Consider the following 282,675-nt stretch of genomic DNA (forward strand, 5'->3'; position numbering starts at 1 on the left):
GCCCTGACTAAATACTGATAGAGTTTGTGGACTCAAAAGGCTTCCATAGCCTTGGCAGCTCATGAAGAGCCTTGGGTGATTACTGACATCATAAATAATAGTGTCAATTGTTAAATCAACAGCAGGAGTCACTGTGCACTTACTCCCCATGTAGTACCTCTGTCCTTAACGAGTTATACTATGAGATTTGATGATAAAAATCAGTCTTCAAACACTACTTTATATGTTGTGTGTCTGTGAGGGTGCAAACTGTTGAAATCTTTACTTAGTATAGAGTTGATTTCTGTATATAAAGATAATTAAAAATGAATCTTAATGAAGAATGGGATGGAAGAGGGAGTAGGAGGTGGGATGTGAGTATAGGGGAGGGTGGGTATGGGGGGAAGAGCCACTATAATCCAAAAGCTGTACCTATGAAATTTATATTTATTAAATACAAGCTTCAAAAAAAAAAAAAAAAGATGGCCCAAGTCCTTGGACCCCTGTACCTGTGTGGGAGACCCGGAAGAAGCTCCAGGCTCCTGGCTTCAGATGTGGCCAAATGGGGAGTGAACCAGCAGATGGAAGACCTCTCTCTCTCTCTCTCTCTCTCTTTCTCTCTCAATCTCTCTGTGTGTGTGTGTAACTCTGACTTTCAAATAAATAAATAAGTCCTAAAAAAAAAAAAAAAAAAAAAACTCGAGCAGTAAACCCCTCAGGATGTGCCTGGCATAATCTGAGCATTTAGTACATGTTGGCTACAGTTATTATTTTTTATTTTTTAAAAAGATTTTATTTGGCCGGCGCCGCGGCTCACTAGGCTAATCCTCCGCCTTGCGGCGCCGGCACACCGGGTTCTAGTCCCGGTCAGGGCACCAGATTCTGTCCCGGTTGCTCCTCTTCCAGGCCAGCTCTCTGCTGTGGCCAGGGAGTGCAGGGGAGGATGGCCCAGGTGCTTGGGCCCTGCACCCCATGGGAGACCAGGATAAGTACCTGGCTCCTGCCATCGGATCAGCGTGGTGCGCCAGCCGCAGCGCGCCTACCGCGGCGGCCATTGGAGGGTGAACCAACGGCAAAAGGAAGACCTTTCTCTCTGTCTCTCTCTCTCTCACTGTCCACTCTGCCTGTCAAAAAAAAAAAAAAGATTTTATTTATCTATTTGAAAGAAATACAGAGAGAGAGAAGGAGAAAGAGAGAGAGAGATGTCTTTCATCCACTCCTTCACTCCCCAAATGGCTGCAATGACCAGGGCTCGCTTATCCAGCTCTCCCATGTGGGTGCAGGAGCCCAAGCACTTGAGCCATCTTCCACTGCTTTCCCAGGTGCATTAGCAGGGAGCTGGATTGGAAGTGGAGCAGCCAGGACTTGAACTGGCATCCATATGGTATTCTGGCATTGTGGGCAGAGGCTTAACCTTCTACACCACAGAGCTGGCCCTAGTTATTTTTTTTTTTTTGACAGGCAGAGTGGACAGTGAGAGAGAAAGAGAGAGCGACAGAGAGAAAGGTCTTCCTTTTCTGTTAGTTCACTCCCCAATGGTCACTGCGGCCGGCGCACTGTGGCCGGCACACCACGCTGATCCGAAGCCAGGAGCCAGGTGCTTCTCCTGGTCTCCCATGTGGGTGCAGGGCCCAAGGACTTGGGCCATCCTCCACTGCCCTCCTGGGCCACAGCAGAGAGCTGGCCTGGAAGAGGTGCAACTGGGACAGAATCCGGCGCCCCGACCGGGACTAGAACCTGGGGTGCTGGCGCCGCGGCTCACTAGGCTAATTCTCTGCCTGCGGCGCCGGCATCTAGTTAATATTTTTATAGGCGATCATGTAGTCACTAAGTGGTGTACACTGAAGAATGTCGGGGCCCTACACCTCACATACACATGGTTCCCTATAGTAAGTGGTGATTCCATCACTGATGCCAAACATTATCCTGAGAAAGCAAATTCTTGGGAGAGCAACTCAACACTTCCCTAACCCTCTAGTCAACATGAGGTTTGGATGCTGATGTTGAATTTATTGAGCATTTGTTTACTGCTTTCTCTTTGCCTGGCACTGTTGAAACTGCTCTGGCCGTATTGACTCATGGGAAGCCGGTAACCCCAGGAGGCAGGTACAGTGATGTTCAGTGTGATGAGTGAGCAAACCAGGACAGACCATTTAAGTCACTGATCCAAGGTCACACAGCTGTCTGCCCCCAAAGTGTGTATATCGTGTCACCACTGGGAAGTCGGAGGAAGAAGGAGGAACTGCTATGGGCTGACCCATGGCCCCTCCCCAAATTCATATGTTGAAGTCCTAACCCCTCCCCCAGTACTTTAAAATGCAACCGTATTTGAAGACAGGGTCTTTAAAAGATTTATTTATTTCACAGGTAGACTGACAGAGTGGGAGAAAGCGATCCTTCATCCATTAGTTCATGCCCCAGATGACTGCAACAGCCAGGGCTGGTGGGCCAGACCAAAGCCAGGAGCCAGAAACCCCATCTGGGTCTCCCACATGGGCGGCAGGGGTCCAGGCACTCAGGCTGTCTTCTCTGCCTTCCCAGGTCCGTTAGCAGAGTTGGATCAGGAGTGGAGCAGCTGGGGCTCAACTGGTGCTCCAGCATGGGGTACCGGTATTGCACGTGGTGGCTTACCCTGCTGCATCAGTAGAGACAAGGTTTTTAAAGAGGCAATTAGGCCAGCACTGCAGCTCAATAGGCTAATCCTCTGCCTGTGGCGCTGGCACACTGGGTTCTAGTCCCGGTCGGGGCGGCAGATTCTGTCCCAGTTGCACCTCTTCCAGTCCAGCTCTCTGCTGTGGCACGGGAAGGCAGTGGAGGATGGCCCAGGTCCTTGGGCCCTGCACCCCATGGGAGACCTGGAGAAGCACCTGGCTCCTGGCTTCAGATCAGCACAGCACACGCTAGCCGTAGCGGCCATTTGGGGGGTGAACCAATGGAAGGAAGACCTTTCTCTCTTTCTCTCTCTCTCACTGTCTACACTATCTAACTCTGCCTGTCAATAAATAAATAAAAAATAAAGAGGCAATTAAATGGGGCTGTGGCATAGTGGGTGAGGCCGCCGCCTGCAGTGCTGGCATCCCATATAGGTGCCGGTTCGAGTCCTGGTTGCTCCACTTCCCATCTAGCTCTCTGGTATGGCCTGGGAAAGCAGTGGGACATGGCCCAAGTCTTGGGCCCTGCACCTGTGTGGCAGACCCCGAGGAAGCTCCTGGCTTTGGATAGGCGCAGCTCTTGCCGCTGTGGCCATCCAGGGAGTGAACCAGCAGATGGAAGACTTCTCTCTCTCTGCCTCTCTGTAGTTCTGCCTTTCAAATAAATAAGTATTTTAAAAAGAGTTAATTAAGTTAAAATGGTCATCAAGGTGGACCCTAATCCAATAAGAGTGATGCCCTTCTAAGAGGAGATGATCACATGGACACAGAAAGCGGCATCCACAAGCTAAGGAGAGATGCCTTCGAAGGAACGGCGCCCGCGGACATGCCGGTCCCGCACTTCCAGACTCCGTAACTGTGCAAAAGCCAATGCCTGGTGTTCGAGCCACCAGACCGTGGTGTCTGGCCATGCCACGGTGGTGCTACAGACGCTTGCAGGGAGCACCGATGTCCCGGGTGGAAGCTAGACGCATGCGTTTCCCCAGGCAGCGGCTGCTTGGACATTCTTCGGCTTGTGGCCAGGGGGTGAGCTCCTGGGCTGTTTGCCTCCTGCCTGTCGACGTTTCCCGGAGACCATCGAGCCAGGCAGGGTTTAGATCACTGTGGAAAGCAGCTCGTGGAAACCCAGTTGTTCACACGAGTGAGCTTTTCCCAGATGGCTGCAAGGAAGTGGCGACTCTGTCCCACGCAGGTCAGGAAAGGAGACAGATTTTCGGGTCTCTGAAGGTTTTTCTGTGGAATCCCAGTGCCCAAAACTCTGCAAGGCCAGGGGGCCTGGGGTCCAAACCCTAGGTCTGTCTGGCGCAGAGTGTCAGACCAGTGCAACCCTGACTTGGTTCACCTAGCAACGACTCATTTGCTGAATGAATGAATGAATGGGTGAAAGTTAAGCATCCCGATTCAGCTTGCTGTCAAACATACAACGCTGGCTGCCTGGGACTGGTATAATCACTAATATACAGCACATTTTTCTTGCCCTGGTTCATTCCCTTGCCCCCTATAGAAATACACTCTTATGTTTGAGCAGGCAGAGGTTGGGGTATGTGTCTGTTCTTTAATTAACACAAGGACGACCCATCCTGGTGTTGGAGACCCAACGAGCCTTACCTTACAGTGTTTTAACTCCTGTGGCTTGGTGGGGTGGTAAATGAGCGAACAGCTGTTACGTCCTCCACACAGCTGTGTTTCCTGAAGCCATGTGTGCGTGCCAGGGCCAGATCTGATGCCAAAAGGCTGCTTGGAGAACAACAGAGTTCCTGAATCAAAGGCAGAGCCGGAGTGGGTTTGAGGCTCTGCACCAGAGAGACCTGGGTTTGGACAGCAGCTTGGTTCCTCTTTGTAGAACCTCTCTGAGCCTCCACTTTCCCATCTGTACAATGGAAACAGTGATCCTAGTGCGAAGCTCACTGGGTTGCTGGGAGGATTAAAAGAGAGAATGGATGCCGAGCGTTTAGCAAAGTGCTTGGCACTCAATAAATATTAAGTTATGGTCTTTGTTGGTTTCTGGGGATTATTAAGTATCCACTTAAGACACAGAACAGGGACGCTGACCCAAACCTACTGGGGATACAAAGGGATTCAGATTTCAGTGAGTCTGAGATTCAATTACATCACAGTTATTCCCAGGAAAGTCCCCTCCCACCAGCAGACCTGGGGCCGGGCAGCTTGCTTGCGTCTCTCCCATTTATGACTTCGCTGCCGCATACCTGCACAGAGGGCGGAAGACCTTCTCCAGGGGCTTCCTGAGGGCTCACTGGCTTCCTCTCCCTGGAGGGTCTTGCTGCTGGGAGTCAGGAGGGAAAGGCAGAGGAATGCGCATGGCCAGGGGGCACAGAGGACCCGGCCCCTCATTGATACTTGCAGAGTGCCAGCTGTGAAAACGCACAGGTGTCGTCCTCTGCTGTGATGGCACCTGAGCTTATTTAAACAAGCCGTCACTAGACTTGACTGTCTACCGCTGGTGTCGATGAGGGTGGTCAGCACTGTGGCACAGCAAGTTAAAGCCCTGGCCTGAAGCGCCGGTATCCCATATGGGCGCCAGTTCTGGTCCCGGCTGCTCCTTTCCGGGTCGGCTCTCTGCTGTGGCCCAGCAAGGCAGTGGAGGATGGCCCAAGTGCTTGGGCCCTGCACCCCCAGGAGAAGCACCTGGCTCCTGCCTTCGGATCAGCGTGGTGCGCCAGCCGCGGCGGCCATTGGAGGGTGAACCAACGGCAAAGGAAGACCTTTCTCTCTGTCTCTCTCTCTCACTGTCCACTCTGCCTGTCAAAAAATAAAAATAAAGAAAGAAAGAAATAGGGCTTTTGCCGATGTAATCAAGCTGAGTCGTGCTGGGCAGCCTAATCTGCTGTTAGCCACACAGGAAAGGGGTTCTCCGAGGGACAGAGACCATGGAAGGGTGGAGGCGGAGCCTGGAGCTAGGCTGCGAGTAGCTGAGCGACAGCGTGCATTGAGAAGAGGCAAAGGAGGGCTCTCCCGGAACCCTGGGGAGGAACCTGGCCCTGTGCACACCGTGGGGTAGACTTCTAGACCCCTCCAGAGCTGTGAGAGGATAAGCTTCCATTGTTTGGAGCCACCCAGTCTGTGGATGAAAGATCTCTTTCTCTCTCTCTCTCTGCCTTTCAAAAAAAGCAAACAAAAAGACTGCAAATAACCAAACCATCCCAAATCACAGTGGCTTAAACAAGATAGAAATTCCACTCCCTTTCACACAGAAGAAGCCTGAGGAAGTGGTGCAGGCCTGGGTTGGAGCTGCACAGGTGTCAGGGTCGCAGGCTCCTTCAGGTTTGCTCTCCCACCTGTCTTCCATGCTGTCTCGTGATCCAAAAGGGCTGCTGGAATTCCCATCACACTTTTACAATCCCAGAATGACTGTTTAACATGTTCTCTCATCTCATTGGTTAGAACTTACCCATGTGGCCATACCCAACTACATGGAATTCTGGGTAATGTAGTCTTTTAGCTTAACATCAGTGATACATCTGGGAGTTCTGTTCCTGGAAGGGAAGGGAGCAATTGTCAGCAGGTAATAGGAGGTCTCTGCCTGCTTTGCCATGATTGCTTTAGCCCAGAGCCTGGCATAAGCTACAGCCTGCAAGCCAATGTTACCCTTCATCTGTGTGGCTTTGTGTTAGATGGAATTTTTGTTGAGGTAATTGTAAAATTTCATGCAAGTTTAGAAATAGTATAAAAAATCTCCTACTATGTTTTACCAAATGTCTCCCAAAGACAACATTTTGCCAAACTATAGTATTTCATCGTAACCAGAATTTTGACTTAAAACGGCTCACTGATATTATTCAGATTTCCCCAGTTTCAGTTATACTCATTGTGAGTGTGTGTGTGTGTGTGTGTGTGTGTGTGTGAGTATGAGTTTTTTCACCTATGCGTGATCAAATACCCCCTGCCATGGGGAAGGGGCGGATTCCAGGAGGTGGAGGCAGCACCGTTGAACTATTCACTCTCAAGAGTATCCACTTTAGTTTTTTACTACAGGAAACAAAACTGCTGTGAATACTTCTATTTGGGCCTTTGTGTGAACATAAGTTTTCATTTTCTGGGAGAAACGCCCGTTCTTGGGTCATACGGTAGTGGCATGTTTTATTGTCTAAGAAACTACTAAATTCTCTACTCAAGTGGCTGCACCATTTTACACTCCCACCAATACAAATGATCCAGTTTCTCCACCTCAGCTCCAGCATTGGGTGTTACCACTTTTTAAAGAATTATTTTAGGGGCTGGTATTATGGGATAGAGGGTTAAACCACTGCCTGTGATGCTGACATCCCATATGGATGCCAGTTCAAGTCCCAGATGCTCTACTTCCAATCCAGCTCCCTGCTAATGTGCCTGGAATAGCAGTGGAAGATGGCCCAAATACTTTGGGCTTCTTCCAATAACATAGGGGACCCAGAGGAAGCTCCTGGCTCCTGGCTTCCGTCTGGCCCAGCCCTGGCCATTGTGGCCATCTGGGAAGTGAACCAGCAGATGGAAGATTTGTCCTTCCCTTTTCTCTCTGTAACTCTGCCTTTCGAACAAATAAATAAATCTTTAAAAAATTTTGTTTTAGTGGGAGAATGGTAATGGTAAGGAAGAAGAAGAAGAAGAGGAGGAGGAGGAGGAAGGAAGGAGGAGGAGGAGGAGAGAGGGAGAGGAAGGAGGAGGAAAAGAAGAAAGAGAGAGAGAGACAGAGAGAATGCTCTTCCATTTCCATCTATTGGTTCACTCCCCAAATGCTTGCAGAGTCCTGAGCCAAAGCTGGGAGCTGAGTCTCCCGTATGAATGACAAGAAACCCAGTTACTTGAGTCATCCTCTCCTGCGTCCCTGGAAGCTGGAGTCAGGAACAAGAGCCAGGAATCAAACTCAGGCACTCAAGTTTGCTACTCAATAAACTTAACCTTAATCTCCAACCCCCTACTCTGTGTTGGCACCTTTTCTTATTCAGTTGTTCTCACAGGCACGGAGTAGCACCTCCATGTGGTTTAATATACTCCTGCTGAAAAATGGCTGATGACATTGACCATCTTTTCAAGTGCATCTTTACTACTGTATATCGTCTTTGATGGATCCATCTATTTTTGTAAATAAAGTTGAGTGAAACTCGCATCGTGTGTGGATATATCATCTGTCTGCTTTTGTAACACAATACCAGAGGCTGTGTGACCTGCAAGGCAAAAATATTTACTGTCTTGCTGTTTGCAGAAAAGTTTCACCTGCTACCACGTTAGTCAAATCATGATTTATTCTTCGAGGCTGAGCACAAAGCTGTCCAGGTGAAGACAGGGTTTCACCAGCAAGGAATAACACAGGAAAATGATGGCATATTCTACACTAGAAAACTCTTCCAGTGCTGCCAAAGACGTTCCTTGCAGCATCAATTCAAATCACTACAATTTGGAAGCAACAAAACAGTCGTCAGGAGGAGAGTGGATAAAGCAAACGTGGTCTATCATACAACAGACCACTAGAAGAAATGACCAGGAATGAACTAGACTTACAGATAGATGGCCTTCAAAAACATTTTGTTGAGTCAAGTAAAGCATTTGTAAAATGAGGCAATTATGTGTGTGGTTTAACATTGCCTAGTTGGATTTGAAATACAATGGAATAATGCTGTAAATTACTCATGGGCACATACACATATTCCTTTAAAATAGCCTGGGAGGATTCCCGTGAAGTTCACAGTGGAGGTTTTGCCTTTGCCCCCAGGAGTTGGAGGGTACAAGCCACACTGGAGTAGTAACAAAGGGGAATAGAAAGGTAGAAATGCACGTATTAGGAGTCTAGGTGCATTTTCCACACATGTCAGTTCCAGCAGTGTGATGACAAGGTTTGTACAAGTGAAGATCCGCTGCGTCTGTATGTGTCATCCTTGCATTTTCCCTTGGTACTTTGAGGGAAAGATACAAAGAAGGAGATCCCAGAACTCCCTGCGGGAGTCACAGACACACAGCATGTATGTCTTGTCAGGATTCACCCCCACCTCTGGGGAACTGCTCCTCTGCTCACTCCTATGATTTTGATGGATGCCATGGCCTTAGGAGCCTCTGTCCTGCCTTGGCCACTGAGGCATGAGCTCTCTGGCCTTAGTGGGGAAAGAGAGGGAGACGGAGAGAGACAGAGAGGGAGGGAGAGGGAGAGAGAGAGTGTCCAGGACTTCCCAGAGCAAAAATAAGTTGGGGCTGGTGTTGTGGTGAAGCAGGTAAAGCCACTGCCTGCAACACCAGCATCCAATGTGGATGCCAGTTCAAGTCCCAGGTGTTCCACTTCTGATCTAGCGCCCTGCCAATGGCCTGGGAAAAGCAATGGAAGATACCCAAATACTTGGTTCCCTGATACCATTTGGAAGACCCCAATGAAGCTCCTGGCTTCAGCCTGGTTCAGCCCTGGCCATTGTAGCCATTTGGAGAGTGAACCAGTGGATAGAAGATCTTGCTCTCTCTCTGTCTTTCCTTCTCCCTCTCTGTAGTTCTTTCAAACACATAAATATACTTTCAAAAATTGTTTCTTTGTAAGACAGACACAGAAAGAAGCAAAGAGAGCTTCATTCAGTGGTTCACTCTCCAAATATCCACAACAGCCAGGGCAGGGTCAGGCCAAAGCAGGGAGCCTGGAACTCAATCTAGGTCTCCCACATCAAGGTAGGGGCCCAGCTCCTTGAGTCATTATTTTCTGCTTCCTTGGGTGCACATTAGCAGGAAGCTGGAATTGAGAGCAGAGCCAGAATTCAAAACCAGGCACCCTAATATGGGATATGGGTATCTCATGTGGCAACTTATCTGCTATACCAAAAGCCTGCCCTAAACACACTTTCTCTCTCCAATCTATCTCTCTCTCTCCCTCCTCTCTCTTTAATGTTTTTTTCTTTGACAGAGTTAGACACAGAGAGAGAGAGAGAGAGACAGAAAGGTCTTCCCTCCGTTGGTTCACCCCACAGTGGCCACCACAGCCGGCACTACGCTAATCTGAAGCCAGGAGCCAGGTGCCTCTTCCTGGTCTCCCATGAGGGTACAGGGCCCAAGCACTTGGGCCATCCTCCACTGCCCTCCTGGGCCACAGCAGAGAGCTGGACTGGAAGAGGAGCAACTGGGACTAGAACCTGGTGCCCATATGGGATGCCGGCGCTGCAGGCAGAGGATTAACCAAGTGAGCCATGGTGCCGCCCCCCCCTTTAATTTTAAAGGTTTATTTGAGGTGCCGGCACTGTGGCTCAGTGGGTTAATCCTTCACCTGCAGTACAAGCATCCCACGTGGTCGCTGGTTCTAGTCCCAGCTCTTCCTCTTTCAATCCAGCTCTGCTGTGGCCTGGGGAAGCAGTAGAAGATGGCCCAAGTCCTTGGGCCCCTGCACCCACATGGGAGACCCAGATGGAGTTCCAGCCTCCTGGCTTCTGCCTGGACCATGCCCAGCTATCGCAGGCATTTGGGGAACAGATCACCAGGTGGAAGATCGATTGACCTCCCCTCTCTCTCTTTCACCTTAAAATAAATAATAAATAAATCTTTTTTTTTTTTTAAGTTTGAGAGCGAGTGAACTCCTACCCACTGGATAACTCTCCAGATGCCTGCGAATGTCAAGGCAGGGCCAGGACAAAGCCCAGAGCCAGGAACTCATGCTGGGTCTCCCACGTGGGAGGCAGGGACCCAAGTACTTGAGCTGTCAGTGTTGCCTTTCAGAGTCTGCATTAGCAGGAAGCAAGAGTCAGGAGCCAGAGTTGGGAATCAAACCCAGATGCCCTGAAATGGGAGGCAGATGTCTCAACCTGCTAGACTAAATGTCTGTCCCTAAATTCTCGTTTTAGCCAAAGTCATCTTCAGTTGGGTTTCTGTTTCTTCTGACCTAAGACTATGAAGTAACACAGGCTCTAACCCAGTGTGGAGAAGGAGGAAGGCTTCTTGGAGGAGATGACCTCTAAGATAGACACTGGTTGGGCAGGTGCAGGAGAGACCAAGTATGGGGTCCACGCAAGACGGAGCATGACTGAGTGGAGTCGGAAGAGGTGACTATGACTGACCAGAGGTGGCAGACTAAGGAGGGAAAGTGTTCAGAAACTAGGCTACAGAGCTTGGTTACAGCCAGACCTCACACGGTTTTTTGTTTGCTCTCTTTTTTTCAATTTATTCTTTTTCATTTCAATTGAAGGACAAAGAGGGACAGAGACAGAGACACAGAAAGATCTTCCATCCACTGGTTCACTCCCCAAATGCCTGCAACAAACAGGGGCAGAGCCAGGCAGAAGCAAGAACCCAGAACTCAGCCTGTGTCTCCCATGCAGGCGGCAAGGACCCGAGGACTTGAGCCAACACCTGCTGCCTCCCAGGATGCGCAACAGCAAGGAGCTGGTGCCGGAAACAGAGGCGCAGAGACCTGAACCAGGCCCTCTGATGTGGGATGCCGGCATCCCAAGCTGCATCTTAACCCCCGCACCACACTCCCGCCCCTCTCCGAAGGTTGTGTGTAGCCTCCACCTTGGAGAAATTGTGTGCAAATTAGTTAATCAGTTAAATCCTAGACATTAAGATTCGCAGAGCTGACACACATTTAAAGAATGCAGGTGCCTGATGGATGCTCCTGACTTCATCCTCACGATGGCCCCACGATGTCCTGCAAAGTGCTTTGAGCATATTCCGAGTGGCTCAAGGTACTTTGCGGCTATTAAGTGCCGGTATAAATCCCAACGTATTGGCTCAAACGTTTGATTTCCTATTTTTCTTCCCATTCGTGTGTCACCCGTAATTAGAACTCCAAAGTGCTCTGTGCACCAAAGTGCTCACTGCGATTTTTCTATTGGAACAGAGAGGACGGGAGACTCATTTCTTCAGCAGATTACAAAGTAGAGTTGGCCAAGCAACTCCGGCTCCTGCGTGAGCACGGGGGCAAGATTCATGAGGCTTGCAATGACAGCCCTTGCTTCTTTCTTAAAGTAGTGAATTCGTCTTTTTCTCTTTTACCCACTCTGTGTGTGTGTGTGTGTGTGTGTAATTGTGCAGAACTGTATTATTGACAGCCTCATTGGCAACACAAACACTTACCAGAAATACCTGCTCTCCCTGGGCCCCATCATTCATTCACTCGTTGATTCATCATCCATCCAACAGAGATTTGTAGCTCCTGTCCGTGTTAACCAGCTTCTCATCCCTGTAACAAACACCAGAGAGGAGATACCTAGGAAGAAAGAAGGCTTGTTGTGGCTCACAGATTTGGGGATTCACCGTCCAAGTTTGGTTGGCCCATTGGCCTGGTGTCTGATGAGGGTGGTGGATGGGGAAAGCACACAGAGGAAGGACCATATGGCAGCCAGGAGTCAGAGAGAGGTTTATAGAACCAGCCCTTAGGGCCAGAGCTGTGGTATAGCAGGTGAAGCCACCGCCTGCAGTGCTGGCATCTCATATGGGCGCCGGTTCTAGTCCTGGCTGCTCCACTTCTAATCCAGCTCTCTTCTGTGGCCTGGAAAACAGTAGAAGATGGTCCAAGTCCCTGGGCCCCAGCACCCACATGGGAGACCTGGAAGAACCTCTGGCTCCTGGCTTCGGATCAGCGCAGGTTGGGCCATTGTGGTCAGTTGGGAGTGAACCAGCGGATGGAAGACCTCTCTCTCTCTCTCTCTCTCTCTCTCTCTCTGCCTCTCCTTCTCTCTGTGTAACTCTAACTTTCAAATAAATGAATAAAATCTTAAAACAAAACAAAACAAAACAAAAAACTAGCCCTTTCCTGAGAATTGCCTTCCAAGGGCACACCCCTAGGGCCCAAGGAACTCCCACTAGTCCCGCCTCCTGAACGCCATAGTTAATGTCAAGCCCCCACCCTCTTTGGCATCACTAACAAGACTTTGGAGGTAAAATATCAGCATGACTTGGGGATGCAAATCCTGTTCAAACTACAACAGCATCCTAGGAACCAGGCTGTGCAAGGAGAGGAGAATACGAGAAGGAACAAGAGAGACACGGTAGCCACCACCTGTCGCTCCCCCTCTTCGTGGAGGAACGACACCAAACCCTGCCTAGGCTTCATATCCGAGTCACGGCACCATTATGTCGCTCCCCGTCTTCGTGGAGGAACGACACAGGACCCTGCGCTGTTCTTCTGTCTGCTCGGCCCTCCCCGGGTTTGCTGCTGGTCCTTCCGGGTTGGCTGCTGGTCCTTCCACCTCCGTGGAAGGGCGGTTCCCCTTGCCACATTCCCCACTTCCGCGGGGGAGCGGCACACCGCCGGCCGGCTCTCTCGGGGGCTGCACAGGTGTTCCCCTTAGATGTTCCTGGTGCATGCCGTCTCTCTCCTCCTTTATAGTCCTCTTCCACCAATCCCAACTCTGCTACCCACACGCCGAGTACGCTGCTCTCCTCCAATCAGGAGCAGGTCCCACAGTTTATTGGTTGAACTGGAGGCAGCTGTGTAGAAGCTGTTTCCCTTCTCAGCGCCATATTGTGGGAAAGCCGATGCATAGAATAAGTCTTAATTCCAGTAACTTAGTCTAGTCCGAGTTGCTCCCAGTTGCTCCCCACAACCACCAACCACGGAGCCCATGTTCCGGTGGAGGAGACACACAACTATCCGTAAATAATCAGTAAAACCACTTACCCACTGTGGAGAGGGTGAGCTTCACTGAGAGTGAGCACTGTGTGTAATGCATCACTCCGGGGTGGCAGGGATGGTCTGTCCTGGGGTCACAGCTGAACCCAGAGCCTCCCTGGAGAGTGATGAAGAAAGAGGGCAGTGCGTGTGAAGGCCATCAAGTGGAAAAGGGCTTAGCTTCTCTAGGCCACAGAAGGTTTTTTTTTTTTTTAAGATTTATTTATTAATTTGAGAGGCAGAGGCAGAGAGACAGAGGGAGGGAGAGGTCTTTTATCCACTGGTTCATTCCCCAGTTGGATGCAATGGCTGAGGCTGTGCCAATCTGAAACCAGGAGCCAGGAGCTTCTTCCAGGTCTCCCACGTGGGTGCAGGGGCCCAAGCACTTGGGCCATCTTCTACTGTTTTCCCAGGCCATAGCAGGGAGCTGGAGCAGAAGTCGAGCAGCCAGGACTCAAACTGGTGCCCCTATGGGATGCCAGTGCTGCAAGTGGTGGCTTTACCCACTGCACCACAGCGCCAGCCCCTAGAAGGTTTTGAGAGGGAAGATGTTACCCTCATCCACATCTAGTGGATGTAGCCATTTGAAGACAATGTGATTGTTCTTTGAGTAAGTAAGTGATTAAACGTTATCTAACCCAGCAATTCTACTTGTAAGTATACAGAAAAGAAATGAAAACAGAGGGTACACAAAAAACTACATGAATGTTTATAGAAACAATGTTCTTTTTAAAAACATTTTATTTATTTGAGGGAGGGAGGGAGGCAGGGAGAGAGAGAGAGAGCGAGAGAGAGAAAGAGAGAGAGCTCCCTGTTGCTGGTTAACTCCCCAAATGGCCAGGCCTGGATTCTGGCTGAAGCTGGGGGCTGGACCACAATCCAGGACCACATCTCCTGAGCCATCACCTGCCTCCCAAGCCTGCACAGACAGGAATCCGGAGTCAGGAGCCAGAGCTGGGTTTGTACTCAGGCACTCTGCTGTGGGATGTGTGCATCTTAGCTGCTAGGCTAAACACCTGCTCTCAGAAGCAGTACTTAAAAAAAAAAAATTTATTTTATTTATTTGAAAGACAGAGAGACAGAGAGGTCTCCCAGCCGCTAAATGGTTCACTCCTTAAATGGCTGCAAGGAGCAGGGCTGGGCCAGGCCAAAACCAGGTGCTGGAACCCCATCTGGTTCACTCCTTAAATGGCTGCAAGGAGCAGGGCTGGGCCAGGCCAAAACCAGGTGCTGGAACTCCATCTTTGAAAGGCCACCACCAAACACACCAAACTCTGGAGTGAGGGAAAAGGTTAATGTTGGGGGCAGCGGATGGGGTGGATAATGAAGAGAGAGAGAGAGAGAGGGAGGTGTGGGAAAGCAGGTCTTGTTACAGCCTTGCAGGGGTAGGGACGTAGGAGCAGCAAATGCCGTTAGGGTGGGGGTGGAGTTGATGTTTGTGGTCCGGCCATTTGGTCATCTGACTCCTAGTAAGCCAGGCTGGGTTCTGGAGAGGCCGAAGTTACTGTACAAGATGGTGATGGGACCAGAGCTAGGTAAGACGGCACCACTTCACTAACCATCTTCTGCTTTCCCAGGTGCGTCAGCAGGGAGCTGGATCAGAAGTGGAGCAGCTGGGGCTCCAGCAGCACTGCACCTGGTGCTTTACTTCTTAGACAGAACAGGTGAGGACATCGGCTCCTGCAGTCCCAGAGTACACGCTGGGGGGTGAGTATGCACGATGAAGGCCAAAGCCATTGCCTCTCCGTTCTGTGCCACAGGGGCCTGAACAAAGAGTGCCTGGGGAGCGCCAGGCTGGAGCTGAATTCTCGAGAGAAATAACAGGCAATCCAAGGACAGACCGTGCTCCTTGTCTGCGGGGAGGGTGACACCTTCAGGGAGAGGGGATTCGGAGCCAGGTTGGGGAGATTAAAAGGGAGGGGGCTTCCATCAGAGCAGGAGGGGGCTGAGGAGGGAGAGAGGGGTGAGGAGCGGGGTCCATATGGAACCACCTCCTTGTGAATGACTAAGTCTCTAAGTGGCAGCTGACACAAAATCCCGTCTGTGTAGCATTTTTAAAAAACAGAATTATTGATGGGAGAGTTCTCAAGAACAAGCAAATTGTTTCTAGCTACAGATAGTTTTTTCATTTTTCAAATCAGGCCCAAAGTTGCTTTTTTTTTTTCATAGAAATTTTGTATATTGTTCACAAGAAGACATGCAAAGCAACACAGCAAAAATGCCTACAGCCACAGATGTACCAGTGTTGTGTTGATCTTCCAAATGGTCACTTGTATCAGTCTCCTGTTTCTGTTCATGTTTCTAAACAGTGTACTTTGAAAGCATCACCACTTCTTGTATCGTTTGCATATTAATCTCCTGGTGTTCTTCGCACATTACCAATTCCAAATGAGGTGTGATTCTCCTGTCTCGGCTCCCGGGAGCCAAGGAGGCATTCATGTCAGGGGAAAGGAGTTTGTCTGAAGTTATGGATTGTTCAAGCATGAACTCCCAGGAGCACACACTTTAAGAAGCTGCAGGGGGCTGGCTCAATAGGCTAATCCTCCACCTGCGGCACCAGCACACCAGGTTCTAGTCCCGGTCGGGGCGCCTGATTCTGTCCCGGTTGCCCCTCTTCCAGGCCAGCTCTCTGCTGTGGCCAGGGAGTGCAGTGGAGGATGGCCCAAGTGCTTGGGCCCTGCACCCCATGGGAGACCAGGAGGAAGCACCTGGCTCCTGGCTTCGGATCAGTGCAGTGCGCCGGCCTCAGTGGCCATTGGAGGGTGAACCAACGGCAAAGGAAGTCCTTTCTCTCTGTCTCTCTCTTTCTCACTGTCCACTCTGCCTGTCAAAAAAAAAAAAAAAAAAAAAAAAAAAAAGCTGCAGGGATGGCTCAAGTAATTGGGTTCCTGCCTCTCGAGTGGGAGACCTGGATTGCGTTCTGGGCTCTTGGCTCTGACCCTTTTCCAGCCCTGGCTGTGGTGGGTATTTGAGCAGTGAACCAGCAATGGGAACTAGCTCTTGCTTTGCATCAGAAAAAAAGAAAAAAATAAAGAACCAATGTGGGGTTTCAAGGCTACTGATGGCAATTTACGCTTTCTAATAAAAATCTTTATTCTTGGCTGGTGCCGCGGCTCACTAGGCTAATCCTCCGCCTTGCGGCGCCAGCACACCGGGTTCTAGTCCCGGTCGGGGTGCCGGATTCTGTCCCGGTTGCCCCTCTTCCAGGCCAGCTCTCTGCTGTGGCCAGGCAGTGCAGTGGAGGATGGCCCAAGTGCTTGGGCCCTGCACCCCATGGGAGACCAGGATAAGTACCTGTCTCCTGCCATCGGATCAGCACGGTACGCCGGCCGCAGCGTGCTGGCTGCGGCGGCCATTGGAGGGTGAACCAACGGCAAAAAGGAAGAACTTTCTCTCTGTTTCTCTCTCTCACTGTCCACCCTGCCTGTCAAAAAATTTTTTAAAAAATCTTTATTCTTTAAAATATGGTTTTTGTTGGTCATAACTCAAGAGAGAGAGATTGATTTTTGGGAGATGTGGGCTAGGATCCAACAGTTGGGTGGAGCAGAGTACATGTTAAGCATCTCTTATCTCGGGCCAGTGCTGCAGCTCACTAGGCTAATCCTCCACCTGCGTTGCCGGCACTCTGGGTTCTAGTCCTGGTTGGGGCACTGGTTCTGTCCCGGTTGCTCCTCCTCAACTGCTGTGGCCCGGGAAGGCGGTGGAGGATGGCCCAAGTGCTTGGGCCCTGCACCCGCATGGGAGACCAGGAGGAAGCACCTGGCTCCTGGCTTTGGATCAGCGCAACGCGTTGGCCGTAGCGGCCATTTGGGGAGTGAACTAATGGTGTCTCTCTCTCTCACTAACTCTGCCTGTAAAAAAATTAAAAATTAAAAAAATTAAAATAAAATTTAAAAAAGCATCTCTTATCTAAAATGCTTGGAGCTGGACATGTTTGAGATTTTGGGCATTTACAGGAGATGATGAGATGGCTTGGGGAGGAGACCGAAGTCTAAACACAAAATTCATTTATGTTTCCTATTTGCCTAATACCTATAGCCTGATGGTCATTTTATTTTTATTTTTTTAAAGATTTATTTTTGGGGCTGGCGCAGAGAAAGCTGCCACCTGCAGTGTCAGCATCCCATATGAGTGCTGGCTCAAGACCCAGCTGTTCCACTTCTGATTCAGCTCCCTGCTAATACACCTGGGAAAACAGCAGAGGAAGGCCCAAGTGCTTGGGCCCCTGCACTCACGTGAGACATCAAGAAGCGGCTCCTGGCTCCTGGCTTCCGTCTGGCCCAGTTCCAGCTGTTGCTCCCATTTGGGGAGTGAACCAGCTGATGGAAGATCTGTATCTCTCCAACTCTGCCTTTCAAGTTATCTTTTATTCATACTTGAAAGGCAGAGTTGGGGGGGGGGAGAAAATATCTTCCATCCTCTAGCTCACTTCCCAAATGACCGCAACAGCCAAGTCTGGGCCAGGCTAGAAATCGGAACCAGGAACTCCATCTGGGTCTTCTATGTGGGCGGCAGGGATTCAAGTACTTGAGCCATCACTCACTGCCTTCCAAGCACATTAGCAGAAAGCTGGATCAGAAGTAGAACAGGGACTCAAAACGGGCAATTGTATGAATGCTAGGCTTGGCTTTTGGCTCAAGTTGATAAAGCAAGCTTGACCAATCCTTGGAATTCCATAGGGAAGATATCCAGGATAAGGTGAGATGTTTGCTGAAGGTTTTTGGGGAAATAGGTTATTATTTTAATTATCATTATGAAAATACATATTTCTTTGGCAGCAGACACTGAAGACCAGTGGCCAAAGGTCTGTGTTAGGCTATGTCCGTGGGACTCCACGAAGGGCACAAAGTGACCACGAACTTGAGCAAGCTGAGGTACAGCCTCACCAGGACATGGTCCCAGAAGTGTGTGGCTTTGTACCTTATTGGAGGTACACCTTGGAGGTCTCCAAGGTCAACAGGGCTATCAGGTGCATCAAGAAAAAGGGGAAGACACATGTGTACCAACAGGAAACTGAGGAGCTGAACCCCAAGGAGGAAAGTAGCTGTCGAAAAGGACTGAACACCCCCCCATACACACTCTGCGCACAATGAATACCTTCAGAGAAAAAAATGTACTTGTATTGGACACTTATGCCCCATCTTACATCCTCCCTTTTTTTTTTAAACCACATCTGCTGGTTCGCCCCCTAAATGGCTGAACCGGCCAGGGTTGGGCTAGGCGAGAGCCAGGCATCAGGAGCCCCATCCAGGTCTCCCCCGTGGGCGGTAGGGACCCAAGTCCCGGAGCCATGGTGGCTGCCTCCCAGGATGCGCTCCCCTGTGGGATGCGGGCCAAACGCCAGCCCAGGCCCCATGCTTTGGCTGCTCTCTCCCCAGCCAGCTCTCCAGTTCCGACGACGCCTCCTCACTCCTCTCAACCCCTCATGGCCGCCCCTGATTCCTCCATGACCCCCTCCCGGGCTCCCCGCCCTCCTGAATGTCAACTCCAAGAGGTTTTGTTTCGCTTTTACAGCCTTATATGCAAGTTTGCTCAATTATGGAACATCGGCTGGGCACAAAGTCCTCGCTCGGCAAAACACCGGCGCGCCCCTCGAGCCGGCGCGCGCACCTGAGGAGCCGCAAGCCGAGCAGCCACGTGCGCGCCTGCGCAGCATGAAGGGGCGTGGCGCGGCGAGGGGGCGTGGCCACCCATCCGGAACTCAAAAGCGACGCCCCGGCGGTTTCCGACTGTGGCGGACACTTCCAGCCGAGGGACTGTCCCGTGGCAGCTGGGGGCGGCGGCGGGGGACGCGGAGGCTCCGGAGCTGCGACGATGGATGACCGCAGCCTGGAGGAGTTCCGACGGCGCTGGCAGGAGGAGCTGGCGCAGGCTCAGGCGCTGAGGAAGCGGCGGCGGCCCGAGGCCGCGGAGCGGCGGCCCCGGCGGCCCGAGGTGAACCCCGGGCGCGGCGAGCAGGCCTCGGGATACCTGGCGCTGGCCCAGGGCCTCCTGGAGGGCGCGGGGAGGCCCCCCGGGGCGCGGGCGACGCGGGCTGAGAGGTCGGACGCAGCGAGCCGTTCCCGCTCCCCTCCGTCCCGCGAGGGCGCTGGGGGCGGCGAGGCACTGGTGGAGCAGCTCATCCGCGACCTGGTGAGTGGCGTCGCCAGCTGCCCAGGCCCGGCGCGGGCCCGCCCCCCGACCCGCCCCCGCCCCCGCCACGAGTGGCGGAAGAACTCGGCGTGCTCCCGGTCGTGGGGGAAACATCGAGTAGCAGCGCGTGGAAAGTGCCTCGGGATCCGGCTTCCCCCCCCCCCCCCCGTTTCGGCGGTGCCTGGCGTTCTGGGGTGGTCAGCCGGGGACTGTGTGCGTGTGTGTGTGTGTGTGTGTGCGCGCGCGCGCGACTGTCTCGCAGTGCTCAGGACGGCTGCCCCAACGCACACCGGCCCCAAACATCAACAAGTGTGCGGTTGAGAAATCCTGAACTTTGAGCAAGAGGACGCGAGAAATGGACAAGCAGGAGTTTTAACTTCTTTGGTGTACTGTTGACTACATAATTTTCCTGTGTCACTTAAAAGGAGGGGAAAAAAGGAAGAGGAGTCTTAGCGGTGCCGCTGGCTGCTGTAAGAATGAAGAGTCTTAATATTTTTTTTTTTAAATTTTTTGGGGGGGGGGGCGGAGATCGCTTGGAGAAGCAGGAGGGAGTTTGGGAGTCTTGGTTAAAAAAGCCTCCTTCTCCAAGCTGGCAGAATCAGGATCACCTGAGACGCATCCACAGCTCCCTCCCACGTTCAGAGTTAAGACAGTTTGGTTTGCTATAACCAGGCTCAAAGGAAATCACTTTTTTTTTTTTTAAGATTCATTTTATTTATTTGAAAGGCAGAGATACAGTGAGAGGGAGAAACAGAGAGAGAGGTCGGTGGGTCCTCCATCTGCTGGTTCATTCCCCAGATGGCTGGGCCGGGCCAAAGCTGGGAGCCTCATCTGATTCTCCCACGTGAGCGCAGGAACCCAAGGACCTGGGCGGGCCGTCTCCCACTGCCTTTTCAGGTGCATCAACAGGAAGCTGGATCCTAAGTGGAGCAACCGGGACTCGAACAGGTGCCCATATGGGATGCTGGTGCCGCAAACGGTGGCTTAACCACAGTGCCAGCCCCTACAGGTGTTTTTTTGTAAAGACTGAATTCTTTGAAAGGTAGAGTTACAGAGAGAAGGGGTTGGGGGTGGGGGGGGCCCAGATCTTCCACCTGCTGGTTCACTCCCCAAGAGCCCTACGGGGAGCGAGCTGAAGCCTGGAGCTTGGAACTCCCTCTGAGTCTCAAACGTGAGTGCAGGAGCCAGGTACTGGGGCCGCCTTCCGCTGTTTCCCCAGGTGCATTGGCAGGGAGCTGCATCAGAAGTGGAGCAGCTGGCGCTTGTATGAGATGCCAGCATTGCAGGCAGCGACTTAACCCACTGTACCACGACGCTGGCCCTGATCCTTACAGTTTTCCAATTGGCAGTGATTCTGTAACTGAAAGTTGTTTCAAAAAGTAATGACATTTTATGTAGCATGTAGTTTTTTACTCAAGTAACATTAATAGCCACTTTTTGAATTTTACCAAGTGTCTGGTCCTGTGCCCCGCTTCTAATTCTGTGAGCTAGCTGTTAACTCGCCTTTCACAAATGAAGAAAAACGAGTTTCTTATCATTTTTCTGGGGTTACTCAGTGGATAAACTTGGGGGGGTTGGATTCGAATCCAAGTCTTTTGGACTTCCACTCTCCCCAGGCGTGTGAATCACCTGAGACCTTGCTAAGTGCAGGTTTGGGCCTTGGCCAGACTGCTCAGTCAGTGTGCAGAGGGAGGGCTCAGACGGTGGGGCCTGCAGTGGGGCAAGTGTGAGATTTGGTCAGAGGACCATGTTCGCAAGGCCTTTCAGCCATGACACTTCTGAGGGATAGGCAGTAGACAAAAAATAATGGAGAAGCAAATCGAATATTCTGAAAACAAAAGGTCCCTCTCCAGGGAGCCCATCAGAATCGAGTGCCCTGGGTCGCATGCAGAAGCCTGCAGCACATGCCTGTGGGTGCTCTGCCCCCTCTGAAGCATCACGTCAGGTGCCACTGGGTGCTGCAGCCAGTCTTGGCACCCGTGATGTTTGAGAATACCTTGCAGGGTGGATGTTGTCACGCAGTGGGTTCTGCCACCACCTGCCGTGCTCATATTGTAGTATGCCGTAGCACACTGCCGGTTGCAGTCCCCGCCACTCCATTTCTGATCCAGCTTCCAGCTAGTGCATCCTGGGAGGCAGTGGATGGTGGCTCAAGTGTGTGAGCCCCTCCCACCCATGTGGGAGACCCAGATTTCTGGACTCCTGGCTTCAGCCTGGCCCAGCCCTGGCTGTTGGGGGTGTTTGAGGAATGAACCAGTGATCGCTTTGTCTCCACCAACCTTTCAAATAGATGAAAATAAACGTAAAAAAATAAAAAAGGAGTGTCTCATACAGCAAGTTTCCTTTAAGCACAAACACGCACTACCTTACAACCTTGAGTAACACTACTGTCAATAAAGTGATAATTCATTGTGTGATTACTTACCATCTCTTGGGTGCTGTTCCAGGGATTCAGAGACATATTCTGCAGCATTCCCAATGGGCCTCTGCAGTGGCTGTTTTCAACCCCAAGGTTGATGAACATTAGGAAAGTAACTGATTTTTAAGGGACAGGAAACCCACCCAGTAGGGTCACTGTGAGAAATAACATTTGTAGCGAAGAGCTAGATTCCTGTGTCAGTGCTGATAAGCCCCACTGCCCATGGGGCTGAGACTGCAGTGTAAACAATGAAGCAGGCACGGTGCTGTGCACTTGGTTTTCTCCCGGCTCCACAGGTGCTTGGTTCTGCATCTTTTCCAGGCCCAGTCACAGCTCTGTAATGCTGTGTTTCATAGGGGCAATCGTTTTTTTCTGTCACATTAATATTAAGCACGTTGGGTAGTGTAGGAATTGTCTTCTGGGAATATGGCCATCTTGTTCTTGTTTTTCCACTTAAAGTGTTTTTTTTTTTTTTTTTTTTGGACAGGTAAAGTCATACATAATGAGAGAGAGAGACAGAGAGAAAAGGTCTTCCTTCTGTTGGTTCACTCCCCAAAGGGCTGCTATGGCTGGTGCTGCACCGATCCAAAGCCAGGAGCCAGGTGCTTCTCCTGGTCTCCCATGGGGTGCCGGACCCAAGCACTTGGGCCATCCTCCACTGCCTTCCTGGGCCACAGCAGAGCGCTGGACTGGAAGAGGAGCAGCTGGGACTAGAACCCGGCCCCATATGGGATGCCAGAGCCACAAGGCGGAGGATTAGCCAAGTGAGCCACGGCACCGACCCCCAAGTTTTTTTTAAATCAAACTTTGAACTGAAGTGTACAGATCATAAATGTACTACTCAACAAGTTTTCAGGCGTGTGTACATCCATGTAAGCATACCCAGATCCCAGAACAGCACCGCCCTTCACCTCCACATGTTCTCTTCCACCTCAGGGTAACCTCCAGCCTGCTTTCTAGCACAGTTCGTCTGTTTTGAACTGTGTAAATGGGATCATGTCCTAAACTCCTGTGTCTGGGTTCTTGTGCAAAGCCTTGTGTGTGAGATTGAATTCTCTAATGATACCACATTTTGTTTAGTCATCAGTAGTTGTGTGGTGGACATTATAGATAACTAGTTAATGACCAGTTTGGGGCTATCAGGAATAGGGCCCCTGTGAGCATTGTGTTCATCTTTTGGAACAAGTGTGCACATTTTTCTTAGGTATTAACTTAGAGTTGCTGGATTGCAGCATGTATCTCCCTTGGTAGATATTGGCAAACAATTTTCCAAATGGGTTGTATTGGTTTTCTCAGGTAGTAAATTGAGTTGGTGGAACATGGTATTTTACTTTACCATAAGTAACAGCCAACTGAGATGACATATGGCAGCTGAACTTGATCCTCTCATGGGTGTGGTGGTAGAGTGACAAACAGAAACATGCTTGCCATGTAGGAATGTGGTCCCAGTGTTGTGAGCTCTGTGTGTGTGTGTGTGTGTGTGTGTATGTGTATGTATATGTATTTAAGATTTATTTATTTGAAAGGATTACAGAGAGGCAGAGGAAGAGGCAGAGAGAGAAAGGTCTTCCATCTGTTGGTTCACTCCCCAATGGCTACAACAGCCAGAACTGAGCCAATCTGAAGCCAGGAGTTTCTTCTGGGTCTCCCACATGAATACAGGGGCCTAAGGACCTGGGCCATCTTCTGCTGCTCTCCCAGTTCATAGCAGAGAGCCGGATCAAAAGTGGAGCAGCCGGGACTCGAACCGGCACCCATATGGGATGCCAGCACTGCAGGCAGCAGCTTTACCCACTACACCACAGCGCTGGCCCCCTAGATATGTTTTTTAAATATTTATTTTCATCTACTCAAAGGTGGAGCAAATGCAAGAGAGAGAGCTTTCATCTGCTGTTGTATTCTCCACCCCCCACCCCCCCACCCCCCCACCCCCCCGCCCCCCCGCCTAGGGTAGCTAGGGCAGGACCATGATGAAACCAGGAGCCCAAATCCACCTAGTCTCCTGTGTAGGGGTAGGGACACAAGTACTTGGACATTCACCTACTGCCTCCCAGAATACAGTAGCAGAAAGCTGGATTGGATACACAGCAGCCTAAACTAGAGCTGGCACTCAGGTATGGGATGTGATGATCACAAGTGGCTGCTTAACCGGCTGTACCACAATGCCCATTCCTAGATTTTAAAAAGAACATCAGGAGTGTGTATTTGTATCTGTCAGTTTGTACTGGATAGTACAACTGTGGCTGAAAACAGCCATCATGCATTCAACTCACCGTTTTGCAGTGTGGCTGCACTTGGGTGTGCTCGCACATGTGCCTGAAATTAACTGCTGGGCTCCTTTTAGCTCTACTGCCTGGGGTTGGTAGTTGGCTGTGTGTGGGTGAGTGTGTCTGGTTATGAGTATCTCATTGTCCAACAACTTGGCCCAAGTGGGCCTTCTAAGAGTTACGAGAGTAGCAGGAGGGCAGGTCCCAGTGTGCAAGTGCTTTCGAAGTCTCCCTGGGCCATATTTGCTACTGTCATGTTGGCCAAAGCGTCGTATGGCCAGGCTCAGTCAGTGAGGACTTAGCCAAGTGCCTGGATATAGAGAGGCATGAACAAATTAGGGGCTGCTGCCACAGTAGTCTACCCCCAGACTCTTCCCTTTGAAGTAGTTGGTAAGTAAGAACACTGCAGGTCGAATAAAGACCTTTCTTGCAGCTCTGTCTGCCTTGGCTCACCAGTCTGTGTTCCTTGCCCTGCACCTTCCCCAGAATCTGCTTGATCTGTGGCGTGACAACTTGTGAAAAGAAAGATTTAGTTCCATTTGGGACTCCCCGGAAACTCTAGCAGAGGCTGAGCTACTTGACATGAAAGTGGGGGAAAAAAAATCCTGGTGCCTCCTACTCATACCCCTCTGCTGTTTTTCTCTGACTCTCGGCACACTGATTGCTGTCAGTGCGTTCTACGCATTTTTGGTGCCGTCTCCGCAAGCAGAGTCTCACTGGAGTGAGGACAGCTAATGAGTTAGCAATCGAGAATCGCCTTTTGAAGGGTAGGTGGGCAGCATTGCTTTTGACAGTCTGAGGCTTGGGTAGAGGCCAGAAGCTTTGATGGACAGGCACAGTTGAAATGAAACTTAGAAGTCACTCTGAATACCTGAATTGACACTTGATAGTCTTCCCAGCGTGTGGTTGAAGTAAGGAAAGAAATGACACGCTGTAGTGAGAGTGCCAAAGGCCGTAGGCTTGCTCACCCTCCCCTGCCTTCATTCCTCTTGCTTCATAATCTCGGGCTTCTTGGAGATACTGGAACCCCCGAGTAGGACTGCAGTTGTATTTCTGGCCTTAGCATGATGGTATTATCTGGTTATGTGGTCTCATTTTTTATTTTTTATTTTTTTTAAAGATTTATTTTATTTATTTGAAAGAGTTACAGGGAGAGGTCTTCCATCCGCTGGTCACTCCCCAGATGGCTGCAACTGCAAGAGCTGTGCTGATCCGAAGCCAGGAGCTTTTTCTGGGTCTCCCACGTGGGTGCAGGGGCCTAACGACTAGGGCCCTCTTCAACTGCTTTCCCAGGCCATAGCAGAGAGCTGGATCGGAAGAGGAGCAGACAGAACTAGAGCCGGTGTCCATATGGGATACTGGCACTTCAGGCCAGGGTGTTAACCCGCTGTGCCACAGCACTGGCCCCTGTGGTCTCATTTTTATTGAGGTGGTATCTTAGGGTTCTAAACAACACGTAAAAGACCCTAACTTGCATCTTGATTCATGTAACTGAAAATTGCAGGTGGTAGTGTTTGTTCTCTGTGCTTACATAGAGTAACTAGAAATCTCTCCTCCTCTTAATCCTGTTTCCCTTTTTGTTGGCTTTGTTCACAGGCAGACTGTCCCCTTTTGGAATCAAAGACTACTAGCAACTAAGTTTTATATTCTGTCTGCTTAGCAATTCAGGGGAATGAGAGCGTATATTTTCTGTTGTGTGCAGCACAAACCATGTTCCTAAATACTTGTTTGTCAGCACTGGGTCATGTTTTTATCTTTGAGGCAATCATCAGTTGAAATTGGCCAGACTTGTATTCAGTGCCCCCTCCTGAAGATAAGAGTCAGTCCCATCCAGATCACATTGGGTGGGAAGAAGGGGGTTTCCAAAAAGAAAAGAGAGGGGGTGGGCTTTGGCATATCCCCTGTTGGAGTGCCTGTTTTGAGTTCTGGCTCTGCTTCTGACCCAGCTTCCTGCTAATGTGCACCCTGGGAGGCAGCAGGTGATGGCTCAAGTATTTGGGTCCCTGCCCTTCATGTGGGAGACCTCGGGTTGAGTTCCAGGCTCCTTACTTTGGCCTGGCTGATGCAGGCATTTTGGGAGTGAACCAGTGAGTGGAAGACGTTTCTCTTGTCTCTCTGCCTTTCAGATAAAGTGAAAATAAGTAAGTTAAAAAAAAAAAAAAAAAGGGAGAGGGGCCGGCGCCGTGGCTCACTTGGTTAATCCTCTGCCTGTGGCGCCGGCATCCCATATGGGCTCTGGATTCTAGTCCTGGCTGCTCTTCTTCCAGTCCAGCTCTCTGCTGTGGCCCAGGAAGGCAGTGGAGGATGGCCCAAGTGCTGGGGCCCTGCACCCACGTGGGAGACCAGGAGGAAGCACCTGGCTCCTGGCTTCAGATTGGTGCAGCGCGCTGGCCGTAGCGGCCATTTGGGGGGTGAACAAATGGAAGGAAGACCTTTCTGTCTGTCAAAATAAAAAAGGGAGAACAGATGTTGAACAGAAGCAACAGCAACACAGGTCCACTTCAGTAGGGTGAAGCAGTGCTGTGGGAATGCACGTGTTCTATTGACCATGCAGATATGCATCACGTAACGGGCATGTTCTGAGAAATGTGTTAGTGGGTGTCACTGTGCAAATGTCATAGCGTGCACTCGCCCAAACTTAGATGGTATCACTGTCAGTCACTTGGCGAGGCTCTTGATTCAGTCCAGAGACACAGATGTATGAGGCTGCTGTCCACATAACACCGTACACTATTTACAGTCATTAGGTTTTTTTTAATAATTATTTTTTTGAAAGAGTTTCAGAGAGATCTAGAAAGAATCTTCTACCACTGGTTAATTCCCCAGATGCCTGCAAAGCGATGGCTGGGCCGAAGCCAGGAGTCAGGAATTCATCTGTGGGCCATCTTCTGCTGCTTTTCCCAGGCTGTTAGCAGGGCTCTGGATTGGAAGTGGAGCAGCTGGAATGGCTTAACCTGCTATGCCACAACACTGCCCCAGTCTTTGTTTTGTTTTGTTTAATAACTGGGAGTGTACTCTTAAAATCATGATAAATAATGCATAAAAACATAATCCAGTAACGCAGTTGTTGATTTTCATTATCAAATGTTATGTCTGTACTTAGGCGGCCTGCAGTGTGGCGGGTTTATTTACACCGTGTCACACACGGCAACATTGTGGTAGGAAGTTTTCAGCTTACATGGTCTGTGCTTGCAGTTTGTCTGTCAAGGTATCTCACTTCCTCTTTGCTGAAACTTACCATGACAAGCCCCCAGCCTCCCTCCCCCATGGGTTGGGAATTCCTGGAGGAAAGAGTCTGCTGTCTTATTCTCTCCCTTCCCCCCTCAGTGCAGGAGGGCCCCAGCTAAGGTCATTGAGTTGAAACAGGGCAGAATTGCTGCCTTGTAATAGCAACTTTATGAAGAGGATCTGGAGTTGTTAGGACCCTTGTGAGCATTCAGAACCTTCAGCTTTAAGATGGGAGTTTTCACATGTGCCACAAGTTTTAATACTGCAGGCCAATATGTGTCACTCCCTATCAACTTTTTTTTTTTTTTTTCCATATGGAATGCTGGCACTGGAGGTGGTGGCTTTACCTGCTATGCTAACACTGGCCCCATTAGCATTTATTTTTTAATTAATCAATTTACTTGAAAGAGTTACAGAGAGGCAGAGGCAGAGAAAGTCTTCCACCAGTTGGTTCACTCCCCAAATGGCCACAACATCTAGAGTTGGGCCAATCTGAAGCCTGGAGCTTCTTCCGGGTCTCCCACACAGGTGCAGGGGCTCAAGCACTTGGGCCATCCTCTACTGCTTTCCCAGGTCATAGCAGAGAGCTGGATTGGAAGTAGAGCAGCCAAGACTCGAACTGGCTCTCATATGGAATGCTGGCACTAGCAGCCGGTGGCTTTACCCACTACGGCACAGCACCGGCCCCGACTATCAACGTTTAACTTGTCAGAGCCTTTATCTGTGCTGCCAGCAAGATCAATTCCGTGCTTAACTGTCTTCGGCTTTTAAGTTAGGAGCAAATAAGGAAGTTCTTCCTGTGAACAGTCCTGGTCCTGCTCATACAACACACAACAGCAAACCGAGTCACATGTGGACTTGTTCCGTGATCTCCTGGAATAGCTCTTCTTCTCTGCTGTTCGTTGGCTTCCTTTTAAGGCTCGGCTTGAATTCCCTCCCCTATGTTCTCTTCCCTGATCCCTGCAGATTTCTGCCTTTCCTCCAACTAAAAAGTCCTGGTTGTCAGTGCCCGCACATTATTCATGAATTCGGTCTCTCTTTGGAGTCATTTTGAAATGGGCTCTGTATACCAGAACAACTTGTAACTTAGATCATTCCTTCATTGGAAGATTGTGCTGTTGAAGCAGCTTGGGGCTTCTCGCCTGCCATCTACAGATGCTCAGTCGGGGGCCTCGCAGTACCAGACACTGTTCTCAGCGCTGAGCTCCCAGCAGTGAACGGGACGGAACACAGCCTGTGCCCTCCTGTGTCTCACATTCTGGGAACTAGGAAGCTGGGCAGTGGCTGAATAATTGCCAGACATTAGATGCTCTGGGGAAAAATAAGGCAGGTCAGAGGGACAGGATGTGCCTGTGCTGTGAGAGGTGCTGTAATTTTAAATGGTGCCATGGCAGAAAGCCCTTCTGGGAAGATTGTATTTCACGGGAGACCAAAAGGAGGTGTGAGGGAGCAGGTTCCAGGGTGCCCTGGTGGGCACGCCCCCTGTGGCTGCACGCCCATGCTCAGAGGGCCCTGCGCTGGGTAAGTGCTCTGTTGTCTTGGTACTCTTTGTCTTTTTAAATTTATTTTTATTCTTATTTTATTCGAAAGACAAGGAGACCTTTCATCCATTGGTCACTCCACAAATGTTGGGGAGGAGTGATGGAGGGGATTGGGAGAGCTCTTGATAGATTTTTTTTTTTTTTTTTGACAGAGTGGACAGTAAGAGAGACAGAGAGAAAGGTCTTCCTTTGCCGTTGGTTCACCCTCCAATGGCCGCCACAGCTGGCGTGCTGTGACCAGCGCACTGCGCTGATCCGATGGCAGGAGCCAGGTGCTTCTCCTGGTCTCCCATGGGGTGCAGGGCCCAAGCACTTGGGCCATCCTCCACTGCACTCCCTGGCCACAGCAGAGAGCTGGCCTGGAAGAGGGGCAACCGGGACAGAATCCGGCACCCCAACCGGGACTAGAACCCGGTGTGCTGGCGCCGCTAGGCGGAGGATTAGCCTATTGAGCCACGGTGCCGGCCTTGATTGATTTTTTAAAAGACTGATTTATTTACTTGAAAGAATTACACAGAGAAGGAGAGGCAGAGAGGGAGGGAGGGAGGGAGGGAGGGAGGGGTCTTCCATCCGCTGGTTCACTCCCCAGTTGGCTGCACGGCTGGAGCTCCTCCTCCCTTGTCTTTCCTCTTTGCTGTGTCTCACAAGTTCTGATCCCCATTTAGACTAAAAGGGACTTTGAAAGCAGAGGTCCAGTCTCTTTGCTTCACAGAAACTTCTTCACTGCACACCCAACCCCCTGGGATTCCCCCGCACTCTTGCCCTAATTCTTTAGATTTGCCTGTCTTACCCCACTCCCCTTTTCTTTTTAAGATTTATTTATTTGAAAGGCAGAAGAGACAAAGAGATACTCCATTTTTCTGGTTCACTCTCCAAATGGTCTCAATGGCCACTATTTGTCTAGGTTACGGCCAGGATCCCGGAACGTGATCCGGATCTCCCACGTGGGTACGGTGGCCCAAGTACTTGGGCCATCTTCCATAGCTTTCCCAGACACATTAGCAGGGAGCTGGATCGGAAGTGGAGCAGCCAAGACTCACACCAGCACTCTGATACGTGATGCGGGTGTTGTAGGTGGTGGCTTAACCCACTGCGCCATGCCAGCCCCCGCCGACCTCCCCTGCCAGGGTCCCCAGGACAGTCGTGCAGAAGGTGGTGAAGGAGAATGTATCTGAGTTGGAAAACCTATTCTTGTTTTTTAAAAAAGTGAAGAAAATACATCAAATCTTATAGATGTTTATTGCACATCTGTGTGCAAGGCGCTGGGCTGGTTAGATTCTACAGTTCAGTTCCAGGGTCTGCTTGTGCAGTCAACAAATATTTAGTGAATACCTTTGGCTCTTTGTCATAGCCAGCGCAGGCAGTAGGTTAAATGTTAAGAGATTTGTGGACTGCTTGGGAATTTAACCACTCTTTGTAGCATTGTTTCTTTGGAGAAATTGTTTCCAAGTTCTCAATAGCTGGTATACTAATGAACTTGGGAATACCTTAGGGGGCTGCACTGCCGTTTGCAGTCTCCTGTATTCCATTTCACGTGACAGTGACTCATGTCGATAAGGTTTCAGTGCTCTGAGTGTGGATGCCGTGTCTGACATATTTACTAACAGCACCTATCACACCCCAGCACTGGCATGGCTCTCAATTCACATAGTGTTTTGGACATCAGTTACCTTATTTTAAAATGTGTTGCTTTTCTTGGTAAAAATATCTTGTGCTCAGTGTAGAAATACTTGGGAAATTCAAAGAGAATAAGAAGAAAATGGTATGAGGAGCCAGTGATGTGACATTGGGGGTAAAGCCTCCACCTGCAGTACCAGCATCCCATATGGGCACCGGTTCAAGTCCCAGCTGCTCCACTTTCCATCCAGCTCTCTGCTATGTCCTGAGAAAGAAGTAGAAGATGGCCCAAATCCTTGGGCCCCTGCACCCACATGGGAGACCTGGAAGAAGCTCTTGGCTTCGGATTGACCCAGCTCTGGCCATTGCAGCCATCTGGGCAATGAATCAGCGGACAGAAGACCTTTCTTTCTCTCTCTACCTCTACTTCTACCTCTACCTCTCAAATAAGTAAATAAAATCTCTAAAGAAAGAAAAAAAGGAAATTATATGAGTAGTATAGAAAGAAGGAAACAATCGCTTAGAGGCGATTCAGATGTTCTTTTTTCTTTATACATTTTTTGATTCAGATGTTCTTATTTTCTCTGATATAAAGAATGTTTTGAGGGTGGGTGTTTGCATCCTGTGTTGGAGTCTGAGTCTTGAGTTCAAGTCCCAGTTCCACTTCCGATCCAGCCTCTCACTAATCCGCATCCCGGGAGGCAGCAGGTGATTGCACAGTAACTGGGTCTCTGACAGCCATATGAGAGACCCAGGTGGAGTTCCTGCCTTCTGCCTGGCCCGTCACTGCCTGCTGTGGGCATCTGGGGAGTGAACCAGCAGGTGGATGATCTCACTCGGGCTCTGCCTTTAAAATAAATAAAAATAAATTTAATTTTTTTTGAGGAATACAAAATTTGATACAAATTGAAGATTGTAACTGGATGTCTAGTTGGATAGTGTTTGGGCCTTTTCACAGTCAGTTTTTTCGTCTCACAGAAGACACAGTGAAACTGGAACTCATTCCTTCTGAGTGAGATTGTGCCGGCCCCTCTTCTCAGTTTTGCACTATCTTTAAGAGTTTATCTTTGCACTTCGAGATAAACTCCTTAGAGCAGTCTCCTACTAGTCAGATTGAGGAGAAATGTTATTCTGAATCTCTTATTTGAGCCCAGGGTGTTTTTCTCAGTTCTTAAAACACCATCTAGAGAGCTCTTTCCTAGAGTTTGCCCTGGAGATGTCCACGGAGAACAAAACCCCAAGTCAAGTTTCTTCAGTTTTTACTGATTGGGCTCTCAGTAATTATCTTTTCTTCTGTTAAACAAGAGAAGACAGATTAAATTTCCAACGGGAAGGCACAAAACCAGTCCATTTACAGAATTAGTCTTACATTAGCACACAGGAGTACCAGTCTGCTCCCGTGGGAGGGATCTGTTTGCCATTTCTCTCAGCATTTTTGGAGTAGGTCCAGTAGACTTTGGGAAAATCTGCTGTTCACTGACTTTAAATCAGCAAGTAACATGACCCCTTTGTGTTTTTCCCCCTTGACTGGGCAGGAGGGGATGGGTTGGGTTTTGTGTGTGCCTGTGAGTTAGGGTTGTGCTTCTCACCTCGTGGTGTGCAGAAGCATCCCCTGAGAAGGAGATGCTTTCTTGAGCCCCCGCCCAGGGGGTGAGGGGCAGTAGGTCTGGGGGAGACCCTGGGCAGTTTTGTTTTTTTAAACTCAAAAGTGGTGTTGATGTGTTAATGGGGGACAAGAATCACCAGCAGTGGTAGAGAGCCAGTGTTGAAGAAGTAAAAGCCAGATGTGGGTTACTAAAAAGAGCCTTTTCCTTACATTTAAAGGAATGTCGCTGCTTTGAATTTATGGCTCTTCTTCTTCTTCTTTTTTTTTTTTTTTTTTTTTTTTTTTTTTTTTTTTTTTTGACAGGCAGAGTGAACAGTGAGAGAGAGAGACAGAGAGAGGTCTTCCTTTGCCGTTGGTTCACCCTCCAATGGCCGCCGCGGCCGGCGCACTGTGGCTGGCGCACCGCGCTGATCCGAAGCCAGGAGCCAGGTACTTCTCCTGGTCTCCCATGCGGGTGCAGGGCCCAAGTACTCAGGCCATCCTCCACTGCACTCCCTGGCCACAGCAGAGGGCTGGCCTGGAAGAGGGGCAACCGGGACAGAATCCGGCGCCCCGCCCGGGACTAGAACCCGGTGTGCCGGCGCCGCTAGGCGGAGGATTAGCCTAGTGAGCCACGGTGCCGGCCGAATTTATGGCTCTTCTGTCGCCTAAATTTGGCCAGTCTCACAACACAGGATCTGTTGGATTCACGCCAAATTAGTCTCTCAACATTTGTAGTCAAATTGATATTTTTATAGTGTGGCCAAGATTTCCTAAATTAATATTTCTACTGTCTGTCTTTCCTTATTTCCTGGAGTATCTTTGTTTCCAAAATGCTAAGTTGTCCACTTTGATGTTTTTAGGTAAATATAGAAGTTGAGTTAAAGCAACCCAGGGCGTTTTGCACATCTGTGTGCTTCCCATTAGTGGGGAATTCTGATAGCATCTCCTGGGTGACAGGGTGTTCTCTGCATGCATTGGCAAGTAGAATTCTTTGCTGTAGAAGAGCAGTTCAGGGCTGAAGATACTCTGCTGCTGCCAGTAGGATTCTGGTCGTTACTGGGCTGCGGCTTCGGTCTATGATGTGGCTTCACATTCTTCTTAAATCAAGCAGACCTATAAAAACTGGTGTGATCAGCCACGGGGTCAACATACTCACAGCTCTTACTCTTTTGTTGTGTTACTGATAGCAAATTCACAAGTTTGTTGGCGGGTTGGTATAATGATATCAGTCTCACCTGCATTCCAGTGTGCCTCCCTTAGGGACAAGGAGAGGGAAGTAGGCTACCTAGACTGATGTCTTTAGAGCTGTGCACAGAATCCTCTGGAATGTGTCCATAACGTGACTGATGGGTCGAGTCTGCTGCTCTGGGGAAAAGCATACTCTCGACTCGCAGATTTGCATGTGGGTGGTGGTTCAGTGGGTTGGTTTCAGAGAGGTTCTGAGTTGAGGCAAGAGTGCAGACATTGTGCCCAGGCAGTGACTACCCAGGGGCGGCAGACTGCCCTCTGAGATACAACTTGGCCAGACAGCTTGCTTGGCAAGGGCAGTGCCCAGGAAGAGAGTTAACTGTGAGCTGATGGCAGGCAGCTTTCTCATCTGGGGAGAGGGTCTCTGACCTGAAGGGGGCACCCAAGTGACACATCTGCCCCCCTCCCCAAGTATTTATTGTGTCTATTAGAAGAGCCATTGAGGCACAGTCTTTTTTTTTTTTTTTTTTAAGATTTATTTTATTTATTTGAAAGAGCTACAGAGAGAGTAGAGACAGAGTTGTCTTCCATCCGCTGGTTCACCCCCGAGATGGCCGCAACAGCTAGAGTTGCGCTGATCCGAAGCCAGGAGCCAGGAGATTCCTCTGGGTCTCCCATATGGGTGCAGGGGCCCAAGGACTTGGGGCATCTTCCATTGCTTTCCCAGGCCATAGCAGAGAGCTGGATCGGAAGAGGAGCAGTCGGGACTAGAACTGGCGCCCATATGGGATGGGAGCACTTTAGTCCAGGGTTTAACCCTCTGCGCCACTGCACCGGCCCCAACGTGCTGTTTTATCTATGGTGTGATCTACACCCTGACAGCATCCTAGGCTCTAGCCCCAGCTGCCATTGCTGGAAGCCAGGTGGCCACATGGCCCAACCATCGGTGTCAAATCCACTCCCATCCTAATGGGATTTGCTGCTCCTACTTCCCTGCCCGCCCCCTCCCCCAACAAAGTTTTAAAAGGACCTGCTCCTGAACACCCTCCCCCCTTCTCTCTCTCTTCCTTTCTCTCCGTCTCTCTCTTCCTTTCTCTCCGTCTCCTGATCTCTCACTGTCTCTCTTACACTTTCCTTCTCCCTCTCTTCCTCTGTCGAGTTTCCCTAATAAACTCTTTCCCTTAAAAAAAAAAAAAAAAAAGGCCATTGATACAATGTCTTGCCAAAATTATTCCAGGCACAGCATGAAACCTTAACATTGATCTCTTGACCTTTTAGGTCTGCAAATCAAATTTCTTTTCTTTCTTTCTTTCTTTTTTTTTTTTTTTTTTTTTTTTTTTGACAGGCAGAGTGGACAGTGAGAGAGAGAGAAAGAGAGAAAGGTCTTCCTTTTTTGCCGTTGGTTCACCCTCCAATGGCCGCCGCGGCTGGCGCGTTGTGGCCGGCGCACCGCGCTGATCCGATGGCAGGAGCCAAGTACTTCTCCTGGTCTCCCATGGGGTGCAGGGCCCAAGCACTTGGGCCATCCTCCACTGCACTCCCTGGCCACAGCAGAGAGCTGGCCTGGAAGAGGGGCAACCGGGACAGGATCCGGCGCCCCGACCGGGACTAGAACCCGGTGTGCTGGCGCCGCTAGGCGGAGGATTAGCCTAGTGAGCCGCGGTGCCGGCCTACAAATTTCTTAAGCTGGGTATCTTTTTTTTTTTTTCTTACTATGTTGCTGTTTATTCTCCTGCCATTAACCAACCAGTGATAACAGCAGGACATGTCATTTACATACAAGAAAGATGGGTGTTTAATCTGTTTTGGAGTTGTAATTTTTAAAAAGACTTTATGTGTAAGACAGTGACAGGGGGAGATTCCATCTGCTTGCTTGCTCCCCAAATGGCTGTAACGGCTGGGTCTGGGTCAGGCTGAAGTCAGGAGCCTGGAACTCTGGGTCTCTCACATGGATGGCGTCTTCAGCTGCCATCCCATGTGCATTAGCATGGAGTTGGATTGGAAGTGGAGCAGCCAGGACTTGAACCTGTGTTGCAGGTGGCAGGTTAACCTGCTGTGCCACATTGTCAGCTATTGAGTTGTAATTCTAAGTGTACAGTGACTTAAAAATTTTTTTTGACCCTTTAATGTTGGTGTTTACGAAATCACAGTTCAGTGCTTTGGAACAGTGGTCACCCTTCAGAACTTACAAATGTTCCACCATCGCCATGTGTGCCTTCCCATGAGCCCAGCACAGGGTCTCTGGTGTGTTGGTGTGGTGGCTGTAATACACCACGGACTTGTTTGCAGCCTTTCATCGCCTGTGCACCAGAGCAGAGGCTTCTTGAGTTACTACACAGGTCTAGCCTTTTAAAGATGATTATTTTTAAATTTTATTTTATAAGAGACAGAGCTGTCACCTGTTGGTTCATTCCCATTGTGCCTGCAGTAGCTGTGGCTGAGCCAGGCCAAAGCAGGGAACCAGGAACTTGATACAGCTCTTCCAGATCAGTGCGGGAACCCAGCTACTTGAGCCATCATCTGCTGCCTCCCAGGATCCGCACTGGCAGGAAGCTGGAGGCGGGAGTAAACCCAGGCACTCTGGATTAAGTGGATTTTAACCACTACACTAAATACTTGCCCCGATGATGATTTTTTAAAAACTCCTGTTACATGGATACTTCTAGTGTTCACACTCCTGAGTACAGTCTGCTTCACTATCTTCTCACTGCTCCTGTTACTAGCTATCACATACTTACAATATGGCAGGGCTGGGGAGATGACGTCCCTGTGTGAGCAGGCTGGTACTGTGGGGTATGGACAGGCATGCGGCAGACACACTACCACCAGAAGTGTCACACACACTACCAGAAGTGTGCCTTTTCTGTATTAGACTACTTGGAAACAATGCAGATGATGTCAGGAGTGACAAGTGCAGAAGCTGGTCCATAGTGAGTCCTGAATAGGACCCACTGAAGAAAGCAAGGCCTGGCGTGTCTCGACAGTGAAAAGCTAAACGAGACTTCAGTCTGCACTAGTGCAGGCTTTTGTCTGCCTTTGTTCTGGTCCCATGAGGTTAGGGGACATTCTTCTCTGGTGTCTTTACCAAATAGGCCTCCCCACTTAGTGTAGATGGGGGTCGTCCAGGGTGACAAGTGATGATCTGCCTTGTGTACAGCCCTCTGTGGCCGCAGGGGCTCCCTTGCACATTGTGGTGAGGAGTCTCAAGTTGTGTGAGACTCTGAGCGAGAGTTGTGCCTCTTTGTTGATGCGGGAAGCCAATTAGTTGTGGGAGGCGAACTAGCCTGACATTAGACCAATAACTTTCCATTATTTTTTTAGGCAAGAACCCCTGTGTCTTCCAATTACACTTGCAGATTTTTTCCTGTTTTTTTTAGTATGGCCGATGTTTCTCCCTTGATTTCACATTCTGTTCCTTCTTTGCCCAAGAGGCTTGTCAGTTCTTACTCTTTTTTTTTATGTGTGTGTATCCTCTAGAGATCCTTTTTGGCCCTCATACTTAGCCTTGCTCTGTTTTTGCAGTTGAATATCACATTCTCTTCATATGTTCTGGATTATCTTTTAGCCCTGAGTCTCCTAGATGAACAGAAATATGATTCCAGAAAAATCTTTACACTGAATCTTAGTAATGTCCAAATCAGTGTTCACAGTCCCTTAAACATGCTGAGACTGTTTTCTGTTTTGAGGCTGTAGCCTTGCAATACGTAAGACTGTTGTGTTTGCATGGTGAATTAACAATTCAGCAACCAGTCACTGATGTCAGCCAAAGCTTATTAAAAATGAATTTTATTAAGTGAGTTCTGTTGGGACAAAGAGCACAGCTTTCTCTTGCTTTGCAGAAGCAAGTACCAGAGTGCGCGTTGGCAGGTGGATTTGGGAGCAGGCAGAGGGGTGCATATGCACGTTTGGCTTTTTCTGTTTCACACTCATGTTTCTTTGTGCTACCAAGATCGTCATGACAGCCTTATCTCTCAGCTGAAGTCTGTTACCTCATCTCTAATTGCCCATCCAAAGGCAGGCAAGCTCTAATTTCCCTACATTAATAAATGACACCGAAGAAGAACTTCTTTGTTTGCACTGGCTGCCTCAGGTTAACCCACATTAAGCCCCCAAGAGGGTTGGGAAACCTGTCCTGCTCCAGCGGCCAAGGACGGTGTGGTGTCCCCTCACAAGCAGCGTCTGTTTGTTTACTTTTCACTCGTGTTCACAGCCCTGTTTTTTTCTGATGAAAACATTCAGTGCCCTAGGTCCGCCTTTCCCCAGCTGTGGTACTCAGTGCCCACCGAGCTGGGGGCGATGGCAGTTGTCCTGGGCGCTGGGTGGCTTCCTGGATTTCAGGGCTCCCTTTCTTGGCTGCCTGCTGCCCACCTTGCCTTACAAGCCAGGGGGGCTGCCACACATCTCTGTACAGCTTCCCGTGGTGTACCCCAGTGTGTACAATGGTGCCCTTGCCTCTCCTTCTTGAAGCCTTGTGGCAAAGGGTTCTGTGGCTTTCCTAAGTGAATGTGGGGCGGGGGGGCGGTTGTGGGGGTCGGAGCTGGGTGTGGCTGGCAAGTCCTGCAGCGGTTCTGTAGCTGCTCTGTGAGGCAGTGAGAAGGCCTGCTCCTGGGACACAGCCTTGTCTCTCAGCGCCGCCTGAGGACAGTCATTCAGAGGGCCTGCAGCCATGAGTTATTTTCATATCTCAGAATTGTAAGCTTTGTTCTTTTTTCCCCTCAGAACGAAATGGATGATGTGCCCTTCTTCGATGTCCAGCTGCCTTATGAATTGGCCATCAACATATTTCAGTATCTGGGCAGGAAAGAACTAGGACGGTGTGCGCAGGTAAGCTATGGTTAACGGGTTCGAGAGCTTTCCAGATGGTGGGTAATATACAGGAAGATCCTGGGTAAGAAACTTTACTTATAAAGTTACATACTTCACAGAATCAGCTAACTGGATAGCAGCTCTCCTTAAAGGAAGGCACCCTTGAACTTACAGGATTGTGTTCCACGACACTACTTCTGGGGCCGTTTGCTTCAGAGCACTGTCATCCCTGCATTCAAGTTATGGCTGACCTGTGGCAGTGAGCGCCAGGCTGCAGCTGGCTTGTGCTGTTGATATACTCACCATTTTTTATTATTACTATTTATTTTTTATTTATTTTTATTTATTTTTTTGACAGGCAGAGTTAGACAGTGAGAGAGAGAGAGACAGAGAGAAAGGTCTTCCTTTGCCGTTGGTTCATCCCCCAAATGGCCGCTATGGCCGGCACTGCGCCGATCCAAAGTCAGGAGCCAGGTGCTTCCTCCTGGTCTCCCATGCGGGTGCAGGGCCCAAGCACTTGGGCCATCCTCCACTGCACTCCTGGCCACAGCAGAGAGCTGGCCTGGAAGAGGGGCAACCGGAACAGAATCCAGTGCCCCAACCGGGACTAGAACCCCGGGGTGCTGGCACCACAGGAGGAAGATTAGCCAAGTGAGCGCCGGCCACTACTTATTTTTTTAAAAAAATTATTTATTTGAAAGGCGGAATTGCAGAGAGAAAGAGAGACAGAGAGAGATCTTCTGTTTTCTGGTTCACTCCCCAAATAGCCATACCAGTCAGAATTGGACCTATTCAGAGCCAAGAGATTCCTCCGGATCTCCCACCTGGGTGCAGGGGCCCAAGCATTTGGGCCATCTTCCACTGCCTTCCCTGGCACATTAGTAGGGAGCTGGATTGGAATTGAAGCAGCCAGGACTCAAACTGGCGACCATATGGGATGCTGGCACTGTGTGTGGTGGCTTTACCTTATGCCACAGCATGGGTCCCATACTCACCATTTATAGTGCAAAGATGTGAGCCCTTGGTTACATCAAGCCCGTTGTTACCTTGGTAGCTGTGCGTCAGCTGGGGATTGAAGAGTTAAGTTGGGTTTTAGGTATATAGTGCACATTGCCCTTGGATCTCGCTTGGTGTGAGTCCCGTGAGAATAGAGACCCAGTGAGGGGACTGCAGATCAGTGCCACCTGCTTTGGGTTCACTCTGGGGTAGATGCCAGTGGAGTGGAGTGGCTGGGACGATCACCTAGACCAAACTTCATTTTGGATGTGAATCTGGGGGGACTCTTGATAAAAATGCAAATTCGGAGTTAGAAGGTCTAGGTTGGGGCTTGATGGTCTACATTTCTTTTTTGTTTTTTTAAGACTTACTTATTATTTTTTAAAGATTTGTTTTATTTGAGAGTCAGAGTTACAGAGAGGGAGAGACCAGTCTTCATCCACTGATTCACTCCCCAAATGGCTGCGGTGGCCAGAGCTAGGCCAGTCTGAAGCCTGGAGCCAGGAATTTCTTCGGGGTCTCCCATGCGGGTGCAGGGGTCTGAGCACCTTGGGCCATCTTCCACTGCTTTCCCATAAGCAGAGAACTAGATCGTAAGAGGAGCTGCTGGGACCTGAACTGGCACCTGTATAGGATGTGGGCGCCGCAAGCAGAGGCTTAACCTAGTACTCCACAGCGCCAGCCTCAAGACTGATTGATTTTCATTTGAAAGGGAGAGTTAGAGAAAGGAAGAGACAGAGATCTTCCATGTGCTGGTCCGCTCCCCAAATGGCTGCAGCAGCCAGAACTGGGCCAGACTAAAACCAGGAGCCAGGAGCTTCTTCCTATCTCCCAAGGGTTCAGGGGCCCAAGCACTTGAGCCATTCTCTGCTGCTTTCCCAGGCTCATTAGCAGGAAGCTGAATCAGAAGTGGAGCAGCCAGAATCGAACGGGCGGCCATATGGGATGCCAGTGCTGTAGGCTGTGGCTTAACTCACTAAAGCCATAGTGCCAGCCCTGATGGTCTTTGTTTCTAACCAGGTGACACAAGTGTGGCTTTGACCATACTTTGAGAGGCAAAGGTTTATGCCAAGAGCATATAATTGAGTTTTCTTTTATTAGAATTTATTACTTGTAATTGATAAATAAAAGTTGTATTTATTGTGCAGTATAATGTTCTGAATATGTATGCTTTGTAGGATGGCTCTGCTAAGCAAATAACATACATTACCTCACATGCTTATTTTTTGTGGTGAGAACGCTTAAAATGTACTTTTTAAAATTTAATTTTTAAGATTGATTGATTTATTTGAAAGGCAGAGTTGCAATGAGAGAGGTCAGTCTTCTCTCCACTGGTTCACTCCCCAGATGGCCAGAGCTGAGCTGAGCTGAGCTGATCCGAAGCCAGGAGCCATGAGCTTCTTCTGGGTCTCCCACACAAGTGCAGGGGCCCATAGATTTCGGCCATCTTCTACTGCGTTCACAGGCCATAGCAGAGAGCTGGATCAGTAATGGAGCAGCCAAGACTCAAACCGGCACCCATATGGGATGCTAGCGCTGCAGGCAGTGGCTTCACGTGCTGCGCCACAGCACCAGCCACAAAATGTACTGTCTTAATAATTTTCAAGTATATAATATATTGTTATGGACTGTAATCACCGTGCCATACAAAGGACCTCTTGACCTGATTTCTCTGTCCAACTGAAATTTTCTATCCTTGGACCATTGTCTCCCCCAGTCCTCTCCTCAACCCCCAGCCTGGGTAACCGCCATTTTGTTCTCTACTTTGATGAATTAAACTTTTTTTAGATTTTATATATAAGTGAAATTAGGTGGTATGTGTCTTTCTGTGCCTGGCTTATTGCATTTAATCTAATATCTTCTAGATTCATCCATGTTATTGCCAATGATAGAATTTCTTTCTTCTTAAAGGCTGGATAATATTCCACTGTTTATCTGTAACACATATCTGTTACCTGTTTGTCCATTGAGTTCCTGTCTTGGTTGTGAACACAGAAGTGCACATACCTCTTCAGCATAATTTCTTTCCTTTGGGGTGGCTGGGTCAGATGGTAGTTGTATTTAGTTGTTTGAGAATCTTCATTCAGTTTTCCTTAATGGCTGTACTAATTACATTCCCACCAGCAGCGTACAAGGGTTCTGTTTTCTTCACAGCCTCACATTACTTGTCATCTTTCATCTTTTAGATAGTAGCTGCTCTGATGGGTATGTGGTGATAGCTCATTGTGGGTTTAATTTCCAGTTTTTTGGCAATTAGTGATATTGAACATTTTTCACATTCTTGTTAGTCATTTGCATATCTTTTGATAAGTGTTTATTTGGCTCCATTGGCTCAGTTTTTTTAAATAATGTACACTTTTCATTAACTTTTTGAATACCTTTTTAAGAATATTTTAATTTTTTTGATCTACTTAATACTATTGGTTGAACTCTTTAACACACAATTATTCTTAGTTGTTTAAATTCAGCTGAAAAGTGATCCCTGTTAAATATAAGAGTGGGAATAAGAGAGGGAAGAGATGTGCAATTTGGGACATGCTCAATCTGATTTGCCCCAAATGGTAGAGTTAGAAACGTGCCAGGGGATTCCAATTCAATCCCATCAAGGTGGCATGTATCAATGCCATCTCACTAGTCAAAGTGATCAGTTTCAGTTCACAATTGATCATAATGATAGGACTAAGAGTCAAAGGGATTACATAAATAAAACTAGCGTCTGCTAATATAACTGACAGAATTAAAAAGGAGAGAACAATCCAACATGGGAAGCTGGATACACAGCAGACTCATAGAATGGCAGATGTCCTAAATGGCACTCTGGCCTCAGAATCAGCCTTTAAGGCATTCGGGTCTGGCTAAAAAGCCCATGAGAGTATTTCAGGCATGGAAAGACAAGACACTCTGGCTAGGAAAAAAAAAAAAAAGACCTAAATGAAAGATCTCTGTGAGTGAGATCCCAGTGGAAAGAACGGGCCATCAAAGAAGGAGGTACCTTTCTCTGAAGGGAGGAGAGAACTTCCACTTTGACTTCCTTGTCTAAATAAGATCGGAGTTGACGAACTCAAGGCTTCCATAGCCTTGGCAACTCATGACAAGAGCCTAGGGTGATTGCTGACGCCATAAACAAGAGTGTCAATTTGTTAAGTCAACAACAGGAGTCACTGTGCACTTACTCCCCATGTAGGATCTCTGTCCTTAATGTGTGTTCAATGTGAATTAATACTGTAACTAGTACTGAAACAGTATTTTACACTTTATGTTCTGTGTGGGTGCAAACTAATGAAATCTTTACTTAATATATACTTAATTGATCTTCTGTATATAAAGATAATTGAAAATGAATCTTGATGTGAATGGAATGGGAGAGGGAGCAGGAGATGGGAGGGTTGCGGGTGGGAGGGAAGTTATGGGGGTGAAAAAGCCACTGTAATCTAAAAGCTGTACTTTAGAAATTTATATTTCTTAAATAAAAATTAAAAAAATTAAAAAATACTTTTATTTGTTATAAAAAATTTTTGGCCGGCGCCGCGGCTCACTAGGCTAATCCTCCGCCTAACAGCGCTGGCACACCGGGTTCTAGTCCCGGTCAGGGCACTGGATTCTGTCCCGGTTGCCCCTCTTCCAGGCCAGCTCTCTGCTGTGGCCAGGGAGTGCAGTGGAGGATGGCCAAGTGCTTGGGCCCTGCACCCCATGGGAGACCAGGAAAAGCACCTGGCTCCTGGCTCCTGCCATCGGATCGGCACGGTGCGCCGGCCGCAGCGCGCCGACCGCGGCGGCCACTGGAGGGTGAACCAACGGCAAAGGAAGACCTTTCTCTCTGTCTCTCTCTCTCACTGTCCACTCTGCCTGTCAAAAAAAAATTTTTTTTTTAAATATTATTTTATTTGAAAGGCAGAGTTGTCTGTGTGGTATCCTGGAGCCCCTGTGTTTTCTTCTAGTAGTATTATAGTTTCAGATTTTATGTTTAATGATTTAGTCCATTTTTAGTTGTTTTTTTGTTTGTGGTATGAGATGAGGGTCTAATTTCATTCTTCTGGTTGTGGCTGTCCAGGTTTTCCCAACATCATCATTTATTGAAGAAACTGTCTTTTTGTCTATTGTGTGTCCTTGGTACCTTTGTCAGAAACTAAATGCCTGAGACTCTCCATTCTGTTCCATTGGTCAGTGTGTTTTTATCCAGTGCCGTGCTGATTGGATCACTGTAGCTTTGTAGTAGATTCTGAAGTCATGTAGTATGATGCCCCGGCACTGTTCTTCTGTTCAAGATGGCTTTGGCAGCCTGGGGTCTTTGATGCTTCCACAGGAATTTTTATAATTGTTTTTCTATTTATATGAAAAAATGCCTTTGGAATTTTCATATGGGTTACATTGAATCTTTAAATCACTTGGGGTAATATGGATATTTGCACAATATTAATCTTCTAATGTACTGATGTGGACCATCTTTGTATTTATTTCTGTTTTCATTTTCATTGTTCTGGTCATTCACCTCCTTGAGTTTATTCCTTACTATTTTATCTTTGTGTCTGTTGTGATGAGATTGTTTCTTTTTTTTTTTTAATTTTAATTTTTTTATTTTTATTTTTTGACAGGCAGAGTGGACAGTGAGAGAGAGAGACAGAGAGAAAGGTCTTCCTTTGCCGTTGGTTCACCCTCCAATGGCCGCCGCGGCCGGCGCGCTGCGGCCGGTGCACCGCGCTGATCCGATGGCAGGAGCCAGGAGCCAGGTGCTTCTCCTGGTCTCCCATGGGGTGCAGGGCCCAAGCACTTGGGCCATCCTCCACTGCTGTCCCGGGCCACAGCAGAGAGCTGGCTTGGAAGAGGGGCAACCGGGACAGAATCCGGCGCCCCGACTGGGACTAGAACCCGGTGTGCCGGCGCCGCAAGGCGGAGGATTAGCCTAGTGAGCCGCGACGCCGGCCCGAGATTGTTTTTTAGTTCATTGTTAGAATATACAACTGCTCCGCCGGCGCCGCGGCTCACTAGGCTAATCCTCCACCTAGCGGCGCCGGCACACCGGGTTCTAGTCCCGGTTGGGGCGCCGGATTCTGTCCCGGTTGCCCCTCTTCCAGGCCAGCTCTCTGCTGTGGCCCGGGAGTGCAGTGGAGGATGGCCCAGGTGCTTGGGCCCTGCACCCCATGGGAGACCAGGAAAAGCACCTGGCTCCTGGCTCCTGCCATCGGATCAGCGCGGTGCGCCGGCCGCAGCGCGCCGGCCACGGTGGCCCATTGGAGGGTGAACCAACGGCAAAGGAAGACCTTTCTCTCTGTCTCTCTCTCTCACTGTCCACTCTGCCTGTCAAAAAAAAAAAAAAAAAAAAAAAAAAAAAAGAATATACAACTGCTACTAATTTTTGTAGGCTGATATTCTGTCCTGCAGTTTTACTGAATTTATTCTAAGAGTGTTTTGGTGGTGTCTGTAGGGTTTTTTACATGTAAGATCATGTCCTCTGCAGGCAGGAACCATTTAACTCCTCCTTTCTGATTTGAGTGTCTTATGTTTCTTTCTCTTGCCCATCACCAGGCTTGGACTTACGATTCTGTGCTGAAAGGAAGTGGCAAGAATGAGCATCCTTGTCTTACTTCTGAACTTAGAGGAGAAGCGTTCGGTTCTTCTTTGTTCAGTGTGATGTTAGCTGTGGGTTTGTCACACATGGCCTTTACTGTGTTGAGATACATTCCTTCTGTATCTAATTTGTTATGAGTTTTTAATAAGAGAAGAAGGTTTAGTTTTGTCAAATGCTTTCTCTGCGTTTATTAACATGATCATATGGTTTTTGTCCTTCATTCTGTTAATCGAGTGAGTTGCATTCAAGTTTTTGTAAGTCAGATGTGTGATCACTGACATTTGGTTTTTGATGGAGGACACCGGAGTAGCCATTCTCCATAATTGCCAAAAAATTTGTTTACAGTGACCGTTGACATCCCTGGATTCTGTCATGCGTTTTAGAAGGGTGTGTGTACCTTAAAGAAATAGTTTAGTAAGTCGACTGGTAGAAGGACTATGACATCCAGAGTACCGGCAACAACGTAAAGTCCAAAATACGAAAGCAGTTTGAGTGGAGCAGCTGCAGCCACTTCCCAGACTGTAGCGCTTTCTACCTCACCGTGCAGTTCAGCAAAAGCACATGGTATAGGCCAGTTTGCAGAGTTTGTCTGGCGTTAAAATTATTTCTTTATATGAGGCATTTTGCTTATTTTCTTAATTAAATGTGAACTTGAAAAGATTTTCAGTACTCCTGATTGCCATAGTATTACTTAAGTGAAGGTGTTGCAGATATTATTAATGCAGAGTGTGTCCCTAGAAAACGATGGAAATTAAAGGCTAAAATTCACCATAAAAACAAAAACAGAAACCATGTACAAGAGTGTCAGCTGTGCTCAGAGCCTGTCATTTGTATTAAGAGTACCTATATTGTCTCCTTTCCCCCTTGGAAATTGGATTTGTTATATTCTAACTTTACACATTGGCCTTGTTCCCAAAAGCTAAAAACAAGAGTGTAGCTAAATGAGTCCAACTCCTGGATTTCAGCCTGATGCTGTTAGCTGAAGTCTTCGAACAGAGTCTAATAGCGTTACACAAAGTCAGCATTCGATGATAAAATCTTTATTCTTGATAGTGAGCTGCTGTGGAAGGAATTATTTCTTTTAACATTGCTTTTCGCTCTCCTGCTTTGTAGAGAGCCATGTGGCTTTCACATCTGCTGCTGGTTTTCTCGTCCAAAGAGTTTATCAGTGAAAGATAGGATCTGGTGGAAGAAGAGACCCCCTTTTGGTACAAAGGGGCTGCATTTCAGGGGAGATTGGTTATGCTGGTGAGATTATTCTGCAGGTGTGAGCAGTTTAATTTGCAGCACAGTGGTCCAATTGTGCACCAGAACTCATCCCTTTTGGGCCAATTGGATTTGGTGGTGGTTGTTAACTTAGTTTTTAGAGCACATGTGTAAGAATAGAAAATATTCTTAAACAGAGCCTTTTAACGTACAGGACTTTGTTGGCTGTGATGTACAAAGCCAGGACTTTTATGGAGCTTGTACCCGAGGATGACAACGGATGGCCAGTAGTTTGTGGAATTGGCTTTGTGACTCCAAATTGTTAAAATAAACCCTGAAGTAGTAAATATGAGTAGCAGTTTCATTTGTTTCTTGTGGTGCTTTTATTTTTGAAACAGGGGAAAGTCCTTCTGTTGGATGGTGTGCCCTGCTGCTTTATGGTTTTATTTGAGAGGGGCTTGCTCTTCCTGCCTCTTTTAATCTAGGCGCCTTGGGACTTGAGTGAAATGGGGCCAGTTATGTGGAGTTGGCACTGTGACCTGTGTGTGTGCCCTTGGAGAAAACCTGTTTGCTTAGATCTTTATGCCAAATTGGTAAGCACCTCACAGCGAGGAAGCCTGAGTGGGGAGGCCTTCTGAGATTTAATTATGCTACAGACTCTACCGGAGAGCTGGTTTCCAGAGACTTTGCCTCCTCCTCACATCTCCTCCCTCTCTGCGTTTTGAGGGCTTATGTGGCAGGACTGAAATTGGGAAAACGTAAGTTTGTGATCACTGTGTGCTGTTGATGCTGGTCTCCCTTGCCCTTTGCACATCAGTAGTTATCCCCCTGCGAACTCAGTATCTCATGGCGTGTTCCAAGCAGAAACGTCTGAACACAGTGTGACTTTTAGTAAGTAATTGACTTGTTGGATAACACTGATCAGCTCCATTATTTTGCCGTAAATAATTTTGTGTTCTTTTTTTGGTGTGTGTGTACAGAATTTTTGGCACTTTTTTAGGGATAATATTTTTAAATGGGTAACCATGATAAAATTTCCAAGTTACAAGCTTACTGCATTTCTTTGCCATGATATTACACGAATGAGGGGCCAGCATTGGGCATAGTGGGTAAAGCTACTGCCTGCAGTGCCGGCATCCCATATGGTTCACGGGTTCGAGTCCCTGCTGCTCCACTTCCGATCCAGCTCTCTGCTGTGGCCTGGGAAAGCAGTAGAAGATGGCACAAGTCTTTGGGCCCCTGCACCCATGTGGGAAACCTGGAAGAAGCTCCTGGCTTCAGATCAGCACAGCTCCAACCATTGCGGCCAATTGGAAAGTGAACCAGCGGATAGAAGACCTCTCTCTCTCTCTTTTTCTCTGTGTGTAATTCTGTCTTTCAAGTAAATAAATAAATCTTAAAATGAATGATTCTGAGGAGTGATGATTTTTTAGGTATTTACCAACAGTCATTTTTAAAGACTTTTAAAATAATGATAAATTACTAGGAAATTGCAAAACTTAGTACAGAGAGAGGTTCTATGTAGCCTTCCTTGGTCTCCTCCATTGGTAACATCTCATCTAAGTGCAGAATGGTGTCATAACCAGGAAATTGACCTTGGCACAACCCACAAAGCTCATTCCAGTCTCACCAGTTTGGCATGTACTTGCTGGTGAATTGGGTTCCATGCTGCTTTTTCCCAGGTGTGATTTGTGTGGTAACCTCCTCAGCCAGCACAAGAACATGTGTCATGGGGATTTCTTAGGCTCCCCTTTCATAGCTTTTTTTTTTTTTTTTAAGATTCTTATTTATTTGAAAGAGTTACAGAGAGAGAGAGAGAGAGAGAGAGAGAGAAAGAGAGAAAGTAAGTCTTCCATCTGCTGGTTCACTCCCCAAATGGTTGCAATGGCTGGAGCTGAGCCAGTCCAAAGCCAGGAACCAGGAGCTTATTTTAGGTCTCCCATGTGGGTGCTGGGCCCAAGGACTTGGGCCATCTTCTACTGCTTTCCCAGGCCATAGCAGAGAGCTGGATCAGAGGTGGAGCAACTGGGACTTGGAACCGGTGCCCATATGGGATGCCAGCACTGCAGGTGGTGGCTTTACCCACTATACCACAGTGCTGGCCCCTTTCATAGCTTTTTAAGGCCGCATTGACCTCAGACCCTGCCCCACCACCTCTGTTTCTAATCCCAGGCAGCCACTGATCTCCTCTATGATATTGTGTTTTTGTGTTTTCGGTTTTTTGTAACCTGGAGTTTGGTTATGTGTATTCTTGTGTAGTTTTATAAATTTAGTTGCATGGGCAACAGTGGTGTGTTTTTCAAGGAAAAAGCAGAAAAATGCTCATAAAGGATGCAATAAAGAAAAAGAGAAGATGTAGAGGTTAAAAACCTAAGATTTACAATAAAATTGGTGGGCAAGTGGGTGATTACCACCATAAAAAGTAATGCTGGAACTAAAGTCCAGTCCATTTGATTATGGTGTGTTAAGTTTTGAGGGAAGTGTGATCTCATGATCCTGCCAGATGTCCTTGTAGGAGAAGCAAAAGTCCAGGGTTTGTAACTGAAAGTCTGGGATCTGCGTGAAGTCTCTGCAGGTGAAGGTTCACAGCCGAGTGGGGCGGACGCGTCTTCATAGCAGAAACAGTCTGCTCTGAAGGCCACCTCTGCCACCAGACTGCGCTCTTAAGGAGCTGTTGGAAGGTTCCTGGTGTGCCTAAGTGCAGCACCCTCAGTTGCTTTCAGTCCGCCTGGTTGCAGTCTCTGCCTCCTTAAAGCAGGTTAGGAAGAAGCAAGAAACTCTGGCAAGTAGATTGAGAGCCAGATGAAGCAAGAGTGGCCAGCACTGAGCATCCCTGTCCTGAGTTGGGGATACGTAGGAGGTGCTGCACTGTTCATGTGACTTTCGTGTGTTTGAGATTTTCCATGATCAAAGAGTTTAAAAGAAACAAAAACAGAAAAGTGAGAGAATGCATTTGAGTGAGGAAGCCAGAGCTGAGCTGCTTATGTGACCTTTGAAAATAAAAGCAATCCAGCTTTTCTAAAAGTTGAGTTTTTGAAAAGTTGGATTTCTAGGGCCGGTGCTGTGGCATAGCGAGTAAAGTCAGCCACCTGCAGTGCCAGCATCCCATATGGGCACTGGTTTGAGTCCTGGCTGCTCTGCTTCCAATCTTGCTCTCTGCTATGGCTTGGGAAGATGACCCAAGTCCTTGAGCCCATGCACCTGTGTGGGAAACCTGGAAGAAGCTCTAGGCTCCTGGCTTCTGATCAGCCCTGCTCCGGCCGTTGCAACCATATGGGGAGTGAACCAGCAGATAGAAGACTCTGTCTCTGCCTCTATAACTCTACCTTCCAAATAAATAAATAAATAAATAAATAAATAAATCTTAAAAAAAAAAAAAGTTGGATTTCTTCTTACATCTCATTCAGTTATTTACAGAGGGCTTATGCTGTACCAGGCACCATTCTAGACAGTGAGGGTAACAGTGAACAATACAGATTCAAAACTTGGCCTTATTAGAGCTTACATTACATACAGTAAAGACATCATTCAGTAGGCAGTCAGGTGGCCATCGGTGTTGTGGGGAAAAAAATGACAGCACAAGTGATGTTGGCCTTGTGCTCTCAAGTGGCCATGGAAGACTTCACAAAGAAGGTGATCTGTGAGCAAAGACCCGAGGAGAGATGGCAGAGGGATGGATGGTGTGTAGTGGCCTTGAGGCAGGTGTGGCTGAGGCTCACCTGGGGCAGAGTGCACACCTGTTGTTTGAGGAACAGCCGCCAGGAAGTCAAAGGGGATGTCCTGATGCCTGGGTCCCTGTGAAAGGGTTAGTGTTCATAGTAAAGGGCATTTGCTGGTGGGATTAAGTTACAGATCTTGGATGGAGTGATCTTGGATTGTTCAGCTAGTCTCAGTGTAACTACAGGGCTCCTTAGAGAGATGGGAGCGCACAGAGGAGAGAAGATGCCACTGGCTTTGAAGATGGAGGAAGGGACCACAAGCCAAAGAATGTAGGTGTCTAATGGAAGCAGGAAAAGGAAAGGAGATTTCTCTCTGTATCATCCTGAAGGAGTGCAGTGTTGCCCAGACCTTAATTGTAGGCCTTTGGCCGGCAGAGCTGTAGGAGAATAAATCTGTTATTTTAAGCCACTAAGTTTGTAGAAAGTAGAGCATGAGTAGGGAGCTAATGCAGGGATATGGTGAAGAAGGGAGTGAGGAGAGATGGCAGAATTTGAAAGGCATTCTGTCCACTAAGAACTTGAGGTTTTACTCTGAATGAGATGGGAAGCCTTTAGAGTGAGCAGAGGACTGGTGAGGTTGGACTCAGATTTTAAAAGGACTCCTATTGGCTGCTCCGTGGCAACTAGGCTGTAGGGGCACAGCAGGAACCAGATGGAAGGCTGCTGAAATAATCTGAAGGGGCGGGAACCTGGTGGCTTAGACCAGGGCTGCAGCCGAGGAAGTGGACAGAGTCAGGATGAGTACGGAGACACAGAACCGGCAAGGACTCCAGGGTCCTGAGCTAGGGAGGGGCGAGGTGGCCCTCTTCTGACCGGGAGGTCAGTGAGGACGTGAGGCTGAAGGTGAGTTCTGGGCTGAGTCCAGGACATCGATGGTGTGGAAAGCCAGGAAACCCAATGGGAACATTTAAGAAGTAAAAGTAGATAGAGGACCAGATTCAGGGATTGACCCTGGCAGCCAGAGGGGCCAGCCAGGAAATGGGGAAGGAGTTATGCGAGGATTAGCAAGAAAACCAGACTACAGGGTTCCCTGGAGCTGAGAAGGGGGAGAAAGTGATCAAAAGTGTTAAGTGCTGCTCTTTGTCAAATGAGAGGACTGAGAAGTGACTACTGGGTTTGGCAGCCTGGAGGTCACTGAGGACCTTGGTGAGGTGAAAGCTAAGGGGCTCCAGGGCAGGTGGGATCATGGATGTAAAGAGCCGTGGCACGTGGCCTGGCCTCCCTGCGCAGACGTGCTGTGCATACGTGCAGCTGGAATGGTGACACTGTCCCCTGCCTGAGCCTCACTGGGAGCCCTAGTCCAGGCAGAGTCATGAAGCTAATGTTTGAGCCAAGAGCTTTTTTTTTTTTTTTTTTTTTTTTTAATGCGGCAATTCACAGTGGTGCTATAAAGAAAATGCTGGAGACACTTTTATTAGCAAATCTTTGCAGCTGAGGCTCACTCAGTGGGGCTTTTACTGCGCAGGGCTGTTCTAGTTCTGATGGATTAAAGGAAAGACCATTAGATCTTTGGAAATTCAGGCTTGTAAACTGGGGAGACTCAATATAATTTAAAGAATTAAAACAACTAGGAATTTTTTTTCTTTTGGTGGTGTCCTTTAAAATTTGCTTGTGAAAGTTTAAGTAGGTCCTTTCTTTATTTTTTTTCTTCAGAATTTAAGGAAATTCTTAAAAGCTATCATTTTCATTCTTTAAAAGAAGGAAACAAGCAGCTTCCCTTTATAGTTTGCATAAGAAATTGTTGGCACATTTCTGTTATTACCTTATTGTAGGTACAATCTGTTCCCTTTGTGGAAGTAACTCTCACCTCAGTCTCTTAAAAATCACTTGAAGAGGTTTTTGTGTTTGTTGTCCAGGACTTAATTTTATCCTGAATATTATTTTCTGTGGAGTTAGTGATATGGGTAATGCATCAAAACATCAACTCTGTATTCTCAGTTGTTTTTTTTTTTTTTTTTTAAGATTTGTTTTATTTATTTGAAAGGCAGAGCTACAGAGAGGGGTAGAGACAGAGAGATCTTCCATCTGCTGGTTCACTACCCAAATGTCTCCAACAACCAGGACTGGGCCAGGCCAAAGCCAGGAGTTTCATCTGGGTCTCCCATGCAGGTGCAGGAGCCCAAGCACCTGGGCCATGCTCTGCTACCTTCCCAGGTGCATCAGCAGGGAGCTGGATGGCCGTGGAGCAGCTAGGACTCAAACTGGTGTCCATGTGAACGCTGGCACTGCCGGCCAGGGCTTTAACCCGCTGTGCTGGCCCGTTTTCTCCATTTTTGATCTCCTCACCCTATGGTACAGACAGATTTTAGGTTGTGTTATTTAAAACTTGGCATTTTCCTGGGAGCGGACATAAAAATCTGTCAACTTCCAAAGATTTTAAAAACTTGTATATTTGAGACTTCTTAAAAGCCCTCCTGAACGGTTTGTCCAGTTTTCAAGTGGCTGAGTTTGTGAGGCTTAGTCAGGATCTTCTAGTTTGTAGTCACTGAGCTCTGGATTTGGATTCTCCTGCAATGCAGATGAGTCAGAGCTCCATCTAACAAGCTTTGGGACCACAGAGTTGAACAGGATTGCCCTCCCTGTTTGGGGCCAGTCTTGGGATCCAGCCTGACTCTAAGAGCAGGAACCCAGGTGGCTCTATGGCTTCCCCAGTCTGGGCACATCTGTGGGTTGGCTCTTGCATGCCAAAGGTATGGATCAGTTTGGTGGTTACAGGGGAGGAGAGTGGATGCACATTGTATACAGTTAGTGTCTGATCAACCGGGAACCCATATCTGCTTTCTTTACAGTGACTTCTGCACAGTGTTGGGCTTTGGAAATCAGGAAACAAGGCTGGGCAGTGCGGCTTTCTGTGTCCTCTTCTGAGATGGGCGACACATACCAGTCTCTTTTTTTTATTTTATTTTTTATTTTTTGACAGGCAGAGTGGACAGAGAGAGAGACAGAGAAAGGTCTTCCTTTTGCTGTTGGTTCACCCTCCAATGGCTGGCGCACCATGCTGATCTGAAGCCAGGAGCCAGGTGCTTCTCCTGGTCTCCCATGCGGGTGCAGAGCCCAAGGACCTGGGCCATCCTCCACTGCACTCCCGGGCCACAGCAGAGAGCTGGCCTGGAAGAGGGGCAACCAGGACTAGAACCCGGGGTGCCGGCGCCACAGGCAGAGGATTAGCCTATTGAGCCGCGGCGCCGGCCAACACATACCAGTCTCTTAAATTCTGTGAGAAGTCCTTGACATGTAATCCTGCTTAGCTTTGTGTAAACCAGTGGTCCCTAAATTCGTTTGACCAGGGAATACCTTTTTTAAAAATATGTATTATTTGAAAGAGTTATAGAGAGGCAGAGGCAGAGAAGTCTTCCATCCATGCGTCCACTCCCCAAATGGCTGCAATGGCTAGGGCTGGGCTGATCCGAAGCCAGGAGCTTTTTATGGTCTCCCACATGGGTGCAGTGTCCCAACAACTTGGGCCATCTTCCACTGCTTTCCCAGGCACATTAGCAGGGAGCTGGATTGGAAGTGGAGCAGCTGGGATTGAACCAGTGCCCATATGGTAATGCTGGCACTGTGGGCAACCGCTTTACCTGCTATGCCACAGCGCCACCCCCACCATGGAATACTTAGCAGCATTCCGAGAAACTGTTGTTCTGTGCATGCTGTGGCAGTTGCTGGTCTGTGTAGTGAGATGTGTTCAATGACAATGTTTGTATGATCTCAGCTGCTCTGAGTCTTCTCAGTAGTTGCATTTCATGAGTTTTACAAAATTTTATATTTCATAATTTTTAGAACAAAGACTCCTGGATCTGAAGGATCAGGAAAATTGCCCTGTGTTAGCATTTTCTGCCTTGAGAACCGTGGAGGGTCCCTTGGTGTTACTTTTATCTTATACCTCATTTGATCCTGAATTCCAGGGGTCTGATAGAGGACACACTCTACTCTAGACCGACTTGTCTTGTGGCCTGGCTCCATCACAGCTGATGTCGGTCCATCCCTATCTGTTTTTCATGACTGCCTAGTGCTCACACTCAACTCTGGCATAGACAGATGGACAGATACTACCCGGGTGGCATGGGCAGGCTCAGCTGTGAATTAGACTTGCCAAAAATAAAACCATGGTGTTCTTTCTAGTCAAAATTGTGGCTGCATTGTTATTGAGTCATTATCCATTCTTTATTGCCTGACCACTTGTGATCAGATGAGTTTGCCTCACTGAGCCCTTATGGCAAAGATGGAGAAGTGTGGGATGATAGTGTGGTTAAGTGGATTTGTGACTGATGCTGTGGCCATGCCCAGGGTGGGCTGCTTAATAGATCCATGGCAGCCTAGGGTTAGGCTCTAGCGGTTTGCCACAGGGCCCTATTCTCAGCCCCATCCTAGTTAACTTTTTTTTTTTTTTAATAATTAAGACACAAAGGCCACAGACTGTATATTTTGCAGATGACTTATGGTTGGGAGAAGTAGCTAATGTAATGGATGACAGAATTGGGATTCAAGAATGATCTGGAGAAAAAAAATGATCTGAGAAGACTGAAGTGGAGGATGGGGTTTTAAATGGAGAGAAAGTGAAGAATATAGGTTTAAAAAGTAGCACTGTGGCGGTGGGAGTTGGAACTTTTTAAGTAAATTGTGGTTGTGTTTAAAAAGCTCCTGAAGAGTGATAAGCATGAAATTGAGGTCACAGTTAAGGGGGAGAGTGTGAAGAGTGAGAGATGGGAACGTACTTCAGGAAGTTCATGGACAATGGAGCTAAAAAGTGTTTATTTTGGTGCAAAAAATATTTTTTTAAGATCCATGTGTACAAGGGGCAAATGTATGTTCTGAAAACAAATGGCTTTCAGAATTTGGGGGTGCCAGAATAAACTTGTGTTTTGATTTCCCCTCGAACTTTTGAAGTACCCTTATACGCAGGAGTTTAAAGCTTATGAGTGATATCTTGTTTCTTGAGCAGGGTGCTGCGTCTGTGCGTGTGAAATATTCTTTATACCTTTTTGTCTGGCTAAAATATTTAATAACGAATCAGACTACAGAAGCTGGGAATCTGCAGTGACATACCCACAAGCACGGCGCCGAGCCGATGCCTGGGCAGACCTTCCTGTTCTTGGCACTCGACAGCCCAGAGCTGAGGTGGTGTTCAATCCCAAGCAGCACATTTGAAGAGAGATGCTGTAAATGCACAGCCATTAGGGTACATTCGAGGGGGATGGAGATGGCAGCGAGTCACATGACCAGTAGTTGAATAGAATGGCTAATATTTACAGCAATGAAGAAATAACTAAAGGGATATATGGTGCCATCTTTGGCTATTTGAGGGACTGCCCGGTGGAAGAAGGAATAGATGGTTTCTTCAAAAGGGCAGAATCAGGGCGTTTTCTACACAGTGGAAGAAAGCTCGTTCTAGTAGTCAGATGGCCTTGTGCTAGAGCAGACCAGTTTGGGAGGCTGTGCATTGGAAGCATGTTGGGATTGCATGGACCTCAGCTGGCAGAGGGTGCTGTGAAGAACCTTCCCGCAATGAGGAGATGAACGTAGCTGATCTCCAAGCCCCTCTGAATTCTTCAGTTTGAAACTGAAGACTTGAGCCGTTGTCACCGCCAGCATTACGGTGTGAAGCCTTTGGTTCAGAAAAATGACAGCCTTGTTGCTTATGCCTACTCGCCTTAACTTCTGCTGTTGTGGCTTCTGTACAAAGTGTCTGTGCCTGCAGAGAAAGTGACTTAGGATGTGGCTGTCATACACGTGCGTGTGCACCTGTACAGCAGAAGTTTAATACAGGAAGCCAGAACCTTCGTACGCCAGCAGAGTATTACGTTGGTCAGTGTTGCTTTTTGTACTACTCATGCTTTTGGTTGAATAGACTTTTCTAAAAAATAAATAAATATTTATTTATTTGAAAGCAAGAGAGGAAGAGACAGAGATCTTGTATCTACTGGTTCACTCCTCAGATGGCCTCCAGGCCAAAGCCAGGAGACTGGAGTTTCTTCTGGGTCTTCCTTGTGAGTGCAGGGGCCCAAGCACTTGGGCCATCTTTTGCTGCTTTTCCCAGGTCATCAGCAGAGAGCTGGTCGGAAGTGGAGCAGCTGGGACATGCACCAACATCCTTATGGGGTGTGGGTGTCAGAGGTGGTGGCTTTACCCATTTTGCCACAATGCTGGCCCATCCTGTATTCCTTTAGACATGTTTTCTGTTAGTGTTTAGAGCATGTTAATAATAGTGATTTTAAGTTTGTTTCTGTTGACTGCTCTTTTCCTTTGTTTGGATCCTACTTCTTGTTTCATTGCAGGTCTTCTAATTTGTCGTTAAAAACTGGGACATTCTTGACAATATGTGACCATTCTGGCAATCATTCTCATTCTGCAGAGTTTGTTCCTGTTGCTTGTTGTTTTTGGTGTTGGTGCTGTTTATTTACTTTCCTGGCCTGACTCTTTAGTCTATATTCTTTGTCCTGCAGGGCCACAGAAGTCCCAGTTTGATTAGCTCAGTGGTCTGCCGTTGATGGGCAGATTTCCTTACAGGCAGCCTTTGCTAAAGTGCTCTGTGTGTTGGGCACTGTTTCCCCATTCCAGCAGCTCATCACTCTGCCTTAGCCTTCTCTTACTGCTGGTGAAAGACCTAGGGGTCAGGGCCTTCTCAGAATTTTCCTGGGCAAGTGCACTTGGCATTCTAGACTCCCAGGAATACGTTGGAGTCTTTCAAGGCTCTGTGGAATCCCATTCCCAGCTTTTCCTTTTACAGCTTGTTGGTCAGCATCTTGTTAGCCCTGACCAGTTAGTGCCACCTCAGGCAGCTGTAGTGTTAAACAGTTGTCTCTTACTGTTTGGACAAATGCCCTGGAGTTAGAGAGTGCTCATTCAGTTCAGATAAAGACAAGCCCAGGAATAGTCCTCTCCAGTAGCTTCCAGACAGGTCAAATGGTGACATTCTCTGAGGAGCCCCAAACGCGTCTGTCCCCCAGTGACTTCTAGGCTGCTGGGTTTTCCAGCTTCCATAGTTGCAAGGCTGTTGGAGCTGGAGGAGGGGAGGGGATAGCTCAAGTTAAATGACACGGAGATCACTGTTTTGATATTTGGCATTTTTCTTGAGTAAATGTTCCTAAGAATGTTGCAGGCCTTTCATTAATTTCTGGGGCTCTGAAAAAGTTGGTTGTGACAGTTTTTTGTCACTGTGTGGAGATTTTTGGAGGTCTTTGTTCTGCCTTCCTAAGGTGTCTTTGCATTGTGAGCATCTGCTGCCCTTCTGTTGTGTGCTTGCTTGCTCTCACTTTGGCTCGTGTTTCTTCCTCTCACCTCTGTCTCTGATGCTTGAAGTGGCCCTGTGGAGTAAAAACACAGGAAGCAGAGGCCACTGGTCACCACTCTCAGCTGATGAGAAATGGATTTCGACCTTAGAAGAGGCAGCAGGCGGTTTCAGCACGCACTGAAGACTGCACTGTGTTCGCCTGCTGGATCCATCTTTTCTAGTCTGGCCAGCTTTGTACATTGTCCTGTGATGAACTAAATCCATTGTTGCCCATATTGGGGTTAGGGAGTAAAACACTAATAACAGAAGTGGCCATTTCGTCTGGACACTGCTAGGACTCAACATTCAGACAGACAGGATGCTGGCTTCTCTCTGCCAGATCTTACAGTTCTGGAGTTTTCTGTTGAATGTGTTTTTTAAAATCTTAAGTTCCCACATGTAATGTAAATTTGAATTTCTTCTGTGACCGTAAATTTGTGCTATTGGTATTTATTGTACTGCAGCCTCTTATTTCACAGGCCACCAGGTCCAAATCCAGAAGATAGAAATGAAGCTGCTGTGGGTAGAAGGTCGCGATTCTGTCCTGGACAGTCGTGTGTGATCATGTGGCTAATTACCATGGGAAGTTTGTCTGTCTTGCCTTTTATGTATTTGTATACCTTTTTTCTCTTGTTAGATCATGATTTAATCAAGCAGTCAAAAAGATGAGATTACACGGTGATAAAACAGTCTTGAAAGATAAAACTGGAAACATTTGCTTGTATTTTCTTCCACCTCCGAGTGTTTGTTAATGAGACATTTTATACTGCTGCAAACCCAGGGCAGTGATAAAGGCGTTGATTGGTTTTTGGATAGCAAGGGGCTCCTCTAATTGCAGAATTTGACATTTGTGTCCCTTCTGTTGTTCTAGGTGAGCAAGACGTGGAAGGTGATTGCAGAAGACGAGGTGCTGTGGTACAGGCTGTGCCAGCAGGAAGGACACCTTCTGGAGAGCAGCATCTCGGATTATTCTTGCTGGAAGCTCGTCTTCCAGGAGTGCCGAGCCAGGGAGCACATGCTAAGGACCAACTGGAAGGTAGGCAGTGGCCAGTATCGTGACCTGTAGAGAACAGTGTACAAGGACAAGGAATCCCTGCCTTCAGTTACAGTCTGCAGTTGATTGTCAAACACAAAGTGAGGGCCGTGTGCCGAACAGCCCCATCAGCCATTGCCGACTTGTCCAGTTTGCCGCTGTCTGCCCCGTTTTCCACCACAAGATTGGGAAGCATCCCCCTTGCTCTCCAGGAGAGGAACGGTGTAGTGGGTTGCCAGGCACTGCCCCTCTGCTGGCTGGGCTTGTTGAAGTCGTGCCCGGTACAGCTCCTTCTCACGTTCTCACATTCTCGCCTCTGGAAAAACGAAGGAAGCAAAAGCACCGTCCTTATGAAAAAGGAGCCGACAGCATCCCTGCCAGTGAATGCAGGGGGAGATGGTTAAATGTCTCTAAGCACCGGCTTCTCTTCCCTCACGTAACCTCCTGGCTTGCTTCCCTAACATTTGTCACTTCAGAGTCTCTACAGAAATATTAGATCACAGCTAGGAATTCGTACCATGGAGGCTGTAGGAGAGAACTGTCAAGGAGCAGTTACATAAAGCTGTTGGAGGCGCGACAGGGCTGCATTGTGGCTGCTCCTGGGAAGTGGGTATTCACTGGGAGAGAAGGGATGGGCCTGTACCCTTTCCTCTCCTGTAAGGGTCAGTCCTAATAGACTTTGAGATGCATGAGCTTTTGCTTGTTACTGATGGTGACATATTGCCAGTGTGTAGGTTTGTCCCTAGTTACCGTGTAACCTGATTAGTGACCGATACGCTTGACCTGAGCCACCTGACACAGTGGCTGGCTGGGTGAGCGCGAGTGGCACTGTGCTCTAAACCCCAGCACTCCGGCACTGGGGGCCAGATGATTGTTTTCTAGGCGGTGTTCCTGTGTGCACTGCAGGGTGTTGAGTAGGATTCCTGGCCTACCTACCAGATGCTGGTAGCATGGCCTCCTCCCTCCAGTCTGGACAACCCAAAGTGTCTCCAGACGGTGCCACATGTCCCCCGGGAGGGAGGAGATAAAATCGCCAGTGTTCTAAGAAGTGTTAAGTTGTTAAGACACCATCTCTGAGTAAGGTCACGTTGGCCCCGGGATGTGTGTGTGCATCCACGCAAGGGAATCAGCTGGCACGCCCGGTTAGGGCCATGTGGTGGACCACAGGTGAGAGGAGAGTGGGCAGGTTTGACAAAGAAAGGTGCTCAGACAGCCGGAGGGCTAGAAAGTGAAGGGTTCAGCCCTGGCTTCAGGGAGGTGCTTCCGTTTAGGAAAGCTTGAGATGGGAGCTGGAGACAGTTGGTGTCCCATGGCTTGCAGTAGGAGATGTCAGGCCCTGCGAGACAAAGCAGTGGCTTAGTGCTTTGCTTCCTCTTTGGTGTAGAGCAAGAGGGGGAGCGAGGCAGTCAGGCACCTCCTCATTTGGCTGGAGATAGCGAAAGTGATGGTGTCTAAAAGATCACCTCATTATTAAGTGCACTTAGCACTTAATAGTCACTCACAAGTTACATGCAAAACATTTAACTGAATGTCCTTTTTTTCTTAACAAGTACAAAGCCACGTGTTTGGGAATTGCTCAGTAAAAGGTTGGTGATGGAGAAAGCTGCGGGCAGGATGTGAGGAAGGCTCCTGTTTGGAGTGTCTGGGCCCATTTCCTGACGCTGTTAGTGAGGAGGGCTGCATCAGTCTAATTTTAGGTGATGACTTATCAGCAAGTGTAATGATGGGGTTCTTACTATAATTCTAGGATGAAAGGAAGCCTTAGCAAAAGGAAAGGCAATGTTAGGGAAAATTCCTTTACCTTGGCCTGCCTTGTTTTCTCTAGAGTGGGGCTGAAAGTGGCATCGCTGCCAGCCCTGTTTGCAGGAAGGCTGCAAGGATACATCTACCACGGCTCACGCTTGCCTGCACAAGCCTGAGGCCTTTCCCTACAGACAGAGATTCGGAGCTGGTGATGGTCGACTTCAGGATGAGAGGGCAGGCCGTTTGGTGAGGCTCCTCCTAGGTCAGTGTCTGGGGAAACCAAGAGAGGACCCAGAATTTTCAGATTTCTCCATGTAAGGACTGACCTGGACTTGAAGTTCTCAGCAAGCGTGGAAACTGCTTGACAAACTGGTTGTGCGGGCCATGGCGTTCCTTTTCTAGGTTTGCATAGGCTGCTTTTTCACCCTGGCGTTCCAGGATCTCTTGGAATACCACTGGGGGTTGGAGCCCAGGAGGGGAGGGAAGCCATCAGCAGCAGTCTGTAAGCTGGCCGCTCTCAGGTTCTCCTGGCAGGCCCTTTCCTCTCCTTTCCAACACCTGCTCCCTCACAAGAGCTGCTTTTCTGTTCTTGTAGCTTTAACCTTGGCCTCCACACTCCAGATCCTTCCCTTCCCTCCCCATATCTCTACGAGGAGGGTGGTGCCACGTGGATGTGTCCAGTCTAGTTCCTTGGCCTTGGAGAAAACTGCTTACTTTTATTAAATCGATTGTGTTCATTTTAATGAAACAGGTACCATCTTTTTCCAATAATAGCTACCACTTATTAAACACTTGCTGTATTGTTTTTCTTTTTTTTTTTTAAGATTTATTTTATTTATTTTAAAGACAGAGTTACAGAGAGAGAGGTCTTCCATCCGCTGGTTTACTCCCCAGATGGCCGCAATGGCTGGAGCTGTGCCATTCCGAAAGCCTGGAGCCTGGAGCCAGGAGCTTCTTCCAGGTCTCCCACGCAGGTGCAGGAGCCCGAGGACTTGGGCCATCTTCTCTTGCTATCCCAGGCCGTAGCAGAGAGCTGGATCAGAAGAGCAGCCAGGACTAGAACCAGCGCCCATATGGGATGCCGGCACTTCAGGCCAGGGCGTTAACCTGCTGTGCCACAGCGCTGGCCCCCTTGCTGTATTCTAAGAACGGGCATTCTTTATAACCATTTTTAGTCTTTCTGCCAGATGGGGCAAAGTTGAAATTAGGAATTATGTGGTATATTTTTTTTTTCTCCAAAGGTTTATTTATTTGAAAGACAGAGTGACAGAGAGGGAGAGAGAGGGAGAGATTAAAACAGTAATCTTCCATCTGCTGGTTTATTCCCCAAACTGCCAGGGCTGGGCCAGGCTGAAGCCAGAAACCAAGAACTCCATCTGGATCTCCCATGTGGATGGCAGGAACCCAAGTATTTGGGCCATCATCTGCTGCCTCCCAGGCACATTAGCAGGAAGCTGGATCAGAAGTGGCGTAGTGGGTAAACCAATGCCTGCAGTGCCGGCATCCCACATGGGCGCTGGTTTGAGTCCCTGCTGCTCCACTTCCGATCCAGCTCTCTGCTATGGCCTGGGAAAGCAGTAGAAGATGGCCCAGGTCCTTGGGCCCCTGCACCCATGTGGGAGACCTGAAAGAGGCTCCTGGCTCCTGGTTCTGGATTGGTGCAGTTATGGCCGTTGCCTTCAGTTGGGGAGTGGAAGACTCTCTCTCTCTCTCTCTCTCTCTGTCTCTCTCTGCCTCTCTGTGTAACTCTGCCTTTCAAATAAATAGATAAATCTTAAAAAAAAAAAAAAAAAAACAAACGGAATATGGAATGCAGATGCCCCAAGTGGTGACTTAACCCACTCTATCACAATTCCCACCCCTGTCTTTAAAAAGTGTTTATTTTCGGGGCCGGCGCTGCAGCTCACTAGGCTAATCCTCCGCCTAGCGGCGCCGGCACACCAGGTTCTAGTCCCGGTTGGGGTGCCGGATTCTGTCCTGGTTGCCCCTCTTCCAGGCCAGCTCTCTGCTGTGGCCAGGGAGTGCAGTGGAGGATGGCCCAAGTGCTTGGGCCCTGCACCCCATGGGAGACCAGGAAAAGCACCTGGCTCCTGGCTCCTGCCATCGGATCAGCGCGGTGCGCCGGCCGCAGCGCGCCGGCCGCGGCGGCCATTGGAGGGTGAACCAACAGCAAAGGAAGACCTTTCTCTCTGTCTCTCTCTCTCACTGTCCACTCTGCCTGTCAAAAAAAAAAAAAAGAAAGTGTTTATTTTCATCTACTTGGGATATAGAACAAAAGAGAGAGACAGCGACTATAGAAATATAGAGACAAGGATCTTCCACATTGCTGGCTCAGTCCACAAATGCCCACTATAGCATGGGCTAGGCCAGACCAAAGTCAGGATCCTGGAACTCCATCTGGGTCTGCCACATGGGTGGGAGGGGCCCAAGGACTTGAGCCATCATTCTCTGCCTCCCAGGATGTAGTCATAGGAAGCTAGATAGAAAGTGGAGGAGCCACGACTTGAACCAGCACACCTACTATGCCATGATGCCCATTATGGTTTACTTGGTATTCTTGAAAACTTTATTCCCACTTTTTGTTTTTAAAGATTTATTTATTTATTTGAAAGGCAGAAATAAAGAAAAGGAGAAGAGAACGAGAGAGAGGTCTTCCATCGCTGGTTCACTCCACAAATGGCCGCAAGAGCTGGGACTGAGCCAGGCCGAAGCCAGGAGCCAAGAGCTTCATCCGGGTCTCCCACATGGGTGCAGAGGTCCAAACAGTTGGGCCATCTTCTACTGCTTTCCCAGGCACATTAGCAGGGGACTGGATAGGAAGTGGAGCAGCCAGGACTGGAATTGGCACCCATATGGGATGCGGGATGCTGGCACTGCACGCGGAGGCTGAACCTGCCATGCCACAGCACTGGCCCCACACTTGCTTTTAGCTTTCATGATTTTATTCTTCATAAATATTTAGATCCCTTCAGAGTTCCTTTGTTTTATAGCTTTTAAAAAATACTTATTTTAGTATTTTTTTCCAAATAAATGATCATGGTAACGTAGTTCAGAAGTCATGAAAGGACATGCAGTGTGAACGCCGGTCTCCCTCCGCTCTCCCCAGTGCCAGCTGGAAGCAGGGAAATGTGTGTTTAGGTTTGAGAGCTTCCCTTGACACTGTTACCGTGAAAGCCCTGAGCTGGCGGTCAGAAACCGAGTCACCTCTTCTTTCTGCCATCCTGAGCTTTTGTCTTCCTATCTGATTTTCCATTTTATTTTGAGAGTTCTTGTGCGAGTTGTCAGTGGACACGAAATATTTTCCACTGAGCTGAGGAGCTCAGCTCATCTCTTCAGACAAATGCCACTACCAGCAGCCATTTGCCAGCCTGCTGTGGACTGTGGTTCTTTGTGCACCTGGATTTTCTTTATACTCGGGAGTTTCACTCATCCCAAGCCCCCCTAGCTCAGTGCCTTAATGTACATGGTACCTTGTATGTGCTTAGTGTCTTGACTTGTTTGGTTGGTATCTCTGATGTAGCACTGTGAGATGTAGATGAACGTGACATGCTTTGCCTTCCAGCTCTCCCAAGAACTGTATAAACCGCATCCCCCTTTTCCTCACGCAGAATCGAAAGGGGGCCGTGAGCGAGCTGGAGCCTGTTCCCGACGCAGTGTTGTGTGATGTGCACTCTCACGACGGCGTTGTCGTTGCTGGGTAAGCAAGGCCGCTCTCCATCTGACAGTCCTTCCCGTGTCCTGGGCGCCCTCTGAGTACAGGGGCCTTGTCTTTCCTTGGGAATATGTTCACTCTGTGCGGCGAGTGGTGAGGAGCAAACGGCGCTGAGCAGACCTGTGGTCCATTTGCCTCAGTGTGTCTGTCCCAGCTTTTACATCACGCTTGTGGCATGTTACGTAGGATTTTCACGAAGGCACGCAGTTTGTATTTTATGAAGACATAAAGAAGTCAAGCAAGAATAGTAACAGGACCTGTTGTGCTCTCTTGCACTGAAGCTGGTGCTGTGGCCACTCATGACCTCCCTTCCCCACAGCTCAGTGCGTGCTTGCCGCTCAAGCTGTCCTGCCCAGGGCTTTTTGTCTCCCTGGCCAAGAAATAGAATGTTGGCTTTTGTAAATTCCTTTGGTATCAGTTCCCTAAACCACTTTCAGGAGTTCTTCATCATTTGCCATGGAGGTGCATTGATGTATTTTTTTAATGTACATTAGGGGAGCCTGCACTGTGACATAGAAGGTTAAGCCTCCACCTGTAGCACTAGCATCCCATATAGGCGCTGCCGTGTGTCCCAGCTGCTCTTGTTCTGACCCAGCTCCCTGCTAATGGCCTGGGAAAGCACTGGGAGATGGCCCAAGTGCTTGGGCCCCTGCACCTGTGTGGGAGACCAGGAAGAAGCTCCTGACTGCTTCTGATCAGCCCACCTCTGGCTGTTGTGGCCGTTTGGGGAGTGAACCATCATGTGGAGGACCTCTCTCTCTCTGTAACTCTGCCTCTCAAATAAGTAAATAAATCTTTTAAAAAATAATGTACATTAAGAAAATCAGCTCTTTTTTTTGGATTCAACTATAGTCTCAAATTGTATACTTAAATTAAAAAGTTTTTTTTTTTTTTTTTAATTTGAGAGATCTTTCATCCATTGATTTGGCCTCCAAATGACCGTAAGCTCTAGAATTGGAACAGGTTGAAGCCAGGAGCCTGGAATTCCCAGCAAAGACCCAAGCACTTGAGCCATAATCTGCTGCCTTCCCAGGAATGTTAGCCGGGAGCTGGATCAGAAGCAGAGTAACTGAGACTCAAGTCAGGACTCTAATATGGTATGCAGGCATGACTGGTAGTCACTTAAACTGCTTTACCAAGCACCTGCCCCTCAAACTGTGTAATTGAAATTGTATGCCTTCTTAGTCTTAAATCATGCTGTAAAATAGAGACCAAAACACTTAGATTTCTGAGTCTTGATGGACTCTGAAGTGAGCCAAATAAGGTGTCTGCTAGTAGGAAAACAAAACCAGGCACAGCAAGCTAAGCTGCTGCCTTCAATGCTGACATCACATATTGGAGTGCGAGTTTTGAAAGAAAGAGTGATCAGGGGTGGTGGGGTGGGGAGGGAGGGAGAGAGAGAGATCTTCCATCCACTGGTTCATTCCCCAGGTGGCCACAACAGCTAAAGCCAAGAGCCTAGACCTCTGAGTCTCCCGTGTGAGTGACGGGCCCAGCTATTTGGGCTGTCTTTCACTGCTTCCCCAAGTGCATCAGCCTGGGAGCTTAACTGGAAGCAGAACAGCCTGAGCTGCAATGTGCCACGCGTGCCTCGAATTCGGCAGCTTAACCCACTGCACCGCGACGCTGACTCCTAGCTTATCTTGAAAGATCTAGATTGAGTTCTGGGCTCCTGTCTTGGGCATGATCCAGCCCTGACTATTGGGGGCTTTTGGGTAGTGAATCAGTAGATGGAAGATCTCTATTTCTCTGCCTTTCAAGTACTTAAAAAAAAAAAAAAAAACAAAAAAACTTCTTGATAGTACTGTGAGAGTACTGTAGAACTGTTTTTTTTAGGAAGGCTAATGGACGAGAACTCTGGCTCCACAACCCATTGCTAGGAGCCCCTGACAGGCAAGGTCCTTTCTGCTCACTAATGCCAGCAACCAGTGGTGACTTCAGAAGGCACTGACACCATTCGGGCTTATAAAGGAGTCTGCCTCGTGTGTCAGAAGACACAGTGCCAGGGCTGGAAATTGTCTTTAAAGAAATTAAAGTAGCAGAGAGACTTCAATCTCCAAAGCCAGTTGGGAATGTTCTCTCTGGATGTGGTGCTCCCGCAGGCCAGGCCGACTCGGAGTCCTGATGCCAGAGCTGCTCTCCCGCCTCCCTGTTCCCTGGAGGTCTGTTCGCATTACAGATTCTGCCAGCACAGAGCCAGGCAGTGGCAGAGTTGTGCGGATCGATGAGATGAAACCTGATCTGTGGGCCAGAGAGGCTCCCTTTTCACAGAGAACCTTGGTGGATGGCTTCGCATGAGGTACTTCAGTCTTGCTTGTATGAGAGCATCTTGTGTTTATCATTAAAATTTCATCTGGTGGTTACGATGCTTGTTTTCTGGGTCAGATCTTGAATCCCTTTTCATTTGAGACAGTGGTGTTTGTGGTTACCTCATTCCCAATCAATGTTGTATTCACCAAGCTTTTCACCGTGATGCATCTCCAAGGAGCTTCTTAAAGAGACAATGGCCATTGCTTTCTCTTGTACAGCCTATCTGCGCTTCTCTTACTTTTCTTCTTTCCTTCCCATTTCTCTCTTTTACACAAGTGGAATCTCTTTTTTTTTTTATTTTTTTTTTATTTTTCTGACAGGCAGAGTGGACAGTGAGAGAGAGAGACAGAGAGAGAAAGGTCTTCCTTTGCCGTTGGTTCACCCTCCAATGGCCGCCGCTGCAGCCGGCGCACCGCACTGATCTGATGGCAGGAGCCAGGATCCAGGTGCTTTTCCTGGTCTCCCATGGGGTGCAGGGCCCAAGCACCTGGGCCATCCTCCACTGCACTCCCTGGCCATAGCAGAGAGCTGGCCTGGAAGAGGGGCAACCAGGACAGAATCCGGCGCCCTGACCGGGACTAGAACCCGGTGTGCCGGCGCCGCTAGGCGGAGGATTAGCCTATTGAGCCACGGCGCCGGCCCCAAGTGGAATCTCTTTAGAAGCTTGGTTTTATGTATCCAGGGTTAGCAAAACAATAAAACATCTTTGCATTGAAGCTTCTTAAATGTGTTTTATAGAATTATGGGAGGGCCAAGATGGTTGGGAAATTGCATCTTCTACATTCGCAGCTCCTGGTTGAGGTCAGGTTGCAAAGACCTTGACTGATTTGTGTTGCATTGGCCTCCAGGTTGATCTGGATTTGTGCTTCCTTACTTTTCTTTGCACACAAAGGCAAAGTTACCTAAAACAGTCATTCACTCATACCTTACCTGACAGATGCCCGAGTGAGTACCTGTCGTGTGGGCAGCACTGGCCCCTGCTCGCCTTAGACCTGTTTGTCTAGCAGAGAAACAGACGTGATTCTCAATGATTTTGTTTTTCACTTTTGTCCATGAGTCTTTGCTTCCTGTGCCATCCTAGGAATAGTTTCCACTTACCTTTTCCTGACATTCAGAGTTCTTTGGAATTTGTTTCCTACCTACCTATTGCTCTTCTTGAGTGAACCTTTGTGGGTTTTTCACTGTTCCATTTAGTCACCACTAACCATATATTGTTTAAAAATTGTGATAGAAATCACATACCATGACGTTCACTCTTTTAAAGTGTACAGCTCATGATTTTTATGAAAATTCACAGGGTGACATTATCATCTAATTCCAGAATATTTTCGTCACTCCCAGAGGAAACCTGGCTGGCGTTCTTTTAGGCCTGCCCCAACCCTGTCTCCCTCCAGAGACTTCTGGGACGCCCTGGCCTGACACCCTGCCTATGCCCCAGGTCTGCTCTGCTCTCACTCTCGGAGAAGGGATTCTCTGTAGCTCATCATGTGGCCTCATGGCTCCACTTAGATGTTTGTTGTATTACTAACTTCTAACTTTGCAGCCGTGTGTTTTCTTTCCAGTAATGTGTAAGTATCTCGTGAGGCTCAGTTGGTATGCCTGTGTACCGTTCTGTGTGCACTGGGCATTGCAAGTTAGTGCTCAGTCTCCTTTGCTCCCACCCTGCACTTACCTGTCATGTGGGACCCTGGCGATCAGAGCCTGCTGTCTCTTGCTTGTTCTCAAATTTTTTAGTTTTTTTTTTTTTCCCCCAATCTAGAGTCCTACTACGTTAAACCTGGAAGGGACTTCAGACATGTTTGTTCGGCCCACTGTTGTGTGAGGGACGGAGGCTGCATGGAGATAGGCTTGCCCGGCACTGTCCGCTCGGCTTTGACAAAGTCTCCATGCAGGGCTGAGCAGCAGAGCTGTCGGTCCTGGGCCCCGATTTCCTGCTCTGAAGCCTTATCTGCTGCCTTGTCACTCTGGCTTCTCTTCTTTGCCACGTGGCGGTTCTCTTTAACACGAAGGCACAGTGGTTAGGGTACTGCGTGGAACGTCCGCATGCCATGGTGGGGTTATTGGATATGAACCCCAGATATGCTTCTAATTTCAGCTTCCTTTTAACACACATTCTGGGAGGCAGCAGGTAATGGTTCATGTAGTTGGGTCCCTGCTCCCATAAAGGAGACCTGGATTGAGTTGTGGCCTCCTGGTTTCGCCTTGGCCCACCCCAACTGATCTCTCTGCTTGCAAAGAAAAAAAAATTAATTGATAAGTTAAAGTGATTGTAAAATCAGATGTGTTTTGCAATCATGTCATAAAGTAGAGAAGAGAAACTGACCTAAACCACCCTGTAACACAGCCCATTATCACAGTCTGTTTCATTGGATTTCAGTGTCTTTTTTCCTGCATATTTTTACCTAATGTAATCATAGCCTGCATTACTTTTTTTTTTTTTTTAAACGAATATATTTGTTTGAGAGGTAGAGCTACACAGAGAGAGGGAAAGAATGGTCTTCCATCTACGGGTTCACTCCACAAATGGCTGCAGTGGCCGGAGCTGGGCTGATCCAAAGCCAGGAGCTAACTCCAGGTCTCCCATGTGGGTGCAGGGGCCCAAGCACTTGGGTCATCTTCTGCTTTCCCAGGCTGTAGCAGAGAGCTGAATCAGAAGTAGAGCAGCTGGGACTTGAACCAGCACCCATGTGAGATGCCGACGCTGCAGGTGGAGGCTTAGCCCACTGTGCCATAGTGCTGGCTCCAGCGTACATTACTTTTCTTTGCCTTTTTCTCCTCACTACAGAGCTTTTTTTTTTTTTTTTTTTTTTTTTTTTTTTTGACAGGCAGAGTGGATAGTGAGAGAGAGAGAGGCGGAGAGAAAGGTCTTCCTTTGCTGTTGGTTCACCCTCCAGTGGCCGCCGCGGCCAGTGCACTGTGGCTGGCGCATTGCGCTGATCCGAAGCCAGGATCCAGGTGCTTCTCCTGGTCTCCCATGTGGTTGCAGGGCCCAAGTACTTGGGCCGTCCTCCACTGCACTCCCGGGCCACAGCAGAGAGCTGGCCTGGAAGAGGGGCAACCAGGACAGAATCCGGCGCCCCAACCGGGACTAGAACCCGGTGTACCGGCGCCACAAGGCAGAGGATTAGCCTGTTGAGCCACGGCGCCGGCTACTACAGAGGTTTTTAATGTTATTACACATTTTTCACTACTACTTTGATCTGTTGCAAAAATTCCTTAAATAATTATATCCTTATTTTCTTTTCCATTCTCCTAGGAGTGACATTAGAGCACTTCTTCTGTTTTATTATATAACATGATGAGTAGGCCGGCGCTGCGGCTCACTAGGCTAATCCTCCGCCTGTGGCACCGGCACCCCGGGTTCTAGTCCCGGTTGGGGCACCGGATTCTGTCCTGGTTGATCTTCTTCCAGTCCAGCTCTCTGCTGTGGCCCGGGAGTGCAGTGGAGGATGGCCCAAGTGCTTGGGCCCTGCACCCACATGGGAGACCAGGAGAAGTACCTGGCTCCTGGCTTCGGATCAGCACAGCGCGCTGGCCGTAGCAGCCATTTGGGGGGTGAACCAACAGAAATGAAGACCTTTCTCTCTGTCTCTTTCTCACTGTCTAAATTCTGCCTGTCCGGAAAAAAAAGAGTAGAGGTTTGCATATTTATCTCCTTTTCATTACTATGAAACTTCCTTATTTAAAAACTATAAAACACATGCTGTGGTAGAGATTTAATTTCCACGTGAGTGTGTGGAATAGAGTTGGTTATTTTCCTGGGCTGCAGTTCTATAGGTGGAATTAGTGGATCTGGGGGAATGCTTTTTTATGATTTTTAAGATTAAGAAATTATTTAAAAATGCTTCCATAACCTTCACCTTTTTTCTGATTTGATAAGTCTCCAAACCATCTCTCAGGCCTGGTCCTCCTAATGTGTGCTGCTTCCTAAAGCAATGCTACACTCTCAGAGTGTCACTTTGGGGCCTGAGAGCCAATGGCCTTTTCTTGATCCTCCTCTAAGGCTGTTGGCAGCATTTGACACTGCTCACTGGACCTCTCTTGAGATGGGGTAGCACATCAGAAATACCTTTCTTTTTTTAAATATTTTTTAAAGATTTATTTATTTATTTGAAAGTCAGAGAGAAGGGAGAGGCAGAGAGAGAGAAAGAGAGAGGTCTTCCATCCACTGGTTCACTCCCCAGATGGCCGCAACAGCCAGAGCTGTGCCGATCCGAAGCCAGAAGCTTCTTCTGGGTCTCTCATGTGAGAAGAGGGGCCCAAGGACTTGGGCCATCTAAAGCTTTCCCAGACCATAGCAGAGAGCAGGTTAGGAAGTGGAGCGGCTGGGACTTGAATGGGTGCCCATATGGGATGCTGCCACTTCAGACAGCAGCTTTACCTGCTACGCCACAGTGCTGGCCCTGGAAATATCTCTGTACCCTCAGAGCCTAATGCCAGTCCCAGCACCCAGGAAATTCTGAGGACTGTGTGTCTGCCTGTCAGTTCCCTGCTTTATCTGCAAACCTGCATTCCCCAGGCCTCCTCCAACCCACCTGAGCTCCTTTCCTGGACCTTCTGTGGTCTTGTGTGGCCAGAGAGCAGTGGTACTGTTGCATTCCAGGAAATGCCTGAACCATTAGTTAAGTAGCAGTTTTTTCTCTTGTGACTTAGCAATTCAGACACACACCTACTTTCTACTTTGATTTTTCAGCTAAAATTTCCCATTGCTTTAACTTAAGACACATTTGTGTTCAGAAGTCACCTCTCTGCAGAATAAGCCACATTATTTTCTCTGAGAGGGTGGCGTCTGCCTGCGTTTCCTCTGACCTGGTGGCCGTCCTGAAATGGTAGGGAGGACGAATGTGTATCTTTCTTGCCTTTTAGAAGAAGTATCATCTAGAAGGTATGTTGATAATAAGTGACCAGGAAAGGTTTCTTTTGTTTGTTTCTTTATTTAGGTTTTTAGTGGTGACAGCTCTTAGACTTTTAGAAAGGTTTAGCAATTTTTTTGTTTATCATTTAGAAGAAAGGAGGCTGTGAAAACATCCCTATTCTGTTTTGTGATGCTTGGACTGTTCTCCGTCTCTCCAGTTGCACTCTGGAAGTGAAGAGTGTTGCAAACAGATGACGTCATGGGTTCACAACGGTGGCAGAATGCAAGCTGAGGCTGAGGGTGCGGTAGAAGCTGCCTTGCAGAAGAAGTAGAGGAGATGGCCTAGTGAGGGAGCGCCTGCTGGGTCCCTGGAGACGAGGCCTGCGTCCCTGGCCTCGGGATGGGGCCAGCTCTGCTGAGCCTCGTGCTGCTGCTTCACCAGGGGCTTTTGTCAGATGCCCGGGATGGGGGGTTTGCCGTCAGCCCCGTCCTCATTTATGATCCCTGAAGCATTTCCATTCGCAGGGGGCAGCACAGTTTTCTATTCACATTGGAGGACCTTTTTCTCCCCTCCCATCTGGTTTTAAAAATATTAAGCACCCTCTTTTGTGGGTGATTTTTTGAAACTCCTGAATGTTTTTCTCCTTTTTTCCGCTGGTGTGGCCTGCCTTCCTGCTTACTGGAAGGAGCAGCCGCTCTGCATGCAGGGTTCTCGGCTCCGCCACATGCGGCTGGAGAGAAAGCCGGTATCACTTAATGTTGCAGGTTAGGAGCTGCCTTCCTTTTCCGAGCATGCTCAGTTCCATTTTGCCTCAGGCCTTTGTGGCAGTGCGCCTTCGCCTTCGTAGGTTCATACCAGCGTGGCAAACACCGCTCTCCCAGCCGGCACCAGGTGTGATCTTACGCAGATTTGTTTTATCTTTATTAGCTCTGTCTCTCCAACCAAACTGGGCATCAGAGTCAAGGGTTTCCAGTCTTCTGTAAATAGAAAACAAATTTGAGCTTCAAGTTTATATAAAAGTTGGTATTGAATATCTTGTCATTTACTTTGCCTATTGGTATTTCAGTGAAATTTTATCATTGTTTTATAATTATGAACTGTTAGGCAATATCAGTTTAAACATAATCACCTAAAGTAGCCTGAAATACTTTGTCCTCTTTATTTTTTTTTTAAAGATTTATTTCATTTATTTGAAAGAGCTACACAGAGAGAGGGAGAGGGAGAGGTCTTCCATTGCTGGTGAACTCCCCAGGTGGCTGCAACGTCTAGAGCTGTGCCAATCTGAAGCAGGAGCTTCCTCTAGGTCCTTGCAAGGGCCCAAGGACTTGGGCCATCTGCTGCTGCTTTCCCAGGCCATAGCAGAGAGCTGGATCAGATGTGGAGCAGCTGGGACTTGAACCGGCACCCGTGTGGGATGCCGGCACTGCAGGCAGCAGCTTTACCCACTATGCCATGGCACTGGCCCTATGTACTCCTTATAAATGATTTTTTCTCTACTTTTCCCATTAGTTAAAAATGTACCTTTAAATTAGCCATGTACCATGCCAAAATTTTAATAGTGTGGCTTTGATCTGAAAAATATATATATTTTCTCTGAATTTTAAGATATTTTCTATTCGGAAATGGATGTTCTCAGGGCTGCTGTTTCTGACACTTTGCAGGTTTCTTAGGAGTATCTAAAAAATAGATGATACCTATGGATTACTTTAAGGTTCTTGGGGATAAGAAATGTGTTATAAATATGGATTGGTGGTAGGGTTGTGTCAGATCCGTGTCAGCCATGTTTCTGCTTACTCAGGACATGCTTCTTGGAGAACTTCTGACAGTTTTCCTTTCAGCCTTGTTTGATATGGATTTTGTGCTGCTGCCTATTATGACATTGGACTGTTTCCCATAAGGAGTCCAGTCATTACCCGTTAGGGACCTCTTTTTAAAAATACTTCTAAGCTTACTTATTTTCTGCTGTGAGGTGCACGTGCTCTTCTAGTAAGTAAGTCTGAGGTCAGATATTGATAAGCGACCAGAGGAGAGCATTACGTGTATCATGTCTTTAATGAAGGGGCTCCAGAATACCTTTAATAAATACTGGTGAACTCATGGCTGCATTCATCCATCTCTGGTTCTCCAAGGAATAATGGGAAGGGCCACAGCTACACTAACTCTGCATAATCATCATTGACTCTGACGCTATTGATTGTGATTAACCAAGATGTATGGAAAACAGTTGTCAGTGTGTAGTGCATGTATCTCGTAAGGTCCATTAAGATGTTCATTATTTTTCAATTGATGCGCCTGAAGTCCCACTTGATGTTTGGCAGTAGTGCATTTCCATGGAACGACTGCACTGTGGGACTGAGTTCATTTTGTTAATTGCATAATATAACACAGTCATGTTTCATAGAAAATAGTAAATACTCTTGCTGTTATTGATTTGTAATCTTCGCTATCGCTGCAGAAAGCACAGAGAAAGTGAGTAGTTCTTAAAACCTCTACGTGTTAAGGGCGCAGATGATTCTTGGAATGTGGGTGCTGCACTTTTGGGGGCCTCTGCCTGATTGTGCGGTAGGCTTTAACTGCTTTAACGCTTCTGTGTTGTAGGTTGACGCCAGCGGCTCCTTTCCTATAACGAGCACTCACTGAGAGTGGATGAGTACTGTCCACGCATCCCTTGCTCACTGGGAGTTTATAGGCCAATGAGGGGTACAACTGCTGGGGGTTACAGAACACACCGGGGATGTTAGGGCAGGGAAGAGGCTCTGGGCCAGCTTCCTCCTGGAAAGGGACTGTTGGGCAGGGTCTGCAGTGATAAGGGTCTGGCCAGTTCGAGTGTTGGGTGGGGCCGGGATGCTGCCACTTCTCATCCCCAGAGCCGTGGTGGTCATTAATAATCCATTACAGCATTAATTTTTCTGCTGAGCTCAGTAGGATAGTTTCAGCATCTTTCTCAACACAGGACTATAGGCAGCCGCTACTGATTTGTTGATTTGACACACAGATGAGACTATTTGCTGTTCCTGGCCTGAGGCTTCTTTGCAAGGCTTCTCCAGGCTACCGTGGGTACCTGATCAGAATAGAACTGGGACTTCGGGAGGCAGCTGCGGGAGTATGAGCCTGCTGATGGTAAAGTTTTACTAACCATCTCTCTGTCGTCCCACATCACCTGTTAACAGTGTGGGCGGCACAGCATGCACCTGCCAGCCCCGTGCTCCTGCAGCCAGCATCTGGAGATTTGAGGTTGGCGTCTTCCTTGCAGTTGAGAGTGGTCACACTGATGGCTTAGGGGCAGGCCTGAGTCACAGCATTAAAAATGATAAATTCCTCATGTTGTACTTCAGTGGGATGGCTCTTCAAAGCAGTGTTTGTGTAAAGACCCTGTTGTGTATGGAGAAAAAGGGGCCTGCTGGCTAAGCAGCAGATTGAGAAAACCCTGGGTGCCCTTTGGTCCTGGCTGTGCCACTGATGTTTGGCCTCTAATTGTGGCTTCAGGTGAATCACTAACCTTACTTCTGAGCACGTGTAAGTGAAAATACACCTCCCCCACCTCGTTTGTTATGATGTCTTGGGAAAATTTGTTTTTAGCAAAAAGTGCTGGCAGCCTGGAAGCAAATTGGAACCTCCGCCAGATATTTATACAAAAAACGAGAGGTTAAAGGTGGTTTTTAGCTGTACAGTGTTTCTTTCAGTCTCTTAGTCCAAATAAGTAGTCTCCTTGTTGGGAACTTACCAGTTAATGAGAGCGCTTCGTGGTAAATGATTTTAAATTGGCAGCTGCTCTCGTGTGCCGAGCTTGGAGAGGTTCTGTTCCCATTCTTTGAACAAAAATCAGCTGTGGTCTCTGACCTATTTTTGTAAGGTAAACTCAACCTTGCCGAGCGTGAAACAGCTTGGGAAAGCAATACCCTTTCCCTGGCCCTGGGCGTGGCGGGGGCACATCCTCCCTCGCTTGGAAAAGGCTTCTTCCCCCAGTTCTTCTGGAGTGTTCTCACATCAGCTAACATATTAGTTGCAGTTGTACTTTGCACAGACACTAATTAGAGAGCCATCAACATTGGGGTCCAAAGGCTTTCTGACAATGCAGCGGTCATAGTTGTGTCTTAACTGGTTGAGTGTAATTGTCATTAGGCAGCAAGAAAGACGTCTGGAGCTCCAGAGAAATCTCAGCCTGTTTCCACCTCCATCCAGTGTCTTGTCTCGCTGCTGCTGGCCACTGTTGTTAAGTGCTTGTGGATCACATTCAGGGTTTGGTGCAGGTCCCTCTGCTTCAACCGATGTTGCATCCTCATGCAAACGTCTGTTTCTTAGCTAAGTCCATGAGCTCTGAGTCTGACTCCCGTTGCGGTAGTGCTTTCACCTGGGGTGGATTTCAGAGTCTGCTGCTAAGGCACTGAGCACCTGCTGAAATGCTGAAATTGGGTGTGTTTCTCTGTCCTCACCAATAAAGGAGACGTGGAGTCTCCTATTTTTCCTCTTCAGTCATTTTGCAGCACAACGTTTCTGTGATTATCATGCTCTTAGATCATGACGAACAGAGTAAGTTTCCATAGGTATCTATGGAAAATTAATTGTGCTCATCTTGTGTTTTCAGAGTTTTAAAATTATTTGAGAGTCAAAGATAGAGAGGGTGATCCATCTCATCTGCCAGTTCACACCCCACATGTCCACAATGCAAGGGATGGTCCTGGACTAAAGCAAGGTCTGGGCCAAAGCCAGTTCTCTGTCAGGAACTTAACCCAGGTCTCCCGGGTGAGTGGGAAGAACGCGGTCACTGAGCTGTCACTACTGCTTTCCAGAGTCTGCACTAGAAGGGAGCTGGAGTCAGGAGCTGGAGATGCGGGTCTTGAAGCAGGCACGCTGGACGTGGAGCATAGGCATCTTCACTGTCAGGCTAAACGCATACCTCTCAACCCATGTTCTGTGCAAGAAATTCATCTATATGGGTCTTCATGTGGGTGGTAGGAACCCAAGCACTCTGGCCATTTGCTGCTGCCTTCCAGGTGTATCAGCAGGAAGCTGGATCAATGTGGAGAAGCTGGGACTCAAACCAGGCACTCCAGTATGGAATGTGGGCATCCCAAGTAGCGGCTTAACCTGCTGTGCCACAGCGCCCCTCCCTGGAGCTGTATTTCAGTCCTTTTGGAAATACGTGCTAGAAGTCCACTGTCTGTGTTCTGGGTGTTTGGCTCAGCATTGGCACTGGAAGTTGGGTAGTAGAGATCAAAAGGGAAGCTGTTCCTACCCACCAGGGTGTTACTGGTGGACACCCCATTTCAGTCACCAGTTACTGATTTGGTTTTAGCTACACGTAACATGTTTTGACAGGGTCTTCTTGAAGACCTCACAGTTGAGTTGAGCTAGGAGGTACACGTAAGGAATGTAACAGTGAGTATTCTTCCTTAACATGAAGGGCATGTAGTTGAGGCAGAGGAGGCTTTGTGGAGGAGAGGAGACCTGGGCTAGACATAGGTGCTTGGTGGGACTGGGTGGGAACTGGTTCTCAGTTTTGGAGGCAAATGGGAAACACTGAATCCTACCTCCATCTCCAGCTAGTCAGGAGTTGCATTCTGAGAGAAACAGCTTAAAAGGCTCATGGGGGGCCGGCACTGTGGCATAGCAAGTAAAGCCACCATCTGCAGTGTTGGCACCCCATATGGGCGCCAGTTCGAGTCCCAGCTGCTCCACTTCTGATCCAGCTCTGCTATGGCCTGGGAAGGCAGTAGAAGATGGCCCAAGTTCTTGGGCTCCTGCACCTGTGTCGAGGACCCGGAAGAGGCTCCTGGCTCCTGGCTTTGGATCAGCACACCTCCAGCCATTACAACCAATTGGGGAGTAAGCCAGCAGATGGAAGACATCTCTCTCTCTCTCTCTCTCTCTCCTTCTTTCCAATAAATAAGGCTCATCAGGAACCTTTTAAATATTAATAGAGCATGATTCTCCTTGAGATCCCTGCATGCTGCTATACTTTTTCTTTAACTTTTCCCTCCGGGTTTCTCTACGACATTGTCATCCTTCTCGTCTTTCTTTCCTGAATTGGCTGGTTCCTTCGTGCAGAGCTTCATAGTCCAATGACAGACATTCTAGAAATTCAAGGGACTCTGTAGCTGAGCACGTGGCCTTCCTGCAGAGAGCGGCCCGGCGGTGTTGGACTACGCTCCTGAGCAGGGTGCCTCATTCAGCAGGACGGTCGGATTGCTGCCTAGGAGCCGGTGGCTGTGCTTTGGCCAGGGCCATGTCAGTACCTGCCTCATCCCTGGCCGGGGCCATGTCAGTACCTGCCTTGTCGCCTGGCCTCAGGGCCCTCCTGCTGTGACTTTTTGTCTGCAGAGGAGCAGCGGTCACCCAGCCGCAGCATCTAGTTCTAGAAAGCACGTGTCCTGTGTGGCTCTGTATGCCACATGCATGTTCTCCGGGTGCCGTCCTGCAGGTACAGAGCCGGTTTCTCCAACCTGGGGAATTGCTGTGACCACAGAGTGACCTGTGGGTTACTGAAAACTCGTGTGTTCAGTATGCATTAATACCTTGGGGAAAATGCAGTTACCTTTAGTAAATGCAGCACTTCTGAATGTGTCTTCCTGATTTCTTCACTAGGAAATCTCACCTGAGGTTCGGCGTCTGTAGGAGCTTCATCAGTGTGTCGTGTCCTAGATGAACTAGGTCTCAGGGTGTGTTTGACTCTGCAGAGAACCCTGGAGGAGTAGTGGTTGGAGCTGCAGGAAGACTGTGTCTGCCTCCGCGTTCCTGAGGCTCTCAGGACTAGGTGCTTTACAAGTGAAGTCCAGGCCTCTGCTGTGGCCTCGGGCACTTGTACACCTCCGTGGTGGGCAGCGTCCCAGCTTGTCATCTGGTCCTGTCTCACCCACGGGGCCTGGGTCTGAGCCGTCTGACCCTGCCTGGGCTTCAGGGGCATCATTTATTGGAGTGACTGCGTGACAGCAGAGGGAGTGCTGCTGTTTCTGCCTGGGCAGAGCTGGGAGGGTCCTGCATTCAGTAAGAGCTTTTCATGAGAAGGCAGCGCTGTCTGACTGCTAAAGGCAAAACCTAATTGTTTCAGCACGTCAAGTAGTCCTTAGGGACTTTCATCAGTCAAATCTGATTCATGGATGAGGTATGAGAAAGCTTGCGCCTCTAGCACACTCACTTCTTAGTGTGTGCAGCGTCTCTCCCTCAGTCCCTCCTCTGTGTAAATCCTGTGGCTCATACAGATTTCTGCTGGTGAGTCCTGTGGTAGGAGAACTTAAGGCAGCAGATTGGTTATGAAAGTGTGAAAGGAACAACAAGGAAATCTCGATACTGGATTTCTTATTCTAGTTTCTCACTTGACACAGGCACCATTGTGCTGTGAGAACGGGAAGCATGTTCGCAGCCTTCTGTCATTGCGTTGACGTTTCTTCCAGCCGGAGCTACTGTCCACCCAGAGCCGCAGGCGCGCTCCCAGGCCCACCAAATCTTGTTCCCCTGTTGTGTTTTATGCCTCTTTCTGTTTTCCTTTCAATCCCTTTTTGGAACGGAGTGTGTCCTTCTCTTCCAGATACACATCAGGGGATGTGAGGGTGTGGGACACCCGCACCTGGGACTATGTCGCCCCCTTCCTGGAGTCGGAGTTTGAGGAGGACGAGCCTGGAATGCAGCCATATGTCTCCTTTGTGAGGATAAACAGCTCGCTGGCGGTAGCAGCTTATGAGGATGGTGAGTAACTGCAACCTCCTCCCTATTAAGGGAAGAAAGCTTTACAGAAATGAAGCAGCTGTGGCCAGCTCCCCCTGTAATCCCTCCTCTCACCCATGTGGGCACACACATGCTCACACATGTGTGCACACACATGCTCTCTTGCCTTTATGTGTAGAAGTTGGTCAGTCACCTTCAGTGCATTAGTAGGCACAGGAACACAGCACCTATTAAAACTGGGATTTAATTCCTGCTGGAACTGTCAGTCTGGGTGTTAGTGCCAGACAGGAGGCTAGCCAAGCCATCTTAAGCAAATAACTTGTTTGGTGTAAAATATTACATATACTTGGCCTGCTTTTCCTTGAGTCTCTTCTCAGTCCAGAGAGAATGGTGGAAAGGGGAGAGACACAGATAATCTATGGAAAATTGACATAGAAACATAAAGTCAGTGCCTACCTTCTCCTGGCACCAGCATTCCACTGGGAGCGTTGATGGTAGTGTGTTATCTCTCTGGTCCCCATAAAATTCTTTGTGCGGGAACAGCTGTGGACTTAGAGCAGAACAGTCTCAAATCGGCTTGACCTAAGTAATGACACACTTGGTAGATTATAGCTAACAGGAGTAATGACGGCTGTGGCCATCCAGCCCATGCACCTGCCTCTTGTGCTCCCAGCCTCCTTTAGGGTGTCAAGTTTGAGTCTCCACTCACCTGAAAGTTGGGGTGCTGCATTTCAGAAGGTTCACATTCATGCCGTGGCCCCTTTGCAAATCTTTATTCAGTGGAACATTATCACTTGGCTCAGGGGGACAAAACTACAGTGAAGTAGCCACTGGGGAATTTGTGCCTATATTCCATTTAAAAATTAGAGCTGAATCTTGAAAACATCTTTATTAGATTGACAATGTGAATGGTTTGATTGCCAGTAGATTCCATTGATGGCTTATTTTCTTTTAAGCCTATAGAAATTTGGTTGGGCTGTTTTCTGTGGTATAATTATTATTTATTTTTTCTTTTTTAAAATTTTTTTTTTGACAGGCAGAGTGGACAGTGAGAGAGAGAGACAGAGAGAAAGGTCTTCCTTTGCCGTTCGTTCACCCTCCAATGGCCGCCACGGCCGGCGCGCTGCGGCCGGTGCACTGCGGCCGGTGCACTGCGCTGATCCGATGGCAGGAGCCAGGTACTTATCCTGGTCTCCCATGGGGTGCAGGGCCCAAGCACTTGGGCCATCCTCCACTGCACTCCCTGGCCACAGCAGAGAGCTGGCCTGGAAGAGGGACAACCGGGACAGAATCCGGTGCCCCGACCGGGACTAGAACCCGGTGTGCCGGCGCCGCTTGGCGGAGGATTAGCCTAGTGAGCCATGGTGCTGGCCAGTATAATTATTATTAATATTTCATTTGTGTTTGTGGAGATTCTAGATAGATTTTTTTTTTCCAAAATGCAAAGGTAGCAGTACTTTTAAGTCAGCATCATATAATTTTAGAATCATCTAATGGCCTCCCCTGCTATATACACACATGAATGTACACACACATATTCTACCAGTGGGAAAACAGGTCCTAGAAAGCCAACCAAGTACTCTGCTTTAGGTCGAAGTCCGTGGTGAGCCAGTATGATCGTGTGTCCTGGGCCATGCTGTTTGTGTAGTTCTCAGCACAAGAAATGTGAGCCCAGGGGCCAGCATTGTAGTGTAGCAGGTAAAGCTGCTGCCTGGGGTAGTCAGCATCCCATATGGGCACCAGTTTGTGTCCTGCCTGCTCTACTTCTGATCTAGCTCCCTGCTAATGGCCTAGGAAAAACAGCAGAAAATGGCCCAAGTGTTTTGACCCCTCCTACCCACATTGGAGACCTAGATGAAGCTCCTGGCTATGGTTTGGACCAGCCCTGGCCATTGCAGCCATCTGGGGAGCAAACCAGTAGATGGAAGATCTCTGTGTCCCTCTCTTTCTCTAACTCTTCGAAGAGAATAAATAAATCTTTCTTAAAAAAAAAAAAAAAAAAAGCGAGCTTGATTTATTTGCGCACCATGTCTCATATCCCGTGAGCTTAAAGATTCAGCCTGAAGGAGATTTCTTCGCTGTTGTTGCACAGAAACGTTGGGAGCCGTGTAGACATGAAGAGTCTCTTTTCACTGGAAAATACTTGGAAATGGTTGCCAAAATATATTTTAAATACTTGAGTTCAAAAATTACATTTAAAATTCAAACAGAGCAAAACCATATGTAAAGCACAAACGAAAACATATTGGAAGCCAGTGTTGTGGTTCAACATTAAGTCTCCACTTGGGTTTCCTGCATCCCATATCAGAGTGTTGGCTTGAATGTTCTGGTTCCAGTTGAGCTCCCTGCTGATGTGCCCAGGAGGCAGCAGATGATGTCTCAAGTACTTGAGTTCCTGCCACCCACGTGGGAGAACTCGATGGAGTTCCTGGCTCCTGGTGTTAGCTGGACCTAGCCCTGTGAGAAGTGAATCAGCAGATGGAAGATCTCTTCCTCTGTCTGTTCCATCTCTCTGTCATTCTGCCTTTAAAATGAATCAACAACAACAAGTGTCAGAGTTGCATGGCTGTTTCTTATATATTTTTTTAAAAGATTCATTTATTTGAAAGTCAGTGTTCTACAGAGAGAGAAGGAGAAACGGGGGTGGGGGTGTCTTCCATCCACTGGTTTACTCCCTAATTGGCGGAAATGCCCAGAGCTGTGCCGATCTGAGGCCAGGAGCCAGGGGCCTCTTCCAGGTCTCCCACGCGGGTGCAGGGGCCTAAGGACATACACCATCTTCTACTGCTTTCCCAGGCGATAGCAGAGAGCTGGATGGGAAGTGGAGCAGCCGGGACTCAAGCAGGCGCCCATATGGGATGCCGGCACTACAGGCAGTGGCTTTACCCACTACACCACAGTGCCAGCCCGTGCGTGGCTGTTTCTGTGCTTCTATTTCCTCTGATTCTGCATGAAGGCCCTGTGCTATGTGAATTTGTTTCCATTGTGTTTTCAGTTGTCTTTTTTTTTTTCCCCTCTGCAAATTGCTTGTCCCTGTCTGTCCTCATTTTTCTTTTGCTTGTTATTGTTTCCAGTTGAAAAGGGCTCAGGAAATAACCTTTGTCATATGTGTTTCATATAGCTTACACTTTGTCATTCTTCAGTGAACCGTGAGTGTTCCCGGATGTAAGGGATATGTGTATGCAAGGGAGATTTTAATTTTTTTTAAATTTATTTTATTTGAAAGACAGAGTTACAGAGAGAGGTAGAAACAGAGAGAGAGGTCTTCCATCTGCTGGTTTACTCCCCAGATGGCCGCAACAGCTGGAGTTGTGCTGATCTGAAGCCTGGAGCCAGGAGCTTCTTCCAGGTCTCTCACGTGGGTGCAGGGGCCCAAGGACTTGGGCCATTTTCTTTTGCTTTCCCAGGCCATAGCAAAGAGTTGGATCAGAAGAGGGGCAGCCAGGACTAGAACCGGTGCCCATATGGGATGCCGGCGCTTCAGGCCAGGGCTTTTAGCCCACTGCGCCACAGTGCCGGCCCCAGGAGATTTTAATTTTTCAATCCACAAGTGAGTGGGTTTTATTTTGTAATTTAATATTTTTGACTAAGTAATGCGTTTTTAGAGTTCAGATATTAAAATTGTATTAACAGTTCTACCTTGATAAGTTTTACTTCCACTCACTTTTGTTTATCCTGTTTAAAGATTTATTTATTTGAAAGTCATAGAGAAGTAGGGACAGATCTTCGAATTGCCAGTTCACTCCCCAAGTGGCTATAACAGCCGGGCTGAGCCAGGCCAAACCAGGAGCGTCATCTGGGTCTCCCACATGGCTGGCAGGAGCCCAGGCACTTGAGCCATACTCTGCTGCTTTCCCAGGCTATTAGCAGGGAGCTGGATCAGAAATGGAGCAGCTGGGACATGAACTGGCGCTTGTATAGGGCGCCGGTGTTGCGGACAGTGGCTTTACCTGCTACGCCGTGATGCCAGCCCTTCTCTACCCTGTTCTAGAGTAACTGGATGTTTACTTTGTTTTATAACTTTCCAATATTTGATATTAGCAATCCAAGCAACTAGGCTTATCAGTTCTTATTCTTCTCCCTTTTTACATGAAAGGCTGCAAACAACATTATGTAACGTTCTGTGTCTTGGCCCTTGTCACTTAGTGACACATCTTGAAAGAAGTGTTGCTGTGTAGAGAGCAGGCCCTCCCTTTGCACACCTGCGCAGTGTTCCCTCGCGTGCAAGCTCCGTGGCCTGGTGAAGAGCAGCTGCATGGTATCTGGTCTTAGCTGTGACAGATAGTGTTGGAACACACATGTTTCGTGAGTGCAGGGGAAGGATTTCCAGGTCAGAGGGTATATGCAAATGGGCGTGTATACTGTTTGGCAGTCTTACCCACAAGGTATCAGGATATGTCCATTTCCTCACAGTTTAACCAGCACAAAGTATGTTTTGAACTTTTGAGTGTTTTCAGTTTAATAGATAGGAAATATCTGAGTGTAGGTTTTTTGTTTTTTTTGTTTTTTTTTTTTTTTTTTTTTTTTTGGGACAGGTAGAGTTATAGACAGAGATAGAAAGAAAGGTCTTCCTTTCGTTGATTAACTCCCCAAATGGCCACTACGGCCGGCACATTGTGCCGATTCAAAGCCAGGAGCCAGGTGCTTCTTCCTGGTTTCCCATGTGGGTGCAGGGCCCAAGCACTTGGGCCATCCTCCACTGCACTCCCGGGCCACAGCAGAGAGCTGGCCTAGAAGAGGAGCAACCGGGACTAGAACCTGGCGCCCATATGGGATGCCGGCTCCACAGGCGGAGGATTAACCAAGTGAGCCACGGTGCTGGCCCCTGAGTGTAGTTTTAATATGTATTTCTGTTAGTGTGAAAGTGGTTGATTTTTTTTCCATATGCATGCTTGCCTGTAGATCTTTCTTTTTCTGTTACTGTCCTGGCTTATTTCTTTATATTTAAGTCTTGGTCAGGATAGAGTTGATCCTTAGTATGAGTTTTGAATCCCACTATATCTTTTTTTCCAATGTCTCTTACCAGAAAGTCTGTCTGTGCTTAACTGGAGTGTAGTGCTGTCTTCATAAGCTTTTAGATAGGGAATTCCTTTTGTGTTTGGGTCTGTTGCTGCATTTCATGTTCTGTTCCAGTAGGTCCATCCAGCAGTTACTTTACACCATCAGGCTGCCAGCGCCATCCTTCTGGGTTTCCCACCATGCGTGGGAAGGGGATACTCTGAGATTAGGTCGGGCTATAGGATCTCAGGGCTGCAGTCTTGGTAGCTTTCATTTGTCACAAGTTCTTTTTGGTATTCAGGGTTATTTCTTTTCTACGAACTTCTGTGTGTGCTTGGTCCTCTTCCAGCTGAGCTTGACTGACCAGCCTGATGTGGGTGCTCCTTCCCTGGACCTCAGGCAGCATTGTCTTTGGTCTCACTTCAGCTGAACACAGTCACCACAACATTTATATCACCGTATTTGTGACTGCTTACTTCTGGGCAGAGATGAACTCAAATAACTAAACGCTCATTTTTGTATTGCTCCTCCCCAGGAGCAGCTAACTGGCACTTCTTAGGCCAAAATAAGGCAAAAGGGAAATTTACCTCATGGGGCTGCTGTATGAAATTTGTGACTGTGCCCCATAGAAAAGAAGAAAAAGATAATAAATAAAATGAGTTAATGAACTTCAACTCTCGTGGTTGTGCCAGCAAGAAGCTCTGTAGCCACTGAGCCCCCTGGGTGGTCCCTGGCATCTTCTCCGGGGAAGGATCCTATGGGGGCAGACAAAGACTGCTTTGGGTCGTCCCCACATCCTGTGTCGCCTCCATGCCCTGTAGGGGCACTGAACACGCACCTGGGGCGGTAGGATTTGGCAAGGTGAGCCACAGTTGTGATTTTTTGAATTCCAACCCACTGGCCTCATATTTCTTCTGCCTTGTTTCCGATTGTCAGCACTGGCCGTCCTCCAGTTTGATTTTACCACTAATTGTGTTGCACGTTACCGTACCGAAATGAATCAAATCAAAATGCTTTTCCTGGAGCATTAGATAAAGCAGGCGAAGGTTCTGAGTAATGAGCAGATGCTGCTAATGCAGGGACAGCAGAGACCTTGCCAGGACTCCATCTGCTCCATGCTTGCCTGCCTTTGGCCTTGAGCCACAGCATTAGGGAATGGCAGTGTGCTCTGAACCAGCTCCCTGCTCACAGGGTGGGTCTTGAAAGCCCACTCTTCGGTGAGAAATGAGACGACATACTTCCTAGGAGCAGAGAAGTTGTCGTTTGTCCTGCTAAGTGGGGACAGTGCACATCAGCATGTGGCCGCCGAGATGGGGCAGCCAACAGCCGTTCTGTGGTGCCATCAAGCAAGGCAGAGTGGCTTATCCACTCCCGCAGCTCTCGCAATGTGATTGTCTGAGCACACATGTGCTCCATTGTCCAGGACCGCGCCTGCCCGAGGCCAGGGCGCGCTGATTCCTCATTTACTGAGTCTTAGCAATAGTTGGGGGGATCTCTCCAGGCTTATTAGTGATCATCAGTAGGATCCTGCTTTAGTTGGAAAGGTGGGGAGACTAGGCAATCCTAAAGTTTTATTTATGACGTTAAGTGTAATAAATCAGTTCTTCTATAGTTGTGCTTATGCCTCTTGTTGATCTGTTGATGAGGACACTGGGATAAAATGGCATGACCCCTGAATGGAGTACAGGATTTCCTCCCGTCTCCTTTCTGTCAGTAGTGAGCTTTGAGAGGTGGAGTATCACTGTGTTGACATATTGCTAGGGAGATGGCTTGGACAAGGGATGGGGGATGGTGGAGGTTTATGGTACCTTTCAAGGCCTTTCTTTTCAGGTCACTTTTCTCTTAGAATCTTGGAAAATTAGTTCTTACCTGATAGCTTTGCCTACGCTATAGGTCTAGGAGGCTGCTTCTTCAGACACTCCGCAAACAAAACAAAGTGAAGCGTTCTGGCAAACCAGCCCCAGACAAGCAGATTCAGTCCTTTTAAAAGATAAGGTTCATCTGTACATTTAAACAGTTAGCCTAACAGTGGGAATGCGCATATTTTAAATATATTCAGAAGAGAACTAAAATCTGCAAGTGCAGAGCGCTGGGGCATCGGCCTTACCAGCTGGTCCCCACCCCGCGCGTTCCAGGACGTACACCTTGTGTCAGAGCTGAGCCCCAGAGCCTGCATTCTCTGCTGCAGGCAATGGCTGAGTGCAGCTGCTCGTCTAAAAGTCGCCCATCCTGCGGAGAGAAGAGCTGGAAGTGGCACTCGCCCGAGCCTGGGACTGCATGTGATCGCAGCGGAACGAAGGGCCAGGCGCCTCAGGCCGGAACGCACGGAAACCACGATCATCTCCGGTGCAGTGGGGAGACCTCTGGGAAGGTTTTCAAAATCAATTTCAAAAGAAATTCTAGGTCTTTGGACTTTAAAACGGAACTGTGCTGTGGGGTCTCAGTGTCTGAATTTGCGTTTTGTGTTTTACTAAGTGATAACCCACGTGTCTGTGTTTACCTTGTAATGTATTCTTTGTCTTGCCAAGAGATCCACAGATGAATTCTTAGGGATTTGGAAGCTTCCAAATTTAAGAAACACTCTGTACGAGGCATAAACTAACATGATCAATATCTAGGATAAATATGAATTTCTGAATTACTGAGAAAAATAATTTTTCTCATGCAGAATAAAGTGGCACATTGAATTTCTGATGCAAGATTTAGTGCTAATCCTTTGGTTTACTGGGGATAATTTTACTGAAAAATAGGTTTTGAATAATACACAGTGTGATACTTAAATTGCAAGTTGCTGCCTATCTTATTACAATTGAGGTTAAAAACCAAAAGGAGCAATAAATCACGCAAGGTGGCTTTGGAGAGACGGTTTAAATTAGAGAAATAAATTGCCCGAGTTCTTGAATGTACCTAATGATAACCTAATTGAGCATGAATTTGCTTTTTTCAAGGCAGATAAATTGAATTTTAAGTGAGAGAATTTAATTTCCCTTTCAGTACTTACAATTTTAGTTGTAGCATTTATTCCGATCTAAACCCTAGGGTTTTTATCAAAGCAGAAATAAGTGTGGGAATGAATGTATTTTTGTTTTCAAAGTAAAATGTGTCTGCTTGCCTTCCTTCTTAGTCAGAAGCCATTAGGCGGGCCTGAGCGGAGTCAAAAGGAAGCCCAGTGGGCCTGGGACAGTGGGAGGAGGGGGCCTGAGGGGAGCAGCGGCCTGGAGGGTCTGGGAGGTCGGCCATGGCCACATGGGTATGTGGGAGCTTGAGCCGGTTTCCTCTCTGTTGGAGAAGGAAGGTACAAATAAGGAAGGGGGGTGGGGGTGGACTGGGTGGATCCTGTGGGGCTGGATTGCAATAGGAGATGTTGAGGTGGAGTTTATGGTGTTGCAGATAGAGAAGTGAACAGGGGTGTGGTGTGTGTGTGTTCCTTGTCCTGGCTCTGGTGAGAAGGGGTTAAAGCAGTAGCAGCACCACAGCAGTGAGCACAGCCCACTCTTGAAAGGATCACTGTCCACGAGGGAACCATAGCTGGCCCAGAGCTAGGGTGGGCAAAGAACAGAAAGCCCGGCCATCTGATGGTCATGAAGTAAGGAAGCTTGAAGAATGATGGTTGCCATATTCAAAGAACAGAAGCTACCGTGAAGTGGCCCCGCTGGCCAGAACTGGGACAGTGTAAGTGTCAGCAACAGATACAGCCCCTTGAATGTTGCAGGTATCCACAGGTACACACTGAGGAAACAGATAGGTGAATGTTAAGGAAGAAAAGAAAAATTCTCTTACAGTCACATGTCAACTAGTAGTGTAGAAAGAATGGTGGGATTAGAACGTCACGAATTGGCAGCCATCATGGTGGTAATTGATTTGGGTAAAAAGAATCCATGATAAAGCTAGTAGTAAGAGTGAGATAAGGCATGGGATTTTACATCATGTCAAAGAACATACTAACTGCTAATTAAGAGAGAGAAGAATGTACCTTTGCAGTTGAGAAACCTGACAGATGCCACTTTAATAACCTGGTCAGATTTCACATTGTTTAATCGTGGTGCAAACTGTTGTCCTGTACCCTGTGATAAGGTGCAGTAAGGAAAAAAAAAATGCACAGCCTGGTCTAATCGAGCAAAAATATCAGCCAGACCCAGATGAGGGACATTTTACAAAGTGATTGGCCTGTCCCCCTCAAAATTGTCAAGGTCCTAAAGGGAAAGATAACCTAAGGAATATTCCAGGTTGAAGGAGGTGAGGGAGATGTGACCACTGAACACAAAGTGCCCTCTTGGGTTGGATCCTTTTTCTATAAAGGACGTTGCTTAAGTAATTGGTAGTGGGATCTGAACTGCAGGTATATGAGAGTTTTTGCAACTTTTGTATAATTTGAAATTGTATCAAAGTAATAAGTTTGGAAAACACTAATTTTTGATCAAGGTAAAGTAACAAAAACTGAATTTATCCCTTTACCCTAAATAACTGTAAAACTGGGAAAAATACTTTAAACCATGATTCTCAGACATTGGAAAAGTAGCCTCCCAGGACCGTGGTCCCTTAGAGCAGAAGAAACAGGGCAGGGCCTGCTGTTACACCAGCTGCCCCCTGCCCAACTCAAGGCAGGAGGGGCACTGGGACAGGGTCTGGCCACCTCCCTGAGCTGAGGAGTGCCCAGTAGGAGCCAGAGAAAGAACTTTAGACATCTGCTGAGGGGTCGCAGGCTGAGTACGCTCTGCAGGTGCGTGAGGGATTACCTGAGACCAGGAAAAGAACTACCTGAAAGGAGAAGGCACAGCAGTTCCTGGAACTCAGGCAGTGTAATGTTTGCATTTCCATCAGCCAGAGCAGACAGACCTGGGGATACCTAAGTTGTTGGACAGAAGCCTTAAAGAGGGGCACCTTTCAGTAGTGGGGCTAAATTAGCCCTCAACTAAAAGCTGCCATGATTCACTGTTAAAGTTGAAAAGCAAATCTCAAAAGGATCTAAGTGATTTGAAGTATTTTAATCTTTGATTAAAATCAAAATAAAATTCAGCACTATTTAATAGATAAAACCCAGCAGCCAGCAATCTAAAATTCACAAGGTTTACTGTCCAATAAAAAATGAAGGCTGGCAGAGAAGCAGGAAAATGGAAACCCATAATGAGAAAAATCAGTCAATAGAGAGACCCAGAAATGGTAGAGAAAACTAACAGACGAGATAACTCAGGTGGCCATCACAAGCATGACGTGTGAGTGCAGAAAAGTGGGAGAACAGGCCAGCGCCGTGGCTCACTTGGCTAACCCTCCACCTGCAGCACTGGCACCCCAGGTTCTAGTCCCAGTTAGGGCGCTGGATTCTGTCCTGGTTGCTCCTCTTCCAGTCCAGCTCTCTGCTGTAGCCCAGGAAGGCAGTGGAGGATGGCCCAAGTGCTTGGGCCCTGTACCCGCATGGGAGACCAGGAGGAAGCTACTGGCTCCTGGTTTTGGATCGGCGCAGTGCACCGACTGTAGCGGCCATTTTGGGGGTGAACCAACGGAAGGAAAACCTTTGTCTCTCTCTCTCTCTCTCTCTCACTGTCTTAACTCTGCCTATCAAAAAAAAAAAAAGTGTGGGGGAACAGAAGCATCATCAGGGAAGAGTCGAGAAGGAAGGTACTTGGAGAGAGGAAAATGGACCCCTTGTATGTGCCTCCCTACACCTAAAATGACCCTTCAATTTTATTTCAGGCCATATGCCAGTGAATTTAACATAGATTGTAGACCTAAGAGTAAAACTTATCTAAAAGGAAGCAGAAAATCTTTTGCCCTTGAGTTGGGCAGAGATTTCTTTTTATTCTCATTTTAATTTGAAAGTTAGATGCACACAGAGCTACAGGTAACAGAGATTTTCCATCTGCTGGTTCAATCCCCCAAATGCTCAGAACAGCTAGAGTTGGACCAGGATGAGGCCAGGAGCCAGGAACTCAGTCTGATCTCCTGTAGGAGTGGCAGGGATGCAACTACTTGAGCCGCCACCTGCCGCCTCTCAGAGTGCTCATTTGCAGGAAGCTGGAATCAGAAGTGGAACCAAGATTCAGAACTGAGCAGTCCGATATGGGAATGGTTGTCTTCACCGTGTTAAGTGCCTACCCCAGAGATTTCTTAGGACACAAAACGCAAATTATAAGAAAATAATTATTAGACTTCATCAGAATTACAGACCTTTCCCATTAAAGATATTAAGAAAATGTGGCCGGTGCCGCGGCTCACTAGGCTAATCCTCTGCCTGCGGCGCCGGCACACCAGGTTCTAGTCCCGGTCAGGGCACCAGATTCTGTCCCGGTTGCCCCTCTTCCAGGCCAAGCTCTCTGCTGTGGCCCGGGAAGGCAGTGGAGGATGGCCCAAGTGCTTGGGCCCTGCACCCACATGGGAGACCAGGATAAGTACCTGGCTCCTGGCTTCGGATCAGCGCGGTGCACCGGCCGCAGCTGCCATTGGAGGGTGAACCAACGGCAAAGGAAGACCTTTCTCTCTGTCTCTCTCACTGTCCACTCTGCCTGTGGGGGGGAAAAAAAAGAAAAGTCATGAGATGGTAGAAATATTTGCAAAACACAGGAAGGGTCTACAAAATGTTCATGAAGGCACAGGCATTTGGCGTAGCAGTTAAGGCACTGGAATGCCTGTATCCCATTTTGGAGTTCTTGGGTTCAAGTGCTGCCTCCAGCTTCCAACTCTAGCTTCCTGCTAATGCATACCCTGGGAAGTACAGGTGATGGCCTCAAGTAGTTAAATCCTGGGCACCCACATAGGAGACCTGGATTGAATTCCTGGCTTTGGCCTGGCCCATCTCAGGCTGTTATAGGCATTTGAGGAGTAAACCAGCAAATGGAAGATCTTTACCTGTCCTTGTGTCTCTTCCTTTCAGATAAAAACAAAACAGTTTATGGAAAATGCATATTTTAAAAAAACTATGTATAGATTTCGCTCAATAGGCTAATCCTCCGCCTAGCAGCGCCGGCGCACCGGGTTCTAGTCCCGGTCGAGGCGCTGGATTCTGTCCCAGTTGCTCCTCTTCCAGGCCAGCTCTCTGCTGTGGCCAGGGAGTGCAGTGGAGGATGGCCCAAGTGCTTGGGCCCTGCACCCCAAGGGAGACCAGGAGAAGCACCTGGCCTCTGCCTTCGGATCAGCACGGTGAGCCGGCCGCAGCGGCCATTGGAGGGTGAACCAACGGCAAAGGAAGACCTTTCTCTCTGTCTCTCTCTTTCACTGTCCACTCTTCCTGTCAAAAACAAACAAACAAAAAACTATAGATTTCAAGTTTTTGCACCAAAATTTCATTTCCATTTCCATGACCTTTTTGAAATACCTTCATATCTGATATATAACTTGCATCCAGAATACATAAATAACTTTTACAACTCAGGTATAAGCAAGCAATAAAAAATGGCAGATTTGTATAGGCACTTCACCAAAGAAAATATATAAATGACCAGTCAGTACTTGAAAATAAACTCAACATTGTTAGTCAATAGGGAAATGCAAATTAAAAGTATTGTGAGACAACATTATGTATCTGCTGCAATGATTTAAATTCAGAAGACTGTTATTATCAAGTGTTGGTGAGACTGGAGCACCTGGCAGTCAGGGGCAGCTGCAGCCACTTTGGATGACAGCTTGACTGTTACTTACGAAATTAAACATAAAGTTGCCAAGTACCCCAGCAGTCCTAAGCTTAATATATTTATCTAAGAGGATGAAAACATATGTTCACACAAAAAGTTACGCTTGAATGTTTATAGCATTTTAATTCATGATAGCTCCAAACTGGAAACAACCCATATCATCTGATGAAAGGATAAATTCATAAAAATATATATGCACATATTTATATCATCTGATACATATTTATATTTTCTATGTCACCCAATAATATATTTATGTACTATATATAGATGTTACATAAATACATATCATTTGATATATCATCTGATGAAAGGATTAGTACTTTATAAATATATTCACACAACTGACTACCAATTCATGGTCCAACACAGGTGAGACTTAGTAGCGTTATGCTAAGACACAGAAGCTAACTACAAAAGAGTACATACTCTGTAAAATGTCATTTACGTGAAATCCTGGGAGAAACAAAACCATAACTGGCAGATAGCAGGTAAGTGGTGACTAGGGGCTGGGATGAGGAGAAGGGACTGATCACACAGGGGTGTAAGGGAGCTTTTTGGGTGATGGGAATATTCAGTTGGTGATCATGGTGGTTACAGGGCTGTGTGCATTTGTCCATTCTCACCTAGTTGCTCACTTCAAGTCCTTCCTCCACCTTTGGAGCACATAGATTATACCTCAGTAAAACTGCCTTTTCAAAAAGGAAATGTGCCATTTAAATACTTTCTGCAGTGTAATTGATACTCCTGCAAAGTTAGAGTTGTTTGCTTAGCAACTGTCTGTGAGATAGATAGACTAGAAGGTGAGAATGTATCCCTGCTCAGCCCTGTCTTTGTGCGGACAGTTGGGAGTGGAGATTTCTTCTGGTGGCTCCATGGCCACCAAAATACATTTAGTGAGTAGATTTTACTTCTGAGTTTTTACTGCTGTAATAACTCTTCCGTAAGTACTTCAGCTCTCTCGCCAAAGGGCTGTGAAGAAGTAGTATTGTGTGTGTGAGATCATGGTGGCAGCAGCCTTGGCCAGAAATCGTGACCAGATTGTGCTCTGAGTTGTTTCTCTTTGCTTTGACTCCCCTTACACAGGACTTGAAAGCCAGACTGTACGGTGTAACCGAAAGGAGTTCTGGAATAAGCAGCTCTCTGGCCTTCTGTCCCAAGGCCGTGGAAGGCTTTCCTGCATATTCCTAAGGGTCCTAAGAATCTACTGTGGTACCCTAGTAGCATTAAGCATAACTGGCGCCCAGATTTTGGTTTCTAAATGTTAATTCTTAAAGCAAAACAGGATTAGGACAGGTAAATAGAAATTGAGTCTGGAACATCTTATGGGACCAGAAACTAAGGATGTTTAAAAAAAATGATGGAGACAGGACAATAAAATTTAATTGGAGCTCCCAATGGCTAAAGCAGGGACAATTTGAGCAACAAAATATGGTGATAATGGATAACTCAAGAGCCCTGTGCTAAATGTCCCCGAGCCTTGCAAGAAAACCACGTACTTGCTGGGGAAATTTGCATTTGAATATGAATGCCCAAGTGAGATGTTAGATGTCTGTGGTTTCGATTTTCTCATTCTCATTTGGTGTTAGGTAACTCAAAACAGACTGTAGTTCTGCCATAATGTAAGTCTTTTTTTTTTTTTTTTTGTCGTTTTTCCCCCTGCCTTTTGTTTGAGTCTTTTATTACTTTTATTTAAAGAAATTAATTGGTAGTATGATTTCAAGATCTTTTGAGGCTTTGGAATGCAGTTTCTTAATGTCATTACGGGAATTTTTACTGTAAATAGGAAGACACTTGGTTGGCAGTGTGGCTGTTGAAATAGTAGTAAAACCCAAGCTCACTTTTTAAAAAATTTTTTTATTTATTTGGAAGGCAGAGTTGGAGAGGGAAAAGGTCTTCCATCTACTGGTTCATTCCCCAAATGGCCACAACAATCGGAGCTGGGCTAATCCAAAACCAGGTACCTGGAGCTTCTTCCAGGTCTCCCACATGGGTGCAGAGGCCCAAGGACTTGGGCCATCTTCTGCTTTCCTAGGCCATAGCAGAGAACTGGATGGGAAGTGGAGCAGCCAGGACTAGAACCGGCGCCAATATGAGATGCTAGCACTGCAGACGGCGGCTTTACCCAGTATGCCACAGTGCCAGCCCCACGGTCATGTATTTTTACTCTTGTTAATGATAGCCTTTTTTTTGTTTGTTTTTAAGATTTTATTTATTTGAGAGGTAGAGTTACAGACGGAGAGAGGGAGAGACAAGAGAAAGGTCTGCCATCCACTGGTTCATTCCCCAAATGGCCACAACAATCAGAGCTGGGCCAATCCAAAGCCAGGAGCCAGGTGCTTCTTCTAGGTCTACCACGGGGGTGCAGGGGCCCAAGGACCCAGGACATCTTCCACTGCTTTCCCAGGCCACAGCAGAGAGCTAGATTGGAAGAGGAGCAGCTGGGACTAGAACTGGTGCCCATATGGGATGCCGGCACTGTAGGCGGAGGATCAACCTGTGCCATGGTGCCGGCCTCAATGATAACTTTTCAAATTGTTATTTCAAAAACATCCTTTTATGAAAAATTCAGAACACACAAAACTGGAGTGAACAATATGATCAACTGCTACTCCACTTTAATGGTTACCAGCATTGTTTTAAAATTATGACACTCAACTAGGTGTGGAGATCTTTCGATGATTCACATATTTTTCCTTCTAGCAATTGTATAGCATTTTTTAAAAGAGAAGAAAAAACACAGAGGCTAAGACTGATGCCTGGAGGCCTAGGCCTGGCCCAGCCAGGCCCTTATGGCGAGGCTGTCATGTACCCAGTTGATCGAGGAGAGATAGTGGTGATATTGTGGACTCCTTTGGTTTATTTACCTTAATCCTTTGGTGAATCAGAGGTAGAATTTGACTTTTTAATTTAGTTTTGTATATCAGAATTAAATATTGAGTATAAAATACAGATTATGAGTGAAATAATCAGATTATTATTTGATATGCCAAGATTATAATTTTCATTTAGTATTACATGTGAAAAAATTCAAATAATACCAAAGAGTATGTAACAAAAAGTAAGTTCTCTTGTTAAACCTACCACCGCTCGTCCTCGTCCCTTGGCCCCCACAGTCTCCTCTCCTGCTCAGAGGCATCTATGAGTACGCATGGACTTCAAAGTTTCTTTTTGAAAAATCTTCAGAGTTTTTGCACTGATTCTACTTTACACAAACTTTTTGATGTACCCTAACACTATTATTGGTGTCAGATATATTCTTCCAAATACAGTCTATTCTGTTGATATTTCATAATTGTATTGCAGCAAAGAACTGGCTGTTGTCAGGGCTGTGTGCACAGTGGGGTCTCACGCCGTCTGCCTTCCTAGTGCTTTCTCCTGCAGAAAAGCTGGTCTCAGTTCTTTGACTTCTCCATCAACCCGTTTTCCCTTTGACTTTGTTAGCTGTAAATTCTTCTATTTCATCACATTGCTGTAGCCTCACAGTATATGAATTGCCTGCTTTACAAGTCACTGTCTCTTCAGGTTTGATTCTTCTTTTTCAAATGTTCTTTGTTTCCTTCTTTGAGCTTGAAAGCATCTAAGCGTATTCAACCTGTCTTCTTTGTCTCTTGACTCAATATTTGCTTTGGTAAGCTCATATCCGGGTGCTTGTTTGCTTGGGCCCTCAGCTGTCATTTGACTGGTCCACAAGCCCTTTGAGATTTTTATGCTTGTGTGTTTTCAAAAGCGGCTTCTAGTACGTTTCCTGCTCTCTGTTTTTCTGCCATAGGCAGTAGAGCTCATCTTTAGAGCTGTGGTCAGCAGGAATGTTGGAGATGATGTGCCCTGTCCAGGTGATGGGTACACTGCATGCAGCTGTTTTCCAGACTTTGCATACTTCAGCCCTTCCTGATGACCTCTCCCACATGCTCCTCTTCCATGGGAGCCAGACTTCTGTTGCTCTTTCTCTTTCTTTGTTCTCTTCTTTCTAGATTTATTTATTTGAAAGGCAGAGTTACAGAGAGGCAGAGAGAGAGGAGTCTCTCTCCAGCTGTAATGGCTGGGGCTGGGCCTGTCCAAAGCCTGGAGATTCTTCTGGGTCTCCCACGTGGGTGCAGGAAGTGGCTTCTTCTGGGCCATCTTCTACTGTTTTCCCAGGCCATGGCAGACAGCTGGATCAAAAGTGGGGCAGCCAGGACTAGAACCTGCAGCCGTATGGAATGCTGGCACTGCAGGCGGGGGCTTTATCTGCTAAGCCACAGCACGGGCCCCTCTCTTGTGCTTTCAGGCCTCCTGCTCCCTCTGTGTCTCTGGCCTGCGGTTCAGCGTGATGTTGTGTGGACTTAGGAGGTGCAGATTCCGTGTGTGCGGTGGTTGTATTTTCAGTTTTTGCTAAAATATCTCTTCCCTGTTGCAGAATTTCTTTTAACTCCTGCCTCATTTCTGATAGGCAAGTGTGTGTTTGCATGGTGGAAATGGAGATTGCCAGCTGTCTTTATAAATAGTGAGCTTCATTCAGTGTCTGCGAACTTGGTTAATTGATCCTGTCTATTTAACTGTTACCGAGCTGAGATCAAGCTTCAGGTGTTCACTGTACAAACTCAAGAGGATTAAGATGCGTGACTGAAATAAGTCCTAACCAAAAAAGCATGAAAGACCCTAGGACACACTCGCAGCTCACAGAGTGACCAGCTTGTGACTTACTAAACTGTTATTAACCTGTTTTAAATTTTATGATGCATGGAAAAGATCAGAGGAGGGGCTACTGGTTTTTTTCCAAAACCAGTTCAGCAGTTATTTACCTTTCAAGCAATTAACATAATTACCATTATGCTAAAAAGTAATTTTGGAAAGTTCTGCCCTGAGCTCTTATGACTCCACCGGGACAGTTTTAGTTGGGACTTATCTTTTTGATGGAAGCCTAATTGCAATTTTGGCTTTGTGCACACAAACAGAAGCAGCTAATTGTTTAGGCAAATAGCAGATTAATTTAAATATGCATCCCTAATAAAACAAAAATGGTATCCATTATGGTCCTTGTTCCCATGACGAGGAATATAAATATTCTGTGCAAGTACCATTAGGCGGAGGTCTCAAGGATTGTCAACATTATTTCACAGTGGTAGCACTTTCCAGATATCGAGTAATCTTTACAAAAGCTAACATAAATCAGTTTAAACTCATTTAGATCCCATTTCCACTATGTGCAGTTTCATTACCACACTCTGGCTGCCTCCTGTGGGAAGTGGGAGGGGCATGCCACAGACTGGCATGGGTGCCCATCCACAGCTGCTGAGCAGGCTTTATGTCTCCTCAGAAGACTGGCCCTCGTCACTCATGTCATCCGTAATGATTGCTCCTAGTCTAGGGTGAATGCGGCCTTTTTCACCCAGCTGCTGCTTGTCAAGGTGGAGGGCTGGAGCCCAGGGAGCGGTGTGGCTGCGGCCCTGCCTCTCTACCTGATTGGACCAGTGACCTCTGTTCATGTGTTCTTCCAGATTTTCCAGGAGATTCAATTTCTTCTTTCATCTGCACCCTTTTCATGTTTCTTAAGAGTGAAACAATGTCGTGATCCCAGCACTACCTCAGAATTAAACATCTTTTATCTAGCTATTGGGATTTTGTCAGAAATAGAGACACCTGCTGTACTGTCTCTCTTCCTGGTGTGGGGCAACATGGAGCCCCAAACCTGGCTTTTAAGGATTGTGTGGAGTGCAGGGAACAGTGACAGAGACCTCCTGATGTCACTGCTAAGACACCCTGAGGAACTTCCCTTTGTGTTTGCTGAGCTCTGTTTGACCTAGAAGGCAGGATAAATACAGTAGACACATTTTGGGGTGGCCTCTTGGTATAAGATCCATCCCCGGTGCCTCTAGAGCTGAACATGTGGATAGGGTTTAAGTTAGTCTTTTGGCCTCAGATGATTGGACAAGGATGTGGGCATCCTGGGGGAAGCTGATTCGTGGACTCGGATTTCTCTTTGTGCCTAGTTTAGAAGACCTCGTTGCTTGGGGACAGATGCAGTCCATGGGACAAGAGCAAGCTGATTGTGGAGAGAAGCAGGTAGAAGATGTGTGTGGTGCATGGAAGAAGCAAGCACAGCCTTGGTTTCCAAGGTCTTCCTCACTTTTGGTCCTGATCCCTTACAGTGTCCTGCTGTGCTGCTTGCCCTGGGGCTCTGTCAAACAGTCCTGTCCTTCCTATCTCGTTTCCGGTCTGTCTTAGCCAGTTTCAGTGCGTCTGTCCCCTTGCCAAACCATGACACTTCATTGACCTTCACCCTAGTTCAGTCTTTGAATTCACTACAGTAGGGAATGCAGCAGGAATGGGACACGATCCTGCCCCCTTCAGAAGCCCACACTGTGCCAGGAGCCAAATGTGTTTTATTGCCATGTGATAAAGTTGGCCTTTCCAAATACATTCACATCAGACTTTAAAAAAAATTACACCCATGTGAGAAATGACTTTTCTTTGGCTGCAGTGGTCATTGAGTACTTCTCCCGTAATAATCACGCAGAGTGTATGGGCCTAGAAATGTCTGGGAAAGTTAGCTGCTCTGGCACTTCTGGAGATTTTACAGAGAGAGATGAAGAGACACAGAGAAAGATCTTCTATCCCTTGGTTCACTTCCCAGAGGGCCACAACAGCCAGGGACTTTTTGGGTCTCCCACATGGGTGGCAGGGGCCCATGCTCTTGGGCTGTTCTCCACTGCTTTGCCATACGTATCAGTAGGGAGCCGGATCTGAAGTGGAGCAGCTGGGACACAAACGCGCCCACATGGGATGCTGTTGTCACAGGCGGTGGTTTTAGCTGTGATGCCGCAACGCTGGCCCCTTTTGAGGCTCCTAATCATGTGACAACATGGCAGTAAGTTAAGCGTGGCCATTGTGGCATTCTGTGTATACTTCTCTGTTATGTAATTTATTTGTATTATAGCTATTGATATGTTTCTTTTTCTCTCTGGTGTTTGCTTTGTGAAAGTGGGGATCATGTCCTTTCAATCCAGGTGGCCCCCAGTTGTGCGATGGTTGCCTCCAGAATGGCAGCTCTGTGAGTCAGGGACCTTTTTGTGTTGCTTTGCCTCATTCATTGCAGTGTCCCCAGTGCCTGTAACAGTGCCATGGCACAAGGCAGAGGCTGGAGAAATAATTATTGAATGAAATGCTGCATTGATTCCTTTTTAGCTAAGCCTCGCTTTTCATGGATGATAATCAGCTACAATTACATAACTTTTTTTTAGTATTCCATTTTATTGATTATCATTTATCCATTGCTGTATTGATGGGATTGGATAGTTTTCAGTTTTTTATTTTTACCAAGTTGCAGTGGACACCTTTTATCTGAATGTTTGTCTTTACTACCCATTTATACTGGTATTCCTATGGAATAGATTTCTAGACAAGGAATTGTTAGAGATCATGAGTTTTACAAGTTTACCTAAGTACTGACAGATTCAGCAAAGTTCTCCCCCTAAAAAAGTGATATTAATTTAATTATTGCCTATAGTGATCAAGTAGACAGTCTCTATTTATTAACACTGTATGTTAGGAACCCTTGATTTTCCCTTCTCTGAAAGGAAAGGCTGGGGGCTGTGGAGTGTGGCACCAGTAAATCACACAGTGTGCGTCCTGTGGAGCCCATTTGTACGATTTTAGTACACAAGATCACTTTGAAAGCCTCTAAATCTTCTCCACGCCTTTGGACGGGAGACCAGCTGCTGAGTGTGCCCCCATGGTTAGATCTTAGCACTTCCTCCAGCCACAGAAAACTTGTACCGGGGGCGAGGTTGTGTTCCTCATCAGGCCTCAGCAGGGAAGCAGGGAAGCAGGGAAGCAGGGCTGGCTGACTGCATTAGGCCAGCACTCCCCAGAGGGCTTGCGATAGACCCCTCTGGCCTTGTTCCTCAGTGTGCCATCCGGGAAGCTGGCATGTAAAACTCCACCCTAGGCTGGTTGGTGTACACTTTTAGTACCTGCCCACCTCCGTAAGGATGCACCCTTGCACACAAATGTTTTTCTTTAGATCCCTTCAGACAAGTGATAGTCAAAGCCATCGATGGGGACTGCTACAGGTGTTTTCCAAGCTCTACTGGCTTTCTCAGTTGGAATGTAGTTTCTGGCACTGGAGCAACTTCTCCTGTAGCAATAAAGGTTTCACTCACTGGCAAACAAGCATCAGTTTCTGTGGTAACTTCATGGTCCTATATATTGGGGGAACCCTGCCCTGACAAGCTGATAGAAGAATGGTTGGTGGGACTGACCAATGTGGTTGGACTGGCCTGTGCTCTGTAGTTGACCACGAGTTCCCTGCCACCCGAGGTGTATGCCATGCAAAATTTTTAACTCTGTGGTGTAGCCTTCCTCAGCATCTGCACCGACACTAGAGAACCGGACACCATTTGGCAGTATCTGAGGTATCTGGAGAACCTAATCAAACCCTTGGAGTCCTCCATCCAGACATCCAAACCCACGGGCCGTTGCTGATGGCCAGATGATATTGCATCCCATCTAACATGAATGTTCTTTGTTAATTTGGTTGGCCACCCTCCCACCACTGCGCCAAAGCAGAACTGCTTTTGGAGGTACCCTTCCAACTTGAAAAGCCAAGCACCACGTCTGAGGTGTTCCCCTGCCTGTCTGACCTCCAGAGCCATGATGGTGCAGCCCCATGAGATGATATCCACCCTCAGCAGGTCTGACTGCAGCTGGAGCTTCTCCAGTGTCCCTGTGCCAGAGGGCAGCTTCCCAGACTCAGCCCTGGTCGCTGAACACATTGGGAAAGTTCAGGTGTGCACCTCGCTACCCCCTGCTCTTGGCATCTGCAGCATAGAGCTTTTTTCCCTAAGATTTTATTTATTTATTTATTTATTTATTTATTTATTTATTTAAGAGGTAGAGTTACAGACAATGAGAGGGAGAGACAGAGAGGTAGGTCTTCCATCCACTGGTTCACTCCCCAAATGGCCACAACAGCTGGAACTGGGTCAATCGGAAGCCAGGAGCTTCTTCCAGGTCTCCCAAGCGGATGCCCAAGGACTTGGACCATCTTCCACTACTTTCCTAGGCCATAGCAGAGAGCTGGATTGGAAGAGGAGCAGCTGGGACTGGAACCATCACCCATATGGGATGCCAGTGCTGCAGGCAGAGGATTAACCTGTACCACAGAGCCAGCCCCTAGAGCCTTTTTAAAATATGTGTTTTCACTGCTCAGGTCGCTGCAGCTTTGAGATTGTGGAAGTAGCCATGATAGAACTCTGTTAACTTACATTTAGCATTTATACAACCGTCTCTGAAACACTCCTGCTTGCCAGCAGCCATGTCTCTGCCTGCCCCTGAGCTTTGGGGGTCACATATCCCACAGACAGCTTGAGGTGAAATCCCAGACTTCGCAGAAGCCACTAGATGTCCTGATGTTGGAAGTGACACAGAAGAATGCTGGAAGTAGGGATTACATGTGTAAACAGAAATGGTTTTTTTTCTTACTTAAATTTCTCCAAAAGATAATTGCATCCTTATGTAAAAATAACAGCATCCATTAGGTTTATAACATATATGGAAATAAGAAGTAGGGCAATAATAGCTCAAACGCTGTGAGTAAAGAAATGGAAGAATGCCCTTGTGAAGTTGTTTTGCACTGAGCTGGTTTAATATCAGTAGAAGATAGACTGGTAAGATGAGAGATGTACGTTAGAATCCTAATGTCTGGCTGATTAATCACCAATGGAATGAAAATGGAATAAACACATATTCAACCCAAATACTTCATTCACAAAAAAGTGGGGAAAAGAGGGAAAATGAGCAAAGAACAGATGGAACAATTAGAAAACAGAAAAATGATGGATTAAATCCACCCTTAACACTAAATATCAGTAGTCGGAACACCCATATTGAAAGCCAGACCAACTCTATGTTGTCTACAAGAAATCTACTTTAAATATGAGGGGGCTGCAAAGTGTTTATGGAAATACACATTATGAAAAACTATGCCTAGATTCCATTTTTTGCCTCAAAATGAACTTGTCTTTTAATTCCAATGTTTCTTCATGAACTAAGACACAAGGCACAATAAAAGGATAGAAAAAGATCCAAATGCTAATGACAGCTGGAGTGACTGTCAGTATCAGATCAAGTGGATTTCAGACTTATCCCCAGGACTAAAGGGTCCATTCTTCAAGAGGACATGACAGTCCTAAATGTGCACTGGAAGTAAAGTTGAAGGGTCTATGGCCATATCACCCGACCTTGCCTGATCCTGTCTCATCTCGGATGCTAAGCATGGTCGGGTTTCGTTAGTACCCGAAGGAAGAAGTGAAGTTGACGGACCATGCAGATGAAACCAGCACTACTGACAGGTGAGGCCTGGCCTGGTCGCCCACTTCGCTGTCGGTACAGAGGACACTGGGAAGGATGAGGACATGGCCGCCGTTCCGGAGAGAGGCATTTGCCATGAAACCTAGAGAGTCCTAGATTTTTTTTCCACCAAGACCTTTCTCAGGAGAGCTCTGTGAAACTCCACTTTGTGGTAAAGGGTATTTTATTGCATGCAGTTCTGTTCGAAAATGATGCCAACACAACCAATCCTTGATTAATAATGAACAATGTGTTTGTAGATAAACTCCATGTGTGCTAGAGTGAGCTGTGGTTAAATAGCTTGCACGCTTGGCAGACGCAGGGCAAGTTGGATGGCACGCGACAGTTACTTGCTAGTGCAGTTACTTCATGCACTTGCGGATGCAGCTCCCCAGCCTGCCCTCCTCTATCCAGATCGCAGCTCAGCCTCGTCACATCCCAAGAGGCTCCGGGTCAGTTGCTTCACCACTCCAGGCTTGTGTTTCTTCTCGGCAAGAGGAGTACGATGCTGCCCCTCTGAGCTGGCAGGGAGCACTCCATGGCTCTGTTTGCTGTGATGTCTCAAACAAATGCAGGTCCGTGAAACGTGGAGTCTTTGGGAGGTGCTGTGTCCTGTTCAGTGTGGAGCGCCCTCGGCATCTTCCGCAGCCCATCTTTTCCCTCTGACTCAGAGTGGAAAGAATTCTCCGAGCTCTGCCAGGGGAACGTGTCGTGGAGCCTCTCTGAGGGGACGGCCCTGCTCTGCAGTGAAGCGGCGTTCCACACGTGGCAAACTGCTTAGCCTGCGGTCACCTGCTGAGTCCCCGACACTTTGAAAGTCTAGCACAAAATGTATTCTAACTTTCCAAGTTTATTCAGTGTTGAATGATGCCTTACTGTAAGATCCTAAGTTTAAAGACAAAATACAAGAAAAAAAGACAAGAATATGGATTACAAAGAGAGGAAAAAAGAAAAGCTTTATCTGTTTCAGGAAATAAACTAGGATTGAATTTATAGATGAACAACGAGGAAACTATATTAATAGATTAAATATGATGTATGACACAGCATGCACTAAAGAGTATGTAAAACTAAAAGGGAAGAGGGGCCGGTGCTGTGGTGTAGTGCTGCATCCCATATGGCCACTGCTTCAAATTCCGGCTTTCCACTTCTGATCTGGCTCTTTGCTGTGGCCTGGGAAGGCAGTGGAAGATGGCCTGGGTCCTTGGGCCCCTGTACCTGTGTGGGAGACCTGGAAGAAGCTTCAGGCTCCTGGCTTCGGATCAGCACAGCTCTGGCTGTTGCAGCCATTTGTGGAAGTGAACCAATGGTTGGAGGACCTCTCTCTCTCCGCCTCTGCCTCTCTGTGACTCTGCCTTTCAAATCAATGGATAAATCTTTAAAAGAAAATAAATAAAGAAGGAAGGGCCGATCTTTAGCATTTTATGTGGTTGTCTCCGTTCACCCACCCAGCATTTTGTGCGGTAGGTAAAGTTGGCTTAAGTTTACAGAAGAGGAAACAGGCTCATAGCTGTTAAGTTCTTCCCCAAGTCCTTTGGCGAACAAGTGGTGGAGCTGGATTTGAACTTTAACAAATCACAGACTGTATCATCTCTGAATAATTATTTACCAATGAGTTTTGAAAAATAAAACCAACTGTAATCGAAACAGTGTGCTATTCGGTGAAAAAGAAACAATCATTGGCATTGCAAATACAGGCAAGCTTGAACTTCTGAGAGAAGAGTGCATTTCTGTAGTCCACTGATTCTCAGGCTTGGGCAAACATCCCCAAAGCTTCTGGTGCTGAGAACTTGGATTTCTAAGAAGTCCTGCTACTGGTCCTGGAAGGCCACTGCTGTGGTGAAATGGCCAGTATGTGTATGAGGACTAAGCAGCCCTTCAGGGTGCTGGAGAGAAGGATGTGTAGTAAAATCAGCATTTAGAGAACTTTATTTATGTATTCATTTATTTGAAAGGGAGAGACAGATCGATCTTGCACCTGCTGGTTCACTCCCCAAATGGCCACAACAGTAGATCTGGACCCAAGCCAGGAACCAGGAACTTCCTCTGGTTCTCCACGTAGGTAGCAGGAACACAGGTATTTGGGCCATCTGCTGCTGCCTCCCGAGGAGCATGTGTAACAGGAAGCTGGATCCAAAGCAGAGCCGCTGGGACTTGAACAAGACTGATGTGCAGTGACAGCAACACAAGTGGCACCTTACCCACTGTGCCGCAGTGCCTGTTCCCAAATCAGCATTTTCAACAAGCGTGAGATAGTCAAGTTCATGTTTTAGAGCTGTGTAAAATAGAGCTCTGGCAGCCAGAGGAGGGTGGTAGTGAGGAAGGGTGTAAAATACTTTTAAGAGCCCTGAGTGTGTAGAATGATGGCCATTTTCAAGTGGTGGCTAGTGTCTGGAACATGTGTGGCATATAATAAGTATTCAGTCATCATTTGCTGCATGAATGAATGTATAAATGGAAGAGTGAATGAAGAACTATGTTGAAATCATTTGGCAGTTACTGTGTATACTCCAATTCTTTTTAAATTCCATACAATTTTTAAAATTTATGATAATCTTTGGAAAACATTTCAAAGTATACCAGGAGATGTACAGCCAATTTGCCTACTACTCTTGTCCCTTTCCCTTTCTTTGCTTAGAGCTAATCATTATCACTGGTTTGTGTATCCTCCTAGGATATATCGCTGTGTATGTGCTTACATGCACTTGTTTGTGTGTCTGAATTGGGGTTGGCATTGTGATATATCAGGTTAAGCTGCCACCTGTAACACCAGCATCCCATAGTGGGGCACCAGGCTGCTCCCAGATGAGGCTCCTAGCTTAGGCTGGTCCAGCCCTGACTGTTGGAGCCACTTGCGGAGTGAACCAGAGGATAGAAGGTTTATGTCTGTCTGTCTTTCCTTCTCTATCTGTAACTCTGCCTTTCAAATAAGTAAATATTTAAAAAGCAAACAAAAAAAGACATGCTATTTCAAACTATTCCTCTGTTCTATAGGTTACATGTAAGGCTGGCTGCCTCTTTGTAAAGGGCTCATTTATTCCAAATTCCAGACTGTGGAGGGGTTGCTGTCTACACAGTTGTCTGTTGTAGACATTTTGGTAGCTTGCAGACTTTCGTCATGAAAAATACAACATGACTCCTTATCCATGCTTCTTTGTGTTCATGTATAAACGTGGTTGAGTTGCAGAGTGTATGCATTTGTAATTCGGCAGATGTGGTCAGATTGCCTCAGAGTGAGTGAATTACTTTATGTGCCTCCTGCAATTTCAGAGGAAGCCTGTTCTTCGTAGCCTCAGCAGCAGAATGTTTTGTGATACTTTTCATGTTTGTCAATTGGACTGATGTAAATAATATCATCATGCAGGTGACATTTGTGTTTTTCTAATCGAGGGTGGGTCTTTACGTTTCTCCTTATGTTTAAATGTCTGTTTTTCTTTTTTTGTGAACAGCATTCTCATGTTTTTTGCTCACTTCTTGATTTTTTCATTGCATCTTTTTTAAATTTTTATTTTTTAAAGGATTTATTTATTTATTTATTTATTTATTGGAGAGGCAGAGTTACAGAGAGGAGAGACAGATCTTTCATCTGCTGGTTTACTCCCCAAATGGCCACAGGGGCTGGAACTTCCTCTGGGTCTCCCTTGTGGGTGCAGGGGCCCAGGGACTTGGGCCATCCTCCACTGCTTTCCCAGGCCCATTAGCAGGGAGCTGGATTGGAAGTGGAACAGCGGAGACTTGAAACGACACCCATATGGGATACCAGTGTTGCAGACCATGGCTTTAATCTCCTAAGCTCAGTGCTGGCCTCTCTTACTGCATCTTAGAGCCCTTTATGTGTTAAGGAAATACACCCTCTGTAATATGTGATGCAAATTTTTTTGCCAGTTTATTGTTTTTACATTTTCTTATATTACATGATTGTTACTAATAACATGTGTTAAGCTCATTTAACATTGTTACCCACATTGCTTTTCTTTACATAGGGTTTCTTAATATTTGGGATCTAAGGACTGGAAGGTATCCTATCCACCGTTTCGAGCACGATGCAAGAATCCAAGCATTAGCCCTCAGCCGAAAAGGTGCCACTGTCGCCACAGCCTCTGCATTTGGTGTTATAATGCTGTACCCCAACGAGGAGGGCTACTGGCAGATGGCTACAGAGTTTGAAGTTCAGAAATTGGTGAGTTTTCAGTCTGGCCATTTTATCTTCCATTCTTAGAGTCTCTGGGTCTAAAATAAACAGCAGTGATGTTGCCAGCTCCCATTCACTTGGGCTTTGTGTGGGCCTTGCCTCCACAAATCCCACAACTGTGTTAAGCAGGTAGTGGTGTTTCCCTCATTCACCATGAAGCCAGCAGAGGCTACGAGCGGTGAGCTGACGTGCCCCAGGTCTCAGAATGAGAAAGCTGTGAGTCAGACCTCAGAACTAACCCCCAGGCCACGGTTTCTCACCATGGTGGTGCTTGGACCCACTCAGACCAGCATGGTGGACTGGCGCCCTTGGAGATCTGAGACTGGTTCCTGGCCCAATACAGAAGTTTAAAAGGGGTCAGTGGTGTCATCACAGTCCTTGTGGGAGGAAGGGCTCCCATCCTGCTTTCTTCATCCCAAGCACGTCTCACCGGAATTAAGAGTAGTGACTCTCGAGTGAGCATTGTTCGTTGAGTAGCTGTGTTCCAGAACAGCACGTGTGAAGATAACCCAGTCTTAGCAATTTCTTTTGTGGAGATTATTTGGAGTGAGGTTCTCCATGAACTTCAGTCTTTGAAAGATGGGAGAGGATTTGGTGGTGAGGAGGAAGTGCTCAACTCCGTCTTTGCTGAATTTGGATTTAATTTAAACAGACTTAATTTTGGCACTTGTTGGAGAATGAACAGAGACACCAACTTTGAATAATGAACTGATGACCTGACCTGGAACTGATCCTTACTCCTCTCCCATGCTCTCTGGTGGAAGTCACGTTAGACTCGGATAACTTTGTAGAAAGCCACAGTGCTGCCCACCTCTGGGAGCTCCTCCCTGTGAGGAGCTGGTCTCGCAGTGTACCTGTACTGTCCCCAGACTGCCTGAGGCTGCCCTCTGAGAGTTTTATTAGAAAACGTGAGCGTAGGGGCCAGCGCCGTGGCTCACTTGGTTAATCCTCCACCTGTGGTGCTGGCATCCCATATGGGCGCTGGCTTCTAGTCCCAGCTACTCCTCTTCCAGTCCAGCTCTCTGCTGTGGCCCGGGAGGGCAGAGGAGGATGGCCCAGGTGCTTGGGCCCTGCACTCGCATGGGAGACCAGGAAAAGCACCTGGCTCCTGGATTTGGATCGGCGCAGTGCCGGCCGTAGTACCCATTTGAGGGGTGAAAGGAAGACCTTTCTCTCTGTCTCTCTCTCACTGTCTATAACTCTACCTGTCAAATAAAAAAAAAAAAGTGAGCATAGACTATTTTCCTTTGTTCATGAAACTACCATGATGCTTGTTTTTGGTCTCTGACTAAAGATCACTGTAGAGCAACAGTAATTATGTGGACTCAGTTACTTAAAATGCAAGTCCCTCTGTCACAGTGTCAGTCCAGCCTTGGCAGTAGGGGACATCCTGGCACACACCAGAAGCTGTTGGAAGTCATTTACAGCTCCCAGCAAAGCACAGCCACTCTCAACCTGAGCCTCTTGGTCTGTCAAAAATCCAGTACTAAGACGAAGTCAAATGGCTCAACTGAAGATGTGTGTTTAGGAAAATAAGGAGTGGTTCTAGGAACAAGTGGCCAATGCTGGAGGCATGTTTCCTAGCACTTTCTGTGTGTTATTTCTCACCCTGGCTGAGGGCTTGTCCCAGAGTGTGCCCAGTATCCCTGGAAAAGGCACCCCCTGGCCCGCACAGTCATTTTTGTCTTCCCCAGATACAGTCCCTGAACAGCAGTGGCAGTGTTCCCGGGGCTGTGGTGTTAGCCGGGCATGCCCGTCCTTTGTGATGGACCCATGGTTGGCGACGTTGGGCTGCCACTGGCACTGTTGGGCCCCAGGATTAGTAGAGTCACCCGGATGTTTACTCTCTCTCAAGCTCCCCTGGACAGTCTTCAGGAGTTGAACTTGTTTGGCATGCTGTCTGGGAAGTGCCATGCTTTTTCACTGCAGATTTTCATAATCACACAGTGTGGGTCACCTTCGGCATTCATACTCATCATTTACTCAAGGAGGTGAAAACCTGCTACAAACTGCGCTGGGGAGAAATATGCCGCTTGAGGATAGAGAAAAGCAAATTATTTTTGGACAGGTGCTCCTCATAGCCGTGCACATTGGAGAAAGAGCTAGCGATCGTGAGTCAGGAGAACCACAGAGGTATAGAATGCTGGCGTGCACTGACCCTCCTGCCCTCGACTGGCCAGAGGACCCTCTGTGGAATCACTGCATGACCTGAAACCAGGAGCGAGCAGAGAACTCAGATAGTTCTAACCTTTGGACCGCACATTTTTGGTGTCTGCACATATGTTAATCAAATAGGGTTTTTGCTAATGTGAAACAATTTTTATTTTGTTTCCATTTAAAAACATTTTTATTTTGTGAATAAAAAAATAACCACTCCCATGGTTCAGAACTTTAAAGACATGGTGAGGCTGACAGTGAGAAAGCTTCATCCACCCATCATAAAACCCATTTCCCTCCTTGAAGGCAGGCTGATGCCTGTACAGTCCAGTGCGTTTTACACCTGCCTCCTCTGCCCCCCGCTTTCCTGTGTGTTAGTGCTCCAGCCGCCAGGTACCCACCTTGCTCCTTTCAGCCCGCTCCTCCCAGCTTACCTTAGACGCTGTAAAGGGCACTATGTTTCTTCTATGCCTGCCTGGTTTTCCAGCGTGAAGATATTCTGTAATCTATTGAATTAGTCCCTTAATTATGCATGTCTGGGTTTTCCCAGTTTTTAGATGTGACAAAATAGTACTTAAGCAAAAAATTTCATCACAGTCATTTTGCATATGTGTGAGTTTATTTCTAAGTAAATTCCTGGAAGTGGACTTGCTGGGACAGGATGTATGTACATTTGAGGCTTTGATTTATGTTGCTAGATTTTTTTTTGGTAGGGGATGGATTGGATATAGTCCCACCAACAGTAGGTGGTTCCCAGGAATGTGACTGTCCCCCCGTCACTTCCAGTCCAGTGCATTATCAGACTTTTTGGTCTTTGCCTGTATCTCAGTCAGTTTCACTCTGTGTTTCTCATTTTAGGAGCACACTGTGTTTCTCTGATGGTGAGCACCTTCTCAGAACTAAGAGGTGCTGGTGTTGCTTTTCCTATGAACAGTCCTCCTGTGCTTCTTTGTTGGTTTGCTGGTCGTCTTGTTGAGGGGAGGAGGAATTGTGTACTTTTGACCAAGTTGGGGTGAGTTTGTAGGACTGAACAGCTTTTATGCTCTAATAGGTTGACTACCTGGAAATAGTTCCAGATACTGGAAGGTTCCCTGTGGCAATAGCTGCTGCTGGAGATCTGGTGTACCTGCTGAAAGCGGAAGACTCCGCCAGAACCCTCCACTACGTCTACGGCCAGCCCGTCACCTGTCTGGATGTCTCTGCCAACCAGGTTGCCTTTGGCGTGAAGAGCCTAGGATGGGTGTACGAAGGAAACAAGGTAACAGCAAGATGTCAGATTAATAAAAAAAGAACGTAGATTTTATGTTCTGGAAGGCATTTGGAGAAGCAAAACCCTGTTTTCTCTCTGCTGTGTTGTGGTAGTGTATGAGCATGGTAAAAAGTTCAAGCCCTTCAAAAGGATATAAAAAGAAAAGTGACCATTTCCTCAGCTCTGCTGGACACGCTATGAGTGGTTTCTTGATATCCACGTAGAACAGTGTGATGCACATGCAGGTACTTTTGTAAGGAACACGTGTCACTAGCATGGGGTCGCCGTGTGCGTGCTGCTCTGTGCCCAGTGTGTTACGCAGCAGTGTGCCTTGGAGGGTGCTCCATGTCAGCATGTCAGCATGAGCCAAGCTTCCGCCCCTGCCATCCCAGCCTGTGCTCACAGCCCGTAGGCTGTTTGTCTCCTCAGGGGTGGGCACTTGGCCCGCTCTCACTGTTTCAGCTTTGCAGGCAGTGCCACACGGAGACTGTGACTCGCGAAGGTCCTGGAATGTTTCATCTCTGTGACGTGCACTTGAGATGCTGGCAGACATGGCCAAATTGCACTTTGAAAAGATTGCATCAAAATTTACATCCGTGGTTGGGCACTGTGGCACAGCAGGTTAAACTGTGGCTTGGGACCCTGACAGTGTCCCAGTGTGAGTACTGGCTACTACAGTTCCCATCCAGCTTGCTAGTGCATCTGGGGGGCAGCATATAGTGGCTCAAGTACTTGAGTTCCTGTCACCCACACGGGAGATCCCATCTGTTGTGGGTATTTGGAAAGTGAACCAGTGGATGGATTATTTCCTGCTCTCTGTGTCACTCTGCCTTTCAAATAGGTGAAAATAATATATGAATACTTTTTAGACAAAAATGTACATTCCCACCAACAGTGTGTAAAATGCCTTCCGATGCTCTTTGGGCCAGAAGCAGGAAGACGAGTTTTTAATTGAAATTCTTTGAATGATGACACAATCTTATCGCTCCCTAGCCTTTTGCTGTCCTGAGTGTAGTCCAAGTACGTAGTCCTGCAGCTGATCGATAGAGCTCTCTGTGCCTTCCCGTCTGGTTTTGCTCCTTCCACTTTCACTTGCAGTGGACTCTGCCGGCAGCTGGTAGGATTCTGGGAAGGGAAGCCTCGGGGCCATGGGCTCCTCCAACAGCGTCCTCCTGAGGAAGGAGGCCCCTTCTCTGCAGGGACAGAGTGTGGACTGAACAAGATCCAGGCTCTGGTGGCACACAGCCGGTGTTCGAGTCCGAGCCCCACCAGCAACCTCTACCTTTTGTGACTTTAAGCAGATTGCCTGATCCTCTGTGCCTCACTTTCATCTGTACAACTGGGTTCATAACAGTACCTACTTGATAGGGTTGTAGGCTGAAGTGGAAAGATGTGTGTAAGGCTTTAAGCGTAGTGGCTGGCCCCTGAGAGCTAACTGTCACTGTATGCTTCCTGCTCTTCATAGATAGATCCTGGCCTCTGGTAGTGATTGTTACATCTTAGCTCCCAGATGTGTTTGTCCTGTAAAGTCGCGTCTGGTTTCTGTAAGTGTCATTGGTTTTGCAACCAAGTGAGTGCTCAGAAACTTCCTGGCTTGGCACACGGAGGCCAGCGAGGTATTCTTTATCCTGGGCGACAGCGGGGCATAGGAAGCGTGTGTGGCGTATCGGATCCTCCATGCAAGAAGGGCTTCCTTTGTGCTCGAGTCGGCTGTTGTGGGGGGCACATCCGGTGACCTCAGCCGGAAGATCTGTGCCCACGGAACTCCTGAGTTGGCCCAGAAAGCAGGGGGTGAGCTCATGTGTTGAGAGAGGAAAGACTATTTGTTTTCTTATTTTTAACTGATGCTTTCATGCTTTTGTTGTCTCATTTCTTTTTAGAGTTCTAAGTGTAGGGTTTTTTTTAATACTAATCTGGTTTAAATTTTTCATATTTTTTTAAAAAAATATTTTATTTGTATATATTTGGCCGGCGCCGCGGCTCACTAGGCTAATCCTCCACCTTGCGGCGCCGGCACACTGGGTTCTAGTCCCGGTCGGGGCGCCGGATTCTGTCCCGGTTGCCCCTCTTCCAGGCCAGCTCTCTGCTGTGGCCAGGGAGTGCAGTGGAGGATGGCCCAAGTGCTTGGGCCCTGCACCCCGTGGGAGACCAGGAGAAGCACCTGGCTCCTGCCGTCGGATCAGCGCGGTGCGCCGGCCTCAGCGCGCTGGCCGCGGCGGCCATTGGAGGGTGAACAAACAGCAAAGGAAGACCTTTCTTTCTCTCTGTCTCTCTCTCTCTCTCACTGTCCACTCTGCCTGTCAAAAAAATAAAATAAAATTTTATTTATTTGAGAGGTAGAGTTACAGACAGTGAGAGGGAGAGACAGAGGGAAAGGTCTTCCTTCCGCTGGTTCACTCCCTAAATGGCGTCAGTGGCCGGAGCTGCTCCAATCCAGCGCCGGCCCCGAAATTTTTCATATTCTTAATAAATTTTTCATCTGGCAGGTTCAGTTTTTCTTTGACTTATATGAAAGGATTTATTCCTTTAGTAGATACATTTTAGAAATGTGTTAAAGGAATAGTTCAGCACAAAACTAGACTAGGAGGGTCCTTTAGTAGTAGGTGTTTTTTTATGCCTCTTAGAGTTTCCAACCCAGTAATTATAAGAATTGGCTGATTAATACATTAATTTTATGAAAATTTGTGTGTAAAGCCATGTAGTCCCTCAAATAACTTATGACCTAAGATTTTTCACAGGTGTCTTAAAATTAGGAATGGGGGTAAGGGATGTTTTCTTTGAAAGCTGACAGTAGCATTTTGTCACACAGCTATTTTGTGAACACACAGCAGACCTGCACACACTCACGTGGGCGAAAAGCTGGTTGTTAGCAGTGCTGGTGAGAACTTCCATTGAGATATTCCCCCAGCACAAATGCCACCCACTCCCTAGTGAGATGAGCACCAGGCTGCTGCTGTGTAACTTCCCTTGCTTTTGCCAAGGCAAGACCTTTCACTTGGTCGTGCCTACTGCATTTTCTGCTTCCTCTGAAAACCTTACATTTTATTTTTTTTTATTTTTATTTTTTTTGACAGAGTAGACAGTGAGAGAGAGAGAGACAGAGAAAGGTCTTCCTTTGCCGTTGGTTCACCCTCCAATGGCTGCCGCAGCCGGCGCGCTGCCGGCACACCGCGCTGATCTGAAGGCAGGAGCCAGGTGCTTCTCCTGGTCTCCCATGGGGTGCAGGGCCCAAGCACCTGGGCCATCCTCCACTGCACTCCCTGGCCACAGCAGAGAGCTGGCCTGGAAGAGGGGCAACCGGGACAGAATCCGGCACCCCGACCGGGACTAGAACCCGGTGTGCCGGCGCTGCTAGGCGGAGGATTAGCCTATTGAGCTGCGGTGCCGGCCCCCATTATGTCTTGGTTAGTCTGTGGGACCCAAGTCTACAGATATGGACTTCAGAAGTCACAATGAGGGGCTACATGTGGGTCTGCCAACATTTTCTTTGGTCAAGACAAGTCATGGAATATTGATTATTATCTTTATTTTATAGGATTAGATTTTTAAACGTATAGGAGAAGAAAGTATCTTTTGACCGGGTATTGTTTTTCCCTGGTTCAGATATCAAAGATAGGAAGGAGGGTATACAGTGAGACTTCCCTCTCCTCTCAACCTGCCACCCCGTTTCTCCTGGAGCCCAGTGGGTGCTGCCAGGGACAGTTCGTGGACTTATCAGCAAACTACCATAGGCACCTAACCCCCTCTTAAAAACATTACAATGCTGGCCGGCGCCGCAGCTCACTAGGCTAATCCTCTGCCTTGCGGCGCCGGCACACCGGGTTCTAGTCCCGGTCGGGGCGCCGGATTCTGTCCCGGTTGCCCCTCTTCCAGGCCAGCTCTCTGCTGTGGCAGAGGGTGAACCAACGGAAAAGGAAGACCTTTCTCTCTGTCTCTCTCTCTCACTGTCCACTCTGCCTGTCAAAAAAAGAAAAAAAAAAAGAAAAAAACATTACAATGCTGTGTACCTTTTTCTTGCAACAGAATTCCTTGGAAATTGTGACAGGATGAAGAATTTACTGGTTCTTTTATAACTCTGAACTATGTTATCCTATATGCCTTAATTGAGCCAACACCCTATTGATGGCTGTTGGATTGCTGACCATCCTCTGCCATTGCAGAGAGCACACAACCACGTGAATGTGTCTGCAGGATCAGCTCCTCACGGTGGGCCTGTTGTTTTGATAGCCCTCCCCAGGAATTGTACCTGAGGCAATGGTGGGCAGCAGTCCACCCCCGGGGCTCCTTCACAGCTCTTCTTCTGGAGGCTTTACAGAAAGATCACAAAAAGTGAGGCCAGGAGAGAAATGCTAAAATCTGACTGTTCCTGCCGTCATTAAAAAAATAGTTTTATTTATTCATTTATGTATTTGAAATGCAGAGCAAGTGAGAGAGGGAGAGACAGGGAGCTCTTCCATTTGCTGGTTTATTCTCCAAATGGTCACAACAGCTGGTGCTGGGCCTGGCTGAACCCAGGAATCAGGAACTCCATCCAGGTCTTCCATACGGGTGGGTGGCATGGACCCAAGCACTTAGGCCATCTTCTACTGCTTTCCCAGGTGCATTAGTGGGAAGCTGGATTGGAAGTAGAGCAGCTGGGACTTGAACCAGCACTCCAATATGGGATGCCAGTCAAAAGTGGTTTAATTCACTGTGCCGCAACACTGGCTCCCTGCCCTTCATTTGATGGTTTTGCAGCTCCCTGCTTTGAGGATGAAGGACTAGACCGCCTAGTTTTCCTATCTGACCGTGCTAGGGTGGAGGGAGCTGCAGTATACATTGATAGGTGCCCATGCTCAGCTGCTTTTTTTTTTCTCCAAAGATTGATTGATTGATTGATTTGAAAAGCAGAGAGAGAGAAAGGAGTCTTCTATCCGCTGGTTCACTCTCCATATGGCTCCAATTCTGGAGCGCAGCCAATCCAAAGCCAGCTTTTTCCTGCTCTCCCACGTGGTTGCAGGGGCCCAAGGATTTGGGCTACCCTCTACTGCTTTCCCACGCCATAGCAGAGAGCTGGATTGGAAGTGGGATGCTGGCACTGTAGGTGGCAGCTTTACCTGCCATGCCACAGCACCGGCCCCACTCAGCTTTTTTTTTTCTTTTAATTAATTTATTTTGAAAATCAGCGGGAGAAAGAAATATTCTACCCGCTGGTTCATTCCCCAGATGGCTACCATGACCAGCACTGAGCCAAGCTGAAGTCAGGAGCTTCATCCAGGTCTCTCACGTGGGTGGTACCAGCCTAGACACTTGGGCCGTCTTCTGCTGCTTTTCCCAGGCTATTAGCAGGGAGCTGGATTGGAAGTGGAGCAGCTGGGATACAAACCGGCACCCACATGAGATGCTGGTGTCGCAGGCAGCGGCTTTACCTGCCATGCCGTAGTGCTCAGCATATCGGTGCCCATCTGAGTGAGAGACAGCGACTCTGCCTCTTTTCTCTGCTGTGAAATGAGGAGAGCCGGACACGTGACCTTTGTGCTGCTGACCAGCACCGATGTTCCAGGAGTCTTGGATCAGTTGTTTCTGGTACCTGTGGAGCTGTGTTGAGCTGATCTGACACTGGGGATCCTGAGGAACTGAGGGCTTCTGATGGATCGAGGAATCTGTTGCTGCAACGTTTGCTCTCTAACGAGATTCTTCTAAATCCGTGCTTAGTGCCGGAAGAGGTGACCGGGCGGGAAACTGTTGCTTTTCTTCGCGTCCTGCTGGGTGCATGATATGTGGTGGCAAAGGCTGCGGGAAGGTCTTTTACTTTGAGATGGAAACAGATTCTTCAGTTCTGATGCTGCGTTCTTGGGTTCTTAGACTGGAGTGGCGTAAATGACCTGAAGGGTAGCCACTGCGTGGACTGTAAGAGGAATTGCTCTGTCCTCATCTCCTCATCCGGCTGTAGTGCAGAAATCGGTGTCGGCTCTGTTAACATAGCCCTTTGTGTCCAAACATCCCTTTAAAATTTGTTTTGATGTCTCATAGCTCTTGAATCTGTCAGAAATAGTCACTTATGAAAACGTTTTTATGATACATTATCATCTTGTTAATTCTTTTGCGGCCTGATACAATCTTGCTCTCAGAGGTGAGGGTTAGAGGATACAGTTGCCTCATTTGGGAGCGTTATGTTGGCGAGGTGTCTCATGCCCATAAAGGAGAGAGATCCACTTAGGGCTCTTAGCGTCATTCCGTGTACTTGGACATATTTCCTCATGGAGGTCTGGAGCACTTGGCGCTTGGTGGCAGATTGTATTAAGCCCCACGCGGCGTGCATGCTAATCAGGGAGGTGGGAGTGAAGTCATCCGGAGGGCTGGTCTGTGCTTGACAAGGACGCTTGCCTGGCGCTGCTGCCTCAGCGTACATCACGCTGGAAGATGAGAGCCAGCGTCTCCTGTGAGCATCATTCCCGCGGAGTGCATGTGAGGAGACTGGGGTTGGCTGCCTGTGATTGTCACCAGTTGAGTTACCTGTCTGGGAGACCCCTTGGAGTCAGGATTCAGTGCTGAGAGATTGTGGCCGCGTTGTCCCGCACCTGCTCTGGGACAGGAAGTCCGTCTGTTCCTTTGTGCCAGGTTCCATTCCAGAGAAGAAAAACTTGGTATTTCATTAGCACAATGGGTACAGAAGTGAAGATTCACAAAGTAAATGTTTAATTTTGTAAACCTTTCAGTTTTTTTTATATTTTCTTTTTGGGGAAGTTTAGAATAAAAAGCTTTTAGAGGCTGGCGCCGCGGCTCACTAGTCTAATCCTCTGCCTGCGGCACCGGCACACCGGGTTCTAGTCCCGGTCGGGGCGCCGGATTCTGTCCTGGTTGCCCCTCTTCTAGACCAGCTCTCTGCTGTGGCCTGGGAGTGCAGTGGAGGATGGCCCAAGTGCTTGGGCCCTGCACCCTCATGGGGGACCAGGAGGAAGCATCTGGCTCCTGGCTTCGGATCAGCGCGGTGCGCCGGCTGCAGCGCGCCGGCCGCAGCGGCCATTGGAGGGTGAACCAATGGCAAAGGAAGACCTTTCTTTCTCTCTGTCTCTCTCTCTCTCACTATCCACTCTGCCTGTCAACCAAAAAAAAAAATTTTTTTTAGAGACCAGTGTTCTCAGTTATGATCATTATTTCTGCTAAGGTTGGTGTCGTTTTTTTCTTTTAAAGATTTATTTTTTAATCTATTTGAAAAGCAGAGTTAGAGAGGAAGAAGGCGGGGGGCTGGGGTGGAGCTTCCATCCGCTGGTTCACTCTCCAAATGGCCACAACAGCCAGGCCAAAACTAGCTGCCCAGAGCTTCTTTGTGGTGTCCCACATGGGACATCGACCACTGCTTTCCCAGGCACATTAGCAGGGAACTGGACCAGAAGTTAGCAGCTGCATCTCAAACCGACACCCAACTAGGCATCGCAGGCAGAGGCTTAGCCTGCTGTGTCATAATGCCGGCCCCTGCGGTCATTGTTCGTGAGCACTTTCTTGAAAGCGTGCTCTATGCCAGATATGTGAGTGGCACTGGAAATAGATGGATCAGAGATGAAATCTGCCTGGTGGTCCTTCCCAGTGACTTAGCAACGTGAAGGTGGTTCTCTCCATGCTGAGGTGCACATGAGGTCGTAAGAAGATCTATGCTATGAACTTGGTGAATTCCAGAGTAATGGACATCTGTATGAATAAGTAGATGAGGATTGAACAACAAATGCATTTCGTGCATGTTATAGTCATGAAATGGTATCAAACTTCAAATCCACTGGGACATTGTACTCCCTTGTGGAAACCTTGAAGCGCCTCCACAGAGCCATAGGGTTGCTCATGATAGAAGAAACCTCTGCCGTCTTTGGTGTCGTGTTGGGCTGTGATGGGTTCTTCTGTGGCAAGTGTTGTTGGAGTCTTGCTATCTCTGATGAAGCTCAGTCTAACTTGAGCTCTCAGACGGTCCTGGCAGGTCAATGAAAACAGGATGAAGTTACTTAGGGCTCAGTCGAGGGGGACCAGGCGGAGGTCTCTGGAGTCAGATAAGCCTGAAGCAGGTTCCTTTCCTTGGCCTTCCCATTCGGAAGCTGGGATGATGCTGAGAAGGGAGTAATGTGCTTTTGTGGGTGGCTGACACAGCAGTGGGTGGGCTGTGTGTCACCTCCCTGTCAGGCTGGAGTGAGGAAGGTGGCTCCTGGGTAAGAGCAGCAGCCTATGGAAGGGACAGGTGTGGGAGCCATGTTCAGGCTGCGCCTGGCAATGGTACAGCCCTGCTTCTCCACAAAATTCACTTTCCTGAGAAAGCTTTTGAAAGGGTGCATTTAGAGTAGAAAGGGATTGGTCGGTTTAGCTTCCGCGCAGAACTAACACAGTCAGGTAATGTGTGAGAGTCTCACCGCTGGTGAGGGCTGGCATGGTGTCTTACTTGTCTTGTCTTCACTTACACTTGGCGAGTTTGTACATGGAAGTGTCATGAGTACTGTTCTCCAGTTTTTAAAGAAATAAATCAGTGTTCTTGAGGCTCTGAGCAGTTTCACCGAGTCATCACGTTGAAGCATGTGGCGGTTAGTGCCTTTCTGCTCTTCCGGCTGTGAATTCAGCTCGGACTTTCATCCCTGATTATTTATGTGGAATTTCCATCCTGGTTCGTCTTCCCACATCCATAAGAGAGTATGAATTTGGTCTCAAATTCTTCTCCTGTGTTCACTGTAGGTTTTAAAATGAACATTGAAATGACATGGAAATAATACCCCTTTGAGTTGCATCCCCTCCCCAGGCCCTTCCCTCACCTCACCCTGCCCTTTTCCCACCTTTGCACTCTTGTGGCACCTGTCCTGATCCATTTCACGTTGTGTCAGGGTGATGGCCAGGTGCTGAGGACTGTGGGTAAGATCCTGGTGCTTGCCTTCGGCCTGGTCTGAAGACTCTGGGGAGTTGGGCCCCACCCTCCCAGCTTTACAGTCCCAGGCCTCCAGCCAGGCCAACCCAGCCCTGGGTTTGCTGCCTCATTTTCTGACAGGGGGTTTCCTCTTCCCCTCCTGTCTCCAGATCCATCCAGAGTCCATTACTAGAAGAAGCCTTCCCACTGTCCAGGCTGTATGTGACGGTCCTGCTCCGCCGAGCTCTTGCAGTACACGAGGTCTGTGTCTCACACGTGGCACGGTGACTGCCAGCATTGTTGCTTTACCTGCGTGGCAGCAGTTGGGAGGCAGGAAGTGAGTCTTTTTTTTTTTTTTTTTTTTTGACAGGCAGAGAGTGGACAGTGAGAGACAGAGAGAGAGACATAGAGAAAGGTCTTCCTTTGCCGTTGGTTCACCCCCTCAATGGCCACTGCGACCGGCACGCTGCAGCCCACACACCGCGCTGATCCGAAGCCAGGAGCCAGGTACTTATCCTGGTCTCCCATGGGGTGCAGGGCCCAAGCACTTGGGCCATCCTCCACTGCACTCCCTGGCCACAGAAGAGAGCTGGCCTGGAAGAGGGGCAACTGGGACAGAATCCGGCACCCCAGCCAGGACTAGAACCCAGTGTGCCGGTGCCGCAGGCAGAGGATTAGCCTAGTGAGCCGCGGCGCCGGCCATGAAGTGAGTCTTTATAGTTGAGTAGCACTTCTTTAACTGTGGAGGCTCTTTTCTGACTTGAAGCTAATGGAGGCGTAGTGCTGGGATTGTCGCAAGCCAGGGGACACGAGAGTCTGGAGCCCAGGAGTCCGGGTGGCGCTGAGAATTCACGTATCTCACAGGCCCAGTGCTGCTGATGCTGCTGGCTCTGAGTCCACACTTTGAGCACCCTTGGGCGGAGGTTTAAAGGACTCTCAGCTTCATTGCTGACCAGGAGGTTTGACTTCTCGGGGACTCTGTCTCCTCACAGTACATTGAGAAACCTTGTAGTGTCCACCTGATGGAGTGGCAGTGTTGCCTGTGAGAGAACGCTGTAGGTAGCAGCTGTCACCCTGTCTTTGCCTGTCTAGCAGCCAGCTGACGTGGATGGGAACAGCTGTGCTGCACCTAGTGCTGCCTCGGCTACTTTTGTTACCTGTGGACTCGGGCGTGTTGACTTGTGTCAGCCCCAGTTTCTTGATGCATGCGTGCAGTGTAGACGGGATTGTCCATCTGTCCCCCTCTTGGTGGCTGTGAGACTCAAATGGAACCTTGCATATCAGGAGCAGCCGGTCTGTGTAATGGCCACACACTGCTAAGCTTGTGTCTCTGAGACCACTGTGTACCCTGTGGCGTGATCCAAGGGTTACACCTCAGAGGAGAGGGGAGCCCGTGGATGAGCTGTGTGCCCTGCGCCAAAGGCCCCGCTGCTTCCCTCAGCTTGCTCCTGAGCTGTCCCTTGCATGAGCAGTCTGTGCCTGTCTTTCCTCTTGGAGGGCGGCCTTTGTCCTGTTGAACTTGGGGCCAAACTAGAAGTTGCCAGGCTAGTCAAAAGCAAGCTGAGGGGCCAGCGCTGTGGCGTAGTAGGCTAAGCCTCCACCTGCGGTGCTGGCATCCCATATGGGCGCCAGTTCTAGTCCTCGGCTGCTCCTCTTCCAATCCAGCTCTCTGCTATGGCCTGGGAAAGCAGTGGAGTATGGCCTGAGTGCTTGGGCCCCTGCACCCACATGGGAGACCTGGAAGAAGCTCCCGGGTCCTGGCTTCCAATCAGCCCAGCTCTAGCCGGTGCGGCTATTTGGGGAGTGAACCAGTGGATGGAAGACCTTTTTCTCTGTTTCTTGCTCTGTCTCTAACTCTGCTTCTCAATAAAAAATAAAATGAAAATAAAAAGTAAGTTGATAAGCAAGCTAGTGTAATATCCTGAGTTTCACGTACAATGTTAAGTCTGCAGGTTTACAGATAACTTACATTATAAGCATTTCAGTGGTAGTCTTTTTTTTTTTTAAGATTTATTTACTTGAAAGAGTGAAAGAGAGATCATCCATCCACTGGTTTAGTTCTCAAATTCCTGTAACAGCCAGGGCTAGCCTGGAATGCCATCCCACTTTCCCAAGTGGTTGGCAGGGACCCAACTACTAGGGCTAATACCGCGCCTCGCAGGATTATTAGCAGGAAGCTCAACTGGAAGCATGGAGTAGCTGGGACTCAACCAGGAACTCCTGTGTGGGGTGCAGGTTTCCCAAGCAGCGGCTTAACCCACTGCACCACAATGTCTGCCCCTCACTTATCTTTCCACATAAAAAGAAACACCTTTGTTGCCCTTCATTTTAAAGAATTCATGCCACAGATTGCAGCCCCAGTTTCCTCACTCTAAAATAGATGTAGTAAAGCTTCTCCTTCTTGTGGGGCATGGTCACGGACACGTGATCAGCATCTGTGAAGAGTCTAGAAGCCGCCCACGCTGCTTGTTCTGACGTAGAACAAAGAGGAGGATGTTCTGCTTCGCTCGCGTATTTGCATAGTGATTGTGATCTCTTCGTTGGCCTGGCTGTCCTGACAGTGGACATTTCCTGTCCATTTTACTTAACTGTTAGCCAGTTCTTTGTGGTCACTGGGACAAAGATTATCTGCGGACCCCTGAAGCAAAGCAGAGAGCTGCTTTCCGCTCCCGCCGCAAAGTGGCAGTGGGCTTCCTTTTTCATCCCAGCGCCTCTGCGTGTGTTGTCGAGATAGTCAGTGTTTTGGATGATTTTTGCCTGGATTTTTACCCAAGTGTCCTCCTGCTCCCTAGTTCCATTCAGGCTTAGGTCACAATAGGTGTTGGTTTGGCCTCGCTCTCGTCTTTTGTAGACATCTGCCCACATCACAAAGCCCCCATGTTTGGCACAGCCTGTGGTGATTGGCACTGCCTCCCCGGGAAGAGTCCAGTCCTGGAACAGTGGGGGTTGCAGGTGCATTGGCACGTGGTGTGGTGTGTGCAGGCCTGGCCTACCCAGTGCCTGGCGACGCGCAGCAACACCGTCCCGTCCCTGGAATATCTCGGCCTCCTGGGCTTGTCACTCCAATTAAAACTTAAACATGAAAGCAGCTCAGGCTGCTCTCCCTTTGTGCTGGATTTGCGCGTGGACTGTGCCAGAAGCATGTCATGGAAACTGGGGGGGGGGGGGGGGGCGCCTTTCAGGGAGCCGTGCTCATGTCAGGGATCCATTTCTTCAAGCTTTGCATTTTACTGGTTGCTGCTGCTAAGTGCACCTGAGAGGCAGGTCTCTGTTTGCCAACAGAAAGTCACCTTTGGGATGGTGGGGAAAGTCATTTTCCACATGTTCACAGATACGGCCCTGTTACCAAGCCTCACGCTATGACTTATCTCTGGCAAGGACTTACAAAATAGTCTCTCTGGCTGATTGTCAAAAATTACATCATATCGGAGTAAACTGCTTTTAAATCAGACATCCATTATTCATGTATATTAACTGCTTTTTTATTTTTTTATTGGCTGTTTTGTGTATGATTTACTCTTTTCTCACTAGCTCCCCCTCCCTCCCCAATTGTCTATCTCTCATCTCTCTCTCTCTCTTTTTTAAACGTTAGCTCATCTGTGAATTTACAGAGGCCGTTCTCTTAGCTTTGTGTGTGACCATCCATGTGCAGCCCCAGCAGTGTTTGGTAGTGAAATTTCACAGTTTGGTGGGTCATAGTTACGTAGGTCAAAATAGCAACGTGGTTACTAAAGCAAGTAAATTCTACCCCTAAAGATTTATAGGTCTTTTTTTCTTGCATCTTTTATTTTTGTTATTAAAAAAAATACAGCACGACTAATGTACTTCAAGACCTGTACTAAAAGAAGTGGTGCCTGGCGCGCAGGCACTAGCTGGTAGGCTGCTGTTGGTGGGCAGCAGACTGTGTGTTTCCGTGTGGCTGAGGCCTGTCCTTACTGTGTGTCCAGAGTAGCATCCGCCCTCAGTGGACGGGAGGCATCCCTTGGCACTCGTCTGATGTGCATACACTGTGCAGGTATCCCAGAAGCAGCCCTCCACTCTGAGCTGTCACCTGGGCAGGTCCTGTGCGTCTGGCAGCCTTGCTGCCATGGCACACTGTCGTCGGAACAGTAAGGACTCGATACGGTTCGTTCTGCTCTGTAACCCTCCAGTCAGCCTCGCAGTTGTATGCAGTCAGTGTGTGCATGTGTGATTCCCTTGTCTTCACTCTGCCAGTGTCTTGGGTCTTCCTTCAGGAATGACTTCTGTCTCCCGAAAGTAGCTTCTTTAGGCGTCCTATAGGGAAGCTCTTTATTGCTCTCCAAGAACCGCTTCCCTTCACCCTCATTCCTGAAAGGAGGTTTTGCTGGCCTTTTGTAGTTCGAGGTCCATAGGTCTTTCTCTCAGCCCTTGAAGCCGTGGTGGGTTTTGGTGTCCGGGGATGCTAATGAGAAGCAGGCTGTCAGTCTAACTATTGTTCTCTTTCAGGATTTTTTCTCTTCTTGTCTACTTTTAAGATCATCTCCTAGCCTTTAGTTGTCTGTGCCATTACTCCAGTGTCTCTATGTGTGGATTCATTTTTATTTATCATATTGGGGTTTCTTTTGCTTGCTTGCTTTCAGTTGTAGACAATTCTTAGTCATTTTCTAATTGAAAATCTGTCGGGGCCGGGGCTGTGGCCACAATGGGTTAATGCCCGGCATCCCATATAGGCACGGGTTCTAGTCCTGGCTGCTTCTCTTCCAATCCAGCTTTCTGCCATGGCCTGGGTAAGCAGTAGAAGATAACCCAAGTGCTTGGGCCCCTGCACCCATGTGAGAGCCCCAGAAGAAGCTCCTGGCTCCTGGCTTTGGATCGGCTCAGCTCCAGCCATTGTGGCCAACTGGGGAGTGAACCAGCGAATGGAAGACCTCTCTCTCTCTCTGTCTCTACCTCTCTCTCTGTAACTCTGTCTTTCTTTTTTCTTTCTTTCCTTTTTTTTTTCTTTCTTTCTTTCTTTTTTTTTTTTTTTTTTTTTTTTGACAGGCAGAGAGTGGACAGTGAGAGAGAGAGAGAGACAGAGAGAAAGGTCTTCCTTTGCCATTGGTTCACCCTCCAGTGGCCGCCGCGGCCGGCACACCGCGCTGATCCGATGGCAGGAGCCAGATGCTTCTCCTGGTCTCCCATGCGGGTGCAGGGCCCAAGTACTTGGGCCATCCTCCACTGCACTCCCTGGCCACAGCAGAGAGCTGGCCTGGAAGAGGGGCAACCGGGACAGAATCCGGCGCCCCGACCGGGACTAGAACCCGGTGTGCCAGCGCTGCAAGGCGGAGGATTAGCCTAATGAGCCGCGGCGCCGGCCTGTAACTCTGTCTTTCAAATAAATAAAATAAATCTTAAAAAAGGAAAGAAAGAAAATGTGTCTTTGCTCCGTCTGGAACTCAAGCTAGGTATGTGTTAGACCCCGTGACTCTCCCTTCTGTGCCGCTCACCCCATGTCCTATTTTCCTTCTCCTCCGCTGTGCTCTGAGTGACTCCTCAGATCAGCCTTCCAGTTCACAAGGTCTCTCTGGAGCTCTTCTGATTTCTCATTTACATGTCTGTTGACTTTTGAATGGTTAGAAATTTTTGTTTTCAAATTTGCTTGATGAATTTTAGTACTTCTCAGTGTCTCCTCCTTTACTCTGTAGACATTTTCAGCATGCAGCTTCTACATTATTTATCTGGTAGATTTCCAGGCATATCAGATATTTAATTCAGCTTGTTTTTCTGTCTCTTGCTTATGATAAATTTCTTTTATTGTGAGTGAATATTTTGCTGATTTTTTTTTTTAAGATTTATTGATTTGAAAGGCAGAGCTACAGAGAGAGAAGGAGAGGAAGAGACAGATCTTCCATCCACTCGTTCACTCCCCATACGGCTACATTGGCTGGAGCTGGCCCAATCTGAAGCCAGGAGCCTGGAGCTTCCTCTGGGTCTTCCACGTGGGTGCAGGGGTCCAAGCACTTGGGCCATCCTCCTGCTTTCCCAGGTGCATCAGCAGGGAGCTGGAATGGAAGTGGAATAGCAGGGACTTGAACCAGTGCCCAAATGGGATGCTTTACATGCTATACCACGACGCTGGCCCCTGGTCTTGGTTTTCATAAGTCCCATCAGGGGCCTGGGTGGAACTGTCTGCCTCCTAAGATGATCCTGCCAGGTACGGATATGTGCTACCAACGGGAAGCTCGGTGGGCTCTTGTGGCCCTGTAGGTGGTGTAAATCCAATCCTGAAGTTGTCTGCGGGCAGGTTTGGGATCATAGCTGCTGTTCCCCACCCTGAATTGGCCCAGGCAGGCAAGTTTCCCAGGGTAGCCCTGGTGAGGGGGTGCGGGGTGGGGGGACACATTGTTTGCCCTAACTTAGTTTCCACAGAGGGTTTATAGCTCCACCTGGGCCCAACTTTATGCAGATGTCTTAATTTTGTGTTCTACTTGGAGCCACTGTCCTGTCTCCCCAGTTGTCTTGGCTCCTAACATTGGCAGGTGTCCCCAGACATCCCTGGCTTGAACACTCTCTTCCCTTTAAGGTCTCCTAATTCATGGTCCTGTGAATTTCCCTGGTTTCGTGGCAGTTGAGCAGAATGTGTGCAGGACTGTTTGATCGTAGACTGAATTTTATGCAGCATTTTCAGTGTTCATAAGTAGAAGGGTTTTGCAGATATTTAGTTCACCGTGGTGTCAGTGATGGGACCATACGACAAGAAGCAGTTTGGTTGTTCTGAAATCTCAGTATTACGAAGAGACATTGTGTCTTGAATAGAATGAAGCAGTTCCTTTGGACAAGCCGGCGGCACAATCCAAACCTAGGAGTGGAGAATACGTGAAGCAGTAAAATGTGTATTTGAGTATTTGCTGGGCCCTAGGCTAGGCTAAGCTCTGGGTTTGCATGGTATCATGTACCAGTCAGTCAGTCAGAGGACAGCACGGCTGGGCCTTGACTCAATGCTGTGCAGTGAGTGCTGGGATTTCGGCCCCAGGGAACTTAGAGCCCAAGTCTCAGGGCATGTTTTACGTGCAGTGCAGTACCTGGCAATGGTGCTCCCCAGAGCCTCACCCCGCCTGCTGGGTCAGTTTCCTCACCACCCTCCTGCTCCCCAGTGTCCAGGAACCACAGGTCTGGGCAAGAGCAGGAGGAAGACAGTGCATGGTTCACAGTGTCCCTGTGCACAACAAAGTGCGTAGACGGTGAATCCCTTCACTGACATAAAGGAATGGGCTCTGCAGTGGGGAAGGAGACACACAATATGCTCGAGTGACTGGAAGAGAAGAGAGCACAGGCCAGGCGGCTTTCACCTCTCAAAATCAGCTTCCGGGGCCAGCACTGAAGCATAGTGGGTAGAGCCGCCGCCTGCAGCACCGGCATCCCATATGGGTGCCAGTTCGAGTCCCAACTGCTCCACTTCCAATTCAGCTCTCTGCTATGGCCTGGGAAAGCAGTGGAGAATGGCCCAAGTCCTTGGGCCCCTGCACCCACGTGGGAGACATGGAGGAAAATCCGGGCTCCCGGCTTCAGATGGGCAAGCTCCGGATGTTTGCAGTCATCTGGGGAGTGAACCAGAGATGGAAGACCTTTCTCTATCTCTCTCTCTGTCTCTCTCTCTCTACCTCTGCCTCTGTCTCTCTGTAATTCTGCCTTCCAGATAAATAAATAAATAAATAAATAAGTTTTTTTATTTTAAAAAAGACTCTTACAAATAAAAAAAAATTCAGCTTCTCCTCATTTGTACCTCCAGGTGACACGTTCAGGCACACCTGTGCTTTGATAGAAATTGGGAACATATATGTGGTGTCTTCAAGAAATTCATGGGAAGTTCACAGTATGAGAAAACTTTAGATTTCAAAAAATTTCTGTACCAAGATAAACTGATCTTTCGTGTTTGTTCATTTTATGAGACAGAGAAACAGAGATAGAGCTCATCCAATGGCTCACTCCCCTAATGCCCACAACGGCCAGGGCTGGGCTGTCAAAGCGTGGAGCCTGGAATGCAATTCAGCTCTCCTTTGAGCCGGCACCTGTTGCCTCCCAGGGTGCACATCTTCAGGAAGCTGGAGTCAGGAGGTGGATCTGGGAATCCACCCGAGGTCCTCCCGTGTCGGTGTGAGCATCTTGAGCACTAGGCCAGACACCTGCCTCGAAGCCTGTCTTTTAATTCAGTTTTCTCATGAACTCTCTGAAGTTCCTTCATCTGCGGTAGTGAGGAAGGTGCATTCCTGAATGTGGGAGGAGCAAGCAGGTCGTCTTTGTCTAAGAATTTCAGTGCAGGCTCACTTCCGCCACTGGGATCTGTTACTCAGCTCCAGTCCTGGACAGCAGCTCCTAACCTTATCCTCCCTTTGTCACTTCACTTTTCAAAATGTGGGCAGACAGATATTCTTTAATTCACAGAGCTTTTCAAATGCTAGCATCTCATAAGGGAGACCGATGAGCATTCCTGACAACTGGGAAAGGCAGAGCTGGGCTTCTGAGGAGGTGCACCAGGAACTCGGGTGGTGGCAGCTGTTGGCTTACTGCTTGGACAGACACTTTAGTAGGAAGAAGACTTACTGTTTTGGTAACTTAAAGCAAACACATAATGGAGTTCCTTCCTGCTTCATCAGTAATGACCAAGAGTTAGAGCCGCAAAGCGCTGTCAGTGTCTTCGTAGTGAGTTCTGTGAGGAAGTGGTTCCAGTTCACTCATGAGGGTTCTGTCAGTCCTGGAGTTAGGAGGGGTTTGCACTGCTGAACCCCCTTCTTCATGGTGAAGGAGAGTGGCTCGCCCCGCGCCCACCCTGCCGTAGGACAATGGGCCTCTGCCTGCTCTTGCCAGCGGTTTTCTGGAAAGCCAGGCGCACACGTCTTAATGGTCCAGGTCACACCTGCCCTGGGGCAGTTGCTGATGCTTCCCAGATGTTGGGCTGTGGCCACTGCCTCCCTCCTGACTCTTTGCTGCTGCCCCTGCTGCTTAAGACACCAGCTGCTGGGACATGGCCTGAGATGGGTTGGTGGGTCTCCTCAGAGAGGCAGGACAGCTGGCGGCCAGGCACCAGCTGGAAGGGAGGCGGACTCTGGGCTGGCAGCAGGCTGTGGCTTTGGTGTCATTCCGCAGTCCCCGTTCATTCCAGCGCCTGGTGCGGGGAAGGTGATGAATACGTATTTGTTGACTGGCTGCTGAATGAGTTACAGCATTATTTATTCCTTCTAAAACATGAGAAAGAACCCAAATATCTGTCAATATGGAGTGATGTATCCAGAGAAATCCCAGGCAGCCCTTACAAAGAGCAAGGTGTGTGTTGGTACTGACAAATGGGAAAAACAGGTTATAAAACAATCTCGTTCATCAAAAAATAAATAAAAGTATACACGCACAGAGGACAGACATGCCCTCCCAGGTATTCGGCACACATACCCACCTGTCAGAATTAGTTGTGAGAGAGGGATGGATGTAACAGAGGACCACCACTTTCCATGTTGTATAATTCTGTGATGTTAGAATTTTTCACAAACTACATTATATTTGAAACAAACAAAACGAAAGATTCTTAAGAAACAGATTTCAAAGAAATCAGAATGTTGACAAAATTGAAAGTTTAGATTCTAAGACTAGCCTCTATGGGTCATTGTAAGAACTCTAAGGAAAAGGGAGAACTTTGTGCTTTTGTATGTTCTTCCACCTGGTACCTTCTAGGTCTCCTGGCAGCCAAAAAGAAAGGGAGAGGGTTGGTGACAGCAACCACACACCACACTTCTTCCGTCCCCCTTTCCACAACACAGATCTGCTGCACATGGTCTAGCTGTTTTGGAAAATTCTTCAAGAAACATCTAATGCCTGTGAAAATGTGCTTTGTAATCAGTGATAAGCTTTTTCTTAATACACACCTGGCTTCTAAGAAAAGAAGTCCCTAACCAGAGGCACCGATGCCGTTGGTGGGCAGCGTCCTGCAGGCCGTCCTCTCAGGTGCTGGCTCTGGGCACCTCTTTCCTTCCTTGCAGCATCCCAGTTCACTCTGAGAGTGAGTCAAGTAGCTGTAGGCTGAGACTCGCCCAACCAGGGCAATAAAGAGAAAAATTAGTCTAATGCATGGTCTTAACAAGAGGGAGAGTGTGAGCATGAATAATTAATCTCGCTAGTCTGTGGCAATCAGATAAAATGAAGTCCCATTTGCTCAACCTTATTAAAAGAGAGAGAGAGCGCAGGCGGGCGGGAGGAGCAGTAAAGGTCGTTAAGGGACTTGAACCATGGAAAGAGCCGCCTTGGAGATGGGAATGTGTTTTCTAGTCTCTGTGGTCTTTAACTAAACCGAATGCTAGAGGTGATTTTCAGATGGCTCCGGCTTGGTGAATTATTAACCATTTCAGAAGACTCAACTCAGGACAACGAACTTAAAAGTCTTTCTGATGAGTCTGCAGAAAGTCTTGTCAGCAAGGGATTCCATCTCCTAAGTCCCTCAGAAGGGACGCAGACGTGTGCACTGACTCAGGGTCAGGTGCAGTGTTCATGTTCACCGTGGGCGAGCTACTGCTGTGAGGCCTCTCCTGAAAACAAAACGCTCAGCACTGTGTGATGATGAGCGGGTGCAGAATATGACTGGTACAGTAGATCAGGAGGCTGCTGTTAATTTTTTCTACTTCCAGGACCCAATTTTATGTAATTTTTATGTTGCACGCTCAAAATAGATTTCATTATTTCTAAATTATACTTGGAATAATTTATTCTTTGATATTTTAGAATTGTTGAAGTTTTCTGAGTTAGAATCTCATATTTTCAGCTACATCTGTTCTTATCTTTCTGGCTTAAGAAGACATTTTAAATTTTGAAATTGCTCTTTCGGATGCTATCAGCAATAGTTAATAGTCTGGTATGTTTTTGCTATTACTTGTTTGAAATATGTGTTAACAGTGAGGTTGGTAGCTTTCAAGGCAGACACTGCTGAATTTATTACTAACTTTCATTACCAAAATAAAAATCCACGTGCTGCTAAGTGGTAACTCCGCGTGCTAAGGAGAGAGAAAGCCGATCACCTCCATGTGTGTTGAAGGGGATTTCTCCAACACAGGCACATTCACACCTCTGAGCGCAGTGATTAAGATGAGCCCTAACCACATGGTCAACAGGGTAGACTGTGTGTGTGTGTGTGTGTGTGTGTATGTGGGCCCTAACCACATGGTCAACAGGGTAGACTGTGTGTGTGTGTGTGTGTGTGTGTATGTGGGCCCTAACCACATGGTCAACAGGGTAGACTGTGTGTGTGTGTGTGTGTGTGTGTATGTATGTGGACCCTAACCACATGGTCAACAGGGTAGACTGTGTGTGTGTGTGTGTGTGTGTGTATGTATGTGGACCCTAACCACATGGTCAACAGGGTAGACTGTGTGTGTGTGTGTGTGTGTGTGTGTGTGTATGTGGGCCCTAACCACATGGTCAACAGGGTAGACTGTGTGTGTGTGTGTGTGTGTGTGTATGTATGTGGACCCTAACCACATGGTCAACAGGGTAGACTGTGTGTGTGTGTGTGTGTGTATGTATGTGGACCCTAACCACATGGTCAACAGGGTAGACTCTGTGTGTGTGTGTGTGTGTGTGTGTGTGTATGTGGGCCCTAACCACATGGTCAACAGGGTAGACTCTGTGTGTGTGTGGGTGGGTGTGTGTGGGTGTGTGTGGGCCTTAACCACATGATCAACAGGGTAGACTGTGGGTGTGGGTGTGGGTGTGGGTGTGAACAAGGAGGCTTAGGCAGTGTGAATTCAAGGACAAGGACTGTATCCTGGGTACCTACAACAGTGATCCACAGCAGGCAGTTAATGCTAATTGGATTAAATGGAAGTGAATGAGATTTTTTATTTTAGTTAAGACCTAAGGAGTCTTTCTGAAGATCATCATAATCATCCTTGTATTCGCTCCTTTTGCTGGAGAAAAGGAATGGGAGTGTTCTCTAGAGCTCAAGGGTTCCTTCGTGTTGCCTTGTACACCGTGTGGAGCAGAGCAAGTGGAGAGGGACTGAAGGGAGAAGTGTTTGGGAAGAAGGACTCCTCCGAGGGTTAACTCTACAAGCTCCATCTTCCTGGATCCTCGTACCTTCTGTGGTCTAAGTACAGGAAGACAGCTCATGGCACGTGGCCTGCAAACCGCCCGATTCCTTGTTAGCTCTTCCATCAAGTCCAGATTGGAAGCAGGCCGTGACCTGTAGTTTCCATTAAGATTCCCAAGTTCCCCATCCAGCGTGTTCCTTCAGATCCTGTGAGTTTCTTTGCACCTTGGCCTGAGGAACTCTGAATTTTCTCTGCTTTTTTCTCCATTTCCTTTTGTCATTCTGGTTGTCATGCACCTATGCCATCAAGAACTAGCTGCATGCAGGATGTTCGTTTGATGGGGTCCGGCCCCAGGGCGGTGGTGAGAAGAGAGTGTGTGGAATTGTGCACCCACGTGTTTCTCTCCCGCTGCTAGATCCTGGTGTACAGCCTGGAAGCAGAACGCTGCCTCTCGAAGCTGGGAAATGCCCTCGGCGACTTCACGTGCGTCAACCTCAGGGACAGCCCTCCCAGCCTCATGGTCAGCGGCAACATGGACAGGAGGTAGGTCTGAGTTGAAGACAATGCTTGTTAATTGTCCACTGCTCATGTTCCTGGTTCTCGCTGTCCAGCTCTGCCTCCCTGAGGTCAGCCCTGACCCCATCGACACTCTGGACTTGGAGAAGAGTGTCTCACATTAGGAATCGTTGGATGTGGCGTGTCCCTGCTTCATTTGCGAAGCACCCCAGGAAGGGCTTCGTGGGAGCCAGTTGGTGGTCACAGTTGGTGGAAGGCCCAGGGAGGCCACTTGGAATATCTCTGTCCCCCTGCTGCAAAATCTGCTTGGCGTTTAAAAGCTCACTTTCTAATATTAAAAACAATAACCTAAGGGATGAATCATGTTCCGCAAAATAGGCCTGCCTGCCAAATGATGTCAGGAGTGTGTTTCAGAACACCATGGCGTCCCTCTGGAGTGGGGGAAGAGCGGCTCCGTACGAGCAGATTCCAGTTTCTATTTAGCTGATTAGCAGGCTTCTCTTGAACGCCCTGGCGCAGGGAGTTGGATTTTCCCTGTGCAGAATCTGGTGCCAGCCACGGACGCTCCAGGAACCATCAGCACGAAAGGATTAAAGTGTTTGAAAAGACCCGCAGTTTCCAAATTTTAGGTTTCTCCTCCTCACCGCCCCCGCTCCGCCTTGCCTTTTCCTTTTCTTTCGGCTTTTTTTTTTCTTTTTCCTGGCAGTTATCTGCTGTGTCTGATCCAGTGCCCTGAAGAGAGGTAGCGTGGCTGGAGGCCAGGGTCTGCCGGCGCCCGCTCCCCTGGGCCCGGCCCCGGGCTGCAGGTGGTGGCTGCTCGGTGGTGGGTATCACATCATGAGGCGGGAACTCCTCTGTGCCAAATCCCAGAGCGTGGTCCCGCCAGTGCAGCAGCTTGCAAAAACAATTATTTTATCAAATAATATTTTCAACTCCTGACCTTTACCCCTCTATCTACCCACCCCCCACTTAGCATGGCAAGATAATAAGAGTGCGCTTTAGTGGGGGGAAAGAAAGCCCTAGGATGACTGAGCCGCTGCTGCCTGCAGACTGTGTGTGTGTCCAGGCAGTTTTTCTCTTAAGATAGTGACGCCTGATCCATGCCCCCCTCCACGTGTCTCAGCAGGGGGCTCAGTGTGTGGGTTTCAGCTTGCAGACGGCCCACTGCCCACTGCCCAGGCTGCGGGCTCATCTGACAGGATCTCTAGGTTCGGAGTTCACTTGCGGAGTGCCTTGTTTTCCTGGAGAGCGAATGCAGAGGCCTCTCTGGGGACAGCCAGATGGAAAAGTTGGGGATTGCAGGTTGTGCCTCAGGGCTTGTTTGCAGTCAGCACTTAGGTGTTCAACCACAGGTGGGCGGGCTCATGGCAACCAGAGCTGTGTTCTAGAGAAGACACACACATACACCCGGCCTCTGCGTACACACACACACACACACACACCCGGCCTCTGCGTATACACACACACACACCCGACCTCTGCGTATACACACACACACACACACACACACACACACACCCGGCCTCTACGTGCTGCATCACACAGCCCTGTCAGCTCCAGACACAGAAGCACCAATGTCACGGCCACTGTCGGCTCCTGGCCATGCTGTCTGGAGAGCTGTATACAGGATCTTCAAAAAGGCCATAGACTGCAATTAAAAGATGTTTACTGTAGTGCAAAATATTCCTGAAATCCATGTATACAAGGAGTCTTCAACAGGTCATGGGAAATACATTTTATGAAAAAAGATGGATTTCAAAAAAACAGCGCCAAAATAAACTTATTTTTAATAACTCCATTTTCTGTGACCTTTTTGATATACACTTGTGCCCTCAGGAAAGCTGACTTTTCCCTCTGGAGCAAGGCTACCTAATTATGCAGCCATTGCCAGAGGAGCCGAAGGCCCTGTGTACAAGGCCTCTGCGGGACGTGTGTAATCCCCATGTGACCGTAGCAGCCCATGTGGCCAGGAAGCCAGCCATGCAGTTCATGTAAACCCTCTGTCTCCAGATGAGAAGGAGACCAGTCCAGTGTTGGGGGTGGCGTTTACTCGAGCTCGTCCTGGCACCACACATCAGCTCCGTGACCACCGCAGGCTGGGACGTGACGGCCAGCCCGGGAGTGTAGGAACATGCCGGGAGTCAGGATATGTTTGAGAAGCAGGGGTTAAAGATCTGTTGTTGGTTTTTTTTTTTTAATAATCAAAATTACACATCTGGAAAAAGGAAGGAGTGAAGAATCTAGACTTCTAAATGTGGAGAAGTCTTGTCTTTTTTCCCCCAAAGGCTTAATAGCTGTGAGTGCAGTCTCCTTAGAGATGCACACCAGGCTTGCACAGCTCAGATTTTATTTCATGAGTGGGAGTGAGGGGTCAAGTCCTGTGAGGAGAACTGTGTCCTTGGCTGTCACTTAGTGACTGATGCAATTTTTAAAAACCCTGGAACCTCCCTAGTTTATTTAAAAACTTAATTTCCACTGCATTCTCTTGGTACTTTATAAATAACTTGAGAATGAAATGGACTCTGAAGATACATAAAACTATCCAGGCTAAGATAGAAATAAAGTAACTTTTCATGAAGGTAGGGAAATCAGTGTGAGTAGTTTGTAGACATGGGTGGAATTTTGTGAGGAGTTTTATTGGGAGCGGGTGGACAGGCTTAAATTAAAAATGAAAAAATACCTAGCCTGCTACCCTTTCCAGAAAAAAGGCAGAGTAAAAGTGATGAAGAGCCGGCGCCGCGGCTCACTAGGCTAATCCTCTGCCTGCGGCACCGGCACACCGGGTTCTAGTCCCGGTCGGGGCGCCGGATTCTGTCCCGGTTGCCCCTCTTCCAGGCCAGCTCTCTGCTGTGGCCAGGGAGTGCAGTGGAGGATGGCCCAAGTACTTGGGCCCTGAACCCCATGGGAGACCAGGATTAAGTACCTGGCTCCTGCCATCGGATCAGCGCGGTGTGCCGGCCGCAGTGCGCCGGCCGCGGTGGCCATTGGAGGGTGAACCAACGGCAAAAGGAAGACCTTTCTCTCTGTCTCTCTCTCTCACTGTCCACTCTGCCTGTCAAAAAAAAAAAAAAAAAGTGATGAAGAAAGAGGGGATGATTGGGACAGAAACAGCGTTGTTCAGCTGTGCCTCTCCCTGCTGGGACGGAGGCTCTCAAGGGAGGAGAGCCGGGCAGTTTGTCCGTGTGGCTCCCTGGGGCTCTGTCCTTTATTGCCACGTCTTTTGAGTGCTGTCAGAGGAGAGGGCTGCACAGCAGGTGTCAGGGCTGGGTGGAGGCTCTGCTCTGTCCAGGGCTGTGTTCGTGCCGATGAAGACACGGTTGTTTAGTGAACGTTGTCACGTCTTTGAAATCAGGACATGCCTGTTAGGAAGCCGTCTTAAAATTGCCAGCATTTTAAATGATACATAAAATGCTGGTCCTGCTTATAATCAATGGTGTTTTCAATTAAACAAACGTATATGTTTGTTCACTGAAGTCAAACATGAGTTAGTAACTTAGGAATTAAGATGTTTGTAAGGAACTTGAACGAGTTACCAAGAAAAAGTCTGCAGGAAAATCACTCTTTTTGTTTTGTTAAAACTTTGGAATTCATTGAATTTAGAACCTGCAAATTCACACCTTCCACCACACTGGGACCTTTTGGCCATTTCTCCTTGCTGTGCATTCGCTGCGCACTCTGGTCTCCTGGGCCTGCCTTCTTGGCAGCGTCAGGCCTTTTGATAGTAGCCATGAGGTCACTGTGTCGTGACCATTCTTCCTGTTCTTCAGAACACACGCTTCCTGCTGATCACACTTCAGCCTCACAGCTGTCCCCGACTGTCCCCGCCGCCGTCTCCACGCTGGCCACTGAACCCGTCCAGTGAGGTTTTTCTTTCAGGTTTTATATTTTGGGGTTCAGCATTTCCATTCAGTTGTTCTGTTTTGTTGTTTGTAGCTTTGGCTTCTCTGCTGAGGAGGTCACTCTTCCTGCTCATTTTATCTTTGCCTTGTGGAATGTAGTTACAGTAGATACTTTAAAGCCCTTGGCGAGTCCCAAAATCTGGGCTACTTTAGGGTTGGATCACATTTCCTGTTTTGTTTTTGGTTGTCAAGTAATGTTCTGTCGTGTCCTGGACACTGAGATGTGACGATGTGTATACTTCAGACCCTGTTTTCATGGTCATCCAAAGTTTGAAAGTTGATTTTTTTTTTTTTTTTAATTCTTACGCAGATGTCACCCTGGTTAGGTTCAGGTGTCAAATTCTGCCTTTCCTTGGGTGATGACTCCCGTAGCAGTTCACTTTAACAGCCTTTCTGTGCTGTTTTCTTCTGTGTGCATACGCCGCACGGGGTAGGAGGGGACTGGGCACTGGTCAACTCCGCGTGCTCACGGCCTCTGCTGGGCCTCTTTGGGTGCATCCTGCACAGCCCAGGGAGGAGCCTGGGGTTCCTGCCCAGTGTTAGGGGATCTCGTCCTTCACGTTTTTCCTTTCTTTCTCAATCCCTGTGCTTTCCAGCCTTCAGGAAGGGGATCTTCTCCCTGGCCCTTTGGTCAGGAAGATGGGGTTCCAGTTGTGACTTCCTGCACCACCGCATGGTTCTGCTCTTGAAGCTCTTAATCGGGGCCAAGCTGCAGGAGGGAAAGGGGGAATGAGCAACCCCTCCCCTGTGCAGTACTGCCGTGGTTTGAGCCTCCTTCTAATCCAGCAGCTTGGGCTCGTCAGGTATGTGGTTTTGTCTCTTGTCCACAGGTTTTGGTGGTAGTCAGAAGGAAGAGGCAGTAGTGGGCTTACTCTGTCCAGGCCAGGGTCAGTCAGAACTAACTACCTTCCTTCCTTTCCTTTCCTTTTCCTCTCTTCCTTCCCTTTTTTTTTTTTTTTTTTTTTTTAAGATTTATTCATCTATTTGAAAGCGTTACAGAGAGGCAGAGAGAGAGAGAGAGAGGTCTTCATCTGCCAGTCTACTCCCCAGATGGCCGCAGCAGGTGGAGCCAGGAGCTTTCTGCAGGTCTCCATGCAGGTGGGGCCCAAGCACCTGGCCCGTCCTCTGCTGCTTTCCCAGGCCCTGACAGAGCAGGGTCGGAAAGGAGCGGCTGGGGCTCAAACTGGGATGCCACACCTGCTATGCCACAGCACCGGGCCCTCTTACTGTCTTTTAAATGATCGGAATGAAAGCCAGTCAGCAGTTCAGGGCTCTGGTAAATGAAGTCCCTTCCTGTTCTGTGGTTCTGTCTTCTCATCTGTGACCTGCGTGCTGTCAGCAATGAAATGGGGCTCGAGACTGGAGAAGCCCAGCAACATTGTGGTAGGAGCTGGTGCTGCAGGCAGATGCCGTCTGTTCCTGGGGTGCTCACAAATCCCATAGCTTCCCAGCTGCCCTCCTGCCCCCATATGCTAACTTGTATTTGTAATGGCCTTATTGAGACAGAATTCACCTACTATATAGTCCATCCATTTAAGCCGAACAATTTAGTGTTCCAAGTTTACACAGTTGTGCAGCCATCACCAGTCAATTCTAGAACATTTTCATCAGTGCAGAGAGAAAACCCACACCCGTGAGCAGTCACTCGCCGTTGCTGCCAACCCCTCTGACACTAAGCAGCCACTAACCTACTTCCTCTGTGCACTTGCCTGTCCTGAACAATCCATATAAACAAAGCGACAGATGACTTTAAACAGTTTCAGGTGGGGCTGACACTGTGGCGTAGCGGGTAAAGCCACCACCTGCATGCCAACATCCCATATGGATGCTGGTTCGAGTCCCAGCTGCTCCACTTGGGATCCAGCTCTCTGCTATGGCCTGGGAAAGCAGAAGATGGCCCAAGTCTTTGGGAGACCCAGAGGAAGCTCCTGGCTCCTGGCTTCAGATCGGCACAGCTCCAGCCAATGCAGCCAATTGGAGGGTGAACCTCAGATGGAAGACCTTTCTCTTTCACTTTTTCTTTCTCTCTCTTTCTCTCTCTCTCTGCCTCTCCTCTCTCTGTGTAACTCTGACTTTCAAGTAAATAAATAAATCTTTAAAAAAAACAAGTTTCAGGGTAATCCTGTGTCATAGCATATGCCAGTACTTCATTCCTTTTGATGACTAAGTAATACTCCATCGCATGGTAAAGACCACTGGTGAGTTATCCAGTCACTGGTTAATGGACATTTGAGTGGTTTCTACCTTTTGGCTATCATGAATAAGTTGTTACTGTTTATTCGTGCATGTTTGGTAGATGTTATGTTTTAATTCTCTTGGGTATATATACTTGAGAGTAGAATTGCTGGCTTATGTGGTAAGTTTTTGTTAGGAATTACCAGTCTTCCAAAGTGGCTGCAGTTTTTCAGTCCTCCCAGCATAATGTATGTGTGAGTATTTCAGTTTCTGCACGTCCTCACCACCACTTACTGTAGTCCCTGAGTGTGCTCATCCTAATGTGAAGTGGTATCTCATCGAGATTTTGCTTTGCATTTCTCCGATAGCTAATGGTGTTTAGCATCTTCTCCAGAGTCTGTTGCCCAGCTGTTCATCTTCTTTGGAAGATGTCCAAATCCTCAGCTCATTTTCAATTGGGGTGTCTTCACTGTTGAGTTGTTAGTTTATATTTATATATTAGTTTATTTATTTTCCAGCTACAAGTCTCTTTATCAGATAAGATTTGCAAATATTTTCTCCCATTCTGTGGGTTCCTTTCCACTTTTTTTTAAAGGATTTATTTATTTATTTTAAAGAGTTACAGAAAGAGAAGGGGAGAGACAGCAAAGAAGAGATGGAGAGAGAGAGAGATCTTCCATCCGCTGATTCACCCCTTCCTCCCCCCAGATGGCCACATTGGCCAGAGCTAGTCCAGGCTGAAGCCAAGAGCTGCTTCTGGGTCTCCCATGTGAGTGGTAGGGGCCCAGGCATTTGGGCCATCCTCTGCTGCTTTTCCCAGGTCATTACCAGGGAGCCAGCTCAGAAGTGAAGCAGCTAGGACTTGAACTGGCACCATATGGGATGCTGGATCGCAGGCAGCAGCTTAACCCACTGTGCCTCAGGCCAGCCCCTCCACTTTTTTTTCTCTTTTTTTATTTGAAAGGCAGAATTTATAAAGAGAGAGAAAAGGAGAGACAGATCTTCTGTCTGCTGATTCACTCCCCAAAATGGCCACAACAGCCAGAGTTGGGCTGTTCCAAAGCCAGTAGCTTCTCCCAGGTCTCCCATGTGTATGGTAGGAGCCCAAGGATTTGGGCCATCTTCCACTGCTTTCCCAGGCATATTATGAGGGATCTGGATTGGAAGTGGAGCAGCTGAGACTCAAACCGGTGTCTATGTGAGATACCAACGTCACAGGCGGCAGCTTCACCTGCTTCACCATAGTACCACTGCCGCCACAACCCTCCTTCCCCCACAACTTTCTTAATGTTCTTTGAAGTACAAAAATTTTAAATTTTGATGAAAGTTCAACTCACCTACTATGTTATTAGTATCATACCTAAGATGCCATTTTTAAAGATTGATTTGAGAGGCTGGTGCTTTGGCATAGCATAGCAGGTAAAGCCTCCACCTGCAGTGTCAGCATCCCATATGGACACTGGTTCGAGTCCCGGCTGCTCCACTTCGGATCCAGCTCTCTGCTATGGCCTGGGAAAGCAGTAGAAGATGGCCCAAGTCCTTGGGGCCCTGTACCTGTGTGGGAGACCCAGAAGAAGCTCCTGGCTTCTGGCTTCGGATCAGTGCAGCTCCAGCTGACGGCCAACTGAGGAGTGAACCAGCGGATGGAAGACCTCTCTCTCTCTCTGCCTCTCCTTCTCTTCCTGTGTAACTCTTTCAAATGAATAAATAAATCTTTAAACCTGAAAAAAAAAAATGACTAATTTGAGAGGCAGAGTTATTTAAAAAAAAAATTTTTTTTTTTGACAGGCAGAGTTAGAGACAGAGAAAAAGGTCTTCTTTTTTCCGTTGGTTCACCCCCCAAGTGGCCGCTATGGCCAGCGCGCTGCACCAATATGAAGCCAGGAGCCAGGCGCTTCCTCCTGGTCTCCCATGGGGTGCAGGGCCCAAGCACTTGGGCCATCCTCCACTGCACTCCCGGGCCACAGCAGAGAGCTGGCCTGGAAGAGGAGCAACTGGGACAGAATCCGGCTCCCCAACCAGGACTAGAACCCGGTGTGCCGGCGCCACAGGTGGAGGATTAGCCTATTGAGCTGCGGCACTGGCCCAGAATTCTTTATTTGAGAGGCGGAATTAGAGACCAAAAGAGGGGTCTTTCATCTGCTGGTTCACTTCCCAAATGCCTGCAATGACCAGAGCTGGGACAATCTGAAGCCAGGAGCCAGAAGCATCTTCCAGTCTCCCATGCAGGGACCCAAGCTCTTGCGCCATCTTCTATTGCTCTCCCAAGCCATTAGCAGGGAGTTGGATTGGAAGTGGAGCAGCTGGTCTTAAACTTGTTCTCATATGGGATGCCAGTGCTGCAGACAGAGGCTTAACCTACTGCACCACAACTGGCCCTAAGAAGCCATTTTCTTTTCTTTTTAATATTTATTTATTTGAAAGTCAGAGTTACACACAGAAGGAGAGGCAGAGAAAGGGAAGTCTTCCATCTGCTGGTTCACTCCCCATTGGCTGCAATGGCAGGAGCTGCGCCAATCCAAAGCTAGGAACCAGGAGCTGCTTCTGGGTCTCCCATGCCGGTGCAGGAGCCCACGGACTTGGGCCATCCTCCCCTGCTTTCCCAGGCCATAGCAGAGAGCTGGATCGGAGGTGGAGCAGCCCATATGCGATGCTGGCACTGCAGGCAGCAGCAGCACGTGACCCCAAGAAGCCATTTTCTAACCCAGGACCACAGTGAGTTGTATAATTTGGGCTTCTACACTGAAGTCTGTGATGCATTAGGAGTTTGTTTTCATATGTCACATCGGTAGGGGTCCACCTTTATTTTTTTGCACATGGATGTCCATTGTCCCAGCACCATCTGTTGGAAAGACCTTTTCCCATTGAGTTGTCTTGACACCATAGTTGAAAGTCACGTGACCATAAGTCTGAGGACTTGTTCTCTCAGTTCTAGTCCATCAATCTGTATATCTAAGTTTTGCCAGTACCATGTTGTCTTCAGTACTTACAGCTTTTTGATTAAGATTTCTCACCCCTTTTACTCAGTAACATACAGTAAGCTTCAAACATCAGGCAAGTTGAACTGTATCATTGTACATGAAAGTAAAAACATTGCTTTGTGTAGTATGATTATATGAAATATTTGAATGGTTTAAATGTCAAGAGTGCCAGTATTTCCAGCTTGGGGTCATGTGAGTTATTTGTTGGCATTACGTACGTGATCGTCATTGTCCCCAGTTAGTACCATGGGCTGGCTAGCACAGATCACAGAATTGTGGGTTTTGCAGAGCTCTGCAGGATCAAGTAGTGCTGGCCCAGCTAAGGAGACTGAAGGCCGGAAGGTCTAGGGGACTGGCCCCATTGATTCTGTGCTCTGTACAGAAAGGATGCTACACTGTAGGCATGTGGTGTTTCAAATGCAGAGTGCTAAACTTGCTGAGCTGGATTAAACTGGGCGATTCTACCTGAAAACACATTTTTCTAGTCGTTTTCTTTAAAGGTTCATTCGAAAGGAGGAGAAAGAGATTGAGATTGATTGATCTTCTTTCCACTGGTTCACGCCCCAAATGCCTGCAACAGCCAGGAGCCAGGAACTCCATCCAGGTCTCCCACATGGGTGCAGGGGCCCAAAGACTTGGGCCATCTTCCGCTGCTTTCCCAGACACATTAGTAGGGAGCTGGATTGTAAGTGGAGCAGCTGGGACTCGACCCAGCACTTGTACGGAATGCTGGAATCGCAGGAGGCAGGCAGCTAACCCACTGTGCCACACCACCAGCCTGTAGTCACTGCTGACAACATTCATCAGTGCATGTAGATAAAGCTATTGATTTGGGTATATAAAGTTACATTTAAAATTCCTTTTAACGGTTGCCCCTCTTCCAGGCCAGCTCTCTGCTATGGCCAGGGAGTGCAGTGGAGGATGGCCCAGGTGCTTGGGCCCTGCACCCCATGGGAGACCAGGAAAAGCACCTGGCTCCTGGCTCCTGCCAGGATCAGCGCGGTGCGCCGGCTGCAGCGGCGGCCATTGGAGGGTGAACCAGCGGCAAAAGGAAGACCTTTCTCTCTCTGTCTCTCTCTCACTGTCCACTCTGCCTGTCAAAAAAAAAAAAAAAAAAAAAAAAAAATTCCTTTTAATACCCCAGGTTCACTGAAACCCAGTATAATCAGGCATTGATATTTTTTAAATGCTAGTTTTCTTGATTAGTTTGGTCAATATTTTAATGCCTGATTGCTTGTTCCCTTTCTTTTCTGGGTGGGCACACGAGGTCAGGTCCTTCTTAAGCTGCGAGGCCAGTGTCTGAACAGGCTTCAGCTTCGCTTTCAGATCCAGTTTGCCTTATCATCCTGTGGGGCACTCTCATCCAAACCAATGGGAAGTAGCCGAGTTGTGAATCCCAATTAGAGAGTCTCCGGGCCTACTTCTAGCCCTGACAAATAGGAAGTTGCCGTGTGCCTGTGGATCGCTGCCTGCTGTTAGAGCGAGTGGGGCGCGAGTGCCGCCTTTGCTCCATCTGCAAGTGTTGTAATCAGTCATTTAGAGCGCTTAGCACCGGACCAACCAGAGCGTGCCTCCCTCTCGGCTCCAGCACGTTTTCCTGCCCATCAGATGGATGCCCCTCTGCTGGAGTCTTTGGAAGGTTCTGGTGTCTTTTGTTTTAATTGGCGGGCTACAGCCGACTCCTATGGTGTGATTTTCATTAGAGAGGGGCTGGAGAGAGGGAGTGTTGGAACCGTTCTCCAAGCCCAACCATGAATATTAAACATAATACAATTACAGCTTTCGGACCAATTATTTTTCTATTCAGCGGGCAAAGTTGATGGAATACTCGCTAGTGAGAGAGGCACAGTATCCACCATTGGCGGTTTTTTTATCCCTGGAATCAGTGTCTTGGCATACTTTTGTGCCCATTTGCCGTGCTACCTGTTTCCCAGTGCCGAGTGTGTGATTTGAATGCTGTGGGGGCAGGGTTTGCCAAGGTGCACTGCCTCAAGTTGGTGCGTAATGCTGTCAGTACCTGCATGGCACGTGTGGACTTAGCGCCCTGTGCTGGGGGATGCCTGTCAGGAGATGCTAGGGAAATGCTCTTCGTTTTTCCTTGGGGGAAGCAGCTCAAGTCTGTTTGGGCCCATTTCTGTTCGCCATAGAACGTACACTGGTGCTGTATTTTTGGTGTATTTGTTTATTTTGTTTGGAGCCATCCATGCTGGTATCTAAATACAATAGGAAAACAGATGGCAAACTTTGAACTTCTGGACCAAATTTGTGTTTTCCTTTGTCTCCTTGACAGCCAAACTGTAAATTGTGGAGTATAAATATTCAACAGAGGAGTGCTTTATGGAAATCACCATGGCAGAGTAGACCCTTATTAACCAAATATGCACTGAGAAGGGCTTGGGCTCAAATGGTTCCCGCCACAGCCTCGAGGCTGAGCTCCTTCTGCAGCCTGCATGCCTCTCGTGCAGGGTCCTGTAGTGCCAGCAGGGAGAGCTTTGTTCTCCCCGGCTGCTGCACGCTGCTGTCTGGGCCCTTCCAGCCCCAGCCCCTCCCCGGAGAGGATCGATGCACCCAGAGCACTGAGGCGTTGCCGCGGCCCAGCCAGGACTTAGTGCAGAGGCCAGCTCCGTTTCCGTGTTGTTTTAGTAAACTCAGAAACCGATGATCCTGAGTTTGTGAAGTAAAGCATACCTTTGAGGTGCCTGGACAACCTCGGACAGCACAGAGCACCCCACCCCTCCACGCACCAGGTGAGTCCTGGATGGGAAGTAGAAGCCTCCTTTGCTGCCCTCCTCCTTCCAGGGTGACCGCTCTTAACGTCTGGACTTAGTCCTCAAATTTCTTCTGCAGCAGTTTGGATGTTAAGCAGGTAGCGCGCAACTCAGAAGCACACAGTGGCGGGGCAGGGCGGGGTGGGGGTGCATCCTCCGCGCTCCTCTCTTCCTGAGCTGCCACCTCAGTTGTGACCATGGTGTCCGTCAGCGGGTGGTGCGCCCCGTGGGACAGCACTGTTCACAGGCACCCTGTTCTACATGGATGTCCCATAATTCCCTGGTGCTCAGTCGGTGACCTAGATAACTGTCCCATCGTTCCAGGTCACGACAGTGTAAATGTTGATCTCTGTCTAATGCTAGTGTCCTTCACAGGTGCTCTCTTTCCCCTCAAGCTGCTCTTAAGTCCCCTTGGTAGTTTCTCGTTTTCATCCTTCCATTGGGTGAGTATTTTTGATTGAGCCTGCGTGTGCAACAAGTTGTAGCTCCTTGGATACGGCTTCATTGCTGCACACTCGGCTTCTAGAAGGTCGTGTGGAACTGCCTGAGCCGCTTCCTTTACATGTGAAAAATGTGAGGCGGTAACTCCGTCCTGAGTTCCATTTCAGGGAAATGAAGCTTCACTTGGCAGTTTTTTCGATACCTCCTCCCCCATCAGCTGGGCCCCCGTCTGAGAGACCGTCCTTGCATCCTGTTTAGACCTGAACCCCAGTCGTCCTCATCCCAGCTCCTGACACCACCACCCCCCCAGGCGCTGAGGATGCAGCCTGAGCTGTCCGCAATGCATGTAAAGGGTGCCGGTGTCTGTCATTGCAGTGTTTAAGGGATTCGCAGTGAAGGTCGACCATGGTCTGAATCAGAAGCCCCCTCTTCTGTAGCTCCCGGCCTCAGGGCTATCTCTGCACGTCGTTCTCAGTTTATTGTTTGACTTGTGCTTGTTCCCCCCATGGAAAAAGTATCTTCATATACAGTTAGGAATTATTTCCGTGTAAGATGTGGTAGGTTGAGAAAATTATATTTTGCCTTTAATTGCTATTGTAGGTGGGATTTTTTTCATTTTTTAAAGTAGTGGTTGCATGTACATGAGACAGCTATTTTGGTGTATAAATTTATAGTTGATTCTGACTTACTGGATTCTTGTGGAGTAGCAATTGATGATAAATCAGCCCACAGTGCAATATCTGGATCTTGAGTCTAATTTTAAAACAGTGTACAGTCGTACAGTAACCATGCATCAGTACTTTGTGTAACAGAACTGTCATTAGGAATGGTTTTCTGTGTCATCAGGTTTCTTTCCAGTGTCTCGGCTTCTGCTTGCCAGCAGCATGGCTGCAGGTTCACTTAGCTGATGTTTGATTCGCATCTGTGTTTGCTTTTATGCCGCCTGCACTGTCAGGTGTTGGGGCCTAGGATGCCTGCTTCATCGAAAGAGTCTGGGAGCGGTCCTTCTTTCCCAGGCTGGGGAGCAGTTCTGGGGCTCCGGAGTAGCCACTCCCTGTGGGTTTCATCACTTTTTGCACCTGTATAGATGAAGAGCAAACTGGGAAAGCAATTTGGATTTTTTCTCCCAGGGATTAACTTTGGTAAAAGTTTCCAGATTTGAAGCTTTAAAAAATTAATTCAGAAAACCTAACTAGATTATAATCACCAAAGAAACAAACACGTAAGTCACAAGAAAGTAGGTTTCCTAGTTTCACAAAGTCAGCATCAAGGCCTCTACCCCCTTCTAAAGGGACCTGCACTGAGCAGATGCAGGCAGGCAGCAGGGCCCCAATGTCCCCAAGCTGTGTGTAAGTGATGGAGTGCTGGGATAGCTCACCGAGTAGCAGATGCCTCCAGAAGTGTGCACACAGCAACTAGCACGCACAGGAGTTTGGGAGCGCAGCCTTTAACTTCGGTCCTGTTGTTGTTCTGTGGCCTTCCAGGGTGAGGATCCATGACCTCCGCACTGATAAAATTGCGCTGTCGCTCTCCGCCCACCAGCTTGGGGTCTCTGCAGTGCAGATGGATGACTGGAAGATTGTCAGCGGCGGCGAGGAAGGCCTGGTCTCTGTGTGGGATTACCGCATGAACCAGAAGCTCTGGGAGGTGCATTCTAGGTAAGGTAGTTCCTCTGTGGCTGTAGGAGGGGCACTGGTCAGCCCGGGCCGGACACTGTGCTGAGTGCCCCGTGCCCCAACTCCACTCCGCACTGAAACGGCCTGGTCCATGCCCAGCCAGAGGGCTGTCTCGAGAAGAGTAACACAAGCGCAGGAAGCTGAGACTGTGCGCCCAGGCCCACACCGCCCCCTGGTGAGCAGGGCCTCACTGCAGGAGGACTTGTCCTCTCAGCCTTTGATGCCAGTGTCTGTGGGACAGGTCTTGTCCCCAGCAGCACCTCCAAGGTAGTCTTGGTGGTGCCAGGGGCCGTGAGTGTCGTCCTGAAGGAGAGGATCAGCAAGGCCAGCGAGGGCTCCGCCTGGGAGCCTCAGCAGCTTTGCCCTGCTCCAAGCCCTGCGTGGCATCCACCCCACCCAGCTCCACCTTACTCTGCAAACGGCTTCCTAGGCCCTTTTTCTGATTTCCTTAATGATGCACTGAGTTGCCACCAGGTGGTGCCAAAGGCAAGTAAACCCCCACACTAATTCCAGCCTCATCTGCACCCTCGTAAGTCCCCGTCAGAGCTCAGTTGGACCATCCAGGTGAAGCCCCAGGCTGCGGGGCCCTCCCCAGGGGGATGGTCTTGCGCCTTCACTGCCAGTAGCTTGTCCCTAGCCGTGCACAGGGCCCATCCGGAGTTGGAGCCGGAGGCTGCCCCCACGCCTACAGTGCTCCGGGGACCCTTCAGTGGCTGTGCTGCCTTGTCCTCCCAGGGCTGCGCCCCCTCAGCAGTGGGGCACCCCTGACCTTCTGGAACAGTCAGGAAGGGCGCTGAGGGCAGGCGTGCCCCTGCGTGTGGCACGGTGTCTGCTCAAGTTTTCAGGAGGAACAGAGTCCTCCAAGCAGGACGGAAGACGATTCTTTCCCAGGCTTTCTAGTTGTGCTGCTGTGGCCCCCTGCGCAGGTGCCAATTTAGATCTGAAACACTAGGTTGTGAGGGGGATGCACGCCCAGAATGTGGCCTTGCTCAGGGGGGCAGGGCCCTGTGTCCCCCCTCAGCTGTGATGTCTCCCCATGCAGGCACCCTGTGCGGCACATCTCCTTTAATAGCCACAGCCTCATCACAGCCAACGTGCCCTGCGAGCGGGTGGTGCGCAACGCTGACCTGGACAACTCCGCCACGCACAGGAGGTGAGCTGGGCTGGGCCGGGCCCCGCCTGTACACGGTCAGGAACACTGTACAGCTGCGTCTTCGGCAGGGTCGTTCTTTCCATAGAAATGAAGCAGGGAGTCTTCAAAATGTGTATTACCAAAAAAATGCATTAATTTCAACAATTTGGCACCAAGCTTTAATTCCACTTTCCCATGAGCTGAAAAAGTCCCCCTGTATAGAGACAGTGGCGTGACTGTACCCAGTAGAGGGGGCTCTTTATTACTTGACACCCCTTCCTGTGGCTGTCTCCAAGGCTGACCCTCTGTGCGTGCGGTGTCTGGCCCTGGTGACTCCTGCACAGACAAGCCACGAGGGTGAGGGGAGGGGGGAGTGTGGCCCTGACCTGTTGTCGTCTTGTGCTCTCTCCAGACACCGGGGGCTGATCCACGCCTACGCATTTGCGGTGGACCAACTGGCGTTTCAGAGTACTCTCCCCATCTGCCGCCTGGCCTGTGGTGCCATGAGCAGTCACAACTACAACCTCGCACTGGCCTTCTCGGACAGCACTGCCTAGGGCAGGCCCAGAGCGCCCTGCTCCAGGTGGGACCGTCCCGTTGATGGTTTGGGGGAGGGCTCGGGCCCCTGCGCCACCCAGGCAGCACTGGGCCTGCCCAGGCTCGTTTGTCTTCTTGTTCCTCTGATTTGCACCCCAGCCTGGCTCAGGAGTGCCACCCCCTAGCTCATTTTCCTTCTCGGCTGGGAGGCACCAGCAGCCACCTCCCCTGTTCCCTCTGCGCAGTTCTGCGATTTACCTGTACATTTGTGGAGAGCAGGTGGCACAGGGGCTAAGGAGCCCTCCCTCTCCCACCCTAACAGAGCAGGACAGTGTCAGTCCTGCAGGCTTGCCGACAGAGGGAGATTGGGCTGCTGCATGTGCATCAGTTGTTGCACACACCAGCACCGGCCGCAGCTAGTGCAGAGCGTGACCCCGCCCAGGCCCCATTCACCGCCCCCCCCCATGCTATATTAGACATCCACAGATTGCAAAACAACACACGCACCTGGACTGAAAGCGGAGCGGCAAGCCTGGAGGACAGGAATTCCTAGCCCCGGGGGGCAGTGAGCGCACGGTGGCTGAGCTTGGCTTTGAAAATAAGTTAGATGGGGCCCCGTTAGCCAAGAACCCTTAGAAAGCTCCAGAGAGGGAGGAGGGGTCTTCAGTCCCTCAACTCCAGCTTTGCAGGCACACGGGGTCAGGGAGTGGATGCGTGCGTGCCTCTCCTGCTCAGTCTGGGTACGGCAGGACCTCTGGGACCTTGTGCCTCCTACAGGGCTGCCTTCCCTGACACGGTGACCCTAGAGTTTGACCACCATCCTGAGCCGGCTCCTCCCTCTGCCACACAGGCCTCCTTCCAGGGTGCCGGTGCCAGGTGGATTTCATCGAATGCCTTCCGGCTCTCCCAGAACCACCTCCCCTCCGGGCTGACTCGTCACGCCCCTCTGGTGTCTTCTCCACGTTCGTTCTGAAATTAAACTTGTGGGATTTCCTGACGCCTCGCACTGTTTGCACCCTGGCTGTCCCAGCCTTGGGAGGGAAACTGGGCAGAAGGGTGGTTATCCCCCTGAGTCTGGAGAGCGCCCCACCTGGAGTCTCATCTCTGCCACTACACTGGTTTTCAGGGCAAGTCAGGTGCCTCTGTCGCCCCGGCACTAACTCACAGGTCAGAGACGCCAGGGGTGGCATCACCTTCCCCACCAAGGAGCAGTCTCAGCTTTGCTGACTGCCCAGATGACAGCTAATCGAAGGCCAACCTGAATCTCTGCTCAAGTGGAGTTCTGGTCCTTTCTACAGGGCAAGCCGACAACCCCCTCGGGGGAGCTCTTCACCCCATTCCACCCGAAAACCCGGAACCCCGGTTTAGGGGGCCAGTGCTCCTCACTCTGCTAATGAGAGGCCGGAGCTGTGGAGAAGCAGCACTCGAGACAGCCGCACAGTGGCTGCTGTTGAAGCAGGGCCGCTCACCCAGGCTGTCGTCTCCTGCACGGGGCCTTCGCTTTGAGCAGCAGCTGTGGCGGCAGCGAGCTGATGGTGCTGGCCTGCGGCGCCATGAGCCACACGGCCCTGCCCGCAGCACTGCACAGCCAGGCCAGATGGTTACCTGGCTACGGCTGCAAGCCTGCGGCGACTTGGAGCGGGCCTGCCTCTAATACATGGTGGCAGGTTCCCGCGTGCTGGGCTCTGGCAGCGGCCATGTGTGCTCTGGCCTCGGATGTTGAACGTGGGCTTCCAGAAGCAGCCGTTGGACGTTCCGCACTGGGGACCTTGTCCTGGCCCAGGACAGGAGGGAGCGCCCGTGCTGGCAGCTGCAGGCTGCCCTTGGGGGTACGGACACTGCAGACCGGAGCCTTACCTCTCGCCCGCTCGGGCAACAGATGAGAGGGCCGAGCGGCCACTGCGTCCTCACCAGGGGCTGGGCTCACCTGCCACCTGCGGGCACTGGCTCTGCCCACTCCGCTCTCCTTGCCTTTCCCAAGGTCACTGCTGTGTGGGAGGACAGCTTCAAGGCAGGTGCTTGCGAAACCCTCGCCGAGGCAACTTGTATTTTTAACTCTTCCCTCAGCCTGTGTAGCCACGGCGCCATCGCCAGCACAGCCGGGGGCAGTTTCTGCCTCGTTAGCTGCAGGCTCCATGACGAGGGTCAGGGTCACAGCTGACCTGCCCCCTTCAGCACGGCCTGAGACTGCCCAGTCCTGGGGCCAGCAAGGAAAAGGGGACTGTCCAAGCCTGGCAGCCTGCGCTCCTGAAGCTGCCACGCCTTCCCTGCACGGCCTCATCCATGATGCACGCTCAGTGTGGCTGCAGGAGGGTCCCCAAGCTGCGCGGGTCGGGTTGGTTCCACTACTCGGCCCTTTTGTCAACTCCCAGACCAAATTGCCCACTCCTAACAAAAGCCAGCACCCCCATGCCCTCCCCCCGTCCCAGCAGACGGCTACAGAATTCGGAATGACAGGGAAGGGGCCTCCCTGGCCGGCTCTGCCTACTTACTTGTGGTCCCGGGCGCAATTTCCAGCAGGAGGACGGAGCGGGCTTGTTTGACTCATCACGTGCCTACTTGAGAGTGGACGTCAGGACGCACCCTCAGCCTGTTCCAGGTGAGGTGTCCCCATCATCCGGGCTACGTTACCAACCTGCCCAGAGACCCAGGCCCAGGGCTGCAACCCTCAGCTCTTGCTGATCCAAGGCCAGTGGCCCCAGGAGGCGCCGGGGAGTTAGCGTGGCGCTTCTGGGAGCCCACCCCCATCGGACACCAGCCATGCGGACTCCTACCCCGCACCAGCAGAGCGGAGCGTGCACCCTGCCGGGGAGAGCACACCGAGTGGTCACAGGCAAACGCGCTTGCTTCCCAGCAGTGTGGACCGCACCACGGCCAGTCTCACTGTAGTAAGACACGCACACGAGCCTCGGCCCACGGCTGCAGACTGGAGCCACCTCTCCCCAGCAACAACCCAGGCCTCTGGGCTAGCAGGAGGGGACTCATTACATTAAAAAAAAAAAAAAAAAGGGATGTTAATGAACTGCCTTTGGTGAAAAGAACAAATTGCAAGTACGTTAGCAGAGTCCCAGAAAAGCCAGGCCTGCGGAGGCCCTGCCAGCACCCCCTGCTGCTCGGCACTGCTGCAGCCTCCCTCAGGCCCCTTGGAGGGGGAGGCGCAGGAGCTAAGTGACAACACGGAGCCCCACCCAGTGACTCCCAGAGCTGACAACCAGGAAGCCAAGAGGGCCCTGGGCAGCCAGGGTGGGCAGGGGCGCCAGGGGAGCCCACCCTCCAGAAGTGGCCAGGGTGCAAGTGACAACCAGCAGGCATTTGTCTGCCACCAAACTGCCTGGGTCCCAGCCTTGGGAGTGCATGGAGTGGCCAGGCTGCTGCCAGTGGGTCGTCCACAAGACACCCTGAATCCCAGCTCCAGCCTGCTCGGGGGCTGTGCGTGAAAAAAAGCAGGGGTTGGGCAACTCCCCACTTTTCCCTCTACCCGAGCTGGCCAATCCAAAGCCAGGACCTTCTTTCAGGTGTCCCATGCAGGTGCAGGGGCCCAAGGATGGGGCCAGTCTTCTGCTTTTCCTGGACATAGCAGAGATCTGGATCAGAAGTGGAATAACAGACACTTGAACCAGTGCCCTTATGGGATTCCAGCACTGCAGGTGGCACTGCTAATCCAGCTCTACTGTGGCCTGGGAAAGCATTCGAAGACAGCCCAAGTGATTGGACCCCTGCACCCGCATGGGACACTTGGAAGAAGCTCCTGGCTCCAGACTGGCCCTGCACCAGCTGTTGGGGCCATGTGGGGAGTGAACCAGCAGATGGAAGACACCTCTCTAACTCTGCCTTCCAAATAAATACATCTTCAATAATAAAAAAAAAAAAAAAGGCAGGCCACAGGGTGCTCAGCCCCACCCTCCAGCGCCCTGTCCAGAGGGAGCCCTGGGCCCCGGTGTCCTTCCCAAGGAGCCACGTGGATCTGACGGCGGTCGTTTCTCAGGACCCCTCTGCTTTGCATTCATAGGAACCGCTGAGGCCTGAACATCTGCTTTGTGAAGCTGCAGGAGGTGGGTGACAGTGAAGCTGGGGACACCTGGTTTTCTGTCCCCTGCTCCGTGTGACTGTCCCGTGTGGAGCTGGGCTGGGCCTTGGGGACACCCTCTGTCGCAGGCACCCTGAGGTGCTCCAGAGTGACTTGTGCTCAGAGCAGAGCTCTGCTTGCACAGACCCCAGGGTCGCTGGGACACAGAATCCGTACCCTGGCCTGGTCTCAGTAGGGACCCCGGCAGGGGCAGTGGTGGCCCATGGGCTCTTCCATGGTTCCCTCATGCCAGGGCCCTCCAGCGAGGGGCCGAGGTGACGGCGGGGGCGGTACCTGACGGTGCGTTCCTGTGCTCGGCAGCATATCCGTGAGTGCAGTGGTTGGCGCTGAGGCTCAGGTGACGAGCTGACGTTCAAGTTTAAGGAACAGAGCAGGGACACAGGAGGGGACCTAGAAAGTTCTTTTAAGTGGACCGAAAAGATGCTTACTTTGGTGCCAAAAGAAAAAAGCTGAAATTATGTACACACGAGGCCTTTGGAACATTCAGAGAAAATGCATATTGTAAGAGTGCTATGGGGCCAGCACTATGGTGTAGCGAGTAAAGCTGCTGGTTTGGGTCCCAGTCGCTCCACTTCTGACCCAGCTCTCTGCTGTGGCCTGGGAAAGCAGTAAAGGATGGCCCAAGTCCTTGGGTCCCTGCACCCGCACAGGAGACCCGAAAGAAGCTCCTGGCGCCTGGCTTCAGATCGGTGCAGCTCCCCATTACGGCCAGTTGGGGAGGGAACAAGCAGATGGAAGACCTCTCTCTGTGCCTCTCCTTCTCTGTAACTGACTTTCAAATAAAAATTCTTTCTTTAAAAAAAAAAAAATGGAGCCGCTGGGACTCTAACTGGCGCCCATACAGGATGCTGGCACGGCACGAGGCAGCTGACCTGCTACACACGCCGCCCGCCTTGCCTTTCTGAACCTTTCCCATTGTGACCTCCCAAGGTGAGGGTCTGGGTCAGGCAGATAAAGCACTAATACCGAAACAAGAAGTGACAGACCCCATCGTGCAAACCCCACTGGGCCTTGCTGGTTACTGAGAACTTTCTTGGAAGCGTAGAGTGGCCCGCAGGGTCCATGGACAGAGCCAGGGGCTGGGCCTCGAGTCCCAGGACCCGGGCTCCGTGCCTCTTCTACGTCTGTCCTCATGCTGATCACCACACCGAGGGTGCCTCGCTCTGGTCCTGGCCCTCAGAAAGCCCCAGGGGGGAGTCGGGGGCTGCTCTTCTTCACCCTGCTGCCCCCCATACACAGGCGGGAAACGGCAAAACTGCCCCCAAAACACCCACAGCAGACGGGGCGCCTCTCCTCCTGACCAGCCTCTTAGAACCACTCAGCCACGGCCGGCTTGCCACAAGCGGCTGTAGCTTCTACAGCTTCACAAGAAATGAGATGAAAAGTTCACTTGGGTGCACGAAGCTGCAAAATCCATGCGAAGAGGGGTCTTCGAGAAATTCGTGGAAAACGTATATTAGGGAAAAAAAACTGCAGAGATTTCATTTTTGCACCAAAAGCCATTTTTCCACCACCTTCTCGAAGTCCCCTTGCATTCAGTCCTGTGCCCCCAAGTGCCCAGGGCACCCTGAGGATGGGAGGAACTGACCAGCTGCCTTCATTAACAAATCTTTTATTATTATGAGGAGAGATAAAAACAGCAAAGCGCAGTTTACAGGAGCTGCAGCCAGGGGGTGCCCCAGGCCACGTGGGGGCTGCCCAGCTCCAAGGCCCAGCTCCCCGGGGTGGGGGCGAGCGCGTCAGTGACAGAGGGCGATGGTCTCCATGTTGAGGAAGCGGACGTGCATTTTGGTCTCAATGTCGATGCCCTGCCAGATCTGCAACAGATAGGCCAGGGTCAGGCCCCCTCCCCGCCAGCAGGTGAAACCCAGAGGCTCTGAGCTAAGTGAGGAGCAAAGCTGCCCCATCTGTCTGGGGACGTGGCTCTGGCTCTGGCATCGGCATCCTGAGGTCACCACAGCGAGCTGTGCTCCCAGCGCCCGTCACCTGAATCTTCTCCCATCACCACGGGCTCTGTGGGTTTTGTGCAAATTACAGAACCCCAGCCCTGTGCCCCTGGGCACGCCAGGGCCACCCCACCTGCACTGCCCACTCCCCAGAACACCGCATGGGGAGGGGCTCAGACAGAACCATGCTCCTGGCAGAAGCACCTGTGAACTGTCAGGGACTGTTGAGCCACGGAAGAGCCCTATGGTCCTGCGTTCTAGACAGGCCCACTCGAACCAGCGGTCGTGGCCCCGGCTCCAGCCCCGGCGCTGGTGCTGCTGTGAAGTCCACCACAGCCTGGTGCACCTCCAGGCGCAGAGCCCGTCATTCCCACGACTGCAAACTCACCAGCTCCCTGGCACGCCGGAGCCTGGCACAGATGGGGAGGGGAGAGGGAGGGCGCAGGAACTCGGGTAGGCGGGCGGTGCCTCACTGTCCCTGCTTATGTAAGGACTCGCAGTTCTCAAGCTGTCACTCGGCACCTCCAGGGACACCCACGGGGCTGCCCGGGGGCTTTTCTTGCACCCGTTGCACTGCCCACGGTCCCCAGGCGCCGCCCAGCCTCCGTTCTGGGCACTGTGAGGGATGCGGAGGGAAGGGCAGCAGGCTCCCGTGGAGCTGTGGGTGGGACAGGCCCAGGGGAAGACGCCCCTACGCCAGGGCGGTGACTGCTCCATGCCAAGGGGTGACGTAGGGCCTTGGCCAGAGGCCGGCTTCAGAGGCTTACCCAGGACCACCTGCCACACCCCAGCCTCCTCTCCCAGCTGCTCAGCCCACGGTCTTCTCCGTGCCAGGAGCAGGCACAAGCCGGGGAGACCCTGCAGCACAGGCCCTGCCATCCTTATGTGTGCTGCCTGCTGGGGGTGGGGGCACCCGCCCTTTCTGAGCTGCCAGGACACAGGGGGCTTCTGCTGCTGGTCAGAGGTCAGTCCCAGGGGATGCAGGAGCAGGGCAGCTCCTGGCCTGGGACCCCCTCCTGCCCCTGTCCTCTGTCCTGGCTCCCAAGACATGGTCATGCCCCAAGCCAGAGCCCTTCCTGCAGAGACGCTGGGCACTGGGAACGTCGTCCCTCACCCCGTGGGTGGAAGGCCCCATCTCCCTGACCCCCAGGCCCCCCAGGCCTCCCAGACACCCACCTTCAGGAAGTCCTCGAAGGTGATCCCCTCGTACACTTGATCGGGCTCCTGGAGACAGAACACATGCCGGAGTGAGCTCCCAGGCCTCGCCCAGCTCCTGCCAGGAGATGCCCCTGCGCCCCCCCCCACCCCACCCACTGCCACTGTCGGGGCAGGGAGGTTCACCAGGACCCCCACAGGTCACACGGGGCAGTTCCCCCTGCCCCCTCCCCATGTCACCGCCAGCCCCCCAGGGGGTTATAGCAACTCTGCTAGGCGAATCCAATCGAAGCTTGCACGCCCCCAGGAAAGAATGAGGAAGAACGGGTGGCCTGCAGGGCCCACCTCATCTCTGTGAGTCTCTGGGGAGGCAGGGCTGAGCCCCGGGGCCTCTTGCAGCAGTGTTGGCCGTGCCAGGCTCCCCCTGCATCCTTCCTGCTCTGGGGATGTTACCTGGGGCCCCGCCCACTTCCTGTCCCACTCTGGGACCCAGCAGGAGCCCGGGCCGGCAGCACGCTGTGGCAGTGGCTGTCACTAAGAGGCCAGCCACACAGATTTGGGAGGCCCTGGTGCTGGTTACCACGCAGCCATGAACACTGCACACCCGTGCCGCCACGGACGAGCCTGGAGACCCGCACGTCCACGGAGGCAGAGACACCTGCTGCCAGGTGGCCCCCACGTGTGCACGGTGCCAGCGCACACCTGCTGCCAGCAGCCCCCGCGCGTGCACGGCGCCAGCTCAAGGCCGAGTGCACAGAAACACAGGCCCGGATGGGGTCTCCAGACAAGTTTCTGGAGAATGCAACTGAAAAAGATAATTTCGGTGTGACAGTGTTTGCGAATCCAGCAGCTTTTCCACCACACACATCTTCGTGAACTTTAGGGATATCTGTGGTATGTGTGGCTTGTCAAAAGCTCTGGGGCGCAGGTGTTGGGCAGGGCAACTCAACACCACTTTGCATGTCTGCATCCTATTTTGGGGCACCTGGATTTGAGCCCCAGCTCCTGCTAATGTGTGCCATGGGAGACAGCAGGGGCTTGTTCAAGTACTTGGGTCCCTGTCACCCATGCATTCCTGGCTCCTGGCTTCAGCCCAGCCCAGCCCCAACTGTTGTGAGCTTCTATCCACTGGTTTACGCCCCAAATGACCACAATGGTCAGGGCGGGGCCAAGCCAAAGCCAGCAGCCAGGAACCCCATGCACGTCTCGCACGTCTCCCACTTGGGTGGCAGGGGCCCAAGCCCTTGGGCCATCTGCAGAGCTGGGTCGGAAGGAGCAGGACTTAACCTGGCTCCCCTCGGGCTGGAGGCCTTGGCTAAGGCAGAGCCAGCGCTGGTGCGTCTCTGGCACAGACAGCGGCGACAGGGCGTGGCCCGAGGACTTCTGTGCCGACCACTTCACAGTGACGCTGACCTCGCAACAGCCCCTGGGCAGGCTCTGTCCTTGCACCCATTCCACAGATGAGGCTCCGGGGGTACTGAAGCTAGGCTGCTCGTCCAGATGGGAGCAGCAGAGATCGCTCCAAGTCCATGACGGCTGTGCCTGGGGGCAGGATTCTGTCCCCTTTTTGGTTTCTTTGTAGTTTTAAATAGGGGCCAGTGCTGTGGTATAGTAGGCTAAGTCCTTGGCTGCAGTGCCGGCATTCCATGTGGGCACTGGTTCTAGTCCCAGCTGCTCCACTTCTGATCCAGCTCTCTGCTATGGGCTGGGAAAGTAGTGGAAGATTGGGCCCCTGCACCCATGTGGGAGACCTGGAAGAAGCTCCTGGCTCCTGACCCGCCCAGTTCCAGCCTCTGTGGCCATTTAGGGAGTGAACCAGCAAATGGAAGACTTCTCTTTCTACTTCTCAAATAAATATATACATTTTTTTTTGACAGGCAGAGTAGACAGTGAGAGAAAGAGAGAGAAAAGTCTTCCTTTACCATTGTTTCACCCTCCAATGGCTGCTGCGGCCAGCATGCTGCAGCCGGTGCACCGCACTGATCCAAAGGCAGGAGCCAGGTGCTTCTCCTGGTCTCCCATGTGGGTGCAGGGCCCAAGTACTTGGGCCATCCTCCACTGCACTCCCGGGCCACAGCAGAGAGCTGGCCTGGAAGAGGGGCAACCGGGACAGAATCCGGCGGCTCCGACCAGGACTAGAACGCGGTGTGCCGGTGCCGCAAGGCGGAGGATTAGCCTAGTGAGCTACGGCGCCGGCCAAATATATACAATTTTTTAAAAAAAATCTTTTAAATAAAAACAACCCATTCTCAAGGTGGCCTGGCCAGCCCTGTCCCCGGGCTCCTCCCTCCCTGGTCTCCCTTCTCCAGCACAGAGATGGCTGGCTGCCCTCTCCCCAGGCCGGCCAAGGAGTGCTAATTACAGGTAAGGCCCCAGCGGGCAAGACAGCAGGACTGCGGGGGGCTGGGGCGGAGCAGGGTGCACAGCTACTGCAGCCACCAGCCTGCTCCCAGCATCGCCTCCGCGGTCATCGGGAGAGGAATCGCTGACCCACGCAGCAGCTGGCTTTGCAAGGCTGCCAGGGGGCAGCCTCGGAGGCCAGGCGGCCCTGAGCCCCAACCTTGAGGGGAGGCTGCACACACGGCCCCAGCTGTGCTCCTCTGGTCCAGAGAAGGTTTGCTGAGTGCCTGGGTAAAACCAGCGTGGCTGTGGTTCCCACACCGTGGACTCGTGGGCGGTAGCCAGGCCTGGGGCTCCCCACCAGGCCTCGAGGACACAGATTAAGAAAACCACGGCCCATGGAGGCTGCAGTGGGACAGAGCAACCTGAACCAAACAGGGACTTGGCCCAGCACCCGCAGGGACCCCGTGCCCCACGAAGTCACAAGCCCCGAGTGGGGCGGTTCCCCCAGGCCAGAAGCCTCCCCCAAGCACCCGGCGGACAGATAAACCACTGCCCAGCGAGATGACTGAACCCGGCCTGGCAGCGGCCCGGGCCCTCAGGAACCAGCCTGGGCTCAGCAGCCTGGGGACAGCCATGCGGTCAAGGCTGCAGGGCACGGGGTGAGCCAGGTGTCCCTACACAGCTGAGCCCATCGTGGAGCCGACCAAAGCCCTCAGGCACCACGTCCACCGGAGCGGTCCTCAGGGGGGGCTGGGGGCTGCACTCGGCCCTAGGAGAGGGGCCCTGCCCAGCACAGAAAGGGTCCCTTCTGTGCTGCGAGCTTCAGCTTCCCCACCAGTGAAATCAAGCGGAACACGAACCCTTCAACTGGGCACTTCACTTACACCCGGCCCCACTGGCTCCTCTGCCTGCCCCAGACCCGGGGGTCAGCCCAGCACAACCCCCCCCCCCCCCGGACCCTTGCCTTGAGGCCAGAAACCGCCTTGAGTCACTCAAGAGGAGAGAAATCAATTCCTGGGCCTCGTGCTGTCTGCTGAACAGGCGGGGCTGGGGGTGGGCTGGCCAGTCCCAGGAGGCCTCGAACCCCACCTCCCCACGCTGCACAGCTCATGGTGGGCGGGGAAAGCAGGAGAGGTTCGGGGCTGTGCTTTGGGCCCAGCCCCAGGCAGAGGGGTACGCAGGGCGCAGGTGGCAGCAACAGCAGCGAAGGCTGAGTGCGCGCGCACGGCCGCGGGCCACAGGCTGCAGGTGTGAAGTCCCCGCCCCAGGCACTCACCATCTGCCCCACGCACACGCTGGCCGCCTCCATCATGGCCCCGTCGGCGATGGAGCGCGCAGACTCCTTCTCGATGTGGGGGTTCCCCGACAGCAGCTCCTCCACCACCTGCCAGGCAGGGCAGAGACTCCATGAGCCGGCGCCCAGGGGCCCGAGTCCGGGTGGCGGGCCGGGGCGGCGGCAGGAGTGCGGGCGGGGGCAGAAGCATACTTTACATTTCGATATTCCTCCAGCGTGATGCGGCCGTCGCTGTCCGAGTCGTACATGTGGAAGAGGACTGGGGGGGGCAAGGGCGAGGGCGCGGCTCAGCGCGGGGAGGAGCCTGCCCCCCCCCCCCCAGGTCACCACCACTCAGCCCGGGACATCAGTAAGAGACCTCAGTGCCAAAGCTGCAAGGGTCAAGGGCATAGGCTGTGGGGCCAGATGGACCTCTCTGGGCCTCAGTTTCCCCAGCTGTAAAACGGGAACAATGGCATCTGGGAGTGAGAGCCCAGAGGACCAGCCTGGCACCCTGTGGGGGCGGCCAGCACCATGGCAACACCAGCAGAACGGGTGTCAGGTCACAGCCTTGCTCTCCACAGGCCTGCAGCCACTCTGGCCTGGGGACTGACCAGGGTCCCGGCTGACCCCCCCCCCCCCCGCCCCGCCGAGCGCAGCCAGCGGCAGCAGCCTCTCCTCCAGCATCACGGTGGTGGTGGTGGCCGTGGCCGTGGCCGTGGCGGCAGCCCACGGCCCAGCACACACGAGGAACTGGAGGGAGGTGACCTCCCCCAATCCACCGCCCATCTCAGCTCAGCCCCGGGAGAGACCCCAGAGCTGGGATCTACCAAGCACCCACTGGGTCTCTTCCGGTCATCACCACTCCAGCACCCTGCTAAGGGCAGGAAACCAGGGGTCTGGACCTGACCGAGTCCCTCTACTTCCTGGGCCCGTGCCCCCTACCCCGCCCTGGAGCAGACATCCGCAGTGACACAGCGGCCCTGGGGATGCCCCCACGGACATGCCCCGGAACTAAAGATCCCGACGGCGAGCGGCCCAGCCCAGGCTGCAGCCGGCCAGAGTCCACGGGGAAAAGCAGCCGTGACGTGCTCCACCGAGGGCCGGCCTGGGCCACAGCCACCCCAGGAACAGCGAGGGTTCCCTCCAGAACCAATGCTGGCCCTAGCACAGTCCACAGAGGTGGGGAAGGGGCTCACTTCAGGGGCCACCACCAGGCACCGGGGGCTCTGCCTGTGCCATCTCAGAACCACTCGAGGGTTTGGAATCAGCTCGCCTGTGTTCTGGCTCGAGGTCAGTGGGTACATCGTCACCCGTGATGCCGGCATCCCACATGGACACCGGTTCAAGTCCCGGCTGCTCCACTTCCAATCCAGCTCTCAGCTGATGCGCCAAGAAAGCAGCTGAAGATGACCCAGGTGCCTGGGCCCCTGCACCCACGTGGGAGACCCGGATGGAGCTCCAGGCTCCCAGCTTCTGCCTAGTCCAGCCTGAGCTGTTGTGGTAATTTGGGGCTTGAGCCAGTGGATGGAAGATGTCTCTCTCTCCCTGTCATTGTGCCATCCCAATAAGTAAAATTAAAAAAAAAAAAAAAAGTAGAGTCATGGGGCCACTTGGCCGAGGGGCCAGCTAGCACCCAGGTCTGTGTGAACCCATCACCCCACAGCCCCTCACTCATCCCAGGAAGCCCAAAGCTGCTTGGACACTGATGGGGAAGCACTGGGCTGGTGTGCACCTCAGCCACCCTCCTGGGGACGGATGGCCAAAGGATGCCAGCAGTCTCCCTGCCCCCTCCCCTTCCTGTGCACCCTGCGCTCTGAGGCCTTGGGGTGGGGGCGGGGAGGGCACGCACATCTCAGCTTCTCCTTCCGGGACAGTTCCACCTGCTCCTCGCCCAGGGTGGTGTCGATGGGCCGGAAGTAGGACATGATGGTCAGGAAATCCTCGAAGTTGATCTCGTCGGCCAGGCCGCTGGGCCCCTTACGCAGGTTCCTGCAGCGGCGAGATGGGGGGAGGAGGCGGTGTCAGCTAGGACCCAGATCCCGCCCTCCCCCGAGCAGCAGTGCCCGAGAACCCAGCCGTCCTGGGCACGGGCTCTGCTCCCCAAGCACCTGCTCCATGGGGTCCCGGGAACCCCTGGGGGTGTCAAGTCCAGCCCCACATGGCTGCGGAGGGCTGGGCGTTACAGGGCACACAGGTGGGCACTGACATGTGGGGAAACTGAGGCACGAGCAGGCCACACCTCCTGATCCTTCCGTGAGCTCAGGGGGTGGGTGAACCAGGGACCACAAGGGGCCTGTCGCCTACTCTGCAGCCCATGAGCCAAGGAGGGTTTCACACTTTGCATATTGAAAAGGTTTAAAAAAAAAAAAACTGAAGCAGAGTTTGCAGCAAGGAGACTGTGTGAGGATCAAGTTTCAGACCCAGAGACAGGGCTCTGTGGGACCCAGCCACAGCCACTTCCCGCCCCGCCCCCTGAGCACCCACAGCAGCGCCCAGGGCCCTGCAGAGCCCACAGCCCTGTCTCTCCCGTCCCCGCTCTATCAGCACAGAGCCAGCAGTTCTGAGTCGCCTGGCTACTGCTGCAGGGCACAGCAAGCCCGGGCTGGGAGCCCCACGACAGAGGGCAGGGGCGCCCGGGGCTCAGGATGCAGCGCTAGGGCTGCCTGGTGCCTGGGCCGGTGCCTGGCGTGCAGTCGGGGCGTGGAAATTCACAAACCACCCCGCTCCCAGCCTGGCAGAGAGGAACAGCTGCCTATAAAACAAAACGGCTTAAAGATAACCCCAAATGCAAGCTCCCCCACACCAGGGCCAGGCCTTATCACTCCTGGAACCGCAGCCCAACGGTCACAGGGCTGGCGGAGTCCTGAACACAGCACAGTTCTCCAGCCGGCCCCGGGACCCCTGCGCCCAGACCATCTACTTGCGCCTGACCCAGGGTTTAAGGCCAAGTTTAAAGACATGCCTCTGCCATCTTCCAGCACCCCATGAACACTGACAGCCCCCAACGAGTCCACTGCGCTTCACCGCCGATTTCTCTATGCCCGAGAATTTTCTAGAAAGCCGTGAAACCCATGGCCGGAGCAGGGAGAGGAGAACCCTCCCAGGCTTGTTTGCCTGTCTCCCCTGAGCTCGCCCGGGGTCTGAGGGGTCGGCTCTTCCCAACACGTTTTAACCGTGTCCGAGTTGTGGCTGTCGGCGGGCTTCCCTGGAGCCCATGCCCTTCCTGGGCAGTTCCGGCTGCAGCGAGAGAGACAGAGATTAGTCCAGGGACCACGTGACAGGCTCCGGGTCCTTCTCAGGGCAGGCTGGGACCCACTTCTGGGAGGAACCTCCCTGGGAGTCTGCAAAGGCTGAGACCAGGGTCCACAAAGCCCAGGAGAGCCCAGAGCCCAGGAAATGCAAACAAAGAGCCTGGAGCCAGCCTCGCCTGCTCTCCACTCCCACACCTGAAATGGGCATCCAGGACTAGGGGCAGAAGCCAGAGCTGTGTCCAAATTTGAGCCCAGCCTAGAACCAGGCAGCTCTCTTTATTTTACAAATATGTCAGTTTTAGAGCAATATTTTTGCTTCCTCAACTTTCTGATTACCCTGTAAGGAAGGGAGCGGCCGGAGGCGGCTGCTCCAGTTCCTGCCCCATTCCTACAGAGTTCTGGGAATGAAGGTTGAGGCTGGAAAATCCCACGTCCGGCTCCTCCTGTGAAATCCGCCCTCACTGGGAGTTATAGGTGTCGCCCCTTAGCAGTACGAGGTCTCTCCAGAGTCTAAGGGTGGGTGGGTGAGGCTGTGGCCACCCCAACCTGGTCCCGAGAGGTCCTTGGACGCCTGCCTATGCTCGCTCCATGAAGCGTGAGCCACTCTCAGGCCAAGCCAGGAGTCCCTGCCACTCCCTCACTCAGCCCATCCCTCCGGTCCTTCCTGCCCCCCACCCCCGCCAGCCCTCGCCCTCCACCCGCAGCCAGGATGAGCTTTGCAAAATGCAAATCAGAGCGAATTCCGAGGCTCCTGGCTCTCTGGGTAATCTCCGGTCCCCACCTGCTCTCCCGCCCGACTGCCGTCCAGCCCTGGCTCCTCCGCCCCGCCCTATCCCACCTGGAGTCCACCTTGCTCCGGCCTTGCGTTTGCACGCCTGCCTGTGGACACTGGGCATTCCTAGAAGCACCTCTGTCCCCTGCTCCCTCCTGTGCGCCCTGCAGCCGCCCTGCCTGGCCTCAGACCCTCCCAGAAAGGGGACTCAGCCACTGCCCCGCCCAAAGCCCTCTCGCCAGAGGGAGGTGCCAGCCCAGTCCCCTGCCCGTCCTCCCCTCAGACTACAGCCAGGGACACAGAGCTAAGGACACAACTCCTGGATCCGTTCTGAGCCGGGCGGATCCCAGCCCCACAATGGTGATGGCTGAGACCACAGGGACTTGGGTCAGTTGTTTTTTTTTGTTTGTTTGTTTGTTTGTTTTTTTAAGAAATTAGCACACACAGTAAAATGTGTTTGGACAACTGTATGTACTACCCCAGTGCTTTGCCCACACAACCCCTTCCGCAAAGTCACAAACACCAGGCGCACTCCCACCCCGGGATCACCAAGTTCTGCAACCTAAAGGCCAGCGGATGCTTGGGGGCTGAGCTGTGGTCTGCACCAGGCTCTCTGCAAGCCAGGGCCATGGGCACAGCACCTCAGCACACAGCACTTCAGAGCCCCGGAGGCAGGAGCTGTGATCTCAGGTTGTGGGTGGGGTGTCACTTCTGACACTGGGTTACATGCAGAAACCAGGGGCGGGGGGGGTGGGGTTTGGCACAGTGATTAAGACGCCAGCTGGGACGTCCAGGCCCTGTGCTGGAGTGCCCAAGGTCAAGTCTCAGCTGTGCTGCCAATTCCGGCCCCCTGCTCACACACACACACACCCGGAGGAGGCAGCAGCACCCCTGCACCCCACGTGGGAGCTCTGGATGGAGCTCCAGGCTGCTTTAGCCCAGGCGGCTGCAGGCACTGGGCCAGTGAACCAGCAGCTGAGTGTCCTGTCTGCCCGCCTCTCAGGTAGCCTTGGGCAGGCGCAACCCTCCCCACCTGGACACCCTCTCTGGAGGAAGCCACCTGTTGCAAAGGCTTGGAGTCGCCTCGGGCTGCACGACAGCGACCCTGGAAGCAGAGACCCCGGAAGCAGAGACCCCCTGGGCCCCAGGTGAGCCCTGAAGCGAGAGCCCGGCCTCAGCGGACAGCTCTATGAAAACCCCCGAGCCGAGACCCCAGCTGATTGCTGAGCTACAGAAAGGGGAGCTAACGGGGCCTTTGTCCTGCGGCCAGAGGTGATGCACACGGAAACCTAGGGAGATGGAACTGGCAGCCCCCAGTCCCCCAGCTGGGAACTCACAACCGCCTCCCCCCGCCCCAGCCTCTGCTCACAACCCCACTGAAAGGGGCGCTCTGAGCACCAAGTCCTGCACCCACGGCGCTCCAAGGACACAGTCCCCCACCTTGGGGCCCCTGCAGGCCAGAGCCCACCCACCTGTTGTCGAAGAAGGCACGGATGATCTTGGAGCGGATGGGGTTGAGCTCCAGGTCGGGGACACTGTTGAAGTTCTCCTTGCTGGCTCCCAAGTGGGGAAGGCACCGGGGAAAAAGAGCGACAAAAAGAACATGGTGTCAGCGGGTGTGTGTGGCAGGGAGCGGGGCCCCGGGACAGTCCAGGGGGAGGGGGTGGGACTGGGACCCCGCCTCTCCTCCAGAGCCTGGGCAGGAGCCGGCCGGGCCGGGCGAGCTGTGCCACGGGGCTTCAGGCAGCCGTTGGGAAGAGAATTACACGACCGGCTCACGTCGCTGCAAAACGTTTCGGAAATCCATGCAGGTGCAGGGCCGTCAAAACGCTCACAGCGCAAACACGGAGCAGGGGTCAGATCCTCTGCGTCAAAGCGAACTCGCCTCTTCCCTCCATCCTCCGCGAACTTCGCAAGTGCCCTCGTATCAAGCGTTCACCTCCAAAGGCAGAGCCCTGGGATGGGCACCCATTGTAAGCGGTCCCAGACCGCCCGACGCCCACCCTCAGGCCCCAGCCCACGGCCCCCGCTCTGGCTGCTCTGGATCTGCACGGGCAGCGACCAGCAGGTGCGACGCCACCCGCAGGTGTGTGCTGAGACTGTTGAATCCCAAAGGCGTCACGACAGCCTTGTTTGTCACCTGATGCCTGCAGCCTCCCCGTGTGCCGGGCTATTCAGCCACCTAAAGGAGCGACACCCTGACACCCACTGCAGCGTGGACCGACCCTGAAACCACGACGCTAGGTGACAGGAGCCAGGCACGGAAGGACACGTGTTGTAGGGTTCTGTCTACAGGAAACGTCCAGGACGAGAAAATCCAGAGAAACAGGAGAAGAGCAGTAGCCGAGGGCTGGGAAGGGACGTGGGCAGGGACAGTGTCCCTCGGGGGTCGTGAAGGACGCTCTGAAACTGAGGGCGGGGCCGGGCAGTCTGGGCGACGGCCACGCCGCATGCCAGAAGACCCGGGTTCCAGACCCAGCTCCAGCCTGTGGTTCCAGCTTCCTAATGCAGACCCCGAGAGGCAGCAGTAAAAGCAGCTGGGTCCCTGCCACACACGTGGGACTCCTGGATGGAGCACCCACTGTCAGCTTCAGCCCGGCCCAGCCCTGACCACCGAGGGCATTTGAGGAATGAACCAGAGACAGGCATTCTCTGTATGTCTGTCTCTTTGCTTCTCAACTAATAAAAAACACATTAAAAAATTGTGGGGCTGGCACTGAGGCATAGCAGGTAAAGGCACTGCCTGCAGTGCCAGCATCCCATATGGGTGTCGGTTCGTGTTCTGGCTGCTCCACTTCCCATCCACCTCTCTGCTATGGCCTGGGAAAGCAGTAGAAGATGCAAAAGTCCTTGGGCCCCTGCACCTGCGTGGGAGACCTAGAAGAAGCTCCTGGCTTCGGATTGGCCCAGCTCCAGCTGTTGCAGCCATTTGGGAAGGGAATCAGCTATGGAAGACCTCCCCTCTTTCTCTCTGGCTCTGCCTTTCAAATAAATAAATATATCTTATTTAAAAAATGTGATTCTAGCAACCTAATTCATTATTAAATGTCACTGAATTATACATTGTAATGGGCAAGATGTGACTTTTATTTTGAAAAAACAAAGCCTTTAAAAAACAAAACCTCTTTGGAGGTGGGTGTTTGCTACAGCACTTGAGGTGCCCCGTGTCGGAGTGCCCGGCTGACTTCCTGCTAACACTTATAGCTAATGATGGGCGGTGGTTCAAGTGCTTGGGTCCCTGACGCCCACGTGGGAGACCCACATGGAGTTCTGGGCTGGCTCCTGGCTTTGGCCTTGCCCAGCTGCGACCTTTGTGGTCATTTGGGGAGTGTCCCAGCAGATGCACAGCCTCTGTCACTCCATCTTTCCCATAAATAAAATGGATCTTTTTTTAAAAAAAAAAAATTCCCTAAAGCCTAAAACAATAAGAAAAGAAGCCCCGCGCCGGGGCAGGCGTTCAGCACAGCGGTCGAGACGCTGCTCGGGCGCCCCCTGCCACACTGGAGGCCCGGGTTCGGGTCCCAGCTCTGCTTCTCTCCGGCTTCCTGCTGGCGCACACCCTAGGAGGCAGCAGGCGATGGCTCAAGTAGGTGGGTCCCTGCTGCCCACGTGAGGCCTGGGCTCCTGGCTTCTTCCTGGCCCAGCCCTAGCTTTGTAGGCATCTGGAGAGTGAACAAGGAGACAGGGTCTCTCTGCCTTTCAAATTAAAAAAAAAAAAAAAAAAAAAAAAAAGGATAATTTTTTTTTAAAAAAAAGAACCACTGTACCAACACCACGTGCCGATGCAAACCGTGGAGCTGAAGTCAGGACCATGTCTGATCGACCTTGAGGGAGTGCCTGGAGCGGGCACGGGGGCCTGCGGGTGTTCCATCCGTCAAAGTCCCGAGTTGTGTGTGCATTGCGCATGTCAGACCCCTATGCCGGAAGGCACCTGTCCCCTTCTCCCGCAAGGCAACCACAGGCAGAGCCCAGCGCCCCGGGAGGGGACCGAGCCGAGGTTCCCAGGGGACAGGATCCGAGGTGGCCAAGTCACGGCTGGATGGCAGCCACGGCCATGCCTGCCCTCACCGCCTGCGCGACCCCAGTTCCCAGGCGACACCACGAGTGCTCCTGCTGTCCCGGATACTACAGGCCCAGCCCAGCCCAGCCAGGGCATGCACGTGACCGACAGGTCCCCACAGCACCAGGCTCCTACCCGGACACCACACTGCTCCACTCGCCTCGGCTGAGCAGCGCCTGCGGGGACAGGGCACCCGTATACCGCAGAAGGGAACTGAGGAGCAGGGAAGCAGCCGGTCAGTCTGGGAGACCCCAGACCCTCGCCGGCTGTCGGGCTGGGCGTCCTGGCTCCTGCGAACCTTCTTCAGCCTCAGTTTTCTCACCTGTGAAGTGGGCACGCTAACACCTGCCAGTGGGCGAAGGGCACAGCCTTGGCCATCAGTCTAGGGCTCCACCCTGCTCCTCTGGAAGCAGGAATCACACAGCACGGGGGTGCAACTGATGGAAGGTCAAGTCTGGAGCACGCTTAGCACACACTTAGCACATGCTTAGCACACGCTTAGCCTGGAGCCCACAGAGCAGCGGGGGCTCTGCAGATGGTTGCTTCAGGCTGTGGCAGCGCAGCCCCTTAGCCTTGCCCGGTACCCAACACCACGCACCCAACACCATGCACCCTCTGGCAAGCCAGAGCAGCTCAGTGGGTGGTCTGCCAAGTCATCAGCTCCTCCCCCAGGGGTAGCGGCAGGCAGTGCCCAGTGCTGTTTGGAGCTTACGGCCACCCTGGAAGGCAGGACCTTAGGCCCATTACAGAGATGAGCAGACTGAGGCAGAGAGGGGGAGCAGCTGCCCATGGGAGTGACGGTTGCTATCTGTCCTCGGGGACACTCCCTGCCACCTGCCACCCTCCCTCTCCAACAAGGAGGACGTGGGCAGGGCCCAGAGCTGGGGCAGGCCAAGCCCCACTTCCCCACAGTTTAATGTCCCATAAAAGCTGGTTTCACTCTAAGCTCCCACTCCCTCTCCTGTCCCCAGGTACTCACCGGGCTGGCGGAACTGGCTCTGCCGAGGGCCAGGGGGGTGGGGGCGGGGGGAGGCACAGGTCTGCTTCACACTGCAGCCCAGTGAGCGTGTGTGTGTGTGGGGGGGGGGTGGCAGGTGCCACCCACAGCGACCACCGAGGCACACACCTCGCACGCCTCCTCCAGGGAGTTTGAACCCCTGGGGGTCCCTTCCCTGTGGTTTGGGTTTGATTCCTTCCCTGGCCCCCACGGGGACAGAAGCGCCACCCAGTCCTGATGCCTGGGGCAGGGTCTTGGGGAAGGGACCGCATTGGATGAAGCCATTAAGGCACAGTCCCGGCGGGTGTACATGGAGAGACACAGACACACGTGCTCCCTGGCTCCCACCCAGGGTACCCTGTGCCACCTTGGTACTCCGCCAGCAAGACCCCACCCCTTCCCCAGAGGCTGAACCACAGACGCCCACTCGACCTTGGCAGTGGCTCTCCAGAACCAGCAGCAACGACAAACCTCTGTTCCTTCCAGCGAGGCTGCTGGGGTCTTTTATCACAGCAAGTCAAAGTGGCCCGACCCAGCCCAGGAGTCCCGGCAAGCTCTCACCGAGCACCGCAAGGTGCCCGTGTTGGTGACCACGCCAATGTCACACAGCCAGCACGGGGCTCCAGCCTGGCTCCCACCACCCCGTGCTCTTCCTCGGGGCTGTGCAGTGTCACTTTAAAGAGAGGGGGCTCCAGGGGGGTATCTGCCTTCTGCCACCCGCAGCCCAAGAGGCCCCACCGGGGACCCCGGAAGAGGACAGGACAAGCACCCAGCCCACAAGGGAAAGGCAAGGCCAAGTCCACACCGAGGTCACGCTCCCGGTGTGGTCTCCGGCAGCCTCTAAGGCAGCCCAGTTCAAACGCAAAGTCCGCTCTGTGGCGTCTGGGCTCGGGGCTGCCCCAGCCACCGACCTCAAAGCCAAGAAAGCAGCCAGGCTGCAGGCCCCCAGCCTGGAGTCACCGCCTCCTGCCGTCCGCCCACGTGGGAGACCTGCATGGAGTTCCGGCTTAGGCCTGGCCCTTGCAGAATGCGGGGAGGGAACCAGTGGAAGGGAACTCGCTCGCTCTCTGACTTCTCACCGTGCATCGTCCTGGCTGGGGCTTCAAATCAGGGAGCACTGGGGGCTGCCTCGTGGGACTGAGCACTGGCAGCACAGTGAGCTCAGTGGCACACGACACCCTCTCGCCATTGTGGGTGCCTCTCCACGACCCCCACGACCGTCAGCTCTCGGACAGGTTCAAGGCGAGACACTGGGTTCCCAGGGGACCCAGCAAGAGGGCCCCAGCTCTGCCGCCAGCCAGCTCCGCACGCGAGCCGTGGCTGTGCTGTGCAATTCAGCCTCTTCAAACTCAGTTTCTCAATCTGTAAAATGGGGGTAACCGGGGCAACCCAGGACCACACAAGGGAGCCGTGAGCCAGGTGTCTGGCATGGTCACCACTCAGCTCGTGGCAGCTGGACCTCCTGCCTCTAAGGTCAAAAAGCAATGGCAAGGGCACTGCTGGGAGGCCAGACGGACTCAGAGACGGGTGCTCTGCAGCCGCCCGGGCTGTCAGCACGCGGCTCTCCACAGCGGATGCAGAGCCCTCGTCCCGCCCCCACACACGGCGGGGGCTGTGTCCACGGAGTATCCATGTCGGGCCTCACTCCGCATCCGATGGCTTGACGGATCTAAAAATACGCTCGCAACTGGCGCTATCTAACCCGGCCTCCCGCGGGCTGCTTCGTCGCCGTGTCTGAAGTGACCCAGGCGTCTATTCTGGGGTCTGAGAGGCGGCCAGAGAGCTCTCGGGAAGCTCCCAGTTGCTATCAACGACTTGCACCCGATAAGAACGAACTGTGCAGGAAGCCACCCCGTGTTCTCCCGTCTACAGTTCTGACCTTCTAACGGGCGCAAAGGACAGGCACTCATCCGAGGGGAGCTCACAGTGGGTGCTTAATGCACACAGTAGGTAAGCACTTTCCCATGCGGGCATTTTGCCAAGTGGGCACAGACCCTGGCCCTCGGTGGTCAGGATGCATTTGGGTTTGGGGCGTCCTGAAGCGCGTACACTTTGGGGAGGGGCTCTTTAACAAGAGGAACACAGCATTACGGAGTTTTAGAAATCAGGCACCGGTCTTGCCAGGAATTCACATAGAAGCAGGGCCCGGAAGAAGGCTGCCACAGCCTCGGGGCTGCCCTGCCCCCTGGATGGGGCTCCTGGTGGTTTTTGGAATGGAGAGCAGACTGGAGAGAGACAGGAAAGGCCGGGTTGAAGGGAAAAATCAATTCTGGCCGCTGTTCCCCTCGTGGGACTGTTTCGAAGCTGTGTTCGATTTATCGACGCTGCGAATTTAGAAACCGAACTCTTCGGGCTTTGAAATGCAACTTACAAATCTGGGTCTCTGGAAAAAGCCTGCACTTTGCAAAGACGGCTTTCAGCACTCCCTCCCTCCCTGTGCTTTCCAAGAGGCAGGGGCAGAAGGGGCCGCATCCCCACACCCACCACGGAGGGCCAGGGGGTGCCCGGGGGCCTCGGCTGGGAAGCCCCAGGCCATGCCTCCCTCTGGGCAGCTCTCCCGAAAAGCCTCAAAATGCTAAAGAAAGGAACCCTGCCTGGCTCAGCCCAGGACGTCCTGGGCAGCGCCCTCAAGGTGCCGGCTTGGAGAAAGCTGAAGGCCTGGCCTGGACTCTGAGTCAAGGCCAGGCAGAGCGGGGGTTGGGAAGGCGCTGGCCACTGGATCCCAGCCCAGAGCTGCTCAGAGGACGCAGTCAGAAAGCCCAGGGGACCACAAGAGCTGCCCAGTCCCCCTTCTTCCGGCCCTGCTGGGTAGCCTGGGACTAGGCAAAGCGGTCCCTGCAGGCTTGTTTGCGTATGACTGACAGATGCTGTGGCCCTCCCCTCCTGCCTGCAGGCTGGCTCTGCAGTGATGGAACTACAGGTCCCTGACCTCAGCCACTCAGGTCCTCAGAGGTCGTTCTCAAGTCCAGGCCAAGGCCACAGCCTCCTTCCAGCAGCATCTGAGCCAGGTTCAAACCCCAGCTCCTCCACTTAGGAGCTGGGCGACCGAGGGCCAGGGACACAGGGGCCTCTCTGAGCCTTACCTTCCCGTCTGGAGAATGGGCAGAGCAGGTGTTCCCAGCACCGCTTCCTAAGAGGTTGTGTGAGACGGATGCAACCGGCTCCTTCTGCGGAGCCCGGAAAACAAGAGTAATGGGAACAGCTGACACCCACGCACAGTCCCTGGGTGCCAGGCCCCAGCTCCACTCTCCTCTGAAAACAAAACCCACAAGGGACGAACCACGACTGACAACAGGTCTCGGCGGGCAGGGGGGTGGCTGTGATGAACAGTACAGAGCACTTGCGTTGTTACTGTCATTTGCCACTTGCTCCTCGGCTCTCTCGTTCATTCACCTACTCCAAGGCCACCTTCGGTCTTAATAAGCTCCCGACTCGGCACTTGGGCCAGGGAAGCAGACCCAGCTCCTGCCTCCCGGGGGACTGACAGGGCCAGAAGCTGCAGATGGAGTCGGGGTGCTGGTGGCGGCGTTACAGTTCTGTGCTGGAAGGGGTGGGATAGGGCAGCCCTCAGAGGCAGCTGTAGGGGCTCAGGGGGTCAGAGAGGAGGCGGCCTACGCGGAGGTCTCTGCAGAGGCCGGCACCTGCACACCTTCGCGGGGGCCCAAGAACACCCTGGGGAGCCACTGAGGGCTGCTGAGCAGGGGCTGCTCACGGAGACCTCTCGACTCTGCCAGGGCGTGCGCAAGGGCAGCTGTGGCAAGGACACGGCACGGGGTGGCCCCAGGGCTGCGTGTGCAGGACGGGGAGGCAGCACCTGGCCCCTGCAGCACGGACAGCCTGGGCACGCTCCAGCCGCCCAACCACGGAGGGCCTGCTGTGCGCTGTCCTCGGTGCTGAACGGCCGCCTGCACTTGTTGGAAATGCAGATGCTCAGGCCCCACCCCAGACCAGCGGAAACAAAGCCTGCGTTGTGGCCAGATGTCCGGGTGATTCGTGTGTGCCCTCCAGCTGCAAAGAACGGGTTTGGGGCACCCCCTTTCAGCACATCCTCCAAAGGTGCACAGTGGCAAGATGGTCGGGGGCTCTGACGACAGAACCCCGAAGTGAGGGTCTCCCGTGCCGCTCCTCACACAGCCCCAGGCCCCTCTGCACCCTCCTCCCAGGACAACCACTGCCCAGGCCTCCCTGCACGTGGCAGGACAGCCACAGCCCCATTCGTGAGCCCAGCTCAGAGCTAAACTGTCCCCCACAACGTCGGCTCACCTTCAGCGCTCAAATCAAACCCCACGCGACCACACTCGCTTTCTGGGTGAGGGGGACAGGCTCCCCGAAGCCAAGAGAGAGACTGCCCGAAGCCACACAGCCAAAGGCAGAAGGATTTCTACACAGGCTCTGCGTTTTTTTGGTCTCTGCACCCTCAACCTCAAATCCGAAGAATTGGGGACGGCGCTGTGGTGTGGCAGGTTAAGCCTCCTCTTATGACACCAGCATCCCATACAGATGCCTGTTTGAGTCTCAGCTACTCCACTTCCAGTCCAGCTCTCTGCTATGGCCTGGGAAAGCAGTAGAAGATGACCCAAATCCTTGGACCACAGCACCCACGTGGGAGACCTGGAAGAAGCTCCTGGCTGCTGGCTTCTGATCAGCCCACACCCCAGTCATTGTGCCCATCTGGGGAGTAAACCAGCAGATGAAAGATCTGTCTCTCCTCCTGTCTTACTCTGCCATGCAAATGAATAAATAAATCTTTAAAAAGATCGAATAATTCAACACACATAGAATTTGAAGCTACAGTGCTCCCCCCACCCCCGGCCCAGGTTGGGTCTGACCCCAGACCTCTCCCCTCACAGCCCCGGGAAGAACCAACCTGCATTTGCAGCCGCTGGCCCTAGCAATTTCCTCACACCGGGCATGTAGCCCAGCCCAGCCCATGAGAAGCCAGGTAACCTTCCACTGGGCAAAGTGGGTCAGAGAGGTGAAAGCAAAGGTATAATTCCTGGTGGTCTTTAATTTTGCCTCCGATATAATTAAAGCGAGATCAGAGGCCATGCAAACCCCAAGACTTAGAATCTGAGCTCCTCAGATGGATGCTTTGGGCTCTGTTAAGACGGACGGGCGTGTAGGTGTTCACACATCGGGGTCCGGACAGTGCAGGTGAAACGTGTGCTTACCGAGAGCCAAGACCTCTTCCTGGGCTGCTCCAAGTCTGCAACGGCTGTAACCTTGAGACCCTGTTTCCTCTGGGACTCTGCTTCTGGTGGAGAGCTGGTGGTGGAGAGCTGCCTGCCACGGTGTGGCTGGTGGTGGACAGCTGCCTGCCACGGTGTGGCTGGTGGTGACCGCTGCCTATTCCAGTGCGGCTTGCAGCATCCACTGCAACTAGCAGCTCGCTCCAAGGGCCTCTCCCTAACCAAGCTCCAAGTAACTCGGCTACCACCCAAGACAGAACACAGTGTGAGACGTTCCTCCTCACACAAAGGTAACGTGCGGGGCATCTAAAGACCACAGCTTGAAACACAGCATAGCACGTCGATTCTTAACAGAAACCTGAGGCTGTCGCCTGCCCATCTTGCCTGAGGCTGGAGGAACCGGAAGAGGTAGAAACAAGGGACAGAGGGCCTCCGGACAACACCTGAGTCCCTGAATCCAGCTGAACCCACAAGCGAGTCTCGTTTCGCACCCAGTGGTGGGCACGGTCCTGGCCTTCAGCAGGTGCAGGATACGCACCTGGGATTCCCAGCACAAATCCAGAAGCACCAGGTGGGGCGGGGTGGGGGGCTGAATAAGTTCCCCCCAGCACCAACCCCCCATCTCCACTCCAGCTACGATTTTCTGATGCCAACAGATACAGATTTGACTCTTTCCTTCCCATCAGAACACCTTGGTTCAGAAGGAACTAGAAGGAAGAGAACCACCACAGTTTGCTTGAGCAAACGGGGCAACTCAGGGGCTCTTCCAAGCCCCCCCCCCCGGCACTCAGGGGAAATAGAGACCCCACCCACCCCACCGAGCCCCGTGTCTGCCGACCCCAGCCGCAGGTCTTACCGGATGGTCGGCTGGTCTCCGCTCAGCTGCTTAAATCGCCGGTGCAGCTGCTCGATCTGCTCCGATGAGACTGAGGGGGAGGGAGGGAGGAAAACGAGAGAGAGAGAGAGAGAGAGAGAGAGAGAGAGAGAGAGAGAGAGAGAGAACCATCAGTGCCTGCTGACCTTGGAGCGCACAGAGAAGGCTGCAGGTGTCCTCCCGCCCAGCCCCGCCCGGCTGCCCACCGGGACACCCACACCTCCTTGGCAGACAAGCCCATTCTTCCTGGGGACGCAGGCTGGGGCGATTAGTCCAGTTCCCTCTCGGCTGCTGCCGAGACAGCTCGTGGGCAGGCGAGACGGCCAGGCAGGGCTCCCCAGCCTACTAAAGGGACCCTCCATCTGCTTGTCCAACTCCCCCCTCTCCCAATCCTCAAGATGAGCTTTTCCAAGTGAGAACAGGGCTCTTCAGTCACAAATTCAGAGAGGGATGGGGGTGGGCGCTGTGGTGGCGGGGTTCAGCGCTGCTTAGGGAGGACACCTGCATCCCTGCTGGGAGCGCCTGGTTGCAGTCCTGGCTGCTTCATGCCTCTGATACAGGCCCCTGCTAATGCAGCCCCCCGGGAGGCAGAGACGATGGCCCAAGTGTTTGGGTTCCTGCCACCCACGTGGGAGACCTGGATGGAGTTCCTGGCTCCTGGCTTCAGCCTGGCCGAGATCCAGCTATTGCAGGCACTTGGGGAGTGAACCCCTGGATGGAAAATCTCGGTCTCCCCCTGTTACTCTGCCTTTCAAACCAATCAGTCTTTAACACAGACAGACGAGGAATGAAAGGGGAAGACGGGTTAGGCTGGGAGGCCTGCACTGAGGACGTGGTGGAGAAATGAGACCGGCAGGAAAAGTAGGATTTGGCGCATGGTGTTTGGTGCTGTGGGCAATGCCTTCTCATTCCCTGGTGGTCTTCGGGACCCTCAGCCCAGGGTGGTGTTGATCATCCGTGTTCTCACTCTGAGGCCGTGCATTTTCTGCCAACACCACCTCCAGGGTCAGCCCGCAGTTACGCCCGCACACCTGTGCTCATCTTACAAACCGCTCCGCAGAGGCCAGTTGGATGCATTTCTTACTTCCAAAACCACCAACGGGGTGGGGAGACACGTGGGGGTCCTGAAAGCTGCAGCAGAGGGGCTGGGACCACACGGTGGGCATTCAGCAGGTCCCTTGTGTGTGCCTTGGCCCCCAGCACAAGTCCAGGAGCGCACCCCAGGTAAACCAGGACAGGGGGCACTGGGGTGGCTGGGTAAGGTTTTCTTCTCCCCTCGTCTCCAAGCCCTGGAGCCTGGACTGGATTCTAAAGCCTGCCGCAGCCCCATCAGCCTGGTGTTTGGGCCTCAGGGCTGGCCCAGACTCTGCATCGCACGCGCAAAGCTTCTGACCAGTGGCTGGGCTGGGGAGCTGCCACCTGCTGCAGCCCTCAGGGTGCCTCTCCCCAGGGCCCCACTCTCACTCCACCTCCTGCCCTGTTTCGGGGTTTTGGTTTTGGTTGCTCGTTTTTAGCCTGAGGCTCGAGCTGATGCCGGTTCAAGCAGCGACCGCTCAGAATCCAGAAGCCGCAAGCACTCCTGGCAGCTGCCGTGTGCTAGGACACGCGCAGGAGGGCTGCCAGCCCAGGCGGGGCGCTGCCATATGCCGTGGGCACGGGCCATGCATGAGCTCATCTGTTCCTCAGGACCCGGGAGGGGGCCGGTGCCACGTGGTGCACGCACACACACACACAGGCAGCTTTCCACCTCTCTGCAGGGACACTCGGCTCTTTATGCCCCCCAGGTGCCAGCAGGGACTCCGCCCACCTGATGGCCCAGCCTCTCTGTGTGGAGGTGCAGGGTCCACACAAAGGCTGGCGCTGCTCCAGGCCCCAGCGGCAAAGCCCAGGGCCGGGCAGGGGCAAAACAGCACGAACACACAGGAAGGTCAAAGAGCGGACTGGTGGGCAGCAACGAAGGGGCCCCCATGGGCGGATGTTCGGGCCCAAGTATCAGCCCCGCTCCCGACTCCAGCTCCCTGCTAGTGCCACTCCAGGAGTGACGACTCAGTGCATGGGCTCCTGCCACCCACAGGGAAGACCCGGACGGAGGTCCTGGCTCCCAGCTTCCGTCTGGCCCAGCTCTGGCCATTGCAAGCTTCTCTCTCCCTCTCTCCCTCTGCCTTTCAAATTAAGTTGAAAATAAATTGAAAATTTTGAAAGAACATGGAAACATGATCGTGAACACAAGGAGTCAGACGCGACTGCACATAAAATTCATGAGCAAGCAAAACTCATCTACAGCGTCTGAGGTCAGGACAGCGGCTGCCCTTGAGGGGCATCGTGGGTGGGCACAGCAGGTAAGACGTCACTTGGGACACCCCGATCCCGCATCAGAGTGCTGTATTCACGTCCTGGCTCTGTCCCAGTCCCAGCTTCCTGCTAACCCGCACGCTGGGAGGCTGTGGCGATGGCTCCAGCAGTTGGGTTTCTACCCCATTAAGTGCAAAGACTTGCGCCGAGTTCCGGTCTCCTGGGCTGGCGCCCCAACTGGGACTAGAACCCAGGGTGCCGGTGCCATAGGCGGAAGATTAGCCTAGTGAGCCAGGGGCCTGGCCCAGCACCAGCTCTGGCAGGCGTTTGGGGAGGGAACCAGCGGATGGGAGCCCACTCTCTGCTGTGTCTCCCTCTCTCTTTCAAATACATTTTTTCAAAGAGGGTACTCATGATTTGAAAGAGGTGTGCGGGGTCTCCCAGGCGCTGGGCACGCTCTGTTTCTTGAGCCAGATACGGGTCGCGCAGGTGTGTTCCCAGAAAGCCCTGCACCTGGGTCCCGTCACCGCACGGAGCTGACTGAAGACCTGCCGGAACGCTACTCACGGGGACTTATCCCGAGAAGATGAACCCGACAGGAACCAAAACACGACTGTGCAGGTGTGCTCGCCGTCGCCTTCCTTAGAAGGTGAGTGTCCCTGCTCCAGGGTGCTCGAGCCCAGACAGCTTTCAAATTCTGGGATTTCTCAGACGTGGGGGTATCCGAGACCCGTGGTTGACAAGATCCAGCTCTAAACATGAAGTTCCATTGTGTTTCACACACACCCTATGCACACAGCCTGAAGGTAACTCTGTATAATATTTTCAGTAATTCTGGCTGGTGATGTGGCTCACTAGGCTAATCCTCCACCTGTGGCGCTGGTACTCTGGGTTCTAGTTCCGGTTGGGGCGCTGGATTCTGTCCTGGTCGCTCCTCTTCCAGGCCAGCTCTCTGCTGTGGCCAGGGAGTGCAGTGGAGGATGGCCCAGGTCCTTGGGCCCTGCACCCCATGGGAGACCAGGAGGAAGCACCTGGCTCCTGGCTTTGGATTGGCACAGCGCCCTGGCTGTAGCGGCCATTTGTGGGGTGAACCAACAGAAAAACCTTGCTCTCTCTCTCTGCCTGTCAAAAAAAAAATTCAGTAATTCTGTGCACAAAACAAGGTTGTACAGTGTAGACGTTTCCACTCAGTGTCACATCAGTACCCAAAAAGTTTCATATTTTGGAGTACTTTCTATTTTTGGATTAGGAATGCTCAAACTGTAATAGCTTACAATTGTACTCACTCTAGCATCACTCAGAAGCATACAGGTAAACACTTGACGACACGCTTCGTCTGTGATAAAGGAGCGTGCTGCCTTTCCAAGCGGCAGAGTTGTGCATCCGACTCGGAAATGTAAGGCTGGCTTAGGGCAGCTCACTCAAGAGCAGACGCCATGCCGGGGAAAATCCACAACTACATACAGATGCGCTCTAAGTAATTGTTTAAAACCCTAGAATTATAGTCTCTAAAATAATCATAGCAATTATCTCTCAACTCCATACTGGGATTAAAGACTTTGTTTTCTTTTTTCTTAAAGATTTGTTTATTTATTTGAAAGACAGAGAGGGATAGAGTGAGAGAGAGAGAGAGCGAGCGCGCGCTCTTCCATCCACTGGCCCACAGCGTGCCAGGCTGAAGCCAGGAGCTCCATCCAAGTCTCCTACCGGGTGCAGGGGCCCAAGCACTGGAGCCAGCCGCTGCTGCCTTCCCCGGCGCGTTAGCAGGGAGCTGGGTTAGAAGCCAGGCAGCTGGGACTTGACCTGGAGCTCCGGTAGGTGATGCCACCATGCGGGCCCCTGTGCTTGCTTCTGGTTCATCCGCATTTTCCAGTTTTGCTCTAAAATACAATTTGTATCTATATTAGATAACAGCGTTTTTTAGCATACGGCCTGGTTGTGGATGGCACAGTTGCAGAATCTCCCAAACATTACCCTTAATGACTCACTCCCTGGCCCAGGCCTGCGTCCCACGCAAATCTGCCCTGACTCAACCCTTCCCGTGGCCCTGTGAGGGGCACACTGCCCCCATTTCACAGAAGAGAAAATCAAGGCTCAGAAGGGAGGGAGTCAAGGTCACAAACCCTGCAAGAGGCACAACCACCCTGTGCACTCGGTCTGTCCGGGGGAAAATGTGCAGCTCTGGTTTTGGGGGGTTTTGGTCTGGCTACCCCACGGTGCCTCATTTCCTGGGGTCACAGGAAGTCTGCTGTGCAAGACCACAGATAGCCATCTGTCCGCTGAGAAACACCAATCAGAAGCCACCGCTGGTAAGGACGCATTCCCCCAGCACACGAGGGCGGGCGCAGAGGGCCAGCCTGCCGGCCACACACGATGCATCTGTTTCCATGAAACATCCGGCAAGCAAATCCACGGGGACACAGAGATGACCAGGGCTTGCAGAGGGCTGGGGTGGAGAGACCTAGCAGGAGAACGGGGAGGCCTTGCGGCCGACTTCTCCAAGAGGGATAAAACATGTGACCGACTGTGTGATGGCCACATGCCCCACAGTTATGCAACCACCCACGGAGCACCCTTTCAGCGGGCAGATGTCACGGCGTGTGGATGACATCCCAATAAAGCCACTGAAAAAACTGAGGAAGTTGGCAAGAGCAGGTGTTTGGCCCAGCAGGAGAGCCCGGAGCTGGGACGCCCACATCCTATCCCGGTGCACCTGGGTTTGCGTACTGGCTCTGCCTCTGATTCCAGCTTCCTGCCTAAAAGTTCAACTTGGGGTGGGTGGGGCAGCACCTGAGGGCTCAAGCAGTTGGGCCTCTGCCCCCCTAGTGGGAGACCTGGGTGGAGCTCCCTGATCTCAGGTTCAGCTTGGCCCCGAGCAGGTACTTGGGGCGAAGTTATCAGGTGGGAGCCCAGACTCAAAGATACAAAAGCTTAGACACAAAGTTGCAAACACACTCATGACTATAACAAGAGCAGACACTAAGCGAGCATTTATATGTTCGGGACACCATGTCTTACTCTACGCTTGACAAGACTTAGCTCCCAGATGTTTCTCACCAATCCCATCGGGCAGGTAGGATTCTGTCCCCACTCTAGAGATGGGAACACTGAGACCTGCCCAAGGTCCCAGAGCTAGGAAGATGGGTGTCAGCCATTGCAGATTAGGTTTAGCAAATGAAGAGCTCACAGTCCATTACATCCCAAGTGAATGTGTGCACGTGCATACGCGCGCACGCACACACCCTCTGCCCTGCCTGACTCGACAAAGGCAGAGAATTAGGGAACAACCTCCCACCCCTGGGTCTCTGATTTTAGAAGCCAAAGCACCAGAGGCAAAGAGACGCTCCTATGCCACAGTAACCTGGGGAAAGAATGGTGTTGGAGGAATCAGGGGCTGACTTTCCAAACACTCAGACCCTGGCGGGGGGAGCCGGTTTATAGGTGACCTTAGCCAAAGGCCGAGAAGTGACTGGGGTGCTGATCGGCCTCTGCCTCTTCCGTTTCCCTCCCCTGGGTCCACCCCCACCCCTGCCAACAGGGATGACGTCATGGAAGGGGCCCCGTCACTCCCCTGCAGGGCTCCTGGGACAGAAGCATCTCCTGTTTCCTCGCTGCTCACCTCCGAGACATCTCCAGGCCCCCGTGAGGTCACCGTTGCCATGGGGACAATGGACAGAAACAGGCTTCGGTTCCCGGCAGCTCAGACCACATTTTCTAGCTTTAGATTTCAACCTGAGTGAGACGCGCACCTTCCGCGTGGCCGCTCGGAGTTTACTGGGGCCAACTTTCGGTGGGGGGGATAGGGGTGACACATCACCTGGTCCCAACAGCGTCCACAAGAGAGGATACACCTGTGCTGGCCAACACGGAAGTCACCAGCCACACGCAGCCCCTCAACCTGTGCGAGGTGGCGAGTGCAAAGGGAGGTGCGCCGAGGGCACACCTGGCTAAAGGACTTGGTGCAACAAAGAATGCAGATGTTGCAATACATTTTGTTAAGATTTATTTCTTTGAAAGGCAGAGTTACATAGAAACACAGGCAGAGAGAGAGAGAGGCAGAGAAAGGGGTCTTCCATCAGCTGGTTCACTCTCCAAATGGCCACAATGGCTGGAGCTGGGCAGATCCGGAGCCAGGAGCTTCTTCCGGGTCTCCCACGTGGGTGCAGGGGCCCAAGGACTTGGGCCATCTCCTACTGCTTTCCCAGGCCACAGCAGAGAGCTGGATCAGAAGTGGAGCAGCCGGGACTAGAACCGGCACCCAAATGGGATGCTGGCACTGTAGGCGGCAGCTTTACCCGCTACGCCACAGCACCAGCCCCTCGATACTTTATTTGGGTTCTATGTTGAAACAAAAATATTTTAGATAGTTGGGCTAAATAACTCAATAAATAAAATAAATTAACTCACCTGTTCACTTTTCATGGTGGCTACTAGAGAATTTAGAATTACATTGCAGACGCAGCTAACAGGGAAGGCAGACAACAATGCTTTACATGCTTGTCTTGTACAGTTTTGGGCAACCCAATTTCCAGGAATGAATTCGGAATAATTAAGATGGAGGTACAGGGCCAGCGCTGTGGCGTAATGGGTAAAGACGCCATCTGTAGTGCCGGCATCCCATGTGGGTGCTGGTTCTAGTCCCAGCTGCTCCACTTCTGATCCAGCTCTCTGCTGTGGCCTGGGAAAGCAGTGGAAGATGGCCCAAGTCCTTGGGCCCCTGCACCTGTGTGGGAGACCAGGAAGAAGCTCTTGGTTTTGGATCGGTGCAGCTCTGGCTGTTGTGGCCAATTGGGGAGTGAACCAGCAGATGGAAGACCTCTCTCTCTCTCTCTGCCTCTCCTTCTCTCTGTAGAATTGACTTTCAAATAAATCAACCAATCTTAGACGAAGGTACAAAGATAAACAGGTCAGAGTAAATGTTGTCGCCTGCTTAGAACAGTTTAAAACCTATGGGGGTGGGTGGCAGCGCTGTGGCGCAGAGGGTTAATGCCCTGGCCTGAAGAGCCGGCATCCCATATGGCTACCAGTTCGAGTCCCAGCTGCTCTACTTCCCATCCAGCTCTCTGCTGTGGCCTGGGAAAGCAGTAGAGGATGGCCCAAGTTCTTGGGCCCCTGCACCCATGTAGGAGACCAGGAAGAAGCTCCTGGCTCCTGGCTTCAGGTCGGCGCAGTTCCGGCCATTGTGGCCAAATGGGGAGTGAACCAGCGGATGGAAGACCTCTCTCTGCCTCTCCTCTCCTCTCTACGTGTAACTCTCTCAAGTAAAAAATAAAATAAATCTTTAAAAAAAATAAAACCTATGGGGAAGATGCTAAGTCACGGGAAGCCGGTCCAATTAACCCTGGTATGTGCTGAAATCAGGGTGCTACAGAGCCTTAAAAATCCTCAACACACACCATGGGGGGCAGCTGTTTGTTCACCGCTAAAGGTGCTGGTTCAGGGTGGGCGTGGTGCCACAGCTCTGCTGTCACTTGGGACATCTGCAGCTTATACCAGAGTGCCTGGCTCAAGTCCTGGCTACTGCACTCCACCCAGCCTCCTGCTAATGCACCCTGGGAGGCACAGGTGATGGCTCAGCAGCTTGGGTCCCTGCCACCCACAGGGGAGACCTGGATGGAGCTCCTGGCTTGAACCCGGCCCAATCCCAGCTGTTGCAGGCCTTGGGTGGGGGAGGGGGTGAATCAGCAAATGAAAGATTTGTTTCTCTCTCTCTCTCTGCCTTTCAAATAAAGAAGAAAGGGGCCGGCGCTGTGGCACAGTGGGTAAAGCCACTGCCTGCAGTGCCAGCATCCCATATGGGGGCCGGTTCGAGTCCCGGCTGCTCCACTTCTGATCCAGCTCTCTGCTATGGCCTGGGAAAGCAGTAGAAGATGGCCCAAGTCCTTGGGCCCCTGTACCCACGTGGGAGACCCAGAAGAAGCTGTTGGCTTCTGGCTTTGGATTGGGGCAGCTCTGGCCATTACGGCCAAATGGGGAGTGAACCAGTGGATGGAAGATCTTTCTCCCTCACCTCCCTCTCCGTAACCTGCCTTTCAAATAAATAAAATAAATCTTAAAAAAAGATAAATTTAAGTTGCCAGTTAAGACATCCGCATCAGCGTGCCTGGGTTCAATTCCTGCCAATGCAGATCCTGGGAGGCGACAGTGATGGCTCAACTGGCTGAGCCCCTGCTGCTCACAGGGAGACCCGGATGGAGCTCCCAGCTCCCGCCTGGCCCAGCCACGGCAGCTGCGAGCGTTTGGGGAGCAAGCCAGCAGACAGAAGACCTCTCCTGTGTCTCTCTCCTCTCTGCTACTCTGCCTTTCAAATAAATCCGTGAGAGTTTAAGAAGTGTTTTTAACTTCAATGACTACAATGAAGAGCAGCTGGAACTCGCACACGGCCGGCGGGGGTGTGCAAACAGGGCAGGGTCCATGGGAAAGCAAGAGGGTAGTCCATCAGGCAAAGATCACGCGGCCCAGCGACCTCACTCCAAAGCTCAGACGGAGATGAATGGAACTCGCAGCCAAAGCCTGCATCATGGCAGCTGTCGCGAGGGCGGCCGGGTGGGTGGATAAGGACAGTGCGCTCTGTCCGCCCCGTGAGGCCACCGCTCAAGGGTGAGAATGACCGCAGCTCTGATCCTTGGTGCAGTACGGCTGGACCTTGAACTCATCGCGCGGGGTGAAGACGCCAGACCTGGGGCCACCTGTTAGGGGAGCCACTCATAGGAAGAGGCAGGAGCCGGCGAGGCCCCAGGGACAGAAAGGGAGCGGTGGTTGCCAGGGGCTGCCAGACGCGGGGCGAACAGGAAGCAACAGCTTACACATGTTCTTCTGGGGGTGATAAGATGTCCTAGGATTAGCGATGACCTTTGCACAACTCTGCAAATACACTGAAGGCCACCGAGCTTCATGGGACGGGAGTGAGAGCTCAATGCAAAAGCTGTTCAACCTTGGAGGTGACAGAGCCACTGAAACCAAGGCTTTTCTCAGAGGCTGCCGAGGGAGGGGCCGAGGACGTCCGTGTGTTTGGGTCAGAAGGGAGAGGAGACGGCGCACGCAGGCACGACCTGGAGTAAGCGGCGGCACTGTTCCCTCCGGCCGACGGCTGTGACGTGCAGCCAGGGTCTCCCGTTTACGAAGACACAAACCTGATGGCTTTCAGAATTCCTATTTATTTTTACTTGATTTGAAAGGTAGAAACACAGAAATCTTGCATCCATGGATTCATTCCTCAAATGCCCCAACGGCTGAGGCTGGCCAGGCTCAAAGCCAGGTCTCCCACAGGGGAGGCAGAGACCCAAGGACTTGAGCCATCACCTGCCACCCCCCAGGGTGCACATTAGCAGGGAGCCAAGACCCCGACCAGGCATTCCCACCCAGGGTGTGGGGGGCCCAGGCAGTGTCCTAACTGCTGTGTCAAATAGTCGCCCCAATGGGCTCTGTCCCCAGTGTGCTCAGGGGGTGGGTTCCAGGACCCCAGTCCCTCCCACACCACGGGGCAGTGTTTGCACAGAAGTCACACACACAGCCTCCCACACACGTCCCTCACCTCAAGCTCACTCGTAACCCCTATGACGATGCCCAAGTTACATAAACCCTGTGCTGCATTGTTTAGGGCGTAACGACCAGAAAAAAGCCTGAACACATTCAGTGCAATTTCAAAAAATTTCAGTCCACAGTTGGTCAAACTCCATGAGGGCAGAAGCGACTGCCGTTGACAGAAGGTTTAAGTGCAGTGGGCCTGCCTCGGCCTCCCCCATCAGACTGTGGTGATGAGCCGGCTGCCCTGCTGTCCTGAGCAAAGGGGTCACAGCAGGAGGGAGGCTCACAAGCCAGGGGCCAGAGACCACGCTCAAGAGGAAGAAGGGCCAGGAAAGGGCCCGAAAGCCCCCGGGGTCCGGGCTCCTCCCCCTGCATTGGGAGGCAGCAGCAGGCTGACCTCACCCACGCCCACCATGGCACAGGCGGTACGGCAGCCAGCGGCACGTGAGTCTCCACCTGCGTCTCCACCTGCTCGAGAACCCACGCTGGCTGGGGGGACAGGGGACGACCCAGACAGGTACCGCGGCTGGGCATGCGGACTCGTTCACGGAGTGCTCGCGTCAGCCAGGCAGGAGACAGAGCCCTGTCCCAGCCCGGGAAGGCTCATCCACTCCCTGGGGCCTTGGCTGACAAACACCCTGTCCACTGGCCAAGGAGCACCAGGGCCAGGGAGAGAGCTTCCAGTCCACGGGGATGGGAGTGGCAGGTGTCACCCAGTGGGGTCCCAGGGCCAGAGGGTGGGCAGGGAGGGCAGAGCAAGCAGAGCTGGCAGAGGTGGTGAGCAGGGCTCAGGGAGCCCCAGGGACTTCAGTGCAGGTGGGAAGGGGGCGAGGGAGAAGGCAGGCAAGGGTGGGCAGAGGCCATCATCCCCACAGTCAGGGTCCCTGGGCTTCATCCAGGCTTTCCTGAGGATGCCAGCCAGGAACAAAAGCCAAGCGCCTGGCAACAGATGGAAGGGGACATGGATGATGTCACTGGGAGCCTGCGAGAGGTGACAGGTGCAGCACCCAGGTGAACAGGAGGTGGAGGGGCTCAGCCCAGGGGGCAGCAGTGAGGATGGTGGGAAGCTTGCTGGTTGCTGCCTCCAGGGCTCCCTAAGCTGCCCCACCACCTGCTGTCTCCAACAGCTGTGTTAGCCCAGACACGGGCCCCAGGATACCAAGGGCCACCATCAGGAAGGGGTTGGTGGCTTCCAAGGCCACCCAAGCTCTCCACGGACTGGTCAGGACCCAACTGAGACAGGGTGGAAGTCCCAGGATGCAGAGGTGAGCCAGGCCAGAGAGGGAGGCTCAGTCACAATGTCACTGCCAAGAGATGCCCCTGTGTGCAGTGGACGTCTGGCCAGCAGCAAGGACAACACTTAGGACGTCCATATTTCCTGTTGGAGCGCCTGACTCAAGTCCTGGCTCGGCTTCCGAGTCCAGCTTCCTGCCTGTGGGTATCTCGGGAGGCAGGAGGGGATGGCCGATAGTTGGGTTCCTGCCACCCACACCAGAGACCCAGACACGGTTCCTGGTTCCTGGTTCCTGGTTGCTGGTTCCAGCCCTGGCCATCACAAGCACTTGCGGAATGAACCAGAGGATGGAAGATCTCTGTCTCTGGTTCATAATTAAAAACTTGTTTGTTGTTGCTTAAAGAGAACGAGATGCTGGTTGGATCGCCAGCTTCACATCCTACTAAACCGAGCAAGCCGCTGAACTCCAAGACTGCTTCCTCCTCACAAATACAGAGACAAGACAGCCCCTCCTTCTGAGGATGTGCACGTGACAAGACACAAACTCACAGACATGATTCGGTCACCAGAGCCAGAAGCATCACAGCCGGTGGGTGTACACAATGAAGTGTTACTCAGCAATGAGAAGACACATGGTTCCAACGAGGGCTGTCACACAGATGCAGCTGGAATACACAATGCCAACCAAAGGATGGAAGGCACACAGGCCACCTGGTCTACCTTCCGATCGTGAGAAACACCCTGAACAGGCAAATGCACAGGGATGAGAAGCAGACTCCGGGATGCCAGGGTTTGGGGCAGGAAGGGACAAAGAGTGACCGCCAATGGGGGTTCTTTCCAGGGTGATGAGGATGTCCTGGAAATAGATGTGGTGACGCTGGCACGACACTGCAAACGTGCTCGATGGCACTGAACGGAACACTTAAAATTTTAATCTATATGAAAGGCAGACACAGAGACCTCCCATCCGCTGGTTCACTCCCCAAATGCCCACAACTGCCAGGGCTGGGAACTCCATCCCAACATTGTGAGCCTCCCAGGGGGCACAGTGGCAGGAGGCTAGAATCAGCAATGGAGAGGAAGTAGAACCCAAGTGCTCTATCGTGGGACACAGACATCCCAAATGGTGTCCTAACTGTGCTGCCAGACGCCCGCCCCTGAGCTGTAGAGTTTAAAATGGTCAATTTTATCCCAGTGTTAACAATGAATCACAGTGAGATCCCGGTGGAAAGAAGGGGCCATCAAAGAAAGAGGTACCTTTCTCTGAAGGGAGGAGAGAACGTCCACTGTGATTATGGCCTTGTCTAAATACTGTTGGAGTTTGTGAACTCAAGAGGCTTCTATAGCCTTGGCAGCTCATGACAAGAGCCTCAGGTGATCACTGACGTCATAAATAAGAGTCTCAATTGTTAAAACAACAGGACTCACTGTGCATTTGCTCCCCATGTAGGACCTCTGTCTTTAATGTGTTGTACTATGTGAATTAACGGGAAAACTAGTCTTCAAACAGTACTTCAGGCCAGCGCCGCGGCTCAATAGGCTAATCCTCCACCTGCAGCGCCAGCATCCCATATGGGTGCTGGGTTCTAGTCCTGGCTGCTCCTCTTCCAGGCCAGCTCTCTGCTGTGGCCCAGGAGAGCAGTGGAGGATGGCCCAAGTGCTTGGGCCCTGCACCCGCATGGGAGACGAGGAGAAGCACCTGGCTCCTGGCTTCGGATCAGCGCAGTGCACCGGCTGCAAGGTGCTGGTTATAGCAGCCACTTGGGGGGTGAACCAACGGTAAAGGAAGACCTTTCTCTGTCTCTCTCTCTGTCCACTCTGCATGTCAAAAAATTAAAAAATTAAAAAAAAAAAAACAGTACTTCATACTTTGTGTGTGGGTGCAAACTGTTGAAATATTTACTTAGTATAGAGTTGATTTTCTGTATATAATTAAAAATGAATCTTAATGAAGAATGGGATGGGAGAGGGAGTAGAAGGTGAGATGGTTTGGGGGTGGGAAGAACCACTATAATCCAAAAGTTTTATTTACAAAATTTATATTAAATAAAAGCTTTCTATAAAAATAAATATTTAAAAAAATGAATCACATAAACACTTAGCCTGCGTCTGCTGGGAGCCGCGTGAGGCGCTGGGGTTGCCCGTGGCTCTGACCGTAATGTCCCAAAGCAATCCCATGATGCCATCTGGGCTGTGCAGCTGGCTCCAGACTCAGGAGGGAGGTATCGACTTGTTGTGTGCCACCTGGGCTAGCGCCAAAGCAGTGACTAATCTCAGGCTCCAGGGTGGGGGGACAGACAGGGACTGGGCTCCATGGCTCCCAGGGGCCAGCCCGCCCGGGCCTGCCCTCACGCCTGGCAGGTGCAGAACGTGTCGCGTCTCCGGCTGCTGGCTTCTTCCCTTCACCTTGACCACCACAAGCCAAATGTGCACACATCAAAGACCACGCCCAGCCGCGGGATTTTACAGCAAATGAAGGGACGCATCTGGGTGGAAGTTCTGAACCCCACCCTGCTCTGCAGTGCGGAGCTGTGGCTTCAAGCAGAAAATTGAACCCGCGTTGTCAGTGCAAACCCCGAGGAACGCCCAGGAACAGCTGCCCGGGCCCCGTTGGCACGGAGGTGGCATTTATTTTAATCTCAGGTGCCAAGGGGCTGCTTAGCACCGGTGTGGGATCCTCCAGCGCTCAGCACTGGCGCGGAGGCTGGGTCACAGCGAGTGCACTTCACTTTCAAATACCAGAGAGTTCGCAGGCCGTGGACCGAAAGATACATTTATTTTGGCACAAGCATCATGGAAGCCAGGAATAGTTTTTTCATAACGTGTTTTTTTCCATGAACTTGTCAAAGCCCCTTATGCGCCTGGATTTTTTTTTTTTTTTTTTTTTTTTTTGCACTAAAATAAACTTATCTTTGAGTTCCAGTTTCCCACAGACTCTCAAGTTTCCCAGTGGAAGCTCCTCGTGAGCAACGAGGCAGCTGGGAACAGGGCCGAGGGGGCGGGCAGGAGCCCAACACCGCAGCGCGGGCTTCGCTCACCTACGCTCCCCTTCCCACAGGGACGACACCCGCGCGTGTGAGCGCCGACTCGGAGCCGAGCGCCGGGCAGGCAGAGTCTTGTTCAGCCCCGGGCTAACACCGCCTGCCTCCCAGAGGTCGAGTCTGGGGAAAGGTCAGTCGCCCGCCAGTGGTCACAGCGTTACAGGAGGCAGGACTGGGACCGGGGCCGTCGACGCTAGACTCTGTTCTCAGGAGCGTTTGCTGTGCTGCGCCAACACTGGGAGGTGACGAAGCACACACATCATTCACGCAACGAAGGCAGAGGCAGGGGCCTGGCCTAGCAGAAAAGGCACCAGACAGACACCCACGCCCCCACACTGGAGAACCTGGGTTCAATCGCAGGCTCCCGACCCCGGCTCCCTGCTAATGTGCATCCCAAGGGACAGGTGATGGCCTTGGCCCAGCCTCAGCTGAGCCTGTGACTCTCTGCCCCCCTTTTTTTTTTTTTGGACAGGGAGGGGAGGGGAGGGGAGGGGAGAGGGGAAGGGAGGGGAGGGGAGGGTAGAGAAGAGGACAAGAGAGGAGAGGAGAGGAGAGGAGAGGAGAGGAGAGGAGAGGAGAGGAGAGGAGAGGAGAGGACAGGAGAGGACAGGAGAGAAAGGTCTTCCTTCCGTTGGTTCACCCCACAAATGGCCACCACGGCTGGTAGCCAGGAGCCAGGCACTTCCTTCTGGTCTCCCATGGAGTGCAGGGCCCAAGGACCTGGGCCATCCTCCACTGCCCTCCCGGGCCACAGCAGAGAGCTGGCCTGGAAGAGGAGCAACTGGGACAGAATCCAGCACCCCAACCGGGACTAGAACCCGGTGTGCCGGCGCCGCAGGCGGAGGATTAGGCCTCTCTGCCTCTCAAAACACAAACACAGATGTCTCCATTTCAATGAAAGGTGTAGGGACATGGAAAGGAAAAAAGCAACAACAATGAAAGGAAAAAAGCAACAATGAATCAACAGAGACTTGGAGAACTGGTGTCCTTCTAGAACTACCCTCAGCCGCAGATTAATTCTGAGGGCAAACCAGCAGAGATGGCTTATCTAAAGGTCGAGGGCCTGTCACGGCGGGGCATTCAGATAAAGAAGTGCAGTTCCTGCTACGTGCACGCAGTCTGCCTTTCCTGCAAGCTCAGGAACCAACGCACAAAACCAGGAAAAGTTTAATGCACGGCTAAGCTTCCAAGGAAGGGGGACCCCCCAGGAGCCAGAAGCAAGGGGGAACTGGGACTCAGCAGGGTGCATGGCAGCTGCTGTGAGAAGGGCCCCAGGGCCGGCGCTGCGACACAGCGGGCTAAAGCCCCCCAGTCTGCAATCCCACATGGCTGCTGGTTCGAGTCCCGGCTGCTCCACTTCTGATCCAGCTCCCCGCAGTGGCCTGGGAAAGCAGAAGATGGCCCAGGTGCTTGGGCCCCTGCCCCTGTGTGTAAGACCCCGAAGAGGCTCCTGGCTTTGGATCAGCCCAGCTCTGGCCGTTGCAGGCATTTAGGGGGGTGAACCAGCAGATGGACGACCTCTCGGTCTCTCTCTACCTCTGCCTCTCTATAACTTTCAAAAAATAAATATTAAAAAAAAAAAAAAAACCAGAAAGAAAGGGGTCCAGGGGCATCAGATGTCCTGGGCTCTGGGAGCTAAGGTGGAGGCTGAGGAGTGGCAGTGGCCTTGAACCTGTGTGAGCTGCAACTCCTAGGAGAAGCCGCAACAGCAAAGACAGTTCCCTGTGTGAAACAGACAAGAACTGTTTTTCTACCATCCCAGAAACCACCAGGAGCTAAGGGAGGTGGCAGGGTGCAGGGGAAGCAGCTGAGCCTGTGGTAGACTTGGGGCAGGCATTGTGGCACAACGGGTTAGGCTACCACCATGGCATTCCACCCGAGCGTCAGTTCAGGCTCCGGCTGCTCCACTCCCAGATCCAGCTCCCTGCTAAGGTGCCTGGGAACGCAGCAGAAGATGGCCCAAGACCTGGAGCCCCTGCCACCCACACAGGAGACCCTGCTGTGGTTCGGGGCTTCAGCCTGACCCAGGCCTGTCTACTGTGGCCTGTGAAGGTGTTAGATCTGTTTAACTCTGCCTTTCAAATGCAGTAAGTGAATCTTAGAGACTTGTAGGCTCATTGAAAATGGAATGAATTACTACACAAAGTCCTAGAAAGTCCTTACACAGGAGTTAAGCGGCCGGCCAAACAAAACAATTAGTTCAGGGCCTGTGTAGTTGTGCAGCAGGTAAAGCCGCCATCTGCAATGCTGGCATCCCATAGGGGTATCGGTTCACGTCCCAGCCGCTCCACTTCCTATCCAGCTCCATGCTAACTGCTGGGGAAAGGCAGCGGAAGACGGCCCAGGTACGCTCCTGTGGGAGACCCGGAAGAAACTCCTGGCCCCCGGCTTCAGCCTGGCCCAACCCAGGCCATTGCAGCCATCTGGGAGTGAACCAGCGGATGGAAGACCTCTGCCTCTCCTTCTCTGTGTAACTCCGACTCCTGCCAACTGCCACTGAGCACTTACACCGCGTTAAGCGCTTTACCCACCCTCAATCCTCACCACAAACGCGTCACAGCATCTACTTCAGGGCCCATTTTACAGATGGGGAAAGCAAGGCTCAGGGAGGCAGAGTCCCTTGTCTGGACAGTAACAGGCAGAGCCACGTCAACTGCACCTGCTGACAAGGACCAAAGCCAGGCCGCCTGCCACTGTGAGGCCCCAGGGACGCAGGCGAGGGCGAGGCAGGCGAGGGTGAGGCAAGCGAGGCCTTAGACCCGCGGGGCAGGCGAGGCCTGGAAGGGCTAGGCACTCACTCAGGGGTCTGTGGTTAGGGGGCTTGGGGACCCCCTGCCAGCGTCAGCACACGGGCCAGGTTGTCCAGCCAGGCCACCCTCGGGAGTAAGCCGCCGCCTCCTTCCAGCCGCTGCCTGTGACCTGGTCCCAAACCTCAGTGCTGATGTCTCCTGAGCGCTCCCCTCACCTCCCAGGGAGCTGTGCCCAGACCAGAAGCCCTGCAGAGGTCACCCCGTGGGGACAACAAAGAGCCTTTCTGTCCTGGTGCTTAAGGTGACCTTCTGCTTTCTGAACCAGTAATTAAGGGAGAGCAGGCGGCCGGCTGGCTGGCAGGCCTGGGGCGGCCGGGCACCTCCCTGCCCCGCCCCCCCCGTCTCACGCAGCCCCACCGGCGTGGGCAGGAGGCGCCCTGTCCCCTTCCCAAGGTGGCGGGCGCTCCGGAGCTCCTGCACCTGCCTCCCCGCTGGGGGTGGCAGACACCGACGCACCCCATCAACAACACGTGAAGTGTCGTGTGGGTAGCGCCGGGCACTGCTTCCAGTCCTTGCTGCTTTCTGGAGACCCCAGACTCACAACCACAGCCCCGGCCAGTGTGGGGGCTGGGGCACAAAGATGATGGACGTGACGGCATCCAATCATGACCGAGCCACGGAGCTGGGGAGGCCGGGAGTGCAGTGCCGCCGCCCGCCTTCATTCACAGACCCTTCCAGGACAGATGGGAGCCCCCCCCTAAGGCCCTGGGGAACGCGGGGGCAGTGGCACATCCCTGCCTCTTCCTCCCAGTCATGCTCCCCCCTCCCCCGACACAGCCTCCCACGGAGCATGCGCGTCCCGGGGCAAGTTCTAGAACTTTCTACATCACCTTGAACCAACCCTCTCTGTCTGCAGACCCCACTTTATCTACAAGCTGCACAACATCCCAAATGACACCCTGGGGCGCCACGACCTCACCCAGATAACGGGCTCCGCCTCTTGCCCCCTCCGTCTGTGCCGTGTGACAGCTCTGGGCTCTCTGCACTTGAAAACCTCACCGGCAGGTCTGGTCTTTGCATTCTGGTTCCACACTCGGCGTCTGAGTGACCCTTGCTGTCATCTGCGAGCTGGCGACAGTGACACGCCTGCCCTCAAGTGCTTGGTCCCCTGCCACCACCCACATGGGAGACCTGGACGGAGTCTCCGGCTTCTGTCAGGCCCAGCGGTGGGCACGCGGGAGGCGGGGCAGCGGATGGGAGCTCTCTCTAGGTCTGGGGTCTCTCTGCCTCTCAGGTTAAAAGGTGTGGGTGGGGCAGGGTGGGGACGTGGGAGGCCACAGCTGCTGCAGGGCAACAGGGAGGGAGCCGGCAGGTCCGGCCAGCTGGCTCTTTTGCCCTTCCTGCTTTGCGGGACAGCACTGAAGCGAGGGGCCGGCCGGCCAGCCAGCCCTTGTCCCCAGCAGAGCATCTGCTATGCCACCCACTCGAGCCCAAGCCTTCGGTCCCCTGGTCTCCAGGGCCTGCGAGAGGGCCCAGGCTGCGCTCTGCCCACGACTAGAATCCCACACACAGACTCAGGCCAGCCCCCCTGCCATCCCAGCTACCCAGCCCCCCAGCCATCCCAGCTACCCACCCTCCCTTGGCCTCTGCCACCCCTACACACACAGTGGGAGGCTTGGATGAGACCACGCATGAACAGAACCCCGGCTACTTCCCACCATTAGCCTGTGGCTCGGGCAAGTCCCCTCCTCTCTCGGGCCTCAGTCTCCCCATCTGTAAGATGGGAAAGGCAGCGCTCCTGGGAGCATTGCAGGAGCCCCTGCAGGGGAACCGCCTGGCTCAGCTCCACGTTTGGCAAGAGACGCTCCCAACAAACAGGAGCCATTACTACCCCCAGTCTGAGCGCTCCATCTGCAAATTATTTTCTTTCTCTTTCAGGAAGCTTCTCTCCTCGACGCAGACCTGCCTGTTGGAACGGTTTTGCAGAAGGGGGCGGGGTGGCCCCCTGAAGCCATTTTTCTTATTTTTTTCAAACTGCAGGAACAGGTGCAGATGAGGAGGTGGGGGGTGGGGGCAGGAAGTGCGGCCACCGCACAGTGGTCAAGGGGAACCCACTGGCGAGTGATCCCCAAGGCCCCGTCTTCCTCCAGGGCTCACTGCACACCCGGCCCCGTGCCTGCGTGGGACAGGCAGGCTCAGACACAGCCACACGCCCGCCAGCAGGATGCCCACGCTGTCGTGAACCACACGGTGGGGTGCACTTTCCTGGCTCAGCAAACATGCCTGGGGACGCTTAGTTAGGCTTCCCATCAGTCAGTGAGACTCCAGCAGGCGAGGGGGAGGGAGTGGGCGGCAGGCCGGTGGGTGCCCCTGCGTGGGCGAGCCACTGCTCGGCCCTATTTCTGGTGAGGCTGGTGAGGCTGGCTCCACGATGAAGCCAGGGGGGCCCAGCATGCGTGGAGGGGGGTGCCCAGGTGCACAGCCAGACGAGGGCAGCTGTGGGATGCAGCTCGTGAGCAATGCTTTGTGGGGTGGGGGTGGGGGACGTTTGGCACAGCAGCTAAGACCCCGCTTGGAAAGCCCACACCCCACATCAAAGCGCCTGGTCCGAGCCCCGGCTCTGTTTGGTTTCAGAAGGAGGGAGGCGGCACATGATGGTTCAAGCACTCCGAGGGCCCAGGTTGAGACCAAGGCTCCTGGCTTGGGCCTGGCCCAGCCCTTGGCTGTCGCGGGTATCTGCGGAGTGGGCCAGCAGACGGTGGGGACGAACAGGTTCTCTCTGTTCCCAGGGAGCAGGGATTCAAGGGAGTGGGGGCGGGGGACGAGGCCGGCCAGTCTGCCGGAGCCCTGGACGTGGGCATGCGCCCCGGGAGGCTGGGGGCCGGCAGCCAGGGCAGCACCGGCAGCTTTGTAAGGAGTCAGGTTAAGAGGAAACTTCTGGAATCTTACCCTGGGGGGGGGGCTCGGGAGGGGCCTGCAGGGAACACGGAACTGCACCCGTTGTAAGGATGGCAGCGCTGCGGGCAGGGGACCAGAGAATGACCGCAGGCTTGCCCAGCCCTCCTGGGTTCCCAGACAGCAGAGGTGCAGGGACCGGGAGAAAGTGGGGGTAGGGATCCTACAGGCCCCAGCTCCTCTGGGTGCCCGCCAGCTGTGAGGCCGCACCCCCTGGCTCTATCCCCCCGAGCCTCAGTTGTCTCATCTGTGAAATGGCTGTGCTCCTGAGAAGAAGGGAAGGCTGCCCCCAGGGTGCGCAGGGAGGGGCCTGCGGGAGGCCAGGGCAGGGACTGTCCTCAGGGACGCTTGCCAAGGACGCCCAGGAACGGCCCTGTTCCTGGATCCGCAGGCTGACACCCCCGGCCGACCGTAACCACACCACGTCCCCGCAGCGGGCACCCCGAGGTCGCGCAGCCGGGAAGGATCCCAGACGCCACGGGGCATGCAGCCAGCGGCACCCCACACTTCCCCAGCTCTGCTCCGAGGCCTCCGCGCCAGCCTAACTCCCCGTTACTGCGCCCATTTCCTGTCAAGGCAACTGAGGGCCCACCCGTGACTTGCCCAGGGCCATGCACCTAGTGAGACCCAGGAGGGCAGGATATTGCCACAACCTGAGCCCTGGTCCTGTCTCCCACAATCCTCACTTCCTGTCACCAACGCAATCCTGCCTGCCTTGGTCCTATCACGGCTGCCTCCTCCAAGAAGCCCTCCGAGTGGACCCTGACAAAATTCACTTCCTCCCTGCTCCCCACACTCCGTCCACAGCACAGAGCACTCATGGGCTGACACTGGCGAGGTGTCGCCCCTCAGAACATCAGCCCCTACGGGTCACTTCTGAACCTCCAGCCCCGGGTGGGTCAATATTTACTGGACAGGCACAAGTGCTCCTGGGGGGTGAAATCTGAGCTCTGGGCGGCAAGACGCGAAACCACACTGCAGGAGAAGGAAAGCCACAGAGCAGGGGCCCAGCCTCTGCCATCCCTGCAGGACGCTGGCCCCAGGAAACCCACACCGTCCCTGCCCCTCTGTGCTCCCCGCCCCTGTCAAAGCCAGCAGCAGGTGGAATTCCCGCAGCCCAGCCCGGCAGCTGGGAGCCCTCCCCAGCCACCTCCAGGCAGCAGGAGGCACCCGGGCAGGACCCGGCCGGGGGCTGCCACCCTCCTGGCTCCAGCAGCCTCCGCATGGGCATCGAGGGGCACAGAACTTCGCGAAGTCAGCGGCTCCTGCGGCTCAAAATGCAAGCAACGCGGCGGGCAGTGGGGGAGCCCGGCGGCTTCACCCCTTCCGCAGGCAAGTACCCAGGGTGTGTGTGGCTGCCAGCCTCACGGAGCCACCCCCACGCACGCGGTGAGCCCACACTGCTCTCTCGCTCGCTTGCTTTTCACGGAACAAGACGCCCACCGAGCCACAGACCCACAGCACACCTCCCCTCCGCCGGCTGGGGGCCGTTCTAGATCTGTGCATGGAAAATGCATCCCGGGAAGCGGGGTTCGCGTGCACGTGTTCCCCCCCTTCCCTCTCTCTCCCCCACTCCGGCTACTGCGGGCTTTCTGCCATGTCCCCACCAGACCCCTGCAAAGTGGTGCTGAGAGGGGGCTCAGCGCTCCCGGGGGTGCCGCTCCTGCGCCCTGGGAGCCAGCGCCCGCCCCGCCCCGGGTGCAGCTCCCCGATCTCATCGCCCACGGCACACACAACCAAAGTGAGCAGAGAGGTACAGGGACCAGCCCAAGGTCACACGGCGCGGGGCGCGGAGCCGCCAGGGTTCAAGGGTTCGCCAAGGCCACTCTGCCCACAACCCCGACCTCCAGTGCTCGCCCCCTCCCCACCTGCAGCGCCCCCCAACCCCGGGCGGAACCCAGCCCGGCTGAACTCGGGCGCCCAGCCGCTTCCTGCCGTCACTTCCCTGCGGGCGCCCCGCCCCGGCCGGGATGCGGGGCGCGCAGCCTCTGCGGTCCCGGGAGTCTGAGCGAGCTCGGAGGGGGACGCGGGGCGCCCGGCCAAGTGTTCCGCGGGCGCTGTCTCGCTGCGGCCCCACGGAGAGCCGCGGGGGGTGGCCCACCCGAGCCCACGTCGCGGACGGGAGGGCGGGGGGAAGTGCAGAGACCCCGAACCTCCCGCCTAAGGTCACACAGGCGGGGAGCGCCAGAGCCCGGCTCTCGCCCAGACCCGGCCGATTTCAAAACTTTCCGCCCCCGCGCGCCACGAACCCAAACGACTCGCAGGTGCGCGGCGCGCTCCAGGTGCACGGCCCCCGCGCTCGCTCTCCGGGCCCGGGGCGCCGCCCCGCACGGGGGCCGCCTGGGCCCTGCCCCTCCCCACCCCGCAATCCCCGGCAACTCCCGGGCTGAGCGGCCGCAGCCCGCAAAGTGGCCGGCGGGGACCCATTCGAAAGACGGGGAGACTGAGGCGCAGAGAGGGCCAGCCACCGGCCCAAGGTCACACCGCGCGGCCGCCGAGCCGGGGTCCCCGCGCCGCCCCCCTGGGGTACTCACAGCCGGTCTTGCCCTGGAGCTCTCGCACCTCCTCGGACGCGGAGTGGGCAGCCCCCATGGTGCCGGCGGCGGGGACCCCCGGGGCGCGTGTCCCTCGCAGGCCCCGGGCTGTCTCGGCTGCGCAGCGGCCGCTCCGGCCTCGGGTCCACGGCGGGTCGGGAAGCCGGGGACGCCTCGGAGCCTCGGGTTCCGCGTGGGGCCCGAGCTCGGCCTCATATAGCGGCGGCGGGAGCGCGCCGCGGTCCTAGCGCACGCCGGCTTCGCGCACTGCGGGGCGTGGGCAGCGCCCCGCCCCGGGCGCCGGAAGCCTCGGGGAGGGGGCCCGGGAGCCCTCGGCTGCGTTCCCAGGTGCCCGGGGCAGCGGGCACGGGCACGCGCGTCGTGCCTCTCCCCTCCTGCGCCCCTCCCGGCTCTGGATAGAAGCAGGTGCAAGCCAAGCTGGGTGTGCGTCGGAGGACTCAGACCTGAGCGACATCCACGCCCACCCCCGTCGCGGATCTCGGATCTCGGGAGGGAAAACCCTGGGGGGATAGCGGGGTCTGCGCGCATTAGCTAGCTCTATGGGAAGCACTGGGAATAACCATCCTATTCGATATTCGAATGAGTGCCACCTGCTCTTGGCCAATTCTGAGAAAGACCCTATCCCCTTCCCCAGCACCTTTTCTAGGTGAGCACGCCCACGTGACAGTCTTTTCTCCCCACCCACCAGCTGCTGGAGAGGAAGCCGCGTGGGTGGTCCGAAGGCCCGGCCTGGTTGTTCTGCCTCTAGAACTCCAGGCTGGGTGATGCAGGCCTGGCCTGCCAGCTGTCTCACCACCATCCCGCTTCCTTGACATGGACTTAGGTTAATGAGTCGCCCACACACTACCGCAGGTGGCTGACCCTCACAAGCAGGCGCTGATGTGCAGGGAGCCCCGGGAGTCTGGGCGGACATTCAAAGTCCTGACTTTGAGCCCAGGCTTGGCGACACCACCGTCAGTGACTGGTGCACGCTTCCTGTCTGCCCGGGGGGGCCAGGTTCAGTGCTAGGTGCTGCGGTTGGGCCTCGAGTTCCCCTCCGTGAGTTTCCCAGGATGCTGGAGAGGGGGCTGCTGTGGACTGGTTGTCCATTCCTGCAGCCCACAGGACCCAGCCTGGGTCCTGGCCATTTCTGGATGCCTTCCAGAGCCACCTGGGGGGCCCTGTACCCTACCAGGGCAGCCCTGGGAAATGCAGGTTCTCATTTAAGATCCCAGAGCAGCGCCTGGAATCTGCATTTCCCAGCACCCTCGGGGTGCAGAGACCTGGCTTTGCAGAGGAATGTTGGCCATGGGGCGTGGGCTGGTCTGAGAGGCCTGGAGAGCTGGCCCCAAGTCCCCCTTCCATGTCAGAGGATTCTAGGAAGCCAGACAGACAGCTGGGGCCAGGGAAGGAGTCCCCAAGTCCAAGTCCACTGAACCAGTCTGTGACAACTGCTGGGACCAGTTATTCCAAGTTCAAATACCAGCTCCTGGCCTTTTCCTTTTTTTTTTTTTTTTTTTTTTTTTGTCCCATTTTTTTATTAGAGAGAGAGAGAGGGAAATCTCCCATCTGCTGGTTCAACCTCCCGAATGCCTGCAACAGCTAGGGCCGAGCCAGGCTGAGCCAGGAGCCTGCAACTCCTCCCAGTCCTCCATGTCATTGGTAGGGAATCACCTCCTTGAGCCATCACCTGCTGCTTAGCTGTGCATTCCCAGGAACCTGGCTGGGCTCGAACTCAGACACTCAGGAGTCCCAAGCAGCGCCTAAGCTGCTATGCCAACTGCTCGCCCCTCGCTCCTGGAGCCCCGGCGGGTGCCGATGTGTGTGACGGTGAGAGGGGCTCGTGGCTTCTCCCCACCTCTCCCATGGAGGGTTTCACTGGATCACCTGGCTACAGGGACCTGCTGGCCAACCGCGAGCTCCCAGACAGGTCCTTGCACCTGTTCCTTCTGCCTGGAACCGCCTTCCTTTCCTCTCTCTGCCCAGGCTCCCATCAGTCCTTGGGGTCCTCAGCTGCACGCTGTGCCTGCTGCTGGGCAAGCCCCCGTCTGCAGCCAGCAGGAAGCTGGGGCAGAGGAAGTCTTGGGCGTGATGACCAGGGGGGATGTTTCCTAATTGCAGGGTGTGGAGAAATCATCACAAGCATCCCGGGACAGCAAGAGCGAGGGGAGCCAAGGCCCCGGTGTGTGCCTTCTGCACGTGTTCGTTTGTTGCATGCTTACTGAGGGACTGCTGCGTTCTGCGCCCAGGCCACGTGCTGAAGCCACAGCCAGGGCTGAAGAAGTCCTGTTGGAGTAGGGAGACGGGTGCACGGGCAGTGACCACACGGACGGGAAAACAAGGGCTGGCGCGGGCTCTCCTGGGGCCCCTGCAGATCTGGAATCCCCAAGGCAAAGCAGCCCCTGCACAGAGGCTGGGCTCCCTCCCCAGCCACAGCCACGTGCCAGGGGCCCGGCTGCCTCCGGGGGGGCTGCAGCGCCCACCCAGGGTCTGCCCTCCTCCCTGGCGGTGATGCCCACGCGGCAGGGCTCTCACCACATGAAGCCGTCTGCTGCTGCTGCTGCTGCAGCCACTGGTCCAGACGTCATTCAGTCTGGCCACAGGCTCCGTGGGCGGCGTCAACAGAGCGGGAACAAGCCTGCAGCTCCGCGTGGGGCTTGTTGTCTGAAGCTCTGTGGTTGGGGGGGGGGGCTCGGTGGGGTGAGCTCTCCTCCCATAACACAGCCTGTCCTTGCTTCCGAGGCCTGGGAGACAGTTGAGTCACCAGGCACCTGCCTCTCCTCTCCTGGCTGATTCAAAGCAGCGGCTGTCATTCACGTGGCTGGGACCTGTGACGCCACCCAAGGCCGCAGAGCCCAGACACTCAGTCCTCCCGCCTCCCTGTTAGCGGGGCTGTGGGACCCCATTTGGGCGAGGGACTTTGCCTGCCTGAGTGAGCCTCAGCTGTCCCCACCTGTGTAACAGCAGTCACAGGGTGCCCTCCTCAAGCGGGTGCAGATTTGTCAAGCGCTGGAAACAGGGTCCCACAGAGCTAAGCGCTGTCCTGCCTTGTGCACTGAGCAGGCTCTTGGCAAAGAGTAGGAGGAAGGTACATCCCGGTCTGCAACCTTTGCCACGTCAGTGGTGCAAATATTCCCGCCACGGTCCATTTCAAGCGACCGGTAATCTAACAAAGGGCTTGCAAAGTTCCTCAATGTTGCACAGCTGTTTGCTTGTGCAAACAGCTCAGGGGTCCGAGGGTCTGGAAGGAAGAGGTGTGAAGGGACCAGCAAGATACATGAGCAGGTACTGGCCGCTGTAGCATCGCGGATGAGAAGCGCTCAACAGACACATCTGCTGGTGGGAAAAGCACAGCGCGCAGAATGGGCTCTGGGTCCATCAGAGGGCAGCCTCAAAGCTGTCCAAACAGCAGGTTCTGTAATTCACCCGTCCCTTCTGCACTTCGGGGCGGGGCGGGGGGGGGGGGTAATGCCCACGGAGCATTGACGTTCTAGGAGCAGCAAGATCTTAATCCTTGAGCCCTGACTCCAGGAAATTTTAAAGGGCGCCCCCCCACCCCACTGTGGCAAGCAGGTTTAGCCTCTGCTTGGGATGCCTGGACCCCATACCAGGGTGCTGGTTCAAGTTGCAGTCACTCAGCTTGGGATCCAGCTTCCAGCTCCCAGGAAGGCAGTGGCAAAGTGGCCCAAGTACTTGGGCTCCCGCCACCCACGAGGGAGACCTGGATGGAATCCCTGGATCCTGGCTTTGCTCTGGCCCAGCCCTGTTTGTTGCAAGCATTTGAGGAGTGGACCAGCAGATGGAAGACCTCTCTCTCTCTCTCTCTTTCTCTCTCTCTGCCTTTCAAATAAATAAAACAAATCCTTTTGTAAACAAGAACAAGAAATTTCGAGGACTCCAAGTGCCATCTCGATTGAGCTCCACCCTAGAGAAGCCCACACCTAAACCACATCCAAGAACGATCAGTGACTGTTGATGAAACACCTGCCGCCCAGGGCGGGAGACCCTGCAGGTGCATTTCTGCCCACACCGCGCGGGCAGCGTCTCTCAGGACCTCCTGCACCTTGACCTCTTGGTGCTGGTGCCGATGGCGTCAGTGTCCCCACCCTCGGTCGGCACTCTGAAGTTGTCCTTCCGGGCATCTTATAAGCACTCCTTCCTCCTCGGACACGTGCCCATCTGACCTTTCAGCTGCTGTGGGGGATGGATTGGGATCAGGGCCGGATCCAGGCTCTGCCATTCCCCGGTTGTGTGCCCTTGGCTTGGTTACCAAGGGCTGCCGACCTTGCTGTCCTCATCTGTAGAATGGGCATCTAGTGGTGGGGAGGTGGCTGGCACCCGGAGGTGTGGCCTGGGGGTGGGAGTGGGGGGGTACCCAGGACTTTCTCAGCAGCCTGCCTGCCCTGTTCTGATTCCTAGTGAGACAAACAAGTGGCACTCACACTGGAACCCTGTCCAGTCTCTGGTCTCAGGAATTTCAGAATAGCAGTTCCTGCTCTTCATTCTCCGAGAGCTTTTGGCTCGACCCTGGGTTGGATAACGGAAGTCCTCCGGTGGCCCGGGATGAGGCCCCCTGGACGTCTACCCGAGCTCCTCGGGACAGAGATAGAGATGTGCCTGCTGCCCTTCTTGGGTCGCCCGACCGCTGCTGCCACCGGCGTCTTTGTCTCAACCTCCGGCTGGGGCCCAGTGCCCAGACCTCAGGGGACGTAGCTCCATGGGAGGCCAGACTGGCTGTCTAAAAATAGGAAGGAGACTGGAGCTCTTCGAGAAGGGCAGGGTTTCTATTATTTATTTAGTGACCAGTTCCTGCAACCCGCAGAGGGCAGGCAGAGGCTTGTCCCTGGATGGGCTTCAAGCTCTTTGCATTGTTGTCCACGAAACAAACTTATCGGGGAGCTGATGGGTGGCAGGGGCGCAAAATCTATTTAACTGCACCATCCCTTTATATGGAGCTAGCTTTGGGGGCACGTGCAGTGGGGGGGGGGGCGGGGGATGAAGAGGCTGTGAGTGGGTCTCCTACAACCTGCTCTCCCCCAGGAGGGGACTCCATGCCTTGGGGGGGACCCCACCCCATTCAACAGGGTGGTTTGTCAAACGTAGCTGGGAGCGACGGCCGCGGCCTCTGTATCGGAACTCCCGGGAACAGCTGTTCTAAGCACGAGCAGCTGAACCTGGAGACGCCACACTGGAGCCCCACTTGGCTCCTCATCAGTGGTTCTCGAATGGCTCTGTGCCTCAGGATTGACTTCTCCTGTAAGAGGAGGGGCCCAGGAATCTGCATTTTACCCCCCCCCCCCCCCCCGCCCACTGATTCCGCAACAGGCCCTGAGGACCACAAAGAAGGAAGCTGGCACCACCCCAGATGCCTGGGGGCTGGAAATAGGAACCTGGGTGCGGGCAAGCCCCCTCCCCCATCCTTTCATAAAATGCGTGGCACACCGCTGTCCAGACCGCCTGGACCAAGGTGTCCCTGGGCACCTGCAGGGAGGGATCCCGCAGGGCCGCCTCTGTGGCCGCAAATGGGCAGAGACGACGCGGGAAAGCCAGGGCCCAGCATGGTCTTTGCCATCACAATGTCCCTTCACCTGCCTGCAGGGTGCTAGGGGGTGACTGGGCAGGGATGGCACACTCTGCTCCTTCCAGGGACACCAGCTACCCTGCAGGAGGACACGACAGCCAGCAGGGCGGTTTTGCCACCTCCTTCATCCGGGCCTCCCCAGCCAGGGAGGCCGGGCTGGGGGCGGGGCAGGCCTGGCCACCTCCTCTCCTCCCTCCCTGGCTTCTCTCCAGGGAGGGCTGCAAGCCCCAGCGAGACCCACCTGGCTGAGTGCTTGCCGGGCAGGAAGGATAAATACACACTGGGGATCGAGCTGGTGCAGTGGATAATTAGGAAAGGAGGCAGCAGGCACCTTCTCTCTGGGTCACCTGGGATGCAGGCGGCAGGGGGCGGTGGAGACAGGGGTGTGGCCGGGAGCCCCAGGGCCCCCAGCCTGCTCACCATGCTGACTCAGCAGTCAGCGTTCAGGGCCTGTTCTCTGCTGACAAAGCAGGTTCCTGGCTGTTGGCTGTTGGCTCTCAGCTGTCTCTCCTAGGGGTCGCTGCAGAGGGCAGACCTGGGCACCTGATCCAGGAGGAAATGCGGGACAGCCTGGCCTGAACGGCCGCCCCTTTGAGGTTCCTTAGGCAGAGGCAACTTCCCCTCTGCCTGGGAGACGCCCTGTGGTTGGGAGGTCGGGGAGGAAGCGCCTGGGGGGCCTTTAGGGGTCCCAAACCACGGCACAGGCAGCTCGGCATCCTGCAGCTCCTCCACCTGCCCTCCCCCACCTGCCGCTTGGAGCAGAGGCCGCGTTGGGGTCCTGAGCCCCTTGGGATTGGGTGAGTGACCGCTTTCATTTCCACAGGGGAAGCGTCAGTAGCTCAGAGTGGCTGAGTAGGCCCTGAGAGTCGGCTCTGGGGTGTAGGTGGTCCCTTGGTCATTTGGGTCAGGTTCCTGGGACCTTGGAGGGGGCATCACTGCACACTGGAACCTGGGGGCTGGGAGTAGAGGCTGAAGCACAACAGACCAGGGTTCTGAAGCACAACAGACCAGGGTTCAAGTCCCATCTTTGGCCTGTGGCAAGATTTCCATCCGTGAAATGGGCGCATGGATTTTACACGAGGTAAAGTCACAGCTCACAGAGCTGGCACATTGAAGATGCCTGGTAACACACCAGCACGACTCTGGTCATCCAGCTGGCTCAGGGGCCACTGCGCCAGGGCCAGACGCTGGTCCTAGCTGACCCTCAGCGGGGACTGGGTGGGGGCGGCGGCCGGGAGGGAGTCACAGAATAAAATTCTGATCAGGTTGGGTGGCAGAAGATGGGGGGAGGGGAAGGACACTGGGCGCTGCCCCTCAACTTGTCCCACAGGAAGAGGGCACAGAGACAGGGCCGAAGATTTCGCCCAGCCACCAGAGGACGGGGGGCGGGGGGGAGAGGGCCTGTCCACTCTGGGCAGAGGGAGGTGGGTGGGGGGTGTGGGCAGTAGCAACAGCGGCTCACCTGCAGGGGAGGGCGTGGGGACCTCCGTCAGAGAGGGGCCCACGCTCACACCTCGGGCCCTGAGAGCCTGTCCACCCCCACCCCCCAGGTCCACTGCTTTGGAGGAGAGGATGTGTTACATACTCAGAGGCAGCAACGCGGGCAGACGTCTCTTCTGTGACAACTCAGGAGGCGAGAGGCAGCCCTGTCTGCTGGGGAGGCCGAGGGGCTGGGCGCAGAAGGAACTAGAACAGTGGTTCTCAAACTGGGCCGCACAGCCAGAGCCCAGTGCAACCAGGCTGGCGCTGGGCAGGGCGGCATCGGGAGGTGAGGCTCCCCCGGCTGAGCCCAGCGCACAGCCGAGTACAGGCACTGCCGTGTCTGCCTGGCCTGGGGAGCTCCAATCCCGGCAGATGCCGTCGGAATCCCTGGGGCTGGGGCGAGGGGCAGTGTGGTGAAAACGTACACCAGGGAGGAGGCTCGCAAGCCACAGATCCACTCAACCTGGTGGTGCGATTCCCCGGACACTTGCGCCTTTTCTTGGCGTGCTCTGGTCATGTGACCTCGGGCTGCTGTGTGCTTGGCAGTGGAGCTGGAAGCCGTGGCTCATTAACTCCCGTGTCCTAGAGCTCGGAGTGGCACGTCAGCCTTGAGGCTACACAGCGGCGTGCCCAGGAGTGGCTCACAGGGTGCACCTGCGTGACTGCACTCCGAGCAGAGGGGCACCTCCCCCGGCCCTGTTGCTCGGAGGATGCAGGTGGACACGCATGGTTCCTCAGGGAACCAGCCCCGGGCACTCTCTTTGGGGACAACCTTGGGAAAGGAGGTGTAGGAAGTTGGTGTTAATGTTGGCTTGACCTTGGGGAAGTCATCTCTCTTCTCTGCTTTTATTTATTTTTTTAAAGATGAATTGTCCTTTGTCCATCCTGCAGGCAGAGCTGATCAGTGCACAGGCTGGATGCTCCCACGTGTAAAATCCATGTGTACACTGGGTAATAATTACAACCGGGGGCTGGCACCATGGTGCAGTAGGTTAATCCTCTGCCTGTGGCGCCGGCATCCCATGTGGGTGCCAGTTCTAGTCCCGGCTGCTCCTCTTCCAATCCAGCTCTCTGCTGTGACCCAGGAAGGCAGTGGAGGATGACCCAAGTGCTTGGGCCCCTGTACCCACATGGGAGACTGGGAAGAAGCACCTGGCTCCTGGCTTCGGATCGGCGCAGTTCCAGCCGTTGCAGCCATCTGGGGAGTGAACCAGCTGATAGAAGACCTTTCTCTCTATCTCTCCCTCTCCCTGTCTATAACTCTACCTCTCAAAAAAATAAATAAAATCTCTAAAAAAAGTATTAAAAAATAATTATCACAACCATCACAGTTTTCATTCTGTGTGTGTGTGTGTGTGTGTGTGAGAACACCTGGCCTTGGAGAGTTTCAAGTGTACAACACATTATCAGTAATGACAGTCACCACACTGTTAGGACCCTGCTGCTTGTTAGAGTGCAAGGTTTGCCCCAGTGTCTCTCCTCCCTCCCCGGCCCCAGCCCTGGTCATGGCCATCCTGCTCTCTGCTTCTGTGAGCTCACCTCCTTTCCAGTCCACGTATCGGTGAGATCATGCAGTATCTGTCTTACCGTGTCTGGCTTATTTCACTTAGCATAGCGTCCAGATTCGTCCACGGGTTACAAATGGCAGCTTCTAGGGCAGGTGCTATGGTGGGGTGTAGCAGGTTAGGCTGTTTTCTGCAGTGCCGGCATCTCCTATGGGTACCAGTTCAAGTCCCGGCTGCTACACTTTGAGCCAGCTCCTTGCTAGTGGCCTGGGAAGGTAGTGGAAGATGGACCAAGTGCTTGGGCCCCTGCACCCACATGGGAGACCCTGATGGAGTTCCTCACTCCTTACTTCAGCCTGGCTCAGCCCTGACCACTGCAACCATCTGGGGAGTGAACCAACAGATGGAAGGTCTCTCTCTGTAATTATGACTTTCAAATAAGTAAATATTGTAGAACAAGATATTAATAAAAAAACAAGTGGCAGAATCTTCTCTGTTCCATTCTATCCGTATGCGTGTGCAGGCACACAGGCACACAGGCACACACACACACTCACACACACGTGTCTCAGATGTCCTGACCCCACTGACCTGTTGGTGGCAGGTGCCTCGGCTGCTTCCTGACCCTGGCCACCGTGAGAAGTGAGCGAGCGCTCTCCACCATACTGACTCCTCCCCTCTGCAGGGGCGCTGCTGCATCACCCCACGGTCTCTAGTTAATGTTGCAAGGACCCGCCCTACTGTTTTCCATAAGGGCTGTACCGGCCAGCCTGAAAGAGCGTTCCAGGCGATCCCAATCCCATGGAAACTGCCCCCCCTTCCCCTCTCCTGCCACAGTCCCTGGTGAGAAGCAGGACTTTACCCCGGCTTGACTTCCTCTTCCCACTCTATTCCCAGAATGCATTTCAGCTCCAGAACAAGTGGGTGGGCACCCGTTGGGGTTCGGAGCAAGCCCTGGACTGCACTCTCTTAGATGGCAGGAGTCCTGACACCGTGGCGTGCACGCAGATCCCCTGGGGTGTCTGGGACCCCCATCGTTAGATGCCCCTCTCTAGGGGAGGGGAGGCAGGGGTGAGCAGGATGGAGGCTCTCTGCTCCCCTACGGGCCCCAACTGCTGAGAAAGGGGTCTAAAGCCAAAAGCCTGGAGGCACCTGCCCCAGCCCCTCCCCTGCTGATCTCTGCTCCGGAGTCCCGCCCTCCCGATCAGGCCAGCCTTCAGCAAACAGCAGGGTGCTGGAAGGGGAGCGGAAGCCAAGGGGAAACCTCCAGACTCAAGCTAAAGCTCACCTGGGGCTGCCCAGCCCCTTCCTAGCCTGGCCTCAACACCCCAGGGGCAGCGCAGCCGCTGCAGGAGGGGAGGGCGCACCTCCACGGTTGCTTAGCAGACCCGTGCTCCATCCACACCGCCGCCACTGCTGCTGACTGCAAGGAAGGGGTGCACGTGCCTCGTGGGTGTGCGTGCCTCGTGGGTGCGCCTCCGCCAGCCACTATTCTTAGGCTCAAGAACACACCTCCGCCTCTGAGACGTCTCTCAGCTTCAGCAGGCTTGTTATAAATACCGCAGAAACATGAGCGTGCGGGCCTGCTGCGTAAGTGCAGCATGCTCGGATGCCAGATGTTCCAAGGGCCTGGAGGTGGGACAGCCCTGCCCCCGGGGAGCCCCGCAAGCAGTGTTGGAATGCCAGTGATGGCCGCTTGCCTCCGCGGGACTCGCTGGCTGCCCCTGACCAAGGCCCCTTTAGCAACGCTCGCCGCGGTGGACCGGACGCTGTGGGCCCAGCCATGCACTGATTAGGTGCTGAACTGGACGGCCTGGTTCAAACCCTGGCTCTGCCGCTGGCTCGCTGTGTGACCTGGAGGGCATCACATGGCCTTTCTTTGTCTCTGGATCTGCAGGGCAGTGGTGGCTAGAGCACTGGGCTGCGGTGCGAGGGAAACGAGCCCCAGACCGCACGGTGCTTAGAGACACAGGTGTCCCTGCCCGGCCTTGCGTCAGCCGCTCTCCCGGTCCCGGCTGTCGTTGGGAGGCACCGTTCTTCCTGCCTCACCCCAGGCTACAGGGCCGCGTTCGCCAGCCTGCCCGTCTCAGAAGCAGTGTCTGAACCTCTGTCTTCGCTATGAAGCTTGCGGTCAACTACAAAACCCTGCTGCCCCCTGCGGCGTGCTGGGGGGAACGGGACACAGCTGAGACCAGGGGGCCTACGCCACTCTGAACCTGTGGCCGATGGGGAAACCACCCCGCTGAACCCTACCTCCACCGTCCGTTTCTTTTCCCTGGAGATGCCTGGTCTCCGTTTCTTCACCTATAAAATGGGTTTAGGATAGCAGCATCCACTCTGGAGTCGGATGAGGATTAAAGACCATCATTTTCCTAAAGGCAGCTCCCCCACCTTCTGCTCTGACCCCAGCGCCAGGCTCCTGGGCGAGAGGCTCCCGTCGGCCTCCGGCTCACCCTGCATGCCCTCCAGGGCTTCCATCTGGAACACAGACCCCCTGGTGGCCTGGGTCGGCCGCTGGTGTGGGTTAAATGACCCCCGGACGGGCACCGGGGTTGTCCCCATGTCCCTGCCCGAGCAGGAGTCCCAGGAAGGTGACCACTCAGCCTCTTCCTCCTCCCGTCCCTCCCCCAGCTGTGTGCAGGGCCAGCGCTGCTCCTGATCACAGTGGGCTTCCCCGACTCCCAGCTGTGCCCAGTCCCGTCCGCTCACCTTCCCTCCAAAGACCAGCTTTCGGGTCTGCTCTCTGGAAAACCCTTCTTCACAGACCTCAACCAACGCCTGCTTTTTCCTGCCTGGAGGACTGGAGGGAGGGCAGCCGGGAGCTGCGGGGGCGGTAGGGGCCAGCTGTGTGCAATCCCCGAGGCCTGGCAGGTGGGAGGAATTTGGAAGAGAAGGAAGCAGTAAAGACGGGTGCAGGGTTCAGTGGCGAGGCCAAGCAGACCGCGGGGAGGAGCCGGGATCCTGTCCTCAGACCCAGGGCACCAGTACCGCACGCGGAAGGTGCTGCCATCAGCCAGGGTCCAGCCGAGGTCCTTGCCAACGTCAGCTCCTCCTTCCTGGCCAGGGAACCACTGGCAGAGCTCTGCACTGGCCGGCAGCCGCCGGCTCGCCAGGGGCGGCACAGCGCTTCTCCTAGTTGAGATCTTTAACCTGCAGAGGGTTGGCCATCAAGTACAGAAATGCGCACGGCACAGCCGCCTGGCAACAGCCGCTCTCCCTGTCGCTGCTGACGTCTCCCCGGCCCCTGCCCCAGGTTAGGGACCCACCTGTCAGCCACGGAAGCAGGACTTGAACCCGAGGCTGCCCTGCAAAGCTCTGGTCAACTCTAAGGCTCTGGTGCCCCCTGACGCCCGGCAGGGCTGCTGCTGCTGTACACAGAGAGACTTGGAAATGCTCAGGGGAAAATGGAACGGAAAGATAAGTTCATTTTGGTGCGAAAAAAAAAATTGAGATTCACACAGTTTTCTCATCACACACATTTTCCGTGGGCTTTTTGAAGACCTGAGTATTAGAAAATAATCTATTTTGTATCATAAGGGATTGAAACATTCCAGAGAAGTCGGCATCATCTAACAGGAAGGCCTTGAGATTCCAATTTTACATGAACTGAGTTCATGGTCAGAGCTTTTAAAAACTGTAATAAAGAGGCCGGCACTGTGGCATAGCAGGTGGCCACTGCCTGCGACTCCGGCAACTCACATGGGTGCCAGTTCAAGTCCTGGCTGCTCCACTTCTGATCCAACTCCCTGCTAGTGCACCTGGGAAAGCAGTGGAGGAAGAAAGACCCAAGTGCAGGGGCCCCTGCCACCCATGTGGGAGACCTGGATGAAGTTCCAGGCTCCTGGCTTCAGCCTGGCCGAGCCCTGGCCATTGTGGCCATTTGGGGAGTGAACCAGCAGATGGAAGACCTCTCTATCTGTCTCTGCCTCGCTCTATAACTGTGCCTTTCAAATAAATAAAATACTTTTTAAAAAAATAAAAAAATACAGTAAAGCATACATAACATACATATATATGTATCACTCTGTATAGACATCAGAACCATTTTTTTTTGACAGGCAGAGTGGACAGTGAGAGAGAGAGACAGAGAGAAAGGTCTTCCTTTGCCGTTGGTTCACCCTCCAATGGCCGCTGCGGCTGGCGCACTGCGCTGATCCAAAGGCAAGAGCCAGGTGCTTCTCCTGGTCTCCCATGGGGTGCAGGGCCCAAGCACTTGGGCCATCCTCCACTGCACTCCCTGGCCACAGAAGAGAGCTGGCCTGGAAGAGGGGCAACCGGGACAGAATCTGGCACCCGGATCGGGACTAGAACCCGGTGTGCCGGCGCCGTAAGGCAGAGGATTAGCTTATTGAGCCGCGGCGCCGGCAACATCAGAACCATTTTTAAATGTACAGCTCACCCTGTTGTGTTGGCCAGATGTGAACTTAAAAGTTCCCAGAGAATTTTCCTTAGTTTGGAAACAGAATGTTACTATTGAAGGGAACTTAAGATGCGCCTTTTTTTTTTTCTTTTTTTTTGGACAGGCAGAGTGGACAGTGAGAGAGAGAGAGAGAGAGAGAGAGAGAGAGAGAAAGGTCTTTCTTTTGCCGTTGGTTCACCCTCCAATGGCCACCACAGCTGGCGTGCTGCGGCCGGCGCACCGTGCTGATCCGATGGCAGGAGCCAGGTACTTCTCCTGGTCTCCCATGGGGGGCAGGGACCAAGCACTTGGGCCATCCTCCACTGCACTCCCTGGCCACAGCAGAGAGCTGGCCTGGAAGAGGGGCAACCGGGACAGAATCCGGCGTCCCTACTGGGACTAGAACCTGGTGTGCCCGTGCCGCAAGGCGGAGGATTAGCCTATTGAGCCGCGGCGCCGGTTGCCATATTTTTTAAACAATATTTTGTTCTCTTTTTAAATGATTTATTTATTTGAAAGACAACCACAGAGAGAAAGATCTGCCCTCCACTGGTTCGCTCCCCAAATGCCTGCCATGGCTGCGGCTGGGGAGAGGACCGCAGCCGGGAGCCAGGGATGCAGGCAACCCAGACCTCCCACACACGTGGGCCGGCACCACGGCCTCCCAGGGCGGGCACCGGGGCCTGGACTCATGTGGCCCCCCAGGGCAGGTACCAGCAGGGAGCTGCAGACGGGAGTTGGGGCCTGGACTCGAAGCCGGGCCGTCTGCTGTGGGACCTGAGCATTCTGGCTGCCAGGCTACTGCCCAGCTCAAGATGTGCCACACTTACAAGTCCAACTTCTTCTTTAAATCAAAAATAAAGACCCAATGGCCATATTTACAAGTAGCAGAGCCAGCCTAGACATCTCCCATGTGCACACTCATACCCCTACCCCCAGGACATGGTTAAGGGGTTAATAAGCTTTGGGGAATGCAGGAGGCAGGTTCCATGGGTCTTATGGCTCTAACACCCCTCCCCCCAGGGAGCAAGGGTGCCTTCCTCAGCCAATGGGGCGCCCAGAGTCTGTCTTGGCAGCTTTCTTTGCCCTCTCTGGATGAAGAAGTCCAACTTCTTAGAGGTATAAGAACTGATAATGAAATACTTGGGAAGGACTTTAAAAGTACTTAAGAAGAAATCAAATATATGAAATCCATTAGTGCACTTGAGAAGCATTTAAGGGAATTTAATTAAGTGGGTAAAAAAAAAAAACCCTTAAAAATGATTGTAAAATTGTCAATTTACATGCAAAACAGTGGCACTCGTACACTGGACACGCAATCTGCACAGAACCGGTGTTTCCAATCAGCAGCCAGCCTGAGCCACCGGGGTCAGGTCTGTGCCAAAGACGGAAGCCGCGGAGGGTGTGCAGGGTGCGCTGGAGGTAGAGGCGACCTCTACAGGTCATGGAGAAAACGCATGCACGCTGTGCTAAAATCAGCTTATCTTTCCATTCCGGATCCCAGGAACCTCCCCCGCTTGAGTGTGCACCCAGGGGTCGGTGGAGGGGCGGGTAGCTGGCCTTGGGACGCCAGCGCCCCCTGCTGGACTGCCTGGGTTTGAGCCCTGGCTCCTCTGGCGGCTGCAGGAAGCAGCTGGGCTCCTGGCTCCTCCTCTCCATCCAGCTGGGGACCTGAGGCTGCCAACAGGCGGGGAACAGCCAGGCCGGCTGGTGCGCCGCTGCTGCCTCCCCGCGTGGGGGGCCGGTCCAAGCGGGAGATGACGCATCCCTGGGTGTCGAGTGAGCCTCCTGGCCACAAGGGGCATAGGAGTGCCCTGTGATGGGCCTCATCTACAGGGCCGGCTCCTGGGAGCTGGTGCACCGCGGAGAATGCAGACAAGACAACCCGACCACATACTGCCCCTGGGCCCCACCTGAGGCCTGCTTCCATGCGCATTTAACCTACCAAGTATTTCCCGAGTGCCTACTAGTCCGTCAGCACCGACCTCGGCACGCGGGGACAACCGAGGGAGAGGAGGTGGGAGCAGAACTGGCCCATGGGTGAGTGCCTTGCCGGTGGGTTTGCAGGTGAGGGTGTAAAGCAACCAGCCACGCCCACGCAGTCTGTGGATGCTGCGCCCCAACAGTGGAGCAGCTGTCTGGCTTCCGAGGCCTGAAATGCCCGCTGCCTGCCCCTTCGCACGAAGCGCCTGTCAACCTCTGCCTCACTGAGATAAACACTGTCATTTAGAAGGCAGACGGTAGGGTGTCTGTCCTCCGGCTGGGAGGAAGGTGCGCGCACACACACACACACACACACACACACCCGAGAGCCACGGCCACACCCCGCACCCGGGACCCGCGCCCCCTGTGCCTGGAGCAGTCTCGGGTCACGGCGTGAAATAGCTATTTTCCCTTTGCTTTCTAAAATCACTTCCTCTACCCGGCGATGGCTTCTTCTCAATTTAGTTTGGCCAATGGCAGCTCCTACACAGGTAACAGCGACCCAGCCCCTGTGCCTGCTGTTAAGGAGTGTAGAGTATTTGTGGGGCATGCAGGCAAAAAATTAGAATGCAGAGCAGCAGAGGGCTATCACAGGGCAGAGGGCTATCACAGGGCAGAGCCCAGGATGGTGAGGAGGTATTAAGGCCTAACCCTGTCAGGGAGAAGGGTGTGGGGCGGTGTGGAGCCGAGCCAGGCGGCTTCCAGGAGGGAGCAGGGCTGCAGCTGTGCGGAGCGCAGGGTGATGATGACAGAGGCAGGGGTGGGAGCAGGCGGGGCAACAGGAGCCTTAAATCATGGCTGCTGCAGAGCCAGGGCAGTGGGTGGAGCCTGGACCGAGGGCGTCACCCCCAGGGCAGTGGGTGGAGCCTGGACCGAGGGTGTCACCCCAGGGCAGGGGGTGGAGCCTGCACTGAGGACGTCACCCCCTGGGCAGGTGGGAAGCCAGCAAGCAAGGGAGCAACTGGAGGAGGCACCTGCATCAGGAAGACCAGGCAGGCGGCAGGGAGGCCTGGGGCAGGGAGGTGCAGGGGGGAGGCGGGGCCCCTGCTGGTCCCTGCGCAGGACAGGGCCTGGGTGAACCATGCAGGTGGGAGGCGGCGTGCGCCCCAGGGAGCAGCTGTCATTCACTCCTTTCAACAGGAGTGAGGAGGGGAACTTAGCAAGCGGCTCGCGCGAGTGCCAACCACGGGGGCAGTGGGGCTGCACCACCTGTCCCTCATAGGACCCCTCCGACTACAGTGAGCAAGCCAGCTGCCCCCAGGGGCAGGGCCTACGCCAGGCAGGGCTGGTCCCGCTGCGGGCATGAAGGCAGGAATGGCTTCCTTTGTCCCTGAGGCCCTCTCTGGAAGCAAGGAGTCCAGGTTTGGTGTCCACACCACATCCCAAGGACGGTATTTCTGAGGACATGGCCCAGCTCTGGCCACTGCAGTGCCTATCGCCCGGCCTGCCCGGGTCTGTGGATTCGTGGCCCCTTCCACAGAGGCAAGGATCCACGACCAGGCACCTCCATGCCACCAAGGGCGGCGACACTTTGACTTCGTGAGAGCAGGTGCTTGGCCGAGCAGACGGAGCCTGAATCACACACAGCAGAGCCTGGGCGCGAGTCTCTTCTCCCTACTCTGACTCCTTGCTGACAAGCGCCCCTGGAGGCAGCAGTGAGGACCCACGTCCTTGGGCCCCTGCCACCCACGTGGATGCCTGCATGGGGTTCTGGGCTCCCAGCTTCAGCCTGGCCCAGTCCCGGCTGCCGCAGGCATCCGGAGAGTGAACCAGTGGACGGGGCGCTCTGTATCTCTTTGCCTCAAACAAGCAAGGAGCTCACAGACACACAGCCTCTCCAGGCAGAGGTGTGGCTTCTGCAGGGGGCGAGGGGCTGGGGTAGGAAGAGCAGGAGGAGGGTGGGCCCCCAGCCCCCAGCCCCGGTGCCTGCAGAAGCAGCAAGATGGGCTGGGAGCGCTACCCGCTTTCTTCCGAGTCACCCGGCAAAGGGAAATGGAAAATGACTGCGCCCGCCCGCACCACGAGTACAGGTTCCCTGGAGGGACAGCGCGGCCAGCTGGCAGGGTCCCCGGGCCGGCGTGCGGGGGCTGCCTGCTCAACAGCCTTCTCCTGCGGACGCCGGGAGCGCTCACGGCAGGCGACGCTGTTTGCCGAGGGGGCCGGGGGTGACTCGTGCAGGCTAGCCCTGCCCCGACAGTGACAAGTGACAGCACGGTCTATCAGGGCCAGACTAAGCTACAAAACCTCTGCCTTCCTAGCCCCCCAGTCTCCCTCACCCTAGAACCATCTGTTGCCCTAAGCACATTGTCACCAGGGTGCCTGTGTACACATCCCCTCTGGCTCACATGGGGACGGTCGCCCCACACATCGCAAACCTGCACATCTCAGACCCAGAGGCAGCTCTTCTGCTCGGCCACCCACCCGCAGCTCCAGGTAGAAGGGAAAGCGAATTCAAGTGAGAAGCAAATGGTAGCATTTTGGCAAGTAACGGGACGGAGGCCTAACAGATGCAGGGTGGGGGGAACCTTAGCTGCTGATAAACACCATGCATGCCTGGCAGCAGAGGTGGGCTCTTGAGAACTGGAGAGGAGCAGCAGGTGGTCCTCTGAGGGGCTTTGCTCGGTGGCCTCTCGCCCCTGGAAAGGCACACAGGCAAACCCCGTGGCCGAGGTGACAGTGCGCCCCGGGTCTACCCTTCTAGGAGCCACTAACTCAACCTCAACCCAGCAACACCTGCCCTGCCTTGGTCACGCCCTCGCGCACGCCCACTGGGAGCCATCTTCGTGGGGGAAGGGCCGCCTTATCCTGGCCACTTCCAGGACGAGAAGGAGCCAAAGCAAACGGGACCCGGAGCGAGCACTGTCAACAGCAGCTCGGGTCTGGGCACCCTGCAGGGCCGGGCTGGGGTCTGGGGCCTGCATCTGCAGTGGGAGAAAGGGCGGGGTGGGAAGCCTAGGAGATGGGGGATCAGCGAGGACCTAGCTTGGCTGGCCCCCGCCCGGCCTCACCAAGGCCCTGGGTCCCAGGCACACGAGAGGGGAAGCTGAACGGGAGGCAGCGTCAGGAGGCAGCAGACGCAATGGCTGCGTTCTCTGCGGATGAGAGGGCTGCCAACCGCCCCGCCCCACGCAGAAATAAACCAGAGCCCCGGCCAGTGTGGGCGCGGCTCCTCTCTCAGCCCCAGCCACTTTTCTTAGCCGGTGTGGCAAATGGAATTAAGGTCGTAGAGGTAATTCATCGAAAGGAGAAGGAAGCCACAAGCCGCAGAGGGGCCCTGACCCGGAGCTCCGCCGCTCACAGCTCCAGGCTTCAAAGCTTCCTGGGCGTGGAGGCCAAGGTCCAGGAACTGGGCGCTTGCTCTGCGGGCTCCCACTCCACCTTCACAGACGGCGCCCGCCCTGCTAACGCAGACTGGTCAGCAGTGGCTCCCCCGGCTTCCACACCTGCGGCACAAGCGCCTTTCGGACACAAGCTCCAACTCGGTGCTTTGTTGTCAGGCAGCTACAGGACTTGCTTTGGGCATGTGGACTTGGCATTGAGTGCTGTTGGGATCGGGGCTGTGGTGCAGCAGGTTGAGCCACCGCCTTGTGACCCTGGCATCCCATACAGATTCAAGTCCCAGTTGCTTCACTTCCCATCCAGCTCCCTGCTAACGCACCTGGGAAAGCAGCAGAAGATGGCCCAAGTGCTTGGGTCCCTCAACCAATAGGGAAGACCCAGAAGAAGCTCCTGGCTCCTGGCTTCAGTCTGGCCCAGCCACTGGGGAGTGACCCGGCGGATGGAAGATCTCTCCCTCTCTCTGTAACTCTGCCTTCCAAATAAATATGGTAGAGAGAGAGAGAGAGAGAGAGAGAGAGAATGTTTCACCTGCTAGTTCACTCCCCAAATGCCTGTAAAGGCAAGGCCTAAGATAGGAGCCTGGAACTCTACCCAGGTCTCCCACTTGGGTCACAGGGACCCACGGCCTCCCAGGATGTGCACTGGCAGGAAGCCGGACCAGAAGTGGAGGAGCCAGGACTGGAATGTGGCACTCTGATACGGGCTGTGGGCGTCCCCAGCACGGGCTCACCTGCTGTGCAGTGCCTGCCCCGTGGTGTTGAGTGCTTTTTAACAGCTCATCTCTTTGCCATCTTCCACTCTACTGGCACCAGCTGTGCACCAGGCAGTAGTGGCATACTGGGGTAGTCTGAGATTCTATGATGGCTGGGTGTAGCCTCACCATCATTTTATCATGTCTAGAAGGCACCTCTCCTTCACTGTCGGTCTCAGGTACGACTGGTACCATGCTCACCGGGAGCACGTCCTTCCCCACAGGGCATGCAGGCACAGTTGTCTGGAGACAGCTTGTCGGGGAGCCTTGCACAGGGCTCAGGGAGAAAAGCGCACACATCAGAAGGGTCTTCAGAAAGCTCAGAGCAAACGCACGCTACGTAGACACCGTACATGGATTTCCGCTGGTGTTCTGTGCCGAAATAAACTGATCTTTTAATTCCATTTTTTCCAAGAACATTTTAAAGCGCTCTCGTACGTGAAGAGGGAGACGGGCGCAGGCAGTCGGCACAGCGGTTAAGTTGCTGCTTGCAGCGTCTGCGTCCCACATCAGAGCGCCTGGATTCGAGTCCCGGGTCCACTCCCGGTTCCAGCTTCCTGCGAATGTGCACCCCGGGGGGTGGAGGGGGGCAGCAGCTGACGGCTTCAGTTGGGTCCGTGCCATCCACTGGACCCCCCTGTGGTTCAGGCTCCTGGCCCTGGCCTGGTTCAGCTCTGGGTGCTCTAAGCATTTGGGGAGTGAAACAATAGATGGAAAACCTTTTGCTGTCCACCTTCCAAATAAAATAAATAGTTTTTTAAAGAAATTTATTTATTTGAAAGGCGGATTACAGAGAGGGAGAGAGAGAGAGAGAGGGTTTTCATCTGCTGGGTCACTCCCCAAATGGCCACAATGACCAGAGCTGCGCCAATCTGCAAGCAGGAGCCAGAAGCTTCTTCTGGGTCTCCCACAAGGATGCAGAGGCCCAAACACTTGGGTCATCTGCTGCTGCTTTCCCAGGCCACTGGCAGGGAGCTGGATTGGAAGTGGAGTAGCGGGGACTCGAACTGGTGCCCTTTAGGGATGCCAGCATCACAGGTGGCAGTTTTATCTGCTGCACCACAAGGGCGGCCCAGTAAATAAAGCTTTATTGGCACACAGCTGTGCCCATGCATTCATGTGCTGTCCACAGCTGCTTCCCTGGGCCGATGGCCGAGCTGAGTGACTGCCACAGAAACCACATGACCTGCACAGCCAAAGGCACGCACCACCTGGCCCTTTACAGAGCAGGCGTGCCAGCCCTGGCTTCGGAGGGATCACGTTTGCAGAAGCGAACGCCTTTAAGCAGTTTGGGTTCCCCCAGACTTCAAGAGCAGAGACTGTCAGGGACAAGACTGCCTCGTCTTCCCTCAGCGGAGTGCCTGCGGGTGGAAGGAGAATGGCTGAGGCCGCCAGGGGCAGCCGCAGTGCAGCCAGGGATGAAGAAACACGAAGGTTTGGGGTCTGAAAGGGAAGGGCTGACATCATCAGCCAGCAGTTTCTGCGGGGCAAGGAAGCCCAGGAGGAGGCAACGGGGGGCAGAGGAAACTCTACCTGGGTCCACAGCCCAGGCTCGGGTCCCTGCTCAGAGACCTGGCCATGCCAAGGCCGCCTGGCCTCACTGTTTCAGAACCACTCAGGAAAGCGTCCCCTACAGAAGCACTGCTTGCTAGAAACTCCCACCATTATGCGTCTTTCCTCCCCTGCTCTTATGAGAGGCAGATACCTCTGAAATTAACCAGGGCTTTTTTTTTTTCAAGGAATAAATTTAAGGAAATCTGGGGGTGGGTCAAGTCAAACAGGATTAGGCCACAGAGATGAGAAAGGCGACGAAATATACAAGGTGCTTCAAATACTTGGTGCAAAGTGGAATTAAAAGGTTAAGTTGAGCTCCATGCAAAAAATTTTAAAATCCATGCAACTGTGGAGTCTTCAAAAAGTTCATGGAAAATGCATATGAAAAAACTATGCATGGATTTTAATTTTTTGTGCCAAAATAAACTTGTCTTTAAAATTAAAAAAAAACTAAAAAATAAATGTATTTATTTGAGAACCAGATAATCGAACTCCCACCCGTCGGTTCACTTTCCAAATGCCTGAAACAGCTGGGGCTGGGCCGGGTCCAAGCCAGGAGCCAGGGACCGAAAGTGGCTCTCCCACGTGGGTGGCAGGAGGCACCACGTCTGCCTCCCGGCCTGTGCCTGAGCAGGGAGCTGGGCTCAGGGGAGAAGCAGCTACTGCGACACGGGATGCAGGTGTCGCAAGCAGCACTTTCACTGCTATGCCAAATGGCCACCCCCAAAACTCAGCTCTTAATTCCATCTTGCCACAAACTTCCTGCCGTACCCTCATACTTCTCCCGTGTTCACCGCAGCTCCTGGCACTGAGAGAGGTGGGCACGTTAAAAGATGACGCCAAGAAAAGCCACCAGCGCCAACCAGCGAGACAAAGGGACAGCAGCTGCTGCAAAACCACAGCCCAGGGGAGCCTGCGCCCTCTACAGGACAATAGCGCCCCCCAGGGGCAAAAGCTTGCTTTTTATGGGGGGAAGCAAGAGACTATTAAAGCACGGATATATATGAAACACCCAACAGATGTAGCTCATCTTGGGTATGTCACGGGTGGTGCAGGTCGGCCCTGCTCACCACAGCTAAAAGGTGAAAACCACCCAACTGTGCACCGAACGGGGTGTCAGCACGTGGAGCACCCTTTGGCCATGAACAGGAACAGGGGGGCTTAGACCCAGCAGAGAGGATGCTGCAAGCAGACAGGCGGGCAGAGGGAGCTCAGGGGGAGTGGGACCCCACCCCCGGGGCGGGGGTGGCTGAGCCGCGGGAAGGGTGGAGCAGGCTGTGGCCTTCACCGTGGCCGCTAACCACACGTGGTTCCGTCCTCCTCAGCGGAACATGCCCGTATCTCCCAGCCTGAGGGCTCAGTGCGTGGATCTAAGCGTCGCTCCAGACTAGCCTATGGAACCTCCCAAATACTCGCTCCCCTTCCAGCTGGACAGAACCGGCTGCCCCCGGGTCGCTCCTGGAAGCCACATGCCCATGGTGGAGCTTCGTAAGCCTGCGTTCCCCTGCCCAGCATTATGGGAGCGAGAAAGTTCTGTTATGGTCGAGCCACACTGCATTTCTCGGGTCTGTTTACTACAGAGCCAGCATCACCCTGGTACATACATCGCTAATGGCCGGAACACAGTCGCTCTACAATCACACATAAGTTTATTTGTTCAAGTAACGTCTCTGACCTAAAAGATTCGAACGTTCAGACCTGGAACAGTGAAGGCTGAAGTTACTGCGAAGCCAGCGACAAGGGCACTGTGCAAGGTGACTGCACAAGGTGTCGGCTGTGGGGCTGTGAAGAGCGGGCCCAGGGCTCCTGCACAGTGGGAGGCGACCTGTGTTCCTACCCTTCAGAGGTCTGGAAGAGCGGCCCGCGGCCCCAGGCCGGCAGCCTGCCTTTGTGCACAGCCGGCCTTTGACCTAGGAATATTTCTACATTTTCAAAACAAAAGACGATGTTCAGGCTCCAGGCCTGTCCTGCAGAGTGGGCAGGTGGACACTGAGTCACACACACGATGCTGTCAGTGCCTGATGTCTTCCCAGGAGACAGTCCCGGGGCCCAACTCTGCGGCATCCAGAGTGACCAAGACAGTGAACAGGAAACGGGAAGCAACGCACCTTGGTCATCACGGCCACAGAAAGGTGTCGGCAGCCCACCATCCCTCACTCAGAGCGAGGCCCGAGGGAGAGTCTCCTCCTCTGCCCAAGCCAAAGGCCTGCAACGTGGCCGCACGGCCAGGCGAGGCATGCTCAGACGCTGTGACATTTCACGGCGAGAACAAGACTGGAAGCAGCAGGAAGCGCAGGTGTAAAACTGCGCCAGCTTTCTCAAGGGGGCAATTCTGCTGGGGCAGAGATGACAGGGCCGGACTTCCAGACTCTGATCACGTGGACATCTGTGGACACCACGCTCGGACACTGGCCCTACCGGATGTGTCTCACGCACAGTGCCCCAGAGCGGCTCTGCAGACGCTGGACCCCGGGAGTGGGGCACGTGGTCAGGGAAGAAATACCCAGGCCCTGCCGAGTCAGGAAGGCATGGCGCGCTGCCGTCTCTTACAGAGTCCCAGGGCAGAGCACCGCGGCACAGGCCTGGAGACAACACCATGCTGGCACGCGCAGCTTCTGCCCACGGCCGCTGTCACCCGGCACAGGTTACCACCATCCCCAGGTCGCTGTGGACAGCCATGTGAGTCATGGAACAAAACACACCAAGAACCTCGCCTTCCCCCACGCACCTGAAGTTCTCATTCTATGGCATGGAATCTTCCCAAAATTAAAGAGCTGCCATCTTTGGGTGGTGACCAGAAACGCTCGGAGGATCCCGGGCCCACTCGTGCAGGGACACGAGAGCATCGAGGTACCCCGTGCGCTCGCCGGGGTGAAGGGACAGCCAGCAGGGCATCGACTTAGGCAGACGTTGGGCTTCTGTTCTGAAACGGACTGGGCAGGCCGGGGGGCGTTGCTCTGGCTAAGTCCCATTCATTGATCATCGCATAAAAGGACCTTGGCATTCATTTGAAGAGAAAAGCGCTACTATCTCAAACACTGAGCGCTTCAACACTGCGGCAGACCTACTTTTATAACAGGGCTTTTTTAGACTGGAGAAAACTCTTGGAAAGTTTTTAAAAAGAAACTTATGATTTATTAGAGTACAGGATCCAAAACACGTTTTTAGAAAAATATAAAGTGCCCAAATACCAACGTACACAGGTGATACAGGTTTCCCGGAGCCGGGGGAAGCATTCATGGAGAAACACATTTAAAAACAGTCTCGGTCCGTATTTACAATCGGGTCAGCAAAGGTAAAGCCACCTTTCTTGGCTTGGACAGGACTCTAAGAGAAACAGCAATCAAACCAGAGAAGCCACGCTGCTGCCGCGGGCACGCTCTGTGTTTCTGAGGACTGCGTCTCCTGGAGATGGCCTCGCCGGCCGCCATCGCCTGACAAGCAGAGTAGTGTAAAGTGCCCCTCCTCGGCAGGCAAGGAGCGGCGAGGGACGTGGACCCTGGCAACAGCTACCTCAGGCTGGAGGGGCCGGCCGCCAAAGCCTCACCTCTCCCACAGCCGCCTAACAGCCTTCACTGGCTACGAAGTTTCCAAACCTCGGTCATCCCTGGGTTACCCTTTGTTAACCAAACGGTAACCGGGAGGCAGTCCTTCGACACGGTGTGAGGAGGCCGCATGCTGACGGGCAGACGGGCCAAGGCTGGCGGCAGCACGGCCCCCAGTGCCTCGTTCGCTAGAGCGAGCCTATTACGTATTTTCAAAGTAGAGAGCAAAATAACTAGGCCCTGACTCCAGAAGGTAGCTCTGCCGGTTACTGACAAGATTAGCTTGTTCCAAACCGGCAGGTCGAGTGGCACACTCCACGCTCTTGCTAATGGCATCGGAAGGAGCCCACGGCACGGGGACACCAAGTCACACACTGCCCCGGGGGCCCGTGGGCACTGGCGGCTGGGGAAGGCAGAGGGCATGCCGCCTCCATCCCATGGGGGCCCGACTCTCCGTGTCTACCCAGCCACTTCCGGAGAAGTCTTGAAGTGACCATGGAATGAACCAAGGGCGAGAAAGTTTTCAAGGCTCATTCTTCTTCTTTTTTGATGACAGAAGTGAACCCCCCACGCGCTGGTCCCTGCAGACCAGGGGACGACTTCGCACAGGAAACGATTTCATGTCAGATCTGCACGTTTCACCACAAAAAGAACCCATCGCTGGTGTAACACCTACTCGCAACACTGGAGCAGATTAAGAAAAAAAGTAGTCATTTTAAAGGGAGGAAGCGTAGATGAACGTGGAAAAGTCCACTCACAAAGGCCATTATTATGCATTTTCTCAAAGAATTCTGGGTAACAGAAAACTAACGATTTGTAGACATGTGCATAAGCCCAACAGAGGAATACGGAAGGGAAAACTATTATTCTCCCAGTCTAAGTAACAATAAAAAAAGATAAACACTTGAAATCTGTGTTTCACATATTAAAAAAATTAATTCAAATGACTCTAATTACCATTAGTGTGTTAATGTCTCCATCTCCAAGATGCTGCCAAGAAAGCACTCAACTGTACCTCCGAATACGCGACTGACGTCAGCGCAGAGACGGACAATCCTGCGTGGGACTGCGTGTGTTCCAGAGGTCAGAAAGCAGTTATTGCCAACGGGCGACCCCATCTGTCCAGCAAAATGAAATGCTCTGAGACAAGTGTAGACGGACGTAAGGATGCAAAGTGAACAGAGAATGGTTATGAGGGTGCCAACTGTGAGATCGCATGAAGACAGAGTGTCACAAACTGTCACCACAGGACAAGCGTACAAGCCATGCCACTGAACACAGTGCCTTTCAAATCAATTCACTAGTGTAGGCGGAGAGCAACATTGTCTTTGCAGCTGGAGGAGAGCACACGCTATCTAAACTTAGGAGGAGGCAACCAGCACTACTGGCTGAAGTGGCTTTCCTGGTGGTGTGAATCCAGAGGGGCCCTGGAGACGCCAGAGCCCCGGTCTCTGGGGAGAGAGCAGCAGCAGCAAAGGTGCAGTGTCCTCTACTAGACGTTACTCGTCTATGTTCTCCTTCTTCGCACTGTAAATGTTCTGCACAGTTTCATAGACAAACTCCAGGTCCTCCGGGTACCGGATTTCTAGCTCTGCGTTGGGGATGTAGTGGGTGCCGGTAAACTCGGAGAAATAGCGTCCCACATCAGGGTGCGAGATTTCCTGAGGCTCCACATTATATTCCAAGTTTTCTGTTGGTAAAGAGGCACACGGACATTCGCATTAACACTTAGATATCAGCAGTGGCCGGGGTCCACAGCACCTCCCAGCACCCCTTCCAGGCGGGAGAGACAGACGGAAAGACCACAGCCGTCTGTGGCATCAGGGCACCAGGCGGCACACAGGCCCCGGGACGGCCCCGCGAGGAACAGAAGCACTCTCCAGGCAGGACGTTTGGCCCAAACACAACTCTGGCTCTCAGGGGCTGGAGGACTAGAGACTCGCCGAGCTCTGAGACACCAAGACCACGGGGAAGATGTGGACGCCATTGTGTCGCTTTGGTACAGGTCTCCGTGGGACCTGCCATTCGGCTGGTCCACTGAGGAGAGCCTGCCCCATGCACGCACACCTTCCTGCCCAGCTCCTCTCGACGCTGCCATGCGCTTGCAAAGGCAAGGCAGGCGGCCCCTTTCCAGGGAGACGCGCGGGAGGCGGTCTGCCCCTCCACACCCTGTGTCACTGGCTCTTACTGCGTACCACCCCCTGGGAAGGCCGTGCCACCTCCTCTCCCCACTGTCTGCTTTGCCAACAAGGTTAAGAAGGAAACGCCGAGGCAAGGGGTACACAGGCTGAAATCCTCTCACACGGCTCACCTCCCCCCAAACACCCGAGACACGGCTCCTCCATGGGCACAAAGGACGGTGTCTCGGGCACCTCTTCTGGCCAAGATGGCTGAGGCTCTGTGTCCAGGGCAGAGAGAAGCCCCGCCCTTCATGCCCAGGCACCAGGAAGGAGCTGAGCAGATGTCCCCGTGGAACTAACAGGAAGTCAGACTGTGCACACCCGGCCCTGGGACTGGCCGACATGCACAGGGCAGCAGGAAGGCCATGTGGGCGACATGACAGGGCAGCACACTACTCCTGAGGCGTGTGGCTCAACGCCCGCAAGAACAGGGTCGGCAGGCGTCTCGGATGCACAGCCTTTCCTGTGTCTGCCTCTGGGGGCGGGAGGGAAGAGGGAACCCAATCTGCGACCGCCTTTTCCTTACACCACAACGTGCGCGGAGCTAACGAAATTTCATCTAATAGGCTGTTTCAACTGCTTCTTCAGATGGTGTTCAGGGTGTGTCAGCTGAAGAATCCACACTGCTGAGGAAATGCCAAATCCTGTGCAAGATGAAGGGATGGGGTGTATCTAAGTGCACCCTACAGCAGGAACTGCAGGACCCATCAACATCTAACCACAGGCCACTGGCTCAACGCTGGCACACGACTTCGGCAAAACACTAGGCTACGAAGAAAATCAGCAACCTACCTTCAAGGTTCTGCTCGGGGTGTGGAGGTAAAACCATGTACAGCTCTCTTCTCTCAAGTAAAAAGAAAGTAATAAAAATCACACTCGATAACAAAGAGTGTGTGTTCAGCCTGGCAGTTCAGACACCACACCCCATGTCGGAATGCCAGGGGTTGACTCTCAGCTCTGACTCCTGACCCCTGTTGATGCAGACCCTAGGAGGCAGGTGGCAGGTGACGGCTCAAGTACTTGGGTCCCTGGCACCTACATGAGACCCAGATTGAGTTCCTGGCTCCTGGCTTTGGTGTGGGTCAGCCCTGGCTGTTGTAGGCATTTAGGGAGTGAGTCAGCAGATGGAGGATGTCCCAGTTTCTCAAATACAATGGAAAACAAACTTGAAATGATTGTAAAATGAGGGGCTGGCGCTGGGATGCACTGCATTATTCAGCTATCTGTGCCGCCAGCATCCCGTATCAGAGTGCCAGTTCATGTCTTGGCTGCTCCACTTCCGATTCAACTTCCTGCTAACGTACCTGGGGAGGCAGCAGGAGATGGTCCAATTGCTTGTGCCCCTGCCACCTGTGTGGGAGACCAGGATAGTGTTCCTGGCCCCGGGCCTCAGCCTGGCCTGGACCCAGCTATGCGGCCATTTGGGCAGTGAAACAGCAGATGGAAGATCGCTCTCTGCTGTTCTAGAGAAGGAAGGAAGGACGGACGGATCCGGGAACATCACAAACAAAACCCCCTGTGCTCTAAAGGACTGCTGGTGCCTGTCACTGCGGGCAGGCAGAGACGCTCAGTATAAAAGGAACCTACGTGGGCGACTTACAGCACTGCTTTGCAGCCAGTCTGTCGAGAGCTGTGGTCTCACCCTGGGCTATTATGCCTTGAAAGGGACATCTGGCAACATCTGAGGACATTTTTGGTTGTCCTAACTGGGAGCTGCTATTCGCATGCGGGGGGTGGGGGGAGAGGTCAGGATGCTGAACACCCTAAGACATACAAGCACCCCACGCCCGGCCCCATGAATCACCCAGAACCAACACGGACAGTGCCCAGGCTGAGAACCCTGCTCGGAAGAAGTGAGTTCCATGTTCCGACTTGCTTCACTGTCCCCCTCCTCCCACCCCCTTCCTTCTCTTCCAAGGTAACATCTAGCTTCTGCGTGAGGGACAGGGAAGGGTGAGCCCAGGTTATCACGCTAGGTCTGTCACGGCAACACGACTAGGCAGCTGCCACAGGACTGTGAACGCGGGCCCAGACAAGAGCACAAGAAGTTCAGGCAGGAACACTGGAAACGACTGAGCAGGGGAAGGAGTCCAGTAGGGTGCCGCTGGGCCCACCACTGGCTGGCAGGGAGAGACCAGGCCTGGACTCAGCACCTGGCCTCTCAACCTGCCAAGGAGCTAGACAGGGGCAGGTGTTGGTGCAGCAGATAAAGCCGCTGCCTGTAGGCTGGCGCCACGGCTCACTAGGCTAATCCTTCGCCTTGCGGCGCCAGCACACCGGGTTCTAGTCCCAGTCGGGGCACCGGATTCTCTCCCGGTTGCCCCTCTTCCAGGCCAGCTCTCTGCTGTGGCCTGGGAGTGCAGTGGAGGATGGCCCAAGTGCTTGGGCCCTGCACCCCATGGGAGACCAGGAGAAGCACCTGGCTCCTGCCATCGGATCAGCGCAGTGCGCCGGCCGCAACGGCCATTGGAGGGTGACCCAACAGCAAAAGGAAGACCTTTCTCTCTCTCTCTCTCTCACTGTCCACTCTACCTGTCCAAAAAAAAAAGCCGCTGCCTGCAATGCCAACATCCCATCTGGGTATTGGTTCGTGCCCTGCTAATGAAGGACCTGGGGAAAGCAGTGAAGGTGCCTAAGTGTTTGGACCTCTGCACCTGCGGGCCTGCAGGAAGCTCCTGGTTCCCAGCCGTGGCCTGACCCACCCCTGGCTCCTGCAGCTATTTGGGAAGTGAACCAGCAGAAGGAAAATCTCTCTGTCTCTCCTTTCCCTGTAACTCTTTCAAATAAATAGATAAATCTTAAAAAATAAAAAAAGGAGCTAAACAGGAAGTAGTGACAGAAAATTTCCAAGGAGAAGACAAGATAATGAAGTTGAGCACGCGTGTATAATGAAAGGAAATAAACACCTGTCTCCTACAGAAGGTTCTCAGGAAATTGAAGAGAAAGTCAGATCTAAAACAAAATAAGAATCGTAGACTTAAAAGTTTTGCAAAATCTGGAGACGTTGCTCCAGATTCCCTTCAAGTTTTCAGAGAAATGCATCTGCTTGTTTTATTTTAAATTTCCAGTGACCCCAGATATGTGAATACAAAGCTTGTAAACCTAGGGAAATGCTAACCATGAATCCGCCCCGGACCCCTCCCCTGTGCCAGTCCCTCCTCTGTCTTCCTATCCGTGCTGTGAACACGAATGTGTGTGCAAACAACCCCCACAGATCTGCAGAATACTGGGTGTCCTCACATAAAACACGCAACATGTGCAAGCGGCTCCCCAGACGGCAGTCCCGGCTTCCAGTCCGCACAGACCCCAGTCTGCCAGTGCTTAAGTGACAACGGCCCTGCCGCTCTGAGGGCCACAGGCTCCCAGCACTTAGTTCTCAATGTGCTTCTAGGTGAGGACTCGGGTGGCACTGCAGGGTGGGAGGAGTAGCACTTGGGGTTTGTGCCACTCAAGAGAGCGTCCGTCTTCAGCTCTTCCTCCCTGAATGCGCCCCATCTCATCTGATCTCGGGAGCTAAGAGCGTCCAGGCTGCCCTCCGCAGTGACTGTCCCCTTACATTCCGCCTGGCGCAGGAAGGAGCCTCTCACTCATGCCCTACACTGGCCGGCACATGTGCACGGCCTCAGGGCAGAGTTCACTTGGGCAGTGTAAGACTAAACTCTGGAAAAGGGTGCTAACATGTGGGCAGTGCATAGCATGGACCAAGCATCCTACGAGGTGCACTACCACTACAGACACACCATGGGGCCGGCGCTGTGGCATAGTGGTTAAAGCTGCCACCTGCAGTGCCAAAATCCCATGTGGGCGCCAGTTTGTGTCCCAGCTGCTCCACTTCTGATTATCCAGCTCTCTGCTATGGCCTGGGAAAGCAGTAGAAGATGGCCCAAGTCCTTGGGCCCCTGCACCAGCATGGGAGACCCAGAAGAAGCTGGCTCCTGGCTTCGAATTAGCTCAGCTCCAGCCATCGCGGTCAACTGGGAGTAAACCAGCGATGGAAGACCTCTCTTTCTGCCTGCCATAAATAAATAAATAAATAAATAAAAAGACATCACATTTAAGAACAAGATTCTCGCTTATCGGCTGAATTCCTGGTCTTCCCAAACGTGTGGCTGACTAAAATCCAGACTAGCTATGACACTCATTTTCCACGGGGTCCAGGAAGCAATTGCGAGAAAAGGGACTGCTCTCCTGTCAGAGCCAACAGAGTATCAGGCGCCAATGGGAACATTACTCACCAGGGCTGCACCTCGAGCCGAGAGCTGAACACACCGCATCCCATATGGAAGTGCCTGGGTTATTACTGGGCTCCCGACTCCAGCTTCCTGCTAATGCAGACCCTGGGAGGCAGCAGGCGATGGTCAAGTACTTGGCTTCCTACCACCCATGTGGGAGACCTGGCTCCTGGCTTTAGTCCGGCCCAGCCCCAGTTCTCATGGGCATCTGGGGAGTGAACCAGCAGATGGCAGCTCTGTCTGTCTTTCTGCCTCTCACAAAACCAAAACAACCACACAATTATACATATGCAAGATGCTGTATACGTGAAAGCTAACACACCCAGGGAAGAATTCTTTTACTTATGCAGACAAAACTGCTCACAGATGGCGTACAGTATGTGGTTTGTAATTCACTCTTCAACTCCAGGGACAGCTAATGACTGGAAAGGCATTATTTACAGGTTCGACTCAGGTTAACAGGACCACTGAAAATAAAGGTTGCAAATTTACTTAGAGAAAAAAGTTTAAAAACAAAATAAATTTAATGCAAATCATTTCCATTTTAACAATTTACTGTCAAGGTCTCCCACTGGCTAAATATGAGCCAATTTGAGAATAAAATTGTCCCAAATGATTACCCATTGACTAAATGAAAATCCAGGAATCTGGCAGGGAGGTGGCCAGCAGACAAGGTGGGGGGAGAAGGGGGAGGGACAAGAAAGCTCTTGTTGACAGAAATGGAGCAAGAGCGGCAGAAAGTCCGCACTTTGCAGTCTCACAGAAAGACTTGGGTAACAGTATGCACAGGCACTAGAACTGACCACAGCGTCACCGGCTCGGAGATCAGGACAGCCACAGGATCTCACAGGTGACTCCAGGGGTTGCGAATTGCAAAGGGAACACCGAGTCTCCCAGTGAATCACCCGCTCAGCCCGGACAGCAGGACGCCAAGCACCACGGCCCTGCACCTGGCACTAAGCAACGCTGGCAGAATTCTCAGAGCTGGCAGACTCCAGTCAATCCATCCATCTATCCATCAGTCAGACTTAACTTCCAGGAAGGCAGATGATTTCCAAGACAAAAGCCGGTCGCACAGAATGGGAACTGTGTAAGAGACCAGAGAAGGAACCGCCAAGCGTGGTCCCCGAGTCCTGGCTATCTGGTGCATGTGGTAACCATGGGGCACCATGAACGTGGATCCAAGAGCAGACGCAAGCAACCGGCTTCATGTGTTCATGTGGCTGGGGCAAGGCGAGGCAGAGAAACGCCCGCACCTCAGACAATGTGGGACTGAGTTTAGGTCACAACGCCTGGGACATTCTTCCAGAACAGAGCAGTGAAAGGCTAAGACACACACAGTAGGCGTTCAGTGTTGGACCGCCTGGAGGATGAAGAGGGTGTCCAGTGTGTCTTCTAACTGTGCGGCATATTTGAAAACGCTCCTACTCCAAGTCACCTCGGAAACAACTGGCTTCTCACTCCTTAGACGCTCCCCATCCACCTCCCTGCTCTGCACTTGCGCTCACTCCCGCCCCAGGCGAATGTGAGCTGTGGGTAGGGACGGAGGAGATGCGAGGAGGCCTGGACTGGCAGTGGGAAGCCCTGCAGGAAACTGAAGCCGTGAGGCAGCTGAGCAAGATGCCCTGCAGGGGGCAGGCCTGGGAGCGGGCGCCACACGATGGGAAACAGGAGAGGCGGCAGGGGGCAGGGGGCAGCAGTGGGATGCACAGGGAGGGTAAGGAGACAGAGGAGGGCACAGATGGCCCCAACGGTGCCTTCCAGAGAGAAGGGACGGGCAGGGGCGGCTGGGTGTGGCAGCAGCGTGAGGTCAGGGGAGGAATTGGAGAGACTCCTGAACAACCACAAACAGGGTCTGGAGAGTCACCAACACACTGACACTTGAAGACGACACGAGAGCAAAGGAGATGGACCAGGAGAGGCCCACAGAGCTCTGCGGAGGGGCACCCCCACCCCAACTCCCTGTCTGGGGGAGCCTGCCACAGGGCTCCGCTCCATCTTGGTAGTCCACGGCCCAGCACCGGAGCCCTCTGGAAACACTGACTAGGGCCCAGGGAAGAGCTTTCAGGGCTACGACCTGCTAAGGGTCCCGCAGCCATCGAGTTTGTCTCCATCTCAGAGATGGTGAACATGGCAAGAGCCTGCCTTCTCCCAGAGGCACAAAGCATCAACTGTACACCGCCCGCTGCAGGCTGCCTGGCGGGACTACACACGCATGCCTGGATCGGGACCCGTTCAGAACACCTACAACCAAATACTCACTTCCACCTACTTTTTAAAAGCCCAATTTAAAGTCAACATAAATGTTCCCAGAAACCAGGAAACTGAACACTGAGAGTCTTAACGCTGACACTGACTGTGGCGAAGCCGTGGGTGCTGGCTTCAACTGTATGAAATCACCCTCCTCGGCTCCTGGGTATACCCTGCACTGCACTATAAAGTGCCCCCGGTGCTTTGTGGCGGTGCAAATGCCCTGGCAAAGCAGGGACCGACTTCCAAATCACACGTCCAGCTTCCGAAACTGCCAGGGGATTTAGCTGACACGGGCTGAGAAGGTCAACACCGCCCTGAAGTCTGCAGGTGCCCAGGGGGCAGGTCAACCCCACAGCTTCCCCAGGACACGGACAGAGGTCGGCCTCTCCCAACTTCCGACGAAGTCACAGTCACTAACGCGAAAGCTCTGAAGCCTCGGAGGCTCTCAGATGTCAGGATCTCCAGGGCTGGATTTGCGGACACAGCAGTCCAGGACAAGGATCTGCCCGGCCGCGTGCCTCTGCTGTCATACCCGTGCACCGTCTGCGCGCCCATGAGATGACGACGATGATGGAGGTTCTCAAGTGGAACTCATCCGCTCTCCAACGCCGCCCATTGCACAGCGGCACCCTCTGGCATTTGTGCTTGCTCCCACTAATAAATTAACGCGAATGCCTTCACAGTTAGGCATTAAACAGTCTCGTCCTATTAAAGGGAGGAGAAATTCAACAGCGACAAAGGAGCAGGAGATCCCCACGGGAAGCCTTTTAGTCTGGAATCTGCCTCCACGGGCTCCATCCGCCCCCAGCTCAGCTGTGCCCCGGGAGAGCACCTGTCAGGGCTGACAGTGGCTCCAAACACTAACCAAAGGTGGCTCGGCAGCTCTCTCAGGTGCCTTTAGTGCCCGTGCTGTGGACGGCAGTTCCCACAAGTGGCCACACGGCGGGGCAGGGGCTCTGAGACAGCACCGCTGGCAGCCAGCCTCCAAGACCAGAGGACTATGGAGGGCTCCCCAGGTGTCCGAGTGGCACGCTCTGGTCTAGGCAGGCAGTGCGGGCAGGGCACAGGCTCTCTTGGGCTGAGGGGAGCCCATGCAGGGTCTGGAAGGGCGGACTTTTGGGAACTAACTAGCACAGTGACGTATCGGAACAGAGATCAGAAGTAGTGTGGGAATAGCCCTGGCGTGGGAGGGGCTGAGTGTGTGAGCTCTGTAACCCTTGGCAGGGCTGTACCAGTGCCTGCCCACGTGTCCTGAGGATCAGTCCTAACCACAGGACGCCACATCTCTGACTCACGGATGCCCCGCGCCCTCAGGGCAGGGTGCTCAAACGTGCCCGAGGGCCACCCAACGCCCAGCAGAGCAGCCGCTTACCTTGGGCTGCGTATCGGCAGGACCCATCCTCCACCAGCACGTTATAGAAGGGCTGGTGGTGCCCGTGAGGCAGGCTGTGCACGTTCATGTTTCGGATCCACTCGTGTCCCATCATGCAGGTGGGGTCCCAGCCGTAGATGACGCAGTTATAGCCGTACCTAACAGGCAGCAGACGGGTAGCCGGTTAGTGCCCGGGGAACCTGCACAGACGACGGCCTGGCTCCTCCGGCGCTCACTGCTTACAGACTCACCTGCTCTTCCAGGACAGCCCTGCCTCTGGGCAGACCCCTGTTACTGTCACCACTGCACTTCACTTGGCAAAGAAGGAACTCCTCAACACAGTAATGGGACGACAAGTGGGTGTCCAAACGGACAGGGAGCCAGGACCTGGCCTGACTACAACACATCAAAATCAACTTCAGCAAACCTGGGACCCAGATGTGAGATGCAGGACTTGCAAACTATGCAGTATCTTCATGACTGAAGGCAAGGAATGATTTCTTCAACAAAGCACTAAACAAACAGCTCAGAAAGGACAAGACTATCCTGTCTGATGGCATTAAAACTCAGAGACCAAAGGACCCTGGTTCTATTAAAAAAAAGGACAACTGGGAGAACATGAACTGACTAGATATTTGATGTTGAGAAACTGCTTATTTCTTTTTAGAGAAGAACAGGATGATCAATGTTGTACTTGGACCATCCTCCACTGCCTTCCTGGCCACAGCAGAGGGCTGGCCTGGAAGAGGGGCAACCGGGACAGAATCAGGCGCCCCGACCGGGACTAGAACCCGGTGCGCTGGTGCCACAAGGCGGAGGATTAGCCTAGTGAGCTGCGGTGCCGGCTGACCAATGTTATTTAAAAGGAAACAGAGTGGCAGCTTTCAGGCAATGCGGGAGTAGCTACACTGAAAGGGCATTTGGTCCCTGGGCCGATTAACACGGGGAGGAGCGGGTGAAGACGGAACTGACAACGACCGGGGAGCCCGGTGCAGCGACTGGCAGGAACATCGCCCGGCTCATCACTCAGCTCCCTCGGCTCTCCTGTGTGTTTGAAAATTCCATAAGAAAAACTTTAAAATGCAATGAAAGAATGAACAACACTAGCCCCACACTGGGAAGAGAGCTGTGCACCAGGCAGCGACACACACAGGACGAAGGACAACTACAACAGACGGAGGCTGCTCCGTCAACAGGAAGCACACAGAATGCCCGGGGCCCAGACGGGGAGTGCGCTTGACAGCAACACCTCATTGCAGACCGCTCAGTGATGAGGGACGCGGAAACGGAGACCGCGCTGAAGGACCCCTGCCCGAGTCCCTGCGGAAGCTCTGCCGCCAGCACTGGCTGGCGAGGGGGACTTGGCTCCCAGCCTGCTGGTGCGGTGTGTGGGAGTCCAATCACCAGGGACAGAGCCGCGTGCTGCCTGCTACAGGTCCCCCTCGTCCCTCTGACCCCACAGCCCTACCCGTGACTCGGGCGCAGTGAAAGAGGAGAAAGAGCCAGGAGAAGCAGGAGAAAAGCTCTCTGCTTACAGAGCTGCTTCCATCCTCCCACACAGGGAAGGGCCAAACGCCCCCAAACACACCGGAAGACCGCTGGGCTACAAGGTCTGGCGCACGCGCAGAGTGACCACTAGCGAGCGGCCAGAGGCCCCGCTGCCGCTCCAGGAGTCAGGTCCTCCTCCGGTGGGTGGCTGGCGCCTCCCTGCAGACGCCGCGGGTTGGGAGAAGCTGGCACTCACCTCTTGTGCTTCATAATGAGCCCGATGGAGTAGCAGACATCCCTGTGCTTCTCATCGGAGCGCAGCTTAACCTCCACGCCTACCTCCTCCTTCTTGCGCTCAATGTGCTCCAGCGTGTGCTGCACCAGATAGCCCACTGCCCCGTGCTGCCCAGGGTCAAGGGTCTGGATGTGCTGGAGGATGTCAAGCACCTTCAAGACAAGACAGAAAGACTAGGAGATAATATTTTCAGCTAGGCCTTTTCTCTGCCGCAGCACGGGATCTAGGCCTACCTACATAACCTCACGAGGGACGGCAAGGGGCGGCCAGGCCCTGCCGGCCCAGGTCTCCGTGCCATTTCCCAGGGGCTCTCCCCAAGTCAGAGCTGTGCGCACCCGGAGCTGGGCTCACCTGTGGCGCTGGGGGCTGGCCCAGGACCCGTGAGCGAGGGATTAGTGAGCAGCGCAGTGGGGCAGGCACAGCCTGCAGGGAAGGGCTGGCTCCTAAAGGGTGGGATGCTCTTGGTCAGCTGGGAATTGTGGGAATGCCCACTGTTTAAACGTAGTGAGGACACTAATGTAACCCGCCACTCACTAACTGGAGAACAAGAGGGAGCCTTGGCACAACTGCCCCATGCTGGGTAAGACGGGAAGGGGCACGGAGAGGGCACCAAATGGATGAACTGGCATCTTCAGGAAGGAAGCCCTGCGCACCGGGGCCCTAGGAGCCTGAGGTCACTCGCAGGATCTGAACTGACAGTGGACCTGGAACTCGGGGCAGGGGGAGATTCCATCCTGCAGCGCTGCCCGGCTCCACTGTCCCATTCTTTCACGGCACACGGCGCCGCCACAGAAACACATGGAATTACTCGGCACTTAGCAGACTCTGGCAAGCTTATCTTTCCAATTCACTGAGTCCAAATTACAGGCTGCTTGGTGGCCATACAACTGGATTCCAGCCGCAGATCTGGAAAACAGGCTGCCTTTACCTCTGAACCAGCATCTTTGCTTATCAAATGACGACCGATCACTTCCCTATCTATTTCCTGGTACACGTGACCCTACCCAAGTATTGTTAAACTAGAGTTTTGTGTGACGTGAAGCTACTGTTACTGCAAAATCAGTCTTGTCTTCCAGGAGAGCGCGGCGTTTCCTGAACACTTTCTCTCCTCTGGGCTTGGCAGCAAGCTCATCGCGTTGGACGCCCCTCAATCCTCTCGACGGTCGGCAGTGCAGTCCCTTCTGATGCCCAGAAGAGGACCCAGGCCTAGCGAAATTAAGTCACTTGTCTGAGGCCAGGAGGTCATGGAGATCTGGAAAGAGGGTGTGGCCTGCATCTCAGCCACCGCCACCCCAGGCAAGAGTAGGGGCATCAAACACAGCAAGTTTGAAACACAAAAATGGACAGAGGGGCATAGCCCCAAGTATCCCAAGCCCAGCTTCAACAAGAGTTGGCTGAGCTGAGAGCCAAACCCCACCATGTGTCCCTCGGGGACACTACAGCACTTCTCCTGCGTGGCTCAGAGCACCCTATCTGAACAATACACCTCTACTGACTGTACTTGGCTGTCCTGTGCAATGGCTGTCCTTGTTGCCCCACTCAGCTCCAGCAGGCTGCTCTGCTACACTCCACATACGCAGCCCCCTCCCAGCAGCCCCTCCGCACAGATAAGGAACACGGCAGAACGCACAATGTGCAGAACACAAGGGAAGGCTTGAGCTGAACTATGGCCAAGGAGATAAGGTTCAGGGTTACTGACCCCTCCTCCCAGGACGTGTGGCGGAGGGTAAAGGGAAGAGGCAGGAACAGAAGACACTGTGATCGGGGCCTGGCGTTTGCCAAGGTCAGGGCTGACAGCTGGACACTGCGCTATCCCAACCAAGTGCTCCGGCCTGGAATCCAAGTGTCCACAGCCTTGGGGGTCGGAGCCCTCACCTCCGCTGCGCCTCTTCTGGGAGCCGGGACTCACTATCTGCAGAGGCAGCGGTCAACACCTGAGGCTTTGCGGGCCACGCGGTCTCTGACTCAACGACTCAGGGCTGCTGCTGAGCTCCAAAGCAGCCCAGCAGGAAGCAAACACACGGCCCTGGCTGCCCCCTCTGCAACGTAGCCACAAATGGGGCAGCTGACCAACCCAGCTCTGCCCCTCCGTGAGGAGGCTCTCTGGACGCTGGCTCTACTTTTTGACGCTCACCTGCCTGTGAGGTCTACTTGTGGGCCTGCCCCTACCCGGCAGCCGTGCCGCAGGCTAAAGAACTGCACTCAGTGTGCTGGTCAGGACACACCCAGCACATGGGCCTGTTCTCCAAATACCAGCTTCTAGAGGGGACGAGTTGTCCCCTTTCTGTAAACTCTGCTTGTCCTCTTTGCTCCTTCATTCATATCTAATCAGGTGTAACACTTCTTAACCACTCATTAGATGGAACAGAATTGAAACACCAGAAATCAATCCAAACATCTACAGCCAACTTATATTTGATCAAGGATCTAAAACTAATTCCTGGAGCAAGGACAGTCTATTCAATAAATGGTGCTGGGAAAACTGGATTTCCACGTGCAGAAGCATGAAGCAAGACCCCTACCTTACACCTTACACAAAAATCCACTCAACGTGGATTAAAGACCTAAATCTACGTCCTGACACCATTAAGTTATTAGAGAACATTGGAGAAACCCTTCAAGATATTGGCACAGGCAAAGAATTTCTGGAAAAGACCCGGGAGGCACAGACAGTCAAAGCCAAAATCAACTATTGGGATTGCATCAAATTGAGAAGTTTCTGTACTGCAAAAGAAACAGGAGAGTGAAGAGACAACCGACAGAATGGGAAAAAATATTTGCAAACTATGCAACAGATAAAGGGTTAATAACCAGAATCTACAAAGAGATCAAGAAACTCCACAAAAACAAAACCAACAACCCACTTAAGAGATGGGCCAAGGACTTCAATAGACGTTTTTCAAAAGAGGAAATCCAAATGGCCAACAGGCACATGAAAAAATGTTCAAGGTCACTAGCAATCAGGGAAATGCAAATCAAAAGCACAATGAGGTTTCACCTCACCCCGGTTAGAATGGCTCACATACAGAAATCTACCAACAACAGATGCTGGCGAGGATGTGGGGAAAAAGGGACACTAACCCACTGTTGGTGGGAATGCAAACTGGTCAAGCCACTATGGAAATCAGTCTGGAGATTCCTCAGAAACCTGAATATAACCCTACCGTTCGACCCAGCCATCCCACTCCTTGGAATTTACCCAAAGGAGTTTAAATTGATAAACAAAAAAGCGGTCTGCACCCTAATGTTTATTGCAGCACAATTCACAATAGCCAAGACCTGGAACCAACCTAAATGCCCATCAATGGTAGACTGGATAAAGAAATTATGGGATATGTATTCTTTAGAGTACTATACCGCAGTAAGAAACAACGAAATCCAGTCATTTGCAACAAAATGGAGGAATCTGGAACACATCATGCTGAGTGAAGTAAGCCAGTCCCAAAGGGACAAATACCATATGTTCTCCCTGATCGGTGACAACTGACTGAACACCAAAAAGGAAACCTCCTGAAGTGAAATGGACACTATGAGAAATGGTGACTTGATCAGCACAGACCTGACTGCTAATGGACAACTTAATACATTATCCCTCTTAGTATTTTTTTTTTTGCCTGTTCTACTTAATATGACTGGTTTAATTCTGTAATTATCACACAGTTATTCTTAAGTGTTGAAAATTAACTGAAATGTGATCTCTGTTAAACATAAGAGTGGGAATAAGAGAGGGAAGAGATGTATAATTTGGGGCATGCTCGGGCTGACTTGCCCCAATTGGTAGAGTTGGAAACATACCAGGGGATTCCAATTCAATCCCATCAAGGTGGCATGTGCCAATGCCATCTCACTATTCCAAGTGATCAATTTCAGTTCACAATTGATCATAATGAAAGGACTAAGAGTCAAAGGGAGCACATAAACAAGTCTAGTATCTGCTAACACCAACCGATAGAATAAATAAAGGGGAGAGTGATCCAACATGGGAAGTGAGATACTCAGCAGACTCATAGAATGGCGGATGTCCTAAATAGCACTCTGGCCTCAGAATCAGCCCTAAAGGCACTCGGATCTGGCTGAAAAGCCCATGAGAGTATTTCAGGCATGGAAAGCCAAGACACTCTGGCAAAAAGATCTCTGTGAGTGAGATCCCAGTGGAAAGAACAGGTCTTCAAAGAGGGAGGTGCCTTTCTCTGAAGGGAGGAGAGAACCTCCACTTTGACTATGACCGTGTCTAAACAAGATAAGAGTCGGAGAACTCAAGGGGCTTCCATAGCCTTGGAAACTCATAACTGGTGCATAGGGAGATTACTGATGCCATAAACAGGAGTGTCAATTTGTAAAGTCAACAACAGGAGTCACTGTGCACTTACTCCTCATGTAGGATCTCTGTCCTTAACGTGCTGTACACTGAGGCTTAATGCTATAACGAGTACTCAAACAGTATATTTCACTTTGTGTTTCTATGGGGGTGCAAACGATTGAAATCTTTACTTAATGTACACTAAACTGATCTTCTGTAAAAAAAAAAAAAGAAAAAAAAAGAAATTATCAATTCCCAACTTGACTCTCACTGGGATTAAACATGACAATAGGTCTGATCTGAATTCATCATCATTTAAAAAAAAAATCATCTATTATTTTTCACTTTATGTTTCTGTGTGGGAGCAAATTGTTGAAATACTTACTTAAGGTATACTAAGCTGATCTTCTGTATATTAAGATAATCGAAAATGAATCTTGATGTGAATGGAAGGGGAGAGGGAGTGGGAAAGGGGAGGGTTGTGGGTGGGAGGGACGGTATGGGGGGGGAAGCCATTGTAACACATGAGTCGTACTTTGGAAATTTATATTCATTAAATAAAAGATAAAAAAAAAAAAAAACCACTCATTAGAAAGAAATTTCTTAGCACCCACAACATCCAGGAACTGTGCCTCCTCAGCACAGGGAATGGCTGCTGCCAGGAGCCGGCAGATGTGGTCCCTGGAAGAAAGGACTGCACCGTGGACTCAGAACAGGCTCCACGGAGGGCAGGCACAGGCAGCTTGGGGGAGGGAACCCGACCTCTGCAGGGTCCAGGGCAGGGGTCTCCCAGGCGGCAGGAGGTCCTGCTGACTCAGCAGACGTGAGCGGGCAGAGGCAGAGGTGGCCTGGCAGACGCACGTGGCGTGCACAGAGGCTACGCCAAGCCTGTGCAGATGGAGGCCGTGGCTGGTGCGGCACACGGCACCAAAGGACACTGCTGAGGCAGCTCAGCTGGGCAGGCAGGGTCAGGCCACTGGAGCCTCGAAGCTGCACCCAAGAGCCAGAACCTGACCTTCAGGGCAGCTGGGGAGCCACTCAGAGGGTCAGAAAGTGAAGGGACACACTGCACGTAACAGCCTGAGGGGCTCAGAGAAGGGAAGGAGATAAGCAGGGGCCTGTGCACTGACCCAGGCTGCAAACAGGCCCTTGTCAACAGCCCATGCCCACCACCTGCAAGAGAGCCAGAGACAGGGCAGCTTGGGGAGAGGAGAGAGTGAGAAAACTCTAGAAGCCACCCTCAGCCTGGAGCCTGGAAAGGACAGAGAGGCCCAGGGGCATGGAGGGAAGGGTGGGGGTGGGGACCCTGCAGTGACCATGAGAGAAAGCAGCAGACGCACCTGTTGCATTCACAGTGTGAGAGAGGGCTGACCTGGCAACCTTGGCCAGAACAGCGGTGCGGAGGAGGAACAGGAGCGGATGCCCTGACGCCCTTGCTCTGGGGAGGAGCCCTGGCGCGAGGCTCTTGTGCAGCTGTGCAGGGAGGAGGGAGAGGAGGAGGCCGCAGGGAGACATGGAGAAGCTGGCACCAAGTGCTCTTTTTCTTCCCACAGCGAGGAGGTCTGGGCAGAAATGCAGACAGGAGGACAGGAGAACTGTGGCCCCAGGTGAAGAGGGGGTCTGGCAGCAGGAAGTGGGAGGGCCCGTCGTGCTTCTTCAGAACCCATCTGGCCTTAGCCGTGACCCCCAGGGGTGAAGCCCTGGAGTGGGTTCTGGGACCACTGGCACTGAGGAACCCCTGGCGCCACCAACACACGCGCAGGAGACCACGGCGAGTGACTCAGCTTCTCAGAGCCTCAGTTTCACATTCAGAAGACAGAAGGACGGCAACAGTCTCAACCCCACAGAGCTGCTGAGCAGAGAAGTGTCTCCAGTGTCTGTGGCTTTACAACTGGCCATGCCACGCTACTTCCATCACCGCCACAAAACCCTGGGTTCCTGCGCCAGGGACCAGGGGCACCTGCACGCCTGTTTCTTTGCTCCTCCTGACTTAATTCCGTGGAAAGCAGGGAAATCTTCAGGGCCTCTCAGCTCGGGAATGTTACCCTTACCTAATACGGTCAAAGCCACCACAACACAGACCTCACGCCCCTGTAGAAATCCTGTCTACACAAGCAGGTGCACGGAGATGGAAACACCTGTGGATACGCACGTGCGTCATACAAGTGCATCTGTACGCGAGCCCTCATCACACTGACCTCTGCAGTATCCCGTCTTCTGCACTCTGAAATTACTCCTCTTCCTCCAAGGTCCACCCGAGCCCTGCCTCTGCAGAGAAACCTTCTCTAATTACACGGGCACCCCCAGGTTTGTCCTCAATGGGGGTCCAAGGTGTCCCTCAGCCAGATCCTCTCTTTACAAAGGGGGAGCTGCGGATGCATGGAGAATGAGACACTGTTCTTTCCTGAGCTCTGCACGAGGGACATCCAAGCACTCCAAGGAAAACCATTCCATGTGCAACAGTCCTGGAACCTGCCTTGGCGACGTGTGCCTGGCAGGAGGGCAATCCTGAGTGTTCGCAGGACGCCAGTGTTGGCAGATGGAGTGAAGGGCCAGGACTGGGATGAGTCTTGGGAGATGGGAACGGGGAGGTGCATGGACAGCATCATGTCGCAGTCTAACCGTGATTTTTACGGTGTGTGTGCGTGTGTGCGTGAACAGCATCACGTCTCAGTCTAACCGTGATTTTTATGGTGTGTGTGTGTGTGTGTGTGAACAGCACCACGTCTCAGTCTAACCGTGATTCATTTACAGGGGATGGGGAGAGGCAGGGGGCATGAACAGCATAGGTTAAGAAGCTTGCTCTGTGGTTCAGAAACCGTCCCGACATTGCTCTACAAGTTTAAGTAAACAGTGGCAGGAATTAGTTACGCGCATCCCGGTATCAAAAATAACAACCAGTCACGGACTCCTGGCGACAGGACTGCAGGCAGGTGAGAAGTCTGCTTTTTCCCCAGCTCTGCTCCCATGGTCACTCAGTGTGGTGGACAGATAGGGTGCCCTGGGCTCTGCAGAAAGATTTCACCAGTGCCCAAAACACAGGCAGGTCCGTTTATGCTGACATCCTTGAGCGTCCCAAATGAAAGCTTCCTAGACAGACAAAGTGGCTCATCACCAGGTGACAGGCACGCAGCCTACTGGGCCGGAACCTGTGCCATGCGCACTGCTCACTCCAGAGCAGCTCTGGCTGTGTGCTGCAGCCTTCGGCAAGTGCCGGCTGCTGGCTGAGGACGGCATTCTAAAGTGAAGCAGACCCAAATGGAACAGCAAAAACAAAACCAACCGGTCCTTTCGAGTCCAGTGTGGGTATTTGGGATGGGCAAGTTTTCACGCTAACAGCAGGGGTGGGGGCTGGGCATTGATGGCTGTGCTCCCCTTGCTGAGTGGGCCACCTGGGGGTGAGTGGCAGGGCACAGCCTAGTGGTTTCAGGTGTTTAAGGGCTGGACACAGAGAACAGGCAACTCCCAGCAGTGGAACCAATTTTTACTTAGAATGAAAGAAGACAGAAAAAAATGTAATTGGTTGGTCAATGGGAGACTCTGAATACATTTGCACTCATTCCCCTTGTAAAGACAAGGATGAACTTGTAAGAGTCGCCTTTCAACCTAGGATTTCCCTCTCTAAGGCAAGGGCAAAATATCAAAGTAAAATAATTACCTTCTCTGGCCAGATTCCCAGGTGGAAGTAGAGCCTGGCCTGCAGGAGCAGCAGCTGCACCTGGTCCGGGTACATCGCCAGGTACAGGTCCAGGGAGTCTCTCAGGAGCTGGTACGACTGGTCAATGCCTTCCCTAGCAGAGAAACACCAGTCTCATCCCGTCTGCTTCTGAACACAAGGCCCACACTTTGAAAATAATTCACACAAATTCCAGATGTTCTTGATTCTGGTACTCCCACTACTCAGCAAACAGTTAACAATGTTCTCAACAAAATACACAAAAAATATAAACTTTGTACCCCATTTTGGTCCTGGACATTAAATTAAATTAAAATCATGAATGTTTGCACTTCAATAACACTGAAATAATTACAAATGGAACTCTGGGGGCCAGTGTGGTGGCACAAGGGTGAAGCGTCTGCTGTGACACTGGCGTCCCATCTGAGAGCAGGAACTCCGGGCCTTGCTGCTCCTTTCTGACTCAGCTCCCTATTCGTGTGCTGCAGAAGGCAGTGGATGATGGCCCAACAGTCTGGGCCCTGCCAGCCACCTGGCAGACCAGGATGGAGTTCCTGGCTTTGGCCTGGCACAGGTCTGGCTAATGTAGACATGGAAGATCTCTTTCTCTCTCTCTCCCCTCTCCATCACTCTTTTTCAAACAAACAAATAAATCTTAAAATGTTTTTTGAACAAAGATTTTTAGGGACAGTGGAACTACTGTGAATGATAAAAATGGTAAAAACACAAGTCACTATGTATGTATCCAAATACACAGATGGACAACAGCAGGAGTGAATCCTAACACAAACCACTGGCTCGGGCTGAGAACATTGTGTCAGGGTGGTTCCCCGACTGTAGCAGATGTATTACTTTGCTGGGGCTACCGGTAGTAGAGAAGTAGGGACAGGAGCCACAACGGGAACTCTGTACTTGCTGTTCAAGTTTGCAGTCAGCCTAAAACTGCTCTAATAAAGTCTGTTAAAAAAAAATCTCATCACCAGGAAGAAAACTATTACTATAACATACAAACTACAGCTTTCAGTCTTCCCGGCAGGACAAATTTCTTTAGATTCAGAAGAAAGATCATTTTATATTTTTGTTCTCCCATCTGAGAGATTAAAAGGTACAAATTAAAAGACGGAAAATTGAGGCCAGCGCTGCGGCATAGGTTAAGCCTCTCCCTAGGGCTCCAGCAGCCCATATGGGCTCTGGTTCTAGTCCCAGCTGCTCTACTTCCAATCCAGCTCCTTGCTGATGGCCTGGGAAAGCAGGAAGGTGGCTCAATTGCTTGGGCCCCTGCACCCATGTGGTAGACCAGGATGAAGTTCCCGACTCCTGGCTTCGGATCATCCCAGCTCCGGCCGTTGTGGTCATTTGGGGAGCGAACCAGCAGATGGAAGACCTCTCTCTCTACCTCACTGTCCTTTTCTCTATGTCTGCCTTTCAAATAAATAAATAAATAAATGCTATAAAGAAAAAAGACAGAAAACGGAACATGAGAACATCCTGTTTCTGAAAACGATCCGAGATCTTCCTGCACTGAAGAATGCTTCTCCAAGTCTCGTGAAGGTCTCGAAGCACAGTCCCTGTGCGCACCAGCTGCAGACAGCTTGCTGTCACGGGGGACAGGCGGAGGTTACAGCCACCACACTCGCCACTCCGTGGGACCACAGGGGTGCTCCCTGCACAGGCTGCTCTGCAGGGCAAGGGGGGCCCTGAAGACACACACCCTGCACACGCTCCGGAAAACCTTACCGCTTCCCCAGGCTCAGCAGGTTCCCCACCATGCGCTGTAGCACCTTCTTCACGTTGACCACACCATACAGCGCCGCGGTCACGTGCTGGCCGATCAGGTATTCACACTCTTTCACTGTCAGCTGCTTGCCTTTCCCAAAGGCGTCGATGTAGATGTAGTCAAAGATGTCCAGGGTTGCCCTGCCGAACGGCCAAACACCAAATGAAATCTCAACTCAACGCCTGACATCCCTATGCTACGCAGCTCAAGTCAGAGACAGAACGTTAACAGCGACACTCCTGCTCACAGCGTCAAGGACCGGTCCGAAGCTTACAGCCTGACGCCCTGTGCAGCCCCTGCTGGGCCCAGACCACAGGACTTGGAAATTAAGAGGCAGCACTGATGGGCAACATCTAACAGAGCTTTTTAGGAAGATAAATCTTACAGCTCCCTGCCAGGAGTATCCATCAGAGTTCTGTAGGGAGACAGGTGTGTGGAATGCCCGAGGGAGTTCATTAATTCTGCACACTCGCGGTAGCTAACTGTCTATGCATCCTGGGCCCTAAAGGGTCTGATTAAAGTTACAGCCCCTCACACCAGGCTTCAGTCCTTGGCTCTGCTGACAAGCAGGGAAGTCTGAGGCCTGCTGAGCCCAACACCGCCTCAGGCGGGCACCCTGTGCTGTGGCCCTGCACTGCGTCAGGCTGTTCCTCCTCGGGACCTGTCCCGGGGGTCTGGCCCATGCTGAGTGGAGCAGTGAGCAGGACACAGGTTCTAGTGCACTGCCAAGGGTGCCCCGCGGGGCTCATAGAGGCATTCAGGTGGCTTTGTTTCCGGGATACTTGTGCTTCCTGTGAGCAGCTGTTTCACTGTGATCTTCACATAAGATTTCCTCTTTGGCCCCCAAATGCCTAGTTGGATCTCTTCCTTGAGTTGTATAAATAGCCCAGCTCTTGCCATGTTGTAGGGTATATATAAATATTCCAGAAACAAAGAATTCCTCGATATTTTTATGAGGCTAGAACCACATGAAAAACATAAATTTACAGGTCAAGGTCATTTATGAGCATAAATGCAAAAAAAATCCCATAAAAAATGTGAACAAACCTAATACAGCAATGTCCTTTAAAAATTAAAATCAGACTTTTGGGTGAACACTGTGACATAGTGGATTTAGCTGCTACTTGGGACACCCACATTCCTTATCAGTGCCAGTTTGAGTCCTGGGCACACCACTTCCAATCCAGCTTCTTGCCAATGTACCTGGGGGGCAGCAGATGGTCAAGTGCTTGGGTCCCTGTCACCCACCTGGGAGACTCAGATGAGATTCCTGGCTGCTGCCTTCAGCCTGGACCACCCCTAGTTATTATGGACATTTGGGGAATGAACTGGCAGATGGAGGGAGGATTTCTCTTTATCTATACACATATATCCATCTATCTTTCTGTCTCTCTGCTTTTCAAATAAAATAAATCATTTTTGGAGCCGGTGCAGTGGCGTGGAGGGTGAGGCTGCTGCCTGCATCCCTTATGGGCGCCGGTTCGAGTCCCAGTTGCTCCGCTTCTGATCCAGCTCTCTGCTATGGCCTGGGAAAGCAGTGGAAGATGGCCCAAGTCCTCGGACCCCTGTACCCGCTTGGGAGACCTGGAAGAAGCTCCTGGCTTCAGATCAGTGCAGCTTCGGCCATTGCAGCAAATTGGGGAATGACCCAGCAGATGGAGGACCTCTCTCTCTCTCTGCCTCTGCCTCTCTGTAACTCTGCCTTTCAAACAAATAAATAAATCTTTAAAAAAAAATCATTAAGGGGCTGGCACTGTGGCACAGTGGGTAAACGCCCTGGCCTGAGGCGCCAGCATCCCATATGGGCACTGGTTCAAGACCCATCTGCTCCACTTCCAATCCAGCTCTCTGCTGTGGCCTGGGAAAGCAGGGGAGGATGGCCCAGGTCCTTGGGCTCCTGCACCCGTTTGGGAGACCCAGAGGAGGCTCTTGGCTTCGGATCGGCACAGCTCCGGCCGTTGCAGCCATCTGGGGAGTGAACCAGCGGATGGAAGACCTCTCTCTCTCTGCCTCTCCTCTCTCCATATAACTCTTTCAAATAAATAAATCTTTAAAAAAATCATTAAAACAGTAAAGTTAAGATATAGATGTACACTAAGAATGCCAGCAGAGCTGAACATTAAGAAATCTATTTCTACCCATTCACACTAAAGAGAAAATTCCCTTGATCACATCAGCAGACACACAGAAGACATAAAAAATACATAATACCTAGTTAATAGTGAAACTTCTAGCAAGCTAAGATTTTAAAAGGCAGCTTTCAGGGCCAGTGTTGTGGCGTAGTGGATAAAGCCACCGCCTGCAGGTCTGGCATCCCATGTGGGCACCAGTTCAAGTCTTGGCTGTTTCATTTCCAATCCAGCTCTCTTCAATGGCCTGGGAATGCAGAAGATGGCCCAAGTCCTTGGGCCCCTGCACCTGCGTAGGAGACTTGGAGGAAGCTCCTGGCTCCTGGCTTCGGATCAGTGCAGCTCCAGCCATTGCAGCCAACTGGAAAGTAAACTAGCTGATGGAAGACCTCTCTCTCTCTCTCTCTCTCTCTCTCTCTCTCTCTCTCTCTGTGAAACTCTTTCAAATAAATAAATCAATCTTAAAAAAAAAAAAAGGGCAGCTTTCCTAATTGTAACAAAAGGTTAATATGCTTGCTGATGAAACTGTAAAAGCATTCCATTGAACACCGTATCCAAGGCAAGGGTACTGGCTATCACTGTTTCTATTCAACTCTGTACAAAATAATCTAAGTAACAGAGCAGATAAGAAAAAGAAACAATATTAAAGGCTACAAAAAGAAACAAAACTGCTACTATTCACAGACACTATGAATACCTATATAGAAATGCAAAGGCTGACAAATTATTAGCACTAATAATTTATTCAGTAAAGACACTGAGTATCAGACCTCTGTAAGTACCAACCACAGCCCTGCACAACATCAACACTTAGAATACAAAAAATTACTGTTAGGTAGGAAGTCAGACATGAGCTTGTGTGTGTGTGTGTGTGTGTGTGTGACAAAGGACTAAAGAAAAGACATCTATGTCTAGCATATACATCTGCATCTCAAAGTCATCCCGATAATGTTTCAGGGGCAGCCCAGTATTCGCATCCTGCCCTGCCCCCTTCTACCCGATAACCTGCCCGGGGGTGGGGGGGTGTCCCGCCCCTTCTGCCTGACAATATTCCACAATCTTCCAGATGCAGCCCAGTATCTGCATTTCAAATACCCTTCTCCCGATCCTAATTCTCCAGGGGGTCTTGCTCACCCTTCCTCTAAACTCAGGATGGCGCCAGCTAGCCTTCCTCCTGTCTGATACCTTCAGGAGAAAACTCAGATAGGAGCTTCTTAATATTTACATCCATAAAATCCTTTGTTTCAGGAGGAAATGTGTGAAGACCCAAAACCCCAGCCTAAATGTAGACTGGGCGCTCTCTCTCAGGTTCTGCCTGGAGAGGTGCCCATCCGTTCTTATAGATGTCCTTTCCCTAATAAACTTTGTTACTTTACTTTCCACTACTCTGCCTCACGCCTGAATTACTTTACTTTCCACTACTCTGTCTCATGCCTGAATTCTTTATTGCGCGAAGACAAGAACCTTGCCATTCACCGGTAACATTACTGCTTATAAATAGTACAAAAATTTTAGGTGCTTAAGGATAAATCTGACAACACATTAGCTCAAAAGCTCAAAGGATGAAATCTTTTTAAGGACATTAATGATCACTTACATAAGTAGAGAGAGGACCATGTTCACAGACAGACTCAACAGTGGCACACTAACCATGCTCCCCATATTAATGCAGGCATCTCATCCAGCCAGCATCCACACAGGGTCGTAAGGAACCCGATACCCGACTCTCTACACAGAAAAGAAAAGCTAAGAGCCAAGGCAATTTGGAGGAGTTTGATGGGGGTCTCATTCTAGTGGATATTGGGGCTAATCATAAAGTCACAGCAAATGAGACCACATCGCCTTTGTGCAGGGCCCAGAGTCTTGGGGGGGGGGGGGGGCAGCGCACCTTTCCATCACCCGCCCCAGGGTACTCACAAATTATCTGTCATTTGCATTATAGCATTATAGTGTACATGCATCGTGGCCTAAGGGAAAATGATCCTGCTAAAAAGATAGCAAACCCTCCCTTTAGCAGTGGTAAATAATAGGGCAAACTGTGTTTTAAATGCTTTCTATTACACAGAATTCCTTGGTAGGTCATTACATAGGCATTTAAGAATATTTTAGAAATATGGGAGAGCTTCAAAAAGTTTGTGGAAAATTTGCATTCTATTTAAATTCCATTCTGCCATGAACTTTCTGAAGCCTCTTGTATTTGGAGAGATTGGTTATCTGGGGGAAGGGAATGGCTAAAATACGATTTTTTAAATTTAAAATAAGGAAAATGGGTGCCTACAGCCCACATGCAGCCATTGAGGACATCTTCAGGAACACACGTTTGGGACGGAAGGGCATCCTGTACGGTCACTTAGGAAGCACACACGTGGCTCGGGATGAATGAGCGCTGGTGGATGCCATGGCAGGAGTGAGAGGACGCAGGAGGGAGGGACCCCGGGGCTCCCACCACACCTACCTGGCCCACGAAGACAAGCTTATCTGAGCACAGAAACCTTAGAAACCCACACACAGTTTTTCCTAACATACATTTTCCATGAAATATCTTTTAAAAATTTTATTTATTTGTTAGAGGCAAGGAGAGAGAGAGAGAGAGAGAGACCTCCCATTTTTTGATTCACTCCCAGATGCCCAAAGCAGCCAGGGCTGGGCCAAAGCAAAGGCCGGCAACTCAGTCTCCACCCCCAGCTCCATGTGGGTGGCAGGGACCCAACTACTTGAGCCGTCACCTCTGCCTCCCAGGGTGCACACTAGCAGCAAGCTGGAGTCAGGAGTCAGAGGCAGCTATCAAATCCAAGTACTCTGATACAGGACGTGGTGTCTTAACTGACTTCCTACTCAATAAACAAAGTGCTCACTCCTCCATGAACCTGCATCCCATATGGGCACTGGTTCAAGTCCTAGCTTCTCCACTTCCAATCCAGCTCCCTGATGGTGCGCCTGAGAAGGCAGTGGAGGATGGTCCAAGTGGTTGGGCCCATGCACCCACGTGGGAGACCCAGAAGAAGCTCTTGGCTCCTGGCTTTAGTCTGGTCCAGCCTCAGCCGTTGCAGCCATTTGGCAAATGAAACAGCAGATGCAGGATCTCCCTCTCCCTGTCTCTTTGTCTCACTGTAACTCTGCCATTGAAATAAATACACAGATCTTCTTACAAAGTTTGTTCAGTTTGTTTATGTATTTCTTCATTCATTTATTTGAAAGGCAGAGAGATCTTCCATTCCACTGGCTCACTCCCCAAATGCCACCAAAAGCCAGGGCTGAGCCGGGAATTCCAACTGGGTTTTCCACATGGATGGCAGGGACTGAAGACCTTGAGCCATCGCTTGCTGCTTCCCAGGGTGTGCAGCACTGGAAGTGAGGCAGCTGGGACTCAATCCAAGCACTCTGACATGGGAGGCAAGCATCCTCAAACAGCCTCTCCGTGAACTTTTCGAAGACTCCTGTGTGCATGAATTTCAAATTTTTTTGCACTAAAACACTTATCTATTAATTCCATTTCCATGAACTTTTTGAAGTATCCTCATACAATGTTTCATTTCCCAAACTAGGAGGCAGACGTACAGACACCACCTGTCGTTTTCTATGTGGCATCAGACACCCTGCCAGGCATGGAAAACACTGGGTGATCTCACTGAACTGTCTGAGCGACTTTATGGAAACCACTGATCCTGTTCTCCAGAGGAGGAACATGAGGCGCAGGGGAAGCAGGGCCTGACCTCCCAGCTTGAGGACGGTCAACTGAACTGTTCACAGACTCACCACAGCATCTCAGAGCTCATCACCAGGAAACAGCTCAAAGAACGGGATCCAAGTACGTACCTGCTACCTTCTTTCTCTGAATAGCTGATTCAATGAAAAGAAACTTCTACCTTTCTGACGGAAATACTTAGCTTAGAAAAGCTACACTATACCTGAGAAAAGCTAGACTGTAACTGGAAAGGAGCTTTCTGCCTGACAGGACACCAGGAGCCAGTGCTGTGGCACAGCAGGTTAAGCCTCTGCCTGCAGTGCCTGCATCCCATATGGGCTCCGGTTCGAGACCTGGCTGTTCCACTTCCGATCCAGCTCTCTGCTAGGGACTGGGAAAGCAGTAGAAGATGGCCCAGCCGTTTGGGCCCCTGCACCCACGTGGGAGACCCGGAAGGAGCTTTGGATCGGCGCAGCTCCAGCCGTTGCAATCATTTGGGGAATGAACCAGTGGATGGAAGACCTTTCTGTCTCTCCCTCTCACTGTAACTCTACCTCTCAAATAAATAAAATCTTAAAAAAAAACAAACAAACAAACCAGAACTCATTAACTAATGCTCTAAGTTTCACATCAGTCACCAACCTTGCCTAAGGTGAACTTGGTTCCCGTTTTCTCTCTTGGACATGTGTGTGGGAGGGAGCAAAGATTTTACAAAGAACGGGAAGAACTTGAGATTCTTTGATCCGATCTGCTTTGGAACCAAGGGACCTGCAGAGTCACACACTCTGAAGTCCTAGTCCTGCGTTCTTTCAGTTAAACTTCTAATTGGGAATTAACTGTAGATTCGTGGGCAGTTGTAGGAACGCACAAAGATCCAGGGTGCCCCTCACCCCGTCTCCCCTCACGGCAACACCCATGTCGCTCCAGTACAGTGTCACACCCAAACACTGACACCCACATAGGCAAGACCCAGCACAGTGCCATCCCCACCCCTGTCCAGCCTGTAACCTGTCCACGCACGCCTAACCCAGCCTTGTCTGGGCACCCCAGGACCGAGCCCTCAGGACCACACAGATGTCTTACCCTTCGGCGCCTTGGCACCACCTTAATAAGAAGTGACTTGGGAAGTTGACCGGTTCCAGTGGGACTCCCAGCTGCCGGGCAATTGTCAGGTAGAGCAGAGACATGCTGATCGGGATTCCTGTTCTGCGGATCAGAACCTAAAGAGGGGAAAACGCTTTGAGTTCGCAGAGCTGAAAGGCCCTTCTCGCCCTTTCCAAGCGCACTCTTACCTACTGTGGTCCAGGCAAGGTGCTCATCTCTGAGGCTTAAGGAAAGGAATATTTTATTGATTTAGATCCAGAGCCAACAAACTACACCCCCTGGGCCACATCCAGCCCAGCATTGCTTCTGTACAGTCTGCACAAAAGGAGTTTTATTCTTCTTATGCTTGAAAAAGCAATCAAAGGAGTGCTATTTTGTGACAAGAAAATCAACATCCATATAAAGTTTGCTGGAACACAGCCAGGCTCTTTGTTCCTTTGTATCGCCTGTGCCTCCTCACACACCACAGAGCCAGAACACCTCACTGCACGGCCCTGCACAGGGAGAGCGAGCCAAGCCCTGCTTTGCCCCTCCTTCTTCCAGGAAGCACTGAAGACCATTTGAGAAGCCTGTTAGAGACGACAAAACAAAGCCAAAGTAGCAGACAGAGCCACAGAACAGATCCCGACACAAAGCCACGTGGGACGCAAATGCAAAGTGAAGGATCCAAGACGTGGCAACTGGATGCAGCCAGACTCCAGCCTTCTTCCCACTGCGCCAGCAGCCAGGGGAAGCAGAGCCCCGATCAGGTTCACGGTCGGTATGCCCAGGACATAAACAGACCAAGCTGACTCAGGAAACATCTCCTGCTGGTCAGGAACTTACCTCAAGGGACTGCAGACAAAGTACATGCCACAGCGAAACGGTTAAAACCCACAGAAGTGTCCTTGCAGAGGAGGGAGAAGTGAGTTTCACTGTGCACTCAGAGACGGAAAGGACAGCGCTGGTCCTAAGACACGTGCAGCCCACCACCGATGAGCTTACAGATGCACAGCTGCCCCCACTATCCTCGGGCGACTGGCTGTAGGACCTCCCAAGTGTCTCAAAGCCCAAGGCTGCCCAAGTGCCTCATATAAAACAGCACACGATAGCTATGCACACCCTGCTTTAAGCCTTTTTCTCTGATTCTTTATGGCAGCTAATGTGAGGGCCACAGTTGTTACACTGTACCACATACAGAACACTGACAACAATTCAGTACAGACACCGTTACTATTTTTTCCTGATTATTTTCGACGTGTAGTTGGTTGAATACATGGACACAGTATTGTTTTGCTTACACCCGTACATACCTGGTGCATGTATAAGTTCAGGGCGTTGTAGTAATCCATTCGATTCCCCTTGAACTTCAGCTGGTCATATAGGACATAGTTCATGGCATCCAGCACCTGGCTCTGGAGCTCTATTTCCATGATCATGGGGGACTCACCTGAAACACAAAGCCCTACTCTGGGACACAAGCACAGACAAGGCATGACCAGTACCCCTAGGGACCCCTGACACCCCAGATACGGGCAACCGCCTAGCCACTCCCATGCTGTCCTGTCAGTGGCTCTAGCAGGCAGAGGAGACAGTGTTGGGTCTCCAACACCTGCAGTGAACAAGTGCTCGTCACATCACAGGAGCACACTGCCACGCTTCCCGGACGGCCCTACTCCTCCGGGTTTTCTTTTGCAAGTACAGCCAGGTCCAAAGTGATTCCACACCTGCCTTGAAGGCCAAGCTGGGGTGGCGACTGTTGATGCCCCGGAGGGTTTTGCAGACAAGCTCCACGATGCTGTCGATCTGGGCCTGGATGTCTTTGAGGCTGATGTCAGACAGCGGATTGCAGTACTGGTCGATATACACGGCGCCTGGGGAACAAGAGGCACGGAGTAAATCTCACTTCCACCTTGTTGGGAACTAGCTTGTCACCGGATCCCAGACACCCTGGGCCGTGGCTTTCACACCAGCCCTGCAGAAGCTTCCACCTTGGACGCCAGGCCTCGCCGCTGACACACTAAGGAGGAGGAACAAACAGTCTTAACAAAGGAGACTGCACATCACTTCCGCCTCCCCAGTAATCCAAACCTTTCTCAGAGGTCATGGACTCCAAACACTGTGTGCTACATGGCACGCTCCCATTTCTTATTACAGTGAGGTAGAGTTTGACAGGTAGAGTTAGACAGTGAGAGGGAAAGACAGAGAGAAAGGTCTTCCTTCCGTTGGTTCACCCCCAAAATGGCCACTATAGCCGGCGCTGTGCCAATCCAAAGCCTGGAGCCAGGTGCTTCCTCCCGGTCTCCCACATGGGTGCAGGGCCCAAGCACTTGGGCCATCCTCCACTGCCTTCCCAGGCCACGGCAGAGAGCTGGACTGGAAGAGGAGCAACTGGGACAGAACCCGGCGCCCCAAACGGGACTAGAACCCGGGGTGCCGGCGCCACAGGCAGATGATTAGCCAAGAGAGCCACGGCGCCGGCCCTCAAGTCATCTTTAAGTCAGGAGATCTCAGACCAGCTCAGGGTCCTGATTCCCCTGTAATGCTCCAAGGAAGTGACAGCACTTGAACGGGCATCAGGAGACCAACACCATTCAAAAGGCTGCCATAGCCTAGGCAGCTCACGTCAAGAGCCTCACGTGATGTACACTGACGTCGTACGTAAGAGCGGTAATTGTTACACTAACAACAGGAGTCACCGTGCACTAACTTCCCCTGTGGGACCTCTGTCCTCAGAGTTGTGTTATAATTATGTCTAAGTGCTCACAAAAGAGGCTTCATTCTTGGGTGCTTCTTTAAAGTTAATTAAGTTTCTAAGAAGAAAAAGTGAAATTAACTTCAAGATGCAATGATTGAACAGCCCTTGTCTCGACTGTTGAACAGGTTTTTTTTTTTCATTTTTCATGCAAATTGTTGAACTCTTAGTATAAAGTTGGTCTTCTGTATATAAAGTTAATCAAAAATGGATCTCAGTGGAGACTGGGACTGGGAATGGGAGAGAAAGGAGGAGGAGGGGTAGGAGTGGAGCTGGGAAGAATACTATATTCCTTAAGTTGTACTCATGAAATGCATGAAGTTTGTATTCCTTAAATAAAAGGTTTCTTTGGGGAAAAAAGAAAAAAAAGAGACCCACACCCCAGTCCTAGTGCTGCCACTGGCCAAGGACTGGCTCCTGGGCCTCCGTGGGGCTGCCTCCACTTGCGGGCTCAAGGAGTCCATGCTGCACTGCTGTGAGGTCAGCTCCACCCAAGGCTACAGCCCCTACCCCGCTTCAAAGGTACTGGCTCTGTACTAGCGAGTCACCAAGGACAGAACGCTGGCACCAACGGCCACTCAGCGACTTGAAAGCCCTTGTGTGGTTTCCCAACATCTATCTACAGTACTCATTGGGTGTGTTGTTTCAAAATAATAAATTTTAAAAATATGAACACAAATTTGCTTTCATACACAGATACAGGAAATAGTGCTTATCAAACACTTCTTGACTGTGAAATAAACACAAGGAAGGGTGACTCCCAACTCCAGTGCACAGGAGAGAGTAAGGGTGGAGAGGCAGAGATTTTAAGCAATGCAAACAGATCTCCCTGGTACTGGGCTCACACGTGCACTGGCCCTGCATGGTGCAGAGTGAGCACGCCACACCACGGGTCTCACAAGGGACAGAGGAACTGAGTGAGTAGTGGGAGAGAGAGACACAGAACGTTTACTGTGAAACACCACGGCAGTAGCTCGGGGGGGTTCCATCTACAACCAGCTGGTCAGGACGTGATGGAGGTGAGAGTGCAGCTGAGCCCTGGAGGGTGCGTGGGCTTTTCAAGAGGGAATTAGAAGAGGGATCCCACAAACGTGGTGAGCTTATGGGGCATCTGTGAGGACAGTGGCCTGGCTGAGGCAAAGGGAACACTCTGTAAAGTACCGGGAAGCATTGGGAGCTAGGCAGAGGACCAGGTTTTTACGGGCACTGAAAAGTAGGTAGAAATGTTCAATAGAAAGTCAGCTGTCCGTGCTGCCGGCTTCACTCCCCCGGAGCAGGGACAGGCTGGTTTCAGGCTGGATGGGTGTGGGCGTGCTACAGGCTGAGGGCGGGAGAGGGGGACGGGTTCAGGGAGGTGAGGACGACTGAGAGCGATGCTGCCGGGAGCTGCGGTGCCCACGAGAACAGACGCAGAGGGACAAGACTATGAGAAACCAGGAGAGGGCAAAACAGCCTCGAACCAGGGAAACCACTGGAGCAGGGAGTGAGCGTGAACAAACTGTATTTCATAACCACGATTTATGAGTGTTTATGTAACATGCCAGGAATTAAAAATAGTTTTTAAAAAACGAAGTCACACTTTGTTTCCACTCGACTTAATGAGAACACAAGGCTACTCCCTTCACCTTGCTGTCCGCTGGCTTCTCTCTCCTCACTGAACACGCTGTCCTCAGCGGGCTCCGCCCACAGCCCAAGGGCCTTGTTTGTGGTCACATGGACACTAAGTGGAGACATCTGCCCCTGACGTGGAAATGATGGAGAGCTCAGGATGGCAGGCCCACGGCACTCGCTCACCCAGTGCTCCCCGACTCTGACCCAACTGTGCATCTTTGAAAGGCCCTGTCTCCCTAGCTGGCAGCTTCACTCTGCCAAAATCTCCACTCCACATTCCCCAGCCCGCCCCTTCCCTGTCACACCGTGTCCCTGGCTTGCTTCGCATCCGCCATCAGTGGGGAGTCTTCCCCGGGGACTGCTCTTCAAGCCCACTCCTCCACCGTGGGAACACTGGGAATGGGGAAAGACCCACCTTCAAGGTATGATTCATAGTCGTCGGGCTGCTGAAGGAAGGCCTTCAGATTGTTTAAGATTTTCTGTTGCCGCAGGTAATAAAGAATTTTCTTTGCGTAGTATTTCCAGGTCAAAGCTTTCCTGGGAAAAAATAAACGTAAACTAGTCGATAAGAATTAAGACTTTACAATCTCACATTGGGGCCAGTGCTGTGGTGTAGCGGATAAAGCCACCACTTGCAGTGCCGGCATCTCACAGGGGCGCCGGTTCGAGTCCTGGCTGCTCCATTTCCGATCCAGCGCTCTGCTATGGCCTGGGATAGCAGTGGAAGATGACCGGAGTCCTTGAGCCCCTGCACCCACATGGGAGACCTGGAAGAAGCTCCTGGCTCCTAGTTTCGGATCAGCGCAGCTCCGGCCTTGTGGCCAACTGGGGAGTGAACCAGCGGATGGAAGACCTCTCTCTCTCTGCCTCTCCTCTGTGTAACTCGGACTTTCAAGTAAATAATAAAGCTTAAAAATAAACAAAAGCTTCACTTAGCTGCTCTTCACTCACACCAGTCATAATCACAGCGTGCGGAACAGACGCGGTTCACGGTGCTGGGCTCAGCGTCAGGGCAGTTGCGGCCCAGCGGTGGCCTCTGCGTCCACACCAGCACCAGCCTGCACTGCTGAGATCTGAGCGGCGGTCCTGGCTCTGGCCTCAGGTCGGCTCGCCCATCCTCAGGAGGCAAAGGAAGAGGTGTACAAGTAGCCGAGGCCGAGGCGCACCTCTGCAGGACACGGGGCAGCAGCCCTGCTCCTCACACGCGCCGCCGCTGCCGGCTCGCCCAGCTCAGGTCAGGTACTACCTGTTCACACCGACAAGCCCAGTTCATTTTTGCTTTTTAAAAAATTTATTTGAAAGGCAGAGTTACAGAGAGGCAGAGTCAGAGGAGAGAAGTCTTCATTCCCCAAATGGCCGAAATAGCCAGGGCTGGGATGATTTGAAGCCAGGAGCCGGGAGCTTCTTCCAGGTCTCCCACACAGGTACAGGGGCCCAAGGGCTTGGCCCATCTTCCACTGCTTTCCCAGGCCACAGCAGAGAGCTGAATCGGAAGTGGAATAGCTGGGACTCGAACCGGCGCCCCTATGGGATAACAACACTGCAGGCGGTGGCTTTACTTGATACACCACAGCTCCAGCCCAAAGCCCAGTTTATTTTCAAGAGCAGTGTTCTTGCAACTCCAGACCCGTATAAAGGTACTCCAAAATTCCACGGAAACAGTATGAGCTGATTTTAGTGCAAAAGTTCTCTTTTCATAATAGATGGAACATTTGTATTATGGAAAAAACTGTGGATTTTAAAAACGTCTGCACCAAAGTCAACTACCTTTAATTCCATTTCTCCAAACTTTCTGAAGAGCCACTGGATAACCACCTGCTACTTCCCACCCCACGTGGACATCTGGGAGCACCCGAGACTTCTCCCCCCACAGCCACCCCATCTCAGAAACAGGCGCCGCACCTCCCAGTGAGGCTCCGCCCTCCGAGCACCCTGGCCTCCCTCAGAAGGCACACAGAGCCTGCCGGCGGGCGCTGTCACCGGGCTACCTCCAGGACACAGAGGCGACCACTGCTACCGCTCACTGCCTCCTCCTACCCCCCACCCCCCCGCCCCGTGTTATAGCAGCGGCCTAACCTTACAGCTCCGAACCTTCTTCCACAGCCTGTCCTCAAAACGGCAGCAGCATTCGAGTGACAAGGCTCAGGCATGGCACCACAGGCCTCCACCTCCATTCTCCAATGGGTTCCCGACTCTTGCCCCTGCGTCTCACCTCATCACCTTCTCACATCAGTTCTGACTGCTCTCACTAGGCGCAGGCCCCGGGCACACTAGCTCCCGGCGCCGTGTTCCGTGAGCAGGCTGTGCGCACCCTCGAGCCCCGTGCGGTTCCAAAGGAACGTCCCTGTGCAGGAGGCGTGTGCCCTGTTCCCCCCTCACTCCTGGTTTCCGCTCAGACGCCCCTGGGAGGGCTCTGTGCCTCGGCTGTTTCAGCGGCGCCGCAGCCTTTCCCTGACCAGTCAGTCAGCTCTGTGCTGCTCTCCACGTCCTCAGGCCAGAGTGTCCACCTGTTTGCTCAGCGCCCGCCTCTCCCACACCGTGGGCTCCACAGCACAGGGTTTCCTGGGGGTGTTCACTCTGACAGACCCGCAGCAGACGCTCCTTAAAACCGGAGTGGCTGAACTTCTCCAGGCACACACACACAGGATTCTAAGGCACGGGACAGCCGCAGGGAGTAACTCCTGCCCCTGACTTCACAAAGAAACAAAGGGCGCGCCAGTCTTCACAGAGGAGAGGAAAACCAGTAGACGGCTATTGTACCTGCTTCCTAACCTGGGAGCTGTAAACCTTGCCCATTCTCAACATCACGTGAAACAAACGAGCCGCTTAAAGAAGTACATGAGGGCATTTCCAAACGTTCACAGAAAAACAGAATTAAAAGCCAAGTTTATATTGTGGCGCAACTACGCCTTCTAGAATCACGTGGCCTTTTGGCATAGCTTTTTTTTTTTTTTTTTTTTTTGACAGGCAGAGTTAGAGAGAGACAGAGAGAAAGGTCTTCCTTTTTCCGTTGGTTCACCCCCTAAGTGGCCGCTACAGCCGGAACTACGCCAATCCGATGCCAGGAGCCAGGTGCTTCCTCCTGGTCTCCCATGGGGTGCAGGGCCCAAGCACTTGGGCCATCCTCCACTGCACTCCTGGGCCACAGCAGAGAGCTGGACTGGAAGAGGAGCAACCGGGACTAGAACCCGGCGCCCATATGGGGTGCCGGCACCACAGGAGGAGAATTAACCAAGTAAGCCATGGCGCCGGCCCCTCCTTCCCCTTGTAAATGTTCAAAATCATTGGTCTGGGGTCCTTTCGTCCCCCAGCGATGAGCGCCTCAATCCATGGATCTTAGCATATTTCACGGTTTCAATCCACTGAAGTGACCACCCACACTGATGCTGAGCGTCTCCTCTCACGCCAGGAAGCCGCTTCCCTGGCGGCCCCTGATACGTCCAACACTACTTGTCTCACCACCTGGTTCCAGGCCTCCCTGGTGCCCCAGGCTCTCCCACACGTCTCGCAGTAGACCTAGAATCAGTCATTTCTCACAAACCCTGGCTTCTTTCGGGAGAGATGGTGTACCAAGACCACAATCTGGATTCCAGGGAAGACATTTCTACTGCATTGGTTAACGTTTCTAGACCTTCTCAATGGACAGAGCTAGTAAGCCAGGTACCTGTACAGACCCACATTCTCACACATACCTACAGACACTGAGGGGACATGCAGTGAGCAGTGTGGATGAGGCCCCTGTGATTATGGGAAGGATTATAAACATGTGGACAGACAAATAATTGTACGTGCAATGAGACCATAAAAAAATACTATAAAGGCACTTTAATAAATCTGCAGAAAAAAATCGAGACACATCAAATTAAAATGTTGATAGAAAATGTTTTAAAATTCATGTATAGTGTTTACATAATAGACATTTTCCATGGACTTTTTTTTAAGGTTCCTCATATGTATGATTTCAGAAATTTTTGCACCGAACTAAACAAATTTAATTCCATTTTTCCAAACAATTGAAATGTTCTCATATAAAAACCTCCAGGCTTCACACTGACACTTCTGGTTCAAATTCAAAGTAAATGGCTTTGACCTTTTTATATCTTCTATCAGCATCTTCTTTATTCCAAGGGAACTCTGCCTCTCCAGGATACCAGAGACGACAGAATATCATATAGCTATTCATTTGCCTCTTCGCACTTCTCTCCCTACCTCTCCCTCTCTCTCTGTCACACACACACTCAGCCTCAGAATAACAAGGCTAACAGTCTCATCCTGCTCACGAGTACTGAAAACAGCTACACATGCTGAATCCATTCTCCCACACTGCTCGCTTTCTTGAACAGATGCACCGCATCTACACGCAGAACCCTGGCTCCCGTTCTACAGCTAAATGCTCACCTCCAGTCCCCAAGCCAGTGCCACTCTGGGCTTCTGGGCTGTTCGAAGTTCACTTTCTAGCAGTGTTGTCAGGGAGGGCCCAGAAGTCCTGAGTTCCTGCAAGCCAAGTTGGTCTGCACCCTTTCGTAAGTGCAAGTCAATTTGCCTGGACATAAGAATCCTTGGCTTGGGGGCCACTGCTGTAGCTCAGCAGGTTAACGCCTTGGCCTGAAGTGTCGGCATCCCATATGGGTGCTGGTTCGCAGTGCAGCTGCTCCACTTCTGATCCAGCTCTCTACTATGGCCTGGGAAAGCAGTGGAAGATGGCCCAAGTCCTTGGGCCACTGTACCCGCGTGGGAGACCTGGAAGGAGCTCCTGGTTCCTGGCTTTGGATCAGCACAGCCCCAGCCGTTGCGGCCAACTGGGGAGTGAACCATCAGATGGAAGACCTCTCTCTCTCTGCCTCTCCTCTCTCTGTGTAACTGACTTTCAAATAAATAAATAAATAAATCTTTAAAAAAAAAAAAAAGAATCCTTGGCTAACCTTTTCTTTCAGTCCTCAATATCTTTAATATGCTACTCTTTCTTCCTCTGGCATAAAGCATTGCTACTGAAAAGTCTGATGATATTGTCATTTTCTTTTTTTTTTAATTAATTAATTTATTTTTTGACAGGCAGTTAGAGAGAGAGAGAGAGACAAAGGTCCTCCTTCCATTGGTTCACCCCTAAATGGCCGCTGCACTGCGCCAATCCAAAGCCAGGAGACAGGTGCTACCTCCTGGTCTCCCACGCAGCACAGAACCCAAGGACTTGGACCATCCTCCACTGCCTTCCCAGGCCACAGCAGAGAGCTGGACTGGAAGAGGAGCAACCGGGACACAATCCGGCGCCCCAACTGGGACTAGAACCCGGGGTGCTAACGCTGCAGGCAGAGGATTAGCCAAGTGAGCCACAGCGCCGGCCAATATTGTAATTTTCTTTTCCTTGTGACTTCAGCTTTTGGCCTGGATACCCAAAGGACTTCTCTGTCTAAAATGCAGTAATTTTCCTAAAACACAGTTCAATACTGGTCATTCTGGGTCAGTGTTCTCCGTAGAGCGTATGCTGGCTCACACATCCACGGGAGGACAGAAAGATCTACAGAACACCAGGGACGGGAAGTGTCTGCCGATGCTGGGATGGGGACGGCCCTCTCTCCTCTTATGCTCTCCATTTCCCAACGATAAACACGGAACAAACACAAACAAGGTTCGCCACAAAAGCCGGCATCCTCAGAATGTTTCCAATGTGCTACATCCCTTGCCATTGGAAACAACCTGCTGTGGGTTTAAAATGCATGGCAGGAAAAGGACAACATGTTCGTGACGCTTGTTTCTAGAAAGGCCAACAACGCATGTTTTCACTGGCTATGCATTTTCAGTCTTTTTTGCCAAAGTGATAAATAAAAAAGGAATCATTTCACTGTTACCTTAACTTTTTTTTTTTTAACACAAACTTGGGTCTATAGTTTTTAAAATTTATTCTTATTTATTTGAAAGGCAGAAAGAGACAAAGAGACAGACCGGGTGGGGGAGGGAGGGGGCGGGGAGAGACGGAGAAATCCTCCATCTATTGGTTCACTCCCCAAATGACTGCAAAAGGCAGGGCTGGGCCAGCCTGAAGCCAGGGGCCAGGAACACAATTCAGGTCAAAGCTGGAATCAGAACTCAGGCATTCCAGTACAGGATGCAGGCAAACCAGGTGGCACCTTAACTGCTATGCCCAACGCCCGCCCCTAACATTTCTTTTAATAGTGATGCCAAGGTTTTTTACATGATTGTCAGACACTTAGATTTGCTCTTCTGTGAATACTGTCCTATCTTTTACACATTTTTCTTAAAAAGATTTTTCTCTGAGAGGTAGAGAGAGAATGACAGAGCACTGCATTCACTTTGTTCACTCCCCAAATGCTGGCAATGCCCAAGACCGGGCCCAGTCCTGTGGCCGGCAGGGAACTGATCAGCCGAGCCATCGTTGCTGCCTTGCGATCTGCATTGGCAGAAAACCCGAGTCAGGAGGCAGCGCCCGCAGAGTCGACCATCAGGACTCATGTGGGAGCGCGGCCGTAACTGTGGGGCCAATGCCTGTCACATACGCCTGTCATTTCCTTTAGGGAAGCTCTGAAGAATCCTGTTAACTCCAACTTTGGTGGTTTCTCTGCTCACACCGAAGTTATTTCTTTAAATCACAATATCATTTACCATGTTCTTCTATTGCTTCTGCATTAGTGGTCTCGGTTAAGGCTCCGGTTTGAGTCCTGCCTGCTCTACTTCTGATCCAGCTCTCTGCTATGCCTGGGAAAGCAGAAGAAGATGGCCTAAGTGTTTAGGCCCCTGCACCCAGGTGGGAGACCTGAAAGAAGCTTATGGCTTTGGATCAACTCAGCTCCAGCCACTGGCTATTTAGGGAGTGAACCAGTGGATGGAAGACCTCTCTCTCTCTCTTTCTCTCTCTCTCTCTGCCTCTTTGTACTCTGCTTTCAAATAAATAAATAAATATTTAAATATATATAATGATGCAAGTTTCCCAATCTTATTCTAATTATTTTCTCTGGACTTTCATGTAAATTTACTCTTCTGTATGCATATATATTATATATTTTATGATATTATCCAACTGAAAGAGAAAACTGAAAGTCTGTCTCTGCCAAGTAAATATTTTTAAAAAGGAAAAGAAGGAGCCGACATTGTGGCATAGCTGGTAAAGCCTCCACCTGTGACGCCAGCATCCTACATGGCACCTGTTCATATCCCAGCTGCACAACTTCCAATCCAGCTCCCTGCTAACGCCCTGGGAAAGGCAGCAGAAGATGGCCAACCCACAGGGGAGACCCAGATGAAGCTCCTGGCTCAGCCCTGGCCAGTGTGGCCATGTGGGGAGTGAACCAGCAAATTCAAGATCTCCTTCTCACTGTCTCTTCCCCTCCCTGTAACTGACTTTCAAGTAAATGACAAAATCTTAAAAAAAAAAAAGGAAAAGAAACAATTAGAAGTATTGTTACTCTTCCCAGTGATACAAAATGAAAAAGAAAGCGACTGTCCATCAACAGAGGGCAGTTCCATATACCCTAAAAAACAGGAGGCAACCAACCACAAAAGTGAATTTTGATTTTCTACCTGTTGATTAGGATAGATTTCCATAAGGTAATGTTGAATGAGAAAAAAGGATGTAGAAAAGTATCCATTAAAAGATCCCAATGCTGTGAAATAATGCCCTCCCTTCCCCCATGCATACCATCTATTAACCTGGAAGAAGGCAACCCAGGTTGTCACTAAAACTTATGGGAGTGGGGTAGAGAAGGCCAGTGGGAACGCAAGCAGTAGAGAGGAAGAAGAAACCAGCCTAAACCAGAAAAAGCAGCCTGTCCCAAACACGAAGCCAACACCGCGAGGAGGGCACGGGGGAGATCACACCGACAGATTTCACACGTGTACAAAACACAGGTCGGCTCTTATTTTGAAGGCTGCGTGATACTGAGTCTTAGATCATACTTCAATTCATTTATAGATAAACCAAAATAGAAACGGAAAAATGACCTCTGCATCTGAACTCACCCAAGGCCTAGAATAGTGACACATCTTACCTCTCTCCCACAGTTGTCCCACGGAGAGATTTCTCTCTCCCAAGCCCCTTAAAGGCAACAAAATAGTCGACGCCTTGTTACCCAGCTGTCTTGCAGTGGTTTCTCCTAGGGAAGACCCTACACTGCCCTTCTCCTCTCTCATCATAGTTAAGTTTCAGAACCTGCAGAGCACAAACTCTTTCCCCCAGGCAGCTTGGGCTGGAGGCCAAGGCATCTTTCAGGTAATCTAGAAATGGACCTCTGCAGCAGACCCAGAGGCAGAAACACTTTAAGCAACAACCAAGAGGTAATGGGCTCTTCTTGACCAGGAGAGCATCCAAGGAACACAGTGCACTGATCAGGAGACGAAAGAAAGGCTCAGCCAAGTACTTATGGAGGTCAAGTTCACAACAGTCCCAGTTCACAGCAAAACTCACAAACTGTAAAAAGAAGAGTCCATCAAATTAAGACATGCCTAAGGTTATTTTCTAAAAATAAAAAAGATCCAATTTGCAGCCAGCAAATTTGATAGAGGTAGGCAGATAGGTGATAAAACAAGAATACATTAGTGAATGACGTAATAGATACAAGCGACAAAGCGCAGTACATAACCCACAGTACAGCTAAACGTTAATCCCCTTTACTTTCTGAAAGGATTTCTGCAAAGTTTCCTTATATATCAAAACATGTTCCGGGGTTCAGCCACACATTATAGCAATTCCTTCTGGGGTTATTATTAAAACAAAAAAAAAAAACAAAAAACAACAACAAAAAAAACCTGCTAAAGCTAGGCTTACCTTCCTTCCATATTCAGGATACACACCAGTTCATCCTCAAAAAATATCTCTGGTCCCTCAAGATTCTCAATGTCACTGAAGCCGTTACAAGGAACCTGTGAGGAAGACAGACATCAACAGGCCGCAAGCGTGAGTACTAACGCAGCTGTCACTCTCAAACACCCATCTGAGTGGCCGACAAACGTGCCTGTTTGGAGCTATTCCACACTCTCCTCCTAACCTGTTCACATCTGGTACTTGTAAATTAATTGTGTTTCCATAGACTGCAGTTTCTGAAAGGCGAAGAAAAGTAACTGTAACCAGAACTACAGCTACAAAGTCCTACAGCTCAGGATCACGCGTTCCCATCACACAGATCAGCTGTACCAACCAGGAGAGAGGGCCAGCGAGATAAGCCAGGGAGGAGGCAACTCCTCTAGCCTGCTGGTATTTAAGACTTTAAGATGACTTCTCCTCTTCTTTGTAAAAGCAGCCAGGATGTTTCAGGTCAGCCCGTGTGCATGCTGGGAACGCAGGGACAGAAGGGTCCAGAGCCAAACCAATCGCCCACCCACGGATCAGTCTGAAGTATACTCCCGCTGTGTTCAAAGTCCTTGACATACTTCTAATTAAGCATGGGACAGGCAGAGGGGGAGCAAAGGAACAAACACAATTCTTCATCACCAGACAAAGGCAGAGAAAGCTCAAACCGCACACACACACACACACACACACAACCGGCTGCTGCAGCAGCGGACGCCGTAGCCTCGCAGCCCGTGGCCAGCAGCACCAAAGCTGCGCAGCGCCCGGACGCTGTGTGCAAGGCTTCACACCACGACTCGCAGTCTGTGATGACCGACACGGTCAGCCCAGGCGTGGCTTCTCCAAAGTGCAACATAAAGTCCGCTTCCTTGCACCAATAAACGTTTACAGAAGGGAATGACACGAGGGAAGGTCTATTTTTTATTCTCCACAAGGAGAAAGAGTTCAGATTTTCCTCTTCAAAACTTGAGAAGCCTTAAAATCTTTCAAATGTATGAACTCCATTAGTAGTAATGAAGTGAGAAAATCAGAAGTAATCTTCAGAAACCCAGGCTGGTAAAATAAAACAGGTGGGCTCCCGTTCTAGGACCCCCGACCAGAAATAAATATCATTAGACAAGTTCAGAAAATCAGAGTGGGTTGTCGTCTGGATACGCAAAGAATTCAGCATTAGGAGTGGATACAGAAACTTCTGGGAGACATTTCGGGGGTGAGAAAAAAAAACCCACCATGCATTTTGGCACTATTGAAAAGAAAGCCTTTGCAAGGTCATTTTATGCGAGGGAGTTACAACTCTGATGTACAGACAGCTTTGTAACTCTCTGTCCTTTTATAGATAAATAATGCAGTTCATCACCAGGTAGAACCCGCAACACCAGACAGCAGAATTGCATTCATTCCGTCAGCCCTTTAGGGAAAACAACTGGGAGCGATCTAGAGAGCTCAATCACCAATGATGATGCCCCACTTTAGGTGGAGGCTGGGCAGAGGATCCGCTCTAGGCACACCTCCCTACTCCCTCCTGCCCCATTCTCTCCCTCTGGCTTTTTAGAAAGTAAGGCTGGCAGGGATGGGAGGAAGGGGACACAATGACTCTCTCGCAGCTGGGGAAGCGAACGCAGGGACCTGAGCGCCTGCCTGCAGCCCCAGCCCCACGCACACACCCCACGGCCACGCAGCGCTCGCGGCCACGTCCACGGATGCTTACGTGCTCCGAAAAGAACCTCTTGGAGAACGAGGCCACGATCTTCCGGGCTTCCAAGCCAGCCTTCTGCCGAACTTTGTATTCCTCCAACCAATTGACGTAGTCGGTGGGGCTGTAGTGTTTCATAAGGGTAGGCCACCTACGGGGAGAGACACACCGGCCCCGCTTCAGAGAGCCACGCAGGCAGCCTCGGGTTCGGCCCGGGGGGGAGGGTCTCCAGCTCAGACCCCCCACCCCCACCCCGCGCGCGCGCCCCGCCTCGCACCGTGCCCTTGGCGTGGCGACGCCACGGCCGTGTCCCCGGCCCCCTGGTCCACACGACGGGGACGAGAACGATGACAATGACAGTAAACATGGATGGCGCGCGCGCGTCCCACGCATCCTCTCGCCCGATCAGAACCTCCCGGTGCCGAGGAGGTCTGAGGACCGCGCGACCCTTCCACGCAGGAGGCCCGGCCCGGGAAACCGCCGGCCCCAAGGTCACCCCCGGGGCGCCGCAGGGCCGGATCCCACCCGGAGCCCCGCATCGACATCCCGCGCCGCCACCCCCCACCCCCGCCAGCCGCGCCCCCGCGGCCCGGGCTGTAAACACCGCGCGCCGCGGCGGGCACAAAAGAGGCGCGCAGAGCGCACCCGGCGCGAGGCGGCGGCCCCGAGCGGGGACCCCGCGCCCGGACGCGCCATCTGGGCACCGGGTGGGGGGGGCGGCGCGGCGGGGCCCCGACGGCCCCGAGGCCTTTGTCTGGCGGCCGCGGGCGGGGTCCCGAGCTGGGGTCCGCGGCCGGCCCGGCGCGCGGGGCGGTGGGCTCACCTCACCCGGAACTGCTCCTTCCACACCTTCCCGCTGCTCTGGCACAGCTCGCGCAGCCGCCGGCAGGTGCTGGAGACGCGGCCGATGTCGGCGGCCGTCAGCGAGCCGCTGCACAGGATGTACTCCAGCACCTCGCCCGGCAGGTTGACGAGGCAGCTGAGGCCCGCCGGCTCCGGCGCGTTCTCCTCGGCCAGAGCGGGCACCACCTCCATCGCGCTGTCCACCGCTGCTGCCGCCATCTTGTCCGCGTACCTGGGGTCTGCGGCGCGCGCACGCGCACGAGCGCGCCGGGGGCGTCCCTCTTCGCCCTGCCCACCAGCCTCGGGGGGCGGGGCCTGCGGCGCCCCGCCCACCCTTGGCCGCACCCCCTCTCAGCTCCTGCAGAAGGGAGCTGAGCTCCGAGCCAGGGAGGCTGCAACAGGACCTAATGGCCTCCATTTTTTTTTTTTTTTTTTTTGAGAAAATGTTTTTAAATGGGCTGAACATTAGCAGGGAGCTGGGACTCGAACCCCCGTCACTCTGATATGGGATGCCGGCGTCCCTAGCCGGGGCTTAAACGCCGGATCTGCTGTGCCAAACCACGTTCTTTATAGGACGCTGTGATGAACAGAGCCCTCTGTAGTACTGCAGGGAGTAACAACTCCTAGCAGCGCCTGCTTTCAGGCACATGGAGGGAGGGCTGACAGCGCTTCTCGTCAGCAGGACGCCCTTTCATAGTTTGGGAAGGCATGTTCTGGTCTCCCACGATAGGTTCTCTAATTATAACCACTGCACGGATAAGGAAAAGCAGGCTCGGAAAGGTGGGCGTCTCTGGTTCTAAGTCAGGCAAGAGCGGAGCAGCCTGGAGGAGCGTGGGTGGCTGTACTCCCGGCACCTACACCTTTTCCTTGTTTTAAACTCAGCTCCGTGCAGTACCGCACCCTGTGCTGTGTGCCCTGGGGATACGGACCTGAGGGAAAATGGGGTCCTTGACCTCCTGGAGCAATCTGCTGTCAGTAGACAGAGGCTGCCATAGAGGGTCCCCCAACCCCCCGAGTGGGAATCTGAGAAGGTGGAAGTAGCCCAGTTACTCTCCTGGATGGTGGGAGGCCATCTGCGGAGTGTGCACCCTAGCTCTCCAGGTTTGGGCTAACTTGACCCCCTCCTTCTTTCCCAGTCCAGCCAAGGCGTTGTGGCAACAGAGGACACGCTGTGCCAGCTGGGTGCCTATGCCTCAAGGAATAGCCCAGTCATTCACGTCTTTATGATGCAGGTGGTTCCAGCTGGGAACATGGTGCCCCTACTGGACTCCCACGGTAGCAGAGAGGTAGGGACTCCACCTGCCTTTTGCACTTCAAAGAGATTGCGCTCAGGCCGCGAAGTAAAACATTCCCACGTTGCAGTGCTGGCAAGATTATTATTGACGAAATGGAGTCTGGCCGGCCGACTAGGTTTCTCTAGGATGGGCACTGACACGGGCTACCCCACGCGGGGGCCTTGCAGAGCAGGTGCCACGAGAGGAGCCCCTCTCGGGAAGATGTGCTCTGCTCCCACTTCAACAAAACATGTGCAAAACGCAAACTGACTGAAACAGCAGGGAGATTAGAGGCTCCTGGTGGCTGGGAGGGAACTGGGAGTCACTGCTTAATGGGTACAGAGTTCCTGTTTGGGCTGATGAAAAAATTCTAGAAATAGTGGCGATGGTTGTGCAACTATGTAAATATTCTTTTAAAAAAACTTTTATCTATATTTGAAAGACAGAGAGACAGAGGTCTTCCATCTGCTGTTTTGCTTCCCAAATGCCCTCCACAGCTAGGATTGGACCAGGCCACAGCCAGGAGCCTGGAACTCCATCTGGGTCTTCCATGTGGGTGACGGGGACTCAGCTAAGTCCTTGAGCCATGACCTGCTGGCTCCGAGCAGGCACATTAGCAGAAAGCTAGAGTCTGAAGTGGAGCTGGAACTTGAACCCAGACCCTCTGATACGGGACGGAAGCATTCTAAGCGGGGGGGTCTTATCCACTGTACCAGATGCCCACCTGCTAAATTAGGAATCGGAGTTAGGGTGAGTATTCAGGATTACCCAGGTGGGCCCAGCATAATCACAGGGGTCTTTATGAGGGGGGGGGCAGGAGGAAGAGAGTCAGATAGAAATGATCAGATGCCGAAAGCAGAGGCAGGAGTGGGGCTGGGCTACCTCGGGAGTGGAGTGCGGACCATGCAAGCCACTGGACTCTGCCCAGGAGCTGTGCCCAGAGCAAAGCCACACAGGTGTTTGCATTGGCTTTCCAGAGCTGCCATAACAGAGGACCGCGAATGTATCATCTTACAGCTCTGGGTGTCACAGGTCCCCAGGAGGTCCCAGGAGACCTGCAGTACTCATCCACTCTTTGCTTTTTCCAGTGCATTCCCTGCACTGGGATGCATACTGCCTGCATTGCCTGGCTGGTAGCTGCATCTCTCCAGCCGTGCCCGGGCAGACACCAGACACCCAGAGCAGATGCCCCCATCTACACACACCCACACGCACACAGCTACCGCACAGCCGTGTGCCGGGTGCCGGGTGCCGGCTGCAGACAGAAAGTAAGGCACCTGCAAAGGTGGTGTGGGAAGCCGACCCTCAGCAACCAAGATGGCATTGGCAGAGACGAGTGAGGAGGGTGGGATTCCTGGTGGGGGCGATGGCAGAAGCAGAAGCAGAAGTATAAAAGCTGTGTTTAGAATCTGTCGGCCCCGAGGGGAGGGCAGGTCTGGGGGGGCGGGGCCAGCATGGTGGGGGAGTTGGGGGGGGTGAGAAGGCTGCTTGTGGCTGCAGCATGCCCTGCGTACAGGCCCAAGGAGCTGCCTCTCCCCCTCTGGTCACTGAGCAGAGGCATCACGGCAGGGATGCTTCTAGCAGGGCAGGTGATGTCACCAGCTTGGAGGACAGGGGGCCAGGGCCTCTTCCCTCCTAGTTCTTGCCCAGCTTTCTGCGAATACCTGCCTTGCTAGTGACCAGAAACCCTCAAAGCCAAGCGAATTCAGTTCCCAGACGGCCTCTCGGTCTCTCCCATGCTTCCCGGTGCCCAGGATGGGAAGGAGGGAGGGGGATGGGGCTCAGCGTCCTTGACGATCTTGGACGCGGTAAATCCGGGAGGTGCTGCGAATTCCGGAGGGAAGCTCCCACCTGCAACTCCGTACTGCAGTGTCGAGGACTCTCCAGCAGGGCGGCCAAGAGAGCAAGCGCCCGGGGCCCTTCCCCAAGGTCCAGGAAGACAAAGAATTTGATGACGTTTTGTGTGTTTGTCTTTTTAAGTCACCTAACTAATTACTCAGGACTAAAGTCGGCTGTTTGTTGAACTTCGTCTTGTTTTCCTCTAGAGGTCACTGCTAAAGCGATTTCCTCTCAGTGCTGTGGCTTAAACACCCCTGGGAGCCACCGATCCTGAATGCTTGTCCTGGGCTCCATCTCTTGGTGACTTCGTGGAGGGTGCAATGAGAAACATCACAAGCACAATTTCCCCAACGTGTGTAAATATATCGTAACTGGCCAGGAAACCCGCATTCTACAAGGACTTAAAAACCTCATACAGGCGAGCCCTGGAACACCCACATCCCACACTGCAGTTCAAGTCCCGGCTCCTCTGCTTCCGATCCAGCTTCCTGCCAATGCACCCTGGGAGGCAGCAGCGATGGCTCAAGTGCCGCCCACATGGGAGACCCGGATGGAGTTTCAGGCTCCTGGCTTTGGCTTGGCCCAGCACTGGGTATCTCAGGCATTTGGGGAGTGAACTAGTGGGTGGAAGACCTCTTTCTTACTCTCTCAAGTAGATGAAAATAAATAAGCAACAACAAAAAAAATTATCTTATACTCACACCCCCCACCACTCACTGATTCCTACCCTCTCTTGCTTCGATTTGTGCGCCTGAAGGTTGTGTTCGGGGATCTACTTGGATTTGTCACTGGTTGCTAAGCAACAGAGGCCACCCAGTGGGGCTGTGCGTCATGAGAGAGGGTCCCCAGCAGTCGCTGAGGCCAGGCCTACTGCCACTCCAGAGTGTATTATGTGAGTCACGTGGGAAGCTGATGGAACATGCAGGCCAGGCACCCATGTCTTCCCCTGAGCCGGTGCTCATGGGTGGGTGGGAGAGACCCCCAGGAACTGGCTTTTAAAAGGAGCAAGCTGGGACGGTGTCTGGCCCAGCAGTTAAGACACTGCTTGGACTCCGTGCAGCAATGTTCATGTTACGGCTCCACTTCCAATTCCAGTTTCCTGTGCTGGGAGCACAGAGGAGCTGGGACTCGAACCTGATACAGGCTCCGGGCATCTCAGGTGGTGGCTTAACCTGTTGCACCACAACGCCCACCCAGGCCCTTGCCTTTGGGATCGGACACCTGCTGAAATTAAGCTTAGGGTGCTGAGGGCTGTGCATGAAGCCAGAAAGAGCTGGGTGTGGGTGATCCAGGGTGGGGCACCTTCTATGGCTGCATAGGGGGTGCTGGGCAGTGGCAGGGTGGGCTGTGGGGAGAACTTGCTGACACGGAGGTGGGCTGGGGCTTCTTGCAGTTAACATGGCAGCCCACTGAACTTCCTTCCCAAGACCACCCCCCTTATTGGCTTCCTGCTAGAGCTTCCTGGGGGCACCACTGGGAGCCATTCCAAGCAAACCCAACCAAAGATAACCACCAGCCACGTTGAGTCCACTTTTTAATATTTTAACCATAATGCAAACAGGCATAAGGAGACGTTTGTGGAACCCCGTGAAAGTCGAAGATGAGAACCATACGGAAGAGCATGCGGCGGGCACAGCCTGGACAGCTCTGGGCAGCTCGCGGAGAGCGCGCGGCGGGCGGCAGTCCGTCGCGGGAGGTGTTGGAGCACACGAGATACTTGGCAGAGGTTAGCAGCATCAAGAGCTCAGAGGTAGGGGGGCGTCCCAGTGTATGACAGCGTGTGCGTGGTGAGATGCGACCCCCGCTCTTTACACCATCCCCTACCCCTACCCCTGGGGACAGGCCGGACGCCTAGGGGGACAGATGCCCTTGGTGTTGGGGGCGAGGGGGGTTGCTGCGACCATGACAACACCACAATGAGAACAGTGGAGGCAGAGGGCAGGGCAGGGCAGGGCAGGGCCTTCGGCCCAGCACAAACGCCCGGGGACTTGGTGAGTCTACGTCATAGCCATCAGCAAGAACACACCGTCTTAGGGACTGGAATGTCCCATCCCTCTGTGGACGGGGAGGGGCCTTTGTGACAGCAGACCCCCCCAGCCCCCAAATCCTCCCTGTCTCCGGCAGTGGAGAATGCAAGCAGCCACCTCTGGGCCCAAGCAGGCTCTGCTGTCTTTGCAGAAAGTGAGTGACGAGGAGTCCCAGGGCAGCCAGTAGACGTCCTCTTGCTCCTAAAGTCCATGATCAGGGAGCTTTGTGCCGGGGGTGGACACATTGGTGGTCGCAAGTGGCAGGAGACTGCTAGTAGCCCCCCGGCAACAGCAGCCAGGGCCGCTGCTCATCATCCTACAACGACCAGGACAGTCCCCAAGACTCCTCGAGCCCGGAATGCTGGGAGTGCCAGGGTGGTCAGACCCTGGGCTGGAGCCTCCCAGGGCTTGGGAGCCAAGTCTGGGTGCTTTGATGTCCTGGAGTCTTTGCGGTGTGTGCAGGCTGGCTGGTTCCTGCCTGCAGGGCCACCTCGTTAATAATTGACTCTGCCTTTGGCCCTCACGGCCCCTGCCCGTCCAGAACCGCTAAGATATTCTGGGACAAACTCATAAACACGCTACGGCGTGACTCTGGCCACTTCCCGTACACGTGGCACTGAGAAGCGTTACAGGCTGAGGATCCCTCACCCGAAAAGCTTGGAGCCAGAAGCGCTTCCGGTTTTGTGCGTGTGTTTAGCTTTGGGGCTATCTGCATATACAAGGAGCTATGCTGGGGATGCGACCCAAGTCTAAACACAAAAATCTCTCATTCTCCTTGACACCTAGACTGAAGGCAATTCAGGACATTTTAAATAATTCTGTGCATTAAACAAGGTTTCGGGGTGTGGACTTTCCACCTGGGGAGTCGGGTCAGTGCTCCAAAGTCTGGATCCTGGAACATTCCTGGGGCAGCAGAGGTGCAAACGCACAAGCAGACGTGGTCCACCAAAGCGCAATCTCGAAGCCCCTCCCCGCCCCGTTTTCCTAACAGCATGGATGAAAAGGCCACACCGGGGGCTGCTGCTGAAGGGGCGGAGCAGCCTTGGCATCCGGCGTGCCTGTCCCCATGAGCAAGGTCGGAAAACCTCTCACCCGCTCTGGGCTTGGGGCAAAGCGTGGCCTCTCCTGGGGCCCACAGCACGTGGCTGCCGAGAGCATGTTTGGCAAGAGAGATCTCATGATCTCAGGCCGACGACAACGGGCTGGGGCGGTCTGTGCCCCCAGGCCTGGCTGGACGAAGGGAGGGTTCACCCTGTGGGCTCTAGAAGTTGGCTGTCATGCCAGCCCCCCAAAGCTGTCCTCAGCTGCAGGCAAACCTTCCATTGGCTCGCCCTCACCCTCACAGCAGGTGCAGCAGCCGGCACTGCTGATCGGGTCCCCGGGTTCCCGGAACAGCTTCATCACCCAGCTGCCCCACTCAAGTCTTGGGCGTGGCAATAACCATCAAGGGCTCCGGGGGCAGCCTTCCACACGTGGTGCCACGGCCAGAACATTCGCTTCCAAGCCTGGCTCCGATCACCCTCATTTCCTGCTTCGAGAAGCCTCCGCAACACTCCCTGGTGCTGCCCCATTACAGCCCACGTTGCTTGATTCACTCCTCAGTTGTCCCCACTGTCCGCTCCTGGCTGGCCGTCACCTTCCTCGGGCTCCCAGAGCCAGCCCTGACTCACCGGATACGCTCCCCGACCCATGCCTCTCCTCCTCCTCCTCCTCCCATTCCCCGGCGAACTCTTGCCTTCCAAAATCCACCCGTGACATCGCACCTGTATCTCAAACCCCAGATATTTCTGCCAATTCTGAGAACGCTTTCCCCGAGCTTTCTGCTTCTAACCTACAGTGCGAGGAAAGGAGGTGTGTTCTGTTTATCTCCACACGCAGCAGGGGGCGCTGTGTACACTCTGGGGCAGCAAGACCCAGATTGAGTGAAGAGAACAATTCACATTTGGTAACGTTGGGGGCCAGCAACCCTAACTGAGCACTTCATGGGCATTGCCTCATGGGATCCACCTTGCTGTACAGGTGCACAGACAGGAAAGCCCAAGCAACCAGCCCATGGCCATCTGCACACTCAGGTAGCATGGGCACTTGGACTAGGCGATCCCCGAGAGTCCTGCTGTGGCGAATTGGAAGCAGCCCCTCCAACAGACAGACGCTCGGCTGTCTCGCTCCCAGGAAACCAATGGAAGTCTCCCTTCTTTCTCCATGGGAATCGAGCCCTGGTGCACTCATAGTACCAGATGTGGGAACCAGGTCCACAGGTAACTGCACGCATGGCATAGGAGCCCTCCTGTGTCAGAGTGCTACATTTCTCCTGGACAGACTCACTTTTGGGAAATGGGGTTGGGGCTCGAGGGGTAGAGGGAAAGAAGCAGGCGTAACCTTGGAAATCTCCAAATTCCCAGTCACCCTTCTTTAGGCTCAACTGTTACTACACACCTGCGATGAGCTGTGGAGCCCGAACCAAAAGCTGCCACCAGAGGGCAGTATCTATCCACTGAACTCTAAACGCTCTGCTCCGTCTCTTGCAGCTGCTGGCTACTGCGAGGCTTTTTGGTGTAGAGAATGCTGACAAGTGAGAGAAACACACCAGACCCGCCTCCTGTCTTTCAGCCAGCATTCACCGAGCAGCTTGTGTTGGGGATGGAGAGGTGTGCACTTAAAGACAGACGGATTCCAGCTATAGTCATTTCTTCCAATGCCCTGCAAACAAGATGCTGCTGCACCTGCCGGCGTGCCACCAGGCCAGGGATCTTGCAGATGGAGGAGCTGGCACCTGCTAAGCGCTCCCAAGTATATATTTTTTGGTGCTGGAAAAGCATTCGTGCAGGCAGCTTGACTTGGGGAGGGAAGACTGGACACCTCCCCATCGCTGGAGGCTGGACACAGCGGCTCAGTCCCTGGGGAACCTGTGACCTCTTAGGCGCTGTCTCCAAAGTCTCAAAGGTCTGGAGAGAAAGTCCAGGGAGCTGGCATTGCAGGGGCGGCTTTTTACAAGTCTGGGGTGGGGGCCGGCGCCGCGGCTCACTAGGCTAATCCTCCACCTAGCGGCGCCGGCACACTGGGTTCTAGTCCCAGTTGGGGCGCCAGATTCTGTCCCGGTTGCCCCTCTTCCAGGCCAGCTCTCTGCTGTGGCCCGGGAAGGCAGTGGAGGATGGCCCAAGTGCTTGGGCCCTGCACCCCATGGGAGACCAGGAGAAGCACCTGGCTCCTGCCATTGGATCAGTGTGGTGCGCCGGCCGCAGCGCGCCGGCCATGGCGGCCATTGGAGGGTGAACCAACGGCAAAAAGGAAGACCTTTCTCTCACTGTCCACTCTGCCTGTCAGAAAAAAAATAATAAAATAAAAAAAGTCTGGGGTGGGGCCCCTTGGGCTTTTGGCACCCTCACTCTAATGCTCTTCCAAAGGGGCCAGGACACTTTCTCCTTGGTGCACCCCCAAACTAAGCATCCAGAAAGATGTCCATGCATGCAACAGAAAGGGAAGGCAGCCTTTCTGAGTGACAGAGCAGAGCAGAACAGGACAGAACCGGCTGGGCGCTTCTCTTCCCTCCCTAGGGACCTGGGGCTGCGCCCCGGAGGCTGGGGGTCCCAGGGGTTTCCTGGCTGTGCCTGGCTGCTGCCTGGCATTGAGCTTCTGAGCACGCAGGTGTGGAAAGCGCCTTGTCTTGTTTGCAAGGAGAGGGGAAGTTCCCAGGGAAATGTTGCCCCCGAATCCCACGGACGACTGATTTTATGAGTTGAGGGTATTTCCTTGTCAAAGTCATTCAAGAGGTGAAAATGCAGGGGGATCAGTTTTAGAAGCTGAAGGCCCATGGGCCAGGTTCTTCCACCCGGAGTCGCGGCTCCAATACCTTTTCTGTGCCCAGAGCTCCTGGAAGCCACTTCCGCGATTCTGTCCCCAAGGGTGTAGCAGCAAAAGCAGTGATCAGAGTTTTCCTTGGCACAGCTCCCAGGTTCCAGCACTCTGAAGTTCACTACCACGACCAGGGGACACTCGGGACAAGGGACTCGTCCCAAGCTGCCTGGTGGCAGAGGGGGCAGCAGCTATATATGCAGCAACATTATTTTCAGGTGGCATTGTCTGGGGAGAGGGGTCCATAAATGTGGCTAAATCTCTTGATCTTGGATGGCAGGCCTGGGGGTGGCGTGGAGGGGGATGGGTTTGGCCCAATCCATTAGCTGAGCTCATCTCCCAGGGAGGGCGCCACCTGCTGGTGTCAGAACCTCACTGCATCCAATCTTGTGATGAGTCTTTTTCCTTGAGAGCTTGTCCATCATGTCACATCTCTCTCTCCCTGTTGCTTTTAAAACCAGGACAATTAGAGGGCTTCCAAGCATTTCAGGGACACTGGCACAGACCCTTACTTACAGACACATGAAGAATTACAAGGGCCAGGGGCAGACTCAGATCTGGGATCGGTGCACCTGCACAGGTGAGACAGAGACCCAGGCCCTCACACACACACCACGCACCACCAAAACGACATCATCAGAACAGAGAAGAGGGGACCTGGGTGGCTGAGGGGCGGGCTCAGGAGACTCCCATCCAACACCTGCAGCTGTTCCAAGGACACCCGGCGGCGGCGGGGTGGGGGGGGAACAATGTGGCGGGGGGGACGGTGGCAGCGTCCATGGTCTCATGCACCGGCGAGCCGCCCTTGTCAGCGGAGGGGGGGGGGAGGACAGCTGTAAGAGCCACTGCAGATTACAAAGGCATCGCATCACAGCAGGGGAACAGAAAGAGATCCGAGAAGGCCTGGGAAACCGCACAGGGTGGACACTGGGGGAGGACGCCAGGACACAGCGACAGGACAAGAGGCAGCGCATGGACCCCGCGGGGCCCTGTGGCAGGGTCAGCCATGTCTGTCCACTCCCGCACAGCCTGCAGCCGCCCCGCTGGAGCACGTGCTGAGCGTCTGGCCAAGAGGATCCCGTTAGGAGCTGAAAACCCTGCAGGACGAGAGGTGCCACATGGTTAGGGCTGCAGGAGCGCCGAGTCCCACCAGAGACCCCGGAAAACCAAGTCCAGCAGGGCGCTGGGCTCGGGGCCTTGGTCTCTCTCCTGTGTGTCCTGTAGCCCTAGTGTCTTCAAAGAGTTCATGGAGAATGGAGTAAAAAAAAAAAAAATCAAACCTACACAGTTTTTCCATAATGTGTACTTTTCATGTCCTTGACAAACAATTTTTTAATGTGTTTGATTTATTTGAGACATAGACAGAAACAGACCAGGTGAGCCCCCATCTGCTGGGTCACTCCCCAAATGCTTGCAACAGCCAGGGCTGGGCCAGGACCAAGTCAGGAGCCTGGAACTCCATCTGGGTCTCCCACATGGTGGCAGGACCCGAGCACTTGGCCTTCGCCTGCTGCCTCCCAGGGTGCACATGAGCAGGAAGCTATGTTGGAAGGGGAGCTGGGATGCACAGACACTCTGACATGGGAGGCAGGCACCCCAAGTGGGGTCTAACTGCTGCACCAAGCACCCATCTCTTGTGTAATCCGAGGCCCCTTGTGGACGCATTCATTAAAAAAAATTTTTTTGGACCAAAAGTTACCCTTTCATCCCATTTTCTATGAACTCTCTGGAGCACTCTCACAGTGGGGCTTGGTTTGAATGAATGAATGAAGGCACGCACACGCGCATGCTTGCTCACCACCAGCCAGCAAGAGAGACATTTATAGGGGCTCTTGACAACCAAGGAAATTGTGCTCTTAAAGGCAACTGCCTACGGGATGCAGAAGTATGTTTCGGAGACTACCATGCTGTCGTAAGGATGTGACTTCACGAGGATGCTATTTAAGAAATGAGGGTAGGGGTAGGTGTTTGGTGTCCTGGTTAAGCGGCCACTTGGGATTCCAGCATCCTGAGTTGGGAGCGCCGGACCAAAGTCCCGGCTTCTCTGCTTCTGCTCCAGCTCCCTGCGGATACACCGTGGGAGCCCCAGCTGGAGTTCTGGGCTCCTGACTTGGACCCCGCCCAGCCTCAGCCTTTTCTGGCCTTTGGGGGAGTGAACCAGGGGAGGAAAGATCTCTGGCTTTCAAGTGAATAAAAAATAAGTAAAATTCCAAAAATAAAAAAAGAAATGAGTGTGTGCAACTGCAAAACGGGAATTCCCATTGAGTTCAAGGTGTGGAGGGGTTTACAGGTGCCCTGGGGCAGGAAGTGGAGGGGAGGGCAGAGGGAGGGAAGAGGACCCCCACAGCTGCTGTGTCATCGTTAAATCGTGACTCCATCCCAGAACTGTGGAGCCTCAGGCCATTTCCAGCAATTTCTAGGGGTTGAGTGATATTGTCAGAACCGTATCCCCTGTAATAAGCTCCCAGTGCCTGGGTGAGGAGGGAGCTGGTGTGAACACAGCTTCCCAGAGACAGGAGCCACCGGTCCACTAGGGGGCGCCCCAGATAGCCGCCAGCATCTACAGTAGGCTTCCTACACCCCGGGGGGCATTTTTAACATGCAACCGGGGGCACCTTTACTTCTGGGCTTCAGACTCAGCAGGTCTGGTGTGGCCTGGGCATCTTCATTTCTACCACGTGCCCAGACGGCGCCCATGCTGCTGGCCTGGGGAAGCCACCATGGGAAAACCAGACATCCATGCCCATGGCACAGGGCCGGAGCAAAGGGTTCGGTCTGCTGCCCCCAGGGGTGGCGCCAACTTACTCATCGGTGTCTTTTTTGCTCTCCTCGATGAAGGCGATGGATTCAGATCTAAGGCGGTTGGTCACTTCGTACGTCCGCAGGGTGACTCCGAAAATATCCTCATGGTACCGGTTGTCATCCTAGGGGGCAAATGTCAGGCCGGGTTTAGCATGACATGTTGTAGCCCATGGTGGCTAGCAGGGAGGGGAGGAGGGGGAAATTGTTCCGGGAGCCTCGGAGGGCTGCGGGCATCCGGGATCTCAGGAGCCACGGGAGCCCCCTGGGCCGGCCTGAGGGGTGGGGGGATAGGATGCCCTCCAAGGGCAGTGGCTCTGAGCGCACAGCCAGGGGCAGCTGGCGAAGAGGCGCGTGCCAGGCGAGGCAGAGATGCACCGGCGCTGGTCCTGATGGCGCAGCCAGAAGCCGCCATCGGCAGACCGGCTTCAGCTTGGCAGGTGGTTTTCTACCTCCGCTCTGCTGAGTCCTGGGGGACCCCAGAAAGTAGCTCCCCGAGGGTCGCACCAGACAGACCCAGTGCACGGGGGCTCCAGGGTGGCTGTGCTTGGAGCCACACATCTCTATCACAAAGTTGCTGTCATTACTATTATCATCATTAGGAGTTTAGCATCAGATATAGAGCAAGAGCTTCTTCCACAAAAATGTCACATCACTGCTCACTCAGGAAGGCGGAGAGAAAGAGCGGGTGTCCCTGGGAGCTCTGCAGAAGATGGGACTTCCTTTTTTTTTTTTTTTTTTTTTTTTGCATCTGGGGCAGTAGGTCACATAGTTACGACTCTCCCACTCGCCTCTACCCGGTCGTGGGCAAGCCAGGAAAAGGCTACACCAGCATGGCTGGCTTTCAGATCCCACTTCTCGCTCTTGGACAGATCGTGTGTGTGTGTGTGTGTGTGTGTGTGTGTGCAGTGCCCAGCCTGCCCGACTGTACAGGGCAGTATGGCAGCTTGGTTCCAGGGGCAGGTAGAGTTGGCTTGGGCTGGTTTCTCCGCAGCTACCCAGAGGTCCACCCACTTGTTTTCATACACCATAGCTCCGTATTTACTCCACACACCCACATGCCTTCCTATTCCCTCAAACAGGATTTGACACCACCTAGCAGCGCCTCCCCCGCTGCCCCCAGAGTTGCAAGTGTAACAACCGGGAGGCGGGACACCATCACGGCATCCCTAACGTGCAGACGGGTGGGGGCAGCCAGTCTGCCACTCACCCTCAGCCTGCTGATGAACACGCCGGCGTCCTCGGCCGACAGCTTCCCCTGCTGAGCCATGATGCGCTGCACGGCTTTGAGCACGTCGGCGGCCATGGTCACGTCCCCGCACACGTAGATGTGGCCGCCCTGCTCCTTGAGGGCCCGGTACACCTGCTCCGCCAGCTGCTCCTGCAGGATGTCCTGCACGTACTTCTGCGTGGGGGGGGGGGGGGAGGGCGGGGCCTGTGACGCATGCGGCGCAGCCAACTTGGGAGGCCCATCCCAAACCAGAGGGCTCAGGTTCGAGTCCCAGCTTGGCTCCTGATTCCAGCTTCCTGCTAACACACCCAGGGAGGTTGCAGCGATCGGCTCCCCTGACGGGGAGACCTGGATTGAGTTTCAGGTTCCTGGCTTTGTTCTGGTCCAGCTCTGGCTGCTGTGGGCATTTGGGGAGTGCACCAGTGGATGGGAATTCTCTCTGTGTCTGTCTCTCTGCCTTCTAAATAAATAAAAACAAAAATGTACAAAACACAGGGGCCGGCGTTGTGATGTAGGTTAAGCCTTTGCTGCCAGTGCCGGCATCCCATATGGGCGCCTGTTCGAGTCCCGGCTGCTCCACTTTCCATCCAGCTCTCTGCTGTGGCCTGGGGAAGCAGTGGAAGATGGCTCAAGTCTTTGCGCCCCTGCACCTGCGTGGGAGACCTAGAAGAAGCTCCTGGCTCCTGGCTTTGGATCAGCCCAGCTCCGGCCGTTGCGGCCAATTGGGAAGTGAACCAGCAGATGGAAGACCTCTCTCTCTGTCTCTCTCTATCTGTAACTCTGCCTTTCAAATAAATAAAATCTTTTTTTTTTTTAATGTATGTCCATTCACAAGACCATGCAGCCACCCCCACTACCTGGTTCCAGAACATTCCCAGGACCCCCCTGGGAGACCCTGTCCCCACCTGCGGCCACTCCCTTTCCTGCTTTCTCCCCAGCCCTGGCGACCATGAATGTGCCTCCGCCCTTCTGGGTTTGCCTGTAAGTGGGATCGGGGATTTGCAAATTCTGCCTCCCTCTGCTTCCTGGAGCACAGAGCGACAACTGCGCAGAGCAGAGTTGAGGCAGGGCCGGGAGTGGGGACACGCCCCCCCCCCCCGAGCACACTGCGCATGCGCGGGGCTGGGGTTACCTTCGGCTTGTCGGGCTCCCGGGAGTAGGCCGTGTACAGCTCTCTGAAGACGCCCTTGTTCTTGGCCTGGAGCGCCTCCTCCCTGTAGATGTGATCGATCTTGGACTGCCGGCACCCGAACACCAGGACCATGGGGCAGGGGCTCATTCCTGGGGACCAGGAAGACCGCACATTACTCACGGCGCTGACGTCTGCTGGGTGGGGGGGATGTGTGGAGGTGCTGGGGTGGGGGGACCGGGACCTCAGTGTGTGCCACGCCCATGGAGGCTCATGAACACGGGGTGGGCGGGGCCTCTGCGTGCACACACACACATGTACACACACCTGTGCCCATGCACACGCGCACACACACACACTGGAGGAACCAGGCGGACCTCTTTTCTTGGGCCTCGGCTGCTCCTCTGCCCCCCTCACCACTTAGCAGACCCCACCACTGGGTAGCGCTGAGAACACAGACACCAGGGCTAGAAGGCCCAGGGTTCGAATCTCAGCTCTGCGTGGTGATGAACAACTTGCAAAACACTTCCCCATGTGCAAAACAGAAAGAGCCAAGCCTCAGTATTCACAGGGCAGAGGTTGGTGCTAGAGCCCCCTCCTCCTCCCTGAGGGTACCAGAGCCTGGGGATGCCCAAGTCCCTTAGAGGAAGCGGCACAGTGTCTGCACGTAGCCTATGGACTCAGCTCATCTCCTGATGATGTCCACCCATGACAACACCAGTGCTATGTGGATAGCTTGTATTCTGCACCGTTTAGGGACCAACAACCAGAAAATGTACGTGTTCAGGACAGATGCAATCCCCCTGCCCCCCAGATGTCTCCCACCCACAGTCTGTGGAGGAGCACACAACACGGCCGACTGTCACAACAGCACCCCCTCCCAGCACTGCTTGGGAAAATGAAGGTGAGATACGAAAACCGTGCTGGGCGCCCAGGGCTCGCTTTGTCTCTCTGCGCTCGCTCTGCGAGAGCCGTGACTGCCCAGGACAGGTTTTCTTTTTTCTTTTGGTTGTTTTTTTCTGTCTGGTTCACTGCCACACTCCGGGCACATATAACACCATTGGGCACTCCGTAGGTGCTCAATACATGCTTGTTTAATGCACGCCGCCACTGTGTGCATCCATCTCCCCATTTCGCCCAAAGTACCTCTGTTGTGTGGTTCACACAGCAAGGCTTGCTCTCAAACCAGAGCCTTTGGGACAGTCACAGAAACATCGGTCCTGGGGACTAACGCCGGCCCCATCCAGGGCTCCTGGCTTCTCACGAGGGGGCCAGATCGTCACAGTGACAGCAACGTCCCCCCGGGATGAACGAGCTAGGAAGCAGTTTAGTCCTATGGACAATGCCAGCACTACCTCCGGCTCCTCCCAGGCCGCGACACGATGGGGAGACGCAGTGTTGGGGCCGCTGAGCCCCGGGGTAGGACGCGAGAGGCCACTGGGCTGTCACTCACCTTTGTGCTGGATGTCAAACTGCCGCTGTTGCCAGAAGCTCCGGAAAGGTGCGATGCCGGTGCCCGGCCCCACCAGGATGCAGGGGACTTGGGGGTTCCGGGGCAGGCGGAAACTGGGCGCACTGCACAGGGAGGGAAGAGGCAGAGGCCTTGCTGGGCTCCAGGCTAGGGGAGCACAGCCCGGTCTCAGGCAGATCAGGCGGCTGTCACGGGGAGCCAAGCAGCCCGACTGGCAGCTCTTCGACTGGGGCCAGGGGGAGCCCCACGTGTGTGGGAATATTCCAGAAAGACGAGGTCCTCAGGGTCTGGCTGTTGTTCCATTCTGCCTCTCTCCTCACTGCTGGCACTTGGGGCTGGACATTTGCTGGGGGCTGCCCTGTGCTATACGGGAAGCTGGGCAGCACCCTGATGATTGTCCACTCGATGCCGGGAGCAACCCTGAGTTGTGACACCCGAGTGTCTTCAGACACCGCCAAGCGTCCCCTAGCATGGATGGGTGGAAACCACCGACCTAACCTGAAGTCAGGGAGTTCAGTGCACAAAAGAACCACCTGGGGATGGTGGAAGCATGGGTTCTGGGGCAGGTGGCAGGTGTAGCCATTCAGCCATCGCTTAGGAGGCCAGCATCCCACATCAGAGCGCCTGGCTTTGAGTGCCGGCTCCGCTCCTGATCCCAGCCTCCTGCTAACGCACCTGGGGAGGCAGCAGGGATGGCTTAAGTTCCTGTGTCCCTGCTACCCACACGGGAGAGCCAGATGGAGTTCTCAGCTCTGGGGGCTTCTGGAGAGCGAACCAGCCGACAGGGAGTCTCTCTCTCTCTCTCCGTGTTTCTCCCCCCATCTCTCTGCCTCGCACATGAAAACAAATACATAAAAGTTTTAAAAGGCACACACTCCTGGGCGAAGCAGTAAGTCTGGGCTCTGTGTTTTTGAAACACTGCACGGGATTCGGATGCCAATGGTACGTGGACCACTCTGGACATTCCAAACCCAGCGTCTGTCCCAGGCCACGTTTGGGAGGAGAGTCCATGGCTGGCAAGGCAGGTACCTGTAACAGGCCTAGGCTCAGCTACATCCCTTTCTTAATTAGAGATTTATTTATTTGAAAGGCACTGTGTGTGTGTGTGTGTGTGAGAGAGAGAGAGAGAGAGAGAGAGAGAGAGAGAGAGAGAGACCCCTTCCATCTGCTGGTTCACTCCCCAAATGGCTACAACAGCCAGAGCTGGACCAAACTGAAGCCAGGAGCCCAGAACTCCATCTGGGTCTGGGTCTCCCATGTGAGGGGCGGTAGATGAAGCCCTTGGGCCATGCTTTCTCAGGCACATTAGCAGGTAGCTGTATCAGAAGTGGAGCAGCGGGGACTAGAACCAGTATGGGATGGTGGCATTGCAAGCGGGGGCTTAAGCAGCTGTGGCATGATGCTGACCCTTCTGGGGCATCCTTTAAAGCTGAGTTTGGGAGGAAAAGTTTCTGGTGATGGAGGTGGTTGGATCTTACCCATCTCCAAGAACCTGGACACAGATTGGGGGTGCCCGGCAGAATCTGGATAGAATTCCCACTAGTCTGTACCTTCCAGGAAGGGCGAGCCCACCTTAGCCTGGTATTCCACTGTAGCCCTGGCCTCTGGCACAGCAAAAACACTTGACAGGTGCTTATACACTGGCTTGCCTTTGACTAGGAGGCTTCCTGAGCTTGCTACGTTGCTGTGTCTCCCGATCCTGGTTCCTCAACGTGGAGGGATACAGGACACACGTCCAGGTCCCCTGGGATCCAGACCACCCATGCAGGCTTGGCCACCCACCCCAGCTCGCAACATCCCTGGGGAGATTTGAGAGGGCTGCTCACCCTCTCACAAAGCAGGGCACCACCTCGTCTGCAGGTATCCGGTTGAGCCAAGAGGAGCACACACCGTGGTGAATTGGTCCTTCTCCGTCTACAAGAAGAAACATGGTGGCCTGGCTGCCCCCTGGCCCCACGCCTCCCATCATGCCCCCCCCCCCAACGCCCCCCAGTAAAGAATGCTCATGGCCAACACCACGTTTCTGCCTTTGGAACTCCTGGTCTAGTTGGGGATGGGCTTGTGGCTTGGCAAGCACCCAAGGTTCTGCTGGGGGCTGGTGGGTGGGATTCAAATCCTGCCCCCTTGAGGGAGCCTCAGACCCGGTACCCGCAGTGGGCTGCTGAGATCCTGGTCTCAGCACTCGTGTAGCACCGTGCATTGTAATTGCTTCGTCAATGGGTGGAAACCCGGGAGCCGAGTGGCCGACATGGGTACGAAGTGGCTGGGAGCTCCCCGGGGCGCGGCTGGTGGTGGCTTGTTTTAGCTGTTGCCAGGGGTGGGGAGGGGGTGGTGGAGCCAGTGACGGGGGACTCTCAGCTGAGGCTTCCAAATGCACATCTCGCCTCCTTCTCGATGCTGCCCAGGGGACTGGTGCTGCTCCAGGGCACGATTTTCCAGCTCTGCTTCCTCCCTCCCTTCCTGGTTTCGTCCCAGAGTCCCCTGCCAGGATCTGGGATCTGGCCCATGAGCCACTGCTCCATGGGGGCCCGTGGACACTGTGAGGCCCTCCCAGCGCCTGTGCCCACCTCGGGTGTGGTAGGAGACAATGGCCACGGTGAGGTGCACCTCGTCGGGGTACATGTCTGGGGAGGAGCTGATGGAGTAGTAGCGCGGCTGCAGCAGGGACAGCTGGGTGAGCAGCAGGGTGGCCGGCATCTGGATGGACGGGAACTCCTCCAGCACCTCCACGATGGTGGGGTTCTTGCCCCATTTCCACTCCTCGTACTCCTGCAGACCCTGCGCCGGGCAGAGGGGCAGAGACGGGCGTGAAGCCAGCTCTGGGCTCTTGAGGAGGCCCAGGGAAGAAGCCAGAGCAAAAGGAAAGATCTGGACACCCCCACGGGCACCCTCCCGGGCCAGGTTTGGATCCTCAGAAGGCCTTCGGGCAACAGGCGCTGGCCCACTCCTGGCTGCATCCGAGCACCTGCCTCTGGGCCACGCAGAGTCACTCACGGCTCTGGAGGCTGCAAGTCCACGGTCAAAGCCCCATGAGACTCAGTTTCTGGGGAGGGCTGTTCCTTGTAGGTGGCACCTGCTGTGCCTCCTCACCAGGTGAACCAGGTGAACTGGTGCCAGGGCCTCTCCTCTAAGGGCTGCTATCCCACTCGTGAGGGCTCCAGCCCTCATGAACAGTCTCCTCCCAAACACCCCATGTGAACACTGTCACCTCAGGGTTAGGGCTCAACATACGAGTTTTGGGGGGACACAACATACAGACCACTACAGAGAACACTGTTATCTCATTTCACAGATGGGGATATCGAGGGATGTACAGGCTCTAGGCCTATTAGATGATGAGGCTGGGTTTTGAACCCACCCACCAGTTCAGGCTCACTGCCTCTTACAAATGGCCCACAAGGGACGAGTTGTTCTTGCATTTTTAACTGCTTAGAAAAGAAATGGAGAGAAAAATACCATTTCATGACACAAAAATATCATATGAAATTCAAATTTCAGTGTGCATAAATAAAGTGTGATTGGAACACGGCCACACGTGCCCATTCACTTGTGTGTTGGCTGCACTGCTGCGGGACAGCCCAGGCCAAGGCACCAGATGGAACCCCGCCCTGGTCCTTCATAAGGAGGTCGTTCCAAAAGTTCGTGGAAAAATAGATGAGCTTGTTCTGGTGCAAACATTTTTGAAAGCTGTGCACATGAGGGGGTCATTAAAAAGTTCACAGAAAATGCATGAATTTCAAAATGTTCTTGCACCAAAATAAACCTACTTTGTAATTCCACTTTCCCCAAACTTTTAAAGATTACCCCGCCTTAGCCCCCCTCCCGTTAATTAAAAGTTTGAGATCAATACAATGCATAGTGTCTGAAAAGTTAAATAACAACCATTGTTTTCATGATGGAAAACGGTGGCCTCCTTTCTACTTCTGCCATCTGTTTCCAACTCCCTAGAGGAATCCTTGTCACCCTTGGTGTCGATTTCTCTATTTCTAAGTAATGCTTCCTTGCTAATTAGCTTCTTCCTTGCTGCCTGCCCTTCAAGCTATCCTCCCAGACTGCAGGAGAGAGAGCACCTGCTCACTGGAGGAGACCCCCTGGGAGGGGCTTGGTGGGCTTCCTGGGTGAGATTCTGTTATTAGAAAAGGTGATGGGGCCAGCACTGTGACGTAGCGAGTAAAGCCACCGCCTACAGTGCCAGCATCCCATATGGACACTGGTTCGAGTCCCGGCTGCTCCACTTCTGATCCAGCTCTCTGCTATGGCCTGGGAAAGCAGTAGAAGATGGCCCAAGTCCTTGAGCCCTTGCACCCATATGGGAAACCCAGAAGAAGCTCTTGGCTTCAGATTGGTGCAGCTCTGGCCATTGCGGCCATCTGGGAAGTAAACCAGCGGATGGAGGACCTCTCTCTCTCTCTCTCTCTTTCTCTCTCTCTCTGCCTCTCTGTAACTCTGCCTTCAAATAAATAAATCTTTAAAAAAAGTGGAGGGGGGAGAGGGAGAGGGAGAGGGAGAAGGGCAGAGATATAGACAGATAGTGAGAGGCAGATGGAACGAGATCTCCCAGCTGCTGGTTCACTCCCCACACGCCTTCAATGGCCAGGGCTGGGTCAGGCTGAAGCCAGGAGCCTAGCACTCAATGCAAGTCTCCCACATGGGTGGCAGGGACCCAAGGTCTTGAGCCATCGCCTGCTGTCTGTCGGAGTCAGCTTCAGCAGGCAGCTGAATCGGGAGCAGAGCTGGGGTGAAGCCCAGGCCCTCTGATTCTGGGATGTAGACGTCTCGGGAGGCATCTTACGCCTGCCCCTGGGGAGCATCCTCCTTGAGTGAGGCTTGGCGGAAGCTTGTGGGGGCTGAGCCAGTGACTGC

At 52.4% G+C, this 282,675-nt stretch overlaps 4 protein-coding genes and 1 pseudogene across 12 annotated transcripts in view; 1 reads left to right on the top strand and 4 right to left on the bottom strand.

The window, feature by feature from the left end:
* The first annotated feature begins 18,896 nt into the window (after positions 1-18,896).
* FBXW8 (F-box and WD repeat domain containing 8) lies at positions 18,897-150,495 on the top strand. 8 transcript variants are annotated; one of them, XR_011385213.1, is made up of 13 exons: positions 18,897-19,329; positions 37,897-38,001; positions 57,612-57,776; positions 63,125-63,213; positions 77,920-78,077; positions 104,995-105,191; positions 108,412-108,618; positions 129,890-130,017; positions 143,739-143,912; positions 144,973-145,083; positions 145,475-145,645; positions 148,117-148,198; positions 149,609-150,495. XR_011385213.1 is itself a non-coding variant. In XM_051826628.2 (12 exons), exons 1-11 carry the CDS (start codon positions 19,012-19,014, stop codon positions 145,617-145,619), a joined length of 1,797 nt encoding a protein of 598 aa, XP_051682588.1. In that variant the 5' UTR covers positions 18,897-19,011; the 3' UTR covers positions 145,620-145,645; positions 148,117-148,670. The 8 variants fall into 8 exon arrangements, 7 of the variants coding, with proteins under 7 accessions (XP_051682588.1, XP_051682587.1, XP_008270555.2 ...); XM_051826628.2 differs by lacking the exon at positions 149,609-150,495 and having other exon boundaries at positions 148,117-148,670; XM_051826627.2 differs by lacking the exons at positions 148,117-148,198; positions 149,609-150,495 and adding an exon at positions 146,377-146,596.
* Positions 98,468-99,435, bottom strand: LOC138847456 (galactose mutarotase pseudogene; annotated as a pseudogene).
* A 787-nt stretch (positions 150,496-151,282) lies between the features above and the next one.
* Positions 151,283-194,111, bottom strand: TESC (tescalcin). Its single transcript, XM_051826638.2, has 8 exons — positions 193,883-194,111; positions 171,532-171,601; positions 161,902-161,982; positions 158,256-158,395; positions 156,622-156,683; positions 156,407-156,514; positions 152,809-152,856; positions 151,283-151,503 (listed from the first exon to the last, which is right to left on the bottom strand). The coding sequence occupies exons 1-8, from the start codon at positions 193,938-193,940 to the stop codon at positions 151,426-151,428; spliced, it is 645 nt and encodes a 214-aa protein (XP_051682598.1). The 5' UTR covers positions 193,941-194,111; the 3' UTR covers positions 151,283-151,425.
* Positions 194,112-217,588: 23,477 nt separating this feature from the next.
* On the bottom strand, positions 217,589-262,465 carry FBXO21 (F-box protein 21). 2 transcript variants are annotated; one of them, XM_002719805.5, is made up of 12 exons: positions 262,171-262,465; positions 261,363-261,498; positions 259,634-259,728; positions 251,273-251,394; positions 248,219-248,365; positions 247,805-247,941; positions 246,492-246,628; positions 239,555-239,734; positions 237,800-237,932; positions 229,803-229,993; positions 228,059-228,216; positions 217,589-219,711 (listed from the first exon to the last, which is right to left on the bottom strand). In XM_002719805.5, exons 1-12 carry the CDS (start codon positions 262,407-262,409, stop codon positions 219,521-219,523), a joined length of 1,866 nt encoding a protein of 621 aa, XP_002719851.1. In that variant the 5' UTR covers positions 262,410-262,465; the 3' UTR covers positions 217,589-219,520. The 2 variants fall into 2 exon arrangements, with proteins under 2 accessions (XP_002719851.1, XP_002719852.1); XM_002719806.5 differs by having other exon boundaries at positions 229,803-230,014.
* Positions 262,466-271,714: 9,249 nt separating this feature from the next.
* NOS1 (nitric oxide synthase 1) overlaps positions 271,715-282,675 on the bottom strand; it is a gene marked incomplete at its 5' end in the record, with an annotated part of 86,199 nt that continues 75,238 nt past the window's right edge. The window contains 7 exon segments of the mRNA NM_001082385.1: positions 271,715-272,279; positions 273,988-274,106; positions 275,192-275,386; positions 276,345-276,493; positions 277,795-277,916; positions 279,639-279,726; positions 280,380-280,590. Coding sequence (NP_001075854.1) covers positions 272,264-272,279; positions 273,988-274,106; positions 275,192-275,386; positions 276,345-276,493; positions 277,795-277,916; positions 279,639-279,726; positions 280,380-280,590 — 900 coding nt within the window. The 3' untranslated portion in view covers positions 271,715-272,263.

This window comes from Oryctolagus cuniculus, chromosome 21, assembly GCF_964237555.1.
Source record: "Oryctolagus cuniculus chromosome 21, mOryCun1.1, whole genome shotgun sequence".
Lineage (NCBI taxonomy): Eukaryota > Metazoa > Chordata > Mammalia > Lagomorpha > Leporidae > Oryctolagus > Oryctolagus cuniculus.

Coding starts and splice junctions, on each gene's coding strand:
- FBXW8 (XM_051826628.2), top strand. CDS start 19,012: ATGGATGACCGCAGCCTGGAGGAGTTCCGACGGCGCTGGCAGGAGGAG. Junction 63,214..77,919: donor GACGGCGTTGTCGTTGCTGG/GTAAGCAAGGCC, acceptor CTTCTCTTCCAG/ATACACATCAGGGGATGTGA. Junction 130,018..143,738: donor AGCGGCAACATGGACAGGAG/GTAGGTCTGAGT, acceptor GTGGCCTTCCAG/GGTGAGGATCCATGACCTCC.
- TESC (XM_051826638.2), bottom strand. CDS start 193,940: ATGGGGGCTGCCCACTCCGCGTCCGAGGAGGTGCGAGAGCTCCAGGGC. Junction 171,602..193,882: donor GCTCCAGGGCAAGACCGGCT/GTGAGTACCCCA, acceptor CCTCCCCCTCAG/TCTCATCGGAGCAGATCGAG. Junction 158,396..161,901: donor CGTGCCTTCTTCGACAACAG/GTGGGTGGGCTC, acceptor TCGCCGCTGCAG/GAACCTGCGTAAGGGGCCCA.
- FBXO21 (XM_002719806.5), bottom strand. CDS start 262,409: ATGGCGGCAGCAGCGGTGGACAGCGCGATGGAGGTGGTGCCCGCTCTG. Junction 247,942..248,218: donor CAGCTTGGCCTTCAAGGCAG/GTGTGGAATCAC, acceptor TTTGTGTTTCAG/GTGAGTCCCCCATGATCATG. Junction 228,217..229,802: donor CTCATTATGAAGCACAAGAG/GTGAGTGCCAGC, acceptor GCTGCCTGTTAG/GTACGGCTATAACTGCGTCA.